The 288358-nt window shown below is 37.5% G+C and overlaps 19 protein-coding genes and 3 long non-coding RNA genes across 29 annotated transcripts; 14 read left to right on the forward strand and 8 right to left on the reverse strand.

Annotated features, from left to right (window-relative positions):
• The first annotated feature begins 54929 nt into the window (after positions 1–54929).
• Positions 54930–62048, forward strand: LOC141596259 (la-related protein 6A). Its single transcript, XM_074416359.1, has 11 exons — positions 54930–55379; positions 56765–56846; positions 58427–58521; positions 58683–58772; positions 58845–58924; positions 59024–59105; positions 60475–60522; positions 60616–60681; positions 60754–60888; positions 61347–61434; positions 61641–62048. The coding sequence occupies exons 1-11, from the start codon at positions 55083–55085 to the stop codon at positions 61757–61759; spliced, it is 1182 nt and encodes a 393-aa protein (XP_074272460.1). The 5' UTR covers positions 54930–55082; the 3' UTR covers positions 61760–62048.
• An 8451-nt stretch (positions 62049–70499) lies between these two features.
• LOC141596236 (cytochrome P450 710A1-like) lies at positions 70500–72497 on the forward strand. Its single transcript, XM_074416334.1, has one exon. The coding sequence runs from the start codon at positions 70571–70573 to the stop codon at positions 72092–72094; it is 1524 nt and encodes a 507-aa protein (XP_074272435.1). The 5' UTR covers positions 70500–70570; the 3' UTR covers positions 72095–72497.
• Positions 72498–101296: 28799 nt separating this feature from the next.
• LOC141596237 (cytochrome P450 710A1-like) lies at positions 101297–103377 on the forward strand. The gene has a single exon (XM_074416335.1). It carries the CDS (start codon positions 101678–101680, stop codon positions 103199–103201), a length of 1524 nt encoding a protein of 507 aa, XP_074272436.1. The 5' UTR covers positions 101297–101677; the 3' UTR covers positions 103202–103377.
• A 5248-nt stretch (positions 103378–108625) lies between these two features.
• On the forward strand, positions 108626–113961 carry LOC141596239 (prefoldin subunit 6). The gene is made up of 5 exons (XM_074416337.1): positions 108626–109064; positions 109167–109237; positions 109746–109870; positions 111126–111186; positions 113647–113961. Exons 1-5 carry the CDS (start codon positions 108986–108988, stop codon positions 113701–113703), a joined length of 393 nt encoding a protein of 130 aa, XP_074272438.1. The 5' UTR covers positions 108626–108985; the 3' UTR covers positions 113704–113961.
• Positions 113962–114413: 452 nt separating this feature from the next.
• LOC141596238 (ADP-ribosylation factor GTPase-activating protein AGD12-like) lies at positions 114414–118689 on the reverse strand. The gene is made up of 9 exons (XM_074416336.1): positions 118561–118689; positions 117135–117228; positions 116944–117025; positions 116607–116682; positions 116017–116180; positions 115744–115897; positions 115335–115460; positions 114875–114970; positions 114414–114791 (listed from the first exon to the last, which is right to left on the reverse strand). Exons 2-9 carry the CDS (start codon positions 117181–117183, stop codon positions 114510–114512), a joined length of 1029 nt encoding a protein of 342 aa, XP_074272437.1. The 5' UTR covers positions 117184–117228; positions 118561–118689; the 3' UTR covers positions 114414–114509.
• Positions 118690–120056: 1367 nt separating this feature from the next.
• On the forward strand, positions 120057–121142 carry LOC141594067 (uncharacterized). Its single transcript, XR_012521991.1, has 2 exons — positions 120057–120316; positions 120947–121142. It is a non-coding gene; the product is annotated as an uncharacterized LOC141594067 (long non-coding RNA).
• Positions 121143–121632: 490 nt separating this feature from the next.
• LOC141596260 (WPP domain-associated protein) lies at positions 121633–128150 on the forward strand. Its single transcript, XM_074416360.1, has 5 exons — positions 121633–121931; positions 122678–124654; positions 125202–125328; positions 126842–126943; positions 127445–128150. Exons 2-5 carry the CDS (start codon positions 122727–122729, stop codon positions 127514–127516), a joined length of 2229 nt encoding a protein of 742 aa, XP_074272461.1. The 5' UTR covers positions 121633–121931; positions 122678–122726; the 3' UTR covers positions 127517–128150.
• A 1048-nt stretch (positions 128151–129198) lies between these two features.
• Positions 129199–139826, forward strand: LOC141596261 (ACT domain-containing protein ACR12). Its single transcript, XM_074416361.1, has 10 exons — positions 129199–129641; positions 130954–131002; positions 134253–134375; positions 135261–135355; positions 136075–136159; positions 136316–136375; positions 137665–137720; positions 137906–138011; positions 138112–138180; positions 139394–139826. The coding sequence occupies exons 1-10, from the start codon at positions 129487–129489 to the stop codon at positions 139454–139456; spliced, it is 861 nt and encodes a 286-aa protein (XP_074272462.1). The 5' UTR covers positions 129199–129486; the 3' UTR covers positions 139457–139826.
• A 2222-nt stretch (positions 139827–142048) lies between these two features.
• LOC141596240 (obg-like ATPase 1) lies at positions 142049–152991 on the forward strand. Its single transcript, XM_074416338.1, has 12 exons — positions 142049–142293; positions 143079–143246; positions 144942–145065; positions 145943–146034; positions 146426–146524; positions 147008–147121; positions 148227–148291; positions 149116–149232; positions 150068–150143; positions 150819–150911; positions 151326–151376; positions 152714–152991. The coding sequence occupies exons 1-12, from the start codon at positions 142207–142209 to the stop codon at positions 152810–152812; spliced, it is 1185 nt and encodes a 394-aa protein (XP_074272439.1). The 5' UTR covers positions 142049–142206; the 3' UTR covers positions 152813–152991.
• A 630-nt stretch (positions 152992–153621) lies between these two features.
• Positions 153622–162118, forward strand: LOC141596262 (putative 3-hydroxyisobutyrate dehydrogenase, mitochondrial). Of its 5 annotated transcripts, none has more exons than XM_074416365.1 (11): positions 153622–153879; positions 154654–154742; positions 155390–155504; positions 155946–156096; positions 157289–157371; positions 157472–157567; positions 159052–159194; positions 160072–160156; positions 160358–160437; positions 161542–161677; positions 161812–162118. In XM_074416365.1, exons 1-10 carry the CDS (start codon positions 153736–153738, stop codon positions 161633–161635), a joined length of 1080 nt encoding a protein of 359 aa, XP_074272466.1. In that variant the 5' UTR covers positions 153622–153735; the 3' UTR covers positions 161636–161677; positions 161812–162118. The 5 variants fall into 5 exon arrangements, with proteins under 5 accessions (XP_074272466.1, XP_074272463.1, XP_074272464.1 ...); XM_074416362.1 differs by having other exon boundaries at positions 161542–161658; positions 161750–162118; XM_074416363.1 differs by having other exon boundaries at positions 161542–161658.
• A 730-nt stretch (positions 162119–162848) lies between these two features.
• On the forward strand, positions 162849–172143 carry LOC141596242 (small RNA 2'-O-methyltransferase-like). Of its 2 annotated transcripts, XM_074416340.1 has the most exons (10): positions 162849–163023; positions 163231–163649; positions 165482–165565; positions 166785–167245; positions 167654–167896; positions 169010–169878; positions 170495–170646; positions 170909–171025; positions 171136–171270; positions 171366–172143. In XM_074416340.1, the coding sequence occupies exons 2-10, from the start codon at positions 163374–163376 to the stop codon at positions 171813–171815; spliced, it is 2787 nt and encodes a 928-aa protein (XP_074272441.1). In that variant the 5' UTR covers positions 162849–163023; positions 163231–163373; the 3' UTR covers positions 171816–172143. The 2 variants fall into 2 exon arrangements, with proteins under 2 accessions (XP_074272441.1, XP_074272440.1); XM_074416339.1 differs by lacking the exon at positions 162849–163023 and having other exon boundaries at positions 163226–163649.
• Positions 172144–178807: 6664 nt separating this feature from the next.
• Positions 178808–180970, reverse strand: LOC141596243 (uncharacterized). The gene is made up of 2 exons (XM_074416341.1): positions 180156–180970; positions 178808–179411 (listed from the first exon to the last, which is right to left on the reverse strand). The coding sequence occupies exons 1-2, from the start codon at positions 180877–180879 to the stop codon at positions 179008–179010; spliced, it is 1128 nt and encodes a 375-aa protein (XP_074272442.1). The 5' UTR covers positions 180880–180970; the 3' UTR covers positions 178808–179007.
• Positions 180971–187693: 6723 nt separating this feature from the next.
• On the reverse strand, positions 187694–190804 carry LOC141596244 (protein SULFUR DEFICIENCY-INDUCED 1). Its single transcript, XM_074416343.1, has 5 exons — positions 190345–190804; positions 189492–189704; positions 189256–189404; positions 189100–189168; positions 187694–188578 (listed from the first exon to the last, which is right to left on the reverse strand). Exons 1-5 carry the CDS (start codon positions 190540–190542, stop codon positions 187864–187866), a joined length of 1344 nt encoding a protein of 447 aa, XP_074272444.1. The 5' UTR covers positions 190543–190804; the 3' UTR covers positions 187694–187863.
• Positions 190805–192441: 1637 nt separating this feature from the next.
• LOC141596263 (nuclear transcription factor Y subunit A-7-like) lies at positions 192442–197705 on the forward strand. Of its 2 annotated transcripts, none has more exons than XM_074416368.1 (6): positions 192442–192742; positions 192857–192920; positions 194159–194292; positions 196389–196490; positions 196863–197027; positions 197190–197705. In XM_074416368.1, the coding sequence occupies exons 2-6, from the start codon at positions 192893–192895 to the stop codon at positions 197400–197402; spliced, it is 642 nt and encodes a 213-aa protein (XP_074272469.1). In that variant the 5' UTR covers positions 192442–192742; positions 192857–192892; the 3' UTR covers positions 197403–197705. The 2 variants fall into 2 exon arrangements, with proteins under 2 accessions (XP_074272469.1, XP_074272470.1); XM_074416369.1 differs by having other exon boundaries at positions 192467–192587.
• Positions 197706–198579: 874 nt separating this feature from the next.
• Positions 198580–200095, forward strand: LOC141596245 (divinyl chlorophyllide a 8-vinyl-reductase, chloroplastic). Its single transcript, XM_074416344.1, has one exon. It carries the CDS (start codon positions 198710–198712, stop codon positions 199940–199942), a length of 1233 nt encoding a protein of 410 aa, XP_074272445.1. The 5' UTR covers positions 198580–198709; the 3' UTR covers positions 199943–200095.
• Positions 200096–201884: 1789 nt separating this feature from the next.
• Positions 201885–204008, forward strand: LOC141596246 (uncharacterized). The gene is made up of 2 exons (XM_074416345.1): positions 201885–202001; positions 202875–204008. Exon 2 carries the CDS (start codon positions 202885–202887, stop codon positions 203890–203892), a length of 1008 nt encoding a protein of 335 aa, XP_074272446.1. The 5' UTR covers positions 201885–202001; positions 202875–202884; the 3' UTR covers positions 203893–204008.
• A 423-nt stretch (positions 204009–204431) lies between these two features.
• LOC141596264 (uncharacterized) lies at positions 204432–210037 on the reverse strand. Its single transcript, XM_074416370.1, has 10 exons — positions 209869–210037; positions 209731–209763; positions 209273–209489; positions 208874–208965; positions 208632–208770; positions 207171–207245; positions 206099–206220; positions 205918–205993; positions 205516–205575; positions 204432–204960 (listed from the first exon to the last, which is right to left on the reverse strand). The coding sequence occupies exons 3-10, from the start codon at positions 209408–209410 to the stop codon at positions 204832–204834; spliced, it is 831 nt and encodes a 276-aa protein (XP_074272471.1). The 5' UTR covers positions 209411–209489; positions 209731–209763; positions 209869–210037; the 3' UTR covers positions 204432–204831.
• A 1370-nt stretch (positions 210038–211407) lies between these two features.
• Positions 211408–216460, forward strand: LOC141596265 (dihydroceramide fatty acyl 2-hydroxylase FAH1-like). The gene is made up of 7 exons (XM_074416371.1): positions 211408–211673; positions 213126–213182; positions 213506–213598; positions 214517–214713; positions 215543–215648; positions 215843–215989; positions 216067–216460. Exons 2-7 carry the CDS (start codon positions 213135–213137, stop codon positions 216184–216186), a joined length of 711 nt encoding a protein of 236 aa, XP_074272472.1. The 5' UTR covers positions 211408–211673; positions 213126–213134; the 3' UTR covers positions 216187–216460.
• A 937-nt stretch (positions 216461–217397) lies between these two features.
• LOC141596247 (uncharacterized) lies at positions 217398–221286 on the reverse strand. 2 transcript variants are annotated; one of them, XM_074416347.1, is made up of 2 exons: positions 221047–221286; positions 217398–219693 (listed from the first exon to the last, which is right to left on the reverse strand). In XM_074416347.1, exon 2 carries the CDS (start codon positions 219607–219609, stop codon positions 217675–217677), a length of 1935 nt encoding a protein of 644 aa, XP_074272448.1. In that variant the 5' UTR covers positions 219610–219693; positions 221047–221286; the 3' UTR covers positions 217398–217674. The 2 variants fall into 2 exon arrangements, with proteins under 2 accessions (XP_074272448.1, XP_074272447.1); XM_074416346.1 differs by having other exon boundaries at positions 217398–219700; positions 221047–221264.
• Positions 221287–221949: 663 nt separating this feature from the next.
• On the reverse strand, positions 221950–227259 carry LOC141596266 (coatomer subunit epsilon-1-like). The gene is made up of 6 exons (XM_074416372.1): positions 226832–227259; positions 224651–224802; positions 223671–223806; positions 223434–223589; positions 222835–222914; positions 221950–222269 (listed from the first exon to the last, which is right to left on the reverse strand). The coding sequence occupies exons 1-6, from the start codon at positions 227081–227083 to the stop codon at positions 222176–222178; spliced, it is 870 nt and encodes a 289-aa protein (XP_074272473.1). The 5' UTR covers positions 227084–227259; the 3' UTR covers positions 221950–222175.
• Positions 227260–240074: 12815 nt separating this feature from the next.
• Positions 240075–244809, reverse strand: LOC141596248 (uncharacterized). The gene is made up of 2 exons (XR_012522422.1): positions 244575–244809; positions 240075–240355 (listed from the first exon to the last, which is right to left on the reverse strand). It is a non-coding gene; the product is annotated as an uncharacterized LOC141596248 (long non-coding RNA).
• A 17624-nt stretch (positions 244810–262433) lies between these two features.
• Positions 262434–264908, reverse strand: LOC141594068 (uncharacterized). Its single transcript, XR_012521992.1, has 3 exons — positions 264827–264908; positions 263746–264350; positions 262434–262750 (listed from the first exon to the last, which is right to left on the reverse strand). It is a non-coding gene; the product is annotated as an uncharacterized LOC141594068 (long non-coding RNA).
• Positions 264909–288358: the final 23450 nt, after the last annotated feature.

Genomic DNA, 288358 nt, shown 5'->3' on the forward strand with positions numbered 1-288358 from the left:
CTCAATTAGATTTTAATTTTGATATAACAAAATTTGAAATATAAATCAAAAATTATAAAAGCTCGAAAAAATAGACATAAGCTCGGTTAGACTTGTCGTGGCTATACAACGTTCTCATACAACGGGTTGTATAATAGTATTTGTGTAAAATCTATTGACTCGCACCAAAAATCAATGCAACTTGTATAAATTCCCTCTTCTTTTTCATTGTTCTCCACTAAGAGCAATAGCAGTAGTCGAACGTTATATAAAGTATTCACAACTCATGTCATAATACACCAATCTCAATTTTTAAGAATTTTTGTTCACAATAGAAAAACATTATATAAAGTTCTTATAGATTGAAAAAAAAAATACTCCCTCCACTTTTTTATATATGACGTTTTACATTTACGAGGTAAGCCTTTGACTTTAATATTTACAAAAATATATTTGTTCAAAAAATATAAAAATTGTATCATTAAATTCCTTACGAAAAACTCTTTCATATGAGTATACATATCATAATATTTAGTCTTATATTTTAAGAGATATTGAAGAGAGAAGAGAGTGTCTCGAAATGTGAGAAAGTCATATATAAAAAAAAAGAGGGAGTATATAAAATGAATAATGATAAATGGTTTCACACATTTTACAAAGATACTCCGTATATTTATTGGTTGTACATTTTCCAATATTTATAAATTTGGTTTTTATTTTAAAACTTGGTTCTTAAAAATAAGAACCAACTTTTAAATGCAATAGAAAAACTTTTAAAATAAAATTCTAGGAACAACCCCAATAATAAGAACTACTAATGCTATTACTTTAACGGTAATAATCTATTTTTCTTACCAAGTTAAGTAAGATTCGTCCATTTCTTTCTTACCTGCATAAATATACATACTCTATCGGTGAATTTTACAGTAAGTGGATTATGCATCTGATGTATTACCACCAATTCATAGTTTCTGAGCATTATAATAAATTTTTTGAGTTTTGTTTTAAAAATTTTGAGTTTTAATATAAATTTTTTTGAGTTTATTTACTTAAATATTAAACTCTAAAAAATTGCAATAATACACAAAAACATTACATATAAGTTTAGTAAAATTTGAGTTTTGAAGGAAAAAAAATTAAAATCTAACTTATAAATTTTAATAAGCTCAAAAAAAACAAACATATACTCAAAAATAAATAAAGTTTGTGGAAATAAGCTCAAAAAATATAGATATATGCTCAAAAACAAAAAATTGGAGGTAATACCTCCGATGTATGTTCCTTTTTCTCGTGAATTTTATGGTGTACTTTACAATTTTTGTAACCATTTTTGTGTCTTGCTTCAAACGGTCTCGAATAAAACAGATCAAATGTTACCATTTTTTAAAATAGAATATAACCATTTAATGACAAAATGTTATAATTAAAGTTGTCATTTTTTACCCTGAAAATGATGGTAATATTTTATCGTAAAATTGCTACATTTGGTCCGTTTTATTTCAAGCGAAAAATAACCCGTCTAAAATAAGAATTTGTGATTTTAGTGTCTTATAGACTTGTAGTTAACGCACATGAGTACATGACATAAATGCATGTCAAAAAAGAGTGAGAGATAAATTGGCATACAATTATAATGTAATAAAAAAATAAAATTGGAATACTTATATTGGCATTTATCTAAGTAATGTGTCTTTATATTTTTATAAAAAAATTAAAGAAGCCTTTTATAAAGTAATGAAACAAGTTTCTATACAAGTTCTCAATCACTTATTACCAAAGATATCTTAACTAAATAGTTTTTGGGTCCCTGTTTAGTAGATTCCGCCCAAATTAATAGTTTGACTTACCAATCTACTATTTTCATGTGTTTGATTTGGTAAACGACGTATTCTGATAGCATATTGGTCGGAATCTACTATTTTTGAATATGATGTTAATAACAGCATATTGTATTAGCATATTCCGTTTATTCATGAAATCATTCTAATTATCCTATAATCTGTTAATTACCAAACACCCTTTCTTAATTCTGCTAATATAATTTGATAGTCAAACCTGCTACGGAAATATGGTAACCGTATTATGCTAATGTTATCCGCTATTATAAATCTGCTACTGCTATCGTGGACAAAATATTTTTTTACAAAATAGGAGTGATATCTTATATAATCACACAAATTCGAGGCGGGTCAACGTTTGCTCGGCTTGACTCGTTAAGCTCTGGAGCTGAGCCCGGACCCGAGTCGAGCTCGAGTTGCTCGCGAGTTGTTTCGTCTCATTATCACTCCTAGGCGTTGAAGAATGGTAATTTAATTTAATTTAATATAACCCTTGTGGTTTTATTTCAAAAAAAAAAAAAAAGAATCCACCTCATCTCTCGGGTCCTTAGTTTAGGCACTGTATTTGACACGCGTCGGTCATTTAAGTTGGGTCAATCTTATCAAGTCTAGTTAAACCCTTAGGTTGTCGATAAACCTGTCATGAATTGATCATTTACTAAAAAAAAAAAAAAAGAAACACGTAAATTAACTGTGATAGAGAGAATATTCAACTACATCACCAAGCTACTAGAATAATAGGAATAACAAAACTAAAAAAACGATTCTTAAAATTTAAAATATATTGGCCATTATTTTTGTCATACAACAAACAAGTACTAAAAAATATGACAATGAGATGATGAATACAAGGGTGAAATATCTCATACACCTAGGTACACAATTTAACTCAATGCCTAGGATAAACAAACAAACACATGAAATTGTGTTAAACGAGAAACACAACTTCAAACGAAAAAAACATCAGAACGACATTATATCTAATGGCCAACTAAAAAGAAGCAGCACAGATTCACTCTACACCGGAGTTGAAACATTGGCCTCGTCAATGTTAACCTGCGTGTACATCAACAAAACATAAGTATACGTAAACAAATGCTATAATTATTAAAATATAAAGACAAGTATTTGTAAGAATATTGGGTCCAATACTATTTATGTGGACACACTATTATACAGATTGTATTTATTTGCTATCGTTTAAGTTTAGCCCAATATAGTGATCCATCTGGATAATATAATACGGGCATATTAATTACGTCTTATAAAGTATGGGCCGGATATCTTAATTGTGTAGATACCCATTAGGTTACTAATGCATGATGGGCGCATTAGATTAAGGAGACTATATATAAGTCACCTAGGTTATGGTCCCTGGTAGCACACAATAACCTAATCTCCCCGCATCCCATCAGTAGAGAGATCCTATTGGTATGTGTGTCTACTAGAAGACCTAATCCTGAAGACCGTCCCTCCCAACCATTCGTCATGTAATCAGGTACGCTTCCGCATCTAGTATTTACCGAATAATTTAGTATGAAGTTTATGGTCTCTATTCGGATTAATTCTAACAAGTGGTATCAGAGCCATCTTCATATTAAATTATTTGGGCAGAATTTGGATGGTATAATTTCAATGCTTCTGTCGTCGTGAATTATTTGATTATGACAATTTATGTAATTTGTATGCATGTAAGTTTGTATGCAAATTCAGTATGCCCTTTTGAAAATTGGTTTTTGATTGATTTGGATTTAACTTGTTCTATTTTCCATGGGGGTAAGGCTTTATTGTTGCTTCTTTGTTCATAGTAATCTTGTTGGTTGACATCCTATTTTATATGGGTATGGTTGTAATGGGATTAATAAACCAATTTATTAATTATGGAGATGTCCTTAACGCATGAATACATTAACAAAGAGCAAAACGTTAAGCACTTTGGACAATCGGCAATAAGGTTATGTGTTGATGATTGACGCATGTTTATAGTTGGGTTTCATTAAGTTATGAATTAATTAAATTCGGTTTCGTACAATTTGGTATACTTATGTTAATTACTCCGTATTGGTATTTTGGTAATTCCATAATAAAGTTCCAATTGTTACGAATATGTACGGAGTAATTTCCCTTCAATTTTGCAAGATTGTTACGAATATGGTAAATTTTGCTCGATATCTGTTAAGAGTTGAAAAGTTGAAGGTTAAACTTAATCTTGCATGAAAGTATGTTGTTGTGGACCTTGTGGTGGCATCTTGAGAATGATGCACATTTTTTTTATCCCGAATCATGGTTAATTTATCTTGAATGATCATTGCTTTGGTCTGCATAATGGACGGTTAGGCGTCTAAAATTAAGTAAAAGGAAAAGGTTGGATTTGGCACTCACCATCACATGTCGGTTAAGTTTGGCCGTTTTATCAAAACCCGGTGTCTTTGGATAATTTTATTTGACGAGTTTCATAATGTGAAGTTTGTTTGGTTTATGAATATGGTATAATTATGTGTCCATAATTTCATAAGAGAATGTTCAGGGGCTTGGACAAGTGAAAAATAAGGATATATACTTGTATGGTCTATTAATTTTAAAGACTTATATGACTAAGGAATGATTTTGATATAGTTTTTTGTATATTATCACTAAAGGTTAAGTCACTTGTCAATTAAGGACTTGTGTTTTCAGATTTAATAATTGGCCAATCGGATTTATAATAACGGGTCTAATATTTTAGGTTGTTTGATCGACACAATAAGTTGCCAAAGTAACCTCTATTGTGTAAGTTGAATGATTTAGAATATTATGACTACAGTGTGTGATTGAGTTTCATGCGGATAATGGTCGGCCCAAAGGAAGGCTATTATTTGGCCGAAATTCAATCATGCTTGTGGTGGTAAGTATGTAACAATTATAAGGTTTCCATGTGAATATTAAGTCGGCCCAAAGGAAGACTTAATGTTTGACAGGAATTTATTGTTAATACTTGATCACTACACCAAGATGACCACTTACAAGTTAATTTTATGTCCAAAGACTAAACTTAATGTTGTGCTAGGTGTCTTGTGTTGATGGGAATGCCAATATTTGAATCTGAAAATCAAGTTAAGGGAGTGTCGTTATATTTATGACACTCATAAGGATTATGCCCATACAGTTTGTTAGGGTGAATAAATTCAAATTTTCAGTTTAGTGTGTGTAATTCATGCGAATAATGGTCGGCCCAAAGGAAGACCATTATTTGGCAGAATTATATACACGTAGGGTAATAAATATGTGACGATTATTCGGATTTTCATGTGAATATTGAGTCGGCCCAAAGGAAGGCTTAGTGTTCGACGTGAGCTTATCGTCAATATTTGATTACAATTACTAAAGAGTGATGTCTTTAACTTGTTAATATTTATGTTCACTAACTAAATATTAATTTCGGAAAGACACTTTAATTATTTGAATTTATTCAAAATATAAGGATGTTGTTTTGTTCATTCGTTTGACATTTATGGTTATTATATCTGTCATTTCAGTTACATTCTCAATTCGGATGAAACTATTTATTAAATGAATGGTAAAAGAATGTGAATTTTATCTCTGGTTGCTTTGATCTTACCTTGCTTTAAGAATGTATAATTCTGCTTCTCATAAGGTAAAAGTTATCGTAAGGACTAAGGTATGTAACTTTGAGAAGTATTACATTCAAAATGCATGAGTTTAGTGATTATTCGAATTTAGGGAAATATCTAAGGGCATTGTTTCAGTTAATTCGGTTAAGTTAATTCGATTAATTAAGAAGTTTAAAAAGTCAAACTCAAAGAAATAACAACAAACATAAGGTTAGACCTTTTTTAGTCATTAGTTTGTTAAGAGTTTGGACACATAAGGAAAATCTAGTACCAGTTTTAACGTTTGGCGTGTCGGTAAAGTTAAACTTCTCATTCGGTTTGTCTAAGGTTAATTTTTATATCCAATCATGTTTGGTGGGTGAATTTGGTTTTTCCACCCACATAAGTATATTGATGCAAGTATAATTGAGATGTTACAAGCCAATTGATGATGAAAGATTCATCTATTTGGGGCATGTCATCATCCAAGTTATTTGAGACAATCAACTAATTTAGTTATTATTAATGACTTATTCTTTTATTTGTATGTGGAAAATACTTTCGGCACCGCCTTTAGGTGGACAGGGTTATTTTTCGTATGGACAAATTTGGTTTCTTGTCTATTGAGAAATAATTAATTTTGTATTTTCCTAATTCAAATAATAGTGAACCTATCATTTTTAATAACTTTATATAGTTTAGATTGGAATCTCTTTTAAGTAAACATGCATTAAAGTTCAATGGATATAAAGAAAAATTAAGAAATAACAATTTCTTTTCAGTATGACACATTAAAAGAAAATTAATGTTTTGTGTCAAAATGAAATTGTTGAACCCCTTTACTTCGGATATTCAAATTTAAGGGGATAAAGATAAACTAAGGGAGATTAGATATCGGTTATTTTTCGATGTCTTATTATTAACATATACGGAAAGGTGAACCATTTTATACTTAAGTATTAATGGTTTATATTATTATGTTAGTTTGTAGACGGAATTTAGGCATGGATATCTAAATCTCATTTGTGAGAAGTTTTAAGTTCTTGACGTTTTTAGTGATATTTGACTGAGTTATTTTTCTCGATAAAAGGAATAATTATGTCATTTTGCTCATAAGTGTTAATACTTTGGCAATGACTATTAAGGATAACAATGCCAAGGTTATTTTAAAGAATTTCTAGAGGAGTTTGATCTTGTATTTGATATTATTACAGCATATGAGGATTCTTAATATGGATGGTGTAGTATGTATGCAAACAAGATCCTAAGGCCTGGTAAGGAGTGTGATTATTCATACTCGTTCCTATATTACTCTAGTTATAAGTTCTTAAGATTGCAGCTATCTCTGGATAAATTTCTAACAATACCATTGACTATTTAATCACAGTGTAAATAATGTACACATCCGGTATGTCCAACTAATTAAGGTTGAGGTTTAAAAGTCATAAGGTTAATAGTTGGACTTAAGGATAGTCAATGACTATTTTGTTGGATAGTACTTAAAGTTTTAAGGGTAATAAAGTAATGATCCCACAATAAAGCTATTTAAGACGGAAATTAAGGGGTTCATTGAGAATATTGAGTTTGAGTGGGAGAAAAGGTAATTGACATTGTTTTAAGTCTCCTTATACATGATTATAAGATCAATTTGGTTAAACAAACTCAAATATCTCAATAACCAATTCATTAGAAGATCCACATAATAAGGTAAATACAACTACAATAATTACATTGTTTTCCTATATGGATAAAAATGGACAACAATGTAGTGACGGACTAATTAGTTGTAATAAGAGTTAGAAAATGGAATGCTAAAGATGATTTAATCGTCTTTTGCCAAACCATTGAAGGTCCTAACTCATATAAGTGGATTGATGCCATAAAGATAATAAGTCATTTGATGAATGATGATATTTAGACTTTGTTCCATTACCTAAAGTGTGAAATATATTGGTTTCAAATATTCATTTATTACCAAGAAGGGTGTAAAAGGTAATGTGACAATCAGGATCATCGTGTCGGTATTGACTATAAAGACTTTTGGGCAAATTCGGTTTTTTGGTTATATTGGATGAATGGTAAAGGTTTGTTTTGCAATTGTGACATTGATGAAACTATTCGGTCAAGAACTAGAACTTTGATTCAATAGATTCAAAGTAGATTTTCTGCAATAAGGGAATTCATCCAATAAAGCTCAAGTAAGGTTTTCCGTCATAAAGATTACAAATCTGCCTTGCTGTCATCTTATTCGTTTTAGATGAATGGGTAGATGATTGTAGATACTCAAGATTCAAAGGGGAGTAAGTAAATATTTCTAGTTAATACCCTTTCGATAAAGGAGACAAATTAGTCTCAAATGCTCTAAGGAAAATATTCAGAAAAATTCATTAATGCTTAAATTCATGTGTTTCAGGAAATATTTAATGTGTTTAAGTATTATGATATATATTTAGCTTGTATGCGTTCGGATATTGCGTACATTCTAAAGTTAGTTGGACAGATATTAAGGCAATACGGATTAGGATCTTGGATCCATTAAGGGCAGCCAAATATATTGTTTGTTATTTATATTTGGAACAAAACATTATTTATAGGAGATCGATTCAGGTTGAGATCATTTGGTATTTCGACTCCTAGTTGGTTATGAACATTTGTCATGAGGCTGCAAATTCAGTACGGTATTGAAAGACCATTTAAGTTATTTTGCGACAAATGTACAATTGTAAAGTTTCTAATAACAATATAAGTGACGTATTGTTAATGAAACAATTCAGAGTGAAAAGGTGTCAATTATACATGTTGATACAAACTCCATTTTGCGGATCCGCTTACTAAAGAATTACCACCCACGGTCTTTCTTGAGCTTATTGCTCAAATGGGTGTTTCAGGTTTTAAGGAACTTCAGTTTAAGTGGGAGTTTGTCATGTTAGACACATTAAAGTTTACGGTTATTAAGTTCTGCAGAAATAAGGTTTTCGGTTTTCGGTTTCACTCTGTGTTATTTTGGTTGATCTCACTAAGGTGGACCAGTTGGAAATATACATATTTTGGATCACATCTGGATGTTGTTTTCATGCTACGCACCTATATTAGATTCATGTCGTTGGTTATATTGGCATACGTGACCATTGAGGGTCCTGTTACGACAAACTGTAGCAAAGGCCGCTTTGATCCTATGTTAGTATGATTGATGGACCGAATTGCATAAGACGGTTGGATTGTTGATAGCACTGTTGAGCGCGTAAGGTTATAAAATGAATACAATTTTTCAGGTGTCACACACTATCTGTATTTGACCCAAGTGGGAGATTGTAAGAATATTGGGTCCAATACTATTTATGTGGACACACTATTATACAGATTGTATTTATTTGCTATCGTTTAAGTTTAGCCCAATATAGTGATCCATCTGGATAATATAATACGGGCATATTAATTACGTCTTATAAAGTATGGGCCGGATATCTTAATTGTGTAGATACCCATTAGGTTACTAATGCATGATGGGCGCATTAGATTAAGGAGACTATATATAAGTCACCTGGGTTATGGTCCCTGGTAGCACACAATAACCTAATCTCCCCGCATCCCATCAGTAGAGAGATCCTATTGGTATGTGTGTCTACTAGAAGACCTAATCCTGAAGACCGTCCCTCCCAACCATTCGTCATGTAATCAGGTACGCTTCCGCATCTAGTATTTACCGAATAATTTAGTATGAAGTTTATGGTCTCTATTCGGATTAATTCTAACAGTATTTATTATTATCTACATATAATTCACCTGGCTGGGTTGATCATCAACGATAAACCACAAATAGGCAAGCTTCAAGGTAGACTGTGAGTGAGAGAGAGCCATTGTGACGTTAACTTGTTAAAATAATGGTCGGATTGTATGAATATGTGATAACGAGTATGTATGTATATATGTATGTTGCTGTATGTTGGTTGATATAATGTCGTACTTTGGATGCTATTTATAAGCATAAAATGAAGCGGAGATAGAGTATCTGATAAAACACAAATTCTAGAATAAGACGATTTCATACGTGAGATGGTTCATTTTTATAAAAACCTTTATTCATTTAATACTAATATATGAGTTATTTACAACAAAACCATGTACTTTCATGCATGGTTGAATACTTGCATGGCATTTGCTCCCTTGTGGATCATTCATTCATCTGTTTCCTCATTGATTTCAGTAAGACCAACTTATTTCAAGGCTTTTTCCCTTGAAATAAGCAACTAAATTAATTAAAAAACATGAATTTTGCCTTGTATTTAAAAATGAAAATGACTCTACCTTTAATTTTTGACGTTAAAATCTAGCAGTTGTATTTATTGTATAGAAAAAATTCGAGCTTTATAAAGAATTATTGAACTTAAACTTATATATTACGAGTTTTATTTGAAAGAATATGAGTTTTATTATAAGAATATTGGTTTTAAAAAAATTATAATGAAACACATGAATAATATATATAAGTTCAATTAGATTTTAATTATGACATCAAAAAAATTGAAATATAAATCAAAAATTATAAAAGCTCGAAACAAATACACATAAGCTCGGCTAGATTTGTCATGGTTGTATAATGCTCTTATGGGGGTTGCTATGTACCTTATCTCTCCAACCTTCTCTCCCACGTTCTTCTTTAATCCTCTCACAATCGATTAGTTTAGTATATATCGTGTGGGGTTAAAAGGTAAGTGAATGATGCAAAATAAACGATATTTTAATCGGTTGTGAGAGGAAAAGGTAGAAGAAAAGGTGGAAAAGAGAAAGTATATAATATTTCTCTTATACAACTTGTTGTATGGTAGTATTTGTATAAAATCTATTTCACAACAAAAACTCGTGCAACATTTGTGTAAATTCCCAATTCATGGATTATACAACCAGTTGTATATATTGTACGGTGTATAATTTGAGCTTTGTGATAAAGTATTCGAGTTTTATGTTAAATAATATAAGTTTTATTATAAAGTATTAAATTCATCCATTTACACATTAAAAACATGAACTTTGAATTAGCTTAAAAGAAATACATATCAGCTCGGATTCTTATGCCCTGGTTGTATAATACTTATGGTACAACTGTATGTATAATCCTAATCTATTTGTGGTAAACTAGTGTAGCTCCCGTGCTATAGCACGGTTTTTCTAGATGGAAATGTAAGAAAAATTAACAATTAAACTATTGATATTTTTCTATTTTCAATTATACAGCATATATTTATTGTGTACAAAATCATAATATCATTAAAATGAATTAGGGGAGTAGTTAATTAGAAAAATATACTAAGTACTGTAACTAGTAGTTAGCGACGTAGGCGGAAAAAGTTTGAGATTTGCTATTTTTTTTTATTAAAAAGGGGATGTCAAGTGATTCTCTAAAATAATAATTATTGCATTATTTAAAAATTTAACAACTTTTAATTTATAATTTAATAATAACTTTATTTAATTTTAATGAAAAAATAATAATTATGAATTGAATAAAAAGATTAGAGTTATAATTATTAAAACATATTTATTGAAATGATAATTTTATGATACGTATTTTCTAATTTAGGTAGAAGCTTTTTGGAGGGAAAACTAAGAGAATTTTTATTCTCTTAGTAGTAGGGGGGACTAGTGTAGCTCCCGTGCTATAGCACGGTTTTTCTAGATGGAAATGTAAGAAAAATTAACAATTAAACTATTGATATTTTTCTATTTTCAATTATACAGCATATATTTATTGTGTACAAAATCATAATATCATTAAAATGAATTAGGGGAGTAGTTAATTAGAAAAATATACTAAGTACTGTAACTAGTAGTTAGCGACGTAGGCGGAAAAAGTTTGAGATTTGTTATTTTTTTTTTAGTAAAAAAGGGATGTCAAGTGATTCTCTAAAATAATAATTATTGCATTATTTAAAAATTTAACAACTTTTAATTTATAATTTAATAATAACTTTATTTAATTTTAATGAAAAAATAATAATTATGAATTTAATAAAAAGATTAGAGTTATAATTATTAAAACATATTTATTGAAATGATAATTTTATGATACGTATTTCCTAATTTAGGTAGAAGCTTTTTGGAGGGAAAACTAAGAGAATTTTTATTCTCTTAGTAGTAGGGGGGATTAGTAGTAGGGGGGATTTCTCTTCTTTTTCATATATTGTTCTCCACTAACAGTAACAATCTATTTTTCTTACCAAGTTAAGTAAGATTCAATTAGCATTTCTTTCTTACATGCATAAATACATACTCGATATACGGTGAATTTTATGAGAGCGGATTTTCTGTCCCATTTTGTATCTCATCTCGTGTCCCACTATACTCTCCTTGTGACACATCATTAAGTTGACATTAACTTAAGAGAAACTACTGTTAATTTTTTATGTGAATGATGATGTGTCGTAAGATAAAAGCAATTAAAGTTTCTATATAATTTCTCAATCACTTATTACCAAAGATATCTTAACATAGTTATAGACCCTGTTTAGTAAATTCCAGCCTAATTAGTAGTTTGATTTATCAATTTACTATTTTCATGTGTTTGGTAAATGGCGTATTCTGATACTAGCATATTGGTCGGAATCTACTATTTTTTGAATATGCTGTTAATATCAACATATTATATTAACATATTCACTTTATGCATTAAATCATCCTAATTATCCTATAATATGCAAATTACCAATTACTCTTTCTTAACTTTGCTCATTTAAGTTGATAGTCAAACGTGCTACTAAAATCTGATAACCGTATAATGATAGTGTTATCCGCTATTATGAATTTGCTTTTGTCATTTACCAAACAGAGCCATAATCAAGTTATTGTGGACATTAGGTTTCATTTTTAATCCCCGCTCCTTATATTATAATGCCCTTGTGACCCATTTAACACCTAAACAAATAAAAAATCATTTACATAATTACCCATTTAGCCATTTTCCAGTCCATTGTATGTAATAATCTATGTTAATATTCTAACATGCCCCCTCACATGAATGTCCTTTAGGTTTGAAGTGTGGATGCAACTATAAGTCTTCCCATACCTGGTGCTAATTATTCCACTTTCGATTTGAGGGTAGTGGGATTTGAACCCGTGACCTAATATTTCTTTAGAATTGAGGGGGTGGGATTCGAACCCGTGACTTTTGGTCATACTGGCGCTGATACAATGTCAAGAAATCATTTCAATCAAAAGCTTAAACTAATGGTCGGAGTTCCATGTTCGATTTTATATTCTAACCTGTACCCATTGAAGAATTTCATTCATAAACTTAAAATGACTAATGTAGCACATATAAATGCTCACCATTAACTAAGAATTTTATGTCAAGACGTATCAAACATTTATTCTAGTTTGCACATACAGTGTCTGAATTTCGTTAATTTACTGTGATTAAAAAATCAATAAATGTTCACCAGTCTTGATCTTGCTTTCCATTGTTTAGGTACAAATGTAATATCATGAACCCCTTGCTATAGAGGCTAAACCTAGACTTTGACAAACGGATCGATCCTGTTGGGTGCGAATAAAGAGCATGTTTGACCTAACTTGTTGAAAACGAGTTTTTGTTTTTTAAACTTAATTTTCTAAAAGTGTTTTTCAAAAGCAGAAGTATAAAATTGTTGCTTCTATTTTTATGGGCAAAAAGATGATTTTTTGGCTTTTGAGAAATTTCTTTTTAGCTTTTAAATAAAGATGTGTTTGGCCAAAAAGTGTTTTTAAATCCAAAAAAAAAAAAATTTAAAAGTCATGCCAAACACACACAAAGTCACTTTGGATCAGGTCATTTTCGGGTTTAATAGAATTCGGGCCAGATCAGGTTATTTTCGGGTATATATGTTATTACTATATCAAGTTATTTAAGGACAATGGATTGTGTGCAGCAATAAGTTTGGATCGGTTCATATTAATCAAATCAATTCAGATTGTAAGTTAATCCCGAGTCCTAAGTTCGAGTGTTGTACATACTCCATGACTACGTAGTCTGTACTTATTAAAACAAAGGTAAATAATATTCGGAATTTCAGAATAAGATTATTATTATTTTTGCTAACCCAAAACTTTCTTGCATCAAAACACAGATAACAATGTATCATGCATGGTATGAAATTCGCAACATCGTGTAAAAATAAACTAATTACGTAACAAAGCAACAAAGCTTAGCAACTCCCATTTTTGCTTTAATTCAAGTACAATTGCTTGATAAGCTTTCGTTTCGCCCTCGTATTTCGCTTCGACGACTAGACGATATTGAACTCCTCTTACCACCTTATACTCACCCTTGTTGATCTTTACCAATTCCAATGGCTTCCCGGTCTTCTTGTTATGTTCGATAACCGCAAATCGTGCAAGGTTGATTACGTGAGGATCGGTGACGGTCAAAACGGGTTGCCATTCACCGACGGTTGCGTCAATGGTTGAGACACATGCAAGGAAGAATACAAGGGTAATGGAAAGTAATAAGGTGATTGTTGAAGGAGCCTTCATTTTTGTAATTGTGTTTTTTTTTATGAAATAATTTGTGTATTATTTTTGTTTGATGATTTTTTGGACTTAAAAATGTTGTATTTATAGTTGAAAAATTTATATGGAGCATTTATTTTCTTATTATTATGGATTGATACATTTCCAGAAAAGATTTTTTAAAATAGGGAAAAGAATCACATTGATCATAGTTTTGTTATTTTGTACCAATTTAATGCATTATTTCAATATATAGTCTTCTTTATCTTGGTGTATCAACATGATGATTTGCTGATACGGTATGTTCCCTATTGTTTGAAATTTTTCCGACACTCTACTATAAAATATTTGCCTTCTAATTAACTAGTTTAGACCTCGTGCAATACATGCACGATACTTACAATTTAATATTTTCTTAAAATTACTTATATAATATTGGTACCTTATAATTTTTTACGTTTCTCATTATTGTATTTTGCTTTGATAAATAAAAGCTGAAACTGAAAATTAGTTAAGAGAAATTGAGTAATGAGTTGAAATATATTTGAATGAAAATATTGTTATAGCATAAAGCTAAGGAGTTTTAATTTATATATATTTTTTTAATTTCTTTTGTCACGAAACTAATAACAATGAATTAGAGTTTTGTGTTTATACGAAGTATGGGTCAACTCAAAATCTAATAATAGCATCAATAAAAGATTTAACAATTTACAATTTTATATCAATTTTATTTTATTTTAACTTACATTTTTAGTTTTGAGTTTAGTGAAAATATAATATAATTTGATGAAAAGATTAATATTAAGAAAAATATAATAAATGAATTTGATGGGGCATATTCTGCACCCGCTGACCGAGTCAACATATTGAGCAAGGTCAAAGCCAAAAGACAGCAAGTCAACGTATTAGACAGCCTAACCGACGCAGCCTGTCGGCCTGTCAATTGGGTTTCGGTCTCGGCGACACTAGCCAGCCGGGAGGCATATCCGCGTACTCACATCCAATCCCCTCGGCATGGAGTCAACCAGGCCAGCCGGCCTGCCATGGGTCCCTCGGCCGAGGGTAGAACAGTCTTTTCACCTGCTAGCCACTTGGCCACTACGTGACAAAAGGTGAAAGTCTATAAATACTCCTCAATTCTCATTGAGAAAACGATCCGAAAATTATCCCAAAACTCACTAATAATCTGGTATAAACTCCCTTATCTCTCTACAATATACTTTGCCAAGTTAACACACAGCTTATCTCTTTAAGTTTACTGACTTGAGCGTCAGAGTGAGTACGCTCGGTACCAAGCCGAGCCCTCAGTTTGTTCATCTTTACAGGAGAGAGCGAAAGGAAGAGACAAGCAAAGACATCATTCAACAAGCTTACGTGGTCATAATTCTGCTCCGGAATTACACCCGGAACAATTGGCGCCGTCTGTGGGGATAGATACTAAAAGCTAGTCATCTCCCTTACAAAAAAAAAAAAACAAAACAAAACCATTCAAAGAGCTAAGAAGATGTCAAAACAACAAGAAACAATTGTGAGTGACGAAACTGCATTCTACCAGGATGACGCGTTCCCTAATTCTGAGATCGGGCAGTCCCCCACCGGCCGAGTCATTGAGCCGGTGAAGTACGGGATGCCAAGAGAGCCAGAAACACCGCTGCCGACCGGCCAAGTCACTGTCATGGGACATGTGGTCGATGCGGCCAAATTGAAGCTATTCCTGGACCTGATGGGTGGTACGCCGGTTACTCCTGTCACGGCGACAGAGGCGGCAGCGCCTCCACAGGTGACCAGGGCCCACAAAGTGACTCCGAACAACTTGACCAGAGTAATACAAGGAGCTGGGCATGCGAGGACGCCGGCGGAGCCCGTGGTGCCAGTGGCAGACCAAAGTCCTTCCCCCACTCGCGGGAGGACAGCGTCGTCGCGGCAACAACGAGGCCCGCCCCGAAGAAATGAAAGAAGTCCGACTCTCCAAAGTCGGACAGCAAGAAGCCCTTCCCGCCAGATGGAGGGAAGCCGGACTAAGGTTGCGAGGAGCCGATCGCCGCGTGTCATTCGACACGTGGTCAGACAGCCCCTCAGTGCCTATGTCCTCGAAGTCTCTGTGCCGACTAAACCGAAGCCGCCCCCTATCATACAAAGGGGATAGCGACCCAACCGACCATGCCGAGGCTTTCGAGTCGTACATGTCGGTATGGGAGCAGCCTGATGAGGTATGGTGCCGAGTCTTCCCAACAACCCTTCATGGGATGGCCCAGAGTTGGTACAAGGGGCTACCTAATGGCTCGGTATACTGCTATGCCGACCTAAGAGACAACTTCATAGCCCAGTACGCCTGCAATAAGAGAAGAGCCGTGGAAACCTCGGATCTCCTAACTATCCGACAAGGGGAGGACGAGTCCCTCCGAAGCTATGTGAAGAGGTCCGACGCTAAGGTTCAGCAGATTCGTGAGCTGAACACCGAACTGGCGGCCTTCGCACTGATGAAAGGCCTGCCGAAAGGCGAGTTCAAAAATGAGCTCATCAAGTGCGAGGACCTCAACCTAGACTCCGCCAGAAAGATGGCCGACCGAGCCGTAAAGGTGGAGGACTATCACAAGACCTGGGTAGGCCACAGCAAAGCTGGGCACCCAGAGAGGAGGAGCCGCCGGGGCAACGTAGATGAAGGACGCCGTGACATGAATAGGTCACGGCCTGAAAGATTTAATAGGAAACAGAACTCGGCGGGCGCCGGGGGGAGTTCGGGACCATACACCCAGAAGCGGTACAGCGGTCTCACCCCCCTGGTCAAATCACCGGCCGAGGTCTTTGCCCTAAGCAAGAATGAAGAGCAGAAGTGGGCAAGGCCCCCCCAAGGCGAGGGGGGATGGCGACACTAGCCAATTTTGCGACTACCACGGCCAAACCGGCCATAAGACCGACAACTGTCGGCATCTGAGGAACGTCATCGAGGAGCTAATCCGAAAGGGGCCCCTCAGCAAGTATGTAGCTGGAGGCCCAGAAACAAGCTCCGACGGGGCGAATAGAAAATCAGTATTCCAGCGGATAGGAGTGATCCAGGTTATCATCGGAGGAAACGAGAACGGTGGGTCGGCTAATGGGCACAAACGGCACCTGAATGAGCTATACCAAGCCATCAACTTTGTGCCCAAAACAGCGATCCCCGCTTCCACCGTCCCCGATATAACCATCGGAAAGAAGGACTACGAAGGAGTCGTTGCCCCGCACAGCGACCCGCTCGTAGTCCACCTAGACATAGCCAACCACTTGATCAAAAGGTGCCTGATTGACACAGGCGCCTACACAAACATCATGTTCAGGGAGTGCTTTCTCAATCTCGGTCTGAAGATTGAAGACCTGAGCCCCTGCACCAACCCGTTATACAGCTTCTCCGGGGCCGGCCTGGTACCCCTAGGGTCAATCAGACTACCGGTGATGTTTGGCCAAGCCGATGCGGCCAAGAATGTTTTATCTGAGTTCGTGGTCATTGATGGTTCGTCTGCCTACAATGTTCTCATAGGCCGAGTCACTTTGAGCGAAGCCGATGCAGTAATGTCCATCCGGGCCCTGACATTGATGTATGTCTCGGACCGGGGGAAAGCGCAAAAACTCGTCTCAAAGAACGAAAGAGACGAAATAGTCAATGTCCAAGTATCTGCCAGGGGGTGCAACATGCAATCCCTCAAAGTGGCGAAAAAATCAGAGAAAGGGAAGAGCCCATCCTTACAGCAAGAGGGTGATCCGATGCACACCAACGTCGGCATGGTCGAAGGAGCCGAGACCGAGGAAGTGGAAATTGACCCAGGGCGCAGAGTAACCGTCGGTGTCGGCCTGGAGCCAAAATTCAGATCCGATCTCCTAGACCTGCTGAGGAAGAACAAAGATGTCTTCGCATACTCAGCAGCCGAGATGCCAGGCGTGAGCCGGGAGGTGATCGTTTACAAGCTGAACGTACTCTCCATCGCTCGCCCTGTCAAGCAAAAGATGAGGAACTCCTCGGCCGAGAAGGATGAGGCCATCAAAGCTGAGGTAGATAAACTATTAGAGGCGGGCTTTATCATGCCTTGTACTTACCCTGAGTGGCTAGCAAATGTTGTAATGGTGAGGAAGCCATCAGGAGCATGGAAGATGTGTGTTGATTTTACCAATCTTAATAAAGCGTGCCCTAAAGATTGTTATCCCTTGCCTCGAATAGATAGTTTAATTGACGCCACGGCAGGCTACACTATGCTGAGCCTGCTAGACGCCTTTTCGGGGTACCATCAGGTATTCATGGCCGAGGAAGACATGCCTAAGTGCGCATTCATCACCATACACGGCACATACATGTATAAAATGATGCCGTTCGGTTTGAAAAACGCTGGCGCAACTTACACTAGGCTGGTGGACAAAGTGTTTCAAGATCAAAAAGGGCGAAACATCGAGGCTTACGTCGACGATGCTATTGTAAAAAGCAAGTCTGACAGCGAGCACTTGGCCGACTTGAGCGAGACATTTTGTTCACTAAGGAAGTATAGAATGAAGCTTAACCCAAAGAAATGCAACTTCGGTGTCTGAGCCGGCAAGTTCCTCGGCGTGCTTGTCAGCGCCAGGGGAGTTGATGCCAATCCAGAGAAAGTCCAAGCAATACTAGACCTGCCGGAGCCGAGAAATCGAAAAGAGGTTATGATACTGACCGGGAAGATGGCGGCTCTTGCCCGCTTCATCTCTCGGTCGGCCGACAAGAGCACTCCGTTCTTTACGGTGCTGAAAGGGAATAAAGATTTTAGTTGGGGGGAGCAACAGAGCACAGCTTTCAGGCAACTGAAAGCTCACCTTCTGACACTGCCGACCCTGTCCAGGCCGATGCTGGGGGAGACGCTATATCTATACTTAGCAGTTACCTCGGCCACGGTCAGTGCCGTAATCGTCCGGGAAGAAAATAAGCAGCAGTACCCAATCTACTTTATCAGCCATACACTACCGGCCGCCGAAAGAAATTACCAACTGATCGAAAAAGCGGCTTTCGCCGTCGTCGTTGCCGCAAGGAAGCTGAAACTCTACTTCGACGCACATCCCGTGACGGTCTTAACCGACCAGCCATTGGAGAAAGCGTTGGAAAAATTCGAAAAATCCGGCAGACTTATCAAATGGGCAGTGGAGCTATCCGGCTTCGGCATTCAGTACAAGCCGAGGCCTTCGATAAAGGGGCAAGCACTCGCAGATTTCCTGGCCGAGTTCACATATCAAGAAGAATCAAATCCCGGGGTGTGGGAAGTATACACCGACGGGTCCTCCACGGCGAACAGCTCAGGAGCCGGCATCCTTATCATCAGCCCTAACGGGGACGAGTTTGAGTACGCCTTGAAGTTTACCTTCTCGGCCTCAAACAACGAATCCGAATATGAGGCGGTGATAACTGGAGTCGAGTTAGCTAGAGCTGCCGGGGCGGAGCACATTGTGTTGAAGACAGATTCACTCCTAGTGACTAATCAAATCAGAGGAGAGTATGAGGCTCGAGACGATGGGATGGTAAGGTACCTGGAAAGGATAAAAGCTGACACCGCAAAATTGAAATCTTTCCAAATACAGTGCATCCCCAGGTCCGAGAACAACCGAGCCGACGCTCTCTCAAAACTCGCCAGTTCAAGCATCAAGAATGTCAGTCGAACCGTGCTGGTGGACATCAGGAATGCTAAAAGCATCACTGAGACCGTCGGCATGGTGGGCGACATCGAAGCCGAGACGACGTGGATGACTCCGATAATGAAATACAAGCTGACAAAAGAGTTACCGGAGGACCGCAGTCTCTCTCAAAAGATAAGAAGGATCGCCGCAAGGTACTTGGTGTTCGAAGGAGAATTGTATAGAAGGTCCGTAATAAGACCAATCTTGAAATGTGTCGGCCCAACCGACGCGGAGCTAATACTGACAGAGATTCACGAAGGCATCTGCGGACATCACATGGGGGCGAGAACGTTAGCCCACAAATCTCTCCGAGCCGGCCACTTCCGGCCTACCATGTTGAAAGATTCCAGAACAAAGACCAAAAAGTGCAAGAATTGTCAGATGCATGCTCCGGTGATACATGCACCCTCCCGAGACTTACAACCAGTACTTAGCCCCCTACCATTTGCACAGTGGGGGATGGATTTATTAGGGCCATTTTAGACGGCCTCCGGAGGAAGGAAGTACCTGATCGTCGCCGTTGACTACTTCACCAAATGGGTCGAGGCTGTCGCGGTACCTGCCAAGACCACGGCGGCCGTAAGAAAGGTGATTTGGGAGAACATCATAACTCGTTTTGGGTTACCCCAAGTCATGGTATTTGACCACGGCCGAGAGTTTTGGAGTGACATGGTGATGAACTGGCTGGAAGAACTCGGTATCAAATTCGCATACTCCTCCGTCTGCCACCCTCAGAGCAACGGACAGGCAGAGGCAGCCAATAAAACAATATTGAACGGGTTGAAGAAGAAGGTTGAAGATCTAAAGGGAAGGTGGGCTGATGAACTACCCGGTGTCCTGTGGTCACTTCGAACCACGGAAAAAGAAGCAACAGGGTACAGTCCATTTCACCTAGTCTATGGGTCTGAGGCCGTCCTGCCAATTGAAGCAGCGGTGCCGACATTCAGAACGCAAACTTTTGACCCAATCGAAAATGAGGAAGGCCTGAGAGCCTCCCTAGACCTGGTCGAAGAAAGTCGAGACACGGCACGGCTCAACTTGGCAGTGTATCAAAACCGAATGAGAAGAGCATACAACCGTAGGGTCCACAAAAGAGACTTAAGAGTAGGAGATCTAGTCCTAAGAAAGTCGGCCGCAACCAATAAAGGAAACATTCATGGTAAAATGACGGCCAACTGGGAAGGACCCTACAAGGTGGTTGAAGAAATCAGGCCGGGGACATACCGGCTGACAGACATGGAGGGTGTTCCTCTAATGAGCCATTGGAACACAGACAACCTTAGGAAGTATTTTGTATAGCGGCGGAGGTGTCCGAGACCGTTGTGGGTACCCCAACGCGTGATTATATCTTATGAAGAATAATACAAGTTTTCCATCAAAATGCTCGTCCCCTCCATAGTCGTACCAAGGTAGACGCCGCGGCCAAAGCCGGGCAGTCACGAGTAGACGCCACGGCCAAAGCCGGCAGTCACTACAATGGTAGTTGATACTCGCGAAAGCGACCAACATGCTTAGTAGACGTCAACCAGGCAGTCACTACCAATGCAGTTGATACTCGCGAAAGCGACCAACATGCTTAGGAACGTATAAGTACAGTTGAGAAACGCAAATCTGACCGCCTCGGCCAATCCGGGAGTGGCAGAGGAAGCGATCAATATGTCTACAGATACGAACGCTGTCGAGCCGTAACCTCGATTGCCTCGGCCAAGGCCGGGAGTGACGGGGAAACAACGACCGATACGCTAACATGTTCACAACGGCAGTTGGGAAGCGCAAATCTGACCGCCTCGGCTAAGACCGGGAGTGGAGGAGGAAGCGACCGACATGCCAACATGTTTAAAAACATGTTTACAACAGCGGTTGGGAAGCGCAAATCTGACCGCCTCGGCTAAGACCGGGAGTGGAGGAGGAAGCGACCGACAGGCCAACATGTTTAAAAAATGTTTAAGTACAGTTGAGATACGCATTCTAACTGCCTCGGCCAAGCCGAAGGTAAAAACGAAAAAAAGCGCTCAATATGTTTAAAAACGTAAGGAGACAACTGAATGGAGGATTGAGATCAAAGCCCCGGCCAAGCAGAGGGCAAGTAAACAAACTTTATTAAAAATGTTTACAAGTAAGACAAGAAAAAGTCGACGGCCGTCCCCATAGGGATAGCCTAAACACAACCTACCAAAGTTTAACAAAAACAAAAGGTACAGCAAAAGGTTACAAACATAAGACTTGAAAGCGCCAAAAGGATGGCAGGGAGGAAAGGCTCAATAGTTGGCCCCCGAACAGCTGAAGCTGTCAGATGGACCGGGTGAATCTGGTGACGACCGCCCGTCTCTCTATGCTTGTTGCTGCTCGCCACCGGCAGCAGTAGCAGCATCATCAACGGTGGGCGGCCCAGAGGAGGGCTTGGCAGCTTCACTTGCCTTTGCCCTCTCGGCCTCCTCTCTGGCCTCCTTCACCTTAGCATCCCGGGCCGCCTTCTCCGCAGCCTCCTGAGCGGCCTTCGCCGCCTTCGCCTTCTCCGCTGCCTTGGCCTCCGCAGCAGCCGCCTTCTCATCAAGAAGCCGGTCAAAATCTTGCCACGGGAAGGAGCCTTCAGGAAGGAGCTCTTTAATTGCATCCCTGGTAGCATCTTCAGCTTGGTCCCGGTACTGGGCACACATGTCAGGGATGATGACGGTTTTCAGCGTCTCAATGTCCTTCTCCCTCTGAGCAAGGATAGCCTTTGTGTTCTTGTGCTCCTTCGCCTCGGTCAAATGCAGGGACTTCCACCTTTCCCTCTGCTCAACCATGGCATTATAACCGCCCTGAAGCTTCTCTCCCTCCTCCCGCAGCTTAGCGGCGTCAGCCAACGCAGCCTCAACCTTGGCCCTCTCGGCTAGGACCGCCTTATCAGCTTCCTCCTTAAGCTTTCGCTCAGCAAGGAAGTCCTTCATGGCGGCCTGGAAGTCTTTCTTCGACCTCTCGGCCTCCTTCTTAGCAGCGGTAAGCTCGAGCCTAAGCCGTTCAAGCGCAGGGGCAGCTTGACCCATGACCTTTTCTTGCTCCATAATATGAGCGTCGGCTAGTTCAGTCCACTTCGCCAGCCTCTTGGACAACCTTGTGCCTTCCGCCACAAGCTGAGCGGGGGAAACCTTCTGGGATGAGGAGTCGGCGGTGGCATTTTTATCGCCCGTCTGCACAGGCTGCTTCTCCAATTGCCATTCAGTGAGAACGACAGCCGGCGACGGCTGATCTACAAAAAACCCAGACAAAGCATCCATATCAACATTCATTGACATGTCAGAGAGCCTGTCATCAGGAATGCCCAATGAACCTGTTAAATCCGAGCCATGGGTTAGATCCGTACCAGTCTTAGCCTTCTTGGGCAGAGGGCCGGCTGGCCCCTTTTCTTTCCCGGCCTCGGTAACAGCAGCAGCGGCAGGCGTTGCCTCTTTTCTCTTATTTGAAGGAGGAGGACCCTCCACAACGGTGACCTCCTCTTCAACATCGACGACCACCTGCTCCTTTTGGACTACGGGGATTGAAGATTGAGCTGGAGTTGACGTCGTTGCCACCGTAGACGTTGTTTTTGGCTTCCGGCGCGGCACGTTACCAGCAATCTGCGCTTGAGCCGCCGCCACATCCATTGCCTTCAATGTCTGCTCCATAAGTTCGTGAGGGGCCGGTCGGCGATCACGTGGCGCGGCCTTAGGATGCAGCTCAACAACTCTCCCGTCCTCGTCAAGTCCCAATCTCTTGAGGACGGAGACAGGCAGTTCCCGGCCAAATCGGTCTGCAAAAGAAACAAAGCAGGAGTTAAGCAAAAGAAATAAACTAAGGCTCAAATACAGAAGCATAAAAAAGCAAAGGTGGGCCTCATACCGACCCCACTCACCCTGGCCGAGGGCCGGTATGAGGCCGACGTGGCAAAGCAGCTCGTCTTGAAGAACGATCTGCGTCGGGGGCATCCATCCCTTCGGCGTGCCATCCTTCTCAGCCTCAAACAGCCTCATTGCCCGCGTTTCGTCCTCATTAAGATAGACCTTCATGGCGTCCATCTTAAGCTTATTCCGGGAGACATATCTGTCATGCTCCCCCTGACTCTCACACCTCAAATTGACGCGGCTCTGAAAAGACCGGGGCAGCGGATAGCTCTCCGGAACCTCGACGTATACCCACCGCCCCTTCCAGTCCTTGCAAGATGTCAGCTTCGAAACGGTAACATAACCCGCCTCGGTCTGTATGCTGTACCACCCCGTGCCACCTAGGGTAGTCTGCCGAAGATGGTGGAGCCGACGGAAAAGGTTCACCGTTGGGGCCTCCCCTTTAAAAAGACATGACCATACAAAGCCAACAATCGTCCTGATGGCCAACGGATGCAGTTGAGCCACGGCGACATTCATGGCTTTAATTATGGCAGCAACGTGTTCATTAAGAGGAAACCGGAGCCCATACTTTAGGTGTCTGATGTACACGCCGATACAACCCTCGGGAGGGCAACAGACGGCCTGATCACCCTCAGGAACGATCAAGCACGATCAGGATTGATCGAACAGGCGTCGCCGTGCCACGAGAAATGCGGCCTCTTTACGACAGAAGGGGTCGCCTCATCATCGTCATCATCAAAACCCTCCAAAAATTGCTCATCAATTTCAGGAGAAGGTGACTTGGGACCCCCAAACCCTATCGGGGTGACAACCAGTGGCTCCTGTTCATCAGGATGCGACGGTTCGCCCCCCGGCACAGAGGTACTGGGTTGAGCATCAGCAGAAGACATGGTGACAACAATTATTTAAACAAGTAAAAAGTTGGGAAAAATTTGTTTGTTTACCTTGGAAGAAAGTGTTACGCCGAGTAACGCTTTGAAGACTAGAGAGAAATTTCTTCGAAAAAGCTAAGAGAGAGGAAATTTTTTTGAGAAAATGAAGTTTGATGGCCAAAATTAGGGGATAACTGCTCTATTTATAGAGCAAAGCCCATGAAGCGGACCAATCAGGGCAAAGCCCATGAAACGTCCACCAATCAATGCCAAGCCACGTGTCAAGTATGCAGCCACGGAATGTCAATCGACATACAGTTACAAATCTTCTTCGACACGCTCCTTGGTATCTACTTGCCACCGGCCAGCTGATCAACCGAGCTTGGCAGCACCGACCGGGGGCAATTAAAAGCACACGGCACTCTCAACCTTGGTCTCGGCCAGCGCCATTTTTCTTTTCCACATTGGATGTCCATTACACAACCATGTGGAGGAGGGGATATGGTACGGCTTGAACAAAACCAAGCCGAGGAAGAAGAAGCCGGGGAAGAAGTTCAACTTGCGCAGAATACGCTCAACACTCATCGAAGGTCCATACCACGGCATAGACTACGCTGGGGGCAAATTGATGGGCATATTCTGCACCCGCTGACCGAGTCAACATATTGAGCAAGGTCAAAGCCAAAAGACAGCAAGTCAACGTATTAGACAGCCTAACCGACGCAGCCTGTCGGCCTGTCACTTGGGTCTCGGTCTCGGCGACACTAGCCAGCTGGGAGGCATATCCACGTACTCACATCCAGTCCCCTCGGCATGGGGTCAACCAGGCCAGCCGACCTGCCATGGGTCCCTCGACCGAGGGTAGAACAGTCTTTTCACCTGCTAGCCACTTGGCCACTACGTGACAAAAGGTGAAAGTCTATAAATACTCCTCAATTCTCATTGAGAAAACGATCCGAAAATTATCCCAAAACTCACTAATAATCTGGTATAAACTCCCTTATCTCTCTACAATATACTTTGCCAAGTTAACACACAACTTATCTCTTTAAGTTTACTGACTTGAGCGTCGGAGTGAGTACGCTCGGTACCAAGCCGAGCCCTCAGTTTGTTCATCTTTACAGGAGAGAGCGAAAGGAAGAGACAAGCAAAGACATCATTCAACAAGCTTACGTGGTCATAATCCTGCTCCGGAATTACACCCGGAACAGAATTAAATTGTAATTATTAGTTTTCTTATTTAGTGAATAAACATTATTATCATTAGTTTCTTTTTTTGAGAATATGCATTTTGGTGGAAAATGATAGAAATCACCTATTCTTTTAGTAGATAGGGGATTGATTACACTATCTATATTTAGTCTTATACAAAATTTACCTCCTAATTAATTATATAACATTAATATTAATGGTAATTATGGTCATAATTTTTTCATAAAATATTGTTTAGCTTTAAGTTGAACAAAGCAAACTCTACCAGTTTCAAAACCGCGCTTTCGTGCGGGATGGACACTAGTTTTATAATTAATTAGCGAAACACAAGGAATGAGGTAGATTCGATCTGTCTTGACCAATCATTTGTATTTCTTTGATTAAAGTAGCCCTCACAAAGAATAAAAAAAAAATAATAATTGAGACAAAGGAAGTAATTGGGTACAATTTAGAAAAGAGCAAGTGTAACACCCCAGGAGTTTGAGATTGAGTTGCCCCATATCGGGAAAATAAAGAGCATATGATATGTTTATAAGGTATTTCACACACCACTTAGTAACAAGATTTTGTGCTTTGAGGCTTAAGTGAAGACAAAACGGGCCCAAAGGCAGACTCTACTTTTCATTTCACTTCTTTTTTTATAAACAAAAAAAAAATGGCACATGTGATCCATCCATTGGATTATTTCTTTTGAATATGGGGTCATGACTTACCTAAAGTCTTAAGTTGAGTCTTGGATTTTCAAGACTCAACTTAAAACTTTGTTAAGACTTTGCTAGATTATTGGTAGTTTTGAGTGAGTCTTGTCTTAAAACTTATCAAAATCTTGTCTCAAAATTACCAATAATCTTACCCTAATAATGTACCCATATAAATGTTCACCATTATACTAAGAATTTTTTTTGTAAAGTATCAAACATTTATTCTAGTTTGCACACAGTCTAAATTTCGTTAATTTACTGTGATTAAAAAATCAATGAATGTTCACCAGTCTTGATCTTGCTTTCCATTGTTAGGTACAAATGTAATATCATGAACCCCTTGCTATGGAGGCTAAACCTAGACTTTGACAAACGGATCGATCATGTCGGGTGCAAATTAGGTTACTTTGGATTAGGTTATTTTCGGGTTTAACATAATTCGGGCCATATCAAATTATTTTCAGGTATGTTATTACTATAAAGTTATTTAAGGACGATGGATTGTGTGCAGCAATAAGTTTGGATCAGTTCATATTAATCAAATCAATTCAGATTACTCTTGTAGTATGTACTTATTAAAATAAAGGAAAATAATTTCGGAATTTCAGAATAAGATTATTATTATTATTTTTGCTAGCCCAAAACTTTCCGCATCAAAACACACATAACAAAGTATCATGCATGGTATGAAATTTGAAACATCGTGTAAAAATGAACTAATTACGTAACAAAGCTACAAAGCTTAGCAACTCCCATTTTTGCTTTAATTCAAGTACAATTGCTTGATAAGCTTTCGTTTCGCCCTCGTATTTCGCTTCGACGACTAGACGATATTGAACTCCTCTTACCACCTTATACTCACCCTTGTTGATCTTTACCAATTCCAATGGCTTCCCGGTCTTCTTGTTATGTTCGATAACCGCAAATCGTGCAAGGTTGATTACGTGAGGATCGGTGACCGTCAAAACGGGTTGCCATTCACCGACAGTTGCGTTAATGGTTGAGACACATGCAAGGAAGATTACAAGGGTAATGGAGAGTAAGGTGATTGAAGAAGGAGCCTTCATTTTTGTAATTGTGTGTGTTTTTTTTCTTTTAATTTTGAAATAATTGTGTATTATTTTGTTTGATGATTTTTTGGAATTAAGAAATGGTGTATTTATAGGTGAAAATTTTATATAGAGCATTTATTTTCTTATGATTATGGATTGATACATTTCCAAAAAAAGATTTTTTAAAATAGGGAAAAGAATCACATTGATCATAGTTTTGTGATTTTGTACCAATTTAATGCAATATTTCTATATAGTTTTCTTTATCTTGGTGTATCAACATGATGATTTGTTGATACGATATGTTCACTACTGTTTGAAATTTTTTCGTTCAGTTTTCTCGTTTAAGTGACACTCTACTATAAAATATTTGTATTCTGATTAATTGATCTCACTATCTATATTTAGTCTTATACAATATTTACCTCCTAATTAATTATATACCATAAATATTAATGGTAATTATGGTCACAATCTTATCTTTATTAATTCAGAAGACAATACTCAATCCAGGACGTGCCACCTCATTAATTTAGCCTTTTTTTTTAAATTCATGTTATGGTGGGACCCGTTAGTGTACAAAGGAGTATATTTCTTCAGAATTCCGCCAATATAAATATTCTACAAATTCCGTCGTAGAGCAAATACTATGAAATAATTTTATACATTCCGAATAAATGAAATTAATGGCATATAAGCGGTATGAATTACAAATCGGAATAAATGAAAATAATACTATGAAATAATTTTATACATTCCGAATAATTTGATAAAACTATATTTATACATATGCAATAAATTTACTGACTACGAGTCCAAAGCGATAATAGCCCAAGCTTTACACTTTGATTTTATTTGTATACGGATTATTAATTTTATTTTAACAATTCGAAATTTTATGATAAATACGACATCTTTGAATTTGTTAGTTAAAAATAAGAAATATTTAATTATCAAAACAAAATACGAAATATTATTTATCGATCCATGTACTTCATTGTATAAGGGTTTACTAGCATGCACTAATTTCCCCAATAAATCATATAAGCTTTGATATTCTAATGTTACACTAAGCTGTGTTAAAGTAGATTATTAAATTATATTTCTTTATTTGGGGTGTGAAGTTTTTTTATGTATGCAAATTTTATTTACAATAGTATATTACGTTATTTCCTCTTAAACCATTGCATTTGAACACGTATTTGAAACAAGTGCAAACATTAATTATGTAGATCGCTGATTTAGACCAACTAGATAATTACAATAGAAATGAAAACAAAAAAATCATCCAAAATCATTAATACCGGCCCAAATACATACCCGTGCAATTTTGCACGGGTTTAAAACTAGTTTTTTTATAAAGTATTGTTTAGCTTTTAGTTGAACAAAGCAAACTCTACTAGTTACAAAATGGAATAAATATTATTATTGTCAAATTCTTTTACATTTTTATCTAAAAAAATTGCGTTTCGCACGAGATCAATACTTGTTTTGTAATTAATTAGCGAAACACAAGGAATGAGGTAGATCCAATCGTCCTGGCCAATCATTTATTTTTCTTTGATTAAAATACCTCTCACAAAAAAGGCAAAAAATAATTGAGACAAAGGAATTAATTATGTATATTTAGTAAAGAACAAGTCTTGTTTATGATGCCACAGACTAGACGAAAGTTAATTCTCAAATGTTTTCTCATCTTTGGTAGGGTTAAAGTTCACAATATTGATGACTACTTGCTAAGAAATTAAGAATCCTTCCTTGTAGTATGATTACGGGTGATTAAAATCCATGTTTGTGAGCAATGATGATTAGTTGGAACTTCGAAGTTGGTAAAATTATAAGAGGAGTGTTCAATACATGAGTTCAGATTTCTTTAACATTAAATTAATTTGTCCATATGACTCTCTTTTCAAAGAAAAAAAAAGTGAGTGTTGACATAAATACTGAGGGTTACACCATAGATAAATTCTTAGGATCGTCTCTAGTGACGATCAATAACTTATAACGTCAGAATCTCTTTTCTTTTTAACACTATTTAAATATGTTATAAGTACTGTTATAACTTGTGGCTCTCACTAACCATCATGGGTCTCATATAGATCTTAAAAGGGAAGCTAGTCGTAAGTTAATTGACATATGTCTTCTCATTATTATTATTATTATTATTATTATTATTATTATTAAGATTAAAGTTTGAAAACATTGACGATTATCGGCTAAGAATCTTGCCTTGCAGTAACTAGCACTCCGTATGTTTTATAGGGCGATTAATGAAAATCCTTGTTTGGTGAGCAACGATGACTAGTTGCAATTATATTGAAAAGTGAGTGTTGAAGATGTTAGTTAACTTAATTGATAAAGTTATAAGAGGGATACTCATTATTTGGGTTCAAATCTCGTCAACATAAAAATTTTCTTTACAACTTACTTTACACAAAAATAAAATAAAAATAATGGTGAATGTTGACATAAAAACCGACGAGGGATTAAGTGAATTAAGGGGAGGGGTGAGCTAGGTTATTAGAAAACAAGAGGGAAACAAAATAAATCACGTGCCTCGGTGTCTATGTTAAATAATGACTTTGTTTTCGCTTGAAAAGGCATTTTAGTGTGTGACAAATTTTATATTTTTCGTATTTTAAAGGGAATGTTTTACAAGAATTTGAATTAAAAATATCAGTATACAAATGATCTATTTATAATGACTCTGATGAAACAAAAAGCCAAGACGTTAAGTATACGACTCGAGCCGACCTCGAATTTACCTCAAACCCAAACCTCAACAAATTAAATCTCTTTAAGATGAGGAAGATGGTTGAATTGATGCTACATAATATTTTGTGAGCACCTTATGGCGTATTTGGAGCTTGAGATGTACCAGGGTTTTTAGTAACTTGGCTGTTAATCTCCATGTTTCTATGAAGCAACTTACTCTTGATGCTCTCAATAATATTGAAGCGGTTAAAAGGAAATCTGAGGCCAGCAAACGTATGCAATCTGCTATGGTGGATGATGGTGATATTACCGTATCAAGAATCACTGTCCTATTTTCCTTATTGGGCCATCGCTCTGTTCCCATATTAGAATTAAGTGTGATGCTTTGTGGACTCACGACTTTAAAGGATCTACTGAATGGTTATTTCGGAATAAGGATGGAAATATGTTTCATATGGGTCAAACCTCCTTCTGGGCTGGATCTGCAATTCAAGCCGAAGCTTACGCACTAAAATTTGCTATCCAAGACACTATTTCAAAGGGGTATCGACATATTGATGCTATTTCAGACTGCCTGAATCTGGTTTTGCAACTTACTGGAGTTGATGCCGCGCATCATGATATCCGGAACATCCTTATTAGCATTTCTGATCTCATTTAAGTCATTATCCCAAGCATCTTAACAAGATCGCTCATGCCATTGCAAAGGTTTTTTTTTTTTTTGGTACGTAAGAGGGGCTAAGCCCCATAAGAATATTAGTTTGCTATTACACGGGGAATAGCTACCCCAAAAATATCCTCCCGTAGGAGAGGACGTAAGTCATGCGATGGAGAATCTAAGTACGAAATAACAGAACTAGCTCGCACTCCTTTATTTGCTAAGAAGTCCGCAACTCTGTTGGCTTCCCTATATGTGTGCTCCAGCTTGACAGTCCAGTGATCTTCTTGAACCAGGTCTTTGCATCTTTTGACGATAAATTTTAAGCCGTTACTGACTAGTTGCTCTTCATTGATCATATTAACACAAGGAGAATTGTCCATGTGTATTATTAGTCTCCGGATATTCAATGACTTAGCATGTTCAAGACCGACCAAGAGTGCCAAGAGCTCGGCTTTCATAGAAGAGCAATTACCACAGGAAAAGTAGAAAGCACTTACAAAATTACCCATCTCATCCCGAATTATCCCTCCTCCTCCGGCATCCCCTGGATTCCCCTTCGAAGCACCATCGGTGTTCAACAAGAACCATCCGTGGGGTGGTGGTAACCATCTGATAAATACCTCTGCCCTCGACGAACGAACAGGTGGAATAAAAATATCGTATCTATCGAAAGCTAACTTGCTAGTCTCGAACTGGGTGAGAAGGAAAGCTTGAGGGTCAATCGGATTGTCCCTATTACGGCCAAATACCACATTATTCCGCCACCTCCATAGCCACCAACAGGTGATAGCGAAAACAACCGGCCAATTTGTATCATTAATGGTCACCTCATTACTAGCGCTCTTCGAAATCCAATCAACAAAAGGGGAGTTGTAGAATGAGTCATTGGCGGAATCGATACCAACTAAGCTCCAAATCTGTTTCGACACTGGGCACGACCTGAGAAGGTGTTCTGTTGTTTCGTCCGAGGCATCACATCTTGGACAGCTTGGGTCATCACCCATATTTCTTTTGACCCGATTAGCATTCACCATAATTCTTCCATGGGCCGCTAGCCATAAGAACATTTTAATTCGTTGTTGAACTGGTATACGCCAAATGGTTCGCCAAATAATCGGTTCAAGCATTGTGGTTGGATCATTACCTCGAAGGTATCCCAGCGCCGATTTGATAGTAAATTTCCCCGATGAAGTTCCTTGCCAATATAGAGTATCCTCCAAATCCGGATCGTTTATTAAAGATATCGAAGCTATTTTCTGAAGGATGTCTTGTGGTAAGAAATTAGCAAACTCATCCCAGTTCCAACCCGTCTCCAGTGACCACATATCACTCACCGTGGCTCCGAGAATAGCCGGTGGAATTGGAGCTAGGACATGATCACTAAGGCATATCCCGTCAACCCAGCTGTGATCCCAAAAAAGCGTCCTTCGACCGTTCCCCACAGCTGTAGCTGTGCCCCTAACTATGGTTTTGGCTTGAGATGAGATACCGGCCCAAACATTAGACATGTTTGGTTTAGCTTGGAAAATATCAATATCACACCTGTTATTGCAATACTTAGCCCTAAGAACACGGGACCAGAGGCTAGACGGTTCCGATAGAACTCTCCATCCCAGTTTAGTAAGGAAAGCTGCATTTGACTGTCTTGCCGAGGGTATCCCTATTCCTCCTAGGGATTTGGGTTTCTGAATCGTCTCCCAAGCTATCAAATGTATCGACTTTTTATTCTCATCCCCTCCCCATAGGAATCGCCGAGATTTCCGGTCTATTGAATCACACACTGATCTCGGTATCTTGGCGGTTTGTATGCTATAGTTGGCAAGAGTGGAAAGGGTCGATTGAACTAGGGTCGCTCTACCCGCAAGGGAGAGTCTCTTAGTGGACCACCCAACAAGGCGTTTATTAACCTTGTCTTCCAGATGAGAAAACGTGTTTCTCGTAACCCTACCGTCAATAGTCGGCATGCCTAAATAAGTGCCCAGGTCCTCCGTCTCCTCAAAACCGAGGCACTCACAAACTGACTCCCTCTTATCTTGGGCCGTATTTTTGGAAAAGAAGACCCTAGATTTCGCATCAATTACTTTTTCCCCGGATGCCTTACAAAAATTATCAAGGACATACCTCATAACCAAAGCTTGATCTTCAGTCGCCTCGCCGAATAGGACCATGTCGTCCGCAAAGAAGAGATTTGTGATACTAGGACCATTGCGACAAAGAGTAATGGGCTTCCAATTATTATTCCGAACTTCTTGATCAATAGCCTGTTGCAGCTTTTCTAAACACATGACGAATAAGTAGGAGGATAGCGGGTCTCCTTGTCGAACTCCCCTATTCGGTATGAATTGGTCAGATGGTTCACCGTTCCATAAAATCTGCATTCGGACCGAGGACACGCATTCCATTATTACATCAACCATGAGAGGAGGGAAGCCCATATCGTTAAGTGTGCTATGAATAAAAGACCAACGGAGACGATCGTATGCCTTTTCTAAGTCGATCTTAATTGCCATGATACCAGAAGAGCCTTTCTTCTTTCTCATGGAGTGAATAGCTTCCTGAAAGACAACTATATTATCCGTAATCTGTCTCCCGGATACAAAGCCGCTTTGTGTCTCAGAAATTAGGTGTGGCAAGACCTTTTTGATGCGGTTGGCAAGCACTTTACTAATAATTTTATATGCAACATTACAAAGGCTTATAGGACGGAACTGTGATATAAACTCCGGGGCTTCTATTTTCGGAATTAGAACAAGGTGTGTGTCGTTAATTCCCGGTGGTAGACCTTTACCTTCAAGCGCTTGCAAGACCATTTCACAGAGAGAGCCATTAATGAGCGACCAATTCTTCTGATAGAACAGTGCTTGAAACCCGTCCGGACCCGGTGCTTTAAGCGAACCCATATGATTAACTACGTTCTCAATCTCGGACATGGTGTAATATCTTGTGAGCCATTCCCAATCTTTGTTATTGAAGTCTTGAAATAAATTCCAAGGCAAATTGTCTTCTTCATTTGGATCGAATTGGTCATCCGTGTATAAACTCTTGAAATACTCCAATACGATTTTTTTAATTTCAGTAGGGTCATCTTGCCATTCTCCATTGGAATTTTTCAAGGAGGTGATACGGTTTCTCCACCGTCGAACCAAGGTACTGACATGGAAGTATGAGGTGTTCCTATCTCCGTCCTTTATAAAGTCCAGTCTCGATTTTTGATACCAAAGAATTTCCTCTTGTGCTAGGACCTCATCATATTCTTTACGAAGTTTAGCCTCCAATTTGATAAGGTATCTTTGATTAGAGATTGCTAGTTCTCGTTGACATCCTCCAATGCGAGCTAGCAGAATTCTTTTTCGTTTATAAATGTCTCCAAATACCTCTGAATTCCATTCCTGCAGCTTTCGAGAGAGGGTTTCAAGACGAGAAGGGAAAATCCCCTCTGATGGCCAATTGGCATCAACGTATTCCTTAAAAGATTCATGTGTTAACCAGCACGCTTGGAATCGAAATGGTCTATTCACTGCATTCAGGGGGCGAAGCCATTGGGTGCAATAAAGATAGGACAGTGGTCAGACTGAATAGCTGGTAGGTGTTTGGTCATAGCATCTTCGAATAAGGCTCCCCAATCTGCATTGCAAAGCGCTCTATCTAACCTCGCACTTTTACGTGTCTCAACCGAATTTCCACGAGCCCAAGTATGAGCTGAACCCGAGAAAGCAAGTTCGAGTAGTTCACAATTCTCAATCCAATTATTAAAATTTTCACATCTACGAGCCATATTAGAGTCCCCACCATGTCGTTCATTCAGAGATCTAGTTTCGTTGAAATCTCCAGCCAACATCCATGGACGATTGTTATTGCGTGCAAAGGTCTCCAATTCACTCCACAGATTGCGCCTATTAGAAGGGTCTGGGCTAGCGTAGACAGCCGAGAAAAACCATGGCGATTCTCCATGACGCGAAATCTCTATGGTTATGAATTGTTGATGTTCAGTGACAGGGGTCACGGATACAACCTCAGTATTCCAGTAGAGCCAGATTCCTCCACTGAATCCTATAGCATTCACTCTCGATTGTCCCTTATATCCAAGGATCGAACCAAGTTTAATAGCATGATCTTCACCCATATGGGTCTCAACTAAAGCGAGCACAGTAGGTTTATAAGTTCGAACAACTTCTTTTATAGCGTTAATTTTTTCTTTCTTCCCTGTTCCTTGAACATTCCATACCATGAAACTGATATGGGGGAGGTTTGGTGTCAAGCTAGGAATTCGTGTATTCATATGATCAGGTAGATAATTGAGAGATGATAGATAGGCTCTACTTACGAGATTGAGGGTATTATCAATACTCCATGGTATCGATAACTCCATTGTTAGAGTCGAGGGACTGTTCGTAAACTTCTTTGGATTTTGACCTCCATCATGGGACTCTCTCTACCATAATCCCAGTGCACGGCGCAGCCATCTCTGGCCAAGTCGATATTCTCACATCCTGTGTTGGCGGAATTACCTCGATCTGGGGGTGCTGGGGGAGGCAACGCGGTTGGGGTAGGGGGCGGTCGAGATAAGAAAAGTATGGGTGAGGATTCATTAGTCTTCGAAAGAATGCTGGTGCTAGGCAATAATGGTTGGCTTATCGAAACAGGGGATGATAGATTGGGGTTAGGGGAATTGGGAATTAAAACAGGGGAGGCAGGAATATTTGTGATATCTTTTAAAACGGTGGTGGATTGTTGTTGAATAATATGGTTAGATAAAATATTATTAGGGATTATACTATTGGATGTAGTAGTAGATTTTTTGGTAAATTTGGTAGGATTCTTAGTTGATTTAGCACTAGAAAGGAGTTGATTGGCTTGCTTATTAAAGGACGAGATCCTTTGCTTGATTTTAGGGATTTGAGGGATATTGGGAGTATTATTATTGTTTGGAATAACAGTATTAGGGGAAATATTGGAGGAAATATTGGGATTGATATTTTCCGAATTAGACTCGAGGATACCAAATCTTGACCCGGAGGATTTCGAAGATTGACCGTAGTTGAATATCGATTTGCCGTTACTTGGAACTGGGTTTGGCTTAGCCACTGCTACTGGGGCTTTACGCCTGGGTGGTTTTTTAACGACCATCCAGTCCCCAAAATCGTCTTTTTCCTCTGGACGAAGGCCAGCTTCTAGCGACCCCTCGGGTGGAACCGAGTTTCCAGAATGGACACTATCAACCTCTGAAGAAGCATTTTGTTCAACATTCTTTGGACACCCCTCATTAGAATGCCCTAGTTTACCGCAAGTAAAACAGATCATTTTCAGACCTTCATATTGAATAGGGTAAACCTTGCCATATAAACGAAACTTAGATAATAATGGCTTAGTAATATCCACTTCAACGCTTAACCTTGTGAATTGACCTCTTTGAGCCGTTGCCGTGTTGTTATCAATGCGAATAACATCACCTATCTTAGCTCCTATTTTTCTGAGAAAAGTTGCATTGAAATACTCGACTGGCAGGTTCGGTATCCGAATCCATGCCGTCAACTTGGTAATTTTGTCTTCTGCAGGCACGAAATTAGGTATCCATCGTCTGATTGTCAAATAGTGATCATCAATCATCCACGGACCTTGTGTCATTACGAAATCATAGTCCTGCTTCGAGGAGAATCTAGCGACATAATACGATCCTGTGAGGTCAGTGAGCGTTAACTTTCCCTTAATCGACCATTTCGCTTGGAGTTTTCTCATAAGCGATAGGTAGCCAATGTTTTTGTCAAACATTTTGATAATAAGGGAGTGTCGCCATGGCTTGCGGATGATTGCTTTCTCCTTCTTAGTGAGACATATTCGGGGGCAGAGCGCTTCATCTTCAGTATCACTCGTCTCGACATCGTCATCCGATTCAAGATCGATTTCTTCAAGAGAAACATTTTCTATGGACTCTGCGGCTACATCAAATCCTTGTACCATAGCCCTATAAGAGGAGATTTGCGTGTTAGGTTTTTGATGTGGTTGTGGAGCGTTGACAGAATGAACTGAATCTAAGGTCATTGAATTATCAGGAATTTGGGCGTGGAAAGACTCAATGTGCATTGTTTTTCTCTTAGAGTTTTTTTGCAGGGGAGGGAACGATGTGGAACTGGATGCAGGATGATTAGACTGAGAGGAGTTGGGGGCGATGGTCTCCGGCGGGAGGCCATCAGAGGACTCAAACATTCGAAAATGCTAGAGAGAAAATGCTAGAGAGAGAATGCTAGAGTATTTTCCCATATACCAATTTGTGAAAATATACAAATGTGTAAATAAAATTGAAGATTCATGCCATTGCAAAGGTTATAAGGGCATAAGTGCTCTCTCGTGACTGTCAAAAAAAAAATGACACATGTGATCCATCCATTGGATTATTTCTTTTGAATATGGGGTCAAGACTTACCTAAAGTCTTAAGTTGAGTCTTGGATTTTCAAGACTCAACTTAAAACTTTGTTAAGACTTTGCTAGATTATTGGTTGTTTTGAGTGAGTCTTGTCTTAAAACTTATCAAAATCTTATCTCAAAATTACCAATAATCTTACCCTAATAATATACCCCATATAAATGTTCACCATTATACTAAGATTTTTTTTTGTCAAGTATCGAACATTTATTCTAGTTTGCACAGAGTCTAAATTTCGTTAATTTACTGTGATTAAAAAATCAATGAATGTTCACCAGTCTTGATCTTGCTTTCCATTGTTAGGTACAAATGTAATATCATGAACCCCTTGCTATGGAGGCTAAACCTAGACTTTGACAAACGGATCAATCATGTCGGGTGCGAATCAGGTCACTTTGGATTAGGTTATTTTCGGGTTTAACAGAATTCGGGCCAGATCAAATTATTTTCTATAAAGTTATTTAAGGACGATGGATTGTGTGCAGCAATAAGTTTGGATCGATCGGTTCATATTAATCAAATCAATTCAGATTGTAAGTTAATCTTGAGTCTTAAGTTCGAGTGTAGTGTTATACATACTCCATTACTCTTTAGCCTGTACTTATTAAAATAAAGGTAAATAATTTCGGAATTTCAGAATAAGATTATTATTATTTTTGTTAACCCAAAACTTTTGCATCAAAACACAGATAACCATGTATCATGCATGGTATGAATTATGATATTCGCAACATCGTGTAAAAATAAACTAATTACGTAACAAAGCAACAAAGCTTAGCAACTCCCATTTTTGCTTTAATTCAAGTACAATTGCTTGATAAGCTTTTGTAAAGAAAGTGGGCAAGATGGTCAACGAAGTTCTCATCATGGACCAGCAGTCCATAAGATTGTCCAGAAGAGAAGAAAGAAAGATGGAGGTTAACAGAGGACATGCTAGCTGTTAGGAGACATGTCCCTTCTTCTATTCAATGCACATATATATTTGTTGGTTATTGTCCATGTAGCTGTGTATTTGCTTATATACTCGTGTAGTTTGTAGTAGAACATTACATTTAATATAACAAAATCTTCACAAAAGATATCTGCTTCAATCTCTATCTCCCAACTCTTTAATGCAGTCTTCTAAATGTCCTTATTGGCATCAAACTCAATATGGTATCAGAGCCTCAAAGGATGAGGAGACTGATAACCAATTGTAGTTGGGCATTAATGGTTGAAGTACAGATTCAGGCTATTTAATCTGGCCTTTGGCTTGGTGAACTTCATTCATTCTCAAGCTTCTTATCTTTCTTATTTCTCCCTCTGTTTCATCTTCTTATCAACAAAAATGAGTACTTATGAATCTCTCATTCCTTCCGCAAATGCAATCATAGAAACTTCTGATCCTCTTTACCTTCATCCAGCTGAAAGTACACACCCCATAGTGGTGGATACTAAACTGTCTGGAATCGAAAATTATCATGAGTGGAAAAGGCAAATGGAAATTAACATTTGTACCAAGAGAAAACTTGGGATGCTGACTGGTTTGGTGAAGAAACCCACCAACAATTCCTTGAGAGAAGCAGCATGGGAAACCTGCAATAGCCTTCTGATTTCCTGGATCCTGCACAATGTAGAACCACAGATCAAGAGATCTGTGATGTATTCTAAAACTGCAAAGGATATGTGGGATTATCTTCAGAGGCAGTTCTCAGTGAGCAATGGAGCCAGAAAATTCAGACTGAACAAGGAGCTCAATGATTTGGAGCAAGGAGACAAGACTGTCTGTGAATATTTCACAGATCTCAGAATTCTTTGGCAAAACATTGAGCTAATGAATGACTGGCCTCCCTTGAGTGAAATGACCCCTGAGATAGGGGCTTTCCTGGATGCACAACACAAAGAACTGGAAGAAAGAAAACTCTTTCAGTTCCTCAATGGTCTAAATTCCTCATATGCTACCATGAGGAGCAATGTTCTCATGATGACTCCTCTCCCAACTGCTGAGGAGGCAGCTGCTATCTTCCAACAAGAAGAAGCACAAAGGAGAAATTACAAGGTCAGTGTGAATGTTGAAGCTGAAAACTCCGCTTTCTTTGCTGACCAGACTCCTCATGACACCAGACCTCTGTGTCCAGCTTGCAAGAAGAAGGGACATGTCAGAAACAAGTGTTGGAGAGTGGTAGGTTACCCAGCTGGTCATCCCATGGCCAAATACTTTCCAGCAAAGAATGAAGATCCAGCAGTTTCAAACTTTAGAAGTGCTGCTGATCAAGCAGGAAATGTATCCAAGGGATACAGAGCTGGAGGAGGCAAAGGAAAGTTTCAGAAACAATTCCACAAAGGAAAAATGGCAGCTACTGCTATGACTGATGAAGGGGGTGCTGAGATGTCTGGAGCTATCACCCCTAACAACTGAGCAATTTGAGCAGCTGATGAGCAATCAAAAGGGAAAAGGCATGAGCTCTTATCCTGAGACTGAAGATGAAATGGAAGCCAACTTTGCAGGTATGGCTCTTATCTCTTGCAGTCAGGTTCACAACAAATCCCACAAGTGGATCATTGACTCAGGAGCTTCTGATCATATGATCTCTGATTTGAGTCTCTTAGAAAATTGCAAGGAATTAAAAATAAGACCTAAAATTAACCTACCTAATGGTCTTTCTTCTCATGTCACTCACATTGGGACCTTCCAGCTGGATAATGGACTGAAATTAAATAGAGTCCTTTATATCCCCTCATTTAAGCATAATCTATTATCTGTGCAAAAGCTAATCCAAGATGAGCAGTGTGTTGTGATGTTTTATGAGCATGTGTGTGCCATACAGGACTCACATACCAAGAAGATTAGAGCTTTTGGGAAAGAAGACAAGGGAATCTACTACCTAGTTCACACAGCTAGGTCTGTTCCATCGAGTCTAGGAAATGCTTCTATGGGAAAATTTGTCCCTAAATTATGTAATATTAAGTCTTATTTTGCTTCTGGTAGTGGCATGAATGCTACAGAAGGCACTGTTTTCAACTCGTGTGATGCCTCTGAGGAATCATGTATGGATTTGCCAATTATTAATGAAAAAGATGACAATATTTGGCACCTAAGGTTAGGTCATGCTAGTAACCAAAAACTGAAACATATACCTTGTGTTTCTCCCTCTCTTCACATACATCCTGACAGGGTGTGCATCACGTGTTCCATGGCCAAACAAACCAAACTCCCTTTTGAAAGAAATGTAGATTCATATACAAATTAACATACTCATATATGTCATAATTAATTTGTCATAAAATTAAAACGGATTTTATGCATGCAAACAATAATATAAGAGAAGAGAAATCAAGTCCTTACATTGTAGATTTCGGTTATATTGGGCACAAGAGAGATCACCTTTCTCTCTTGTTCTTGAGCTTTTCCTTATGGATGAACCAAGATCCAAGTGTAGGATCTCTCCCTAAGCTTTATACCCAAGGCTTTCTCTTAATTTAATTAATATTACAAAACTAGTATAATATTAATTAGGTAGAAAATTGAACCAAAATATTTATATAACTCTTGAATATTTCGGTTTTTGGGGAGGAAGAAGATGGGAGTTTTTATCTCTCTAAAACTCATATTTTAGATGGTGGAAAGAATGAATGAATAATAATCTTTCATTATTGTATATTAGGTAAAATTGAGAGGAAAAACAATTAGTTTTTCCACTCTCAAAAACCGGCCCAAAGGAGAGAGGTAGGAGAGCCAATGCATGCCCTCATTTGTCTTCACAATGTCTTATAGGGTTGCATGGCTACACTTGCTTTTAATCATTATGTTCACCACTAAAAATGTAAACACAATTTTAGCTTAATTCTCCTCAATATTTCGCCCAATCTATAATATGGATTCCATATTATTTTTGTCAATTGTCAATATGTCACATGTCATATGTGACATAAATTTGTTATGTATTTTTAACATATTAAAAATCAACGTATTATCAAAAATACGTCACATACAAAAATCGACTTAGTAATTTTATAATTACTTGTGCCAAAATATTTTACCATTTATAAATTACAACTGATTGTATTTATAATAATTCATTCAGTTCCGATTGTTTCTTTAAACAATAATTTCATCCGAGTAATGATACAATTCAATTACTCAGACCGTATCTTATTTAATCATATTTTAATATGATACGTAAATTTTACTTCCAAAATCGTCCGTCAATTTTCAAGTAATTTAATTAACTCGCAACATTATACGATTAATTAAATAATCAATTAAGAGTATTGCCCTATAGGTATGACCTAGGGGGTCAACTGATCACCACCGTCACACGACAGTAATGTCAAACTCTAGTCAGCCAATCATTACCGATATATGTTGACCAGTTGACAGTAACAATATTACTTCCCAATTGTATTCTTAAAATGAGATTTAATAATGATATTTAAATCATATGATCGCACTATTGTTGAGGACACATTTCCCAACAATCTCCCACTTGTCCTCGACAAGTGTGCGTCACCAATTCTCTTGTCCTATTACTATCTCCCACTCAATGCAAGGTGTCTTTCGGTCGTACTTGCAAGTGATCATATCGAGAGTGGTTTCCTCGATCCGGAGAATAACCGATTGACCGGATTTATCCACTCGGATACCTTCCGAGCGTGGCCACGCATTTCGATTCATTACTCCTCGAGTGGCCCCGAGATATTGTTTTAACCCGACAAGGGGTGGACAATTCCTATCGCACTCATTCCCTTCGACTAGCCACAGCCATCATAACCCAAAATATGCCCATTTGACCCCATTTACGAAGGTCGTAGTAACACAAATCAAAGTTAATCTGAAACTGTGCCATCTTAGGTGAATAGTCTTTAGTCAAAAGAATCGACTCATTAGAATACTATAGCAGCTCTCGCCACGACCAGGCTATATAAATTTGCCAGAACTCTATAAGCGGCCATAAGGCCCGACAAGGTGTTCCTAACATCTGCCTATGTGATCGACTAGTCATCTCACATGACTGTATGGCACTTGAACTTGCCATCAATCGCATCACACTCTAGTCACTTCGAGACGTCACCTCATACAAGCGACTATGGGCGAATACTATGCTAATCCGTGTTCACTTTAACGGGGTTCAATTGTCTCTACAACCCGTTTGGATGTAACAAAGTATAATAAAAAGAGTTTTAAAATAAAACTCGAACGACAAATGCGATTATCACACATGAATAGTCAATGCTTGATTACTATTTCATGTTCTATAATCTAATTTGATCTTGTACATAGTTGTTCATTTCAATTCAATTGAAATGACATGACTCATCATGTTTAGCCTTTGAGAAGGCTTTGGTTAGTAGGTTTTATCAATTTCTTGTACCTTACTCAACCTCACTACATACTCGTTTTCCTTTGTAATGTATACATTTGCATTACAATACTTTCTGAGTACGTGTCGAGATCTAATCAAGACATAGTCCCTCTAGCCTAAGAATAGCTCCCACTGTTTTTCACAAAGTTAATGCGGGACTCATCTTTCTTGCACATCCCATCATGATCGCAAGTGTACTCAATTTCCGTTATAAATATCTCTCATTGTTCTTTATTGCCTAGAACGATTCTAGAAAATCTACTTCTTAATTAACATTGCCACAATGGTATCTTAACCATCCTAATGTGTTTTGATTATGGTTTTGTCGGAAACCATGCGCAATCTCAATTGTCAATTGTCACTTGTGTAACACCCTTACACAATATTGCATCATAAACACTTTGCATCATAGCCTTAATGCTTCTGCAAGCACTTAAGGGTAATCTTTATAGCTTACTTGGTAAAGATTACTTAAATTCGATTTTGAAAACAGTTCATCATACTCAAAGCATATGAAGTGTTATACATCATTTCCTATTTAATTGATTTGACAAATGGAAGCAAATGGAATCAATCAAATATGTTCAATTTAATTGAACTAGTCATGAATCTTATCAACATAAGACTTCTTATTGACGCTAATATCACGTGGATTTATCTTCATAAATTTGGATATTAAAGATGTATTGTAATACTCCAAAAGTCTTAAATCATTCCTAATGATCAATATGTCATCCACATATCGGACTAATTAAAATTTCCGTAACTCCCACTAAACTCCATGTATAAACACAACTTCTCGACTTATCGAGAAAAGTTTTATAACATGATCAAAACATTGATTTCAACTCATTGATGTCCTACTTAAGATTCTCTCTTAAGTTTCACACTATCTTAGGATTGCAAGAATCTACTAAACTCATGATATGTATTGAATACATTCCTTCTATTGAAGAAGTGGGTTTTAGATTTACTCGCTATGTATTTCATAACCTCATAATGAAACACAATCCCTAAGAAGATCCTAATAGACTTAAGCATTTCAACTAGTGCAAAACCCTTTGCAACCAATCTTACTTTGAAATATCTCTTTATTAGTGCAAAACCCTTTGTCACTAATCAAGCCTTTTATTTCGGATTTTCATGGCTCTAAGCCTTGTATTGAGTTGTGACTTAAACATTCTTATGTAAGTCATATGTTTATTACTTTCCAGAAGTAATCAACTTGAATCAAACAATTTCTTTGTAAGTTATAAGCTCTTTACTTTCTTAAAAGTAGCATGAATTCATCATTTTTGACAAGTGACGAATTTAACCTCCTAGGTTTTAAAGAACCAATGTCTTACACAAAACGTCTCATGTAGCCAAGAAAGACCAGTTTCTTGCGACATAACATTTTCTGTGGCATTCTTTGTGGCTCTTGAATAATTTCTCCCACTCTGTCTTCTAAAATAAACTTGTATTTTAGAAAGACAGCTTCACGAGCCGCAAACCCGTCGTACTCGTGATAATTTAAGAGAGAAAAATGAGCATTTGTTTCTTGTGAAAACTTACAAACATGGTACCCTTACCATTTCATATCACATATGATTCGATTTAGTGGAAAAATAATCTAGACAAAATGATAAAATCCCCAAAAGGATCAAGTAACTCAAAATAACTTGATCGAAGTCCAAACCTTATTGAATAGCGTTTGAATTCTTATCCAATCATACATTATCCCATAATGCGTGTTAAGAGAGATTAATTTGTGATACTATATCACAATTCATTTGGCTTATATCAAAGTCTTCACTTTGATAATCTCATCACGACTAAATCGTGATTACTTGAACTCTTTGAAATTCTTCAAAGATTTCTCTATTTACCTTATTAAGTGAACATATTAGTGTCAACTTAAATCGTTGGTAAAAGATAATGATCAACCTATTTTGGATCGTTGATTTACAACCTCGATCTCCTTTTCAACCAAAAGGCACGAGACATCTTGCTTTGAATACAAGATACGCATAAACCATTAACAATCTAATGGCTTCAAGAGTACTCGATAACTCTTTGCGTTTATCATTTCAGAATTTAAGGTTTAATCTTGGGTTACCAATTTGAGTCTTACATCATCTACATGATATATCATTCTAGTTTGGTTTAGAATATATTCACCTTGATAATGGGCCAGACCATACATCAAATCGTGGTGTATAGGGTCACAAAAGTGAAACCTCTTTTGTATCTTAACAAGTTTATATTCTTATTTAGAGTTAATGCACTTAATAGTCATAATTAAGTACAACTTTAAATCCAAAAACTAGATTGAGTACACAATTACTCTATCTCTCGACTTCATTGTTGCTAGTCGTCATATTCTAATCATCCTATGTATCAAACATAATGATGAAAACCACCACCGGTTTCTAATATTGACGAAGTAATACTAGCAAAACTTATGTTTAACCAAATAAACACTTAACGAAGAAGGTCCCATTAGATGTCACACAACTAACTTGTTGATTCTTCAATAATTTGGGGTAGTTTCCTTTCTCGTGTCTAACATTTAAGACAATGGAAACTTTATCGGTCGGGATTGATAGGTTTAGTATCGTCATTCTCAACAACTTTACCTTTAACATTACCTTGTATCAATTCCATTATAATCTTTACTTCTTGAACCTCGTCCTTATCTTAACGGTTTAAGAGAATGCTCCCACTTAATTCAATGAGTCTTTGCTTTGAGAAGCAAAGTTGAATTCATGAAGATCACTCTTCATTTGTTCGTTTTAGTCTTAAAACTTTCATTGAAGTGGTTGCGTTATTTTGGTCAATTACGAATTAAACAAAACTAATTACCAAAACAATTTATCGCTTTAATGTACTTAATTCATTTAAGTACATGAAACATAGTCCATTGTAAGTAGAAGTGTTAGTCAAGAATCAAAAACCTGTTTGATAATGAATAACTTTAATCTATACTCTTTACAAGAGATCCTTAGCAATGGTTAATACGAGGTCTTTAGAAGAAAATTCAAATTTTGTCTTTAGTTACGATGTTTTAATGGAGTTTTGAATCAAAAACGAAATGATATCGTATATGAATAGTGGTAAAGAAATAGAACAATATAAAAACGGAATAGTGGAAAACTTAACATTTATCGTTTTATTAATACTCGAAAAACAAGTATAGCATTTACATAGTGACCTCTACCCAACTATGATAAATGATTCCAAGACCCAAATTCATATCGACTTAGGCACGGTGGGGCCGATACATCCTTTATCAATATAACTCGGTGGATTAACGTTTAATCGATTCTACTTATAGAACTCTTGGTCGATAATATTACATTAACAATTATCTATAGCCCAAAACACATCGACAAGGGCACGGTGGGGCCGATACATCCCTTATCAAATACTTTTGTTGAGTTCAATCCAAATTTCGAATAAATGTGTCCATGATCCAAACCCACATTAACTTGGGCACGGTGGGGCCGATACATCCCTCATTAACATGAATTCGGTGGATTAACATTCATCACCCACTTCCCCTACGTAACAAGGTTTGTACCCCGGTGTGGCCGAGTGCACTCCCTCACGAAATAGGTTTTCATGGTTTCTACTATTTGGTAAGGCTATGTCTCAATTGATAGTTTTAGCGAGAGGTCATGTCAATTTATTATCTATCACGTTTTAAGTGAACTAAAGCGGTGAACTACGATAATTCTAATTGACACGGTCGAAAAACTCGATAAAAGACAATGCATGTTTAGTTATGGCGATTTAGCGATGCATGTGACATAAAATAAAATGCAAGCATAAAGATAAATAAATCCTAGTATGGCCTTTCCTAAAATAGAAAAACTATTAATCTATTACATATTCGGAAACCAACTCCATTGGTCCCTTGAACTTCGGTTGTGGCACGCATCTCGAGGTAACACCGTCTTTATGTATCGCCATTCTTGAAGAAATCCGTCTTTAGGAACTCCGGAATGAATAAAATTACATAATAAATTACATAATTTCCTATTATACATTTGTAACTAAAATAAAATAAATCTATTAAATTACAAAACAGTGATACGAGATCACAATAAAAATTACAACCAAATCGATATTCCCATACATTTCGGGAAATACCAATTAAAATCTAAGGCCATACTAAGTAAAATTACATAATTCAAAATTACATAAATTAAAATTATGACAATCATAAAGAAAAATGCAGCATTATAATATGTATGAACATGCTCAATTTTATGCTAAATCGCCTTTTAATTAGCCAATATCGTATATTACTCGGTTTTTTTGATTTGCGTGATTTCAACATTTTATAATCACAAAAATGCATAAACTCATATTTATGCATAAGTTAATTACCCTAACTTCTTAGGACTCAAAATATAGTCTCCACTAGTAATTTGACCATAATTAACTTTTATTTACAAAATTGTTCATGAAAGGACCAAAATTACAAAAATAAGCTATTAAACTTCAAATAAATCCAAAAATTTCAAATAAATTCAAAATTTGAAATTTAAATTCATGAACATTCTGGAAAAATTCCATGACACTCATAATGTTCAAAATCTTAGGTTAAAAATTTTGAAATTTTTCCGGAAAAACAATGTTGCGGTTTATCGATATTTAATAAAATAATCATAAAAACATGGAAAAATTATTTTCATTAACTTTTCAATTTTAGATCTGAAAAATATAATAAGATGCAACATTAGACGTTTTTCCTAAGTCATAGATTATGTTTTATTAATTTTCAACTAATAATGTCACTATTTATGCTATTTTTCTTCAAAAATTCATAAATCATGCTAAAAGACTTCTTTATAGCCAATTATTTTACACACATCTTGTAAAATTGCATGTGACAACATATTAATTTTCTATGACCAGATTCGAAATTTAACTCATATTAACCTATTTTTCTCTTAAATCCGAATTTAATGATGAAAAATTCATTTTTCGAGATAACAAGTCCAAAAATTATGAAAATTTACAGGTTATCTCAAAATAATATATGTAACAACATATCCAAAAACCAAGTGAAAATTCGAAGTATAGCTATTTTTAGACCAAAAATGACATTTTTACTCATAAAATCACATTTAAATGCCATTGTTGTAAAATATGAACAATAAAAATCCGAAAAATTAACCAAAATATCCTAAAACACTTTAGGACCAGAAATATTAACATGCATGTAATAATTTCGTGATATATCATAATAACACAAATTTTACAAGTTTTATTTTGTTATTCATATAACTCGGAAAAACTTTTAACCAATTTGCATGCAAACAACCGTGGCTCTGATACCAATTGAAAGAAATGTAGATTCATATACAAATTAACATACTCATATATGTCATAATTAATTTGTCATAAAATTAAAACGGATTTTATGCATGCAAACAATAATATAAGAGAAGAGAAATCAAGTCCTTACATTGTAGATTTCGGTTATATTGGGCACAAGAGAGATCACCTTTCTATCTTGTTCTTGAGCTTTTCCTTATGGATGAACCAAGATCCAAGTGTAGGATCTCTCCCTAAGCTTTATACCCAAGGCTTTCTCTTAATTTAATTAATATTACAAAACTAGTATAATATTAATTAGGTAGAAAATTGAACCAAAATATTTATATAACTCTTGAATATTTCGGTTTTTGGGGAGGAAGAAGATGGGAGTTTTTATCTCTCTAAAACTCATATTTTAGATGGTGGAAAGAATGAATGAATAATAATCTTTCATTATTGTATATTAGGTAAAATTGAGAGGAAAAACAATTAGTTTTTCCACTCTCAAAAACCGGCCCAAAGGAGAGAGGTAGGAGAGCCAATGCATGCCCTCATTTGTCTTCACAATGTCTTATAGGGTTGCATGGCTACACTTGCTTTTAATCATTATGTTCACCACTAAAAATGTAAACACAATTTTAGCTTAATTCTCCTCCAATATTTCGGCCCAATCTATAATATGGATTCCATATTATTTTTGTCAATTGTCAATATGTCACATGTCATATGTGACATAAATTTGTTATGTATTTTTAACATATTAAAAATCAACGTATTATCAAAAATACGTCACATACAAAAATCGACTTAGTAATTTTATAATTACTTGTGCCAAAATATTTTACCATTTATAAATTACAACTGATTGTATTTATAATAATTCATTCAGTTCCGATTGTTTCTTTAAACAATAATTTCATCCGAGTAATGATACAATTCAATTACTCAGACCGTATCTTATTTAATCATATTTTAATATGATACGTAAATTTTACTTCCAAAATCGTCCGTCAATTTTCAAGTAATTTAATTAACTCGCAACATTATACGATTAATTAAATAATCAATTAAGAGTATTGCCCTATAGGTATGACCTAGGGGTCAACGATCACCACCGTCACACACGACAAGAATGTCAAACTCTAGTCACCAATCATTACCGATATATGTTGACCAGTTGACAGTAACAATATTACTTCCCAATTGTATTCTTAAAATGAGATTTAATAATGATATTTAAATCATATGATCGCACTATTGTTGAGGACACATTTCCCAACACCTTTTCCTATCAGAATGACTAAATCCCCACATATTTTTGATTTGGTCCATGTTGATGTCTGGGGACCTTACAGGAAAGAAACAAGACAAAAGTACAGATATTTTTTAACCTTGGTTGATGATAACTCTAGAGCTACTTGGGTTTATTTAATGAAACATAAATCTGAAGTACCTCAATTTTTGGTGCAATTTTATCACTTTGTTCAGAATCAATTTGGAACCACTATCAAGGTTTTGAGATCTGACAATGCTCTTGAACTCACTGAGGGCGACAGTCAAAGGTTCTTGCTTGCTAAAGGCATCTTGCAGCAAACAAGTTGTGTGGATAGACCTCAACAAAATGGGGTAGTTGAAAGGAAACACCGACATTTGTTAGAAATAAGCAGGGCACTGAGGTTTAGTGCAGGGTTACCTCTTTCTTTTTGGGGAGACTGTGTGCTCACTGCAGCTTTCCTAATCAATAGGCTGCCTACTGCAGTCCTTCAAAACCAGACTCCTTATGAAGTGTTATTTCAAAAAACACCAGATTATCACATGCTCAAAGTCTTTGGATGCCTAGCTATGGTCTACAATCCAAGCAGGGACAAAGACAAGTTTCAACCAAGGGGTATCCCTTGTATCTTTCTAGGCTATCCTCTGTCACAAAAGGGTTATCGGGTATATGACATAGTCAAGAAACATGTCTTTGTTTCCAGAGATGTCAAGTTCTATGAAAGAGTGTTCCCCTGCAAGGTCAAGAACTTTGCCAAGTACCTGCATTCTTTGCAACCAGAGTTGCCTCCCTTGGGTAGCAGTGAAGTCTTCCTAGATGAAGGTGCACATATGCTCTCCAGTGATCCCTCTCCTGCACCCAGTGCTCCTGGGATTGATTTACAGGCCTCTCATCCTACCTCTGAGACTGAGGAACTTGTTAACAGGCCCCACAGAGAACGAAGAGCTCCTGCTTGGGTAAAGGACTTTGTTGTGGACAACTCTGTTATGGCACCTATTCACCTTGCTAATGTGGCACAACTTCACTTGCCCATGCCATCAGCAACAGTCTTTGCTGGCCATGCTACTGTGCTCCCCACTGACCCTGTCCATTTCAGTGAGGCAGTTCAGGATACAAAGTGGGTTCAGGCCATGAATATGGAGCTTCAAGCTCTACATAACAATGGTACTTGGGTGCTCACAGCTCTCCCTAAGGGCAGACAAGCCATAGGATGTAAATGGATTTATAAAACTAAATATAATCCTGATGGTTCACTTGACAAACACAAGGCTCGTCTAGTTATCCAGGGTTTTAGACAAAGGTATGGTCTTGACTATGAAGAAACTTTTGCTCCTGTTGCCAAGATGTCCACTGTCAGGGCTCTCTTTGCTGTGATCTCCATCAAGAATTGGGCTACCTGCCAGATGGATGTCTCTAATGCCTTTCTACATGGTGATATGGAGGAAGATGTTTACATGAAATTGCCTCCTGGTTACTGCAATGGTCAGATCACTTTACCAAGTGAGGGGGAGTGTGCTTCTCAGTACTCTGGTAAAGTTTGTAAGCTACTTAAGTCTCTCTATGGACTTAAGCAAGCCCCTAGACAATGGTTCTCTAAACTGTCTCAGGTTCTGTTGGAGTGCAATTTCAGGCAGTCACAAGCTGACCATTCTCTCTTTGTCAAACAACACCATGGAAAAACAACTGTGGTTCTGGTCTATGTGGATGACATGGTCATCACTGGAGATGATTTAAATGAAATTGATGAGTTAAAGACTCAACTCAATGCTTCATTCCTTATGAAAGACTTGGGGGAACTAAGCTATTTTTTAGGTCTTGAGATTGAGAGAAGTAGTGCTGGAATTTTCATTTCTCAAAGAAAATACACCTTGGACTTATTAGCCACCTTTGGTATGCACAAATCCAAAGCCTTACGTCTTCCAATGAATCCAGTGCTCAAATTGGAACCTGGAAAAGGCACTCCCTTACCTCAACCAGACATCTACAGAAAATTGGTAGGTAAACTGATATATCTCACCATTTCAAGACCTGATATTGCTTTTTCTGTGCAAATGCTGAGTCAGTTCTTACAAAGTCCTACATCTGACCATATGCAAGCAGCTCGAAGAGTCCTCAAGTACCTGAAGTCTGCCCCTGGCCAAGGCATCATTTTTGCCAGTTCCTCTGCAGCAGAACTCACAGCCTACTGTGATTCTGACTGGGCCTCTTGTGCCTTCAGCAGGAGGTCCACCACTGGCTATTGTGTGCTTCTTGGCCAGTCCCCCATCTCCTGGAAATCCAAGAAGCAATCTGTTGTCTCCAGATCTTCTGCTGAAGCAGAGTATAGGGCCATGGCTATGACAACTTGTGAGGTTACCTGGTTATTTCATCTCCTGCGCGATTTGGGTCTCACTTCCCTTGGACCTGCTCATCTGAAGTGTGACAATCAAGCAGCCCTTGCCATTGCTGCCAATCCAGTATATCATGAAAGGACCAAGCATATTGAGGTAGATTGCCATTTCATACGAGAAAAAATCCAGCAAGGCTTGCTCACTACCTCCTACGTGAATACTAAGGAACAAGTTGCAGATATTCTCACAAAGTCCTGTCCTATATCTCAGCATCACCACCTTCTATCCAAGATGGGAGTGTCAACTGGACTCCACTCACATCTTGAGGGGGAGTGTAAAGAAAGTGGGCAAGATGGTCAACGAAGTTCTCACCATGGACCAGCAGTCCATAAGATTGTCCAGAAGAGAAGAAAGAAAGATGGAGGTTAACAGAGGACATGCTAGCTGTTAGGAGACATGTCCCTTTTCTATTCAATGCACATATATATTTGTTGGTTATTGTCCATGTAGCTGTGTATTTGCTTATATACTCGTGTAGTTTGTAGTAGAACATTACATTTAATATAACAAAATCTTCACAAAAGATATCTGCTTCAATCTCTATCTCCCAACTCTTTAATGCAGTCTTCTAAATGTCCTTATTGGCATCAAACTCAATAGCTTTCGTTTCGCCCTCGTATTTCGCTTCGACGACTAGACGATATTGAACTCCTCTTACCACCTTATACTCACCCTTGTTGATCTTTACCAATTCCAATGGCTTCCCGGTCTTCTTGTTATGTTCAATAATCGCAAATCGTGCAAGGTTGATTACGTGAGGATCGGTGATGGTCAAAACGGGTTGCCATTCACCGACGGTTGCGTCAATGGTTGAGACACATGCAAGGAAAAATACAAGGGTAATGGAAAGTAATAAGGTGATTGAAGAAGGAGCCTTCATTTTTGTAATTGTGTTTTTTTTTTTTTTAAATAATTATGTATTATTTTTGTTTGATGATTTTTTGGAATTAAGAAATGGTGTATTTATAGGTGAAAAAATTATATAGAGCATTTATTTTCTTATTATTATGGATTGATACATTTCCAGAAAAGATTTTTTAAAATAGGGAAAAGAATCACATTGATCATAGTTTTGTGATTTTGTACCAACTTAATGCATTATTTCTATATAGTTTTCTTTATCTTGGTGTATCAAAGATTTGCTGATACGATATATGTTCACTACTGTTTGAAATTTTTTAGGTTATTAGTTTTCCCGCGTAAGTGACACTCTACTATAAAATACTTGTCTTTTGATTAATTGATCTCACTATCTATATTTATAAGTCTTATACAATATTTACCTCCTAATTAATTATATACTTTCCCTCAAAAAATAAAAATTATATACCATAAATATTAATGGTAATTATGGTCACAGTTTTTTCATAAAATATTGTTTAGGTTTTAGTTGAACAAAGCAAACTCTACCAGTTACAAAATGGAATAAATATTATTATTGTCAAATTTTTTTACATTTTTATCTAAAAAAATTGCGTTTTCGCACGAAATCAATACTAGTTTTGTAATTAATTAGCAAAACACAAGGAATGAGCTAGATCCAATCGTCCTGGCCAATCATTTGTTTTTCTTTGATTAAAATAGCTCTCACAAAAAAGGCAAAAAATAATTGAGACAAAGGAAGTAATTATGTATATTTAGTACTCCGTAAAGAACAAGTCTTGTTTATGACTGCCACAGACTAGACGAAAGTTAATTGTCAAATGTTTTCTCATCTTTGCTAGGGTTAAAGTTCAGAATATTGATGACTACTTGCTAAGAATCCTTCCTTGTAGTATGATTACGGGTGATTAAAATCCATGTTTGGTGAGCAATGCTGATTAGTTGGAACTTCGAAGTTGGTAAAATTATAAGAGGAGTGTTCAATACATGAGTTCAGATTTCTTTAACATTAAATTAATTTGTCCATATGACTCTCTTTTCAAAGGAAAAAAAGTGAATGTTGACATAAATACTGAGGGTTACACCATAGATAAATTCTTAGGATCGTCTCTAGTGACGATCAATATATAACTTATAATGTCTCAGAATCTCTTTTTTTTTTAACACTATTTAAATACTCCATGTTATAAGTACTGTTATAACTTGTGGCTCTCACTAACCATCATGGCCCATGGGTCTCATATAGATCTTAAATAAGGAAGCTAGACGTAAGTTAATTGTCATATGTCTTCTCATCGTTATTAGGATTAAAATTTGAAAACATCGACGATTATCGGCTAAGAATCTTGCCTTGCAGTAACTAGCACTCCGTAAGTTTTAGGGCGATTAATGAAAATCCTTGTTTAATTGCAATTATATTGAGAAGTGAGTGTTGAAGATGTTAGTTAACTTAATTATAAGAGAAATACTCATTATTTGGGTTCAAATCTTGTCAACATTAAAATTTTCCTTACAGCTTACTTTACACAAAAATAAAATAAAAAAAAAGGTGAATGTTGACACAAAAATCGACGAGGGATTAAGTGAATTAAGGGGAGGGGTGAGCTAGGTTATTAGAAAATGGAAAATAAGAGGGAAACAAAATAAGTCACGTGTCTCAGTGGTCTATATTGAATAATGACTTTGTTTTGGCTTGAAAAGGCATTTTAGTGTGTGACAAAATTTATATTTTTCGTATTTTAAAGAAAATGTTTTACAAGAATTTGAATTAAAAATATCAGTATACAAATGATCTATTTATAATGACTGATGAAACAAAGAGCCGAGACGTTAAGTACATGACTCAAGTCGACCTCGAATTTACCTCAAACCAAGACCTCAACAAATTAAATATCTTTAAGATGAGAAAGATGGTTGAATTGATGTTACATCATATTTTGTGAGCACCTTATGACGGACTCGGGGCTTGAGATGTATTAGGGTTTTTAGTAATTTGGCTGTTAATCTCCATGTTTCTATGGAGCAACTTACTCTTGATGCTCTTAATAATATTGAAGCGGTTGAAAGGAAATATGAGGCCAGCAAACATATGCAATCTGCTATGGTGGATGATGGTGAATATTACCGTATCAAGAATCACTATCCTATTTTCCTTATTGTGGCATCTGTTCTGACCATATTAGAATTAAATGTGATGCTTTGTGGACTCACGACTTTAAAAGATTTACTGAATTTTTTTTCTTGGAATAAGGAGGAAAATATATTTCATATGGGTCAAACCTCCTTCTGGGCTGGATCTACTATCCAAGCCGAAGCTTACGCTCTAAATTTTGCTATTCAAGACGCTATTTCAAAGGGGTATCGACATATTGATGCTACTTCAGACCTGGTTTTGCAACTTACTAGAATTAAAGCTGCGCATCATGATATCCGGAACATCATTTTTAGTACTTCTGATCTCATTTATCATGTCACTGTTTGTTTATAAGTCATTGTTCTAGACATCTTAACCAGATCGCTCATGCCAGAAAAAAAAAAAAAAAAACGATCCCAAACACAGCTCGAAGTCTTGAATTGAAAAATAAAACAAAACAAATTTCTAAAAATGACAAATAAAAATGACGAAAATACCCCTAACAAAATTAGAAGCCCACCACCCTTCCTCATCGTGCCTATATTAACTTCCCCATTCTTCCCTTCCCAAACCCTCGAGAGAGCACGACACTCCACATTCAACAAAACACAAGGGCGACCAAAAGGCGGGAGTTGAAAAATAAAATAAAAAATAAAATTCAATTTCTCGACCTTTTTGGAAAAACCCTGTCACGTGACATGGAGGGCGGCGGCGTAAAAGAAGCACGGTTGATCTCCACCGTTGATTCCGCTCTTCCTTCCACCGCAACCACCGCCACCACCGCGTCTCCTGAGATCTCCACCGTTGATTCCTCCGCCGTCGATGTTGAGGTTGTTGACTCTTCTCCGCCGTCCGATGACGCTGATTCTCCGCCGCAGTCTGCCGCCGCATCTTCTGTAGTCGACTCTTCTCCGCCTTCCGACGGCGCAGATTCTCCGCCGCAGTCTGCCGCCGCATCTTCTGGAGCTGACCTACATGCTAAAATTATTAAGCAGGTTGCTTATTTTGATTTCTTCTCATTTGATTTTACGCGGTTTTCGAGACGGTTCCTTAAGTTCAAGTTAGTCTTGGTTAAGATCGTGGAATAAGTCTTCTAAGAGACCGTCTCTATAATGCAGGTAGCAATTAGGCTTAAAAATAAAATAGGTACGGAATTAAAGAGTCACCTTAAGCCACTAGCAACTGTAACACATTAACTTAATGAGAGACCGTTTTGTGACGATTTTATAAGGATCAAATGAACCTAATAAGATGAAAATAGGTCGTCTTAAAACTAAACGGTCTTAAATGAGGTTTTATGAGTAATTAAGTATCATACCGGTTTAGTTTTCTTTGCTGCTAGTATTTGATTTGAGGTAACTGTGTGTGTGTGTGTGTGTGTGACTGAGTTTCGGAGGTTTTGGAGCGAGTTTTGGACTCATGGTGTTGTTGAAAGTGTTTGTGATTGATATTAGTGACTGCATTTGTAGAATGGTTACTTGAACTAGGTTGTTATACGGTGGTCGGAAACTGAGGTGGTTTATGTGTTCACAGGCTTGCACCTTTGTACTAGATTTATAAACTACTTGCTCTGTCCCAGTTTATCCCAAAATTATCGTCCCCATTTAATGTAGGAAGGAAAAGCTTGATCATCCAATATTGTCTCTAGATCAGCTACCACCGTATATCACTCAACTTCATTTATAAGTATCCAACACGGGGACATGTCCTAGTGGCGAACCTCAGCTATTTTAATTTGGCTTAGAATGAGGTGCTCAAGTGTCGTACCATCTCTGAGTGTTTAGTGTAGACATGGGTACGCAAGGGAATACAAAAAGTTGGAGCAACAAAGCTACCACTCTCTTCAGCACAATAGTATTGTCTCAATACTCCTTTATTCAAGGGGTAAATTAGGTAGTTCACCACTTTTCCTTAAATACTCCCGAAATAGAAAGTGGTCAATAAAAATGGGTTGGAGGGAGTTGTTGGTTGATGCTTGTATGCACCTTCTCCTTCACTCCATTTCACTAGAGTACATTTGTCTAAATACCGTGAGGGGTTTTTGAGGAAAAGTAGTGAAATGGTTTCAATGGAGGAAGTAGTCCATTGTGCTGATCTATATGATTGGTTACTGTTCCTTTAATCTATTTCTAACGAGACACATTGCGAATTTATGTTGGCTTTGATGCCGACTTGTCTGTTTGTGTTTGTAATTTTTTCATAGCCCCATTTCCTTACACCTACTTTTCTAAGAAATTCAAAGGGGTATGTTGGCAGAGGAAGTGGTAAATAATTGTTCTGATTAAAAAAAAATAATCAAGGTTGGTTGTTGCACAAAGCCACTGATGTTTTGTTGATCTTTAGATGTCTGTATGCCTAAACTTCCGGTGTACTAATGCAGGTAGAATATTACTTCAGTGACGAAAACTTGCCAAGTGACAAGTTCTTGATAAAATATGTGAAGAAGGACAAACAAGGATTTGGTAAGTGCTTACGCTATGAAGATAACTTTCTCTTACTGATTTTGTTGGTATCAGATTTGCTGTTTGATAAATTTGAATTTCTGACTTTGTGGTGACTCTAATATGTTTTCTTCGAGTTTAAATTGAACATCAAGTTTCTGAAAATAAAATATCTGATCAACGAGATGGTCTTTCTTTTGTTTACTTAATTGTCTCTTTTCAAAAGTAGAGATGACAAGATGATGAAATTACGCAGGTACTTGTGACAGGCTGCCACCTAGAAGTTTCTCCTGGTGCGCCCATATAATTTGTGGCGGCGCCGGCTTCTAGGACGGTTTATTGAGTCTGACTGAACTGCAAAAAACTGCTATCTGATGTCATCACTATTACTTTATTGGGTGTTTACGGTTTCAAAGTAGCATAGAATATTATTTAATTGATATCTCAAAACATTTATTTTTTTTAGTGAATTCAGCTATTGCCAAGCTTTTAGTACAATGAAAATGCCACCCATGAAAAAGAATGAAACGAGGCTTTCTTGTAGTGTTGTTTAATGACCCTTGATAATATTTTAGTTTCAATATGAGCTTCGAAGGAACCAAGGCATATATATAATGGAGTACTACTCAAGCACTTGGTGAGATGTTTTAACTTTCAAAGTTCTCATCATTTTCTTTACTTTTCAAGCTCTTATCACTCTTCTAAAGCCACATCCTATTTGTAACTGTTCACTCCCTAGAATGACTCTCACAAATCAGAATCTATAACATCCCTAGGAGTGTGAAAATCAGTTCCCATCACATATTCACATATACCATATATTCTCTCTTTCTCATCACTTAGCTTGTTAAACCCACTTTCTATCCATGTTTCATAATCCGGTTGCTACCTTCGCACTGTCCCGCGATTTTCTGTTGACTGACGCTTTAGTGGTGAGTTTTGCTTATATTATAGTTTTCTTTTACGAGAAAAATCCAATAGCATTAGTCATGTCTATAACTTCAACGTTCGGAAGTTTCAAATTGATAGTCTTAACTTGAAAATGCAGAATAAAATGATATGGTATCTGATAGTCCCTTTTAAAACTTTTAAACCTGTTGATCTATGTCTTGTATCTGATAGTCCCTTTCAAAACTTTTCCATCTGATAGTCCCTTTTAAAAACTTTTTCATCTGATAGTCCCTTTTAAAACCTTTTCATCTGACAGTCCCTTTTTATACTTTGGTTCCGTGAGGTTTGAACTTTGAACTGACTTCACCTTAGTGCGCTAATTTTGACAAAGTCCAGCTATTAGTAACTTTTTTTCTAGGTTTGTTTTTCTGATCCACTATAACCTGTCTATTGTTTGGCTAAACACTAATCATAATACTTTGACTGTTCGACTGATGCTGGTGTATAAAAGTGTTGCTGTTTTAAGACTTCAAATATTACTTTCACCATAGTACTTATTATTGGTGCTAATCCTGAATTTCTGCTGCTAAAATTTGCAGTACTGAAACATTTATGCTCTAATTCGGAATTTCGGATTGCTTATTGTTTTTATCAGGGCCATATATTTATTTTGGTGCAGACTGTTACTCAGAGTTTTATGTTTCTTGCAGTGCCTATCTCAGTGATAGCTACTTTTAGGAAAGTGAAACGACTTACCAAAGATAGTTCAGTGATCGTGGATGCTCTTAAAGAGTCTTCCCAGCTTGTAAGTATTTCTCATTGTCCTTGGAAATTTCTTGACCTTGATGTTTACCTCCCCTTCCACTCCCTTCTGGCTTTACTCATTTCGTTGTGCATAAAATTCTGGAAGGCTGATTACTGTTTCATCAGGCTGTCATGACCAGTAGCATTTTGCTTTGTCTACAGGTTGTAAGCTCAGATGGCAAAAAAGTGAAAAGGCTTCACCCTCTTCCATCAAGTCTGACCAATCCATCAAGCGAGACCAATTCTTCCAAGGTATTTGTCTAAAAGGAACTCCACTTTTACGGTTTTAATGGAACTTTATGGCATCTAATTGTTGGGTGCTAGTTATGTACTATTGTTGTAGAAAATCTGCCTGAGGACAGTTCAACAGAGAACATTCGGAGGATTTTTGGTCAAGTTGGGAGGTATTTCTCATGCTTTATTATTGTGACCTGGATGCAATTTATTTTTCTTCATGGAGTGGTTTATGTTAATTCATTTTGCGACTCTGTTTATTTTTATAGTATAAAGAGTATATCCATACATGATCCGCAAGTTACTGGAGATGCAAACCGGACCAAAGCAGAGAAACAAATCAGTGGCAAGGTATCATTTAAGTTCTGGTTTCCTTTATGCTTAAAGACAATGCTACCAGGATAATGGTACTGGTTAAGCGGGGGATTACGGACATACTAAATAGTAGAGGAATTTGTGTTTCAAAATGGTTGGCTCAGAATCAGTACAATTTTTATACTCACGGGTTATCAACCCTGCCACCCTGGCCCTCATTCAGGCCACTCAATGACTTTACCTAGTTGACAGCTGCACGTTCGCGTGTTCTTGTAATATTTGTGCGTCAAATACGATTTCATCCGGCATGTTTTCCCTTGAAACTGCTGTCTATGTTTTGGCATTGCCACCGTTGTCAAGCTGTCTGTGATTTGTATGCTCTCTTAATAATTTTCCCATATGTTCGTATGCTATTTTTTTTGGTGTTTTTCCTGAATTTTGAGCATTACTCTGGTCTCCACATCTGGGCTCTCGGAACTTGTGTAAAATATACTTCTTAAGTTTACATGTTTAAAAATAGGAAATATAGTGAATCACTCCCATAAGTTTGATATTATGTGCAATTAGGCCCTTTAACTTATAATTGTAGCAGACCCCATAAGTTTTTGTAAATTTGTAATTAACTACATATCTTATTTTTACGACTGAATTTTACTCGATAAAATATTTTACTATTACTGAAAATCAAAATTATTGATCAAATATAAACCCTAAGATTCCCAGATATTTATTTATTAATTTTGGTGATCAAATATTCACAATATGACAGTTTTTAGTAAATTCACAATGACAAATCACGACACCGAGTTTTAAATTAAATTTAAATGACATTTTCGTTGAATAGGTAGAAATATATTGTATATAATTTTAATAGACATATTTTTAAATAGTTTTTAGAATAGATATAATAAATTTTAGTAAAAAAATGGTTAAGAGAATTTGATTTGTGCTTGATTGCATGTTTTTGGAAACTTATGGGGCTAATTTGCTACAAACGAAAGTTAAAGGGGATGATTTACACAGTGGTTAGGTTGGGGGCAATTTGCTACATCTGCAATTTAAAAATTAAGCCGCCATGATGTTTCAGTTAATGCTTGATTTAGGTGTGTTGTTCTGGTAAGTTTAATACTCCAAACCCATTTAATTACTCTCATGACCGCGTGCAAGGGGAAATTGAAAACTAGTTTTCTGGCTGTCTGGGTTTGATACTCCGAATACAGGACTTATTCGACATGTTGATATGTTCTAACTAATACTCCATTTCAATCAGTTAGCCCCATTTGATTTTTCCTCCTTAAATTTAAAGTCATATGGAGCTAAATGATCGAGTTGGAGGGAGCTTTAGAAATCAAACTACCTTGTTTGGTTGTCATTTGAATTCATATTCTTTTATGTGTGTTTGCAGTTACATGCACTGATTGAGTATGAGACAGAAGAGGATGCTGAGAAAGCGGTGAGTTGCAACACCCGTCTTCAGTACTGTATTGTTGTTAAATACATAGTACTAATATTTTCAAGATGTCTTATTGATTATTTTATCGGGCAGGTTGCTTTAAATGACGAAACAGACTGGCGAAATGGGTTACGGGTTCAACTTCTTCGAAAGCGAATGGTATATTTCTTCATTCTGTACATACTTCTCTCCTCTAGCTTAGAATCTATTATCACTATTGTCTTTCTTCAGGGACATGAGGTCGGACGAAAGGCCCGGAAGGGATCAGATTCTGAGAAGGGCGGTCAAGACCGAGTTCCTGCTTCAGTTAAAGAAGGAGATAAAACTCATTCAAATGAGAAGCCTAATGATGACCCTGATGACAAGGTTTGTGTATTGTGCCTTTCATATTTTGTGGTTGGCGACCTTTGGTTCAAATTTTGGTTCTCGGCCAGTTTTTTATTCGCATGGTACTTTGCTACCTTGTTTGGAGGTGTCGCACATGCTTTGTACTTTGTAGTGTTTGTGGCTGGGATACAAGTTAAAATGTGGGAACTTGCTGCCTTGGAAGTTTTGGATATGAGCTTAATACATCTGTGTGACTCAAAGCGATTTCTTGAGAAACTCGATTGGCTGTTTATGATTCATATGATATTCTTTTAAAATTTTTGAAAATAAGGCAAGCTTTCTGCCGATTGGCATGATTCTGATGTGACGTAGCAAATTACTTGTGGTATAGGAAAATACCTTTGGGACTCGAAGCGATTTCTTTGTTTCACCTTATCATGTGAGTAAATATTTTTGTATTTTCGCTGATTCTTGTAAACTTGATTATTTTCCCCCAGGAAGGAGATCATGTATCTAAAGAAAAAAATGGACAAAAAGGTCGTAATCGATCAAAGGGACGAAAATATCGTGGCAACAATGGAATGGGTATGTATACTTTACCCCAGTCCCAACAAAGATTGCCTCCTAGCAATCCCTTTGTTTTCTCACAAAACTTAAATGAGACGGTTCTACATGGGAGAATAACCCATTAAATGTATTGGATTGGTCTCACACTCTCGCATGTAAGTCTGCTTCATTTAAGACTTGTTATTTATCGGTTAGCTAACAGTTTTTGAATCTCTTCATGTCAGGCCATGGCACAACTAGTGCCATCGAGCCCTCTAAACCACCTCCCGGTCCCAAAATGCCTGATGGGACTAAAGGATTTGCTATGGGACGTGGGAGGCCCATCATTTCTGGGAACGTTTGATGCAGCTCATTCAAGTGATAGTACAGCTTTTTTTCGGATATAGCCAGTTTCATCAATGAAGATACAGGTTTGGTCGACAAGGTCTACTACAGCATTGCGTGTTTGTATTTTTTTTCTTTCTTTCTTCTCGTGTTAAAGGAGCCACAGCCCACAAGGGCGTTGACGCTTTGTAACATAAGAAGGGACGCGTAACTGTGAGTTGATGGCCATTCTGCATTTATGTTAACTTGTAGTTGGAACATTTTCGGTAATTGGTTTATAGTATCTCCATCTTAAGTCTTGACCACCATACCGTATAATGTATAATCTTGGATTTTAATGTCCTCAAGATTAGACAATCCCCCCAACGCTCCTGCATTCTGCTACCCTACTTCGTGTGTGACATAACAGTGATAACAAATCATACAGTATATAGTAGCGGATTATGGGAAGTGTAGCACCGACGTTTGCCTCCCTCTCGAAGATTCAAATTTTAAACTGTTTAGTTAAAATTTTCTGTTACTGGATTATAAAGGGGTTAGTTCCTCTCCATTTTCTGAAAAGAAATGAAAGGTCTATTTTTTTTCAACAGCCCAAATCGTGTACCAGTGAAATTTAGAGATAAAGCGTCTTGCTTGTGACGGACACTATCCGTCACAACCTGAAGACGGATGTCCCTCTCACAATAAGGCAAATGAGAGGGCAAGTGAGGGGAGAAATGGAACATTCCATGGATAGTGTCACTTGCATATTGTGAGATGGGCACTATCCGTCTTCAGCTTGTGACGGTTTGCCTGTCTTCAATGAGAATTTGTTTAGAGAAATAGGAAGATACATCGAACGTTGTATCTCAGACCTCTTTTTTTTTGTGGGTGACGAGGGAACTCGCAGCCGCTGCCTTCGGTGCGCACTGGGTAAACCCTCGGGTGTACGTGATAGCCTGTAAACGACTTATACCAGATAAGCCATCCAAGGGTGACAGACTCAAAGTCTATTAGGCATGGACTCAGGCCAAGAATGCTCTAAAAGATTTTGCTCTTGAGGAGGCTTGAACCTGGGTCTCCTGAGAATTTCACCCAAGTTTTAACGACTAGACTCCACCCTTACGGACCTCAGACTTCATTTGTTATTAAGTTTATGTGTGTGTATTTTTTTTGAGCTTTTTAAAGTTCATAAGTTACATTTTAATTTTTTGCTGTCAAAAATCAAATTTAACTGAGATTATATGTAATGTTTTTGAGTTATATTGTAATTTTTTGAGTTTAATGTTTAACTGAATGAACTCAGAAACTTGATAGTAAAACTCAGAAACTTTAAAACAAAACTCGAAAACTTTATTATAATGCTCAAAAACTATAAAAATAGTGTTACTATATCGGATGTATAATTCATTTACTATGTAATTTAAGGATTCTTATTATTTTATACGGAGTATTTAATTGTACAAACAACTTGCCTAGGAAACTTTGTTTTTATTATTATTTATTTTTATATTTAATTATTTATTTAATAAATTGTAGACAATTTTTGAACTTTAATAACGGCCGATGTCTAGAATGTAAGTTATGTGACGAATGACGATTGCTACTTATCACCTAAGATTCAATTGTCACTATTTATTGTTTTGTAACAACTAGTTATACTTAATAATAATAATAATAATAATAATAATAATAATAATAATTTATCAAGTTTCCTGTAAAACGATTTTACAATAAAATATTTTATTGTAAAATCGTATAATTAACAAAGACTTTGGTGCCTTTATAATGGAAAAAGCGGTGATTATCGAAAGTTGTTTAGAAAGGTTATATTGATAAAATATACATCGCTTTGTAATACTCCCTCCCATCCAAACCAAGGGTAATACTTGCTGTTTTTGGCACTTTTCATGGTCGTAGGGAATCTTTGATATTATTCTTAATCTATAAGACAAAATATAGTCATGTGAAATCTTGTTTGATTTATCGTCATGAATGATATAAGAATATCAAATTTTTATAATTTTTAATAATGTGTAACTAAAGATATTCATGTTGCAAAACATACCTCGGTAAGTGTGATAAAGCAATTGTTACCTTTGGTTTGGATGAGAGGGGGTAGCAGTTATGTAAAATGATTTTATGCAAGAATTATTTTGAAAATATATACTAATGGAAAATGAGTTGGCGTCACCATGTGGCACCCAATCTCGGCGCCACCCTCTTACATGCAATAAGTGGGGACCCCTTTAATAAAGGATGCATGTGAGAGGGTGACAGACTGACAGCCAATCTCGGCGCCACCCACTGACGCCATATCATTATCCTCTAAGACCATCTCCAACCATGATTTTTACTTCTCCTCATCTCACTCTCTCTTATCACTTCTTCATCATCCACCTCATTATTCCTCAACTTTTCAATTTTACACTTTCAACAATAATTTACACTTATTCCTCATCACTCTCTTTCATCATTTATCTCTCTTACTTTAAAATACCCCAAACATTTTTTACATTAAAAATCTATTTTCGTAATTTGTTTGGGTTTACAACTCGATAATTTACCGACTTCGGTTTTACTATAGAAAAAAGGTAAGACATTTTTTTTCTTTAAAAATATCCGTATTTGGTAAAGATAAGAATGAGATTAATTTACCCCACAATTACGAATTCTTAAACGTCTATTAAAAAAAGGAATATTTAAGAGAGTAAAGAAAATCAAAGAAAGAAGATAAGAAAAAGTGAGCGGATATATATGTCAATACTACAACTAATACCTATTTGTAGAGAAAAAAATAGGAACTATAGTATAATTATGTTTTTGAAAAGTAATAATTACATATTAAGTTTTGGCAAAAATAAAAAATAGGTTAAAACTAATTAGTTGGGTAAATGTGTATATAATAAATAATACATTGCACATCGACTTTTTGAGAATTATAAAATTGAAAAAGTAACAAAAGAGATGATATGGACAATGTTTCACGCAGTGTTTCTAACCACGCAGTGTGCCAGTGTTGCAATCCTCATCCCAAATTTGACTCCACCTGACAATTTTTTGTACGGCAAAGATAAACGCGGAGAGTGAAAAGCTTTGTTGGAGATGCTCTAATACTTGCTTTATGGTCCAAACAATTATTGATAATACTAATAACACAAATTGTTGTATGGTCCCCTAAATATATGATAAAACATATTCCATAAGATTGGAGTCAACGAAAAGCCATCTAAACTACCACTACCTAGATCAACCCTGCATACTGATTAGTGTAATTCCAGAAACGTTTGATAAACATGGTCCAGTAACTTGGTAAGCTTCGGAACAATGTTTATGACAACTTAATTATTTTAGTACTTGTGAGTTATGTGGTGTTACGGTCCAAAATACTAGTTTTAAGTATTTCGATTTTTCCCAACTTTCATTATTAAGAAAAAGTCTATGGTAAATGATGTTTTTTTTTTGTTGTAAACCCAAGAGTTAAGGTGAAAATCTCACATCCGGGATTTACTCCACCGTCCTCCCCAAAGTTCATATTTACAATACAGAGATGTCTTCAATACATTTAATGTATATGCACTGTATTATGTTGTATAAATACAGTATGAGATAAATGAGAAAACACACAATATTTCACTCTCAAACTTTCGCTCTTAATCATAATCTTTAATAATTTCAAATATTTCATTTATCTTTCATTGTCTTTGTTTTGTTAGATTCCTAGACAAATTAAATAGCTCATCATTTAGGTCAATGAGCTATGCTTATGTAAGAACCTTTTAATTATAATTATATCCAATTGTAATAAAAAAAAATTATTTAAAAAAAAAAGTCGCGCCGCACTAAACTCTAACAAAACCAATTACATTTGTTTACACCTCACTCTCAATAGTTGAATACTCAAGTGTCAAAAGTCCCCTTTCGCAGGGTCAAAAGAGTCAAACTTGTAGATCGTTAATTGAATGATATCGAGTTTCAGTACCATCCTCGTGCATTGATACGAATTAAAAATGCGGAAGCGATATTTGACAAGTTAGACCTATAACTTATTAATGGCGAACGAACTCAAGATATTGAGATCGAACAAAGTTAATATTCAAAGACGCGTTTGAATACATAACGGAAAAATGCTAAGCAAGCAAGTTGTGTTTTTGATTATGATTTCTGAGTCAATAATTACAAGCAAACGAAAGGCTATAAATAGCCAAAGAGGACGGTTGTTTGATCAACCAAAGACAACCCAAAAGTCCTCTTTAAACAAGCTATAAAGGATAAAATAATAAAGACTCCTTATTGCTAATAATTAGAAAAGGCAACTAAAGACTCCTTGACAACCCTTTATTAACTCAAACAAATAAGATAAAATGTAAGCTTAATGTAACTTGTCAAGATGGACCAACGCAAGACACCATACAAACACAACGTGCCAATGAGCCCATCGAAGCATCGGTTCCAACCCTTAGCACAAAACTACCAACTTCCGAATCTTGAGCAATGTCACTCGTATCTTGAGCATCGTCACTCGTATCATCCGCCCTTTCTTCAAAAAGAATTGTCCCAATTCTTGTGCCTTCCAATGTCGAGACAAGGACTGCGATATGTGACTTTCCTTGGCTCCCAAAATGCCTGGATTGAACATCTTGGACGTTTGCTGCTGGTTCCAATCACACATTCGCATACTTAGAAGTGTTGTTAATGTGCCGTTCACGAAAAGCGTACTGCCCTGACCCATTTCCTGCTTAAATTCATTAAACCCACGAACTAATCTTGGAATTCCATTGAAACTGTGATAATGCAATCATTATTATATAGAACGTCAAACTTATAGCATCAAGTTCTGGACTTATTATGTTCATGGTTTCATACGTATTCCCACAATTCTCTTGGGCTGTCCAAACCGTGTCCTTTGTTTCCTTGCTAATCAAAGACAATGCGAACTTGTCCAAGCCAACCTTAGGCATTATTTGTGAGATATAAAAGACCACTAGAGTGCCAACGTGTTCTATTTGTGGAACAACCTGATACACGATATCATCATCATAAACATCAAAAACAGGTGGTAAATTAGGATCGAACACTTTCTTCTCCCCCATAGGACCGTCTTGGTTTAAGAAAATCAAGAGCCGAAGCTCTGATATCACTTATGATACGAATTAAAAATGCAAAAGCGTTATTTGACAAGTTAGACCTATAATTTATCAACTAGGTTGCACCAAAACGGACACGGACACGGACACGGACACGACACGGACACGTGACACGACATCCCATGAAATTTAGGACACGGGACACGACATTTAAATTTAATAAAATATATATTTTATAGTTATATATGTGTGATTTTATTTTTGAAAAAGTATTGAATATTAAATTTAAATAAGTGAAAGTAAAACTTACGTTAATTATAACTCATTCTCATTTCCAAAACCAAAAACCAACTTATAATCAATCTATCTCGATATCTCTTTACTAGTCTAAAGAACATCATTTGTCTCCAATTCAACTTATTTTCCCACCAAATTCAACCATATAACAATTCTCGCCATTTACCTTAAACTCAACTTGATTCCGTTTGGAGATGTGTCCAAATACCATGGACACGGCTCAAAATACCATGGACACGTGTCGGACACGTGCCCAAATAAAAGATGAAAGTTAGACACGGATTTACGAGTGTCCGACACGTTTTGACGTGTGTCCGATGAGTGTCGTGTCCGACACGGGAACGCCGATTAGGAGGAGTGTCCGTGCTACCTAGCTTATTAATGGCGAACGAACTCAAGACCTATTGAGATCGAACAAAGTTAATATTCAAAGACGCGTTTGAATAAATAACGGAAAAATGCTAAGCAAGCAAGTTGTGTTTTTGATTATGATTTCTGAGTCAATAATTGCAAGCAAACCAAAGGCTATAAATAGCCAAAGAGGACGGTTGTTTGATCAACCAAAGACAACCCAAAAGTCCTCTTTAAACAAGCTATAAAGGCTAAAATAATAAAGACTCCTTATTGCTAATAATTAGAAAAGGCCACTAAAGACTCCTTGACAACCCTTTATTAACTCAAACAAATAAGATAAAATGTAAGCTTAATGTAATTTGTCAAGATGGACCAACGCAAGACACCATACAAACACAACGTGCCATTGAGCCCATCGAAGCATCGGTTCCAACCCTTAGCACAAAACTACCAACTTCCGAATCTTGAGTAATGTCACTCGTATCTTGAGCATCGTCACTCGTATCATCCGCCCTTTGTTCAAAAAGAATTGTCCCAATTCTTGTGCCTTCCAATGTCGAGACAAGGACTGCGATATGTGACTTTCCTTGGCTCCCAAAATTCCTGGATTGAACATCTTGGACGTTTGCTGCTAGTTCCAATCACACATTCGCATACTTAGAAATGATGTTAATGTGCCGTTCACGAAAAGCGTACTGCCCTGACCCATTTCCTGCCTAAATTCATTAAACCCACAAACTAATCTGGGAATTCCATTGAAACCGTGATAATGCAATACATTATTATATAGAAACGTCAAACTTATAGCATCAAGTTCTGGACTTATTATGTTCATGGTTTCATACGTATTCCCACAATTCTCTTGTGCTGTCCAAACTGTGTCCTTTGTTTCCTTGCTAATCAAAGACAATGCGAACTCGTCCAAGCCAACCTTAGGCATTATTTGTGAGATATAAAAGACCACTAGAGTGCCAACGTGTTCTATTTGTGGAACAACCTGATACACGATATCATCATCATAAACATCAAAAACAGGTGGTAAACTAGGATTGAACACTTTCTTCTCCCCCATAGGACCGTCTTGGTTTAAGAAAATCAAGAGCCGAAACTCTAATACCACTTATGATACGAATTAAAAATGCGGAAGCGATATTTGACAAGTTAGACCTATAGCTTATCAACTAAGTTGAACCAAAACGGACACGGACACATGACACGGCATCCCATGAAATTTAGGACACGGGACACGGCATTTAAATTTAATAAAACATATATTTTATAGTTATATATGTGTGATTTTATTTTTGAAAAAGTATTGAATATTAAATTTAAATAAGTGAAAGTAAAATTTACGTTAATTATAACTCATTCTCATTTCCAAAACCAAAAACCAACTTATAATCAATCTATCTCGACATCTCTTTACTAGTCTAAAGAACATCATTTGTCTCCAATTCAACTTATTTTCCCACCAAATTCAACCATATAACAATTCTCGTCATTTACCTTAAACTCAACTTGATTCCGTTTGGAGGTGTGTCCAAATACCATGGACACGGCTCAAAATACCATGGACACGTATCAGACACGTGCCCAAATAAAAGATGAAAGTTAGACACGGATTTACGAGTGTCCGACACGTTTTGACGTGTGTCCGATGAGTGTCGTGTCCGACACGGGTGTCCGACACGGGTGTCCGACACGGGAACGCCGATTAGGAAGAGTGTCCGTGCTACTTAGTTTATCAATGGCGAACGAACTCAAGACCTATTGAGATCGAACAATGTTATTATTCAAAGACGCGTTTGAATAAATAACGGAAAAATGCTAAGCAAGCAAGTTGCGTTTTTGATTATGATTTCTGAGTCAATAATTACAAGCAAACCAAAGGCTATAAATAGCCAAAGAGGACGGTTGTTTGATCAACCAAAGACAACCCAAAAGTCCTCTTTAAACAAGCTATAAAGGCTAAAATAATAAAGACTCCTTATTGCTAATAATGAGAAAAGGCAACTAAAGACTCCTTGACAACCCTTTATTAACTCAAACAAATAAGATAAATAGTAAGCTTAATGTAATTTGTCAAGATGGACCAACGCAAGACACCATACAAACACAACGTGCCATTGAGCCCATCGAAGCATCGGTTCCAACCCTTAGCACAAAACTACCAACTTCCGAATCTTGAGTAATGTCACTCGTATCTTGGACGTTTGCTGCTAGTTCCAATCACACATTCGCATACTTAGAAATGATGTTAATGTGCCGTTCAGGAAAAACGTACTGCCCTGACCCATTTCCTGCCTAAATTCATTAAACCCACAAACTAATCTTGGAATTCCATTGAAACCGTGATAATGCAATACATTATTATATAGAAACGTCAAACTTATAGCATCAAGTTCTGGACTTATTATGTTCATGGTTTCATACGTATTCCCACAATTCTCTTGGGCTGTCCAAACTGTGTCCTTTGTTTCCTTGCAAATCAAAGATAATGCGAACCCGTCCAAGCCAACCTCAGACATTATTTGTGAGATATAAATGACCACTAGAGTGCCAACGTGTTCTATTTGTGGAACAACCATATACACAATATTATCATCATAAACATAAAAAACAAGTGGTAAACTAGGATCGAACACTTTCTTCTCCCCCATAGGACCGTCTTGGTTTAAGAAAATCAAGAGCCGAAGCTCTGATACCACTTATGATACGAATTAAAAATGTGAAAGCGATATTTGACAAGTTAGACCTATAACTTATCAATGGCGAACGAACTCAAGACCTATTGAGATCGAACAAAGTTAATATTCAAAGACACGTTTGAATAAATAACGGAAAAATGCTAAGAAAGCAAGTTGTGTTTTTGATTATGATTTCCGAGTCAATAATTACAAGCAAACCAAAGGCTATAAATAGCCAAAGAAGACGGTTGTTTGATCAACCAAAGACAACCCAAAAGTCCTCTTTAAACAAGCTATAAAGGCTAAAATAATAAAGACTCCTTATTGCTAATAGTTAGAAAAGACTACTATAAAAATCACCTATATACCCAAACCCTAAAACCCACAAAAAAAAAAGCAAATATAAATATAAATAAATTTTTTATAATGGAGATAAATTTTGAAAAATGGTCATTTGTAAGGTGGTTTGCACCATATGCATTTTCAATAGTTGCATTTGTTTTGTTTCTTGAACAAATATTGTACCTAAAAAAGAAGTCTATACTACCAGGACCAAATTGTGTGATCCCTTTTTTAGGCAATGTTATACCTTTAATCCGAGACCCTGAGAAATTCTGGAACGACCAGGCAGATTATGCCAAGTCGTCCCCTGTCGGGGTCTCAGCCAATTACGTAATTGGCCAGTTTATAGTTTTTGTAAGGGACTCGGAGATGAGTCATAGGATTTTCGCTAATCTTCGGCTGGACGGGTTTCAGCTTGTTAGTCATCCTTTTGGTAAGAAGTTGTTTGGAAAGCATAACATGATATATTTGTTTGGCCAAGAGCATAAAGATCTTCGACGTCAAATGGCGCCGAATTTCACCCCGAAGGCGCTTTCTACGTATATTGACATTCAACAGACGGTAATATTGAAACATTTTGATCGTTGGGTGGGGCTGTCATCAGGTGGTACTGAGAAGCCAGAGCCAGTAGCGCTGAGGCTACTGGCTCGAGATATGAATCTTGAGACGTCTCAGAACGTGTTTGTAGGGTCGTATTTGAGCGAAAAGGCACGTGAACGGTTTAGGGAGGACTATAATTATTTCAACGTGGGTGTAATTGCTCTCCCTATTGATTTCCCGGGCTTTGCGTTCTGCAAAGCCCGGCATGCAGTGGACCGGCTAGTCGGGATGCTAGCCGGGTGGGCGAATGAGAGTAAGAATAAGATGAGAATAGAGGGAGAGGAGCCTAAGTGTATGATTGACTTTTGGATGCAAGAGTTAGTGAGACAAGAGTCAACGACAACAACCCCGCCGCCGAATTGTAGCGACCGAGAGATAGGGGCCCACATGTTTGACTTCCTGTTCGCCGCGCAAGACGCGTCCACTTCCTCCTTACTCTGGGCGGTCGTCTTACTAGATGCCCACCCAGACGTCCTTCAGAAGGCTAGGGAGGAAGTTGAGACTATCTGGAAACCAGAGTCAAACAAACCAATCACAGCTGAACAACTGTCAGAAATGAGGTACGTGCATGCTGTTGCGCGTGAAGTACTCAGGATCCGCGCCCCAGGCACGCTCGTACCTCACCTGACTAAAGAGGAATTCCCACTCACCGAGGATTACACTATCCCAAAGGGTAGTGTGGTATTCCCCTCAGTCTACGAGTCAGGATTCCAAGGGTTCACAAATCCACACCGTTTTGACCCAGATAGATTTTATTCCGAGGAGAGAAGAGAAGACCAGTTGTACAAAAGAAATTACTTGGTATTTGGAGCAGGTGGACACCAATGCATTGGCCAACGCTATGCGCTTAACTTACTCGTGTTGTTCATCTCAATGTTTGTCACGTTAATTGATTTTAATCGGGTCCGATCCGACGGATGTGACGATCTTGCGTTTTGTCCTACGATATGTCCAAAGGATGATTGCACGGTTTATCTCTCAAAAAGGTGCAAATTCCCTTCATTTTAAGTACGTAAAAAATGGACGAAATTACCTTTATAAGGTAAGGTAAAATATGTGTCCTTCCTTGGTTCCCAAAATGCCTGGATTGAACATCTTGGACGTTTGCTGCTGGTTCCAATCACACATTCGCATACTTTGAAATGTTGTTAATGTGTCGTTCACGAAAAGCGTACTGCCCTGACCCATGTCCTGCCTAAATTCATTAAACCCACGAACTATTCTTGGAATTCCATTAAAACCGTGATAATGCAATACATTATTATATAGAAACGTCAAACTTATAGCATCAAGTTCTGGACTTATTATGTTCATGGTTTCATACGTATTCCCACAATTCTCTTGGGCTGTCCAAACCGTGTCCTTTGTTTCCTTGATAATCAAAGACAATGCAAACTCGTCCAAGCCAACCTTAGGCATTATTATTTGTGAGATATAAAAGACCACTAGAGTGCCAACGTGTTCTATTTGTGGAACAACCTGATACACGATATCATCATCATAAACATCAAAAACAGGTGGTAAACTAGGATCGAACACTTTCTTCTCCCCTTGGTTTAAGAAAATCAAGAGCCGAAGCTCTGATACCACTTATGATACGAATTAAAAATGCGGAAGCGATATTTGACAAGTTAGACCTATAACTTATCAATGGCGAACGAACTCAAGACCTATTGAGATCGAACAAAGTAAATATTCAAAGACGCGTTTGAATAAATAACGGAAAAATGCTAAGCAAGCAAGTTGTATTTTTGATTATGATTTCTGAGTCAATAATTACAAGCAAACCAAAGGCTATAATTAGCCAAAGAGGACGGTTGTTTGATCAACCAAAGAGAACCCAAAAGTCCTCTTTAAATAAGCTATAAAGGCTAAAATAATAAAGACTCCTTATTGCTAATAATTAGAAAAGGAAACTAAAGACTCCTTGACAACCCTTTATTAACTCAAACAAATAAGATAAAATGTAAGCTTAATGTTGTAGATACCTCATTTCTGCACCTCCCGCAAACCACCCGTGATGATTGGGCCGCATGTTTGGTACGCGGAACGATTTGTGACAGTTCGTAAGTTTATCGTCAAGTGATCGCTCAAACATTTATGTCTACCTCTTAATTGTCATCTACGTGCCGATACGGTCGTTTTGGCAGTAATTAGAGTACATTTAGAGTCCGGGCCTAAAACCGTCTTCATTTTCTGATAACCGTTAAAATGCCGAGTCATAATGTTCTGAAATGTTCCGGATATTTCTATTCCATATTTTATAAATCTTTTCGTCTTTGGTAAACAATTTCCCGTAATATTCACACAAAATAATAAGGAAAACAAAATTATTCCGTTATTCCATAAACTAAACACGGAAATCTTTCTTCCGCAGAGGGAAACCACTTGGGAAAGGACGCAGCAGGTGCTGCGCCTCTTCCAAGAGACGCAGTGCCTGCTGCGCCTTTTCCCAAGCCCTTTTCTGCGTATTTTTCGTATCTTTTCATATCTTTTCGAGATTCACTTCCAAAGTTTCTCCGAAAACCCTACTTCCTCCGTGTGATTAGTATAAATAGAGACCTTCGGTCTCACATATTTCTCACGCGAGTATCCGCCCTTCTCTTCTCCCTTTGCATTCTAGACCACGTTCTTACTTTTTGGCGTCTACGTGCTTGAACTTTCGACCACGTAAGCTCAGATCTTTCTGAGTACCAGCCTCGTTTTGCATGACCGACCAATTTGACCAACTCCACCATAATCAACTTAATCAATCTGTTTAAATTCCTCTTACGAGGGCACTTTCGTCTACATTTGAGTCGAGCATCACTAATCGTAAACTTAGTTCATCTCGTTTCGTCAAACATCTCGTTTCTCGCCATCTTTGGCAAATTACCCACAAACCCGTCCACTCATGTGGTAATTTGGGTCAACTCAAGCCTAAGTTGAAGCCTAGTCATGGGTTCGAGTCGGAATTTCGACAACATTTCGTTATAATGGCGATTATGCCCTAGAAAGTGTCCTGAAAAAGCCGTCACAAGCCAAAATTCCGAGATGATAAGAAGTTTACCCATAACACAAGGATTCCAAATATCAAGTTTCGTCGCAAATGGGCAATCCTAAGGCTATTTTCGAAGCGATTTACGGTTTAGCTGTGAAACCGTCTCAATTTCACTCAAATGCTCAAAGCTTAACAAAAATTCGAAACAAATACATGGTTATGATCCTTATACTACCAATTGGCCATTTACAAAGTCAATTTCGCAAGGCAAAGTCGTTTGGGGGAAAAGCCCCAAATTTTCGACTAATTAGGGTTGAAAACCCTAATTTTGTCGATCCCATTAGATCAAATACAGAAGATAAAAGCAAGATTGATACAAATACCTCGATTAGTCATGGCAAATGCAAACTTTTGGATCAAATTTTTACGGAAATGGTTGGAATTTGAGAGAGAAATTGAGGAATTATGTTTTGAACAAATGAAATGAACCCTCTGTTTCATCGGGTTTTTACGCAGAATTGCCACACCGAGGAATAGACGCAGCACCCGCTGCGTCTCTTCCAAGAGACGCAGCTCTTGCTGCGCCTCTTCCTCAGCTTCCCTTCATACGAATTTTCAAAAATTCGTTATTTTATGGGCCCATCTTTGGTGCGCCTCTTCCTTGATGCTATATCGCATATTTGGTCCGTTTGACGTATGTTCTTCACCCGGATCCACATCTTCCAAGCCAACAACAAATTATCACCCTTTTATCCAAGACCTAGCTTGTCACAACGAGCGTTCCTTCTTTGACTGGTGTTTCGACACGCCTTTATTCTGTTCTCCCAGCGAGAGTACACGGATAGACATTCCCTCTCGAGACATGAAGATTAGTTCCCGATTATGTTCCCCCAGCGAGAGTACACGGATAGACATTCCCTCTCGAGACATGGAGATCAGTTCCCGATTATGTTCCCCCAGCGAGAGTTCACGACCGGCAGTAATTCCCTCTCGAGACATGGAGATCAACATCGTCCCCAAATCCTTCCGAAGTTTGTTTGAAGCTGAACATAAGCAGATTTCTCCCAGCAGTTCCAGACTGTGTCTTGCCGTCTTATCCCAATATCGCGTTTTGTTTCCTCTGGAGTTTCAAGGAATTTCAGGTATGGTCTCTTCTTATGGCTGGCGAGCCTCCTCACGTAGTCTAATGGACTTTAAACGACCCTCCCCGATAGTCGACAGACTCTAAAATGTTCCCGACGACAAGTCCTTGGCTCAGACCCCTTGAGCCGCCTCGCGTCGCCATAGTCGTCAGGTTGTAATCTTCGATTGACCTGATGGCTATACTTTGACTTTCGCCTTGTCCAAGCCTCAGTCAAAGTGGAGGCTCTGTAGATACCTCATTTCTACACCTCCCGCAAACCACCCGGTGATGATTGGGCCGCATGTTTGGTACGCGGAACGATTTGTGACAGTTCATAAGTTTATCGTCAAGTGATCGCTCAAAAATTTATGTCTACCTCTTAATTGTCATCTACGTGCCGATACGGTCGTTTTGGCAGTAATTAGAGTAAATTTGGAGTCCGGGCCTAAAACCGTCTTCATTTTCTGATAACCGTTAAAATGCCGAGTCAGAATGTTCTGAAATGTTCCGGATATTTCTATTCCATATTTTATAAATCTTTTAGTCTTTGGTAAACAATTTTCCGTAATATTCACACAAAATAATAAGGAAAACAAAATTATTCCGTTATTCCATAAACTAAACACGGAAATCTTTCTTCCGCAGAGGGAAACCACTTGGGAAAGGACGCAGCAGGTGCTGCGCCTCTTCCAAGAGACGCAGTGCCTGCTGCGCCTCTTCCCAAGTCCTTTTCTGCGTATTTTTCGTATCTTTTCATATCTTTTCGAGATTCACTTCCAAAGTTTCTCCGAAAACCCTACTTCCTCCGTGTGATTAGTATAAATAGAGACCTTCGGTCTCACATATTTCTCACGCGAGTGTCCGCCCTTCTCTTCTCCCTTTGCATTCTAGACCACGTTCTTACTTTTTGGCGTCTACGTGCTTGAACTTTCGACCACGTAAGCTCGGATCTTTCTGAGTACCAGCCTCGTTTTGCATGACCGACCAATTTGACCAACTCCACCATAATCAACTTAATCAATCTGTTTAAATTCCTCTTACGAGGGCACTTTTGTCTACATTCGAGTCGAGCATCACTAATCGTAAACTTAGTTCATCTCGTTTCGTCAAACATGTAAGTCTGAGGGTATAAATCTCTCTTTTATTTATTGTTCTTTATTTTTGTAATCATATTGTAAGATTTATGACGTAAATACAATTAAAACCGATTTCTAAAACCCTTTGTTTAAACCCTTTTTACGGATTAACAGGAGACAGACGTCGAGAAGGGACGCAACAACTACTGCGCCTCTTGGAAAGGACGCAGCACTTTCTGCGCCTATTCCTGAGGTTGCCGCCGTTCTTGCTTCTCTTCTTCGTCCTTCGTCTTCTGTTGGTTTCGTCCTTTTGTTTTCTTTCGTCTTTGTTTGTTCTTATTTCATTCACATGATAATTTAACATATTGTTCATCATCATTAACATATAATTTATCATTAATTCTCGACTTAAATCCCAAATAACCAATATTTGCGGGTTTTCGTCATTAAAGTCAAACCGGGTTGTAGAAATTCGATTCATTCATATTGAGTTTCTGAAATTCATCGTTGATATATTTCTTGCCTGTTTATTATCATATTCAACTGTTGTTCATCGTATCCATCATTAATTCGTCATATTTAACCTAATTAGTTTGTTCAATTCACTAATTACCCCTTTTTAATCATGTAATTAATTCGTTTTAAATCGGTTTCATCCATGTTTATTGCTTTCATGACCATTAATCACATGTAAATAACCTGCTAATCACTTCCATCCGAGTAAATAATATTAATCAATCATTAAATTAACCAACGAACGTTAACAACTTGCAATTCCGGCTTCACAAATTAATCGAGCCAAGGAACGTACACAAAGAATCGTTGCGCCTCTTCCGAGGCGCAGCTCTGCTGCTGTTGTTCTGGTTTATTTCTCGTCTCTCGAACTCCCGTCTTGCTTTGACCTAGTTTTAGTTTACGTATTAACTAACTACTATTCGTATTATCACCCTTAATTCATGTTCGTTAATTTATTTATTTATTCTTTCTTAAATTATCCGTTTTAAAAGTATTTTCGACATAAATCATCATTAATCCAATGTAATTATTGTAATTTTTCTTTATTGTATTTATAATTTTCTTTCTTGTATCACTTGTATGTTCTCACATGTAATCGATCTTAATCTCAACTTTGACCCAATTGTATGTTAAATTACGTGATAACCGACTTAGTATTAATTCTTCACATGCTAGGATTAAAACGTTGGATGTTGCATTGCATGCATATAATCGACAATATATCGAGTATAGATAACTTCCCTAATCATTAGTAGAGGCCGCTATCGAGGCGGGCGGATTAGGTGTTCGATCAAAAGAGCTTCCTAATACGTACCCTCACTCCTTACTCCAGATCTCTGTGAACATCCGTGTTCATTGGCATCCACGAGAGTCATTCTAGACATAGAATGCTAAGGGTAACGAGTTCTTGGTGTTCATGTCACTACTTTGTGTCTTGACATGGCACGAGGTATTCGGACGGTTTCCAATTTTCCACAATAAATCGGTGGCGACTCCACAAATGCAAACGCTTGTTCTCTCCCAAGCGCCCCCGTGGGCCCATTGTCCACAGTTTGGCAACTCCGCTGGGGATAATACACTTACGTGTCGCCAAAAGAGTGAAACTTGAACAAGGTTAGGGAATAGTTTGTACAAGATAATTGTCGGTTTTCATAACTCGATCTTCCTAGATCGTTTCATTCGGCCTTCCTAGGCCCAACCCAACCCATTCGACCAATCGTCTCGTCTAAACGGTCCTAATTCTTATTTGGGCCTAAGGATGGATAGCGATTGACGTCATCCATACCATGGTATTTACTCTTGTTTGTATCAAGGACTTTCACTACTTGAGGAAATGGACAGGGAATCGGCCTTACTCTTGTTTAGTACGAACCTCTCCACAGACTTCGGGTTTGATTGTTCGGTATGGCAACCCACCCTTTAAACCAAAACCCTTCTAAATGCACTCAACATCCCTTATAATGCTTGTATATTGTTTGTACCATAAGTATCACCATTTTCTATAACGAAACCATGATGATTTTTGTAAAAACAAAATCCTTCTTTAAAATATAATAATTTTCGAAACTTGGGCCTAATATTAGCGCAAAACAAGCCGAAACTCTGTCCAATTGTCGAGTCAAAATTCGGGCCTCAAAACCCATTTCAAAACCTCACTTCGAGTCCACTTCTGCAACTACACTAAAGTTGACTAGGACCAACATTTTTTAAACTTTGTCATTTCCTCAAAACTCACTGACACAAGTGGCACACTCCCACTTCACATGTCAAAACATTTCTTTTTAAATAAGTGTGCTAGAGTGGTCGATCGTGTTTTGATTCGTCGTCGATCTCTTATTCAGTTTCCAAGATGCCTGAAACAAGTGACGCGAACTTCAACCAACTCCATAATGTAATGATCAAATCCTAGCCGCGCTAGCTCGTCTCCAAGTTACTCAAGACCAAGTGTATGATCGCCTTGACACCATTGAGGGCCGAATATATGCCGTAGAAACGAGGATGCCTCCTCGAGAAAGTGAAATAGCCGATGACTTTGTGAACAATTTCGGGGACGAAAACCCTCCCATAGGTATGACTGCAGCCGAGAAACGACTCCAATACTTAGAGGAGCAATTGATGTACCTTAAAGGGGATGACATTTATAGGGAGAACAATCGTAAATATGAGGTTGTGAGTTCCAAGTTGCAAACCAACTTCAACATGACGGATATCCCGAAATTTAAGGGGCACGAAAACCCTCTGAACCATATCCGTGCCTTTAAGGATTACATGTCTATCAAAGGCATTAAACCCGAGATGTTCTTAAGGATCTTTCCTTCATCTCTTGACACCATACCAAAACAATGGTTCTATTCGCTAGAACACAAGAAAATCGCTACTTGGGACGATGCCGCAATCGAGTTTGCTAAACAATATGCGGATAATACTGAAATCCAAGTCAACATGCGCACTTTAGAGGTTCTTGCCCAAAATGACAAAGAAGGTTTCACCGATTTCCTAAGTCGGTGGAGGAAGACTAGTACTCAACTTGTTGAACGCCCGGATGAAGCCACCCTCGTGGAGAAATTCGTGGACAAGCTAAAGCCCATCTATGCAAATCATTTGAGGTATCAAAACATCAAAACTTTCAAAGACTTGACCATACTAGGGACAAGGATCGAAGATGACATTCGTAAAAGGGTCTTGTCCAAAACGACAGGTCGTGGATATCAAGGCTCAACAAGTCGTTCTTACGGCTCTACTAGCAAGACTGATGAAGTTAACCTCCTCGAGCCATCTAAGAAGAGTACCCCTCCAAGGAAATTCACAAATCTAGGGGACACATATTCCAACGCTCTGAAAAGATTGATGAAACTAGGCAAACTTCAACCCATAAGTCCTACACCCGAACCAGAAAAGAAATCCAAATTCTGGGATGAGAATTCGTACTGCGAATACCATAGAGGTAAGGGACATGATATAGAGAAATGCTACAAACTGAAAAATGTACTTCAGGATATGATTGAAGACGGTCGCCCACCAATACCACCTGAAGGTAAGCCTAACAACACTCAGAATCCTCTTGGAGTTCTGATGATCACAAGTGACGAATCTATCTTAGATTGCTCACATCTTATCTCCCCAAAAGAAGACGTGATCAACGGGATATGGACGGATAACGAGGAGGATGTCTACCTCCAGGATCTTCCCTTAATCAAGAGTGTCGAAAGCATCATAGATGAGATCATTGCCACACTGGATGCAGAAATCAACACCAATCAACAGAAAGGATGGAGAAAATCGATCAAGTGGACAAACAATCAAGGAAGACTCTTCAAGCTCACTACTAGAGAAGGAGAGATGTTCAAAGGAGAACCAGAAGGCGATGAATTCGAGTCAGAGTCAGAGTCGGAGTCTAGAGAAGTTCCTAGAGAGTCTCCTCCCGTCGTCATTCCCACTCCCTTCGTTTCTCCTAGCTTAGTGTCTAATAGCAACAGTAGTTCGGGAAATGTCCCAACCGCTGTCCCTTTGCCGCCAGTGACCACAGATCAGATGGCTTCTTTGTTTCAACTTTTCTCAAATCTTAATATGAATAAATCAGGTTCTGCTTACTCTTCGTGTTATCTTGAATGCAATTCTGTTTACGATGATAATGAGAATGACCCAGACCCTGACTCAATCGAAATACCTCCCTACATAGCCAAAGAAATACTACAGGAGGGGGAAGGGGGACCAGTGATAGAAAATACTGAACCTATCAACGTAGGAACTGAACTAGAACCCCAAAAACTTAGGATAGGGACAACCTTGAGCCCCACCGAAAGGGCCAATTTCATAGACCTCCTACACGAGTTCAAAGACGTTTTTGCTTGGTCCTACAAAGATATGCCAGGGATCGACAGGGACATTGTAGAGCATAGGATCCTTATCAAGCCAGGTTTCAAACCCGTGAAACAGAAGCTTCGTCGAATGAGGACAGAATGGGCCTTCAAGATCAAAGAAGAAGTCGATAAACAATTCAAAGCCGGATTCATCAAAGTTTCCGAGTACTCAGACTGGGTAGCTAACATAGTACCCGTACCCAAAAAGGATGGGAGAATCCGTGTTTGTGTTGATTTTAGAGACTTAAACAAAGCAAGTCCCAAAGATGACTTTCCTCTACCACATATCGACATATTAGTAGACAATACGGTGGTTCACGCATTGCTATCCTTCATGGACGGATACGCGGGATATAACCAGATCAAGATGGCCTTAGAAGACATGCATAAGACCGCCTTCGTCACTCAATGGGGAACCTATTGCTACACGGTCATGCCGTTTGGGTTAATCAATGCCGGAGCTACTTACCAACGCACCGCAACTACACTCTTATATGACATGATGCATGAAGAAGTCGAGGTATACGTAGACGACATGATTGTCAAGTCCAAGGAAAGAGAGGGACATATTGCGAACCTTCGCAAATTCTTCGCGAGGCTACGGAAGTACAACATGAGGCTCAATCCTCAGAAATGCGCATTCGGAGTGACATCTGGCAAACTCCTGGGATACGTGGTTAGCCAACGAGGTATAGAAATAGACCCTTCAAAGATCAAAACTTTAATCGAAATGCCGCAACCTCAAACAGATAAAGAAAGTCAGGGGATTCCTAGGCAAGGTACAATACATAAGCCGATTCATATCGAAACTCACCATGATCTGCGAACCCATATTCAAGAAGTTAAAGAAAACAGATCACACCGTGTGGGATGATGACTGTCAGAAGGCGTTCGACCGAATCAAGAAAATACTAGCCAAACCGCCAGTGCTCATGCCACCCCAACGAGATCAACCTCTTGGTTTATATCTCATGGTAACTGAAACGGCCATGGACGCCATGCTAGCTCAAACTGTAGGAAAAGAAGAAAGAGCCATCTACTACCTTAGTAAGAAGTTGTTGGAGTACGAGTGCAAATACACGCCACTCGAAAAGACATGTCTCACTCTTGTGTGGGCAACAAATAAGCTACGCCATTACATGCTTAGCTACTCCGTCAAGATATTCTCCAAAATGGATCCTGTCAAATACCTCTTCGAGAAACCCGTTCTCAATGGACGTCTAGCGAGATGGACTTTGATGCTCTCAGAGTTCGATCTCAAGTATGTACCTTTGAAAGTCATAAAAGGGCGCGCCGTTACCGAATTCTTCGCAGAAAATCCCATCAATGATACACAAATGATAGACATCTGGTCATTTCCGGATGAGGATATACTCCAAACAGATGTAGACTCTTGGGACCTCTATTTTGATGGAGCATCGAACTTAAGAGGATTTAGAATAGGAGTGTTGCTCATTTCTCCTGAAGGCGAGCATACACCAATCTCTGTCAAACTCGACTTCGAGGTGACAAATAATGCCGCAGAATACGAAGCCTGTCTCATTGGATGTCAAGCGGCAGTAAGTTTAGGCATCAAGAATCTTCGAGTACATGGGGATTCCTCTTTGATCATCAATCAAATTACGGGATCTTGGAAAATCCGAAGCGAAAGCCTGGCACCTTATCAAGCCAGAATAGACCAAGTCGCCCAATTCTTCGATCAAGTAACCTACTTACATCTACCTCGAGAAGAAAATCAATTTGCGGATGCTCTTGCAAAACTCGCATCTTTGATTAATATGCCGGATAGCATGGTAGAAATGCCTTTATGCATCGAACGACGGTCAGAACCAGCCTACGTGCACCAAATCACCGATGAAGAGGAAATTACAGAGGAGCCTTGGTTCCAAGCAATCCTAAACTTCAAACTCCATGGCACCTATCCACCAGAAATGGACAAAAGGGGACAACGCGCCATCCGTTTGCTAGCTTCCCAATACGTCCTCATGCAAGGAGAGCTAGACAAAACAACACCTCTTGGTGTAATCCTACGTTGTCTTGATCATTCACAGGCACGGAAAGTGATGGAAGAAGTACATGATGGAGAATGTGGCCCTCACATGAGTGGCCCATGATGGCAAAGAAAATCACGCGTTTAGGGTATTATTGGACCACGATGGAATCTGATTGCATCAAATATGTGAGACATTTCCATAATTGTCAGATCTTCAGGAATGTGCAACATGTTCCTCCCTCATTGCTTTACACTATGACATCTCCCTGGCCATTTTCTGCTTGGAGAATTGACATCATCGGCAAGATCACTCCAGCCGGAACAGGAGGTCACTGTTTCATCCTAGTAACAATAGATTATTTCACCAAGTGTGTAGAAGCGGCTTCCTACACCAGTCTTAGAGCCAAGAACGTGGCAAATTTCATACAAACCAATATCATCTGTCGATATGGTTGCCCACATGAGATCATCAGTGACAATGGATCACATTTCCAAGCTGAGACTGAACAATTGCTAGCCAAGTACAAAATCAAGCATCACCACTCCTCGCCATATAGACCACAAACCAATGGCGCGGTAGAGGCAGCAAACAAAAATGTTGTCACGATTCTCAAGAAAATGATCGACAACTATAGAGATTGGCCAAGCAAGATACCCTTTGCTTTATGGGGATACCGTACATCCGTTAGGACACCCACTGGGGCCACTCCTTTCTATTTGACCTACGGCATGGAAGCCGTACAACCAGTCGAGCTAGAAATATCGTCCTTACGTATTTTACTCGAAAGTCAAATACCCGAAGCCGATTGGAAGAGAGATAGATATGAAGAACTCATCCTCCTGGATGAACGAAGGTTACGTGCATTACATAATGTGAAAACATATCAGGCGCGTATCAAACGAGCCTTCAAGAAAAGGGTTAAGCCAAGGAACATCAAAGAAGGAGACTTGGTCCTCAAATCAATTAGGGCTCTTTTACCTGTCGATCCACGAGGAAAATTCAAACCCGATTGGGCCGGGCCATTCCTAGTCAAGTTCATACTTCCAGGGGGTGCGGTTAGGATCACAGACCTAGACGGGAATGAATTTGCCAACCCAACAAACCTTGACCAATTAAAACGTTACTATACGCCTAGAATAGGAGCAAAAACGCGCCTCGCGTGACCTCACGTGTCGCTCTTGTGGCACGAAATAAACGGCCCCTGGCCAAGCTGAATTAAGCTAATGTCATCTTGCTCTTGCATTTTGACAATCTGTCATTCTCATATCATCAAATAAACTAAATTGCATTTTAGGAGTAAGTAAAGCACATGCTTATTTTCTAAAGTTCATTACAAGCTCTTACTTAGTACAATTACTCTTTTACATTTACTCGAACTACGCGCAAGGGTTTGATTTCATTTTTTAAATGAATACGTAGGCAATCCTTCACGGGATACAACCCATTTAATCATTTTAAATGTAAATAGAAGGACATTTGCGAATGCACTTAAAATTCGACAAGAATAATGAAAGGAAAATCACAACGGTTTCATAACCATTTAATCTTTTTTATTTCATTAATAATAATAGTACGTTACATAATAAAATCGTAATAAAGATAAATAGGCTAGGATTCTAAGAACCCCACCTTCTTATTACAATAATAATAATAATAATAAATAATAATAAAGACTTAGGCTACTCTTCCATTTTCCCTTTGCCTTTGTCATTTCTATCATACTTCTTGTCCCGACCTCGAGCCGGACGCTCTTGCGTCACTTCAGACCTAATCACCAATGGTCTCTCTCGTGGTCTCGCTTTGCCATTCCTGTCAACCACCATCTCGACGGCAGGAGAAGTCTTTGGTTTCTTCGAAGGGTGAACAACTCGAAACCCGGCTTCTTCCTCTCCCTCAGTCAGATGCTTCTCCTTCTTCTTTTCCACCTCGCGAACCTTGTAGTCGACAAGTTCACGCTTCCTCAATCTCTCGCGCTTCTCCGGAGTAGCAGCCTTCCTCCACCGCATATAGGAATCTGACACCCATAGAGCACTGACAGAAGAATTCAAGAACCAAATGTTCCTCTGAGCCCATTTGATGGCCCATTCTCTTCGACCCTCAGTAGTAAGCGCCACGGCAGCCTACGGGACAAAGTGTCAAGCTTCGTAATCATCTCGCTTCAATCCAACTGCCTCATCGCCTCTCCGGAAAGTGCATATCATAAACTCCAAGCCGGAATGCGAACAGATTGGGTAGGATCCAGGAAGATACTCCAAAGGATGATTTGAGATGCTACCATGGTACGATCCATCTGATTAAGGGGCCATCTTCGCTCTTCGCCTTATTCTCCCGATGATTGCAAACTCGAGTGAAGTCCACCATGTAAAGCCTGGTCCTCATTGCAATTGAGCGAGCATGATAAGAAGGAACATTAACCGGGGGCTCGATCAATCGAAGACGCTCCAAAAGCCAGACCTACCAAAAGCGGGTATTAGGAACGAAAAAAAAAAAGAAAAAAAAAAGAAAAAAAAAACGAACGAAAAAAGAGAAAAAGAAAAGAAAAAAGAAAAGAGTTCTTTTTACCTGCAAAATAATGCGACTTCCCAAGTAAGGTAGGTCACGATTGGCTTTCCTGTTATCCAAGCCCAATAGGATCTCTTCTAAACACAGACAAGTTGGGCTCCTGCGCAGCTCCATTTGCTCAATCAGGCTCAAAAGACGAGGGTCGCCCCTCATATCCTCATCAACATGCCCTTGAAGGACATATACATGTAATAGGCAAAACCCAAATGCCCTTCGCCTCGCAACATAAGAGACAGTGGGATCAGCCCTATTGATAACTCGATCGATGAAATCCAACATTCGCACTCCTTTAGAAGTCACAAGACGGTCAACATCAACCCTGGCCAATCCAAGCAAGTCTCTAAACTTATTCTTATACTCTTGAGAAGTGGAGGGAATAGCAGGCAAATGTTCTGAATCCCAACCACCAATCGCAGCAATCTCCTCGGGAAATGGGCAAATGTCGCCTCCAGGAAAGGCAAATACGTGATAATTAGGGTCCCAATAGTCAAGACAAGCATGTAGGAACGGTTTGACTACCTTGATCAACTTCAAGCTCAAAAGCGATCCAAAATTATAAGCACCCATGCCATGCTTCTCCATATTAGAGAACTCATTTGTCCATTCTTTTAGACGAATCTCAAGAGTATTCATGATGTAGGCTTATTTTGGGAAATTTGTGTAATAAGACGAAGAAAGACGGAAGAATTATGTGAACAAAACCTCCCTCGACGTCTCTATTTATACTAAAAGTTGTTTCCTAAAATCCGTCAGAACGGACGCATCAGAAACAGCGCGCAGCAGTCTGCGCCTCTTGAAGGGACGCAGCTCTTGCTGCGCCTCTTCCTCAGCACTTTTTCTGTGATTTTCCGCGTTGGATCTTTCCTAAATTCCTCAACGAATAATTTCCTATTCATACGGGTTATTATTTTGGTAAATGCGTCAGGTTACCATATTTCGTGTTTCCTAATTTCGCGGATGCGGATCTCGAGACGACATCGACATTTTCGTCATTTTAGCACACTTGTACATTTCTTTTAATTTTTTTTTTTTTGGGAATCATTTCACCAATTTAATCAAATTTATTCTTTTTTCAAATCTATACATTTTTTCCAACTTATACATTTCTTTTTGCCTTTTCTTTTTTTGGGGAATCATTTCACTCTCCATTTCAAACTTACATGTTTTCATTTTTTTCCTTTTTAGGGGGTAACCCTCTCTACCGTCCGGTCATTTCCAACCAAATTTTTGCAATTCCCGACCAAATTTTTGCATTTTCGTTTCTGGCCATTTTTTTGCTTGTTCAAATCATTGTTTGGCGCTAATTTAGGCCATATGTACAAATACATGTTCTATGTGACTTCTGTGTAAATTTCGGCAGCATGACGGCGTAAACCGTCATCTACCAAACCTGTCCAAAGCTAACCTGCAGGTACAAACAAAACAACCTAGCAGCAAAGGCACTCAGGCCATCATATATACGATCAAAAAAGGATATGTACACCAAATTGGGGGCTCGAGCCCCAAAACAAAATCCAAATGTCCAAAAGTGGGTCCTAAAATGTATAAATATACAGAAATACAACCAAAAAAACAAGAAGCAACGCGGAAGCTACTGCTGGTCGTCGTCTAGCTCAGCAACTCTCGCCTCGAGAGCAGCAACCTCGGCGTCGCGGACCTCGAGCTGCCTCAGCAGGCGAGCCGTCTCCTCCCGGGATTGGGCAAGCTCTCGCTCTAGCTCACGCTCCCTCTGCAAACAACAAAACTGGCTCATGTCAATCATTTCAAGCATAAAAGAAGATTAGAAAATTCAAAAATAAAGTAAACGGAAGGTTCATACCTGACGTCCTCGGCCACCAGCAAGTGCCTCGACGGTAGTAGCCCGCAGCCGGTTGGCTACCCTCCACAAAGCCACGAACCGGGATGGCGCGACCTGCATTTCAAAAGGAAAAAGTTTAGCAATTGGACAAACTTGAGCAAATTCGTTCTTACGCAAAACTACACGAGTTAGAAGACTCACCCTCTGAATCAGATGCTGTCAATCGTCCAAGCCAGCATCTCTCACCGCCACGTCAAAGTCACGTAGCTCGGAGATCGTCGTCATTCCCGCCGTGTCGGTGTACTCAAGGGTCTCGGGGTATTCTGGGGGCTCGATGCCCGCCGCCTCGACCTCCTGCAAGGTCAAATGACTCCAGTTAACCGATGATCTTTCATCGCATGCTCATATGATCAAAAATAAGAGGGGATAAAGCACTTACCACAACCGGCCAGTACGCCAACCTCCCGTAGAGGAACGCCGAGTAGTTCTCACCAGGAAGAAGGAGGGCGTCTCCACCAACGCCAGCCAGGTCAGCCTCCCTCTCAGCCTCAGAAGGCTCCCTAAACATCATCCGAGGAGGATCGCTGGGAATCGTTAAGACGTCCCGAGAGCACTGACGAGCCAAGCGCTCACCTAAGTACCACACAGGACCCATCGACGTCCTCAGCAGCAGCCGACTCGAGCTCCTAGGTCGAAGGACCTCAGCCACGAAAGGAGGAGCGCCATCGTACTTCTCCCAAGGCCTAGGCACCCACTAGAAGAAGTAAACGAAGGGTCATTCTTATGATCAGTTCTAAAAGTAAAGGAAGAGAAACAAACAAATGTAAGGTGAAATACTCACGCCGTTCAGCTGAAGAGCGTTCACCTCCCACCGACAAACGTCGTGGAAGGAACGCCGACTCCTCGTGCGGCACATCACCCAATCCCTCACAACGGGATAAGCCTTCTCCACCGGCTCCGTCCTCTTGGGCGCGAGGCCCGAAAAGTAGGAGTACACCCATGCCTGTAAAGCAGATAATCAATAACGATCTCTCGTCATTTGACAAGAAAAGAAAATGATCTTTCATGAGAAGAAGCGAAGGTTCATACCTCCAACAGCAGTCCAGGGCCGACAGCAGCAGGAGAAGTCCCCTTCTCCATCAACTCCGGACGAACCATGGCCCTCATAAAGCGAATGAGGACTGCAAAACCAACAGTGACCCAGTCCCAACAGCCTAGGGAGCTCAGATCAGAAAGAAAGGGAAGAAGCTTCGTCGAAAGCCTCTCTCCCTTATCTCCGAGGTAAATCGAAGACAGGAACCACCAGAGCCACAAGCGGACTCTCTGCTCTGCGGTTCAGGGAGGAGGAGCCGTCTCCCTCCCCTCGATCACCATCGACGCCGGGGTCTTCCCCGCGAAGTAGTCCCGAACGTAAGAACTAGGCACCAAGCCAGGTACCGCAGCCGCCTTCGGCGCCAAGTTCCAGCTGATCAACCTCCTAGCCTCCGCCGAGTCAACCCTCATGGCTGTCTCCGGCCACTCCACCACCTCAGTCCCACACGGCGGACCAGAAATCATGTCGTAATCCTCCAACGTGACCTCCACCTCACCAAAAGGCATGTGAAACGTGGAGGTCGTGTCCCAGAACCGGTCCAAGAAAGCTCGGACGAGGCTGAGGTTAGCCCGAAGCTTCCTCCTCGCGATATCCCTCCAAGCCTACACCAAAGCACCGAACGCTCCTGTAGATACCTCATTTCTGCACCTCCCGCAAACCACCCGGTGATGACTGGGCCGCATGTTTGATACGCGGAACGATTTGTGACAGTTCGTAAGATTATCGTCAAGTGATTGCTCAAATATTAATGTCAACCTCTTAGTTGCCATCTACGTCCCGATACGGTCGTTTTGGCAGTAATTAGAGTACATTCGGAGTCCGGGCCTAAAACCGTCTCCATTTTCTGATAACCGTTAAATCCCGAGTCAGAATGTTCCGGATATTTCTATTCCATATTTCACAAATTTTATCTTTTGGCAAATAAATATCCCGTAATATTCGTATAAGATATTAAGGAAATCGAATTATTTCCGTCCTACCATAACTCAAACGCGGAAATCTTTCTTCACAGAGGAAACCTCCCGGGAATAGACGCAAAGAAAGTCTTTGCGCCTCTTCCAAGAGACGCAGTGGCTGCTGCGCCTCTTCCCAGGCCCTTTTCTGCGTGTTTCTCGTATCTTTTTCATATCTTTCCGAGATTCACTTCCAAAGAGTCTCCGAAACCCTAATTCCTTCACGTGATTAGTATAAATAGGAGCTTTCGTTCCTCATATTTCTCACGCGAGTGTCCGCCCTTCTCTTCTCCCTTTGCATTCTAGACTTTGTTCTTACTTATTGGCGCCTACGTGCTTGAACTTTCGACCACGTAAGCTCGGATCTTTCCGGGTACCAGCCTCTCCGTTGCATGACCGACCAATTTGACCAACTACACAATAATCAACTTAATTAATCAATCATTTTCCTCTTACGAGGGCACTCTCTTTGCATTCGCGTCGAGCATCACTAATCGATATCTTAGTTCTTCTCGTTTCGTCAACATGTAAGTCTGAGGGTGTATAATCCTTATTTATTTATTGTATTTTACTTTTCGTATCATCAATTGTAAGGTTTACGTCGAAAATACCATTAAAACCGATTTCTAAAACCATGCTTTAAAACCTGTTTTTGCGGATTTTCAGTAAATAACCGTCGAGAAAGGACGCAAAGAATCGCCGCGCCTCTTCGAAGGAGCGCAGTTCCTGCTGCGCCTCTTCGTGAGGCTGCCGCAGTTCCTGCTTCCTTTCTTCTTCGTTTGTCCTCTGTAATTCGTATTCAAAATCTTTCTTTTGCTTGTTCGTCTGTTGATTCTTCGTCTTAGTATCATAATAAATCACATGTGTATATTATAATCGTCATCGTTAATATGTTTAAATCATCATAAATCCGACTTAAATCCCAAATAATCCAATATTCGCGGGTTTTCGTCATAAAATTCAATTCCGGGTTGTAGAAATTCAATTCGTTCATATTGGGTTTCTGGGATTCGTCTTTGATATAGTTTTCATCTGCCCTTTGTCATGTTCGTCGCATATTCATCATTAATCCGTTGTATCTAACTTAGTTAATTGAATTAATTCGTAGGACTCATTAATATTTTTCACTTCTATCATTATTCCGTCATGTAATTAATCCGTTTGCATCCGTCTCATTCATATTTTACTGTTTTCATGACCCATTCATATGTAAGATAACATACTAATCACTTTCGTCCGAGTAAATAATTAAATTAATCATTAAAATCACCAATCGACATTAACGGCTTGCAAGTACGGCTTCACAGCCAGAACTGAGCCAAGGAACAGACGCAGCGTCTGCTGCGCCTATTCCAAAAGACGCAGCTCTGCTGCGCCTGTTCCTGGCTGAGTTCTGTCCCTGAACTCCGTTTCTGCCTTGACTTAGCTAATTAGTTTACGTATAATTGACTATTATCTGTATTATCACCTTCTGACTTGTTCGTTAATTTATTTGATTCTTTCTTTCTTTCCTTCTTCCTTTTTTCTCAAATTATCCGTTTTAAAGGTAATTTCGACATAAATCGCCTATCCCAACGTAATTAATGTAAATTTCATTATTGTATTTCTTTTATTGTATTCCTTTCATTGCTTGTATGTTTTCACATGTAGATGAACATTAAATCCTACTTCGACCCAATTGTATGCTAATTACGTGTCAACCGACTTAGTTAAATCTTCACATGCTAGGATTAAAACTTGGATGTTGCATTGCATGCATATAGCCGACGATATATCAAGTACGAATAACTCTCCTAATCATTAGTAGAGGCCGCTATCTAGGCGGGCGGGATTAGGTGTTCGATCAAAAGAGCTTCCTAATACGTACCCTCACCCCTTACTCCAGATCTCCGTGAGCACCCGTGTTCATTGGCATCCACGAGAGTCATTCTAGACATAGAATGCTAAGGGTAACGATTGCTTAGTGTTCATGTCACTACTTTGTGTCTTGACATGACACGAGGTACTCGAACGGTTCCAATTTCCCATAAAAATTGGTGGCGACTCCATACAAAATGCAAACGCTTGTTTCGTTCTCACCAAGCGCCCCCGTGGGCGGCCCGCTGTCCACAGCTCCCCGCTCGATCATGGCTCGCTCCTCAGCCGACAGCCTCTCATAGCACCCCATCGCCGTCGTGTAGCCCGAGAAGGACCTGAGATTCCCGGCCTCCTATGTTGATTTGAAACAAAAGCTATCTTTAGCTCAAATGAAGAAGAAAAGGAGTGACAAACAGAAATGAAAGAAGATGAATGAAGAGTGATGAATTCCATTTACCAAGCTCTTCACCGTCCTGTAGGACAGGTGACCCTCCGCAGCCCAAAGCAGGTGCCTACTGTCCCAAGTCTCAGCCCACGCAGGTTCTCCCCTCAGCTGGCGACCACCCCGTCCGACGTTGGCCCGTCTCAGGGCCTCCTCCTCCTCAGTAGCCTCCTCATCTCGGACCTCGTCCTCGGCAGCCATCACCGCAGCAGTGAAAGCCTCCTCCAACGCCTCCTCAAGCACCTGAGAAGAATCGACAGCAGTGTCCACGTCCATGAGATCTATCCCAGACGTAGAAGACTCATCACCTGCAAAATTAAAGTAAATTTAGGCCGCGTCAAGTGACGACAAGCCTTGATTAGGGGATTTTCGAGTCTTTCGGAGCTCCGAAATCGCTCTTTTCTCGCCATCTTTGGCAAATTACCCACAAACCCGTCCGCTCATGTGGTAATTTGGGTCAACTCAAGCCTAAGTTGAAGCCTAGTCATGGGTTTGAGTCGGAATTTCGACAACATTTCGTTATAATGGCGATTATGCCCTAGAAAGTGTCCTGAAAAAGCCGTCACAAGCCAAAATTCCGAGATGATAAGAAGTTTACCCATAACACAAGGATTTCAAATATCAAGTTTCGTCGCAAATGGGCAATCCTAAGGCTATTTTCGAAGCGATTTACGGTTTAGCTGTGAAACAGTCTCAATTTCACTCAAATGCTCAAAACTTAACAAAAATTCGAAACAAATACATGGTTATGATCCTTATACTACCAATTGGCCATTTACAAAGTCAATTTCGCAAGGCAAAGTCGTTTGGGGGAAAAGCCCCAAATTTTCGACTAATTAGGGTCGAAAACCCTAATTTTGTCGATCCCATTAGATCAAATACAGAAGATAAAAGCAAGATTGATACAAATACCTCGATTAGTCATGGCAAATGCAAGCTTTTGGATCAATTTTTTACGGAAATGGTTGGAATTTGAGAGAGAAATTGAGGAATTATGTTTTGAACAAATGAAATGAACCCTCTGTTTCATCGGGTTTTTACGCAGAATTGCCACAGGGAATAGACGCAAAGACCCGCTGCGTCTCTTCCAAGAGACGCAGCTCTTGCTGCGCCTCTTCCTCAGCTTCCCTTCATACGAATTTTCAAAAATTTGTTATTTTATGGGCCCATCTTTGGTGCGCCTCTTCCTTGATGCTATATCGCATATTTGGTCCGTTTGACGTATGTTCTTCACCCGGATCCACATCTTCCAAGCCAACAACAAATTATCACCCTTTTATCCAAGACCTATCTTGTCACAACGAGCGTTCCTTCTTTGACAGGTGTTTCGACACGCCTTTATTCTGTTCCCCCAGCGAGAGTACACGGATAGACATTCCCTCTCGAGACATGGAGATCAGTTCCCGATTATGTTCCCCCAGCGAGAGTACACGGATAGACATTCCCTCTCGAGACATGGAGATCAGTTCCCGATTATGTTCCCCCAGCGAGAGTTCACGACCGGCAGTAATTCCCTCTCGAGACATGGAGATCAACATCGTCCCCAAATCCTTCCGAAGTTTGTTTGAAGCTGAACACAAGCAGATTTCTCCCAGCAGTTCCAGACTGTGTCTTGCCGTCTTATCCCAATATCGCGTTTTGTTTCCTCTGGAGTTTCAAGGAATTTCAGGTATGGTCTCTTCTTATGGCTGGCGAGCCTCCTCACGTAGTCTAATGGACTTTAAACGACCCTCCCCGATAGTCGACAGACTCTAAAATGTTCCCGATGACAGGTCCTTGGCTCAGACCCCTTGAGCCGCCTCGCGTCGCCATAGTCGTCAGGTTGTAATCTTCTATTGACCTGATGGCTATACTTTGACTTTCGCCTTGTCCAAGCCTCAGTCAAAGTGGGGGCTCTGTAGATACCTCATTTCTGCACCTCCCACAAACCACCCGGTGATGATTGGGCCGCATGTTTGGTACGCGGAACAATTTGTGACAGTTCATAAGTTTATCGTCAAGTGATCGCTCAAAAATTTATGTCTACCTCTTAATTGTCATCTACGTGCTGATACGGTCGTTTTGGCAGTAATTAGAGTACATTTGGAGTCGGGGCCTAAAACCGTCTTCATTTTCTGATAACCGTTAAAATGCCGAGTCAGAATGTTCTGGAATGTTCCGGATATTTCTATTCCATATTTTATAAATCTTTTAGTCTTTGGTAAATAATTTTCCGTAATATTCACACAAAATAATAAGGAAAACAAAATTATTCCGTTATTCCATAAACTAAACACGGAAATCTTTCTTCCGCAGAGGGAAACCACTTGGGAAAGGACGCAGCAGGTGTTGCGCCTCTTCCAAGAGACGCAGTGCCTGCTGCGCCTCTTCCCAAGTCCTTTTCTGCGTATTTTTCGTATCTTTTCATATCTTTTCGAGATTCACTTCCAAAGTTTCTCCGAAAACCCTACTTCCTCCGTGTGATTAGTATAAATAGAGACCTTCGGTCTCACATATTTCTCACGCGAGTGTCCGCCCTTCTCTTCTCCCTTTGCATTCTAGACCAGGTTCTTACTTTTTGGCGTCTACGTGCTTAAACTTTCGACCACGTAAGCTCGGATCTTTCTGAGTACCAGCCTCGTTTTGCATGACCGACCAATTTGACCAACTCCACCATAATCAACTTAATCAATCTGCTTAAATTCCTCTTACGAGGGCACTTTTGTCTACATTCGAGTCGAGCATCACTAATCGTAATCTTAGTTCATCTCGTTTCGTCAAACATGTAAATCTGAGGGTATAAATCTCTCTTTTATTTATTGTTCTTTATTTTTGTAATCATATTGTAAGATTTATGTCGTAAATACAATTAAAACCGATTTCTAAAACCCTTTGTTTAAACCCTTTTTACGGATTAACAGGAGACAGACGTCGAGAAGGGACGCAGCAACTACTGCGCCTCTTGGAAAGGACGCAGCACTTGCTGCGCCTATTCCTGAGGTTGCCGCCGTTCTTGCTTCTCTTCTTCGTCCTTCGTCTTCTGTTGGTTTCGTCCTTTTGTTTTCTTTCGTCTTTGTTTGTTCTTATTTCATTCACATGATAATTTAACATATTGTTCATCATCATTAACATATAATTTATCATTAATTCTCGACTTAAATCCCAAATAACCAATATTTGCGGGTTTTCGTCATTAAAGTCGAACCGGGTTGTAGAAATTCGATTCATTCATATTAAGTTTCTGAAATTCGTCGTTGATATATTTCTTGCCTGTTTATTATCATATTCAACTGTTGTTCATCGTATCCATCATTAATTCGTCATATTTAACCTAATTAGTTTGTTCAATTCACTAATTACCCCTTTTTAATCATGTAATTAATTCGTTTTAAATCGGTTTCATCCATGTTTATTGCTTTCATGACCGTTAATCACATGTAAATAACCTGCTAATCACTTTCATCTGAGTAAATAATATTAATAAATCATTAAATTAACCAACGAACGTTAACGACTTGCAATTCCGGCTTCACAGCCAGAACTGAGCCAAGGAACAGACGCGGCAACTGCTGCGCCTCTTCCAGAGGGTGCAGCTCTGCTGCGCCTGTTCCTGGTTGATTTCTGTCTCTGAACTCCCGTCTTGCTTTGACCTAGTTTTAGTTTACGTATTAACTAACTACTATTTGTATTATCACCCTTAATTCATGTTCGTTAATTTATTTATTTATTCTTTCTTAAATTATCCGTTTTAAAAGTATTTTCGACATAAATCATCATTAATCCAATGTAATTATTGTAATTTTTCTTTAGTGTATTTATAATTTTATTTCTTGTATCACTTGTATGTTCTCACATGTAATCGATCTTAATCTCAACTTTGACCCAATTGTATGTTAAATTACGTGATAACCGACTTAGTATTAATTCTTCACATGCTAGGATTAAAACGTTGGATGTTGCATTGCATGCATATAATCGACAATATATCGAGTATAGATAACTTCACTAATCATTAGTAGAGGCCGCTATCGAGGCGGGCGGGATTAGGTGTTCGATCAAAAGAGCTTCCTAATACGTACCCTCACTCCTTACTCCAGATCTCTATGAACATCCGTGTTCATTGGCATCCACGAGAGTCATTCTAGACATAGAATGCTAAGGGTAACGAGTTCTTGGTGTTCATGTCACTACTTGTGTCTTAACATGGCACGAGGTATTCAAACGGTTTCAAATTTTCCACAATAAATTGGTGGCGACTCCACAAATGCAAACGCTTGTTCTCTCCCAAGCGCCCCCGTGGGCCCATTGTCCACAAATGTAATTTGTTAAGATGGACCAACGCAAGACACCATACAAACACAACGTGCCATTGAGCCCATCGAAGTATCAGTTTCAACCCTTAGCACAAAACTACCAACTTCCGAATCTTGAGCAACGTCACTCGTATCTTGAGCATCGTCACTCGTATCATCTGCCCTTTTCTTCAAAAAGAATTGTCCTAATTCTTGTGACTTCCAATGTCGAGACAGGGACTGCGATATGTGTCCTTCCTTGGCTCCCAAAATTCCTGGATTGAACATCTTGGACGTTTGCTGCTGGTTCCAATCACACATTCGCATACTTAGAAATGCTGTTAATGTGCCGTTCACGAAAAGCGTACTGCCCTGACCCATTTCCTGCCTAAGTTCATTAAACCCACGAACTAATCTTGGAATTCCATTGAAACCGTGATAGTGCAATACATTATTATATAGAAACGTCAAACTTATAGTATCAAGTTCTGGACTTATTATGTTCATGGTTTCATACGTATTCCCACAATTCTCTTGGGCTGTCCAAACCGTGTCCTTTGTTTGCTTGCTAATCAAAGACAATGCGAACTCGTCCAAGCCAACCTTAGGCATTATTATTTGTGAGATATAAAAGACCACTAGAGTGCGAACGTGTTCTATTTGTGGAACAACCTGATACACGATATCATCATCATAAACATCAAAAACAGGTGGCAAACTAGGATCGAACACTTTCTTCTCCCCCATAGGACCGTCTTGGTTTAAGAAAATCAAGAGCCGAAGCTCTGATACCACTTATGATACGAATTAAAAATGCGAAAGTGATATTTGACAAGTTAGACCTATAACTTATCAATGGCGAACGAACTCAAGACCTATTGAGATCAAACAAAGTTAATATTCAAAGACGCGTTTGAATAAATAACGGAAAAATGCTAAGCAAGCAAGTTGTGTTTTTGATTATCATTTATGAGTCAATAATTACAAGCAAACCAAAGGCTATAAATAGCCAAAGAGGACGGTTGTTTGATCAACCAAAGACAACCCAAAAGTCCTCTTTAAACAAGCTATAAAGGCTAAAATAATAAAGACTCCTTATTGCTAATAATTAGAAAAGGCAACTAAAGACTCCTTGACAACCCTTTATTAACTCAAACAAATAAGATAAAATGTAAGCTTAATGTAATTTGTCAAGATGGACCAACGCAAGACACCATACAAATACAACGTGCCATTGAGCCCATCGAAGCATCGGTTCCAACTCTTAGCACAAAACTACCAACTTCCGAATCTTGAGCAACGTCACTCGTATCTTGAGCATCGTCACTCGTATCATCCGCCCTTTTCTTCAAAGAGAATTGTCCCAATTCTTGTGCCTTCCAATGTCGAGACAGGGACTGCGATATGTGTCCTTCCTTGGCTCCCAAAATGCCTGGATTGAACATCTTGGACGTTTGCTGCTGGTTCCAATCACACATTCGCATACTTAGAAATGCTGTTAATGTGCCGCTCACGAAAAGCGTACTGCCCTGACCCATTTCCTGCCTAAATTGATTAAACCCACCAACTAATCTTGGAATTCCATTGAAACCGTGATAATGCAATACATTATTATATAGAAACGTCAAACTTATAGTATCAAGTTCTGGACTTATTATGTTCATGGTTTCATACGTATTCCCACAATTCTCTTGGGCTATCCAAACCGTGTCCTTTGTTTGCTTGCTAATCAAAGACAATGCGAACTCGTCCAAGCCAACCTTAGGCATTATTATTTGTGAGATATAAAAGACCACTAGAGTGCCAACGTGTTCTATTTGTGGAACAACCTGATACACGATATCATCATCATCATCATAAACATCAAAAACAGGTGGCAAACTAGGATCGAACACTTTCTTCTCCCCCATAGGACCATCTTAGTTTAAGAAAATCAAGAGCCGAAGCTCTGATACCACTTATGATACGAATTAAAAATGCGGAAGCGATATTTGACAAGTTAGACCTATAACTTATCAATGGCGAACGAACTCAAGACCTATTGAGATCGAACAAAGTTAATATTCAAAGACGCGTTTGAATAAATAACGGAAAAATGCTAAGCAAGCAAGTTGTGTTTTTTATTATGATTTCTGAGTCAATAATTACAAGCAAATCAAAGGCTATAAATAGCCAAAGAGGACGGTTGTTTGATCAACCAAAGACAACCCAAAAGTCCTCTTTAAATAAGCTATAAAGGCTAAAATAATAAAGACTCCTTATTGCTAATGATTAGAAAAGGCAACTAAAGACTCCTTGACAACCGTTTATTAACTCAAACAAATAAGATAAAATGTAAGCTTAATGTAATTTGTCAAGATGGACCAACGCAAGACACCATACAAACACAACGTGCCATTGAGCCCATCGAAGCATCGGTTCCAACCCTTAGCACAAAACTACCAACTTTCGAATCTTGATCAACGTCACTCGTAACTTGAGCATCGTCACTCGTATCTTCCGCCCTTTTCTTCAAAAAGAATTGTCCTAATTCTTGTGCCTTTCAATGTCGAGACAAGGACTGCGATATGTGTCCTTCCTTGGCTCCCAAAATGCCTGGATTGAACATCTTGGACGTTTGGTGCTGGTTCCAATCACACATTCGCATACTTAGAAATGTTGTTAATGTGCCGTTCACGAAAAGCGTACTGCCCTGACCCATTTCCTGCCTAAATTCATTAAACCCACGAACTAATCTTGAAATTCCATTGAAACCGTGATAATGCAATACATTATTATATAGAAACGTCAAACTTATAGCATCAAGTTCTGGACTATGTTCATGGTTTCATACGTATTCCCACAATTCTCTTGGGCTGTCCAAACCGTGTCCTTTGCTTGCTAATCAAAGACAATGCGAACTCGTCCAAGCCAACCTTAGGCAATATTATTTGTGAGATATAAAAGACCACTAGAGTACCAACGTGTTCTATTTGTGGAACAACCTGATACACGATATCATCATCATAAACATCAAAAACGGGTGGTAAACTAGGATCGAACACTTTCTTCTCCCCTTGGTTTAAGAAAATCAAGAGTCGAAGCTCTGATACCACTTATGATACGAATTAAAAATGCGGAAGCGATATTTGACAAGTTAGACCTATAACTTATCAATGGCGAACGAACTCAAGACCTATTGAGATCGAACAAAGTTAATATTCAAAGACGCGTTTGAATAAATAACGGAAAAATGCTAAGCAAGCAAGTTGTGTTTTTGATTATGATTTCTGAGTCAATAATTACAAGCAAACCAAATGCTATAAATAGCCAAAGAGGATGGTTGTTTGATCAACCAAAGACAACCCAAAAGTCCTCTTTAAACAAGCTATAAAGGCTAAAATAATAAAGACTCCTTATTGCTAATAATTAGAAAAGGCAACTAAAGACTCCTTGACAACCCTTTATTAACTCAAACAAATAAGATAAAATGTAAGCTTAATGTAATTTGTCAAGATGGACCAACGCAAGATACCATACAAACACAACGTGCCATTGAGCCCATCGAAGCATCGGTTCCAACCCTTAGCACAAAACTACCAACTTTCGAATCTTGAGCAACGTCACTCGTATCTTGAGCATCGTCACTCGTATCATCCGCCCTTTTTCTTCAAAAAGAATTGTCCCAATTCTTGTGCCTTCCAATGTCGAGACAAGGACTGCGATATGTGTCCTTCCTTGGTTCCCAAAATGTCTGGATTGAACATCTTGGATGTTTGCTGCTGGTTCCAATCACACATTCGCATACTTAGAAATGCTGTTAATGTGTCGTTCACGAAAAGCGTACTGCCCTGACCCATGTCCTGCCTAAATTCATTAAACCCACGAACTATTCTTGGAATTCCATTAAAACCGTGATAATGCAATACATTATTATATAGAAACGTCAAACTTATAGCATCAAGTTCTGGACTTATTATGTTCATGGTTTCATACGTATTCCCACAATTCTCTTGGGCTGTCCAAACCGTGTCCTTTGTTTCCTTGCTAATCAAAGACAATGCGAACTCGTCCAAGCCAATCTTAGGCATTATTATTTGTGAGATATAAAAGACCACTAGAGTGCCAACGTGTTCTATTTGTGGAACAACCTGATACACGATATCATCATCATAAACATCAAAAACAGGTGGTAAACTAGGATCGAACACTTTCTTCTCCCCTTGGTTTAAGAAAATCAAGAGCCGAAGCTCTGATACCACTTATGATACGAAATAAAAATGCGGAAGTGATATTTGACAAGTTAGACTTATAACTTATCAATGGCGAACGAACTCAAGACCTATTGAGATCGAACAAAGTTAATATTCAAAGACGCGTTTGAATAAATATCGGAAAAATGCTAAGCAAGCAAGTTGTGTTTTTTATTATGATTTCTGAGTCAATAATTACAAGCAAACCAAAGGCTATAAATAGCCAAAGAGGACGGTTGTTTGATCAACCAAAGACAACCCAAAAATCCTCTTTAAATAAGCTATAAAGGCTAAAATAATAAAAACTCCTTATTGCTAATAATTAGAAAAGGCAACTAAAGACTCATTGACAACCCTTTATTAACTCAAACAAATAAGATAAAATGTAAGCTTAATGTAATTTGTCAAGATGGACCAACGCAAGACACCATACAAAAACAACGTGCCATTGAGCCCATCGAAGCATCGGTTCCAACCCTTAGCACAAAACTACCAACTTCCGAATCTTGAGCAGCGTCACTCGTATCTTGAGCATCGTCACTCGTATCATGCATGAATCCCACAACATTTGGTAAAATAGTGAACCCAATATAGCTATATAGAGTTAAGATATGTGAAATCTAGTACGTATTAGACTACCAGATCTCAATATCACCCGATAAGGCGATAATATTCTATCATCGTCCTTATATATTCTTATAATCTTATCACAAAAACTTGGAAGAAACAGTATTTCAATAAGTTATTGAAGGTGACTCACAATAACTTTGTACTTAGAAAGACTGTGTTTTATATTTGATCATAGATTGGAAACCATTTTATTAGCGACAATTCTTGTTTCAGACGGACTATTTTTGTCTGACTGTTTGACGGATCAAATGTAATCATTTTACGATAAATAGTTACCATTTAATAATAAAATGGTTATAACTAATTAAAATTGTCACCTTTTAACAAAAAAAATATTGGTGGTAATATTTTATCAGAAAATATTTACATTATTTTATCGTCAAATGATTACATTTGATCCGTCTCATTACTAGAAGAAATAGTCCGTTTGACAAGAGAACTACACTTTTATTAACACCCCATTTCTATTTCAATTAATCTCACTATGTCTAAAGTGAAGACGGGTCAAATATGTTTATATTGGTGTCATTTTTTGGCCCCACCATGCAATTTGTTGCATGTATTATGTTGAAGTGGGTGGATATTTTACTCGTCTATAAGTATAGACGGATATCTCCCTATAATGAGAATTTGTGTTTTTATTTTAACATACCCATTTTAAGCATTTTGTTTACAATTCTGTTTTCAAATTGCAATTAACCATCAACTTTTTTTATACAATACACTTTTTTTTTATGTCAAATTACAATTTATCGTCAATAATTTATCAAGAAACCGTCTCTCAACAAACCTCCTCTACTCTTATATAAACATGCTTATGTTGATCCTAGCTTCACTCCTCAAACTCTCAAAATATTTTCCCCTTCCACGCTTCTAACCTACTCACCTCTTTCCTCAATCCTCAATCCTCATCTACACTGACATTTCTGCTGAATTCACACTAACAAACAGTCAGAAATTTCAGAAATTTGCTGAAAAATTTATTAAACTTGTCTCCAACATGCATATGCATGCATATCTGGAAAATTTATGTGTCTTCTTTTAGTGTGTCCAAAATCATCAATATTTTGTCATTTTTCCCTACAAAAAAATTCATAATAATCTTCATTTTTTCACAAAAAAAAACTATAAAAATCACGTATATACCCAAACCCTAAAAACCACAAAAAAAAAAGCAAATATAAATCTAAATAAAGTTTTTATAATGGAGATAAATTTTGAAAAATGGTCATTTGTAAGGTGGTTTGCACCATATGCATTTACAATAGTTGCATTTGTTTTGTTTCTTGAACAAATATTGTACCTAAAAAAGAAGTCTATACTACCAGGACCAAATTGTGTGATCCCTTTTTTAGGCAATGTTATATCTTTAATCCGAGACCCTGAGAAATTCTGGGACGACCAGGCAGATTATGCCAGGTCATCCCCTCTCGGGGTCTCAGCCAATTACGTAATTGGTCAGTTTATAGTTTTTGTAAGGGACTCGGAGATGAGTCATAGGATTTTCGCTAATCTTCGGCCGGATGGGTTTCAGCTTGTTGGTCATCCTTTTGGTAAGAAGTTGTTTGGAAAACATAACATGATATATTTGTTTGGTCAAGAGCATAAAGATCTTCGACGTCAAATGGCGCCGAATTTCACCCCGAAGGCGCTTTCTACGTATATTGACATTCAACAGACGGTAATATTGAAACATTTTGATCGTTGGGTTGGGCTGTCATCGGGTGGTACTGAGAAGCCAGAGCCAGTAGCCCTAAGGCTACTGGCTCGAGATATGAATCTTGAGACGTCTCAGAACGTGTTTGTAGGGCCGTATTTGAGCGAAAAGGCACGTGAACGGTTTAGGGAGGACTATAATTATTTCAACGTGGGTGTAATTGCTCTCCCTATTGATTTACCGGGTTTTGCGTTCTGTAAAGCCCGGCATGCAGTAGACCGGCTAGTCGGAATGCTAGCCGGGTGGGCGAATGAGAGTAAGAATAAGATGAGAATAGAGGAAGAGGAGCCTAAGTGTATGATTGACTTTTGGATGCAAGAGTTAGTGAGACAAGAGTCAACGACAACAACCCCGCCGCCAAATTGTAGCGACCGAGAGATAGGGGCCCACTTGTTCGACTTCCTGTTCGCCGCACAAGACGCGTCTACTTCCTCCTTACTCTGGGCGGTCGTCTTACTAGACGCCCACCCAGACGTCCTTCAGAAGGCTAGGGAGGAAGTTGAGACTATCTGGAAACCAGAGTCAAACAAACCAATCACAGCTGAACAACTGTCAGAAATGAGGTACGTGCATGCTGTGGCACGTGAAGTACTTAGGATCCGTGCCCCAGCCACGCTCGTACCTCACCTGACAAAAGAGGAATTCCCACTCACTGAGGAGTACACTATCCCAAAGGGTAGTGTAGTCTTCCCCTCAGTCTACGAGTCAGGGTTCCAAGGGTTCACTGATCCACATCGTTTTGACCCAGACCGGTTTTATTCCGAGGAAAGAAGAGAAGACCAGTTATATAAACGAAATTACTTGGTATTTGGAGCAGGTGGACACCAATGCATTGGCCAACGTTATGCGCTTAACTTACTCGTGTTGTTCATCTCAATGTTTGTCACGTTAATTGATTTTAATCGGGTCCGATCCGACGGATGTGACGATCTTGCGTTTTGTCCTACGATATGTCCTAAGGATGATTGCAAGGTTTATCTCTCAAAAAGGTGCAAATTCCCTTCATTTTAAGTACGTAAAAAATGGACGAAATTACCTTTATAAGGTAAGGTAAAATATGTGTGTAAATTTATTTAATGTATGTACTTGTTTGGTAAAATTTTATTTTGTTGGACAAATAATTTGAGTCAAGGACTCCATGCAACATATTGAATTTATAAGATTGCGACGTGTTATTTGTTGGGTAATCAAGTTAGTACTTTATTATTTCGCATGTTATTCTGTCATTTTCGAAAAACTATATTAGTTAAAGTCACATTTGGAGTCGAGGCCGGCTTTATAAAATGTTTTATTCGGTTTGTAGGATCAAATCCAAAGAATAAAAAATCGTTGTCGTCTCTGATATCGATAAATCAAACAATTAGTTTATAAGACAGTTTTACATAAATACAATTACAATTGAATTTTCCGTAAAAACCTTTACACCCATATCAATAGAACTATACTCATAATTTACAAAAATATGGTTTATAATTTATTATGTTAATTGTGTAAGGTCATAATATGTAAGTTATTAACCAAATTAACCCTGTTCTTTTGGACTTAATTTCAGCTTATTTCAGTTCAGTTCAGCTTCATTCAGTTCAGTTCAACTCTTCGTTTAGTTCAGTTCAGCTCCAATAAATTTAGTTTAGTTTAGTTTAGTTCAGACAATTTCACTAAAAAAAACAGGGCCATATACGCCATAGTAAATTCATAAAGATTGATGTTCTAGCATCACAATCGTATATTTATGTCATATAATTGCGTGTTCAAACATTATTTTTCTTTCCATATACATTTAATGGGACCTTATGTAATTGAATTATTTTTGAGAAATCTATAATTGGATAATTGGAGACATGGAGTGCCATTCTTGAATAATAATATCAAAAATGGATGGTAGAGAGTAGAGACCTACTAATTAAGGAGTTCAATACATGTGCAATTGTGCACGTAAATAAGAATCAAAGATAGATGCTGCCACTTGCCTAACGTACCCACAAAAAATATGTCAGTTATGCTACATGCATTAACAAATGGCAATGTAAGTAATATGTAACCATAATATAAACTCTTCATTAGCTCTTCTATTTTCACATAAATTTACTTACTTTTAATAATTGAATATATTTTAGTCTAGTGATTAAAAAGGATATATAGTGGTTTCAAAAAAAAAAAAGGAGATATAGTAAATAACGAGTTCTAAGGTTCGAATTCCCCAACACCTAATAATGCATTGCCGTTAATTAAGAAGTCACTTCTCATATATGCAAGTGATAGATGCGATAAAAAGCAAGAAGCAAGGAAAAAGTATGTTCTCGCTTTTCATAGAGGATATCATGGAGATTAGCTACAAGTTTCAGTCAACTGTGTCGCTCATGAATTAGCTCATTGTTTTCCGTCTATTATTGGTAAAGTTGTATGGCCTGGGAGGATAGTTTACCACCTTCTGCAAACGTTGCTGTATCGTTTGATATTTCTTTAATAGATTAATGCCTTCGGGCGTTTTCCATATTAAAAAAAAAAAAAAAAGTCGCTTCTCATCGAGAGAGTTTCTTATGTAAGAAATGACTAATGATAATGATTATTTTTTCGTGCCAAGCATCAATTTGTCTTGTTTTTTCAAGTTTAATTTCAACTTATTTCAATTCAGCTCAACTCCATTCAATACAGTTCTTTTTAGCTCAACTCTACTCAAATTAACTCTCAGTTTAACTTCATTCAATTCAGCCCAACTCAACTTATACATGAGTCAATCGCGCGGGGCGCGTTCGGGTCAGATCAATTCAGGTTCGGGTTGTTCAAATTTGCAAGAATTCAGGCTGGGTCGGGTCAAGTCAAGTCATTTCGGGTTTAGAACATTTTCAGGTGAGTTGTTTTCAAGTTATTTGAGGATAACGACGAGTACGCGATAACTAACATTTTGGCCGGGATGAATAGGATTGGGTGGATCCGGGTTTCAGGACAGATGCAGGTCGGTTATTCATTCGGATCAGTCTATCTTATCGGGTTCAGTGGCTTTACTCACTTTATTTCACTTCACATCAACACAACTTCTTTCAGTTCAATTTATAACTCCTTTCGCCCGAAAAGAACCTCAACTACTTTTTATCGTTTTAAGAGAAAATAATATCGAGTCGAGAGACATATTCATCTACCATCGATCAAGTAAGCTATAAAAACAATAATGAATATCAATAATCAGGGGCGTCTTAAAACAAATAGAGGTCCAGTGCGACACGGAAAAATGAGGCCCCAAAATAAATGCACAAGTATATTATACTTCGAGCTTTGTATTGAATTTCATTAATAAAAGTTTATAATACGGTGACCAAAAGCGGAAATCCGGTTCCCACGCCCGTGGTTGCCCGTAGCCTTAAACACCCCTGGCAATAATTATTATACAACTAATTGGATAAGACATATGCCCTACAATTACTACAAAATAGGATAATTACAATAATCAAGTACTATTAGTAATAATATTTGATGGGTCAATTACGTTATACTAGTAGACAATAAATGGAGGTGGGTAAGCTCTTGTTTTTAGAGATGTCATTGTTAGACGAACTGTCGATGTCTTGGTGTATAATGTATTATGTCATTTTGTTATTTTACCATCTTATTTATTTGTGACAACTAATGTAATATGGTCCATTTTTATTTTGGATTATTACAAGCTGTCATCTTGCATGTACATACGTATTTGAATCTTTGATAGTTTGATGCATGGTGGTTTGGCCTCATTGAGGGATAGTAGCAGTGGTGGAGCTAGGAAGGGGCTAGTAGGGGCGCTCGTCCGTGCTGACAGATAGCAATCGCAATTCGCAAAGGTTTTAGTTAAAATTTTCTATAAATTTCCGAGTTCTCTTTATACCATTATCAGTTTTCTCCGCAAAATTCAATTTCTAGCTCTGCCACTGGATAATAAGGATATACCAGATCTCAAGTTTGATAACTTCAGTCTTGTGATCAACAACGTGTTGATAACGTGATTCTTGTGATTACCCTCGTGTTGAGCTGGTGGCGAATAGCCTAATATGGCCTTTTGGAGTTATGATATGACAAATTCGAGTGTACTCGATCTCTATAGAATTATTTTGTGTCGCGTTGTACTCGGGTTCATGTCTATACTATCAAGTCTTTTTCCATTTTTTAGGTTGGATGTTGGACCGAATCGGATCAACTTTGGATTATGTTTATTCGGGTTTGAGTTGGGTTAATATGAGTCGGGTCATTCGGGTTTGGTCGGCTTTGCCACCATCACCATGCCATCTCTGTAGTCTGTAGAATGGAAAATTTCAATCGCAACAGAGCCATTTGAAGTATGAATATTGACGATGATCATGTTAAATCATGCAATGGATCTGGGTCAAATGAAGGAGAGATAGTCTGTTTTATAGGCACAAGGAGATTTCACTCTGAAACCAATTAATAATAGATGGAATATCTTATCAACTTATAAAGTAGTAATCTCTATTTTCTTTTATTAATGTGAGATACTCACATGTGGATATTTAAACTATTTATATAGGCTTCTTCAAGGATCACAGAAAAATTGCTTCGATTAATCAAAAGTGGGATTTGTTTAATCGAACCCTACATTTTTTTATTCGGGCTTTGTTCTAGCGATTTGAATTGAACACCCTATACGTAGCCTAGTGGTAGGTGTGAGGACTGAGGATGCTCATATACGCTAGAAGAAAATGACCCTTTTGCTACTATAACTCTGGTGACCAACATAAAATTTGTTGCTCGATGACATTCCCGAGAGATAGTAAAACAAGGGTATTTGTGTGAACTGTGAATGCACTAGCTAATACGGAGTACTTCCTTCATTCTCATATGATATACCAATTTTATTAAAGGAAAGTGCTAGGGCGACACCGGGTGTTACCGAGTTTCGGTTACACCCTAATAAAATAATAGAAAAAAATTAAAAATTAAATTGTAATTTTCATTTTTGCGCCAATATGGTAGGGATAAAACCGTAATTCACAATCATTATCTTAACAAAATAAAATATAAAAGATACTCCATACTAATGAAAACTAAACTATATCTTATCACAAATTCTCATTATAGACGGACACTATCCGTATTCCCTCACAAAATACCCATTTGCCATAAAGTGGGAAGCACATGGAGGTGCCCCATCTTGTCCCCCCTACCCATTTTATTAGAGGTCTTTACCCGTCTGTTCGCCCCACCCGTCTATACCAAGACCTATTGATATCTTATACGGAGTATTATACAACATACATATCATAACAAACTTTATCTTCATCATCAAATTATACGTTTACCGATTAACAAAAAACAAAGAATTTTATCCCCAAATGTAAAACGACAAATACCTTATTGAAATTTTCCATTAGATTTATAATTGTTAAGGTATGTTCAATTGCACAAACGAAAAATGAAATATAAATTGTTCTTTGAATTTGTTGTGTTTTAATTCACAGGAAGAACAAATTAACATTTAGTGGGAAACAAAATGACAAATCGACAATTCAAGTAAACAGGGTTGTCCTTGCATTCATATGGAAGAACAAATTACAACTTTGCAACACCCGCCGATCTGGTTTTACTTTGGTTTATGAGATTGTTCCACCAATATCATACAGAATCTTTCAATTTTTTTTTAATTTATTATTTATTATCATTATTGTTAAATTAGTTAATTGATGTTAAGTTACTAAACAACCCTTTAGCATTAATTAGTTTAAAATTTAAATTTAGATGGAGGGAAACTAAAATGCATAGGTAAATTACAATAATACCCTAGGTGTCGCTCAATTTGAGTAACACCTGGTGTCGTCATCTCATTTTCCTTTATTAAAATACTCTACTTATATATTTAATAAATGGATATATCATATAAAAACGGAGGAAGTAAAATTTACGATCTACCAATACAAAAGCCGCTCACCAAAAATACCTTTGAAAAGGGCTATTTGAAATTTTCGCTTTATCACAAGTCAACAGGACCTCTTTCAAGGACTAGGGTGAAAATAATAAGGGACCCCTCCGGGGTACAAAGAGCGTGTGGTTCATGTGTCAAGATAATAATGGTAGCTAGGTGCCTAGGTTAGGTGGTTGTAAATGTACATGGAGGTTTACAAACACAAAATCTCATTATAGACGGTACATATCTGTCTATAACTAAAAACGGGCCAAATACAATATCATATTACTAATAGGATAAGTAACAAGTGGGGTGATGGGGGCCAAAAATATCACCACTTTCAAACTATTTGACACGTCTTTAGCTATAGACGGATATATATCCGTCTATTATATTCGTCTATAGCAAAACTAGCTGATTTACAAATTACAACGGCGGTAAGCTCGGAGGTGGGGTGGTAGTTAAAGTTGAACTATGAGCGTGGTAGGTAAGGATGGAACGACATGATCAAACAATCTATTCAAAGATAAAATTACATACGGAGTACGTACCTTTTATACATTTTACAAAAGAAAAAACTTGCTTGAAGAAAAAAGCCGGTGACCGATTTGAAAAAAAAAAATTATTACTTTATAAACTCGTAAACACGAGTTATGACCTCTTAAAATCTTCCGGATAAAAAAATTTGAATATTTTCGACAAAAAATCAAACCTTAAGAATACCGCATGCATTTTCCGTTTTATCATTAACGATTGTAACTCGAACAATCTAATAGCCACCAGTCCTCCACCATAATTCGAACCCTAGACTCGGACTCGGACTCGGACTCGGACTCGAAACTCAAAACTCAAAGTACTGAGAAAAAAGAAAAGAAGAAAACAAAAGCAGCGATTGCAAGACTACAATGGCGTCTCCAGCCGCCATGAGAGAACTTCAGCGCGACCTCGAGAGCAAAGCCGACGATCTTCATAAACTCCAGAAAGGTAATTAATCATACATTATTTATTCTCTATCACACTTTTTTCACTAATTTTAATTGTAGTTTTATTTTTGTGGAAAGTAAAATTTTCATCTTAATTTAACAGATATTGGAAAGAATCATGAAATTAGGAAGAAATACACTGTTCAACTTGGCGAAAATGAGCTCGTTCTCAAGGTAAAATTATTAATTACTTGCGTTATTGTTAATTAGGTTAGAATTACTGTGTTAATTAGGTTAGAATTTCAATCCTAATCATCGTTCTTTTTGCTGTTGAATTTAGTGTAGGAATTAGATTTAGTGAAGGATGATGCAAATTTGTAGAAATTATATTGTTAATTGGTTAGAATTATTGTGTTAATCAGTTTAGAATTCCAATCGTAATTATATCGTAACCATTGTTTTTTTCGCTGTTGATTTAGTGTAGAGATTAGGTTTAGTGAAGGATGATGCAAATTTGTAGAAATTATATTGTTATTTGGGTTAGAATTATTGTGTTAATCAGGTTAGAATTTCAATCGTAATTATATCGTAATCATTGTTTTTTCGCTGTTGATTTAGTGTAGGAATTAGGTTTAGTGAAGGTTGAAGCAAATATGTAGAATTTATATTGTTAATTATGTTAAAGAGTTATTGTATTTTGGTGTTAATTAATGGTTGATAAATAATGGTGGATTTGGTGTAGGAGTTAGATTTGCTGAGGGATGATGCAAATGTTTACAAATTGATTGGTCCAGTTCTAGTTAAGCAAGATTTGGCGGAGGCGAATGCAAATGTTCGCAAGAGAATTGAGTATATTTCTGCAGAGTTGTATGTCCTTGTTATCTCTACTCAGTTTAATTTGATTTGTTATTTTGTGCCTGTGTTTATTTTGATTGATCGATGTTTGTATAGTCTGGATAAAAACCGACAGTGTAAGTCTCGCATTTTGCCTTGCTCATTGGTCATGGCCAAGGATTATGCAATGATCCCTCCACTATGTTGCTTATGAGGTTTTAGCAACATTTAAGGAGTCGAAATGAATTGTATGCGTTGATCGTGTTGTAGATATTTATGGAGTACTTAAGTGGCCTTGGAGGATAGGGGGAAGTGGGAGGTGGTTATTAGCTATGTTAATTTGAGTCTTTAAAGGATATGACACTCCTTTCAGCCATGGTACTAAATTCGGTTTGAGACCCGATCTAATAAAACTTGGCTAGCGTGGCTTGATCGTGGTTGCTTCGCCATAAATGCTACCGGCCTACCGCATCAACATGTGACCGTGATAACATTAAAACCTTATACTCCGAATGTTATAACTCTCAGTCGCAATGGGGTATTTAATATCATGCCTCCTCTACCACACTTGGACACTACATGTTAGGCCAAAACATGAAACTATTTCACTAAGCAGTTGTGTCCAATACTCCAATTCTTAGACTCGCACCACCTCCAGTACTTGAATTTGAGTCTAGGTAACTTTTTTTTTGTTAGTGTACTTTAGACCTTTGTCATTGAGGAGTGGAGAGCTCTTGATGGTATGGAAGGGGAGGAGGGGAGGAATGTTTGGAGGTTGTCCGAAACAAAGTGGGGACTGGGGTGGCCAGAGGGACACCTTGTTCTTTGTTCTAGTTGTGTGCATTATATTGGCCACAACTAGACCTGGCAAATGGGTCATTCGGGCTGGGTCACTTCGTCGGGTCATTTTCGGGTCAACAATTTATCAGGTCACTTTCACGTCAGGTCATTTTTGGGTCGGGTCATTTTGGGTCGGGTCGTTTGGGTTATTTTGGGTCATGATTAAGTCATTTCAGGTCATTTTGGGTCATTCGGGTCACTTTGGGTCTATCGGGTCATTTTCAGGTCTCGGGTCAGTCTTATCGGGTCGGGTCAGTTTTGCCATTGTGGCCCACAACTAATGTCTGTCTTTTCATTTCTATGTGTGGAACCATTAGATTTGATTGACAGTGATAAGTTCATTGTCTGCCTGAGATACCATACGAGTTGCTCGTCGTATAATAGTATAATACTTATTCTAGGAATTCCGCACATCTTTACCTTAGGCCTTTGGGTGTCTGTATTTCAGGAAACGTCTTGATGCAACACTCCAAGACATGGAAGGGAAGCAAAATAGCAAAAAGGAGGGGGTATGTACCTAAATCTTTATCAATTCATTTGGTTTCTTCTTGTTTTATTTAGTGCTTCTTTGTAACCTTACTCTCAACTGTTTATGCTATCCTTTAGTTTTTTATTCTGGTGTAAAGGAAGCCACGTCAATTTTGATACTGATTTAGAAGTGTCAACTTTTGGCTATCCTGAATTTCGCGTGCGAGGATTTGGTACACACTGAATGGTCTTAATAAAACTTTGTTTGATAATCTAGTTAAAAAAAATCATGGCTTTATTCAATTGGTTGACCTTTTTTTGTATACATTCAGTGAGCTTTAGATAGTAGCATTGCGAGATTATCGTTGAGACAACTTCCTGTTGAACTTTTTGCTGATTTAATGTCTGATTAATTTATCTCCTAGTGTTAAATAACTACTTTGGATTCGGAGTTGATTTTGAGATGTCATTTCCCTCAATATATGATTACACTGCAGAGGATTTTAAGATTTAGGAAATTGGATATATTTTATAAACATTGAGGGAAGGCGTTAATGTTTGTGGCTTAATAAAATTTGTTGTGCGCCAAGCTATATAGTTAAGGAGACGGAAACATTTGGTGAAATCTCTTTCTTCATCAGGGATTGCAGTCCATTGCACTGAGTATATGTAGATTTTTACGGGCCATTACAATTGATTTTTAGTGTGCTAGTTTTAATAATAACATTAATACTCTGATTCGTTTGTACTAGGTTCTTTAGAGTTTAGATGCTTCAAGGAGTTCCTCCTTTATGAATGCCATATGCTCTTGTCTTATGAACCTCGATTGTATTGTCATGATTTTATATCAGTATGGTTGGCAAAAAATTTCATCAGTATGGTTTGTAAGGCTATGAATGACTGAAAGGGTGGTGCCTTGGGTATGATATAGTCTGTGTAGGTACGGGGTACCTGGGTATAAGGATGACTTCGATGGATCTAGGTGTAACAGATATTAGACAAGTGCTAATTTTGATATGGTTTTAAGAAGCGTCCATGTATAATTGTCAAAGACTTTCAGCTCTGTATAGTTGGTACTTGATAATGCTGGAATTGACGGTGAGAAAGGGTCGTACATTGCAAATATGGATTTATTTTCTTGGATATTGAGATGACTTGGATGGATTTCAGTCCAACAGATGTTTCAGGGTTGTAATAGTGTTGGACAAGTACCCTGTGAAGATTGTAGAGCAGGCTAGTGAGGTTCTGACTGAGATGGAATTGGTAGGACTTAGGAGGCAAGTTATAAAGGAGTGCTGCGAAGGCAAGGAAAGACAGGATGTGAGATAGGAAGTGCAGGAGTAGGAATTGTGTGATAGAGTGATTAGGAGGGATTGCAGGGAGGAGGTTATTATCAAAAAAAAGATACTCCCTCTGTCCCGGTCATTTGTTGTCCTTTTCCATTTTTGGGTGTCTCAATCATTTGTTGTCCTTTCTATTTTAAGAATGAACTTAATGAGTAATTTGATCATTCTCATTCAATTTGTTCCACTTGTCATTTAGTTATTGACCTTCTCCTCTTTCCTTGGTCTTTGTGCCAAAACGAAAGGACAACAATTGACCGGGACGGAGGGAGTATATTTTACATCCCATAGGGGCTATTATTGGAGATACCATTGTTTCTGGTACAGAAGTTCCTATAAAAATGGGAAATGCCCTACCTTTGACCGATATGCCCTTAGGCACGGCCATACATAACATAGAAATCACACTTGGAAAGGGTGGACAATTAGCTAGAGCAGCGGGTGCTGTAGCGAAACTGATTGCAAAAGAGGGGAAATCGGCCACATTAAAATTACCTTCGCGTGCTGATTACGTCTGGGATGTTATAGAGGCTGAGGCTGAGGCCTATAGTTACATGTTGTGATCGGATCATGGTCAAGAGTGACAACTTGGTGGTAAAAAATGCCATACAACGGATTTTAGCTTTGGTACATCACTTTAGTTGCATTGTTTGGTCTTCTATTAAGAAATTAGGTATAAAGGTTACCCTTGAGTTTCCACATTCTCATTCATAGGAATATATCCACTGGATGCTAGTTTGGTACCACAGCTCTTATTAAGTTCTTTTTGCGACTTTAACCCATCCATTTTGCATTGTCATTTTAAATTGGTGGTTGTATGATGATAACTTGAGCCAATATATACTTTTCACCACGCACAACATCGATTAGTTATTAAATACGGAGTATGATGAATGTTTATTATTTGTCATGATAAAGCAATATTTTATCTCTTCATATATTTAGATCACTTGATGGTATATGGAGTATTGACATTCATCGACATATTTAAGGTATATTTGATTGTTCCGTTCTTCATTCCAAGTCGATACTTACATTATGCAACTGAAGGCTGGCCATAATATTATAAGGCTGTTATAACCTTTTCAGTTTTCACTTCCTAGTTCAAACTTCAAAGTGCATTTTCTTGTAATTAACTTAATGCATTTGTTCTGGTAGTTAATGAAGCTTCAGCAGAGAATGCAGTCTCTCCAAGCCGGGAAGAGTACGGTGTAGTTCGACCTCATCTAGTTCGATCAACTTGTCAGCAAACCAGGAGTATATTTTCCTTCATGTATCTTGTTTCTTAAAACGATTAGATTATCGTCAGAAATCCGCTAATGTTTGAACTATTACAAAGTCCTGGCCTCGAAACCAGTGCTCTTTATTGTCACTGGTTAAGTGGTTAGTGTTTACATCTCTGTTTCAAGGTTGTTTGACAATGATGATAATGTTTATTTACGATATATATTCCACATTTGCAACTTTGTAAAATCGTTTCCAGGATAACCGTGTTCCTCGAGATGAAGTCAGTCAACTGTGATTTTGAGCTGGATTGAAGCATCTACTCTTCGGTTTCCATTTGAGCGAAAAGCTCAATTACTTTTAGTTTTAGATTATGATAAAGTAACACGACTCACTAAATTGACAAGCTCTTCGATTTCCAGGGAATTCTTTACGTTCCCGATTTTAGCTAATAGTTTGCCTCATTAGCTTTCCTTCTATTTATAGAATTAGGATGTATTTTGCTTTAATTTTTCCTTTTCTAGACAAATAATACATTACAATTAAATGTCTTTTTTCGATAAAAAATCTCTATATTTTCTTTCGGTTATATACATAGTAACAAATTAGATGTTTACATCTTAACCCCCGACACCCTGTCACGAACTATTTTTCGATTGATCTCCCGACGTACCCAAAAAAAAAAAAAAAAAAAAAAAAAAAAAAAAAAAAATCAAACCAATTTCATGTTAAAACACAGGCACAAAGTTGGGACTGTGCTACATTCGACATTCCCGAGCTGAGTTATATTAAGGGCGCTATTGATCAAGAGGCATCCACTCGAGTTCTAGTTCTAGCTCCCCGGATTCAACGTTTTGGAGCTTCAATTGCATCGGTTGTTTTACTGTTCCATCGACGATGCTAATTATGCTATCTTCTATAAGTGCATTGTCATTTGATTTTAGCCATTTTCCTATCTGCATATTCCCAAACATTCCCGGATCTCCAAACGCCATTGCCGAGGTGATTAACGACTGAATATCAATCTCGGCTTCGCCCATTATGTCATCGGCTGAGAACGTGTCATAGTCGAACACTTTCTGTAATGTAAAAACAACGTTTATTGTCGGACCAAATTATCGTACAAGAGACGCGTGATATCAGTGAGACGGAGAGAGCTTACCAATTTTACAGGCCCATAATTCTGAGGTACTGAAAGCATGAGTTCTTCGTTCCAAATCGGATTAAGGTTGCTCTTTATTATAGATGTTTGTACCGTCTGCAACCGTTGAATAAAGATTTAAACGATGTTAACAAATTCCGTAACCAAAAATTCCTCGAGTTTTTTGGAACATAACCATAGAACTTAACAAACCCTAGAAACATAAATAAATACACTATGGAAGGCTTATAAAACTTCTGAGTGTCCAAGGACCGAGGTTTTCAAAAACATATGCTGTATCCACGGTTGTAAGTGAATTGGGTATATACTCGACAAGCCCTAGGTTCACTCAAAATTTGACTCGAGCTTGGTAAACCGATCTCAGGCCTTAACCCGATCAAGATTGACCCAATTCAAACCGATCTGTTTAAGCAGGTGAAGTAAAGTGTCGCAGTAACATAGCCTGAAACAAATAACGCACCTGTTGGCCAAGATTCAACACGACATAAGGATCACTCGACAACATGTCTCTGACGGCTAGATCGATCCCTTTTATCACTTTAACTTTCAATACTCCAATGAATTCAACCATCCCTTGATTCCCTTCCTGTCATAAAATTTACAAAAATAAAAATAAAAAATCTGCTGAATCGAAAAGTTCATAGAAAGTCGTAAGATGGACTATTTACTAAGCAACCAAATAAAATCCAGGCAGGTTAGCCACTGGTGACACGGAGGCAATGAAATCCAAATGTTCATAGAAAGTCGTAAAGAGACAGACTATTGTGATTCAGTCTAGTTTAAATCGCGGTGGCAGTCAAGATCGCAGTAAACTGCACATCATATATCTATAGTACAATGAGCAGATTAGGATAAAAAACGCGACTTACAGAATTCTGGGTCTTCTTTGATAAACTTGAGATACGGAAACTATTCATAAGCTTCTTGGAAAAGCTTGGTTGAAGTGAGCTCTTTGCAACTGCAGGAGGCATCGACAATATTCTCAAACTCGGTTTCAGGAACTCTTGCAGCTCATACTTTGATCTACATTAATAAACGACAAAAAAATAGCTTAGTATATATATATAGATATAAAGTTTCCCGTCTGAAGAACATTATACAGGTGACTTGACTTGAAGTTCGGAGAGTCTACTGAAATAAACCTGATGAACCTCTGACGATCATCATGACCTGCATCAGGTACAGGCTTTGAGCTTCCTTCTGGAATAAAAGCCTCATATATTGCATTAGCTGAGGCATTTCCTCCGACCTCGACCATTGCATCAATGTCTTCATCTGACCACTCATCTAATGTCACAGACAATACCTGGAAGAAAACCATTGCATCAATGTCTTCACATGCTATTGCTACTGATGTTGTGATGCTCACGTGACAAGACGAAATATACCTATGGGGAGAATTTTTTTTTTTTTTTTTTTTCTGTATAATGTGTGCTGTCTCGAATAAAATTCTAAGTTTTTATAAAAGAAATCGAATTTAAATTCTAAGTTTTTATAAAAGAAATCTGGACTTCGATTTTAAAACCTGTAAGTTTATCTGGCTTTTGTATTATGTTTTTCACTTTTTGTTTTCTATTTTTTCGCATTTTTGAGTTGAGTGTTCACCCATGGACGGTTCTAAAGGATGATTCATGTCAGCCGACCCCAAATCATTTTGGGATTAAGGCTCTGATGTTGATGTTGTTGTTGTTGTTGTTGATAATGTGTGTTGTGTCGAGGGAAGTGATTATACCTTTGAGATATGTGTTCCGAGACTTCTGTGCACCCCACAGCATTTCAAGCATATAAATACTCCAATATTTGCAGATCTGCGGAAACATAAAAATTACTATCTTGTAAATTCAGTCACAGGCTTTGGATTCAGAGGTGTAAATATGACTATCATCAGCAAAAAGCAATTATGAACATGAATATCTCAAATAGTTAATGACAGCGGAAAGCTGTAGACGCCTATACGTGAAAATGCCAACTGCAACTGTTAGGATAAAACAAGTTCAGGCATGCTTCTCAGAAATACGCGTGAAAGTGCCAACTGCAACTGTTAGGAAAAAACAAGTCCAGGAACTTACGCCCATTTAGGATCAGGCGCACCACAATCAGCACAAAAGCGGTTGTCCTTCAGAAGCAATAGATCCTTCAGTCTTTTTTTGCCTGAAAGGATAAATAAAAAAAAAAACACAGACAGAATTAAGTATTACAAAGATTGTTAATTTTCCATGGTGTAATGATTTATATTGCCAGCGTAAAGCGAGTGGAGTACCTGAGGCGGGTCTACCAAGCTCCATTCGTCTATTCATTGGTCTATTCATCGACTCCACCACTGCAAAATGGAGTAACCTTTTTCGATGAAGAACCTAATTAATTGCAGAACAAACAGAGTTAAAGACATGGAAGAGTCCTATCCGGGAAGAAAATTGAGCAATTAAATCAAGAGCATACAAGACGAAAGATAATGATCAGCCACGTTCATATACACGATATAACAAATGCCAAAAATCACCAAGTCTCTTCCAAGGAGAAAAGATGAGACATCAACATATATTGCTTAAATAAAAGCATAGAATGTTCAGCTCCCCATATCAATATAACATGCTAGCTTAATTGCTATTGCCCTTCTCCCGCAAAACAAATGCCGCCTTAAAAAGTTCAAAATTGAGGAACTCGCGTAGACAATTGCATTGAACAGAAGCAACAACAAACTTGGTCTGCTGAAGAAAAGATGAGACATCAACTTATAACTGAATAAAATCAAGGAACTGAAGCAACAACAAACTTGGTCTGCTGATTAAATTCTAGCAGGAGCTCGCGCAGACAATTGCATTGAACTGAAGATTGTAATATTATGCTTTTTCTCGTGTAAAGGGAGTCACAAGAGCGAATATGATCAGCAATATTATCGAGTTTCATGTGCCCACCAATCGAAATTGTGTAATTTTTCATAAATTTGTCACTTTTTTTTCAGACATCTGACTTCTTCAGGACAAAGGACTTCAAATGCTCCCAGTCATACTAATTCTGTATTATGGTAACTGGTTTTCAATAGTGGTCACATTTAACTGTAAAATGGTTACAAAATTCCGTCTTATTATTTCAGACCAAAAAGGCCCGTCTGAAGCAAGACGCACTGATTCTGTAAATGGAATTCCGTACTCATTAACCCTAACCCACAATTGTATAACAAAATACAGTAATCAACAATTAACCTAATCAAACCATCAACTCCATCACCGCGGTGAAAGATGAATTACTGCAACAACTACCCCAACAGTTTTACCCTATTGCCTCAATGGCTCCCGCAAATTACAGGTTATGTTATGGAAGGTTGTATGTACACTTTCCAGATGACCCAAAATGAAAACAGCGTCGAGAATTTCACAACTACTGCTCCTATAATTTTACCCTATTGCCTCAAGGGCTCCCGTAAGGTTGTATGTACGCAGCCTTACCTCCGAGTTTAAAACAAAGCCATAAACTTTCCAGATAACCTAAAATGAAAACTGCGTCGAGAATTTTATTAAATAACCAATAAATTAAATGACAAAAGGAAAAAAAAAAATCAAAACTTGGGTTATGAACAGAACAATTGACCAACAAAAACAAAAGACAGAAGAACAATTTTGCATCCCTGAATCTTCAGCAAATACAAAATTACAAAAACAAAAATTTAAGGGGAAAAAAACCCTAACCTTGAGCAATGAAAAGGGTCAGGAAAAATGGAGGAAGACAGACAAAAAAAAAGGTCAAAAGAGGGTAAAAATATGAAGAAGATGATGAAAATGTCAAAGGTGGAAGGATGTATGCTGACTTGGTACAGGTGAAAAAGTTGGAAAAAAAACAGTTGTGTATGTGAATGTGTTGATCATTTGGAACAATGATTGGGTTGACAGTTTTGACTTTTTGAAAACATTTATTATGATTTATTCACCTGCATCTCTGTTTCATGTCCAGCTAATCTAAGGATGTTGGTACACACATTATGGTTTGTCATGGACCCATTTCGAATGTGGAATGGGTAAGGTAGACCTGGCCATGGGCCCGGGTCGGGACATGCCAAGTCCATCTGGCATCTAATCGGCTTGTTGGAGAACGATTTTCCAAAATAGGCGATTTTGTCCAATTAATTATCAAAATGGGTCGAGTCTCAAATTAATTGTCGAAAATGGGTCCACGTAGGCTTGGTATTGACGAGCTAGTGTGAGGGGTTAAGTCGCCATGGCGGGTGGCGACTTGTGTCGAAGTCATATTTGCACGAAGAAGGAAGTTTCCAAGAAGAAAGACCATCAAACCAAAACACCAAGGGGGGTGGCGACTTTGAGTTTGGTCGTTGACCGAGATGGCGACTTAGATACGAACCTAGCTTCGGGTATGATGTGGACCCATTTTGGGTAATTAATTTGAGATTCGACCCATTTCGTTAAATAATTGGTGAAAATCGCCTATTTTAGAAAAAATTTCCTTGTTGGAGGTAGACCGAGCAAGCGGGTCAAATTCGAGTCGGGATAGTCTGTTATTATCAAGTTCATCACGAGTAATTGTTAGTTTGCAACAATAAACATCCAGGTCGGGTCAATTCAAGTTACATGCCAAGATCGTGTCCTCAATTCAAGTGTCGGGTCGGGTCAATTTTGTCCGATCTAGTTGTGGGAGGCGAGCTAGGCTTGTTCAGGTTTAATTATAACCGGTCAGTGGCTAGGTTGGGCCGGGCCGGATTAATGGACGGAATTAAAATTTTATTTTTTATGCCTTTGCTTTTTGGCGGGCTAGGGTGGGGCATGCTAAAAAGTAAGGCTGTCATCTAACCCGTTGGAGGGGTGGGGTGGGATGCAAACAAGGAGAACTGGAGGTAGGCAAGCGAACTCAATAAAGTCGGGCCAGCTCGCCCAAATGGCTAGCTCTAGGTAAAGTTAATTAAAAGCAATTTAGAATTTCGTCTGAATTATTTGAAATTCGACTCAAAATAAGTTTAAAACTTTTGTGAATATAATTGTCTCTATCTGGCCCAATTTGACATGAAGTTGACCGTTTATTACCTTTATTATAGGGTTATTTAATATAAATACTCTGGCTGATTTTCTCAAAATACTACAAACTTCATTTAATTTCAAAATAAAACCAACTATTAACACCCTCTTCTCGTGATAAACTTGAGTAACCTGCTACCTATTAATCAGGTTATCTTTAAAGGAATTATGCATCACCTTCTTCCGTCTTCACCCTTAACATCACACACGCTCCAAAAACAACATTAACAATCACACATCATTTTATCACCTTCTTCACCATTATTTTAACCACACCTTATAAACCTAACAACCACCACCAATAAACCATCAACACCATGCCGACAAACTATAATCTTCACCTTGAGCCACTTTTTTTTGTGGTGAAGTGGTCAGATTTAATTGAGGATGGAGTTTTTTATGCGTGGTTGCCATTAATTTGGTGGGCTTGATTTTAGTTGTTGAAATTGTTTTTATTGAAGTTTGATTATTTAATTTTTAGTTTTTCGGTTGATTTTTGATTTATTTAACTTTATTTTATAGTTGAGCTCATCGATTGATTATTGTTGAGCTGCGTTGATTGATTATTGCGATTGATTTCGTATTTTCGTAGATTGTTCGTCGATTAATTGCGGTTTTTCTGCAAAATATTAAGTTAGCATATAATGTTAATCTTGTTGTTGGGTAGCATTGATTGATTACCGTTTGATTTCGTACATTGTTCGCCGATTTACTGAGGTTTTGCTGCAAATTAACGAGTTTTTCTTGTTAAATTTCGATGTTTGTTAACTTTGTAGGAGAAAACTATTAAATTACTGCCATTTTTAAGCTAAGCATCGGTTGATTGTTATGTTTGATTTCAGATATTGTGCGTCGATTAATTGAAGTTTTGTTACAAACTAGTGTAATATATGGGTTTTGTAGAGTGAACTATTAAGTTAGTGCCTTATTAAGCACATAAAGTCTTTGATGCAAATGTTGTTTTTCTGGGTTTTTTAGATTTTTAGTATGAAGTTAATTAATGAAGATGATAATGGAGGAAAATTTAAGGAGATATGGGGGGAAATTGCAGGTATGAAGGAGGAGGACGATGAAGAAAAATTAGAAAGGGGCAAGGATGGACTTGACCTGCTACTTCAGGTTAAAAAACATGCAATTATATTAGAAGATAAAGGGTGTAATAGTTCAGTATATTGGTAGTTAAATTATAGTTTGAAGTATTATGAGAAGCAGCCCAATAGTTTGGAGTATTCTCATTAAATAACCCTTTATTATATGCATTATATTATTATATAATTGTCTACGCTCCTAAGTGAATGAACATGGATTTGATGAAGTGAAGCCTCCATAATATATTAAAGCCCTCTTCTTTTGGGATAAAAGGAACCGAATTGAATGGAGCTTGGCTGAATCGAATTAAATGGAGTCGAGTTGGATTAAATGGAGCCGAATTAGGAGTTAATTTATGAAGAGATAAGCTGAACTGAATTGAATGAAACTAAACTAAACTAAATAAAGCTGAATTAAATTAAAATGAGTTGAAATTAGGCCACAATCTCTACATTTCTGATTAGAAAGGATAACCAACTATCCTCCCATTGGATGCCACCCCTAAACATAAAAGAATTCCTTCACTCCTACCCAAACCAACTAAGAAAGATTACATCACTAGCATTAGATAATGCCAAAGAAATTAGAAATCACATGACCCACCTCTATTTTTTTGAATTAAAATCACATGACCCACCTTAATTACATAGGAATCTCAACAAAAAACAAAACTTTATTTCAACCTAGAATGGCAAATCTAGTAAATAAACACCAATTTCGTGCCTTAATAATACTAATTTTCTCCCGCTCATTTATGACTTACTAATAAATCCAACATTTTTACCAACAACTCTTTAATAAATTAATAAATTACATTAATTTCTCTTTTTCTTCCCCCTTTCAAATTGCAAACCCTAATTTACACTCCTCCCAACTTCCAACTCCTTCAATTACATGCAAAGTTGCAATCTTTTATTCTTTTGCACCAATTTCACTCCTAAATACTGGTAATTTCAGTAATTTTACTCTAAATTGGTCAAATTAATTAATTTTATTTAGTGGGTAATTTTATTTTATTGTTATTTTAAATGGGTAGCTTTAATTTTAGCTTGAATTGTTTAAATTTGTATCTGGGTTATGTTTATATGATGGGTTATGTGTATTTTTGTTGTTTAATTGTACTGGGTTGATGTTGAATTTGTTGTTTTGAGTTTGTATGGTAAGATACTCTCTGTTTAATTGCTTGAATTTTTTGCTAATAAATTTTAATTAATTTTCTTTTGGTGTGTTTGTTTTATTGTGTGATTTAGTTAAAAAAAACAAAAACAAAAAGTGTTTTTTCATGTTTGTTTGAAGATAAATGGATAAAAATGAATGCCATTTTTTGAATTTTTGTAGAATAATGAGTATATGCTATTTTTTTGGTTGAACTTAATCTGGGCAGTTGAGATATCTGTGTGAATGAGTGAATGACTGAAATTTTAGGGTTTACATATGAGATAATGTTGTTGAGAAGTAGAGTAGTGAAAGAACATTTTGTAGAGGTTTTCGGAGTTTTCGGAGTTAGGCCATGTTCTTTTAGACTAAAATTGGCTGAAATGAATGAACTAAACTAAATGAACTGAAATGAACGAAATTTGAGTCCAAAAGAATAAGGCCGAAAAGTCGTTTTAGACATTGATTTCCTTCTTATTTTAAATTTTGGCAGTGTGATTTGTTTGGTTTATAAGAATCAATGTCCATTATTGTACAGGTTGGAGTAGTGAGAGTTGGTTAAAAACTTGGAATTACTGTGAGGATTGATGGCAAGTGTTAAGGCGGAGTGTAACGGGGTTTTGGAAAATGGTACTGGCTATTGCAATGGTGGACTCATTCCAGCAGGAAAATTTGATTTTAAAGGGAGTGAAAATGTTGAGGATGAGATTATTCATGACATGGATATGTTCCTAGAGGATATAGATGACCGTCTTACCATCTCAAGGATGGTAAGTGACTCTGTCATCAAGGGCATTGTGACTGCCATATCACAAGATGCTGCTGAGGTAGTAGCTGCTAAAGAACTAGAAGTAGCAGGGTTGAATAAGGATTTACGTAGCCGACAATGTCGCTGTGGTACATTTAGCGAGTCGGAGATCTGTGGAAAAGTAGAAGGATCGGTTTTTGGTACTTTTGTTGAGGGTTTGCGCGAGGAACATGAGAGGCAACTTTTGAATGTTGATAATGTTCTAGATTTTATTGATCGATGCAAAGATATTTCGAGTCTTCGTCATGAATTAGGGTCCATCCAGAAGACTTTGGATAGTCTTGAGGCTGGGCATCTTAGTCCACAAGGGCCTTTAGATGCAGATATTTTCCATCGCAAAGTGTTTGGTAGTCAAGAACATCAATCTGGTAGCCTTTGGGATGTAAATGGTGTAAGTGAGGAGGCTTTAACGAGTATTCCAGCTAAGCTGAGTCACTTGTCAAAGACAGATCTCTTCCAGTACTTTAGGAATGACATCACTCAGATGAAACGGGATCACGAGTCTACTGTCCAGCAATTGATGGAAGAATATTATAGCCTTAAGCGTGAATATCTGAAACATAAGGAACGGGGACATTTTGTAGCTAGAAAAGAGAAGGATTTTGAATCGTTAACAAAGAAGCTATCAGAGGCCATTACAAGATTGGATGACATCCTTGTTCAGAATGAAAAGCTGTCTGAATTTTGTAATCATTCGAGGGACACATTGAATAACCTTTTGTCTGAGAATTGCCGCCTTAGGGAGTTGCTCAACAGCAAGAAATTGGAAGCCTCTTACTTGTCTTTGCAAGTTTCTGATGGTACAGAGAAATTGGCACAACATGTGATCAATGAGGAGAACTTGCAGATATTGGTAGATGGTCTCACCAATTCTTTGGAGGATGCGCGACTAGAAACATTTATTAGTGAAGAGATCTACAATTGCATTCTAGGTGGGTTGGTTGCTGAGGGGAAATCGGATAATGGAGACTCAGATCTGAAGTCTATAATCATGCAAGAAATAATTGGAACTGTTTATGAAGAAGCTTTCCATGAGGTTATTGCTGCCAATGAATCAAACAATGAAGAAACTTCAAACTTAATGTCCAATCTGATGCAACAGGTTTATGATATCGTATTCCAAGAAGTGGTTACAGATATGTCAATGGAACTCAATGAGTTGAAGAAGAAGTGTCTGAAGGACAATGAAAGTTTGGTTTACCTCGAAGCCAAAGTTTCAGAAAGTGACGAGGATTTGCGCATGGAAATTGAAGAAAATGGAAAGCTGAAGCATCAGGTGTTGGTGCTTGAAAATTTAATTGAAGACAAGGATATATCCTTGTTTAAAGTCACGGAGGAACTTCATAAACTGATGGATTTGAGAACAGAACAGGATAACTTAATTGCTAACAGAGATCAAGAACTGGTTTTACTAAAGGAGAAGCTGGAGGAATCTCAAAATTGTGTTGATCTTTTCATGGCTGAAGTCGGTAAATTGAATGACACACGGTTAGTCTTAGAAAGTAGATTGAGGGAATCCGACGAAGAAAAGGCGAGGATTATTTCAGCTTTTGAACAACAGCAAAATGAAATGGACTTTGTCAAAGCAAATAATAGTGAGCACAAGAAGCAGTTGGAATGTTTTTGCCATATCATTGATGGTTTGTCAAAGTCAATTGCTGATCTTGAACAAAGTACAAATGAAAGAATTGGCTGGCATGGTTCAAGGTATATACACTATATTTTAAATGTATAATATTTTTTGACAATTTAATTATTCACAGGCTTACAGCTACTACATTGTATTACGATAATGAACAAGTGCTGCCTTCTCTGATTCATCTTAGTCGTGGATATTCAGTCAGAACCCACGTAGATTAAACATGTGGGTTATGTCTATTTAATACTTCGTATATTTCAGTATCCAAAACTTTAATGTGATCAAGCTTAAAATTTGAAAATATTTATGTTTAAATTTGAGCGGACTGCAGATGTGAGTGAAAAAAATAGGTGAAATAGCAATTCATGTTAGTCATTGCCTGGTTGGGAACATTACTATCAACGAAATCCTTGATTGTGGAAAATGGGATTGGAATTAATTTTTCCTTAGAAAGAGGTCAAGGGAGGAAAAGATTGTGAGAAAGAGGATGAAGGGTGTAGATTAAGATTATTGTTTGGAGTCATTTCCTCCTTTCGTTTTTCCACATTAGCAAATGTTTTTGGCATTATCTTAACAACCTTTATGCAACATTTAACAATGCAATTTCATGTGTAGGCTAGAACATTCTGCCTTTCAATTACGCTCTCTTGCTCCAAAGGTTAATATCCTTCGAAGGACTAGCTTATTGTACAAGGAAAGATTGGAGAAGAGATGTTCTGACCTTCAAAAGGCCGAAGCCGAGGTACATCCAAGAACTGTCTTTCTAAGTTTTACTGTAATAACATGGCACATAGTTATACGCATTATTATGGGCTGGAATGTGTTGCATATTGGTCAAACGCATATAAAAGACGTCAGTAGATTTGATTTGAGGCCCGCTTAAATAAATCATTATTTGAAAATGTCAATGTTGGATTGTTGGGTGAAATATCGAAAACAAAAAAAAAGTGAAAAAGAAAGGAAAACACGAGTAGTCATTATATGGAAATAAATAAAGGTAAGGTCATATAAACTAGTTTGCGAAAAAAATCTGATTATCCAAACATATCCGTTATCCTTCCGAATCCGATCCGTAATTTTGGATATCCGATCCGAAAATTAAGTTTGGATCGAATATCCGATTCGAGTTTTTGTTTATTGAGACCGGATATGGATATTAATTTTAGAACATTTAGATATCCAATCCGATCCGAAAATTATTAATTATTTTCTTATTTTCTTATCAAATTTTGATTTTATGGGTGTATTTTGACGGCGATCCTTGAAATATGGATTCTTTATTAATTCGGAAATGTTCTATTTTTTTGGAAATCATTTTGGGATTAAGGCTCTGATGTTGTTGTTGTTGTTGTGAAACTTTCACTGCTATTTTAAGTATATTTATCGAAATAGAAACTTTTCGTGATTTGTAAACAGTGTTAAAATTTGAGAATAGCATGTAAGTGGTACATAAATGTTTATGTCCAGATCATTGAAGTAGGGAAAGAAGCAAATCAACAAATATGATATTGTTTCAACTTAATCGTACGTAAATTCACAATATGGATATCTGCATCCGATCCGATTATTATTTGATATCCGAAATATTTGGATCGGATATGGATATCTCATTTCAGGAATTTCTAATTTGGATATCCGATCCAAACTAACACTTTGGATCGAATATCTGATCAGCTCTCTGCCCCTAATGAAAGAAAAGGAATAAAAAAAAGATCCATCTCTATGTTGTTGAGTTCTCATTACTTGCTGAACCTGATATTGGGGTAAGACATGAGCTGAGAAAATTTCCTGAAATATTATTTTATTACTTGTATCACGACAATAACAATTCATATAGTGATTCAAACTTGAATTGAAGAAAAATATGCGTGAATAAGTTCTCACAAGAACAGTTAATTTAGCCCTTGAGCTTGGATATACACATGATGATGCTAGAAGATGATTTTTTTGTTGATAGAAGATGATCCATGATTCATGGTATACTCGTTGCCACTTCAATCCTTATTTCATACTCTTCATTCACGGCCTCTTTTATTATTTAAATTTTTGTTTCAATAACTTTTTGCTTTGATGGATGATTACCACTTAGAAGTTGACATTTTTAAGTGAGACGGAACTATATTTGTATGTTTCAGACATACCTCAGCGTTATGTTGTAGATCTAGTATTATTTCCAATGGTTTGCATTCAATCTGTGCCCATTATACTTCTCCAACTTTCTTATTCGTTTTCCTCATTGCATATTTGCATTACAGGTTGATGCTTTAGGAGATGAAGTGGAAACTCTCTTAAGCCTTCTGGAAAAAGTTTATGTAGCACTTGATCATTATTCCCCAATATTACAACATTACCCTGGAGTAAGCTCTCCCTCACATCCTTCCATTTGCTATAGTCCTGCATCTTATTTCGTTAGTTTTGATTCTAAAATTGTTATTGTGCCATTTAGTGAAATGATAGCGTTGACTTGTGAATCTTGCGAGTAATTGAATTTATGTAATTTGTAGTTTCGCACTTTCGCATTAATAAATGTGTGTGTTTTCATATGGCCTTTTGTTTGTGATAGGTTCATGTACCTAGTTAAAAGTTTTGGAGCTCCTTGGTTGATTTCAATGTTCTATGCTTTTGTGATTTGACCTTATATGAAACGTGTCAAGCTGAATTGATTATCAGCCGGGTTTGGTTCACCATATTTTTAGGCTCTATTAGTAGGGTTTCTGTAGCCGGTTTATATTTTGCTATAGCTCCATAAAACCTCATCCTGAATTCCTGATTGTTACCAGCTGCTAAGTTTGACATTGCTGAATCTCATCTGTGGGGATATAGTAACCTCATCCCCGACTGTTTTCCACTTGTTGCAGGTAACTGAAATTCTGAAGCTTGTTAAAAAAGAATTGACTGGCGAGACGGTGAAGGGTACACGGTCCCTCTGATTTAATAAAGCCTCGGTCTGCGTGTGACTTACCTTTTTGTTGCTACTTGGGTAAACCCTGTCTTTTGAGCCTACAATTGACTGTTGACTTTTGCTGCCTGAAGTCGTACCTGGAATTGTTGCGCTGGATCATATTTACTGACTGGTTATGTTGCCACTCTTTGGAAAGTGTCTTGACCTGGATAAGGAACCTGTTGTTGAGTTGATGTAATTCAAGTCCCAAGTAAAATGACCAAGCTGATATCAGGCGGAACATAAGTTAAGATCTGTCAAACAGGTTCCCAGGTCATACGGCTCAAGTCAGAATACTTTTCGGGTCAAATTAGTTATTTATGAATGATGCATGTTCTATTGTCCCAGAGGAAACAGCAAGGTTGTGAAGATCTGCTAGAGACCTGAGATGTCGAATCTCTGGAGTTGTTCGACATCGACCTCCCAACACTAGAATTTTAGGGGTGCTTCAAACTTCATGGCTTCGACAACTTTTGTGCATATTAGGTTTGCATTTAGCTTTTGTCCAGGTCAAACAACAGAAAGCTTAGTTTTTCTAGGAGGCATCAAGTGCAAGGTTTTGTACATCAAATGCACATAATGTTTTAAATTAGGCGAAATGGGCTAATGGATTTTCTACTGCAGTTTGATGGCCGCTTTACCTTTTTATTTGCCTGTCTATAACCGAAACTATGTCACTATCAAAGCTTCTTGTAGCGGGAGTTCATGATATTGCGTCATAATAGTTTTATACCTTGAAATCTCCGGAAAAAAGTACAAGGTTTCGACTTTGTTGATGTAACTTGGGGTTGAAACACCATAATATGACTAAGGAGTTGAGATGATTGCGTGAATGTGATCCTTGGTCGGATTAATAATCCTAGGGCTTCTTATTGTGATTATGTTCCTAACTAGCTACGGAGTACAAGTCTAACCACAATGGTTGAAAAAGGGACAATTATCGTCGTAAATTGACCTATAAGAACTCTGCAAAATCAAACAAATTTTCAAAACAATGTTCTATTCTTTTGTTTATCTTTTGAAATTGAAAATATTATGATTGTGCAAAGTAATATCCATTCGTGTTTTGTTAACTAATCCAGCTAAGTTTTTACGTATTCATAGGTTTTATGTCATTTCTTTACGTTTCTTTATATTAATTAAACGAGACTTGAACCTACGACCTATCATTTACAATAACTTCGTTTTAACCCATAAACTAACGGAAATTAAACAAATAACCGGAACGAAAACGAAATTTAAAAGATGACCTGTGAAAATGACCAATTTGGATCCTTTCCATTATTTCCCCCTCTCCATTTCCTCTTAACGGTTTAAATATTATCTTGAAACGATCTAACTGGTCATAACTTTAAGTAATGGATGATAATGTGTAGGATGTAATGAATCATCTACGAAGTACTCCCTCCTATTCCAAATAACTGTCCCATTTGCCATTTCCGTCTATTCACATGACTATCCCATTTACCATATTTGGACATGTTTTTTGATTTTCCTACCCTCGACTCTTTTCTTTATTTACCATCCCAACCACCCCTAAACTATCATATTCAATATTTTTCATTATTTAACTACTATATTCTTACCCCTATACAATACTTTTCATAATTTTAACTTCATTCCTTAATTTTCGTGCCATTATCCAAATAAGACGGTTATTCGAAATAGAAGGGAGTATTATTTTGGAGGTAATGAAGACGGTCCTAACTCGAAAATGATTGACATTTTTGGAATGAAGCAATCATTCAATAAATAATCATTTTTAAGCAAGACCAAAAAAAGTAGCAAGCTTACAATTGGAGGATCATACGCAAGCTTTGGTAACAGCTGAGTCATCACGCAGCAGCAACACTTGCACTTCCACTTTGCTCATATCATCTCATTACCTCATCATCTCTTTTTTCTTCCCGATTCTCTCTCTCTCTTTCTTCCGTGTCTTCAACTATCACAACTGCAACAATGGCGACTGCTACAAACGTTGTCGTATCACCTACTCTCTCTCTTCGTCGATCTTCACCTATCTTCTTCGATTCCTCGTCTTCGTTTTGTCCGATCAACTATTCTGCTTCATTCATTCCGCATGGACTCTCGTTTTCTGGAATTTCTGCTAAATTGTAAGTTACTATAGTTCATAATTTATGAAGAAAATAGTGATGATTTTATTTTATTTTATTTTTTAGCTTTGTTTTTGTTGACCTGTTGATTATACTGTATTTCGCTCAATCGCATTTTGTTTTACTGATGATTTTATATAGTTAAAACATTGTTTTCTGGAATTTCTGCTAGATTGTGAGTTTAAATTTGTAATTTGTGAAGAAAATAGTAATGATTTGAACGTTTTAGGCTTTGCTATTGTTAATTGATTATACTGTATTTCGCTTTCGGTTTAGTTTGCTCGATCGCATGTTTTACTGATGACTATGTGTGTAAATTCATACTTTAGTTGAAACAGTTTTTTCTGGAATTTCTGCGAAATTGTAAGTTTTAATTGCTAATTTATGAAGAAAATAGGTGATTATTTGATTTTTGTTAGCTTTGTTATTGTTGACTTGTTGATTTTAGTGTATTTCGCTTTCATTTTATTTTGCTCAATAACATTTTGTTTTACTGATGATTATGTTTCCGGAATTTCTACTAAATTGCGAGTTTCAATTGATAATTTATGCAGAAAAATAGGATGATGTTATTTTTTTTTTTTTTTTTTTCTTTTAGCTTTGTTGTTCTGGACTGTTGATTGTAGCATATTTCTCGTCAAATTTCTTTCGCTCAATCGGAGTTTGTTTTGATTTACTGATGATTGTGTATGTATATTCATACTATAGTTAAACCAGTGTAATCTGGAATTTCTGCCAAATTGTACGGAGTAAGTTTCAGTTGATAATTTAGTCAAAAGATAGCGATAATTTGATTTTTATTTTTTAGCTTTGTTATAGTTGACTTGGTGATTAAAATGTATTTCACTTTCATTTTTTTTTGGCTCAGTCGCTTTTGTTTTGTTTTTGATGATTGTATATGTATATTCATACTATAGTTACTAAGTTGGTAAGTTTCAGTTGGTAATTTTTGTAGAATATATCGATAATTTGATTTTTTTTAGCATTGTTATTGTTGACTTGTTGATTTAAGGTAATAAGATCCTACCACCAGTTATACTGTATTTCACGTCGATTTTACTTTGCATTGTGTTTCGTGTTTTACTGAGACGATTATGTATTAGAACTATAGATACTAGTAGTATTCTATACAAGTTTTGCAAAATAAATAATAAAAACATAAGTATTGATATTTCTGATTCCACCTTAAAATCCTTCTGTAAATACGTGATACGAAAGTAGGATATACGAGTATTTATTAGTTGGAGGTAGCAATATTTTATACTTGTTTGTTGTGTTTTATGTGTATCATTTCTGTTCTATGTAATTTCAGGGGTGTTTTGCGAGCTTTTCCAGAGAGAACAAATTCAGTGAGTTCATTGGTGAGTTTTCACTTTTTTGCTCTTATGTATTTCTTACTTGTGATTTGTAATTATTCTTTGAAATTTAGTGGTATTCATAAGGATAAGGTAATACTGTGATGGTCAATTTAATAAAAGGTTGATCATCTATTGCTATTAATTCCTCTCCGATTATTTGGTCTATACTCTGTTCGTGATCCGATTGTATGTATACATCTTTTGTGGCCTATGGAACTTTCTTGATCAACTTTGTGTATGATAGTATGCTTATGTAGTTTATGTTGTAAATATTCTTTTGCAGCCTTGTTTTAAACCAGTTACGTGATTTTTTTGATAAGGTCCGTTTTGTTCGTTTGGATATTTTGTCAATTTGTGCATTAAAGAGCAAAAAAAAATTACCTTTCATACATACTTAAAATCAGATGAGGAGTAGGTTCTCTATTTTTAAAAGAGTATGGGGATGTGATCATGCGACATTGTGTTTCGTGTCCCCTCCTCCCCCCTTTTCTGCAGAAACCACACAGGTCGTAAGAGCTGCTGGAAGCTCATTTTGAAATACTGTACTTCTATTGATTTAGTTGTGTATATATGAGCGATGTTTATGGTATATTTTGCGCTGGTACTTTCTTAGCTTCTCTTTTGACAGCTATATGATTCTCTGAATTCTGTTTAGCTTTTTTTTTCCATTTCTGTAGTTCTTCCTGTCACTTTTTATGTATCTAGCACAATTTTTACTGAATTCCTTGCTTCCATTGTTCACCTGCATGATTTAATGTAGAATGAGTATGCAATGTAGATTGTAGAATGGCTTCTTCATCTTTTGACGACCTTGCTTCTGGTGGTGTATGCAGTATGTTTATTAAGTTGTTAACTCTGTTACTTGGATGAGGTGACACGTGTTAATATCCAATTCTGACATTTGTCATGACTCATTTTTAAAGACACAAGGACACTGTTTAAACTAAGTTTTTGGGTACGGATACACGTCTTTGAGACAGAAATTTAAGTTATGAAGCATGAAAAAGTTGGGGAACATTTAAAATTGCACTCCTTTCTCAATCATTTGTTTCCTTTGATTAAAATACCCCTCACAAAAAAATAAAAAAAGGTAAACAAATGGTTGGCATAGAGGGAGTATATGTTTGTGAGAAACGATTTCAAATCATCACAGTTAATATTGTAAGATTCATACACTTATCATTCCTATATTGTGGTCGTGTGAGAGTTGAGACTCCCTTTCTGTTTTTGCTGGGAGAAGTGTTAGAATTGAGAATGATTAGTTTGGGGATTGATTTTCATGCCCGTATCCTTGAATGTTATGTCAGACAGTCATGTCAAGTTGCTTGTATAACTGACTGAAGATTGTGATGCATGCCCTCTATATACAATAATACAAGGAATATCCAATTCTGACATTTGTCATGACTCATTTTTAAAGACACAAGGACACTGTTTAAACTAAGTTTTTTGGGTACGGATACACGTCTTTGAGACAGAAATTTAAGTTATGAAGCATGAAAAAGTTGGGGAACATTTAAAATTGCACTCCTTTCTCAATCATTTGTTTCCTTTGATTAAAATACCCCTCACAAAAAAATAAAAAAAGGTAAACAAATGGTTGGCATAGAGGGAGTATATGTTTGTGAGAAACGATTTCAAATCATCACAGTTAATATTGTAAGATTCATACACTTATCATTCCTATATTGTGGTCGTGTGAGAGTTGAGACTCCCTTTCTGTTTTTGCTGGGAGAAGTGTTAGAATTGAGAATGATTAGTTTGGGGATTGATTTTCATACCCGTATCCTTGAATGTTATGTCAGACAGTCATGTCAAGTTGCTTGTATAACTGACTGAAGATTGTGATGCATGCCCTCTATATACAATAATACAAGGAATATTATTTTCCGTACTATGTAACTTGTGATTGTTATTGTTTAACTGTCCGACAGGGTGCTGTCATTTGAAATATTTGTCCTTTATAGTAATTAATTTTTGGTGTATGATGTTTGCTGATGATATTGTGTTGATTGATGAGACAAAAGAGGGGGTGGAGAGAAAGTTGGAATTGTGGAGGCAGACTTTAGAGACTCGTGGGTTCAGCCGAGCGGAGTAAGACCGAGTATTTGAGGTGTCAATTCACTAAGGTGGCGGGGTTGAGATCGACAGAGGCGGGGAGTATTATTTTCGATGGGAATGTTGTTGAGGGTTCGGATTTCTTCAGATATCTAGGATCTATTATTCAAAAAGATAGGGAGTTAGACGGAGATGTGGCTCACAGAATTAAAGCGGGATGGTTGAAATGGAAGAGTGCTTCAGGGTTTCTATGCGATAAAGATATGCCCCAAAGATTAAAGGGAAAATTTTATCGCACGGCAATTAGGCACTCGCTTCTACTTTACGGCTCCGAGTGTTGGGCCGTGAAGCATTGTCACATTCAAAAGATGAGTGTGGCGGAGATGCGCATGTTGAGGTGGATGTGCGGACATACAAGGAAAGATCGGTTAAGGAATGAGGTGATTAGGGAAAAGGTAAAAGTGGCGCCAATAGAGGACAAGATGATGGAAAACCGACTAAGATGGTTTGGCCATGTGAGAAGGAGACCTATGGACGCCTTTTGATTAGGAGGCTGGAGACTTGGAGAACAGAAAAGGTCCCTAGAGGCAGAGGAAGACCGAGACAGACATGGTTGAGAGTGATAGAGCACGATATGAGAGTTCTAGGGCTTGAGGAGAGTATGGTGACGGAGAGGGCACAATGGAGGGAAAGGATACATGTGGATTTTTAGTATTTGATGTTTTTTGACAGATTTAATGTTTTTTTATTTAATTTAAAGAAATTAAATTATTTATTTTTCTCTCCTTTATTACACTTTTTCACCAACCACTTTCTTATAGATTTTACCTGGTTCATTCCGGATCCTAAACTCTATTTCGGTTTTTAAAAATCGTTTTAATCTTTTCTCTCGATTTAAATTTTAAGTTTTTATAAAAGAAAGACGGAATTCGATTTTAAAACCCCTAAGTTTACCTTGACTTTCCATTACATTTTCGTTCTTCCTTTTTGTTTTTCATCTTCCCTTTTTTTATTCGCATTTTGAGGCGTGCATTCACCCATGGACGGTTCGAAAGGATGATTCATGTCAGCCGGCCCCAAATCATTTTGGGATTAAGGCTCTGATGTTGTTGTTGTTGTATAGTAATTAATTTTTAGTATGTACTTTCAATCTGAGTACTCAAATTTATTTTAATTGACCAATTTTATGCTGCAGATGTCAGATATGGATTCAGACCCCGTGCCAATGCCCATAGTTCTAATTGATCAGGATTCAGACCCAGTTTCGACAATTGTGCAGCTTAGCTTTGGAGATCGTCTAGGAGCTCTCATTGACACGGTGAAGTTACCTGCTTAAGTGCTTTACTGAATTGTAATGTTTGAAATAATTAGAGTTCATTCTCCTATCCACCCTTCAAATATTGAGTGCATTGAATGATTACCTTGTGATACTTCGTAGTCCGTACTGCGTAGTAACTAATTATACTGGTAAATGAGTGTCATATTTTATATCTGTTAGCATTTTACATTGTAACCAGCTACCTTTAAGTTCTTTAAAAACTTATGATAATTGGACCTTCCGTGGTTTGTTCTGACGAAAAAGAGTAAATGACCTCATGGCTCATTCTGTAAGGATATTTAAGAAACGTTTTCGTCCATTTTCATAATATTACATGGTGCCTGAACAATCAGAAACACAGAGTTGGGAGGGGAGGTGTCATTCACCAATTTAGAGTTTCTTTGAATGTGAATGGTAAAGTTATCTTCTCATTGAATGGAAACCTAAGAGCAACTTGTTGGTTTTTTAGTATTTCATTTTGTTATAATATATTAGTGTAAAACTATATTGTATGAGATGATTATTTTTTTTTTACTTTGTAATATTATGGAATAAAGTTAAATGGTTGGATAAACTTTTAGTTTTTATATTATGTAGCAATCAATAAAATGAAGTTCTCAACTCAATTTTCATCATGGGTCATCTGAAACAACCTATTTGTATTTATTTATTGAAAATGAAAAAGGATATGTAGTTTCAACCCCCTTACCATGCCATAGGTGGGAGCCTTTGAGGCAATGAGTTAATGTTGTATTGGCAACTATAAGTTAGTTACTTCTTGTTTAACATTTGAACTGCTCGCATAACAGTTTTTTCTGTAATATATGCGCTTCACCTTTTGGAAAACCAAGAATATCAATATCTTCTTTCGAACACTTGTTGCAGATGAGGGCATTGAAAGAATTGGGTTTAGATGTTTCAAAAGGAACTGTATCTACTGAAGGGCCTGTCAAGCAATCAAAGTTATTTATAACGCATTTGTATGTTTTTGCCTCTCTAAGTCTGCATTCTGCATGTTAATGATAATAACCATCCCAAAATGATTGTTTAAATTGTCTCTGGGCTGTATGCCCAAAAGTGTGACTCGATTAACTATGTGCCTCTTTCAAATTTTGTTTCTCGTATTTGGAAGTGATTCTTGGCTTACGTTTCCTACAATTGGGGGATTGGATGCAAGGTATATTGAGGAAGGTGCTTGGACTATGATGTATAAATTGCTAGTTAATTTCGCGTGCTACTGATCTCTTTGCACCCGATAATGTTATAGTCTATGCATTTCTTCCTCGAATAATTCTTGAGCTTCATTTACAAAGATCATCTAATAAGCGAGGTGCTGTTAGCCTGTTAAGCTGGATGTCATGCTTCTATTTAGGAGAATTAGGGAATTGAAGACATTAGCTCCTATGTAATACTATCAGATTCTTTCAAATGCTTATTTATCTCTCACTCGAAACAATCTTCTGCTATGAGTCAACTAATAAAGAAAATTTGGAATGGGTGACGGGATGGAAAATACTATAATTATCGATAGTGCTATAGCCTATAGGCATGGTAATTTCCTTAGTTGCAGTGTCTGTGTCATATACTCATATGCTAGGGCGAACACGTGTTTATCTGATTTGAAGAGGTTCTATTTTTTTTCCCTTTATATTGGAATTACAACCAAAGTTATTGATGACATTGTTATATGATTTTGAAGAGGCTCTGGAAGAAAAGTTGAGGATCCTGATATGCTGGAGAAAATCCGGCTTACTATTATTCACAATCTACTGAAGTATCATCCGGTTAGTTTACATGGGTCATGTTCAAATCTTCCACAATTTTTACGTATCTTGCAATCAATAGTGTTGTTTAACTGCATTATCATTTCCTTATGTCCTAGATTCATTTTATGTGTGTTAAGTTTATTATGAGTATTTTTTATGTTCATCTTCCTCTAGGAATCTAGTGAAAGGCTAGCAGCGGGAGAGGCGTTTGGTGTTAAAGCACCAGAAACGAAGGTGATTCTCTTTTTCATTTTCTTTAGGCTCAGTTTTGGTTCTATTTTCACGAATCCTTAATTGGATCATGTTAGCAGACCACGTGTTCATTCTTCGACGGTTAATAAGAGGGATGGTGAAGGAGAGATTCCTTAGGATGATTTGGCTTTGTGAACAGGTTGCATTGGCCAATATATCGGCAAACAAAAGCTTCGTTAGGCTCATTATATTTTTATGTGCTTTAATTTGCTTAGAACTGTCCTCTAGTGGCCACCTTTAAGGCTGCAGTGGTATTATTGTTGTTTTTAAGTTAGTTTTCCTTACATCTAGAATTGTGTTTCTGAAATCCTGATTAACTGGCTTTCAATGCTCAGATGTCTGTTTCGATTTTCTCGTGCAAGTACTGTGAAAAAGATAAAACTTAAGTTAATCGTGTGATCTTTCAACTAACTTCTGGGATAAGAGAAACTGCAAACATACATCACTTTGTTGCATTAGCTAGCTGAGGTGCCTTGGTATCCACCATTAGTTAGGCGAGGGGTTGGATTCAAGGAAGCTTCATTTGGCTGCTTCTGTGTGGGACCAGTTATTGCTTCGTTAAATTTACTGAATTGTGAAGATATCCATGGAAATTACATGAGGAAGAAAGGGATTACTTGGGATGATGCGATACTATGAATATGCTGCATTGCCTAACATAGCATATAATGGAGCTCCATCTAGATGCTTCCCTTTGTGACCAGCTAGCTACCTTCTTTAGGCTATTACGTGTTTAATTAAAATTCAAAAGATTTAAAGGGAAGCCAATCATGCTGTAGCTCACAAGCTTTCCAAATTTAAACTTGTCCTCTTTTTCAACTACGGAGTACATTTTTTCAAGAAGTTTTGATCATATAGCAACCGGATCTGGTGAGTCGAATGTCTGACCAGCATTCAGCAAAGTATAAATCATATTAGGCTGATTAGGTTTGTAGAGGAATATTATTTAAGTGTAATCATCTAGGAGTACCATTGAAACAGACTATCTTAATATCTTCACATTTTTTATCTTTTGTTTTCTGCTGGAGAATGTGTAAGGGCCTTAGTTTCTATTGGGATGGGATTGGAATAAGGGGAAGTGGAGCGATTTTTAGTCCAAGATAACTTCTAGTTAGAAATTGTTAAATATAAAGGACATCAGTTTTGTAGAATGTATTTTATTAGCATCGCTTGTTACTTTTTTATAGAACAAAGATCGATATATTTGTTTAGGAAGCCTTTCGAGGCAGATAAGTTCATGATAATTAACGGTTTACTAAATAATATTACAGCCTGATGTCGATGTTGCTACTCATATCCACCTCCAAGCGGATGGACCTAAGAGGAGGTTTGAAAATCTGAACTATATGCCTTTTTTACCCACTCCCTTCATTTTTTGTTTTTTGTGATTTCAGTTTTTAATAGAGCTGCTAATTTTATAAAGCCGACAGAAGTTAATTTTTGTTGTTCTGTAAAACAAGTTAGATTCTATTCAAGTTTAATACACCTTTACTCATTCATCTTTTGCTGTAGCTTGCTTTGCATTGAGACAGCAGACCGACCTGGGCTTCTGATGGAAGTCATAAAAATTATGGCTGATATAAATATCACTGTTGAATCAGCAGAGATTGACACAGAGGTATTTCTCTTTTTTCTCTTTGATATATCATTGCTGTCTTATTTTGTTTGGTGCAAGTTTTTTATTCTCCTTTGTATCACTGTTTCTTGTTCTTGATTAGGGATTGGTAGCGAAAGATAAGTTTCATGTGAGCTATGGAGGAGCTGCTCTTAACAGCTCTCTATCTCAGGTATGCAAGATGAACCCTCTGACCACTTTAATGCTCATGAGTTAACTTGGTAGTATAATGATGTTCCCTATTTCGTACGGAGTACCTAGTATTCTGTCGTCTTGAGTTATTCTCCCTATTCATAGACAAATGGTTCTGTTTAGGCTCTTCATGTGCTAGTCGGAAAAATGAATTCTCCTGTCTCTTTCATCACTCTTCAACTAGTGGAGTAGTGGATCTTCACATTAGATGCGAAAACAGACTTGAAGAGGCTAGATGAAATATGACTGACCACCCCCTATATGCAATCGAATTTTCGTAGGACGATTGTGTTAGGTTGAAATAGTTACTAGTTTATAACAAGGGCGTCGTTGAAGTAACTACAAAACTCCTACATGTTCCCTGGCAGTGTCAAAGCTATAACTTTCACGGTCAGAAAATGAAAACCCACCCGATTAATCAACCCTGACCTGCTTAAATGCAGCTATCTTGTTTCAGTGCTATCATGACAAATTTTATAATAACTACAAAACTCCTACATGTTCCCTGGGAGTGTCAAAGCTATAACTTTCATGGTCAGAAAATGAAAAGCCACCCGATTAATCAACCCCGACCTGCTTAAATGCAGCTATCTTGTTTCAGTGCTATCATGACAAATTTTATAATAACTACAAAACTCCTACATGTTCCCTGGGAGTGTCAAAGCTATAACTTTCATGCTCACAAAATGAAAACCCACCCGATTAATCAACCCGACCTGCTTAAATGCAGCTATCTTGTTTCAGTGCTATCATGACAAATCTTATACATAAAAGTTGCGGTATGATTATCTACTTATCTAGACACAACATGTTTAAGTGTGTATATGACAATCAAAATGTCTGCCATACTTCACATGTATTCTTCTCAGTGTTAACCATGGTCCATGGTGAAACGGTATAATCATTTCCATTTAAGAAGAGAACAAAAAGATTTTCCGCTGGGGAAATGGAAATATGGAATGGCTTAAACTTACATTATTGAGTGTATTGTAGTGCTTTTGAGCAAATGGCATAATACGAATATGCCTGAAGGAATTTGCATTCGTTGGAAGTCGGGGAATTGATATGATACGTAAAGTTTTTTTTTTTGGGTTTTCCCTTTCATTCTGTGCGGTTGTGCTTGAGTTCCGACTGTTTTATACTCTTGATGCTTTGTTTCATGGTAAGATTCTCACCGCTATTTAATTTTGCAGGTTCTGATAAACTGTCTTCGATACTATCTACGAAGGCCACAAACTGATGACGACAGTTACTGATGGCCAAGATCAAGTTTGTACATTGGCTAACCGTCCACTGCTTCTTGTGTAACCCTATTTTACCACGACTTATGGCAATTCCACTTATGGATTTTACTTTAGTGCTTTTTATTATGTACTCGAATGTATTTTGTCTCGCCTTCATGCGCCTTTGTAATACCTCCGCGAAAAACAGGAAAAAGGACATCGAAAATTACCAGTGCTAGCCGTCTGGTGCCTATGACCGGAGTAATAAACTGGCTTGTGCGGGAAAGCTTATTGCTCCCTATCCACATTTTCCATAACACGTCGATTAGTTGATGTATGCTTTTATGGATTCTTGAATTATCATTACAACAAAGCCTGGAAATAACGTCATGAGGCGAAATCATATTATATCCCCAGTATAGTACTGTATAAGGTTGTCGAAGTCTTGGCAATAATTTTTGTCTGCCAGCCCAACAGGGTCAGCAGTCGGTGCGAGGTTCCTTTATCCCTTCCCTCCCTTTTCACTCCTATTTTGCTATCCAAACAAGGCCTAAATGTTAAACAGCCATGGTACGTTAGAGAGTTCCAGAATTATGGTGATCGCTAAGTGTTAAGACAAGGCAGTATGAAAATGCAAGTAAATTAATGGTTTATTTGGTTAATAGATAGGGTTTGAGGGATTGAGGAGGAAAAGAATCATTTCTTCATCTTTTTGACATAACTAGTTTTATACCCGGGCAAAAAATGCACGGGTTGTAATAGCAGGCGTTATTATTAGATACATGAACATATAATTGAGCGTCATTAAGTGTTTAGTATCGTGATAATATAAATAGTCCATATTTGGAGATTCGAGTACTTGACAAATATTAGATTTGAATATCAGATAATATACAACCGTATTTTATTAGAATTATATTAAAGGTATTTGACATGTTAGATCCGTTGAATGTATGTAAATTGTGACATTTTAACATAGGAGTATGTTTTAACATAAGTAAATAAAATACCAATAGAAGATAGGAATAAGAATTAGGTTTAGGAAAGAGAGTAATTAAATAGTATAGAAGACATGGGGGGGCCCACATGTAGAAACTCACCAGCCAAGAAAGAACTTGGCTTTTATACTATGTAGATGCTCGGTAAAAATTTTGCGAATGGCACAAGAGATGAGTGAAAATGTGAAATTTGAGGACGGTCAACTGTCGTCGTTTTGGGTGGCGACTTTAGCCTTAAGATGGCAACTTTCATTTTAGAAAGAAAAAAAAAATTGAATATACCTTGGCTTTTGGTGTACTTGAGGTGTAGGTAGCACCAATAAAGACAAAGATATGGATACGGGTTAAAAAGGTCACGTGACACGACATTTCAAATTTTAGAGAACACGAATAAGGCAAAACAAATCATTATACATATACATATTAGAATAAAAAAGCGCCTATCGTTGAACTCTTCTCTTGTTAGTAAAATTTCCATGGATCAGTCAAGGTCAAACTTGACTATAATCTGTTTCATTTCCCACCGAACCCTAACTTTTAAGTAATTTCCATCAACTTCTCGTTCTCGTTTAAAAGAACATTGTTACTTCAAGTCATCCCCACTAAAGTTAACCATAAAACAACATATGCCATTTATCGTCCTAAATCCAATCTAATTTCAATAGAAGGCGTGTCTAGAACGCGTCCAAACACCATGGACACGTGTACGAGACGTGTCCAAATGTCATGGACATATGTCAAAATACATGAAATAAACCAAACACGTTTTTATAGGTGTCCAAAATGTTTTGTAGTGTGTTTCTTGAGTGTCAGTGTCGAACACGAGGATGTTAATTCGAAGGAGTGTCCGTGCTTCCTAGTTATTGTGGTGATAGACCGGTAGGTGAAGACTGTGAAAAGGGTGTTGAACAATCTACAAAAGGATGGTTGGTGATTAAAGTTGGGCCGAAATTTACTAATCCCCTATTTATTAAATGAATAGGCGAAACTCCAATTTTTCATTTTTCCCCGCCTAAAATATATTTACTAAAATATTGCTTGATATTTTTAGCATATACTATAGGTATGTACATGATCTTTTGTATAACATTCAATATTTCACATTATGCACAAATTTATTTCCGATCTTTCTATGATAAAAAAATTCCGTTTTTTTTAAAGAACTTTATAATAAAATTCATTGACTTTATGATAAAAAGTTGGTGCTAAAAAAGTGTTATTAGTAACTATTTGTTAAAAATTCATTGACTTTTTATGATAAAATGTTGCGGCTAAAAAATATGTTATTAGTTAATATTTGTAAATTAACATCATTAATTTCTCGGTAAAAAAACAAAAAAAAGCTTTCAGAAAAATACTCATTTCATTACTTCTCCCGATTTAAACTTTTATTTCTCTAATCAAAACACAATGAAACTCTATAAATACCACACGAGGTCTATACTAATTTAGCTAATATACTGTTTACCAAGCAAGACCTTAACACAAATTAATTACAAAAAAATATTATTAAAATGGTAGAAATTACTCTATAACCATATATATAAATAAACGAATATTAAATTGTTCAGAATAACCCGACCCAAAATAAACTTGACGAAGTAGATTAGTAGAATTCTTTACAAGGATTGGCCAAAGCCCCAAAAGCCCCAAACCCTACAAAGCTACAATCACAAACGCAATAACCTCTCTCTTTTCATCTCCAGTAGTAGTCTCAGGTCTCACTGCAGCTCCTCATCTAATACGCACAAAGAATCAATCTTCCATTAACAAACACCATTAAAGATGCCTCCAAAAGCTTCCAAATCAAAGGATGCCCCTGTTGAGCGACCCATTCTTGGTCGATTTTCTTCTCACCTTAAGATTGGAATTGTATGAACCCTAATTTTGTTTATTTTCGTAACTTCTGCACTGGTTTTTTTGATCGAATTAATTGTATCAAGTAATCATTTTTGTTGTTTAGTTTTCTGGGTTTTTTTACTGCATGGTTAATTACTTAATTTAGTTGATAACTAGTTTATGCAATAAATTGATGAATACTATGTTGCTTTTCTAATTGTGATAAGAATAGTGCTTTTTTTTTTTGGAGAATTAGGGATATATTGATATAGTTAGCAGTTTGATGAATTGGGAAAGTTTTGTAATCGGGAAAGCGCGATTCTTTTGTTGTTATATGATTAGGGTTGTGGGATAAAAATGTGTGTTTCATGATGTTAGTATTTTGATCTCGATGCCGCCTAGGGTTTGCTGTGTTTGGTTTGTTTGGTTATCGCATACACTAAATCTCACAGAAGACAGTAGTAAGGCGTGAAACAGATTTATAATAGTGTAGGCAACTCAAATGTTGCTATGAAGCGCGTAATCTGTTATGGGGTACTGGAGACCAATTGTCGTATATAAAGCGATTCATTCATTCTAGACGGAGCTCATTGTTTACCCGACTGTAACAAGTAGATGGTGTTTGTTAGCAAGCTTGAATTTGAGTGCATTTGTAATTATTGTTTTTTTTATACAATTGATATTGCTGTTTTTTTGTACAGTTGAGTGTTAATATGTTGTTAGCCGATTAGGGGTCGTGCTTTTGCGTAGTTCTAGCAATGATGGTAGCTCAGCTCAAGATTAAGATTGTGATCTGTGTGGGATTTTTTTTTTCTCAGGTTGGACTGCCGAATGTTGGAAAATCTACTCTTTTTAACACCCTCACAAAGATGTCTATTCCAGCAGAGAATTTTCCATTTTGTACGATTGAGCCTAATGAGGCCCGCGTTAATGTACCTGATGAAAGATTTGAATGGCTTTGTCAGTTGTTCAAACCTAAGAGCGAGGTTTGTGAATATTTTTAATGCTGCTTTTAGTTTCTTGCCTATAACGATCTCATTTAGCCTTTTATGCCATAGTATTAGATATGGATCACTACGTCTGGCTGTGACCGAGTTAGGTTACTGCAATATGCTACCATGGATGAGATCAGCCTTTCACAACTGACACCGAAATTTATTCTCAAACCAAGATTTAATACCTTGTTATATGATTAGTCTGTGATGTTTTTCGTAGTCCGTTTGTTTGCTAGTTACTCTACATAAGTGGTCATGTTTCTTGCAGGAAGAAACGTCCAACAACCCAAGCATTTAGAGTTTTAGTTGTTGCTGCAAAATTGTTGGAACCATAGCTTACCAACTACTCCCTCCGTCCCGGTCATTTGTTGTCCTTTTCCATATTGGGGTGTCTCAGTGGGTTGTTGTCCTTTCTATTTTAAGAATGAACTTGATGAACAATTTGATCATTCACACTCAATTTGTTCCACTTGGCATGTAGTAATTGGCCCTTCCTCTTTCCTTGGTCTTTGTGCCAAAACCAAAGGACAACAATTGACCGGGACAGAGGGAGTATAAATTTAAACATATACATTTTCATGGGCAGTCATTAAAGTTCATACTTTGGCTCATCTTATTCTGTGAATGCTTTTATGTTCGTTCTGGTGTTTTGTATTCTGACATTGTTATTTAGGAGGCAACCCATAGAAATTTAATGGAGGGTAGATATTATGGAGTAAAGGAAAAAAAGGAAACACAAAAACATTTACAAAGTAAGGACTTTTTTTAAAGTAGAGCTGAAGCTAAATTGCTTAAACTTAATAAGTATCGTAAGTTTTTGGCTCCACGTGTAATGTTACTATCTTTATTCAAGGGTTGTTGGCGTCTTGCATGTTGGATGCGAAATTTCCCTGTCCTTTCCCATAACATAGGATAAACAGATTGAATTTAAAAAAAATCTCAAATGCTTTGTTGATGGAGTATATTTTGCTGAAAGCTTTGAGCACGTGGGAAATATGGACAATAACTTTCTGGCTTGTGTAGGAACATCCCTGTTTTACCTTTTCCTATCTTCATGTATGAATGTCAAATTACGATATAGTGAACGCTCTATAGTGATGGGTGACTACCTTAATCCTATATCATCTATTGCTTGAAGGGGTAAAGAGATTGTATTTTACACAGATGAGATTATTAGCCGTCACTACTCACTTGAAAGGGCTAATTGAAGTTACCCCTTAATTATGTCCTAATAACAACTCAAATACTTGTTGCTGAAACCTATGTTACTCTGACTCGGCTTCAAGTGTGGACACAATGTTATTATCCATGAAGTTTTCAATTTTTTGGTCTAAAATGAAGTGGCATATCATGTTGTGTCCGACACTCAAGTGAAGCGTTGGAGTAACGGTGGCTAACTCCCAACCACCGTATCCGACAAAGTTACTAAGCAAGTAACTCCATTATCCAACTCCCTAGAGAGTGTCAAAAGGAAGAACTATTGAGAAGAGAATAAGAGGGTCTTTACAAGTCCAACAATAGGCAACTATTTTGAAGTCTAGGTCTAATTTATGACGACATCTGAACATTGGTGCATCTGCTTGAAGTTAGTCACCAGAGCTTTCTGTTACATGTCTATGTCAAACTGAATTATACTTCGTTTTTGCCTATTAGTTTGTGTAAACATCATTTCTTCTCTTTGGACAGGTGTCTGCTTTCCTGGAAATCCACGACATTGCTGGACTTGTCCGTGGTGCCCATCAAGGCGAAGGGTTGGGAAACAATTTTTTATCTCATATACGGGCAGTGGATGGAATTTTTCATGTTCTACGTAAGATTCTTTACTCTAATCTTAATCTAGACAAATAATTATATTACTGGAATTCTGCGCGCCTTTTGCACATGAGGCGCCCTATTTTGGATAACAAATTTTTAATTTCCAAAAAAAAAATGGGCAACAATAGCCTTTTTAGAAGTTCTCAAGTTGGCTAACATGTAAAGGAGTAAAGTTAGGAATAATGGGGAAAAGAAATGGTGAGCCTTGTCTATAAGATATTGAAAGTGCGTACTAGTTAGCCTTGTTAGGTGAGCCTTGTCTCAAAGGCGCACCTAAAACACACTGAAGCGTTTTGGCTAGTGCCTCATCCAAGGCCCGCTTTTTTAAACTAAGGCTGGAACCAAGTCATATGTGTTTGGTACCTTTTTTGACCTATTGAGTATTACATGTTATGTATTTCGGCGATTCATCACCAATGCCAGCTCATCTTGTATGTTAAATTTATTTCTTTTGTTGAGCTATGATCTAATGACTAATGCGTGCGTAAAAATAATTCTGGCTAAATAAGCTTTTTGTATGCTTTTGAGAAAAGCACTCCTAGAGAATGATGTACCTATTTAATAAAAGGGTCAATGTTGAAGTGAAAGTGGAGGATGGTTAGCTGTCTAGTGCTTATTCTTTGCAATTTATGTCCTCTCTCATTTATGATTGCACTCTCATGAGTCTCATCTAGGTTGAACTTGTAGCTCCTCATTCTGTGAATGGTTTATTAAAGTTGACTTATTTTTAAAGGATGTCATTTTGAAGCATTTACAAAGTATAAGTCTATTGCTGTGATAGAACTTTTTGAAACATTACATTGGAATGATCTTAAGCATGTAAAGCAGTAAATTCGAGAAACTAGAGCTGTTTGCTTTCATATCAATTGCAGGTGCATTCGAGGATGTTGATATCACCCATGTTGATGATACTGTTGATCCTGTCAGAGATTTGGAGACTATTAGTCAAGAGCTGAGGCTGAAGGTATATTTCGCTAATTTTGCTTGTACGGCGCTTAATACTGACTTGATAGCGTATTTCTTTCTTTAAGTGTGTTTGTTTCTTGAATTGTTTCACTGGTCTGTCGCTTTTCGGTTTATTACTTTGTTGTTGCTTGCTCTTGCACGTAAGTAAAAAATATTTGGAATTATTCCGTCAAAGGATAATCTGATGTAGTGGGTTCCCACTGTAGTTGTATTTTTTTAGTTGTTATGGGTAGGCTGATTATTTATAAGCTTGGATATTCCATGAGGAATCTTTCTTACATTTTGTGGCAATTTTGGTGTATAGGCAAATCATCTTTTTACGTCAGATAGTATATAGACAATTCGTTTGTTATTTTATCACAAAACTGCCACTGCCTTCCTTCTATCAGGATGTTGAATTCATGGAAAGGAAGATTGAGGACCTTGAGAAAAGTATGAAGAGGAGCAATGACAAACAGCTGAAACTGGAGCATGAGATCTGTCTCAAGGTGTGGCTCTCTTCCGTGAAATCAATTTGTCATTTTTAAATTTTTCTTCTTTTCATTTTTTAAATGTAGAATTTCAAGCAAGTTCTCTGGGGTTTTGTAATGGTTTGTCTACCATAATTGGTATTTGAAGTAATCGTTCTTATGTTGGACATTTTGAGTTAATGTGTTTAAAGGGGGACTGTGGCAAGACTCAAAGTGAAAGCAGGGACACAAGATTTCATAATGAAAAGTCTTTGAAATGTGGTATATTCCGTATATATAAATTCATGATAACCTAAACAGAATGATAGCTATATTTTCTCTAAATTTTTATGAAGATGAACTCACTAGTTGTTACTTGCATGTGTCAAAACCATGATTCTATCTTGCAGATATTTGCCATCTTATGAACTGTCTATATTTGTGTTTAGAGTTGGATTTTGTTATATGTAACAAATCTATGAATGTGGTGGATTTGTTCCTGATTCTTTTTTTTTTTTGTAGGTTAAGGCATGGGTTGAGGAAGGAAAAGACATCCGACTGGGAGAATGGAAAGCCTCTGAAGTGGAGGTCCTCAATACATTTCAATTGCTCACAGCAAAGCCTGTTGTTTATTTGGTAGGTGCACCCTATTCTCGAGGCAGCAACTTTTGTTCAGAGTGATTATATTCACTGTTGGATTGTCGACTTTTGAAGGATTCTCCTGGCTGATTTTTGGTGCACTTTGATTGAAAGGAACAGTCATAGATTTTTCTACGATATTCCTTCAACATGTCAAAAATTTATTTTCACTTTTGAAGTTGGTATATAGTTGGGAGTCAAGTGTTCCGTTCCATCAAGCTCTTAACTTTCCTTTGTGTGTAGATAAGGATACTCATGATAACTCGAGAGTAAAATAATCTAGTCCTCCTTCTGCACATAGGTGTTCGTCCCTTGGTGTATTTTTGATTTTTTGTAGATAAGATTACACGTAATAACCTGTAACGCATAATCATCTCGTACTTTTGCATGTGGGCTTCATCAACTTAGGTGCCTTTGTACTTGGGCTCCACCCTTTCCTTTAATTCCCCCTCTTATTTATTGAAAAAATGCCCACAGTTGATAATGGAATGCGTCTCCAATGTGAAAGTACTGTACCAAACATCTTAGAGATAATGACTAACAAACATGCATTCGCCTCATTTATGTATTATAGTATTATACAAGTGTCTCTATCATATATTAACCTGAAATATACATGCACTAAAGCTACTTCTTCGGTACTTGGGACCCGTCAAGTGAAATTTAATTTATGTTGATATAAATTGTCTTGTTATTATAGGAATTCAAGACTTAACCATAAACTATGAGGTAAACCCCTGGTCATAGGAATGAAGCAAACTTCTTGACCAGCCATTTACCTCTAAGAGCACCTGCGGCATGGGGATTGCTCACTGTTGTTGACAATGGACACCCTAGTTTACACCAAAAAAAAGACTTGAACACAAACTATATTAAAATGTATTGATAAGAGGGGTTTCTTTATAAAACTCTAGCTTCACACTCCCTACTCTTTTGTACAGTAAGCGCCAAGCCGAAATATCAGAGAATGTTTACTGGCACAGATTTACTCTCATATGTACTGATACTGGTTGCTTGTTGACCATGATGAAATTGATATTTCATTTGATGAGAGGATGGGTTGTGCTTGCGGTGATGACCATATCTTTTTGCAATATGGCAGGTAAACATGACCGAGAAAGATTACCAGAGAAAGAAGAACAAGTTTCTTCCTAAGATCCATGCATGGTATGTTCAAGAATTGTATTCTGTATTTCTGTCATAGTTTATTTTATACTCCGTGTTATTTATTTTCATATAGCTTAGCATTATAAATTATGCATCTTCAAAAACAGTTATAGGATGGTTAAATGGTGCTCTAAGTGGAAAGAGGCAATGAGAGCCATTACTAAGTTGATTAGATGCTTTTCCGGTGAAGTGTAGTTTAAGTTAACAAAGATTCAAGCTGACTTGGTAATTTGGTATTAGTTTTAATTGAGATGGTTCACTTTCTTAAGTTTGTCATGAGTGAGTTGGGTCTATTAGATGGCAAACCAGATGACAAATGGAACGCTCTAGGTTTATATGTCAAGTTGACTTATTGGGGATTTTAATATGCAGTTAGGCTTAGAAATATAAATTCTCATGATTTTGTATCCAATAGTTATACTTTCAATATGAAGATAAAAAATACTTTCTTTTCGAAATTCCTCTTTATTAAATAAGTAATGATGTAATGCGTACAATTTTAAATCAGGGATTCTTTGTGGCACTGTCTGCATGTGCATGTGGCCACTGAACTTGTGCTCGACTTAACTTATCTTTGACACTAGTCAAGGGAGGGAACCATGAACGTAACACATGTTTTGAGATACTGGGTTGCATCTTCTACTTTTTGTTTGAATTTTTTGCATCGGAACTTATTCCAAAAGTATTCAAAACTTATGACACAATCATACATGTGAGACCAATTAATTAGCCATATATTAATGCGGACTATTTAGGTATTTGAGTGTTCTCCTATATGAGACCATTTCATACAAGACTCATTGCTCAATTATAATGTGTACCAGGATCCAGGAGCATGGAGGTGAACAAATAATCCCTTTCAGTGGCGCTTTTGAGAGAAACCTTACTGACATGCCAGCAGATGAAGCTGCTAGATATTGTGAGGAGAACAAGGTTCAGAGGTTTGTTTTCTACTCGTTTACCCTTTTTAGATAAGTTGTCAGAAAGAAACTGAAAGAAAGAATGGAAGAGCATGTGATTATGTCGAGATCTCTTTATCAGGCTAGACAAATTCTAAATATGTGCTCTTAAAATAATACAATGGCTGCATATCAGATATTTGGGCTTGAAAAGAAATAAGGAAGTAGGAAGGAAACGTAGTTTGGCTACATGCATTGCTTTTCATGTTCTGGCATATCTAAATGGAGCCTGCCTTTTCTTTGAATGATAATCCTACGCACTATTTAGGGAGGGGCATATCTAGGTTCTTCTTAGGCTAATGGGGCTTTTACTTTTTGGGTGCTGGCAATATATCTAGCTTCTTCAGGGCTAAGGCTGCTGGGAAAATAAGTGAATGCCAATGGTATATCTTGAGCGATGAAGTTAGCAAGGATCCCTAGAGACATGGGGCAGTAAATGGTTTACAAATTTACGATACATAATGTTTGGTTCATTGGCTGTTTGCTTGTCGTATTTAAGGTTTATTTAATTTTTTTTTGGTGTAAAGGGAACCATAAGAACATTCAAAAGAAATGGAGCGAGACGAGAAAGGGGGTCACTTGTATGCCAAAAGGTCCAGTTAAAATAAAATGATCTCCTTCTTGGTCAAAAGAGCCAGTTTGCATATTTTTGAGATATATAGTTTTGGAGGTGACTTATTTAGAGTTTTAGATTAAATATTGGATTAATCTGACCATAACTATGTATTAGTCCAGAACTCCAGGATAATTTGTGCTTTATTATATTGCCCTTATCAGTTATTATTGCGTGGTGAACCTTTTGGTCTGTTTCTTTCAGTGGCATAACAAAAATTATAAAGACTGGATTTTCAGCTATTAATTTGATATACTTTTTCACGGCAGGCCCAGATGAGGTAATGCAGCTTTCTATCTACATTCTTGAGTGCCCCTCCCCCCTTAAAGTCCCCGCAGTTCATGTTGATTACTCTATAAACCGTGATTCTTGAAATGAGCTTAGCTGATGTTTACTCTTTTAGACGTTATTCTATTTACAGTGGATTAAATGCGGTATTGGTTTCCTAATGGGGAGTATGGGGACTATTACAAAATATTGTACGACGGGATGTTGCGGTAACCGCGTAATGTAACGGATCTTGAGCAATGCGGACAGAATTTCAAGAATGTTTAGCATGTGCTGCATCTTCTTTTCTTGAAATATGAAACTGAGTTGATTTTCCCCCCTTTCCCTTTTTTAATCTATAGTCTACGTTTAATACCCTCTTTGTTCGCAAACACATGATGCATTGCAAATACACATGTTTCCCTAAATTTGTTTTAATATAATACCCGAGTATACTGATCAAGATGCGGAAGTACTGGTAAATCAATGGTGATAATTGATATCTTAAAATTATTTCGGTAGAGTGGCCAAAATATAGGCATTTTCTATGGGGGGTTATAGAACGTAATGGTGACATGAAATTTCCATGCAACGTAATGGGTGCATTCTAATACCATGTTTTGCACATAGGAGAGTTTAGGAATCCTTTGTCCTTGCTATAATTGACATTGTGATATATCTTTTTCAGGTTAAATGCTGGCAAATCAGACGACAAACTAAGGCTCCTCAAGCTGCTGGAACAATCCACACTGATTTTGAGAGAGGATTCATTTGTGCTGAGGTGACTTTTATGCGCTGTCTAGTATTTATAGTCTTTTTCATGCCTTGCATTCATAGGATAACGGAATTTTAACTTCTCACTTGGCTGCTACACTTTGCTGTTAGAGATCTCTATGATTATGAACAGTGTTGTCTTGTTGATTCTGCTATATTTTTTTTTGTATACTATTTGTCACGAAAGAACTTTTTTACGAGTTAAACTTCATACATATACACAGGTTCTGTTTTGCTTTATAGATTTAGTCATTTCAATCTGATGAAAAAGAGACAAAGTTCAATTCCAATATGAATTTTGAGCAAACTGCTAAGAAACATGTTTTCACTGAATGCCAAGCCTACACAAGCAAATTACAGGTCTTCTAGTTTCTTTCTTTTCTCAGCTTTTTAAGTTACAAGAGCTTGTTTGATGTTTCAGGTCATGAAGTTCGAGGATCTAAAGGAACTTGGTTCTGAATCAGCTGTGAAGGTATGGTGATTGATATAATGTCGAAAATAATCTTCTTGCCTATGCATAGTTGCTCATGTCTTCCTGTCTTCCATAAAACACAACATTTTACTCCCTCCATTTTTTTTATTTGTGGTCTTAAAATGGTGCTCATGAATTAAGAAAGTATTGGAAAAAGATGTTTTATTAGTGATGTACAATAAATTCCACCATTAAAATAGCTAAAAGTACCTCTTTTTCAGTGTTTACTAGTGCATTGAAAAATGTAGAAAAGATGCATTTTACAAGGGAAAATGTAAAACGACAAATCATATTTTTTGATTTGTTCTAATACGATAAATAAAATGAAACGCAGGGAGTATATCATTGCAAGTTGCAACAGTTGAATTCCTTATTTTTTACAACTTCTATAGGTGTAGGAGATTCTGTACTTTTATAATATCCATTTTGCTATTGGACACAACTCACACAAGCGATGATTTGTTTTTTTATGAAGCATATCTTGCTGATACTTGATAATTTAGGAATATTGACTTATATCACCCCTTAGTTTGGAGACACACATACCACAGTTGAACTTAAGCAGTGGCCAATAGTCCAAAACACTTTGGACGCCTTAACTATGCATTTCCCGTATTATTATTATTTTTTTGTTTACAAAAATTTATTATGGAGTATCCCCTTTCCTTTGGCCTATCATGCCTAACTCTTTTATTTGTACATGTTAACCACTTAACCCTCTTTAAAATCCCAAAAGGAGGTAAGCCAGTTTTTTATTTTGTAGATACAAATTTATTTTCAAAATTGGTACGGTTTGTGTATGTGAAGAACACTCCTTCACCTCACACCTTTCAAAACTACTATCACCTTAAACTTTCCTGAGATTTCACATGAGACCATATCTTGTTGATGCTTCATAAATTTACAAGCCCTTGCAATATTCATATCTTGTTGACGGTTGATAACTTGATAATCTGTATGTCTCTTGTAAGGCAATAATATCACTTAATAAGGAAACCCATATGGTAAAATATGGTAAGTTCAATTGTTAACTAAAAAATTGTATTTTGGTCGAAAGAATGTGTTGGTCTGCAATTACGCTTATGTAAGGACGCTCAATAGTAGTATTTGGGTAACCAATTTGAATAATCTTATCAGCTCTTCTTTAATCAATGTTACCTAGATTCAATTGGCTCCTAATCTTGGTAGAGTTTCATTCTCTAATCTTGTAGCCTTTTGCAGAGAATGACTCCACGTTTGAGCTTTCTTTGTTTTTCCTACGCCCTGGAAAATAATCTGCATTTTGCTTGTGTTCGTTTGAGGAACGACTTCTAAACGTTGTTGTAATTTTTATACAGGCTGCAGGGAAGTACAGACAGGAGGGCAAGACGTACGTGGTACAAGACGGTGACATTATCTTTTTCAAGTTTAATGTGTCCGGAGGTGGCAAGAAGTGAAACCAACCTTTGATTTCCTCCCACACTTTTCTGTCTTGTAACTTTTCGGCTTTTGCCTTTATACAACATAACCTACGTATCAGGCTATTATGATGTGGTACAAATTATGGTTGCAGTGTTATTTTTGGTTGTTCTTGTATTGAAGTTTGAAGCTTTGAGCTATGAAAACAGAAATTTCTAAAGTAGACTCGGTTGTTGGGTTAGTATATAACAAACTTCAGCTCTAACATCGCATTTCATTACCATGAGAGACGATCCAACCAACGTATCGTTGCATGCGAATACAAGATCTTTAAGATCTGAGCATTCAATAGATACACAAGCCTACAATCATATGAAGACATTCTTATCCAAATTTTCCGAGTTTATTTAAGATCATTAACATTATCAATTATCATAAACAGTTACATTTAGCTATCCTAGTGGTGTTATCACTCATCCACTAGGATAACCTTAAACACAAATTCTTTTTTAAGATGACAATATTCGTCGTATAAACATAAAACAGATCAAATAGGGTAAATTAGACAAAAGAAGGATGCCTAGAGACTAACAAAAGATCTGTTCATACAAGTAGAGACATATTCGACTGGATTTCATCTCAAAACAAATACTACCGTATTAAGAGAGACTTGGTTAAAAAAAAACGAATCACCAAGTCACCATCTCTTATCTGAAGCATAAACCAAATCTTCCACGCAAGCATGCAGTAATTGACAACTAGTACAAGACTTTAAACTGTATACTGCCTACTTAAATAAAGCAAATAAACATCAACTTTATGCACATATTTACACATCAACATTGATATATGTCCGTAACCAAAACACACACACTTTCAGTTTTCTCTCTCAAAAATCAAACCCAAATATTTGTGCTATATTTTCACTAACAAGTTTTTGTATAACTTGACCAAACCAATAATGAAATTCCAAAGAATAATTTCTCATTTCACTTGTATTTCTAAGCTTAACAAAACTCATAGTAATAAAGTTTCTTCCGTCAACCCAGCTTCTCAATCTCGTACTTTCTCTTCTCTGGATTCACAATCACAACCACCTTTTAAGGCAAGTACCCCATTTCTTTTTTTTTCTACTGTTTCTTTTTTGGTTTTATGTGATACTGTTGACTTAATATTCGGTCCGTCTCAATCATTTATTTAACTTTTCTATTCTTTGTGCGTTATTTCACTAGTTGGTTATTATATAAACAATTTGACTGAAATTTGAGATATTAACTTGATGATAATACCTCTCCTGTTTCAAGTTAGAGTTACTTGACAAAACTGATTCGATTCTAATAAATAACCAACCTAACCAAACTCGAAATAACCTTATCCGAAATTCCGAATGACTCTAAAGGACCAAAAACGATTCCAATAAGTGAATAAGTGAATGAACCACCTTGATTTTGAAATAACCCTAACCGGAATTGACCTGTGACTGAGTCCTGAGATAACTGAAGCCCGACCTGAATGATCTGTTTGCCAGGTCTAGACGAACCCCCACTTCTTATTTGATGATCGGATTAAGATAATGTTGAAAATTGAAATGACTGATTCCGAGATCAAGATTTAATACTATGGACGAAACAACTATAGGGAAATCAATGGAAATGCATTAACCATGATGTATTGATGTGTCTATTTTCCGTCTTATCATCATATTCCCTCCGTGCCATTCATTTGTTTTCCGTTTTTAATTGTTCGCGAGGGGATATTTTGATCAAAGGTAAACAAATGATTAAGACGGAGGGAGTATGCTGTTAGAGTTGTACTTATGGCATTTACTTGTCGAGGATTTCGTTTTTTAGTAATCCTATTACTTGTTTCTTCTGTATAGAATGTCGGGTTCATTGGATTGGGAAACATGGGATCACACATGGCAATGAACCTGGTTAAGTCCGGATACGAGGTTTCTGTCTGTGACATGTAAGTCTGCACATGACATTACTTCAGTTTTACAGTTTCTGTGTCGAGTCGTATTTAGGTTACGTCTTCCTATAGATTATTAGATTCTGTATTTGAGTATATGACCGGTCTGGACCGGATGTTGCCCACCCCTATATGACCCTGTACTTTTACAATCGCGGTACTCTGGTAGTATGGAGGTTAGCATTTTGATGACGAGTGAACGTTAGATACTAATGAATAAGAGATTATATAAGACTGTAGTAATCTGTAAGGGTGTGTTTGGATAGTAAAAATGGAGGGAAAGGGAGGGGAGGGGGAAGGAGGGAATGGAAAGGGAGAGAAGGGAAAGAGAGGGGGAATGAGGTGTGAGTGTTTGGATACAATTTCTCTCCAAATCTTGCCTATTGTGGAGAGATTTTGATTAGGCATGGAGGAGAGAAATTGGATCCCTCCAAATCTCTCCCCCTCCATTTACCTCCACCCTTATTTGCTATCCAAATAAGGGATTTTAAATCCACTACTCTCCCTCCCTTTCCTTTCCATCCAAATCCTTCAATCCAAACACACCCTAAATGTAGAGCATTGGTTATAAAAGCATGAAATCTCTTCTATTCACATATTTATGAGAATTATGATACTGTTTGAACGCTTGCGCTTGACTTCAGAAACGTCACTGCAGTAAAGCCATTCTTGGAAAAGGGAGTTCCTGTAAGGCAAAATCCAGCAGAACTTGCAGAAGCAAGTGATGTCGTTATTACAATGCTTCCTTCGTCTTCTCACGTAAGTGTCTAAGGTTCGACTAGGGTAACTTATATCATGAGCCTTTTTCTTTTCTGCTAGGGCAACTTATAGCATGTGTTTAATTAGTGATGGTCTTGAAGCAATACCGTGTTAGCGACTAGATTAGACTGGCAAAACTGAGCTGAACCAAAACCCCCCAAAAAAAATGATGGATACCTAAACCAAATTGGTTCACTCGAAATGATCCAAAACAAAATAGTTCGTAGCCTTCCCTTAGAGGAGAGTTCCTTCTTAGTATTCTTACCGTTATCTACCCCGCTTCATTTTATACCTGAAATGTTCTACTTGCCTAACCCAAGACCCTGCCTCATGGTGATTTTACTGTGTTATAATTTTGTCATTGTATATCACGACGAATCACTTGTCTTGTTGATTTTTCTTTATGTGTGATTAACAGCAAGTAAGGATATATTAATGCAGGTTACGAATGTTTATACAGGCCTGAATGGTCTACTTCAGAGTAGCAGTTCTCTTCGGCCATGGTTATTCATTGATTGTTCTACTATTGATCCACTGACTTCAAGAAAAGTTTCTTTGTCTGTCTCAGATTGTGCCTTAAAAGAAAAACTAGGTACTATACTACTCATTAGTGCTGCTTTTATGCCATTTTATTCCGAGTTTCAGTTTTTGGTCGTAGGCGATAATCTATTCTACAGCATTAGTATCTTTAAGTTAGATGCCTAGGGAGTGGGTTTGCAAACTACTGATGTGATAATTCGTAAAATAGTGCATCGCTGAATTTTATCTTACTGAATGTTATTATAAGAAGGTTAACAACATGTCAACCAGTGAGGTCTTGCCTATTGACTGTGTCTTGGGAAGGATATGTCACAACTTCAAATCCCGCTTTTCCTTTGTATTGCACTGATGGAGAAATTAAGTTTTTATATTCTTCCTATTATTTCGTGCTACATGTGCATTTTTGAAAAGCACTCCCTCTACAAGTCTATACTTTGTGTTACCCAAGCAACAAATTAACCGTGTTGTGATTAAAGGCGAGTTGCTGATCAAATGGTTATGATGGTACATTGAAAGGTGTTCCTACCTAAAAGCATGATTGTCTTTCTACTACCTTCCCTTGCTGTTATATACTTTAAGGGTGTGTTTGGATTGAAGGATTTGGATGGAAAGGAAAGGGAGGGAGAGTAGTGGATTTAAAATCCCTTATTTGGATAGCAAATAAGGGTGGAGGTAAATGGAGGGGGAGAGATTTGGAGGGATCCAATTTCTCTCCTCCATGCCTAATCAAAATCTCTCCACAATAGGCAAGATTTGGAGAGAAATTGTATCCAAACACTCACACCTCATTCCCCCTCTCTTTCCCTTCTCTCCCTTTCCATTCCCTCCTTCCCCCTCCCCTCCCTTTCCCTCCATTTTTACTATCCAAACACACCCTAAGGGTGTGTTTGGATAGCAAAAGTGGAGGGAAAGGGAAGGGAGGGGGAAGGAGGGAAGAGAAAGGGATGGAAGGGAAGGGGAGGGGAGATGGGGTGTGGATGTTTGGATACAATTTCCCTCCAAATCTTGCCTATTGTGGAGAGATTTTGATTTGTCTTGGAGGAGGGAAAATGGATCCCTCCAAATCCTTCCCCTTCATTTCCCTCCACCCTTATTTCCTATCCAAACAAGAGATTTCAAATCCCCTACCCTCCCTCCCTTTCTTTTCCCTCCAAATCCCTCAATCCAAACACACCCTAAAAGAATTTTGTAGAATATGCGTATTACTTCTGTCTTGCATTAATTTCTAATCCAAATCGATGTAGACTTCCCAGAGAGACCTATGATGTTGGATGCACCTGTTTCTGGTGGTATATTAGCTGCAGAAGCGGCGTCACTGACTTTTATGGTGAGCATTGTGCTTTCGTTGATCATCATTGGCGCTCTGTTAATAACAGTTGGTTCTTAAATTTTCTTTTCAATTAGTTGATTAATAAAATACCGAACAGGTAGGGGGTCCAGAGGAAGCTTTCAAGGCAGCAGAATCATTGTTTCTTTCCATGGGCAGAGCTTCCATTTATTGTGGTGGCGCAGGAAACGGCTCGGTATGTTGCCCTTACAGTTTATATATTACGGAGTACTACTATAAGATGGTGCCATTGTTTGAGGCCATTAACTTTAATATAACTAGTCCATAATTCAAAAGTTACTCGGACTCAGAGGTTGTTGCAGTATACTTAATTCAGAATTTGGCGGATTTTGATTCTGGTTTTCAGATGGGGTTTGTCCCCAGTTCTTTTTTGTTTATACACATTTCACTCAGACTCAGAGGTTGTTGCAGTAACATATCAGTAACGCTCTTTAAGACCTAGGGCTTGCTTCTCTTCTGGTGGGCAGGACTCAGGAGTGGGGCTGGTGATGGCTATGTTACTAAGACTCAAAGAAATATGTCAGCATACATATCTATATGCTGGACTCTCCATTTCTAAAATTTTGAGAAAATGGATGTTTTAAAAGGACGAAGAGATTGTGAGACGAGATTCAAAATTGTCTTAACTCATACTGTATCGCTTTATGTCTTCTCTTCCTATCTCCACTACTAGAAGTGCTGGAATGGTAAATCTCGTGTTCGGATTTCATACATGCACCCTTGAATGTCATATCACATGTGGGTATGGCCCCAAAATGGAAATGTTGAAGTAACATATGGTGGTGGTGGCTGTGTGGGGCTTCAGGTGAGTGGTGCTGCTGTGTTAATTATCGATTGTTCCTTCTGATGGTGTCTGGTTATTCATCACGGGGGTCATTTGTGCTGCTGTCTTAGTTGCCAGTTGTTCCTTCTGGAGGTGTACTTTTCTTATTGTAAGGAGTAGGACTAGGGGCTTCAAGTTCTCATACTATAAGGAAGTCTCGCTTTAGAAGTGCTCAAAAGTTTATTGTGCTTTCGACCATGCCCTTTTCAGATCTTCTCCTTGTGTTTGAGAATTTGAGATCCCCTTCTCATTGTAGACCTTCCCCTGTGACTAAATTTGTGGATCTTACATATTATCTGTTGTTGTCGACCCCAAATCATTTTGGGATTAAGGCTCTGATGTTGTTGTTTACATATTATCTGTCACAAATCAGTCAGCCTGAATGTTATAATCTCACTGCCATTTTTGATTTTTCTGTTTAAAATCTTTTTTTTTTTACTCTTTTGGGGTAAGAACCAATCAATGTGGCTTTGACAACAGCATTAGCTTAGTGCCGCAAAGGCTAATGCCAATGGCGGGGGTAGAATGTACGCAACCTTGCCATATTAAATACTGTTTTTGCCAGCTGCCCCAAAAGGAAAATTGAGTCGTGAATTGCACTAAATGAATGGTATTTCGCAAGTCCAAAATATAAAAGCCCAACCAATATAGAAAGAATGCAAGCCTTTAGTTCCGTTGGAAATGGATTACGCGCAAAATTTTTCGCACTTTTTACTCCGTCCCATAACTCAGTCTTCCAAAACAAAAAGGTTTTGAATAGAGTTCTGGGAAATTGCCGTCTGTTTCTCCTAAGGTTTTATTCATCCTGAGTTATGCCCTCTTTGATCATATTATAGGTTGCGAAAATATGTAACAATCTGGCACTGGCTATAAGCATGACCGGCGTGTCAGAAGCCCTTGCCATTGGCCAGTCTTTGGGAGTTCCAGCTAGTATTCTCACCAAGATATTCAACTCTTCCAGTGCTCGCTGCTGGTCTAGGTACCAATTTCTTGATTATATTTTGTAGTTATTGATTATTAACTGCAAATTCTACTGTTTGGTATTAGAAGAATGGGACCCACACTCGCCCGTGAGTGTTTTTGTTTGTTATTTTGCATAAAATGGAATTGTAGTGTACTGATTAGGAAGGTCTCAAAAAGGAAAAGGAAATGAATCTAAACGAATACAAGGACTAGGGCTTTAGCTTATACTAGGACACCTTCGTTGTGGCCTATATCTTAGGAAAACAGCTGTCGGTAGGGGATTCTGACTCTTACAACAACAACAACAACATCAGAGCCTTAATCCCAAAATGATTTGGGGTCGGCTGACATGATTTGGGATTCTGACTCTTGCGGATGAAAAAACCAAATTTGGGAGGGGTCAATCCATTAAATTGCCTTCAGTACCCCGAAGGAGATTGCCCCAGCTGTCGGTAAGGGATACTCCTGATCAACACCAAAAAAAAAAATTTATTTCAAAATTCAAATAGAGACCGTAGCTCAGTATATGGAACTAAGGTATAAATAATGAACTCAGATCTGCTTTGTTCGATTGTAGATGGTCTGGCTAAACACTTTGGGGCTATTAGCTGATACGAATCATGCATTTTATGAGTGTCTGCCTGTTCGGTGAAGGCCGGATTTAGGACATTTATGTCGCACACTTGGGCAGTCCATTTCTGATAGAGCCAAAGTTGTAACTTAGTCTTTGATTTCTCAATTGCTGAAAGTATTCTCATTTACTAAATGTCTAAAGCTGAAGCTCGTGACTTGGTCTTTGATTTCTCAATTACTGAACTTCCAAGCATACTAGAAATTTTAATGTGCGTTAAATTTCCAGAAGGTGATTTGGCTAACATGGTGATGCTCTGCAGTGATAGTTATAACCCGGTGCCAGGGGTGATGGAAGGAGTTCCATCTTCGAAGAACTATCAAGGTGGTTTTGCATCTAAGCTTATGGTATGTGTATAGGCTAATTTTTTTTTTTTTTTTTTTGATATGTGACTTTTGTATTGAACTCGAGGTTACTTGTCTCAATCCAATTCTTTGGACTAAATATTGGAGTATTATATCAGGCTATGGCAAGGGAGACTCATTTTTTGAGTCCTTTCAATGATTTGTTCAGCTTACATTAGGTATTAATGTGATCATATTGTGCAGGCGAAGGACTTGGATTTAGCGGCTGCATCAGCAAAAGAGGCAGATATCAGACACCCATTGACATGCCGAGCACAAGAAATGTAAGATCTTCATATTCAAAAGTATCGTATGAGATGTTTGAGTGTCTTTAGACATTGTCGAGGTTTGGTTATGATCTGAAATGGAATGGTTGCGCACTTTCCCCATTTAGAGTGATATGCCAACAACCTTTTAAGAAACTTCCTAACCCTAACCCATTTCTTCGTACTCTGAGTGGCATATGGTCAAACTTGGGCTAGATCATTTTGACTGAGCTTGAGCTGAGCTTCTGCAAGGATACTGTCGGAATCTTTTTCAATTGTTAAACCCGGAATCCTCAGAAATCAGACTTAGTTAACGTAGATGCTTAACCTCCACCACCTCACAAATAGGCTAGTTTCACTCGAGTTTGTGTTTCTCTGTCTTGGGTACGGATGTGGTACACGAGTATGTATTCAAATGGCAGACCCGACACTGTTTTTGAGACACGGGGTCTGTATTTCCAGGATGGAACCTCTTTTTGGCTTATGAAATAGACTCTCTCCTTGTAGGCGTGACTGAGCTCATTTTATGTCATTAATTTCACAATCCCGAAAATCAAAAATTTTCAGCAAAACTAACTGCAACTTTTTGTCCAATTTGTATGTGGCATATATTCCTCCAGTACCAACTGGTGTACAATAAAATCTTCTTAGGATCGGGAATATTTAGAGACAGCGCCACTTTACGGCACTTTTTTTACTAGTGGACTTTTTATGTGAATATCTTCATTTTTTTAGTCATTCTGCATTTAATCACTGTTTTGCTGTCCAAGTCCATCGCATAAAAGGAATAACAGAAAAAGCGGTTGCTCAGTATTATACCGACCGTCACCTTCAGCAGTGGGACTGAACTATGGAGCAAAACTTTGTAGTAATTTTTATGGAGCTTTGAATTCTTATACTCAACCTGGCAACTTTGTCACTTTCTAAAACATATGAAATCACGGTAGATAATGGTTTTTATCCATTGTAAATACCTACAATGAACTATGCGACCCTCATTATATGTTTATCAGCCGTGAGTCCGTGACCTAGATTAAATCTGAAACTTGCTAAATTTTATCTGGAAGTATAACTTTTGGCTATTCCATTGTCACTGATAAATCTCTTTTCGTATTTTCTCAGATTCCATGATATATGCAAAGAAGGCAACGAATCAAAAGATTTTTCCTGTGTCTTTCGGGAATATTACGGTGGAAAGGACGAGTTTTCCCACTGAAGATGCTCCATAATATAACACTGGTAAATTTTTCGTCTAAGAGCTTATGTCCTCATTAAAACCGAGATTCTTTTATGAAACCTCATTTACTGGGAATTATTTTTTGTATATTAGGGAAGTAATTATGCATTTAAGCACGTGCTCTAAAATCATGAGAACTTCTGTCGTCTGATTAGTTTACGGACAAGTATGGACAGAGACGAGACTGTGTTAACCGTTAAGAGTGAACACCGTTGCACAGTTACACACACAAAGCAAATAAGGGACTAGACGATTGCTGGATGCAGGGTGCTGGTTTCGAGCTCAAGTCAGAGATCAGCGTTTTATGACTAGAAAAATAGAATAATTGTTGTAATAAAGGTTTACATTATTGTGATATACTGTATATTAATGTTTGAATGAATAACTTGTGATTATCTAAGGATTTGTGCTCTTTTATATGTATTTGTGAAGAACTTGTGATGGTATTTAAGATCTTCATTTTCCTATTTTACTTTCGAAATAATGGGGAGGACCTGAATTTTAGGTTCTTTTAGCGATAAGGATTCGAACTATTTCTGTTTAGCGATGAGGACCTTCATTCGCAATGGGGGCACACAAGACGACCAAAATCAAAATTTACGAACAATATTGTTCACAACAATCATAAATCCTTCGGTTAGTGGACTATACATGAACAACTAATGGTGTAATTTCAGAGCTTTGTAATAAAGTTTTAAAGTTTTATTTTAAAGATTATTAGCTTTACTATCAAGACATCTGATGTATAATCTTTTTTTCTTAAATCCTTTGGCATGGTACATCCATACGTGTGGGGCTTTTAATTTTTGACTACCCTAAAATAAGGAGGTACAATATTCATGACATAGGTTTAAAACTCGTCATCATAATTGTCCTTGCAATTCCAATTACACCAACGAAAAAAAAACACATCTTGATCACCCGTTTATTTCACCGATTGTTAAAGATGGATGGGGCGTAGGGTTGGCACGCTCCAACATGGCCCACGAATCATTATTTAGCACGACACGAGATTGGCATGGCCCGACACGGTACGACTTGAAATGAGGAGTGGGTCGTGCCTGGCCCTAACTTCGAGAAACAAGATCGTGCCTAGTCCAGGCACAACACGCTTGGACACACCCAAGCACAACATAGCACGACGCAACGCACCGTAGGCCATGGGTCGTGCTTGTGCCGCCATTTCTATTTCATCGGCACGACATGACATGAAACCCACCTTCCGTATCTGGGCCGTGCCATTTTCTCCTCTCTAAGATAGTGTCATCCTCCAACATGGTTGACAGGGATTATCAACGATAAACACCCCGATTTCGAAAATAAAATAAAAATAAATATTTTTTTTTTAAAATAAAGTCAATAAATTAGCAATTGGTCTCCCTTGTGACGGGTTACCATTTGTGGCGGATATTTTGTGAGATAAAATGGTAACAAAATGAGTTAGTAGAGAAAGGGGACCACATGAATAGTGTTGGAGAAAGAGAAAAAGTGGGTACTTTATGAGGTAAAATGGTATCCGTCACAAGCTTGTGACAGATATGTCATGTCTTCAATGAGAATTTGTGATAAATTAGTCAGTCACAGTCACACACCTGAAAATTCCTCTCACAGTCTCCCAAACCGTCCCCTCTTTCCAAACGTTGTCTGCAGTTTACTCATCTCCAAGATTCTCTCTTCTTCATCTTTTCACCCCAAAAAAACCTCAAATTCCTTCAAAATGGAGACTGAAAATCCACCAGTTGCAGTAAAAAAGCAAACTTTAACAGCAAAAGCAATAATACACCAGAAATATGGCACAAAAGCATGCTATAAAATCGAAGAAGTTGAAGAAAAACTTTCTTCAAATGTTTTATGTCCTGGTTTAACTCTTCCTCAAAAGGGTCCTTCTCTTTTTCGCTGTTTCTTACAACTTCCTGACATTTCTGTTGTTTCTGAACCTTGTAAGAAGAAAAAAGATGCTCAACAATCTGCTGCTCAGTTGGCTTTAGTAAAGGTGAAACCTTTTTTGATGATTTTAATGTGGGAATTGTTTGATTTGGTAATGTGGTTTGTGTTGAATTATTGTATGAGACGGTCTTATTGGACGTATCCGTATGATGGGTAGTTATGACTTTTAGAATACTTTAGTGGGTAAATGAGTGGATTTTTTTTTATTCTTGTGGTTGTATCTCGAATTCTTGTATGAGACGGTCTCATTAGACGAATCCGTGTAATGGGTAGTTATGATTTTGATAAGTTTTTAGTGGTTAGAGGGTAAATGGGTGAATTTTTTATTCTTGTAGTTCCCTAGTTCCTTTCTGTTTGCAGATAATTTTTTGGCATTGTGATTGTATCTCGAATTATTGTATGAGACGGTCTCATTGGACGAATCCGTGTAGTGGGTAGTTATGACTCACAGATTTTTTTTAGTGAGTAAATGGGTGAATTTATTCTTCTGATTCCCTACTTCCCTTCAGTTTGCTGAGAAGTTCTTGCATTCTGGTTTGATGTTAGTATGGAGTAATTTTTTGAACATGCATTGTGATCTGTGTATCCTTTGGTTGATGGTAATTGACTGTAGTTTTGAGTTTGAGATGGTTTTAGTGGGTAAATGGGGTAAATTTATTGTTCTTTTTGCATTGTGGTTTTATCTCGAATTCTTGTATGAGAAGGTCTCATTGGACGAATCCGTGTGATGGGTATTTATGACTTTTAGAATGCTTTAGTGGGTTAGTGGGTAAATGGGGCGAATTCATGATTATTGTGGTTCCCTACTTCCCTTCTGTTTGCATATAATTTCTTGCATTGTGGTTGTATCTCGAATTTTTGCAGGAGACAGTCTCATTGGACGAATCCGCAGGATGTTTTAGTGGGTTGGTGGGTAAAATGGATGATTTTATGCTTGTGGTTTCCTACTTACATTCTGTCTGCAGATAATTTCTTGCATTGTGGTTGTATCTCGAATGAATTCTTGTATGAGACGGTCTCATTGGACGAATTTATATGATGGGTAGTTATGACTTTGAGATGTTTTAATTGGGTTTGCAGAAAAATTCATGCATTTTGGTTTGATGATAGTATGGAGTAGTTTTTTGAACATGCATTGTGATCTTGTGGACTTTGGTTGATGATAGTTTACTGTGTTTTCTGTTTTCTGTTTGCATATTTATATCTGTTCAAAGTTGATTGCTTTTGGATTTTTGGGTTTATCTTGTTTGCTGATAGTGTATGTTTAGTGTAATTTTTGGAATTGATACTGCATGTCTGGGTTCTGGGCTGTGTATATAGTCCACCTTGCTCCGTGGTGCAACTCTATGTTACTCCGATACTTCGCTTTGGTTGAGTGTTGCATGTGGTACACTTGAAGTGTGTGACACAACACGACACTTCCACACTTCATTTTAGATAACTCCCTGAAAATAACGGTATCAGACACTCGGACACTGTGATATCCGACACTTGAGTTGCCGCAGAGTCAGAGCAACATAGATGCATTTTTGTCTAAATTGCTTAATTGAAAAAATGTCATGAGTTGGTACATATGTTTGTTCACGCGCTTGGGATCTGTCTTGGCAGAGATACCGCAAGAACGAATGTTTGTCATTTGTGTAAGAATTGAAAATATAGAACTGGGATTTTGATGTAATAAGTAAGAAGATATAAAATTAAGTTGCAGAGTGCTACTTCCTATTTATTCTGTTCAATTTTGGTTAGATAACAAAAGATTAACATATGCTCATGCGATCTTTTTCAATTTTATCCGAGTCATGCGACACTGGCTTGTCAAAAATTCAATGTTATTGCTAATGCCGCTATGTTATTTCTGATAAACATCACTTCTTGCAGCTTGGGATTGATTCTGAGTCAAGTAGTCCGACAGATGCTGTGGATGAATTGGTATCTCGTCTTACGTATATGTTTTCAAATGAGGTTGGTTTCCAATTTCCCTTCTCTAAGTTCCTTTGGAAGCCATCACATGGCTAAACATTTTGCTTGTTATTGTTTTGTCGAATTATTTTGTAGGAACTTTGCTTTCATTTATCTGACTCATTCTTACGTGCTAGTTGTAGTTCATCAAGATAGAGCTTGCATTTCATAAAGGTTATTACGCTCAGAATATTCTTTAGGAACAGGTGCATTAGTAAAAACCTCGACCCTTGACTCACTAAAAATTTCACATTGTCGTGTTCCCCGTGCAATTTGTTCATTTGATCTTCCGTGTGGATTTATATGACTAAAGCTGAAGCTTGGCAGATCTTGGGAGTTCTTGAGCCAAACAAACTAATCAAATATAGTTTTTACTTGCAAACGTAACAGGAAAGTTAAGTAAGAATTCGTCTTATTCTTGCAATAATTAAGATGTCTACTAGTAGAAAATAGTGAATAATTGAGCAGAAGATCATGGAACAAGGTACCTTGTAAAACATGATGTGTGAAATTATCTTGATATGAAGTACAATTAGTGATTTGAGAAAAATTCCTTACACGTTCATATGGTTCTCGACTCTCGTTGTCGAGGGACATTATATTTGCATATTTCTTGTCATCAGCATATCATATAACTGAATCTTCTTAAGCGAACTTACTTGTTTGGGAATCCAAAACAAGGAGCCCCAAGAAACTGCATTGATGAAGTAAAAAGGTCTCCTATCGGACAACATTTTTTATATTATTAAGCCAATGATGGAGAGATCCTTCTAAGCAGTAAAAGGTTCCTTGTCATATACACAACAACAACAACAACATTAACAACATTACCCCAGTGCCTCAATGGCTCCCGCAAATTGCGGGGTAAGGGAGGGTCGGATGTACGCAGCCTTACCCTTGTGTTAGCAACACAAAGAGGCTGTTTCCAAATGACCCAAGATGAAAATTGCGTCGAGAACTGCATCGAAGGACCGCTACTTCACAAAAGAAAGAAGAGCAGCCACTTTAGTGAGCCATTTTGATTTATTCCATTATAATCCATAACCAAAGAGTAATGAGTCTTTGGCTCCATTGGAAATATGACATGTTTATTTTTTTAGTAACATTCAGCAAAATGTGTTTAGTGTTTGACTCTAAGACTCTTTAGCTTTAAATTCAATCTTTTGTTATGCTTCATATGATCATTAATCATGACCAGTACTTACCTTCTTTTGATTTTTAGTTTCTATCATCACTTCACCCATTGAGTGGTCACTTAAAAGCAGTGTTACGGAGAGACGACAAACGTTGTGGCTTGCTTCCTTTATACGCTGTAATTTCTTGTGATCCAAAGCTTGTAAACTTGTGCAAATCCATTGATGCAAGGGTTGAGGCAAATCCTTTATTGTCTATCCCTATTGTGAAAGGAGCTGTTGCCAGATTATCAGAACTTGTTATTTCCGAGGAGGAGCTTTGGATTAAGAGGAAGGAGCCTTATCCTTCAGATGTTATACCATCTTTAGACAATCAAGAGTCAGATATAACCAATGGGGCTGTTACAGTTACCAAGGCGGTGTATATTCCACCTTCACTTGATAAGGATGTAGTCTCCTTAAGTCTGAATATGGGTTCAGAAGTTTATTACCTGGATATTATTGCACAAGAGCTCGGTGTTGTTGATGCCTCAAAAGTCCTCATCTCCAGGTGAGTTGGCTGTCATTTTGCGCACAGAAATGTTATGTGCAGATTATTATTATTATTTTAAATTATTTGTTAGATCTGCTTCATTGTGTAACTTTTTGAGGGTTATCTGAAAACCCTCCAGCCCCTCTCCCTCCCCCGCTCTTGCTAAGATAAAGATAATTGATCCTGAAACGAATAGAGAAATAGCATATAAATGGTATATGGGCTTATGGCACAGTAGTTTAGTGAACCATTTTGCTTTATTGCATCATAATTTAAAACCAAAGAATTATCAGTTTGTAAAATAAAGTGTAGACAATCTGCTAGCATTTTTTAATGTTCTTTGCCACTTGAATACTGTTTCTAGTTGGGTGCAAGAGAATGCTGTTCTAAATATATTTGTTTATATATAATTCTATTATTTTGCAGGACAATTGGCAAATCATCTTCTGAAATGAGATTGTATTTTTCTGCTCTGGAACCCAAAAATTTGATTTCAGATCCAGAATTCCATAGCGCAAAAGATGTATCTTCTGATAGTTCCTTTAATGTACGTGCTAGTTACTTGTTGGGCCAACATGTTTATGGCAACGTAATTTTAGCTTCTGTGGGATACACATGGAGAGGTGCTGAGCTGTTCCATGAAGATGTATCTGTACGTTCCTATTTCAGGTCATTTTCCTGCGGCATGTTGTTATCTTGGTTCAGTAAGATATTTTTGTCATGATTTTTATTGTATGTACATTGCGTATGTCATCGCGCTTGTTTGTTGCTATGTGTCCACTGTCTATGTATAACCTTTTACAACGAGTCTTATATAAGGTGGTTCTTAACTCTTAAGTAGTATTTGCTGAACTTGGAAGGTCTACCCGTTGGTTTAGTACCCTAGATTTTCCCAAGGCATGTGGAAGATGGGAAATTAGGGCATAAGAGCTACAATATAGACTAAAATATGGGACATCAACTCAATTTCATATTTGAAGAAGAAAGGAAAATGTAACTTGTCTGGTAAAGGTTTTTAAAATTCCGGCCACAAACGTGATCCATTACGTTATGTCCGCGATACCGTGATTCGTGATACCGATATTTCATGACCATGACCGCCTCCGGGCGAGTCTGCATTTTAACAGCTCATTGTGAGCAGAAAGATGGCATACTAAAGGAGGGTTATTTAAGGATGGAGGGGGTACTGTGCATCCTTATTTTTTTCTAGTCAAAACATGTAGTCGCCACTCGCCAGGTTTTAAATCAGAGTTTCAGAATTGAAATGGTTGGCCCAATAGGAAGCTCATTAATGCCGATATTGCTCACATGAAATGTGAGAAATTAGTAAGAGATCTATAACTGTTGGTAAGTGGCTTACTAGCATGAAGAGAGACATAGAATTTGGTATTTCGGTACATACTTTACCGATATCAGAGATATGAAACTTGCTTATTTTGGTCTTCGCGCTATTGAAGTTGGAACTCATAGAAGAATCTTTCACGTGGAGTTTTGATTCTGCTAGTTATTTATTCATCTCCTTATGGATTTATTTGCATCATAAGAAGTGCAAAGTATTTAGTTCTCTAATTGGGATGCCTTGTCGAGTTATCGTAGTGATTTTGCCTTTTTCCTGAACTTGTTTTATGGAGCATGGCTCTTTTGGGAAGTTGAAAATGTCACAATTTGCTTTGCGTTTGACGACATATATATGTGAAGTCGAAAATCTCGATGGCAATGCTATAATATCTAACTTTGATTGTTGAGTCAGCTGAAAACAATTTTCGATGTTCTTATTGGCAGGATGCTTGTTGGCAAAACCCCTGATGGGATTTTCAAGTTATCCAGAGATGCAATACTTGCTGCCGATTTGCCTCAGCTATTTACCACTAAAACAAACTGGAGAGGCTCTTTACCGAGAGATCTTCTATGTGCATTCTGCCGCCAACACAGGCTGTCGGAACCGGTTTTCACTCTTGTCTGTAACTCCTTGAAATCTGACAAAGAGTTGCATGAATCTGAAAATGGCCAGACCTCACCTGAAATAGAAACTTTCAGATGCAATATTAAAATATTCTCTAAAACCCAGGAATTAATTCTTGAATATTTTCCTGAAGAATCTTTCAAGAAACAAGGGGATTCAATGCAGAATGCTTCTTTGAAAGCTCTTTTATGGTTTAACATTTACTTCAAGCAACCAAATGCAGATTTGGAGAAGTTGTCTTTATCTAGTGTTAGTAATGAACTCAACTGCAACTTGACTTCCTTCGTGAAAGAGTTTTATTTCTGTCAACTGATGCACGAAGCCCAGCAGCCTCGCGATGTAATTGGAGGCCGGAAAAGGAACCGAGAACCACAAAGTGACCTTATAAATAAAAATCCAAGAATGGAAGGGGAAGTGTCTGGATCATCACCATCTATTGGATCTGTTGTCTCTATAAGTTATACTGTATACTTGGTTTCAGAAGGAACTGAAATCCGAGAATTGCTAGAGAAGAATGACGATTTTGAATTTGAGATTGGGGCAGGAGCAGTGATCTCTAACATTGAATCAGCTGTTACACAGATGACCGTGGGACAATCCATTTGCTTTTATATGGGCTTGCCACCGAAGGAATTTATCCTAGCTTCTGCTGTTGAATATGAGAGAGTCCTTTCTCTTTTGTCCTCAAGTGAGTTCTGCCTCTCCTAATATGTTCCGTTATTTTGGCGTCTCATTTAAGGAAAGTTACCACATCAATAACCTCATTTTATCTTGACTTGACGGGATATAGAGTCACTTCTATTTTACCATACTAAAGTAACTAAACTATTAGGTAGGTCTCTCGTCGAAGCTGTTTGCAGCTTGTCCTGCTTGAACATTCAAGAACAACGTGAAATCGTGAATCATATACTGAATTTTTGTTAACCTTGTGGTTTATCAAAGATTATCTCATGCTTTATCGTTTCATTAAAGATAGTTATGTTCATATGTAAACAGTTAATGGGAGTGCTGGGGATTTTAGCTTTTATAGTAAAAAAAACCTAAAATCCCCTGCACTCCCAAGATGATGATCATAACTATAAAAACTAAAATACCACTGAATTTTAGCTTTTTTATAGAGATAATAAATGATCATCATCCAACCGTGTCAGTGATTTTGGCTGATCAAGTTGGATGATGATCATTTATTATCTCTATCACGGGCTATAATTCACTGACACGGTCGAGATGCATAGGGGTTAATTTTACCAACTTCCATGATTATATGGAGTATATTTTTATTGACATCTCCCTTTTCTATTTAGGTCCTTGCTGCTTGGAATACACCACAAGTCTTCTGCAAGTAACTGAACCATTCGAAGACAGAATGGAGCAAGCACTTTTTAGTCCTCCACTATCAAAGCAGCGTTTGGAATTCGCAATGCATTACATTAAAGAATTTTCGGCTGCTAGCTTGGTACATGGTTCCTCCTCCCTTATTAAGCCCGTGAATGAATCAACGTCTTAATATACTACCTCCATCCCGAATCTATTGTCCCATTTAATATTGGTGGAACATATGTCAATTTTGACCAAATTAAAGTTTGTCATGTTTGATTTATGAAAATTTACTGGTCTGTTTGACCACTAAAGTCAAATGGCGACAATATAATTAGGATGGAGATAGTAATTAATGGAATTTCCAACAACTAATTATTGATTTCCTTTTCTGGTTTTAGATTGATTTTGGATGTGGATCTGGAAGTTTAGTAGATTCCTTAATTGATATTCCAAGCTCCTTGGAAAAGATTGTTGGTGTTGATCTTTCTCAGAAGGGTCTCGTTCGTGCTGCCAAAGTAAGTATTTTGATGAGTCGACATTCTTTCCAACGTCATACACTCATACGTTATATACAGCTCAGGTTTCTACAAAATTACCCATTCATTTGGTTTGTTAAATGTTGCAGGTCCTTAATTCAAAACTCGAGAAGCTGAAAACTGTAATGCCCACGTCAAGGATAGAATCCGTTACTCTGTATGATGGGAGCATTACTGTATTTGACTCCCGCTTGTATGGATTTGACGTTGGTGCATGCTTAGAGGTTTGTCTTTCGATTTGCTTGAGTTTGGTTTTAGTTTGGCAATGTAGCGATTCACGACTTCTTGCCATGTTGATGTATTGGAAAACGAACGTCAGGTAATCGAGCATATGGAGGAAGACCAAGCATGCTTATTTGGTGATGTTGCTCTGTCATTATTCCGTCCCAAGTTGCTGATTGTTTCAACCCCAAACTACGAATACAACATTATCATGCAAAAGTCCAATCTAGCAACCCAAGAGGAGGACCCGGACGAGAAGGGCGGAGCCCAACCGTGTAAATTTCGAAACCATGACCACAAGTTTGAGTGGACAAGGCAACAGTTTAATCAATGGGCGACTGCCTTGGCTTTGAGACACAATTACAGTGTCGAATTTGGTGGTGTAGGAGGAGATGGGTCGGAACCCGGATACGCTTCTCAGATAGCGGTCTTCAGGATTCGCAATGACTCGTCCGTTGAAGTATCTGGACCGACTGTCGAGGTGGATCACCATTACAAAACTGTGTGGGAATGGAATGCTGCTACTACCGAAAATCCAGCTGAGTGAACTTTTCAGCTGTGAATCTAATTGTGTTTCAGGTATGGTGTCTTTAGATTTAAGGGATCCTTACCTTTTGAAAGGATCCCTTTTAGTCTTATTTGAACTCAAGATCTCTAAAATTTTAATAATTGATACATAATGTCGGAATCTTGTCCGACATAAACATTAGTACTCTGTATATCTTTCTTCTCATGAGAGGGATTTGCGTAGTGGTTAAGATTGATGTATCAGAACCCTAGGACATGTTTTAGCCTGACGAAGACGATTTGATGGGTTATGTACTTATATCTAAGCTAGTTCGCAGTTTATCAGTAATCGTGTACGATTTGATGAACATCGTCTTCTAATCTGTCTTGTGACTTGTCTGAACTGATAACGACTCAATCTGAGCTCGAGCTCCAAGGTACTATAATCATGGTTAGAGCTAGCAAACTGATAACGACCCAATCTGAGCTCGAGCTCCAAATTTACTTTACTAAGACTAACATTAACATACACTATTTCCTACCTAAGACTAGAGCTAGCAAACGGATTATTTGAATTCACTGTTCGGGTTGAATCATTTCTAGTTGGGTATGTCGCGGCTGTATCCAAATCTACATGTAACTCGAGCCAATTGGTTCTACTCATAGTTTAGGTCAAATCCAAATACATGTATTTGGATACGGGTACTGTTTAAGTTTAGTCGGTTTTACCAGTTGCAAAGTCCGGATTTGACGTTAGGGGGACAAAAGCTTCAGTAGAGGCGAACTACTAACGTGACGGGGTAAACTAGGTAAATTTCTTTTTTCTTTTCATTATTCAATCACAGATTCTTGTTTGTGATGGCACATATCCGTCACTCTTGAGTGACGGATACCATTTTACCTCACAAAGTATCCACTTTTTCTCTCTCTGCAACACTATTCATGTGGTCCCCTTTCTCCACTAACTCATTTTGTTACCATTTTATCTCACAAAATATCCGCCACAAATGTAAACTCGTCACAAGGGAGACCAATTGTTATTCAATAAGGGTGATCGCTTCTACCGGCCCCCGTCTAGCTCCACCTTATATGTTCCCCTAAATGATGACCATAAATTGAAGCAGAAAGATGGAATAATAGCAGGGTGACAACAGTAATAAGGAAGGAAAAGGGAAATCCAAAAAAGAAAGAAAGAAAGAAAGCAACAGGTCAGGGTCACATGAGCAGGGTGAGAGTGTGTGGGGTCCATTTAGTCAACACTAATAGCTAGTCAAACTGACTTCTGTGCTGCTTAGTGCTTACTGCGCCATTTTGTACCTTCCTTAGCTGGCCAATTTCTCACTATATGACAATCACTCATTCTTAATATTCCCGTATAAGACCGTCTCATGATAAACTTATCGTAATACTACTACTTACCTTTTGACATAATAGATACGGAGTATCAATATCGTTAGGGTTTTTACTTTGAATCGATAGAGTAGGTAGGATTGAATTAGCAGAAGTTGATCGTAATCTTATACTTCCTCCTATTCGCAATAAACTTCCCTATTTCCTTTTTCGTCTATTCACAATAACTTCCCTATTTCCTTTTTTGGTAAATGTTTGTGTGGTTCAAATTTAATTATATGGTGGGGTGGTGTATTTGTGTGGTCCAAATTTAATTATATGGTGGGGTAGTGTGTTTCCTTAATATTTGTGCCAAAATGAAATGGGGGGTTTATTGTGAATAGGAGGGAGTATTTATGAGTAACATACTACATAATCTCCCTATATACTAAGAGAATAAAAATTATGAAAAGTTTTCCCTCCAAGGTCACTTACTTAATTAAGGAAACAAATAAATTTTTCTTTCATTAAACCATTATCTTTACATTAAACTATAATCTTTTCATTAAACTCTAAAATATAATCTTTTTAATTGAAATAAAATATGGTTTGAGAATTAGAATATAAAATCATTAAAATACACATTTCATGACATTACCCAATTATTTCGATTTGTTTTGTTGATCAATTATTTTTTCTAAAATTAAAATGTTATGAGGTGAAATGAAATTAATGAGATGTCAAATTATTTTGCATAAAAACTCAAATAACAACTATTATGATTATAATCATTTATCTTATCTGATTTTTTAACATCATCATCCGTAAATGTTGATGTTTTTAGTGGATACAGCAATATAATATTATTTTTAAAATAACATTAATATATTTTGAGTAAACATAATTTTATTCGGGTTAAAACTATATGAAATATTATCAATATAGTTGATTTTATTATTAAATTTCTAATGGAGTTAAATAATAGCAATTTAATAATTTGTAAATCGTTTTAATTACATTTTCTATCTAGCTTAATTTATTATTAATGTCCTAAATTAGTTGCAGATAATAATTATAAGATTATTTTTAATAATAATAATCATAAGTTAAGACAAAAAATAGCTTAACTTAAAGTGTCTTCTAATCTTAGTAAATTGTCTTTTTTCTATCTCTTTCTGTATTATATTTAGTAAATTATAACATTAAATTAAAAATACACTTAATTTATACAGTACACTTTATTTATGCAAATAATTAAATTTACGTCTTTATAAATAAAAAATCTAAAAAATAACGTGTTATAGCACGAGAACTACTGTAGTTGATGATTAAAATATTAAACACATATATTTATGAGTAATATTTATGCATAAAATCTTGATAATTAATAATTTTATTATCAACCCCTACTTACTGAAAAAATAGGCGAGTTTAGAGATTTTCCCGCTCAAATCATTTTTAACCTATAAATTGGGCCTAACGTTTATGGATATGCTTGCCAATTCATGGATTATACAACCAGTTGTATATGTTGTATGGTGTAGAATCTGAGCTTTGTGATAAAGTATCCGAGCTTTATGTTAAAGAATAAGAGCTTTATTAGAAAGTATTGAGCTCATCCATTTACACATTAATAAATTTTAAATATTAATCAGCACCCAGAAAGAATTTTTTCTAGATTCGCTATTGGTATTATATTATATAAACTGTCAAACTCCTATATATTTTATTAATATTTATTATCAAATTTTAACCATAAATGTATTTAATATTTTAGAATTGAAGACTACAAATTTAAATTTAAAAAGTTACTGTAATTTTTACCTCTTCAGTAATTGGTATTTTTTACCTCTTTTTTTTGTTGAATTTTTTTACCTCTTCATACAAAAAAAACATAGAAATTAATGTAACTTTTATCTCTTAATATTATTCATTAATAATTCTAAATTATTATATTAAATTTAATGTTAAATTGCTAAACGTTAATTTCTCTATATATTTACAATGTAAAAGAACCGTACATTTGCAGGGGATCTAAACTAGTTGTATAACATGATTTTACAACTTACACGAAATTGTGACAACAAATGAACCAAATGTTAGCATGATTCTTAAGAATTTGTTTTAAACTTAAATTCATACAGCAATTTTGTATTCTATCCGTTCAAATTATTTATTTATCGACAGATAATAAAAGATACCCGTATAACAGATGAATGAAACGAAAATGATACATCTCAAAAATTGATCTTCTATCAATTATGTGCTGATTGGAAAATCCAATTATAAGATTTGATAGTTTTCTTTTAACTATTTATGAAAGCAACAGGCACATTGACTGACTGAATTATTACACAAAATCTCATTGAAGACGGCGATATCCGTCACAAGCTTGTGACGGATACCATTTTCTCTCATAAAATACTCATGAGAGGTGAGTGGGGAAGCACGTGGGAGTGCCCCACCTTGTACCCTCTCCCTTTTTGTGAGAGGTCTTCAGCTTGTAACGGGATTAGCCCGTCACAAGCAAGACGCTTTGGAATTATTAAGCCACAAATAATGTTATTGGTTTATGTTGCTAATTATTAGCTAGGTTAGTATACTAGCATGTCATAAGATTTGCTATTCCTTTGCGATTTTGCGATTTGCATGCATGGTTTGGTTCACGTTAACCAAGCTAAACAAATGATGATTAGTATCGTTGCATGGGAGTAATTTGTATCATAAGATTTGGAATTTGCATGCATGGACCATGATGTTACTAGTAATTATTTAATCTAGTCTTTCCACGACGCAGATGATTCTTCATCATAATTACTCCACTATTTTACTTTGTCATTCCTTGAATCTTGAGGCATTGTTATTATGTTTTATGTGCTTCATTCGTCACATTCATTTATTTATCCTTTTAATTCATTATATAGGATATTTTAATTAAAGGTTAACAAATGAGTGGCTGGCTTCTTTCGATCATAATTGGATGTGGATAAGTGAGGCTCTTAGCTGGTTATGGGGCTGGTTATGGGTCTTGGCATGCTAACAATGAGCTCCAAAAATTTTAGCTTTTTTTAAAAAATATTTTTTTCAAAAATTTCAGCTTATCTTTTTGGATGAAGTCGAAAATTGGAAAAAAAAATATTTATAGTAATTAGCATATCCATTGTATATTCACATTTTAATCTAGGAAAAGATATATTATGTTAAGATTATATTGTTAGAGATAATATAGGAAAAGATAGAATGGAGAATATTATGGGTATCAGAATATTATGGGTATCATAATATCTCCGGAATATGCTAGGAATATTACCCAGTCATTGTATTATAAATACCGTGACTATTTCATTAATAAAGGCACCTTATTATATCGTCTTATTATATACAGTTGCATTTGACTTTTTTTGGTAAAATTCGCTTTTGTTTATAATTAGTTTTGATAAGATTTCTACAATCCTACCTGAAAAGGTAGCTGAAAACTGAACTGATAAAGTAGCTGAAAATTAGGAGCTCATAAGGTAACTGATTATATAAAAAAGTGTTTGGCAAACTAGCTGAAAAGGTAGCTGATTTTGGTAAAATGACGTAAAAGGACATGAAAATTATTTAATATTATAGAATAAACGGGTAAAAAATGGAAAATAAGTCATTTCAGGTACCTGATTTCTCAAATGCTACCTGAGGTAGCATTTCATTTCAGGTAACTTATTTGATCAAATAAGCTACTTGCCAAACACTTGCAAAAAAATCAGGTAGCTGAAATTTTGGTCAAATAAACTACTTTGGTCAAATAAGCTACCTGAAATATCGTGCCAAACGGAGCCTTAGTCTCCAAGTAATATCCCTACCGTTGATATTACATTTTTTCATCTTAGTGACATTCCTACTTATTAACCTTCTCATTTTATCATAATGATTCACCTCACTTGGTTAATTAGCGAGGCCACTCATCAACAAGATAAACTTAGAGGGCTAGGGAGGTGACAACTGACAATCATATACTCCCTCTGTTCTAGTGAATAGTTTACATTTACTTTATATTGTGGGAGTAAATAAAGAAAGTGTAAGCTATTGACTGAAACGGAAGTAGTATCAATATACATGCAGCTAATCAGGATATTGATGGGCTACTAATGTATTCACATCGAGCGACAACCGAGATCAAAGGTGATCAAGACCATTCAAAGACAAACTACAATGGGCAAAAACAACTTTCAACTGCAAGGGTGGAGTCTAGTGGTTAAAACTTGGGTGAAATTCCCAAGAAACTCGGGTTCAAGCCTACCCAAGAGCAAAATCTTGTGATGTATTCTTAGCCTGAGTCTACGACTAATAGACTTCGAGTCTGTCATCCTCGGGTGGCTTACCTGGTATACGTGGTTTGCAGGCTATCACGTACACTCGAGGGTTTACCCAGTGCGCACCAAAGATAGCGACTGCGGGTTCCGTCGTCACTAAAAAGAACAACTTTCAATTCATTGAACTCTAGGTATGGGACTATGGGTAACACTAGGGCAAAACTCGAAAAATAAGTCGTCCTCTAGTAAGATTAAGATAATTTGCAATGTTTGTAATAATACGTGGTGATACTCATGATTTAGGTTCAGATTTCGTTAACGTTGAAATTACCTAACTAATTGCTCCTTTATAAAAGAAAAAACATTCTCAATCAACCATGAAAGATAGGTGAACATATTTGGAGGTCGACCTCCTTACGTTCTCTGAATTAAAGATACGGAGTATCTAGGTTGGTGATTCAGTAATCACAAATATATGCTACTTCAATCCGTCTTGATTCAGACCGCATTATTTTAGACCGTAATAAGACTTCTCGCAAGTGAGAAGCACATGAGTGGTGGGACACCCTCATGTGCTTTCCCACTCACACCCTAAATGAGTTTTTTGTGAGAGGAAATTGTATTGTCTGATCGTGGATATGGCGATCTGAAATAAGAATTTATGATGCTACTCATATACCACACAAATAAAAGCAAAAATATTTTCTTTTAAATTGTGTATAAACAAAAACAGTTAGTCTTACTGAAAACGGGTTGGAGCAGGGGACGGGTAATGTCACTCACAAAACGGATAGGGGGGATAAGGTGGGGGCACCCCCATGTGCTTCCCTCTCTCCTCTATTTGGGTCACTTGTGAGAAGAAATGGTATCCGTCACTCCAAAGTGACGGATACGTACAGTCTTGAATAAGATTTTGTGAAACAAAAAAGAAGATCTAAGACATTAAATTGTCTTAAATAGAAATGGCAGCCTTTTATATTGCACTGCACCTATCCCACCAAATGACATGCATTGACCATATTTCACGTCTATCTAATTTCCCCAAATCCACTCACATTTCTTTGACTTGTTTCTTCTAGCTATCCCATGATTTCAACATAAGATTCAAGATTGAATTGACAATTGTTGTACTAAATTAATATAAAATAATCTCAATATTTCACTTGCCCATATAACTAAACAACTAATATACGATGATAGTAAGCATGAAACAGATCTGAAACAACAACAGATGCATATATCTGATTAGTACGGAGTAGTAACTAATAAGGAGTATTGAAGATTGTTTTTTATCCGTTTCAAATTTAAAACGCTCCTAAGAAATGCTTAGGCATTAATAAGTAAGCCCGGGTAATATTTAGGAATCAGTAAGTAATACGAGTACTTACTAAACAAACTAAAGGTTACGTAGATCATAAAAATAATTATTTACCCTAAAGAAAATCGATAATCAACTTACAATCACGGATATACTTAGGAATCAATAAGTAAATCCCGAGTAATCGACTGGTTCTATAGCAAGACTCAAAACCCGTCTATATCAATACCAAGTTCAAAACCCGTCAGCATCAATTGAGTCGGGACACAATTTCTTAAACCAAGCCTAATCTAAGGACCTTGGTGAGATCTATGGGAAGCATTAGCCCAAGTAAGAATAGAATTAGCAAGCTTATTAATGGCATCATTTAAGCCATTAAACCCTTGTCTAGTAACCTCTAATCTAGACTCTTCAAATCTTAATCTTGTTTCATGAATTTGCATAATCTCTTTGTGTCTCCTCTCTTCATTTTGCTCATTAGCTTGGATCGCTTCGGAAATAATTGAAGCACTCCTACATATAGCCGAACTTATGTCTTGTAACGTTGGTGGTGTTGTAGTCGTAGTAGTAGTTGTTGTTGTTGGAGCATCCGTACTTGTTCCTTCTGGTACGGATGCTTCTATTATTACTCTTTCTTCTTTCCGTCTTCTCTTTGCTGATGATTCCGGTTGTGATTGTTCACTTGCTTCTAATTCTAATTAATCCACCAAATTTTTGTTAGTATGATTTTGACAATAATTATATTAATCAGTTAATCTCTCTTAAACAAATATTGACAATTTACATTATGTTTCATATTTAAATTTAAGACGGGCATTTCCGTCTTAAAATTTACAGTGTGTGTGATGATCATACTTAAGTACAACTGCATAAGCCACACAAGAATATACTGAGTATAATATACTAGGATTATTCACTTGTTATGAATATATATGATCATGATTTAGCATAAGTTTCATAGCGATCCAATGTATTATGATTGTTAACCATTAATTAATTAATGATCATTTTATTGTTTTAAACTTAGTTTTACCACTAATTAATTAAATATGATGAATAAATCAAATAAACCGAAAAATCATAGTATAAATTAGAATTAGGTTTAATTTGACAAGTGAAATCATGCGTCCAAAATCAAGTAAATAATTATATTAGCATTGTTAATTGTGAGTTTAGCTAAACAAAAAATAAAACAAATAATATTAAGTCAAAATAGACATGAAAACATCAAGTAACATTAGCTCAAATTCCTTATTATGCCCTTTTCAAATTGTTTTTTTCACGTAATTTGAATAAACGTAAGAAAATGACTTAGGAACGATGAAAATGTACATCCATGAGACTTTTACAATTAAAAAACTCTATAACTTTGGTCATAAAAAGTCAAATGAGAAGATAAAAGTGCGATAATAAATTAAATAATGGAATATATACATACCTAATGTAGGTAACACCTGAAGTAGCGGTTGCGGTTGCACTTGCACTTGTGATTGCGGAGAATAAAACGGCAACGGACTCATTTGCAACTGCAACGGAGGCGGTGGAGACGGAGGCGGAAGCTGCAAAAACTGAGTCGGGCCCGCAACCGCAACCGCCGCAACAACACCAACACTACTAGGAGTAGTACAACCACTACCACTACCACTCCCACTACTTTCAACAACATCAAACAATGCTTGATAAATTTGAGGCAACATATTTGTAGGCAAACCCTTATCTTTTCTTTCAACCTTATCCATTTCCCAATAACTCTTTACCTTAACATTACCACTAATTTCTTCATGTTGATCATAATTATCACCACCTTTATTAGAAATTAATAAATTCCTAGAAAAATCCCTAATTTTCTTATAATCTCTCATTAAATTATCCCATTTATCATTACATTGATTTTGTGACCTTAAACACCCTTTTCTCCAACAATATTCTTCTACCCATTTCCACCTTAATTCCGTCACCGGTTTCGTACTCATACTCATACTCGTACTCGTATTAATATTACTACTTGGAGAAGTAGTAATAATATTATGATAAGCTTGTTTTTTGCTTAATTTTCTTCTTTCATCATCCATTTTTTTTGCTTCTATTAATATCATTGTTTCTTGAATTGTCCAATTCCCTTTCCTATACTCCCTCATACCCATTTTTCCTTGTTCTTCCATGCATGTAACAACAACAACAATAAGGGTATTTTGGTAATTTTATTTTTTTTGAAGAAATAATATGAAGAAGAATGAAATGAATGTATGGGAAGAAATGTGTATGTTATGGGTACTTTTATTTTTGTAAGAAATTATATTGATGTGGATATAATGTAGGGACATGTATTTTAGTTCAATTCAAAGTTGAATGATGAAATCTCAGTCAAAGCTATTCTTCCTTGGTGAATAAATGAAGAGGGGAGACTGGAGAGAGGGATGTTGTCATTTTTATGTTAGCAGCTTTTTCATACCACTTGTTGCATTTTTTGTATCTCCTTTCATTTTCATCCCAAATTATATAGAACAAAATTACCCTAACATTACAATATCTGTCTTAAAATTAAAACGGATTAAATATAATAGATATATGAGACAAATGAGAATGCTTAGGCAGAGGTGACAATCGGCTCGCTCAAGTCGATTATGAGTAGGATCAAAGCGGGTCAGTCATATCGGGTTCGGATGTGTCGGGTCAACAACAGGTTCGAGTTGGTTACGATTCATCACAAATTTATAGAACAAAATTCTAGTAAGATTGTCATATTTGTTTTAAACTTAAAACGGGTTAGGTATAATAGATGAGACAACTGAGAATGGCTAGGCAGAGGTGGTAATAATCGGCTCACTCAGGTCGATTATGGGTCGGATCAAAGAGAGTAAGTCATATTGGGTTCGGATGTGTCGGGTCAACAACAGGTTCAAGTTGGTTACGATTCATTGTCGGGTCGCGTCATAATCGGGTGACTAATCGAATCGGGTTCAATTCGGGTCACTACCAGGTTAGGTTATAAACATATTTCGTATAAATTCATGTTCAAACAATTTAGAAATGTATTTATTTTAGTTTTAAGCTTGAAAAATTAAGATGAATATAAATTCGATCTTATTTGGACCATTATTAAACTAATTTTATTATCAAGTCAAAATTGGGTTGAGTTAATACCGGGTCATCGGTCGGTTTGGGTCAATTTAGGTTAGGGAAATGAAGGTAGTTTCGGTTGTCAGTCTCACATCGGGTCGGCTTCGGTTCACCCAACTTTCGGATTCTATCGGCTCGGGTTTCGGGCGGTTCAGGTCGACTTCTTTGGGTCGGGTCAGCTTTTTATAATATTGATCATATCTCAAGGTAAGTGGGAGTATATTTGACTCGTTTTCATCTGATCTTAAGAGGGATACCTCCGTTCTAAGAGACACTTACTTGAATAAAACTGGTGACGCCGTCTTTTAATTTATTAAATAGTTATTTGTTATTTAAAAATGAGATGACGTTATCGGGTGGTAATGGGTGTCAATATTATCATACTTAATTACATGAACGGGTTTTCTATCCTATGCCCAGTGGGCATAGGTTAAGAATGTTAAAATAGAAAGATTTAAATAATTTCCTAAGGAAAAAAAAAGTAATTGTATATTACAATTTTCCATAAAGACATCATTAAATTCTTTGTTTTTTTTTGCTTTCTTAACCTATGCCCAATGGGCATAGGTTAGAAAAACCCTTACACAAAATATATTTATAATGTAATTATATATTAATAGAATAATTTATTATGAGTATGACACTGAAATCAGTGCCATCGGTAACGAAATCTCATTATTCTTCTTTAAATTACATTGATTTGTGTCATCACAAATTCATTGATATATGAATTTATAATTTTTTTTTTTTTGACTAAAACTAAAAAAGTGATGCTATTTCATTTTTCTTCTTTAAAATGCAATGATTTTTATCTTGACAAATTAGTTGATGAATTTATAAATTTTTTATATTGTCTAAAACTAAGTGAAATAATTAGTACCTCCTTCATCATGTAATTACATGACTAACTGTAAATTTTTAATTCACCCTAGTTATCTACAATCTACTTACATATGTAAAACTAGTATCACTTGCAAACGTTGTAACTCCATAAACTAAGATGAAATATTGAAAATTGTAGATTAATGTACTTTGTTATTTATAATAATAAAAAACCTTTACAAAACTTTCACATAACTAGCTTGGCAAACTGGTCAATCAAATACGGTCGGGTGTGGATTGGATTAGTTTGGATCGAGTTCTTTTAGATTTGTAAGAATTCAGGTCAGATTAGGTAGGATCGAATCATTTCAATTCTGGTCATTGAATCGTTATAAAGTTATTTAAGGATTATGGTTACTATAAGACATTAAAATACGAGTCAGATTGGATAGAGTAGGGTCCATTCAGTTACAGGACAAATTCGAGATCTCTGTTTGGACACAAATAGAGTTATTTTAGTCAAGTCAATTAGCGAGATCTACAAACACAAATAGAGTTATTCTAGTCAAATCAATTAGCGAGATCTATACATAACGCGTGACGCCGTGACATGATAGATTTCCTAATTGACGTTATCAATTTATCCTAATTTTATCGACTAAAACGCGCAACCGCTATCTTCAGTGTGCACTGAGTAAACTCCTAACTTCGTAAGTATATATCATAGCATGCAAACCACGTATATCAGGTCAACCACTCTTTTAAAAACGTGACATGATCGAAGTTTAAAAAACATAGCCTCAGACAAGGAACCCCTACAAAATGGCTCTTAATAATATTTTTAAAACCGAATTTCACCTAAATTTTAGCCGTTAAATTTACCGCGGCTATTTCCACCCTATTTATCTAACAAAAAGTATTCTAAAAAAACAATGAACATTAAGTTGATTTACATGAAAGTGGCAGTAACATTCACGAGGATAGTCTATTGGTCTATCTCAAGGTTCAAGTTTAGAGTACAGTGGGACATTTTAATGCAACTTTTGGAAGAAATGTAATTAATAATGTATTAAAAATACAATGATGACAAGTCTTTCTCCTTAAAATCATCAAGAATCTTCAAAAGCTAAAAGTTCATATCTAAATCTACTGATTTAATCCACTGCTCCCTAAAAGTACGTAGCTTAGTAAAGGAGGGTAGAGATTTCTTCTGCCTATGCATTGCTGAGATCCACTGTTTCATTACTGTACTACTTCATCATCTCTATATTTATGTATTTTTAATGTCACAAATTTTCATTATAGACGGACATTATCCGTCTATACGTATAGACGGATACCATTTCCCCTCACAAAATACCCATTTGCCATAAAGTGGGAAGCACATGGGGCCATGGGGGTGCCCCACTTTGTCCCCCTACCCGTTTTATTAGAGGTTTTTACCTATTTATACGCCCCACCCATCTATACCAAGACCTATTATTTTAATGTAAATAATACGTTTATGACTGAGATATCCATTTTATAACTAAAATAGGTTAAGTATTACTTGGTATTTATTTTGCTTAGATGAGACAAAAGAATACTACAATTTCCCATGTATCTAGATAGTATAGTATACTTAGGCTATGTTTGGTAAACAACGGATTAATATTGGCAGAAGCAGATTGTGAAAGCAGATTTTGTTAACAAGTTTGACTAGTATATTTGATTAGCAGATTTTGTTAAAGGTGTTTGGTAAGTAGCGGATTTAAATTAGCAAATTATCTCAATCTTTTGTAAAATGACAAGTAAGTACATGAATTAACTATGGAATAAAGGTAAGGTCATATTTTCCTAAGGGTAAAAATGTGAATTTATTTTTTTCCCAATCTACTCTTAAAATATGCTTGGGGGAACAACATATTGTAAAATAGTAGATTCGGCCCCAATCTACTATCCCAATATGTTGTTTACCAAACACCCCAAATATCATATTGACCGGTCAAATATGCTAAAAGTCCCAAATATGCTATGTTTTGTCAATCCGCTATTTACCAAACACCCCCTTAATCCATTTTAGTTATAATAGAGCTGAATTGAACTGAAGTGCGATGAATGAAGCTGAACTGAATTGAAATTAGCTGAGATGAATAGAAATGAACTAAAATGAGCTAAAATTAAACCGAAAAAAACAGAGTGTGCTAAATTAAACCGAAAAGAACAGAGTTTAACTGGAAACATAAAAGAGTAAGTTAAGTTTTAGAATAAATTCATTTTATGGTATAAAGTGAGGTCAAACTCATTTATTGTTATCAATAATAATTGTCTTTTGTCTATTTATATCTCGATCTGCTCGTGTTTTTACATATGAAAGGATTGTTTTATTATAAGACGATTTTACATAATACTCCGTACTCCGTAATTATTTAGGGAGAAGAGATTTTAATCTTAAGAAAAAGGTGCCTTGATTTATACTTCGTAAAAGATACTGGTATGTAGTAGCTAGTACGAAGACTGGCAATGCAACGTTAGCCTATCAGTGGTCAATCCCACCACTTTTGTGTGTATTTCTGTCACTTTGACTTGTAGATACCAAAATCTAGGAAGAGGTCATCTTGGATATTGATGAAATTCTAGGTTTGTTCAGCTTTGGTCAAGGTTTAGGGATTTAGGGATTTAGATGGACTTGACTTGAATTATTTTAAAGAAAATTTGGGGAGAAAAGGGTATTGATTGGATGAGAACTCGAATCCTTACTTGTTGTGGGTTTTCGACCCGATAGATTTAAGAAAACCATCTATGTATAGACTTGGTAAATAACCTGGCCTGAATAACACGATTCGCACCAGAGTTGAGAGGATCTGAGTTTGACACGTAACTTGAATTGACCTTGATCAATATGACCCGACCTGAAAATTATTGTTGCAAGTCGTCTCTTATTCATAAGAAACTTGATGATAATAGACACGAAAATGTCCCGAACATGAAATGACCCGACCTAATCAGGTCTTGCCTGAATTACCACTGAAAATGAGCCTGTCCAAACTTACCCAATCGACTTGATTGACCCGTTTGCCAGGTTTACCGAACTAGCTAAGCTTCCCCAACTCATAAACGTTATTATGAATAAGAGGTGGCCATATATCGAGTCATTCAAGTTAATTTCAAGTCGGATTTTAGGCTTGAATTTTGTTATTGTCAATATCATCCTCTGGGTTGGGGATTTGGTTTGGGTCATTTCTAGGACAAATCACCATTGTGTGGCGGACAGCCCTAATTTCACGGAGCAAATTACCTGGGACACTGGATTTATTTGTCGTTTGACAATTTTGGCCTTTAGTTTCCACAACCAGTCCAAATGGTGTAGTATCATGATAGGGGTGTTTTCGTCAGATTGCAACAAATCCAGTGTCCCAAGCAATTTTCTCCGTGAATTCATGCATGCCCTTGTGTGGCAGTTTAAAAGAGAGAGTGATTTTTGACTAATCATAAAAGTATTGAAAACATTGCATCATGTGTTTTCAAATTAGAACCATAGTTCATGTTTGGAGTATCATAAGGTCCTTTTGTTTTCAGTCAACATTCATTAAATTAAATATTCAGTATAATTTACATTTCGTATTTATTATCGTTATTAAACTAATTGATTATCGAATCATCGATTTAGACTAATCACATTATTTTTTTTTGTTGGTTTGCCGGTTTGGTCTTGTATAAACAGGTTGTACCTATTAACCTTAGATCGAGTATGGTTCGTTATATATTCGGATCATTTCAAATTGAATCTTGAGTCGCCCGCCCCGATTATATATGCATGCAGACTCATGGTGGTATAAGGAATGACAAAGTGAAAATAGCAATGATCAGGAATCATTTACGTCGTGGAAAGACTAGATTACATAATTAAGTAACAACGCCATGCAACGATAGACTATCATTTGGTTAACTTGGTTTTATATTGATCGACCACCAAAGCCATATATGCATGCATGCACAATTATGACTCCTTTATTTATTTACCTTTTATATTATTTGTTTTAGGCGTTGTTTGGTAAACAGCATATTGACTGAAATTAGTAGATTTCGACCTAAATAGTACTCCGTATGTTGACCAATCAATCTACTAATTTGATGTGTTTGGTAAATGACATATATATTTTGATAGCATATTAGCCGGAATCTACTGTTTTTGAATATGCTGCTAATAGCAGCATATTCAATCTATACATGAAAATAGTATAATTGTCCTATAATCTCTGCTAATTCCCAAACAACTTTTCTTAAATCTGCTAGTCAAACCTGCTACTAAAATCTGCTAACCGTGTTCTACCAACGTTATCTGCTATTATAAATCTGCTACTGCTATTTGCCAAACAGAGCCTTAATTAGAGGTAAACAAATAGTTGAGACCAAGGGAGTAAACTACTAGGCATTCAACTAGTTTGTTCAAATGCAAATGGACCTTGGAGTGAGCGATCAATTTCGCGAATGTGTTCTCAATAATAATAATAATAATAATAATAATACTTCAAAACCATAGCTCATAATCTCATATACAAAAATCACTTCTCTGAAGTTTGATAGCGTACTTGGCTTTCTTCAACATGTTACATATACATACATATAATCGCGTATATATTTTAGATTTTTAGTAAATTACGGTTTTGGTTGTGATGGTCTTACAATATGGTATGGGTGTTTGCTCACCCTAAGGTCTCAAGTTCGATTCCTGGGAGCCTCCTTACCACACAATTAACAATGTCCTGTGTGGCTGTATGTTTATCCACATTTGACTGTATTAAGGTATAAGATCCAATTACTACGCCTCAACCATATAAATAGGTTGTACCTATTTAATCTCAGGTCGAGTATGTTATACAATATTCTCGACTGCTCGTAGCTCACCATTGTCGACTCTAGGCCAATGGACTTTATCGAATAATTTGTTTTGACGCGAATCTTACAGAGAACGGAGTATTAGCTAAGAAGATGCACTCTTCTTCAACGATATTAATCATCGCCTCAAATCGTTTAGAGTAACTATAATATAGTCTAACCAACCTCATTTACAAACAATGACGAGATGCACATTGAGTTTACTTACAACAAAGAATGGAATTCATTGAACTTATGAACACAAAACCCGACAAATCATCGACAAATGCACACTGCTACAGCATTCAAGTATTGCTGAACTATAGGGCACAGTAATGTATGTATATTCAAGCTTTCGGGTTCGCTGGAGCTAACTCCCTGAAAACATCCAGTCTTCTCTTTTCTTGCTGTTGCTGTCGTTCTGCTTCTTCTTCTTCTTCGGCTATATCAGCCCAACTCTTCTTACCTTCATATGCTGCCAAATTCAGTCCATTCTCGACCCAGTCAGTTTCGGATATGTTCTCTTTCGTGCTGGTTCTTAGTTCTGCAGGGTCTCCAAACTGCAATCTCCGTGGAAAATGACTTATAGGCTCGTTCCTGTGGGGCCCTTTTCTCCAATCATCAGTATCCGGCAATCTTGAACCTGTTCTAGGCTGAGTGAATGGACTAACAAGAAATTTTCCTGCAGGAATCGGTGGGGTCCACCTGGCATCTCTCTTAGGCTGTGTCATCGGACTCTTAAGCTGTCTTCGATCTGGAATTGGTGGAGTTTTCCCGAGACTTTGCCATGAAAAAGGGTCTTTTTTGTAGGGTGAGAAGGCAAAGACACTGGTATTTGTAGAGTTGTTCTCTTTGTTGTCGAATGGATGAGACTCGATTTCAGATAACAGCTCTACTGCGCGCTCATACGCCTTGGCATATGTCTCGTCCATTTTTCCTTCAGGGGCCGATGACTGTATACTTTGTAGCAGGAATTTGGCTTCGGTAATGTTGTTCATGCACATCAGGCAAACTGCTAGATTGCATTGCTTGTTCCTGTCTGGCTCAATTGATAGCGCTTTCCTGCACAATTAATACAGTTCATGTGTTAACCTAAATTTCACTGCAAGACGTTCAAATATGCGCAAAATCAGGCTGTATACTATGAAAAGACTACTGTTTCTGATAAACATTTCAGAGAAGATTTGGAAATTTCGTGAACTGATTTGAATGTCTCGATAAGTAAATATAGCGCTTTCCTGCACAATTAGACGTTCAAATATGCGCAAAATCAGGCTGTATACTATGAAAAAACTACTGTTTCTGGCAAACATTTCAGAGAAGATTTGGAAATTTCGTGAACTGATTTGAATGTCTCGATAAGGAAATATAGCGCTTTCCTGCACAATTAGACGTTCAAATATGCGCAAAATCAGGCTATATACTATGAAAAGACTACTGTTTTTGGCTTAAAAAAACATAGCCAAGCGTGATACACACATGCAATCAAAAACATTTCAGAGAAGATTTAGAAATGTCGTTAACTGATTTGAATTGTCTCGATAAGGAAAATGTAGCGACTCTGAATCAGTGTTTTAGCTTACCTGTAGTACTCTTCAGCGCTTCTGTATTCATTTAACTGCAAATAAGCCCATGCCAAGTTCCCCAACAGCCTGCAAAAATTATGAAAGCGACTCAGACGAGGCAAAAATATTGATATTAAGAAGGTTATAATGAGCTCATGTAAAACATAACACAACCTTGCATACTCTTGTTGAGGTCGTACAGGAATGCGCTTTCCATGGGATCGTCCCATTCTTATAGTCATCCCACCAAAACAATTCACTTCTTCAACACGCTTTAATTTGAGAAGAAGAACCTCAATCTCCTCCTCTAGCCTACCTGACCTCTGATGAACAAAGTACATAAAATTATCAACATTTTTTGCATTCAAAAATGTACAGAATGCAACTTTTTTTCAGAATAAAGTACATACCTTATATAGTTCCACTAAGACATTATCAATGGATTCTTGAGAATCGGCAGGGCAGAGATGGCGAAATGATCTAATAGCCTCAATTGCCTCATCTGGCCGATTTAACTGTTTCATCACCGCGGCCATATCCTTTAAAGCACTGTCAACCCGATCACCAGAGTTTATAGCATTCCAGAACAATGATACCGCCTTTCCTGGATCTTTCTCTACCATCTAAAGAACAAACAAAATCGCAAAAACAAAATCAAGAATACATGAAAATTCAAGAAAATCGACAATAAGTAAGTAGCGTAAATTTTTTATAATTATCATCAAATGATCAAATTGGGCAACAATAAGTATGATCACAAGAACTGAAATTTAATCAAAATCCACAAACATGCAATTCAATTCAAAAAAATTCCAGCAAAACCCTAAAAAAAACTAAAATTTCCAACAATTGAAATTTGAAACCCACAAATGATCAAACAAAATTACTAAAAAGTCTATAGAAATCAACAAATTTAATCACAAGAACTCAAAAACCCACAAAAATGCAGATAAAATCAAGAAAATTCCATCAAAACCCTAAAACAAAATCTTAAGGTTCTAACAATTGAAACCCTAAAATGATCAAACAAACGAACCAGAAGTCAAGAACCCTCGTAAATTGCGGGGTAAGGGGAGTCGGATGTACGCAGCCTAAATGATCAAACAAAAGAACAATAAAAATCCCTAAACAACAACAAATTTAATCACAAGAACTCAACTTTATTCAAAACCCAGATTACAAAACAACTCAAATTTCCAAACAATTAAAACCCAGAAATAATCAAACAGAAATTATCAAAATTAACAGAGAAAATTTATGGACCTGCACATGCTTGGCTTTGACATAAGGAGAATTTCCATGAGGAACTTTATGAATAACATGATAAACATCAGGGTATAATGGTTTCTTCTCTGACATCCATGTCTTTGATGTGAATGAATTTCTTTGTTTCGATATCGGCGGCGGAGTGTAAAACTCGTTTCTTGGCAAGTTCTTCTCGGAATTTTGATCTGTCCTCATTTTTTTTTTTCAGGAAATTTTACTGAACAATTTAACAAGTTTTGAATTTTCAAGATTAAGAATGTTAGTCTTTGATTATTAGTATTAATATATACTGAAATGAGAAATTAAATTGGTTTTTGGTAATGGAAGAAGAAGAAGAAGATGATGATGATGATAATTTGTGAGGAAGAGGGAAATGAGTATAGTAGCCGTTAATATTTGAATTTTGTGTTAGGGGTTACGAAGTATTTTCTTGGCTATTTACATTTACATTTGCACCAAAAAAAAAAAAAAAGATTTATATTTACATTTAGAATTTTTATAATTTAGAATATTTTGATTGGGAATTTGGAGGGTGGGAAAGGAGAAGACTATTGAGTGATTAAGGTTCTTTATTTGGTTTACAAATGTGGATCGGAAGAAAATAGGAAGACTTGTTTTTCGTTATTTAAAATTAAGGCAAAATCAAAGTTGGGGACAATTAGCTGGAAAATTGAACCATAAACGTTTATCTTGTGTGAGTCGGCACTTTTGCCTCTAGTGGTGGATTGTGGTCACTAGTCAGTACATTTTTGTAGCGGAGTCTTATTTAGCGGAGTGTTAATATTAGGTAAATCGCAAAGCTAGAAGTAATTGAAGATTCTGACATTGACTTGCAATGACCTTTAAATTCTAACTTGAACATATATAGAATCAGGAAAGAATGAAAGAATGAATGATACATAAATTTGAAATTATTACATGATAAATTTTGGTCATTTTAGTTTCTAATTTTAGGGAATAATGTTTTGAAGTAAAATTATTTTTTTTTATATAAGATTCGGTCTGAAAACTTTTGAATTGAAAAATGGAACCAATTTGGAAAACAATTTACCTAAATAAGAATTTAAATGGGTTTAAATTAAGTTAAATAGGTTTGTTGTGCTAAATAGGTTCGATGACTAATGGTTTTCGCAAGTTATAAATGGATTAGATGAGTTTGGTTTAGTAATATACAAGTAAATAAGTCAATTACATAATAGTTATTGAGTTATGTTTGTGATATCAAATGAACGATATGTAGGGAGCTAATTTTTTTTTTTTTTTTTTAATAATTAGACGAGAATAACTGTTGGTTGATAATAAGAGTCAACATTACAAACATAAACCTTCGAGACAACCTAACAAAAGTAAGAGCTTTTTATCATAAACCCAACGTTTGACCTCATTGAAGATGAAATTATGTTGCGGGGTAAGAATGAATTAGAAGTATATGCAACCTTAACCCTGTCTCACCGATACAAAGAGGTTGCTTCATACTTCGTATGATCCAATATGAAATTACATCGTGATTCGCATCGAATGACTACTACAGTATATCACAATAAAAGAAGCGTCATCACTTTGCTGTGTCGTTCTTCTTTGTTTTCTCAAAATTCAGAACCAAAGAATAATTGATCTTTGAATCCACTGAAAATGGAAACAATGTCATTCTAACTAGACCTAGCCAACTGCACAAGTTCGCCTGACTTGGCCAACCCATGCAGGCAAGTCAATGTTTCTGACTTTCTGCAGCTCGCCTCAACCTGTAATACCTCAGGGTCGGTTCAGGGGCAAGATAGTTACACCTGCCCACACCAAGCTCGTAAAACAAATAGGTATGACGGGGTGAGTTATGGGAAAATCTGAACCAGCCCGACTCGACCCATACAATCCACCTCATCAGACAGACTGATTCAAGGCCTGTCCAGAAGAGCCTAGCCATCTTTCACGAGTCTATTTCAACCAGCCAATTATAAGCCAAGCCGTAAATAAACTCAATCATAACTACTAAACTAATACCTTTCCGAGAAATCCATAAATTTACACTAATTTAACATAGTCGACTAAAAAGTTGGAGTGCATATTACACATCCCACCCGGTCAACATCATCACATAGGGCACGTACAAACACAACAAATCACTCACCACCACATACACATCCCTCTCTACAAACCCCCACACACACACCCACTTATTCACTTATTAAATTTACTCATTTATCAAATACTTTTCAATCTTCTTCTTTCTTGTCTCTGATGAGGTGTCTTGTCTTTTCTTTCATGCTTTCATCATCACCTTCTTCACTTCTTATAGTATTAATCATCTCTTATGAAGTACTTTCTTCCTTAATTCCCACATACTAATTTAATCACATACTGTTATTAGTTTATTACTGTAGATACATATAATTAAAAGGTTGGTTTAATTCAATTCAATTCAATTCAATTCAAAACCCTTGTAATTCTGTTAATTTGTATCAAGTTTGTTGCTTTAATTATGTATTGATTTGGGTTTTTTGTGTTTTTGTAGGTTCAATTCATAAAGTTATTATCTGGGTGTTGAACTATGAGTTCTTCTGCAAATGATTGTTCTGGTATGTTGCTTATTAATTCAAATTTTGAACTGGGTTTCTGCTGAATTTTAATTTATGTCATGTTATTGGTTATTTTTTGTGTGTTGTTGGATTCATTTTGGGAAAAGAATTGTTGGTTTTGTTGCTGTTTTAATCAAAATTAGAGAAATATAAGGAATTTGAGGATTAGGGGTTGCAGGTAATTGTCATTTGTTGAAAGTCAGTATTTTGGATATTTTTAGAAGATGATAATGGAGTTTGTGGTGTTTTGGAATCGAATACGGAATTAGATTAGATTAGATTAGATTGGATACGTGTGTAGTATTTCGCATAGTCACAGTTTGATGACAATGGTGAATGGCATACCAGAAACAAGGCTCTGACCTCTGGTTGACTTGGGTTTGAATCGGAGACGGTTTTTACAGGCTGATTTTTATCGATAAGGGCATTTTCAGCCGAGTTTGGAAAACTGACTTGTGATGAGTGATGACCCTTTTTAAACCAGTGACAGAGCCGCTAGCGGAGGGCTAGCAGAACCGCTTTCCCCTGGAGGATGGAAATTTCGAAGTTTTTAGATAAAATTTTCGAACTTTTCTCATGTTTACTTTATGCTGTTACATGTTCGCCCCGCTGAGTTCAAATTCTGGCCTCGCCACTGTTTTAAAGGATGTATGTGTGTGAGTTTGTTGATGCTTGAGCATGTATTTATGTGATGATAGTCCCCCTAGAGGACTTCCTATACTCTTGCTACTACAGAAATGATGTGATGGAATCTATCAAACATAAAGGTGTTGGTTGCGGGTCAGAGTTCATTTTTATGCTTTTGGTTGTAGTTTGATTGAGGCTCTCAGATTTGTCTATAATAAGGTGTGTGTTAAGCAGTTAAGGTGTGTGTAGACCTTTCAGACCCACCTACCCACGGCCCACGCACCATCTCATATCCAATGGTTGAGAATCATGGAGAAAGAAAGTTGTGTTTATCTCATATTCATGTCATAGCAAATTACATATACTCCTTATGCCTGAGTCAATAGTTTATGCATTCCGTATCAGTCCGTCCATACTGATAGTTTACATTTCCTTTTTAGGCAACTTTTTGCTGCGATGAGTGAGAGTGGGATACTGTACCCCACTTGCGTGTAACTTCGATTAAATAGCAAAAATGAACTATTGGTTGGAACAAAGGGAATAATTTTTATCTCGGGTTTAAATTTTAGATTTATTATCCATCTAAATGCAAGTTGGATTTTATCATGCAGATAGCGGTGAAGCTGATGATCAGCAGAGCCACTCTGAATCTATCAGTTACTCTACATCTACTATGGGAGCTCCTGAAGGATTGCATACAGCCTCAAGTCTTCCATATCCGGTTCTTCCCCATCTTGGAGCTATGGTACATACAAACTTACTCTTTGAGCTAAATATGTCTATCTTTTTATTTCCTATATTCCCTGTCGTGGACAGGAGCCTTTGAGGCATTGGGACAGTCTGGTTCTTTGTCATCGTGTTATATAAATTCTGCATGCTGTTTAGCCTATCCTAACAGGAACATTGTAGTTTAATTACGAACATTCACTTCTCTCATATATTTTAACCTTTGCCTCTTAATTTATCTAGTCAGCCAAAAGAGTTTTTTTTACTAATCTTCATTTTCCGACTTTTCATAGCACAAGAGTTATGAAGTAGGGTTATAAATACCAATGCTTAATTTGCTTTTTGTTTGCAACTTAAGGACGAGTGGACGACTATATGGTACGGAATATTAGTTAGTGATGTTCAAAAACGGAATAAAAGCACAAGCATTGATATTTCTAATACCACTTTAGTTGTTGTTACTTCCATCTAGTAGTGTTTCAAAAGGAGATTGTAAAATACTCCCTCTGTCCCGGTCATTTGTTGTCCTATTCCATTTTTGGGTGTCTCGGTCAATTGTTGTCCTTTCTATTTTAAGAATAAACTTGATGAGCAATTTGATCATTCACACACAATTCGGTCCACTTGTCATTTAGTAATTGACCCCTCCCCCTTTCCTTGGTCTTTGTACCAAAACCAAAGGACAACAATTGACCGCGACGGAGGGAGTAGTCTATTGTGGAAATTTACTAAGCTTACTTTGATTCTTGAAGAGTTTAACTCTAATCATTTTTTGCTTAAATACTCCCTGTCTAGGCACGTATGATTCTTTTACAAAAATGCAACTGGCTGTTATTGGTAGTTTCTTAAAGATAATCAGTCTAGAATTTTCTATAACTGGATAAAGACGTGTGGACTATAGCCTTAATTCTCTTCTCATAACTCCATGTTTAACAACAAACAACGAAGAAATGTAAAAGAGGATTCTTCGGTGAAAGAGGATTCTTGACAGCGATATAATCTTCCTGGCCATTATCTCAAATTCCAATGATTCTTTCAATAAATGCGATTCCTGTAGCTAACTGGAGCTTATAAGGCCTATCAAGATCTTAAAAGTCGCCTTTTTTTTTTTTTTTAGTTTTCTCACAATTATCTCCCCTCACTAAAGATCTGAGTTATGAGTGTAGTCCCAAAACTACAGACATCGGCATTTCTCTAGTCTTCACTTTTCAAGTCTTCAGTAGTCCACTTTTATCTCGTTAAATCACCGGGGTAATTTTTTATATTCATCTGTGTGTATCTTTGAAGAGAGAATACTTTGCTTTTTGCGGTTCAGACTTTAGAGAATACTTGGCTTTTTGTGTCATTTCCAGCTATCCTTATACGGTGAACCTTGAATTCTCAAAGGGACCACGTTCTTGGTGCGACCCACACCTTTAGAAACTAATGCATAATGTTCTTAAATTTACAATGCTAATATTTTCTGGTATATAAGGGAATCAGCTTTTTATGTGATTCTTAATTTTTATAATAATTGCGGTCAATAATTGGCCAAAATCTTACAACCAATCTTAGGCCCTTATATAACCCACTAGTGGACTGACGTGGCTCATACGACCTTGAATAAACCAGTCATAATAGACCTCGCCATCGTCCATGTCAGCAACAGCATGACTACCTTGATTCCCTTGCACAAAAAAAAAAGAAAAAAAAACCGCCACAGATGTAGTAATTTAATACCATGACTAGTTGACTACCTTACCCTTGTGTTATCCCAGAGATGCGGTTTCCAAATGAAGCATAATGAAATTTGCATTATACGGCTTCAAAATTTGAGCTGCAGCTTGTAGGTATTGGATAGGGAAGATGACTCTTAAGTGTAAATTACGACGTGGTCATTTTTGAGCCCAAATTTGGGATGGCAATAATACAATGCTAAATGTGAACAAATCTCTCAAGTCACTAGCTATTGCACCATGTGTCACAGCTATTACCTTTTTGTCTTTTCTTTTCCTATAAACTGATACAAATCTGCGTCTCAAATGATGATACTGGATTACTGGCATGCAAAGTTATTCCGGAAACCATTTGATATTTGACTTGGTATTGTCGCATGTATGATATTTTTGGCTGCAGGGCCAAGCGGCTTACCCTTATCCAGATCCTTATGGTAGAAGCATGTTTGCTCCATATGATCCCCAGGCATATCCTGCTCCACATTATCCACCACAACCAATGGTAAGATAATTTAAAATCCACGTAATTTGGCGATTGTGGTCAACCAATGTCTAATTTTGATCATTAATTTCTTCAAATATATGTAGGGATACAATGAGAATTTGTCATTTTGATTTATCAAAACCAACTTTTTTGTATCATCATTTTCAGAAATTTGAAACTTGTATATTGTGAAGATTTCTGGATGAAAGTCGACATGGTTTGACCATTTACGTCAAATGGAGATTTTTTTTTTTTTTTTGGTCAATCGAAGCGCGCACAAAGTCGCATTACAAATGGAGATTATGGCAATGAGATATAGTAGTATTTATCTGAACTAGCTTTTCTGAGAGCCATTTCTGTGTCAAAGGAATCACCCTTTTCGTGAATTAGGTACAACTTCAGTTGATGGGAATCCAGCCACCTGGACTTCCCTTAACAACGGATGCAGTTGAGGAGCCAATATTTGTCAATGCGAAACAATATCATGGCATTTTGCGACGGAGGCAGTCTCGCGCAAAAGCTGAATCAGAAAACAAAGCCAAGAAGAACCGAAAGGTTGGCTTAACGACTGATTTGTTATCTGTTTCATTTTGGCATGCAATGAAAATTCCCGTCATTGAATCTATACACTTGTAGAGTTGTAGTCAATAAGATGAATTGTTAGAGTGAGAACTGATAATGTTCCTGACTGACTTGCATCGAATTCTGATGTTACAGCCGTACTTGCATGAATCCCGACATTTGCATGCACTGAAAAGAGCGCGAGGATGTGGTGGTCGGTTTCTTAATGCAAAGAAAGACGAGAACCAAGTAAATGCAACTGCATCAAACAACAAGGAAGCGGGCGAAAAGGCATCGCACAATAATTCACAACCTGTTTGTGAAATTGACGCGATGAACACCAGATGCTCTGATAGTTCATCCTTATAAAACGATCTCAACAATAAAACAATCCAACCAGCCTCGTGGTTAGCAGTGTCGGGTTTTCTTAGATGATGCTCAAGTAGATATGGGTCAATTGTTATCAGATAAAGCATTCTTTTCGCCATTCCCGCGTCCTTCCCATATGTATTTGTATTTCATAGTTGATCTTAGTTTTGTGATATATTTTTGTCCTTAGAATTTAGGTATCATTTGTCATGCAAGGTATTATCTCTAGATTGTTTGTTGAGAGTATTGACAGGTTTGTAGAAATTAGATTGTTTTTGTTTGTATATATCAGTCTCTTGGCAATGTTGGTATCTATTGTTACCCTGCTCATAAAGCAATGAGGTGGCTTATAAGATCATTCTTATTGGTAGTGTTATGGAATACTACTTATGTAAGACGGTCTTGCACAAGAACATTGTAAAACTGGCTAGTTTGACAAATACTTCTTCACTAATCTGGTTCATGATTTTCTAGTGATTGGTTTTATTTGACACAATATTTGAAACATGTTTATGAAATTAGGTTTCGTTTATCGTAATTTCAAAGGTGCGCTCTAAAGGCACACATTAAGAACTTGATTAAAGAAAGAATTAGAAGAATGTTCGGTAACTATGGTATAAATGAGTTGATACTTTGAAGGTATATTATTATTGTTTCTTAATCAAGGTTCTTAATGTGTGCCTTGAGAGCACATGTTAGAAAAACCGCTGACCCAACCAACAACTTTGTTCCAAACCAATTTTTCGCAAAATCGACCCTGTAAACCCATTTTTGAGAAATAGTTTCAAAGTGACTCCGTTCTAAGGACTTTTTTTTTTGGTTGATTATCAAGACTATTTAGAAAATTATCATAATTTAGGGTGTTGAATGTAGGAGTATGTTGTAAAAAATTTCCAAACAAATATCACTTGGTCTTGCTTAAGACAGTTATATCCCGCTTAAGTAGACAAGTACTATCCCAATTCCCATATAGTCATATAGATAGATGAGACAAGTTTTTATCATTCCTTAGACGTTCTATTTTTTGTCTCATCTATCTTACCCGTTCATTTTTCACAAATTTTTTGTTTAAGACGGTCATATCCGTCTGAAATAATAATTTGTGAACAACTAAATCTCCAAGGTAGGACCCATCCATCACCCAATGTTGCAAGTATGGCAAGAAATCCAGTAAAGTTTGAATCCCCCAAAATCAATATGAACCAACCAGTCAATCTCTATACTTTCTGCCACCAATACTCACACCTTCAGTTCTCCTAATAATTCCACACCTCTGTTCTAAAAAAGAGACAAACTGAGAATTAAAAATGTCAATTTCCTTAACTTGTGGTAGCTTCACTCTCAACATACCCAAGCATTCTCAACATTTCAGCAGAAATTCTTCATCTTTCTGCAAATTTCAGGTGAACCCATTATCAAATTCCATTAAATTTAGCAAAATTATTAAGTTAGTTAATCCTGTTTATGCTAGTAATACTGTAACTGTAGAAAAAAGTAGCAAAGATCAGAACTTTAGAGCAAAAAAACCACAGGATGTTAATGTTTTAGTTGTTGGTTCAACTGGGTATATTGGGAAATTTGTTGTAAAAGAATTGATTAAGAGAGGGTTCAATGTGATCGCAATTGCTCGAGAAAAAAGTGGGATTAAGGGTAAATATGGGAAAGATGAGACTGTTTCACAGTTAACTGGTGCAAATGTGTGTTTTTCTGATGTTTCTGATTTGGGTGTTTTGGAAAAGAGTTTACAGGATTTGGGTATTGGCATTGATGTTGTTGTGTCATGTCTTGCGAGTCGTAGTGGCGGTATTAAGGACTCATGGTTGATTGATTACGAGGCGACTAAGAATAGTCTTGTTGCAGGAAAGAAATTTGGGGCACAGCATTTTGTGTTACTGTCTGCAATTTGTGTGCAGAAGCCTCTTTTGGAGTTTCAGCGCGCTAAATTGAAATTTGAGGCGGAATTGATTAAGGAAGCGGAGGAGGATGACGGGTTTAGTTATAGTATTGTTAGGCCTACCGCGTTTTTTAAGAGTTTAGGAGGTCAAGTTGAGCTAGTGAAAGATGGGAAACCTTATATTATGTTTGGGGATGGGAAGATGTGTGCTTGTAAACCGATTAGCGAGCCTGATTTAGCCTCGTTTATTGTTGATTCCGTCTTGGATGAAGATAAGAGGAATCGGGTTTTGCCCATTGGTGGGCCAGGGAAGGCGGTAACACCATTAGAACAAGGGGAGATGTTGTTTAGTATGCTAGGAAAAGAACCTAAGTTCATCAAAGTGCCTATTGAGATCATGGATTTCGCCATTGGTGTCCTTGATTTCGTAGCAAAGGTATTCCCTTCGCTTGAAGACGCGGTAGAGTTTGGAAAAATAGGACGGTATTATGCTGCTGAAAGTATGCTGGTTTTGGATCCTGAGACTGGTGAGTATGACGCCGATAATACTCCAAGTTACGGAAAGGATACTTTGGAAGATTTCTTTCAAAAGGTCCTTAGAGAAGGCATGGCTGGTCAAGAGTTGGGAGAGCAGGCCATATTCTAAGGTCTAAGCATTTGATTTGAATGCTCGAGTTTTGTCGAATTTGTAAAAGTATTTGCTTTTGAAGTTACGGAAATTAACTAAATAAATTCAATAGATTGTAATATCAACTAGTTTCTTATCTCAGTATAAAAATTCATAAACTGTCACCACAAATTGATTAGTTTTTCCTTTGAATCAGTCACTCTGATGTTTGCTCAATGATCCGCGGCTGGTAACAGGCGAATGCATTAACCTAGTTGTCAGGGAAGTGGGTAACAACTATCCAGTTACCCCTTGTATGTTATGTTACTCCGACGTTGTTAGCGGTGTAATAGGAGGTGGTGTGGTGGTATAGGTTGGATAGGTTAGATAAGTGTTGGTGTGGATTGTATTCAACAGTGGTGTTGAGTTCTCGTATTGAAGGGGGGTTTTTCGACTGTATCTAGTCGTGTGGTGGTGGGCTTGCGGGATGGGTTTCTAGTGAGGGGTGTCGCGGTGATTAGGAGTGGTGGGAGGGAGGTCAGGTGGTGATTGATGGTGGTTGGAGATGCAGGTGAGGTGGTGGTTGTTACTTTAAGCAGGGTTAGTGACAGTGCGGTAGGGAGGCCGAGTATATAACAAGGGCATTTTAGTCAATTATATTCCCTCTGTCCTAATAAATAGTTTACATTTGCTTTATTTTGTGAGAGGAAAATAAAGCAAATATAAACTATTAACTCATACTGGAGGGTAGTTAAATTTGGTTAATGAGACAAAAAAACAAGTAAAAATGTAAGGGATGTAAAACATGTACAAGTGTGTACATAAACTCTAGTTTTCTACAATAGGTCGTTAGCTTTATGACTCAAATTATAACTCAAATTAAAGTTGAAGCCACGAATTTCATAGACTAGTTATTGGATGGTACTCCCTTCATTCCGGTCATATGTTTACACTTCTTTTATTTTCCCCTCACAAAATAAAGAAAATGTAATAGACAACATAACAATAGATGGTAGTCCACATATTACATTTTTCTAAAAAATGATTATAACGAGCTTTAAATGTCGAATTCATTAAATTTAAGTTAAAAATATAATAGGTGGTACCGCTTAGACATTATAGACATGTTTAGAAATTCAGAATTCAAATATGCAAACACAAATGTAACCCTAAATAACTTCGTAACTAAACTAAACACATATTTAACGGATCAAAGCGGCCCTTACCACCGACTCGGCTCACCCCGTTTTTCCAGGGTCAATACTCGAGAATCTTGGCATACAACCCGTTTGTCCCGAATTCGAAATGACCCGTTAATTTAGAGTCAAAACTCGATCCAACCAATTGACATGTTTGATTAAAGAAATAAAGAATTCTATTAAAATATTATTTTTAAAATCATTAAAAATTTATTACTTTTATAACAAACACAATTAAAAATTCAACTTTATAAACTTTTATGACATTTAATAAGAAAATAATTACTAAAATAACTTAATTTTAAATAAGCATTGCATATGATTAAAATATTAATATTATATATATTTAATTTTTTTCAAAAAAAAATGTTACAATTTAAAAAAAGGTAAAAAAAGGGTAATAAATATTTTTGACCGTACAATCATACCTGACTATAAGTCATAACCCTACTCGTATTCTGACACGAAACTTGAGACCCAACTCGCCTGACTAGGTCTAGATATCCTAATTCCTAACTCAAAATAAACCGACTCGTTAAAACCCGACCCGAATATAAGTACCCAAGAATCCAAGATAACATAACGCGCAATCTCATATTCAATGCATAATAATCCCATCCCATTCCCATCGCATATCCTATCCAAATTCAATGAGCTGGAATTTTGGAGGGAGAAGTTGACAATTAACGGTTTACATTTTACCGCGTAGCGTTCTTCTTACATTCACACTTAACCGCCTTCATCAATTTATATATATAGCTTAAGCTACAGTCTTCACTTTTCACTGTTGTAATTACTCAAATTTACACTTCAAATTTACCTCTCTAAACCCTAATTAAGTTTCAATAACAAAGAACACAAATTCATTCATTCTTTGATAATCAATCATCTTCATTAAGGTATGAAATCATTCAACTTTTAGTTATTATATTTTCGTTTAATTTTGTTTTTTGATTAATTTCGCGTAATTAGGGTTTTTAATCTATGTTCAATTGGGTTTTCTGGGTATTTTGTTGATTTCTTATTGTGTTTTATTTTGAACACTTGTTAGTGATTTTTGTTAGGGTTTGTTCAATTGATTGTTAATTTCGTAAAATTAGGGTTTGGGTGTTTTTTATTAGGGTTTTTAATTTAGTTCAATTGGGTTTTATGGGTATTTTTTTAATTTGTTAGGGTTTGTTCAATTGATTGTTTATTGAGGTTTAAATTACTCCAATTTTCATATAATTAAATTAAATAATTGGAAAGCTGAAATTTTCATTGATGCATTGATTCTGTTTATTTTGTACTAATTTAATGTCATAATTTGGTAAATTGTTCTATTGATTCTCTGTGTAATTCGTAATTATGAACACTTTTCGTGCTTTCGACTCGTTTAATTTCTCAAGTTAGTTGCTTTAATACCTTCAATTGTTCTATCTTGAGTCTGATTTAGTTTCTCTGAGAATTTGTAGTTCTGAACACTACGCTTTGTTGTTGTTTTCGTCTTCGAGTCGTCTGATTGGTATTTTGTTAATTAAGGCCTTGAGGTGTGTTGAACATATAGGGTTTACTGACAGTTATACTGAAGTCTGGATGGTTTTTAGGTTTATGCTTGTTCGATATATTTATCGAGTTCATTTGGCAAATACAGTCTATGTTTCGACATATTTTCAGACGTTTCTTTTGATAAGAAAGCTTTAGTATTGTTATCTTATACCTTACTGTCACATTGTCACATTGTCAATCTTCGTTAGTAACGTTGAAATCTGAACCAATTCCAACTCTTGCAGGCAGAAAACAATGGACGTAATATGCAGAGCTAGAAATACCGACCCTTTGAAGAAGATAAAAAAGCTGCTTAAGCAGCGTACAGCTGGAACGAAGCCTAAAGTGAGTTCCCTAAAGAATGCATCAACTGAAGTGAAGCCTAAATCGAGTTCCCTGAAAAATTCATCCCTGACTGTGGTCAAGAATACACCAATTATTACTCAGAATAAGAAGCGTAAATCTGAGGCTTCATTGGAATGTCCGTTAGTGAAAAGGTCGAAGTTAGACCATTGCCAAGCCATTCTAACTAAGATTATGAAGAGTAGGTGGAGTGTACCGTTTCTTTGTCCCGTGGATCGAGATGCAAGCGGTGATTATTTTCAAGTGATTAAGCATCCCATGGATTTTGGGACGACTGAACGAAAGTTAAAACAGAATAAATACCTCAACAATGATGAGTTTGAAGCTGATGTGAGGCTTGTTTTCGCTAATGCAACTCTATATCACCCATCAACTAATTGGGTGCATATATATGCTGCCAAATTGAACAAGTTGTTCGGCATACTTTGGATGTCGGTGAAGCCAAAACTAACCAGCGATCCTATCCCGGAGAAAAACAGCCTACAAGTTGAAGTGAAAGGCCGTTTTTCCGACAACAAGATTGGCAACCTGTGTACAATTGCTGTTAAAGCTAAAGTTACCGAGGTAACTTCTCAAATGGAGGAAGAGGAGTGTCAACGAAAGAAGCACAGGGAATTGGAGCGACAGCGACAGGCTGCCCGCGCTTCCCTCGAAGAATTGGAAAGATCCATTACAGTAGATGATAATTTGGGTGCCATGCGAGAATTGGAGGTTTTGATGAGGAGCAGAATGCAAGTTGTATGCCATGGTAATGGGTTTCAATCGAAATTGGGCAGAACAAAAAGTCCATTGGAGCAACTTGGCCTGTTCATCAAACCAGAGTACCAATTGGGTTATGAAGACGATGATGATCTGTTTATTCAAGGCGTCGTTTTGGAAGATGGGGAGATAATTGATTGATACACAAGACATGCTAAGATTGCTAACTATGTAACTCAGTAACTTCATTGCATCTTTGCAAGTCATTAAGATGTACATAATTTTGGTTCTATTCTATTTGTATAGTTATGCCAGTATAATCGCCGCTTTTAACTGGTGAATTAGAGGCAAATCCATTCTTTTGTAGTTCAGATCCAGTAGGCATCAGTTCGGTGCCATGCTTTTTTGTAATGCAAAACCGTATTTTTTAGTTCTGTTGGTTATTTTACTGCAGAGCCCAAGTCTTATATAGAAATTCATTGATAAACAGTTGGAACTTGGTAGCAGCTTAATTGGTAATGTTTGAGTTTTGGCGTTCTTTAATTCCAGCTCTGAGAGCCGGAACATTATGTAATACATCTTTTCACCACTGTTAAAAAAAAAAATCCGGTTCAACAAGATCTCTTTATTTCAGTTTTTGAACAATATATAATTTGAAAACATGTCTACATACACGCATCCTCGTTTTAGGATAGACCGTCTGTATTTAAATTACGAAACTAAAGATACACCTATCAATATATGAAAATGGTAATCTGTATTTGATATGATGCAAAATTGAACATGTTTTAGGTAAATACAACACATCTATGGATAAATGAAGATATCAATTATACAGAAGCGAACTGGAGAGCATCGAGATTTGCTGGTAACAGACCAAAAATACAGCATATGGCTAGAAAGCTTTAACACAGTTCTAAATACAAAGTACTCCTATATGGTTTATACCACCTCAAAACGCGGTAACATACAATATCTTCATAAATCGGTCATGATGCAGTATCCATGCCAGATTCAATACCATATGAATCACACAGGTAATGAAACTGTGGATTGTCGAGCAAAGCTTAATAAGAGCCTCGTGAAAAAATTTACCCGCGGTTGAAATGTCAGGCTATTTACAAATATTTTCCACGATGTTCACTTTTTCTTCGTTAGGGTTTTCTTTAATCCCATGAGAATCTTCCCAAACCACATCAAGTTCATCACAGCAAGCACAGAAGGCACCACAAACACCAAAAAGTAACCAAAAGCATGCATTTGGATAACCTGTCCATTTCATTATAAGACGAGAATTAATAACGCCAGTACAAAAAGCTGATATACTAGTATATGACCGATACAATGCTAAAAGCTGATACTAGTACATGACCGACAAGAACAGAAGCCACATCTCACCCAAACTACTAGGAGTCCATGATTTAAAACCATTCGGTGTACAAGGAACTCTCGACATCTCTTTTCCGTATCTTGTTTTCATGTCTTAAAAGACTGTGAAAAAAATACATGCCGCGTGGTAGTGAAATTATTTTGACACATCTGATTATTTAGAGATAATATTAGATACTCCCTCCATCCCGGTCAATTGTTGTCCTTTGGTTTTGGCACAAAAGACCAAGGAAAGATGAGCGAGCCAATTATTAGATGACATGTGGACCAAATTGAGTATGAATGATCAAATTGTTCATCAAATGCAATCCTAAAATAGAAAGGACAATAACTGACTGAGACACCCCAAAATGGAATAGGACAACAAATGACCAGGACAGAGGGAGTAGGTTGTAAGTTTGTAACAGAATATTTTACCACAAGATCGGAAGTTACCTGATCGTAGTGCAAGTAAACATGGAAGAACATGTAAACAAAAAGCAGAATTCTTGCAACCTGCAATACACATACAACTTCAACATGTCAGGTTATAAGAATGTAGGAATCAAGAGGACATGCTGACGTATAACGGGAACAATTAGCACATTCATTTGCATAAAAGAGTGCCTTCAGGGGTAAAAATTTCTAACATATACAGAGTTCTACAAAAGCTTGTTAATTAATCTCTTCGTCCTTATCATTTGTTTACCTTTGATTAAATACCCCTCACAAAGAACAAAAGAGTTCAACAAATGATTGGGAGGGAGGGAGTTCGTAATTGAACAATCTCTTTTGAGACGGAACTTTACTAAGGGTCTCATTATCTATCAAATGATGCACCAGAGCGTATATACTCACCAACCAAGCTAGGAATATCACTATTCCGTTGATGAGATATGCAGGGGATCTTTTCAAGCCAACTGTATCAAGAAACCTGCATATTAGAAACTAGAAAGAGTAAGAAAAAAGTGAGATACATGCAACTGAAACTGGAAACACTACTAACAAAGTAACAAGCAACAACTTCCAAAGAACCAACCATCGCATATTGATTTCTGGTGTTGTTACTTCAGAGATGAGGACCATGTAAGTATAAAGTTGTCCTTCACCAGAAAACATAGCGTAGGCAACGGCAATTCCCGAGAGAGAATGATGAACCACCTGATATTCGAGGATGACATGTCAACAGGGAAAGACGTACAACACAAACAAACATCGCTTAAGATTCATAATTAAAGGTTTGATGAACTGAAGACATATAAAAAAATAAAAAAAAAAAAAAAAAAACTAAAACAAAGCCCTAAGAAGGTGAAAGCTTCATCACGTCAAAAAAATTACAGCATGAGGACGACAAGAATGCAGAGGCAGGTAACTAAAAAGAGATGACGATTTCGAGACAAACTAACTCCAACATACAGCTTGTTCTACTTTCGAGTGAATGGAAATGAAAGAAACTAAGTGGAGGGAGAAAAAAAAAAAAATAAACAACTCCAAAAATTACAGGTTAATGGAAATTGAAAGGATTCGCTTGTTTGGCTAGAAAGGTTGATTTTCATAGAAAACACGTAAAAAACTCCAAAAATTACAGGTTTCTTTCCCAATTCTGTTCAAATAGATTTACCGAATATCGGAAACTGGCTCAATTACTTTCAATTCCATCCTTTCCAGAACTAATTCTATATTAATTCTAAAAGCACAAGGACTGTAGGATGAGTACTTAAACGGTAAACCAGCTACAGAATAAGCAGGTCCCACACAGCAGTCAGCAGATTCAGAGAAAATAGCAGCTTGAGAAAAAATGAACCAGTCATAAGTTAGAAGCAAGAAAGGATAATCAGACGGATGAGTTATAGCCCGAGTGTCCCTTGCACTTATGTTAGGGGGTCGTTTTTCACTAAGGAGGTATACAGCATCGATTCATTACACCACTTGTCAGTTGTCACTACTCACTTTAAGTACTTTGCCCGTGTCCTTTAGCAATTGAAGCCAACATGCCTAAAGCCTTAAAAACTAATTCATAATATTTATACCTGAAAGACTGGTACACACAAGCGTATACACAAAAAGAGAGAAAGGGGAGACATGAGATAGTAGATAATAAAAATACTTACATATTCTATACCACCTAACGAGGGATAAAGCCATAAGATCATTGCTAGGTCTGCAATAAAGTATCCCACAGATACCTGTCACGTTTATATCAAAGTTACCACAAAAAAAAAAAAAATAAAAATAAATAAAGCTTATATAGAACAAAAGTGGACAACCATTATATATCTTGTTCACAAGTGACTTAATTTTTCAATCCTACTGCAAAATATGTAACTCTGTAGCTTCTAGCCTGCAGATCATTTTAGTTCTTCTACAATGCCAGCTGCAGATGATCTTGATTACTTGTTATCTAAGGTTTATACAAAAGTTGTTCTATGAAACTACGAGTATACGATTAAGTGAATTTCTAAAGGAATATTTTGAATTCAAAGCGCATTCACAAGATTGCATCCGTTTAACATGTGAATTATAACTAGGTGGATGCCCACTCTTCGCATCTGTATTAAACAATTGTCCTTTTGTTTATAACAATAATTGATCATTGATGACAACGCTTCATTTTTCACTTGCATCCAACACTCTCATTACACACACAGTACTTTGCACACATGCCACCCAATACCCAAGACTCCAAGAGTCTCCCTACCCCAAAAACTGAAAGAGAAATCCAATCTAGATGATTTAGGGCCGGTGTAGGACCAAGACTTGTAAAAGTTACAAGTATACAACAACACTACCAGCAAAGCCTTATTCCCAAGACAGGTCTGGGATCGACTACCAACCACGATTTATCATTCTACTCATCATCGACCCGTATCATTTTCCTTTTTAGTAACCTCCTCAACACCATATTTTCTTCAATACCAAGGAAACAAATACCGTTTTCAATACCTATATCAATGTTTACTTTGGCCTTCCCCTATCACTCACAATCTTATTTGTACCTCATTCATCAAGTCTCCTATCCAAGGCTTCATTGGTCCCTTTCCCACATGGCCAAACCACCTCAACCTATTTTTACTCATCTTATAGTCAATAGTTGCAACTCCTAATTTTCTCCATTTTAACCTTGATTCTCAACTGATCCTTTTTTACATGGTCACACATACACTACAACATCTTTGCCACAATCACTTGTTTGAATGTGACATTGTTTTACGACCCACAAATTTTCTAATATATAAAAGCTCGGGACCCAATTATCATTACTCTGCATGGTATAACCATGACTGATGAAATACCAGAAACAACTTCACCAAGGTCAGTTACTCTGAGAACCGTCAAAATTCAAGAAAATCTCTCACAATCATGCTTTAGTATTTCTGGTCGTCCGGAAAATATTACGCCACATGTAGACATTTCTGCTACAAATGACAAATTTCAGTAGTGTTTCTTAATGTAAATCCTTGTAACAACATCAAGCGAAGAAATTCATTCACAAACTAACAGCTAATGTTATGTAAGAATCGACTTGAAAATTAAACGGGAGCTACCAATAGACAAAAAGGTTTTGTACTTACTCCTAGTGTAAAAGTGGAAAGTGTTGAGTTACGGAAAGTAATAGCGCCAGTTGTCTGATAATCGGCATATAGATCAGACCAATAAACGAAGTACAATGACATAGCTGCAATGAAAAAGGCGTGCACTGTTGACATGCCGCTGCAGAACCATTAAAGACGCAATCAAAATATCGCACAGAAAAAACTTAACCACCTAAACAAAATCGAAATCAACAAAGACAATAGACAAAGCAATGACCAACCGATTGTTCCATTCAATCCTTTGCAATCTGTTAAGGCCAGAATAACACTTGTTGAAGTACAGGGCACTCAACAACTGAGTAAGATCATAAATCTACAAAAGAATCAATAACCACTTGTTACAAACACAAAAAAAGGAACATACAACCAGTACCAGCGGTGGATCTAGGGGGACTAGCAGGGGACGGTCACGACCGCCCCCCTGAACCAATGGAAAGTTTAATACTTTTAGTTAAAATTTTCGATCTTTTCCTGAATTACCTTTACTACTTTATTAGTAATTCACCCATTCCAGTCCCACCCTGAAAATTTCCGCCCCTAACGGCAAATCCTGGCTCCACCACTAAGACCTCTAAACATAACATAAGTTACTGCTGTAAATGCAGAATTTGTTGACATACCAGTCTACAGATAACAATGCCAGTAATGATAGCAGTGTAAGGAACAGCAGTATCAGCTAACAAGTGATTCTTGAGTAAATTCTCAGCTTGATGTTGGTAAGACTTCATAGTCATAACAGTATGCTTTGAAACTGCCATTTCATTTGACTTAATCCCCCAAATCTTGCTATAATCACAATATACTAATTACAATCTCAAACACATTGCATTCAACTTCCTGAAACATTGCCAACAACCAACAATTAGTCTCCCTTAAGACGGAAATATCCGTGTTTTGCTTTTTGTCTTACCTATCTACATGACCCGTTTTCCAGTTAAAACCGACACCATCGTCTTAAATAAGAATTTGTGAACAAATAAAGGGTTTTCAGAAATCTAGAAAATAATTTAACCCTTTTCATATTACAGCATAACTAATAAGAAATCAAGCTAAAACAGTAAAAAGGAGGGATTTTTACCAGGTGGGTAGATCTGAAATCTGATTATATTAGCTGAAAAAGATGAAATTTTGATTAGATTGACTAAATCCTTGGTATTGCATCAAGATTAGTGAATAATAATGTAGCAAATGTATAAGAATTGATTCAAGTACTTACCAGCTGATTAATGTCGTAGGATTTGAGCTATAAACAGTAAATTGAGGAGGAGATAAACTTGAAATATAATGGTGAAATGATGAATTTTTGAGGTTGTATTTCTCTGAGTAATGAGTGCTGCAGAAAATCGTAGTTAAATTTTGAGCTTTAGTCAACTAACAATATTGTTTTTCTACTGCTACGGTAAATTTGTGAATTTGGAGCAAAAAGGCTACTCATACACGAGGTGTATGAAAATCTCATACACGACCAATTAAATTGCGCCATGTGGCAAACTAGAGTGAATCATATGTAGTTAAATAAGGGTTATATTAGTAATTACACATATGTAGTTAACTTGCTAACCACATATAGTTAACTATATTTAGGGTAATTTTTAATTTCCTTTGTTTTACATATTATGATTTATTATTATTATTGTTGTTTTTAACGTTTATTATTATTATTATTATTATTATTATTATTATTATTATTATTATTATTATTATTATTATTATTATTTATTTATTTATTTTCGACCTCTTCATCAGAATTTTTGAGGTTGTATTTCTCTGAGTAATGAGTGCTGCAGAAAATCGTAGTTAAATTTTGAGCTTTAGTCAACTAACAATATTGTTTTTCTACTGCTACGGTAAATTTGTGAATTTGGAGCTTTATGAACTTTATGATTACGAATTTACGATGGATAGATGTGCTGGAGGTGCTCGATTTGATCATTGAAGTTTATACTTACTCTCGATGAATTCTAAGTTTACTTTATACATTTGTTTTTTTTGGTCTGTCTTTTATGTTTTATATAAGAAATTGTATTTAAAATTTTCTTAACTTTTGAGTAGTGAACGAAAAACAAACAAATGTAAAGAATTTAATGGAACGAATAAAGTATACTCTACTAGTGAATAAATGATCAATCAACCTCTTACCTCCCTTGACTTGATGGTTGAGTAAAGAGATTACCGGCTCACATCTCGACTTCTCTTATATATTTTTTCAAGATCGACACTTGTAAATGCAATGTTTTTTTTGCTTTTCATGTTAGATAAGGAGATACGACTTTATGATAACTGATAAATTTTTCTTTTAAAAAAAAAGGCCTTAAGGAAGTTTTCAATGGACCATCTTCGATATTGACCTGCATAGCCGCATAGGCCATAGCCGGTGATCTCTATTGACCGGTAAACGGAAAGAAGTATATCATGACTCTCAACTACTATCCACAATAAATATGATCAATTCCAATTTAAATTAATTAGGACTTAGAAAGTACGATAATATGAATCATAAATTCATGATATACCGAATTGCCCAGCTACAATAGGTGGTATAGCATTGAAACTCAAAATAACATGATATACCAAATTTGCCCATTAATATAAGTCAAGATATATTAGCGAAATTATTTTAATAAAATAAAATAATAAAATAACACTTTTTTTACCAAACAAATTAGATAAATTGGATAAAATTTGACAATAGTCAAATTAAGTTCCACCACAAAAAGTGCCACCATAAATAGCCATTTACCCTCCAAAAACTCCCAAATTAAAAACACCACCAATATAAAACTTGTTTCCTTCAATTTTTCACCACTTTTACCTTTTTTTCTTGAATAAAACTCAACATTTTTCACCATTTTTTTAATTAATCACACCATCATCTCTCTCTCTCCTCATTCTCCTACCATTACAGCTGATTGAGGAGAGAGAAAATATATAATTCGGTGTTAATTACTTCTTAATCACGTTTCAAATCTTAGATCTTCGGAAAAAAGGAAGCTTAATCAATCAATTCGACATTGTTATCAGGTATTTTTTTAGTTCTTCGAATTCTTGATTGTTTCGATGATTCGTCGTCGTTATTGTGATTGAATTATTAGTATTTAGTGTTAATTATTTATTGAGGAAATTCAGTATAATTTGAATATAGTGTAATGTACACTTTCCGTCTCGGTTATTTGTTTACCTTTTATATTCATTGTGAGAGTATTTTGATTCAAGGTAAACAAATGATTGAGACGGAGGGAGTAGTATTTTTGATTCGACTTCTGGTTTTCTTGAATATAGTATAATGTACTCTTTCCGTCTCGGTTATTAGTTATAGACTTATAGTTATGATAAGAACAGATTGTTTTGTTATCGTGATTTGTGATTTGTGGAATGCAATGATTTACGTATGTAGCATTTGTTGATTAGAATTTTCCGTAATTATTGTGAAAACCGCATTAGAGTCATGTAAGTAGCATTAGTTGATTAGAATTTGTGGTAATTATTGTCAAATGCCGTCTTAGAGCGATGTATGTAGCATTGGTTGATTAGAAATTTCGGTAATTATGTGAAAACTGTATTAGTCATGTAAGTAGCAATAGTTGATTAGAATTTGTGGTAATTATTGTGAAATACTGTCTTAGAGCGATGTATGTAGCATTGGTTGATTAGAATTTGCGGTAATTATTGCAGTAAGTGGATTATACATCTGATGTAGTACATCAGATGTTATAGTTTTTGAGCATTAATATAAAGTTTTTGAGTTTTAATCTAAAATTTTTGAGTTTTATTTTAAAGTTTTTGAGTTTATTTACTTAAACTTTAATCTCAAAAAGTTACATTATAACTCAAAAAAATTACATATAAGCTCAAAAAGATTTGATTTTTGACATCATAAAACTAAAATGTAATTTATAAACTCTATAATACTCGAAAAAAATACACAAAAACTCAAAAAGTCATTAAATATGATGTAGTACATCCGATGTACAATCCTTTTTCTCTAATTATTGTGAAAGACCGTCTAAGAGTGAGAGACCGTTCTTAACTTCTTATACATATAAAACAATTCATATATTAATAGTTTTAAATGTGTGTTTAACCGTCTTATTATATAATTTGTGTAAATTTCAACAGTACCATTAACGTGAAGTTTAGTTATGCTCTGCATTTCACAATGACTTGTCAATGAGATGGCGAGATGCTGTCAATTTTTGTATGACTTTTTGGTTAAAATATATATTTTTCCACACCAGGGGCCCTCACTACATTTCATGTTCAATGGTGTCGATTTCTTCAAAAACGGTCTCACATTAATATGATTAGTCTTATAATAATCTTGTTTTGAGACTGCAAAGAGTCAATTGGATTCTGTTGTTAGTAACCCTTTTTCAGTCAATTGGCTAAGAGTTGACTCTTAAGTGTCTAATGAGATGGATTTCTGATTGATTACTATTTCGCGTTTTTCTAATGCGTTTGTTATGCATGTATCAGATAAAAAGCATGGTGGTCAAGTTTACTGTGGACCTTAATAAGCCACTGGTTAGCCAGGTAACACCAGAAGCTGAGCTTTCTATAGGCATGCCATTTTCTCGAATCATTCATTGTATATGCTTTATTTTTCAGCCTTTTACCCTGGGAGACTTACCAGCGTTTTCTATATATATCTAAGGATGGCATCCCCGTTTAAGGATTTAGATGTAGTTCTTTTTTCCCCTGTTCTGAGAGCGCATATGATCTCCATCATTTACACTTATGTTTTTCACCGCTGTTTGCCACTTTTGGGTTTCCTAGATTTTGTTCATATCCGTATTCCTTGTCCCGTACTTTTTGGTTCTCTATAATTTTAGTTTTAACCATAAAAATTCTTGTAGGTTGGGCATCTTGGAGAAGCTTATGATGAATGGGTTCATCAGCCAATAATCAGTAAGGAAGGCCCTCGATTTTTTGGAAATGACTATATGGAGGCAAGTTTTTTTTTTAATCACATATGTATTTATCTATATTTCATCTGGTCATCGCTTGTCTTGCACTCTTACTTTAACGGCTTCAAGTTCAACCTAGAAAGTACCTTGAGTTGCTGCATTTTTCGGTATTCTCTCAAACAACTGTTACAGTTAATCTGCAGTCCTGGACTCCTGGTCATGTACGAGTTGATTAAGCTGTCAAAGCAGTCGTTTCCTGGTGTTACTCATTGATCAAGATTCACGAGTCACGAGCTGCATGACAATAGTTCATTAAGAATATCAACTTAGGGATTTGGGTTGTAGTTATTGTTACTTTGTTGTGTTATATTTTACTGAGAAAATACTGTCAGGCTCAAATCTTTGGGAAATACTCCGTATAAATAAATCAGCGTTTACCATTTGCATTATAGGTTATAGGTATATAACAAATTTAGTCACGAGGGCATGTTTCATGGTGGCTAGTTTGCAACGTAAGTCTTGTGTACCTCCCATCAATGAACTCTCAGCTAATATCCGCATGCCACCATGTTACTCCTGCATTGAATTTTCACCTATGTCTCCAGGAAACACACAACACTTTGTTAGATGGTTGACTATTACTTATATCCGCTTTGGATTGCAATAATAGGGAGGTTTCTTATATTTGAACTTGAGGCCTAGTGTGCTTGGTTCAAGACTCAAGAGCCTCTTTGGAGGCACACAGGTTACTTGTAGAGAATAAACAAATCACAAGTCACTGGTTTCGTTAGTTAAACTTTTCTCATCTCTGCTTCTCCATTGTACTACTATAAAGTTTTGCCAGCTTCATTGTTCAGTAAATGCATACCTGAGTATTTTCATCATGAAGAAAATCTTAAAGTGCGCAAGATGTTTGGTACACTTTCGTTACTTTTTCTAATTATTTTCAATATGGAACAGATGTTTACGCGCACAAGGTGGTGGGTAATTCCACTGGTTTGGTTACCAGTTATTTCCTGTCTAGTCCTCTTGTCTATCCAGAGGGGCCTTGCACCTGCTGAAACAGCAATAGCTGCGGTTTCTGGCATCTTCATCTGGACTCTGATGGAGTACAGTTTGCACAGATTTCTCTTTCATATGAAAACAGAAAGTTATTGGTTAGATTTCTCTCCTCTTTTTTCCCAAAAACGTATATTTCAGGTTGATGGTCATTTGTGGGGCTTGTAGTTTCTATCCTAGCTCGACTTAGTTTGGGTTCGAGTTGATTTGGGTATAAAATTATAATCATTATATCATCTCCAAAGATTGATCTCCTAGATGGTGATCAGGAAATTCTAATTATAAAGTCTCAAGGTTTTACTATCAGTGATCTCCATTAGTATCTGCTTTATGAGTAAATTACAATTGTCTGGTAACTAGAATCAATTTGCTCTCTCCCCCATCATTGTTTTACTTAGTTCCACCGCTATGTGCCTCATATATGAAATTTTGTCAATTAACACAGCCATCAACTTGGATACTAATGAGTAGGGCAGGGGACAATTATAGTGGATGTATAACTCGAATTTTGTTAGACATAAATGTTCAAATTTGGGAGAGGGAGACAGATTTTTGGGTTACAGGGATCAGCAAGAAATTGTTAGTGGGATTTCACTAGAGAGTAGATTCCTTAGGGAGGGAAAAGAAGGCGTGTAATTATAAGTTTACCTTGACTTTTGTATTATGTTTCACTCCCCTTTGTTTTTCACATCTCCTTTTCTATATTTTCGCATTTTGATGTGTGCCCATGGACGGTTCTAAAGGATGATTCATGTCAACCGACCCCAAATCATTTTGTGATTAAGGCTCTGATGTTGTTGTCTCATTCAGTTATAGGGAGTGCACATTTTGTAGATAGCAGCGGTAAACATTAGTAGTCTTCCTTTTTCATAGCCCTACTGACTCATGATTGAGTTTCTGCTAAGGCCGTTGAACTTTCTGCTGTAGGGCAAACACATTTCACTATCTTCTTCATGGTTGCCATCACAAACACCCTATGGATTCATTGCGACTCGTCTTCCCTCCAGTGGCAACTGCAATCCTTTGTGTACCCGTATGTAATCTGCCTCTGTGATGCCAATTTTTATGATGTTTCTTTTTTTTTTTTTTTTTTTTTTTTGCCACTCATGACTCATTGGTTTTATAATAAACTAAAAAAGAAAAGTGCAAGAAGGAAAATGTATCGAGAATTGAGATGTAGTTACATACCTGATCTTCGTCATTCTGACTTTTTTTTTTTCCGGCCAGTTTTGGAGTTTTTTCAGGGTTTTGTCAACTCCGAGTGTCACCCCTGCTCTATTTGGCGGTGTGTTAATGGGATACGTGATGTATGATCTAACTCATTACTATCTACACCACGGTCAGCCATCCACCGGAGTTTCTAAAAAGCTAAAGGTAACAATTTCTCTTAGAAGAACAAATGTGTCGTGAATATGCTGGCTCGTGTTTCTGATACTTTGATACCATGACAGAGTTACCACTTGAACCACCATTTCCGACTCCAAACTATGGGATTTGGAATTACCTCCTCTTTCTGGGATATTGTATTTGGAACGAAACCTCCACCCAAAGCTACCGAGAAAAGTGGATGATATACACACATATGGCGCTGCTTTCAAATATTTGGTGAAGGCTGTAAGGAGCTGCTGAACTCTTAGTTCAATGACCTGGCATTATGTGTAACTAATCGTTTTCCTTATCTTTGTACCGGTGTCTGTCTAATTGCTTTCTCGGCCGCCTTGATTTTGTAAGGAGTATGATGACTGTGATTACCTATAGTTGATTGTTGAGTACATATGTGATTGTTATGCTAGTGGTGTTGAAATTGCATCTTTGGTGACATAATATTTCATTGGTGGAGCTTAATTTTTTCCGCTTTTAATTGGGAGATGCAAAAAGTAAATCTCGAGATATTCATCATACACTAAATGCAGGTTCATGTAGAATTTGAGATGAATCTGACTGACTGCAACTGGAGTTGAACATGCCTCTACGGGGTGTCGAAGGTAGAGATGACATTGAGTTGGTATTGAATTGGATTCTATTTGGCCAAAATCTAAATTTGTGAGGTTAACTTATACGAAGTATCAAAATTTGGCTTCGATCCTTAGTGTTTTTTTTTGGTAACGAGGAACATCTCTCATTAGTAGCCTAGGGCGATACATCTTTGAAAGACCAATCCCGAGAGATACGCGACAACACGGTAAGCCGACACTTTTAACAGACCCTGAAGGTCCCCGTGCAATAACTGCATGCTGTACATGCAGAGAGTCGAACCCGGGACCTCGTAATTCATGCCATTGCATACTTTGAGGATGACCTGCGCTCCACTACAAATATTAGTGAAAGTTTATTGTTGATATTCGTCATTTTTGCTAGTGGAGGGAAACTACTATTTACCTTTTCCTCTGGGTCTTGTCTCCAACCTCCTTCTCTAATATACGATTAAAATAAAATTTATTTTACCTAACTTCTCTGACTTTTGTCCGAGGAAAACAAGTACTCCGTAGTCCGTATTATTATAAACCGATGTGAGAGGAAAAGATCGGGAAAGGTTGGAAGGAGGTCGATAGCATTCTTCTTGTCGGAGTAATTAAATGATAACCGTGTTAATAACCAACACGATTTGGATCTGTTTCACGCTATAACAGTCTTAAACACCATGATATGGATTCGTTTCACACAACAGTAGTCTTAAGCGAGACAGTTTTTTTTTTTTTTTTTTTTTTTTTTTTTTTTTTTTTTTTTTTTTGACAACGAGCCAGACCAAGTTGAAAACAGTGTGATTTTTAAACATAAAAGTGCCAATTAGTACTCTCATAATCTCATATAGTAGAAACAAAATAATACTCCAACTTCATTAAAACTACATGTAAAGTGATCGTCAAAAAAACCCGAAATTACAGATCCCATCCAGCATCCAAGACCTTATATTATCATTAGCACTGTTAAAGTAAATAGATAGAACAAAATTTTGTTGAAAGAATAAATCCTGCAGTCTCTCCAAAAAATGGCCAATACGTCGTCTTATAATATCGCTATCATAGACAACGTAACCTTTTTCGTCAATATCAAGATTTTTACCCCGCAACTTTCTTGCTCCTAAATGTTTCCTTCAATGAGGCGAATTTCTTCTTGCATTGGTTCATGGTCTTTCCCGGTACAGCAGTTGCAACTCGCTCCCAACGCTGAGGGGTTTCCTTTGGGAATGTTTTAAGAGCCTGCACTAGGGCTTTCTCTTGAACGGCCGACCATGTATCCTGATCAGATCCTGAAGCGGAAGAGCCAGGGTTACTTGAAGATCCAGGTGCGGGCCCCTCCACATTACCGTTACTGCTTGATGATGACTCATCAGGCACTTTCGTACTTGGAGTACCTTCAAGTTCTTCCCTTGTAGAAAGAGGGGATGCGATAGATACAGTCGGTTTCCTTTTCTCGAGAAATGAATCAAATGCTTTGGAAGAATCAGGCTTTTGGAGAAGAACGGTTTTTGTGGCTTTCAGAATTTCTTCCACTGATCTTCCCGTGCCAAGAAACTCTGATACAACTTCCCACCTTCTCGATGTGCCTTTTGGGTATTTCACGATAGCTTTCCTGAGAAGATCTATTTCTTCCTTGGCCCACGGTTTCTCTTTCTTTTCATAGCTGCCCGTCGACATATTGCCATTCCCGGCCACAACACCGTTTGCTTTAGGAATCTTTTGCTCCACTTTCTTCACGGGCTCCGAGCTTTCTTGACGACCAAGTGAGTCTCTAAGATGTTTAGCTTGCTCCGATATTACCATCCCGTCTATTTTGTCGCACAAACCCTTAAGCCCATCCATGTCAAGTGACATGCAAAGGGTTTCTATGTCGTCACCAGATATGTCAGACACATGCTGAGTTACAAGTGGAGTAGTAAGTGTTCGGAGACGAGTACGTTCTTTACGAAGAAGCTTCTTCTCCTTTTCCTTGACCTTCTTAAGATTTGAAGCAACTTCAGCAGCTCGTTTATCTTCCTCCTCTTTCTTAAGCCTCTCCTCTTCAGCAACTCGAGCAGCTTCTTCTTCCTGCAATTTCTTAGCCAAAAATTTGGCTTGCTTTTTGCGTTGCTTCTCGGCTCGCTCAAATTCTTTCCTCCTGACAATTCTGGGATCTCTTTTATATGCATTGTCAACAAGAGAGCGTACTCGTGCATATTCTTCCTTCCTGGCTTTCTCTGTGAGCTTTGCATTCTGTCTTTCCATCCATCTTTTGTGATCACGAGAGTCCGCCTGTTCTATGTCGAATTCATCTGCATGTGGAAACTCTCTCCAGCTTTTGTAAGCGTACCAGAAATCATAAAATTTATCGACTTCCTCAAATGAAGAATTGTCATCTCCCAACTGAGGAGCAGGTTGGTTGACAGACCACCGACCATTCCTCATGAAAGCTGGACCAAACACTTTAAAGAAGTCCTGTGGAGAACAATCAGTGGGGATCTCATCATCAAACTCATCGGTGGAATCATAAATCCTTCTCTTTTGAGGATCCATTAAGGCCTCATAGGCCTCTTGAATGGCTTTGAAATGGTTTTCGATCTCGTCTTTCTTTGCTTGTCTGGCATCTTCAGTTTTTTCAGTCAGAAGAAGAGCAGCTTGTTTGTCTGGATGAAATTTTAAAGCAACCTCACGATAACTCTTCCGAATTTGTTCCTCTGTTGCGAGATATCTTAAATTTGCCAAACCGAGCAACGCATAATGATCTTGTTGTTGCTTGCCATCAGCACCGGTTTTTTTCTTGCTCTTACTGCTATATGACTCAAAAGAAGGAATATGACTTTGCTCTTTGTCAGTTGATACACTCTGTGTATCACTGTCTGAATCGTCTTCAAAATAACCAGCTAGTTTTAAAGCTGCTGCATGAAAAGAATGCCCAGCTGGTTCGAACTTCGATTCCTTGAAAGGAAGGCTGTTTGAAGAGACATAAAGTGCTTCACCACCTTCTAGCTCGGGCGCGTAAGTTATTAGTCGGCCATTACTTAATTTTCGGGCCATTATTATCTAAACAATGGCCCAGGTTGACGGAGATTTGACACCGTACGCAGTGAAACAAGTCCACGGATTGGTTACACGGAAAATCTGCAATCTGCAAGCAGTCAGTCTGGATAAGTGGACTTCAAGAATCACAGTATCACTATGGCAAATATGACGAGAGGAAAATGGCAAAATCTGGACATAGACAGTTATGTCTGCAAAAAAGCATAAATGAAACCATGCAAACTCATTTACTCATATAATATCCTAAATTGTAGTATACGACTAAGTTACTCTGACTTGGATGCAAGTGTCGGACATGGTTATTTCCCACGAATTTTCAAATTTTGGTCTAAGATGAAGTGTTAGTATCGTGTCGTGTTGGACACGAGACATGCGACCAAAGTGAAGTGTTGGAGTAATTTGGATACCGTGCGAAGTACATTCTAACTAGCAAGCAGGTTGTAGCAATGGACACATGTCAAGTACAGAAGGCCCAGAACTACAGCATTTAAATTGATACAATATCGTATTTCTGAAGTGGCTTCTTACCAAACTTCAAGAATCGTTTTTATTCGAGAAAAAATGGCAATACTACAACCTAGAGAGCACAGTTAAACACGGGATTATACCGGATTACTCATTTATGTAAAGATCTGCCTGAGAATCTATCACCTTTTATAAAAAAGAAACACAACGGATAGACCACTAAGGTCATGTAGCCAATATCTACAAAATTTTCACGCCCTTCCAACTAACCATAATACCATAGCCGAACTCACAAACAAGAAAATCAAAAGCGATGACAATTGAAATACTAAAAATTTAACAATCCAGCTCACTCTTTCGGCAACACTATTATGAATAAACCATAAACCGCGCAGGTTTATTGATAAAGACGCGAAAAGAGTGTCATATACACAATCTAATCCCCTAGACACCATGATCTAACAATAACAGCAATCAAAACGCTACCTACTCTCCTTCAACCTCAAATCAAACGAAAAATCATCGAAATATCAATAGCGCAAGCACATACTCCCTCAAGTACATCCGATTACTAGACGAAAAACCGACTACAATAAAAGAACACCTCGGTAACAATTTAAGCTGGCTGCATCAACAGAGTCACAATAAAAACATTGATACCAAATCAACGAAGACAATATCAACGGAAATAAAGCCTCGAAAATCGATACGCAAACAAATGAACTAAAATTATTCCAGAAATTCCTTCAAGCTACTAACAACTTCACAACTGACAGAAATCGGCAGTAATATAATCACAACCACAAGAAAAATAAAAAAAATAAAATAAAATCATACTTTTAAGCTCGGAGAATCATGTAATTGAAAAAAAATCGGAAAAAAACAGCATCAAAAGTGATGTAATCAACATCGTGATGATGATATTTGATGAACATGAAGCAATAGTAGAGAGAGAGAGAGATGAAGTACCTGAAAGTAGAGAGAGATCGGCGAAAAAGGAGGGAGAAAAGAGGGATTTTGACGAGTTAGTTGTAGTAGTATGAAAATGGCTGCCGCTTGAAACCCTAGAAATTGGTAAAATTAAAGAGAGAGAATGTTGAAATTGTAAATGAAGGGGTGAGAGGAGACGGAGGTTTTCACGGAACTGGCAGCAGCCTGTCACGGATCCTACCTTTGGCTTTTACCTGTGAGAATTTAGGACTTGGAATTGGTAAATGGGTTATCATTTGATTGGTTTGAGTCGGTTTCGGATCGGATTATTTAGGATTTGATTGGATTTGTTTACGATGAGAATGAGATATATTTTTTTTAATTTGGTTCAAATGAGGCATTATGTCGCGGTAAAAATCGAACCTTTAACTTCATGGTTGAAGCAAGAGAGCATTTACCACGTATACTTTGATTTACACAAATTACTTTATAATAAAGTCGGTTTGGTGAAAAATTAAATCATTGATGAAAAAGTCAAAAAAAGCTCCTAACTGAGAAGTGTTTTTTACGAGAAAATAAATATCTTTAATTCAGGTCAATCGATTAGGGTATCTTTCGATTATATTGAATTCAATACAGATCAACTCCAGTCCAACTGAGATTGAATCGAGTTTTAAGTACTATTGCTGTTGGGTTGGCTTTGAGACTGAATCTACTTATTCCCTTTTCTATCATTTCCTGCAGTCTGGTCTGGTAAGTTTTAAGCGTGATATATAGATTTAGGAATACAAGCGACAGATTAAAGTTTGTTTAGACGGCTTTTACATCCCCTCGAGTATTGGCCGCTAATAGGATACAATAGTGGTAAAAGATCCCGGGCCTTTTTGTTTTCTATTAGGAAAAAAGAAAAAAGAAAAAAAAAACGAGTGCGTGAAAACGGAATCAGGGGTCATCTACAAGTTTCATTACGACTCAAATTTTCACGACAAAATAAGTAATACTGTAATAACCAGCATCCACAACAAGGAGACAAGAAGTTGAAACAAACAAATAAAAAATCCATTAAGCTCTTCAGTCGTCGTTATAGGTTTCCTCTATATATATCGTTGATGCCACTTTTCACAAAGAAACATCCATCTGATAGTTATATCGAAACTAATGAGGCCTTTTAGGCAACTGATTGAATTGCTCTCTCAAAACTATCTTCAGCTGACGATAAACGCTTCACAAAAACATGGTCTGGGTGTGTCACCTTCAACTGACTGCAAAACATAAAAATATTACTCCGTATGAGTTTTATTGGCTACAGCAGTGTAAAAATCGATTCACCAGGTGTGTCGTTCATAAACACAAAACACCGAGGCTCAATAAAAATGCGTCAGCCGTCAGGTAACAGTAAATTGGGGTCAGAACATGATTTTAGAAGGTGTGAGGTGAAGACGCACGGCCTCATGCACAAAAGGCACACCATATTTGCTAACAATTCTGTATTTCATAATAAATTTTTGTGCAATAATACCCTTTAGGATGTTAAAGGGAAGGCATGATAAAATAAATAGAAGAAAAAAAATCAAATTTGCATAGTTGCGCGTCTACACCTTAAGCAAAGGAGCACCTAACGCGGTCCAAAGCATTACAGTGAGCCTTTTGCAGTTTGCTTACACACTAAGCTCCTCATGAGGCGATGCTAAACGATACTTTGCAACCCTTTTTTTTAGGTTAAATAATGAAACCTATATGGAGTGATGCAACAACTACATCATAGTTCATAGAAAGTACGAGTAATCATTATTTAGCGAAGTCCAGTAGGTGGTCAGCACATCTTACCTCAGGTATCGAGTTGCCGGTTTATTAAGGTGGAGGCAGCACACAACCAAATTTGACAAAGTTTCAGCATCCTTTGCATCCTGCATCAAACATGAACATTATCAGTTAGCTAATTTCTCTCTACATCTAACCCAAGCTACACAAATTAAATGCCTACTGGGCACCAAAGTATATTACCGCTTATTCCAAAAATGAGAAGGGACTTCTTAAAAGCGATACGGATAGTTAAAAGAAGACTACATGGCTTCATACTAAAATTAAAAGGTTAAAAAATGTGGACACCTTAAAGATGGATGAATCCTCGTGGAGGGAATCACCCAATGTGATTCTATGGTTAGAGATTTAAAGGTGAATTGTTAAGATAAGAGATTTTGGCCAACACTTACAACATTATTCATCATGTAAAATGCTCAACCACACTCTACACTGTCTGTCTTTGCGGTGGGGAAACAAATAGAAGCTATATACCACTAAAAAAGTTGCTGAAAACAGACATTCATCGCTCACAAATACGGAATTTTGAACAAATGTATGGAAATGATTTGAAAAGGGGGAGTACAACCAATGGAAGAAATAGCAAAAGAAAACAAAAAAACTACCTTGTTTAAAGCTTCGAGTAACAAGGATTCTGCTTCGTCGAAGTTTCCCATGTGCATGCAACAAACAGCCTTGCCATTCAAAATCAATCCAGTCATAGGATACTTCTCAGAGAAGTCCTGGAAGATCAGGTATGCTTCCTGTATCTTGGAACCACCCTATCACAATGAAATGTATCATAAGGATTCAACTAGTAAACTAGAGAGTTATCACTTAAAATCAAACAAACAAACATGTACCACAGCAAGATTTAACCAAGCATTGGCAAGTTGAGTCAATGTGTGATCCTCGTCAATCTGTTGCATGATTTTCAATTGTTTCTCTGCATGATCTGATCTGCACATCTTCAGGTATATCTGGACATTCAATGCATGCCTAAAAAAAGCAGCGGCAAGATATTAGAAGATACACCAAAAAACATAATTTACATGAGCAAAAAAGACTTTGCCATCATGCTGAAATTGTATGTAAATTTGAATCATCTGACATGCAATAGAGAGAAGTGCAAACTTTTTTAATGTAAATGAGCAAGGTCCAGTCACAGTCATTAATTTGTGAACAGTTATATAAGCAGGCCACTTAATTGCATGGCATATGATTTTTAGAAGGAACAAAAATAAACAGAAAGCCGAATGCTACGAGTCTCTACTAGACAAGCATGTGGAGAATGATTAGTTACGACTCACCGTACTAAACCTCGGTGAATTTTAGAAGGATTAGAAGTGAAGGGCTCGAAATAGATTTATTTATTGACATGAATTAGTCCTAATACTGGCAGCAAGGTAGTAACAAATTACAAGGAGAGAATCACAGTTCTTAAAGCCAATAATTTAGTTATAAAGTTAATAAGTTTTGTATCGTCATCAGTGTCTTCTTAAGCAGCATGGAGTAAAAAGGACTTCATAATTCATGGAATTCATTGCATATTGCATATATAAACCCAACATAAAGATGATGAAGGTCAGAAGGCTGCAAGATTGATGACAGTCAGTCCATGAGGTTGTGTTGAATGTAAGACAGGATAGGAAGCCAGTTTGAAAACTACAGAGCAAACAGAACGTTCAGAACACAGACATTTAATAAACAGAGAGACAGAAGGAAAAACATTCAAGAGATAAGCTGTCAAACGACAAAAGAAAGGACCAGAAAGTTACCAAATTATTTCAAAAATCCAAACTCAGTTCATTTAAAAAAGATTACAGGAAGCAAATATACTCACAGTTCCATTGTTCCTCCAGCATGAGTGTACTTCAGAGCTTCTGGATAATCCTGCTCGTGCATGAATACAATACCAGCAACAAGTCGCAAAGTTGGGATGTTCCCCATGGCGGGGTCTGCTAACCACTCCTTTAAGCTAGCAATTGTCGACTCCTAGGATCATAAAAGATCTATTAACATCATCTACATGCAGCAGATAAACTACATGACGGGAACAGGGGGTTGCTGAGGCTAAAAAGAAATATGCAGCAGATAAACTACTCGACGGGAACAGGGGGTTGCTGAGGCTAAAATGAAATATGGTGCCTCTCATTCAGATTTAAATCATACATCCAGGGGGTATTAGACACTGATTTCGACTGATTTCAAAGAGAGAATCAATTGATCCACACCCTTGTATAGCAATTAGCATGCTTTTTCCACATCCATGTGAAAGACAATGATTTCAGAAGGGCCACTATATTAGGAAGAACTTTATAGATGAAAGTCATCCTTGAAGGGTGGCAAATCTTTTCCGAAATATTGTCTTTATTGTTAAAAAAAAGGCTTAGGCTTAGAAAAAGCATGAATGGCGTCTCCACCTTGAAAAATAACTATATGGTCTATGTCCAAGCGGGAAAGACATTCAACATAAGATCTCGCTTTAAGAGACAAGCTAATTGATTAACACCATATACTCCTATGATATTTTTGCCACAACCCAAAAACCAATGTTTGTCCCACAACTACTGAACCCAAACTGGTTTTTGTGTTGTTCATAGTTGATCATTCCCACTATAATCCAGTGGTCCCGCACTCCCACCCCAACAGAGTGCCTTCTAGGCTTCTATAATCAACTGATCTAATGATGCAACTGCAGTTACTAAAACAAAACTCTGTGGGAAAAGTGAAAACTATAATGTTCTACCATATAAATGTTCTACCATATATCAGCTGGTGATCCATTGATCCATGAAAGTAATTTCAAGTTTTCTCATTTCACCAGTGTGGAAATGTGAAAACTATATGTTCTAGTGTTCTACCATATCTCAGCTAACAATCCCATATCCCTTTCGGTAAAACTATATTAAAACTATATGTTGTATTAAGGTATCATGGTGAGGTATGTATACTTGTACTAATATTTTGCTGAATCTAAATACAACAAATAAACTCGCTACAACCTTCAACCTAATCCAAACAAATTGAGCATGAGAGACAAATGATCTCGAATCTAAACAAACAAACGATTTTACTCGGCACAAAATTGCCTTTGATCGAACCATATGAACGTCCTCTTACCAAAAGGGGGAGCAGTTTGAATGGTAAGCATCACTCGATCACAAAATAGACTTATGCAACTACTAAACCAGAAAAAAATCATCAAAACAGTACAAATCAAGACGGACATAAATTAAAATTGTATAATAGAAGGATAGAAGTATAGAACTGAGCCTTATGATCGTGCCATATCAACTTGATCTAAATAAACAAATATATCATAAAAATTGCCTTGATCACGCCTTATTAACTCCAGATTATACATCACAACTCACAAGCTTAATACAACTAATCCTCAAAATAGTACAAATCAAGATGAGCACAAATTAAAATTAGAAGTGAGCTTTGTGAATGCGCCATAAGAACTCCGATCTAAACAAGCAACTGAATCATACAAAATCGCCTTGATCGAGCTATACGACTTCATTTCACACATAATGAAGCGCAATTTCATACATCACAACGATAATACAACTAATAAATCATCAAAAAATCATCAGAACTGTAGAAATCGGATGAAGAAATGTAATTAGGATGAAATTAAAAGCGAACATTATGATTGCACTACATGAACTCCGATGTAGATAAACAAACAATCACAAAAATCACCTTGATTTAACCTAAACGAAGTGCAATTTCAAACATCATAAGATCTAATACAACTAATAAATCATCAAAAAATCGTCAAAAAAGTACAGATCACGATGAACATCAATCAATTAGCATAAAAACTTAGAAGCGAAGATTATGATTGCGCCACATGAACTCCGATCTAAATAAACAATAATCATCAAAAATCGCCTTGATTTACCAAAACGAAGTGCAATTCCAAGCATCATAACATCAATGCAACTAAAAAATCATCAAAACAGTACAAATCAAGATGAACACAAATCAATTAACCTAAAATTTCGAAATCGACCTTATGATCAGGAGAAGAGAGATAAAGAGCGAGCAATTTGACAGCTTGAAGAGGAGTAGCGGCATCGGCATCGATTTCATTAACGACAAGCTGATGCGAACCTAGAGCAATGTAAGATCGAAAAACGAGAGAATCGCGTTCAACGACGTCGTCATGAGAGAGATTTGGAATGTCGCTGTTGTTAATGGCGGATTGATAAGCACCTAAGTAGAAGTTGTTGCGTAGATTGAATAACAGATCTGGTGCCGCCATTGTTGTTGTTGTGAGAGAGATGTAAGTTTTGAGTTGTGAAGATCTTGACTCTTGAAGGCGAAGCCGTGAAGAAATGGTGAATTTAGATTTCAGATGGGTCTGGTGACTGGGTACTGGTGGTAGTACGTAGGGTGAGAAAAAAAAACCGAACCGATTTTATAATCCGAAACGAAAATAATAACTTAAGTCGGGATATTTTACTCCGTATAGCACAAATACTGAATTTTTTTCCAAAATAGGGCGTAAACACAAACAAATTAACGAAATGGGTTGAGTTTCAAAGTATTTACCCAAAATGGGTCCACGTCATCATCGAAGCTAGGCTCGAGTCGAACACATGACCTTCCACAAAACTAACACTTATTCAACATTACCTAACCATCAGTCCAAGAAAGTTTATATATTAAAGGAAAGTGATTAAAGATAATATTAAGTAATCGTTATTCAAGGCCCAAAACACATTTATTGCTGTTAGCATTAAATATGGAAATTTAATTCCCTTAATAAGACATCACATTATACTTGGTGTTATGATTAGGGGTATGTGAGAAATGTTATTAGATTGCATGTTCTATTCCCATCAGCTGCATTTCCCTTCTCTTTTTTTTTCTTCTTTTTTTTTTTTTTTGGCTAAGTCCCCCAGCCGCTGAGCGCCCTCAAGTCGTTCTCCCGCTGAGCGACCTTAATCCTGAACCTACCATCGCCAAAACCGAGCCTACGTGGACCCATTTTTGGTAATTAGTTTCAAAGTTACTCTATTTCGTTAAATTGTTTGTTATTAAAACCCATTTTGGAAAAAAATACACAAATACTACAATACAACTTGTTGTACAAGAGCATTGTACAACCATCATAAATTTAATCGAGCTTATATGTATTTTTTTCGAGCTTTTATAACTTTTGATTTTATTTAAATTTTTTTATGTCAAAATTAAAATCTAGTTGACCTTGTATATAGTAGTATTCTTGAATTTCATTATAATTTTTTAAAATCAATATTTTTATAATAGAGTTCAAGTTCTTTCTAATAAAGCTCGTATTGTATAGGTCTAAGCTCAAATAATTCATTGTAAAGCTCGTATTCTTTACTATACAATCAATACAACGGTACATTTGTGTTTTTTTCCTTTTTTTTAAAGGTGTATCTATACCTGATAAATTTCGATCCGTCCCGATCCATTTTTCTAGGCTCAAGATTTGAGAATTTCGACACGAAGGCCTGTTTGACCCGAGTTCTAAATGACCCGTTATTTTAGGGTCAAAATCCGACCTGAATAGGTAGACCCGTTGAATTAAGGGAAATCAAGAATTTCATTAAAATATGAAAAAACTACAAATTACCGCCTAATATGTTCCATTTTTTACAAATTACCACCTATTTTGTTGAACTTTACAAATAACCACCTAATTTTCATGTTTATCCACACCATTCTCACTTATTTTACATTTTGTTGTGATGGTTTTGCGTAATTATCGACTCAATTTCATTTTAACGACTTCCGATCATTTGTATGACCAAACTACCCTTACTAATTATATACACATCACTCCCCACCCCTGACTAAATTCATATTACATACTAATCAGTGAATTCCTAGAAATCAATTTAGGCATTATTCAATTTACCCATTTTTCTTCAACCTAATCACAAGAACCCTACAGTTCTGGGTTAAATACTCTTTCATCACCATTAATTTAGAGCTTCTTGGGGGCACGTAATCTTATGGTAGTTTGCCCGGCGACAACAATTATGGGTTGTGAACTATGTTGATATCGCTGAAAATGCCGGAAACGGAAGAGAAATTAGAGGATTCAGTTACGAAATTCAGTTTTCTGGTCTTAGACTGTTTAAAGTGACTGAAACGAATGAAAATAAACAAGGACATGACTTAATCCGAACACGAAGCAATAGATTAAGTCTAAGGATTAGCCCAAGCACTAAGCAAAGAGTTCACCCAACTCCAAGCACTAAGCAAAGGAGCCTTTTGAAGCACTAAGCAAAGAAGATTTAAAGTAGAATGCAAAGCTTTTAACTTGTGTTTTAATTCACTAAAATCTGTTTCTCATTAGGTTTGCTTGGTTTATATAGACCAAGCAATACAATCTTGTCCATCCATCATACCTACATCTAAAGGCCACAAATGACCTGCCAAAAGACAATAAAAAACGGTCCCAAGGCCTTACACAAGCTGAATACAAAGTTGAAATAAAGCATAAAGTAGATGAGCTAATAACACAACCCTCCTTATTTGCTTGCTTTTGCTTATTTATGAAAAGGTTGGACTTCTTATGCTGCATTTTCTGACCCCAACTAGTGTAGGAAGAGTCCTAAGAGGCTTCACAAAAATCCCGTAGAGCTTGCTTGATCAAAAGAGTGTTGGGGTTGGTGTCCTTAACAGTTAGTGCAAGGACTTGTAAACCTCTAAAAGGATCAAAGGGCATACTTTGGTATTATTATCAGTTGATCCACGTTTATCAATAACGGTTGGCTTGCTAGATAAGTTTGACGTTATTGTCATACAGATGGCGGTGATCAACTGGTCCCTAAAAGTCACACCTATAGGATACGTTCGAGAGATGTGACGGTATGAAAATACTTGTCATGTAGATGCCAAATATTGACTAACCGTTAGTCAAGTTATTTGACTAAGTAATTAGTCAAATATGTGATGTTGAGATATTATATTTAATACGGATTAAATATCATGGGCTAAGGCGAATTAACCAGTTAATTCGTAAAATTAAATATACGTGATTTATATTTAATTAAATGTATATTAAAATAAATTATAAAATACTTTTTTTTTTTCGGACACGTATTAATAATTCAACTAACCCGCATTATTAGTTGATGCCTTAATTTCCGATAACCGATAACAGCTATAATCGACCGCGTCATATACATTTAGCCATTTGGGTTCGGATTACGAGTCAAATAGAAGAGGAAATGGAAAAGCCCATTTCCTCCCCATGGACTCGGCTTGGCCGAACTAGGAGAACAAAAGGAGAGCCTTCTCCTTGAGTTTAACCTAATCATCGTTAGTGAAAGAATTAGGGTTTTAGAGATTAATTTTTCTCTCTGAAACTGAGATCTCTCATCTCGGAAAAACCTCACAACAGTTCTCCCTATATTGCAAGGCAATCGGAGAACACTGTTCTAGCACAAGGGCATATCTTGGACCAAGTCTTGGGTGCAACGATTAGGAGGGAATCGCTTAGATTTCGATCTTTACGCCGCTATTAAAAGGACCCGAGGTTGATTTCTATACACTTATCGTTTCTATTGTTTTATCGTTTTATGACTATAAATTGCATGTAATTTTTACGTTATAGTCCTGCAATTTAAGGGGTAGTATACGGATATTAACTCACAAGTGGTATCAGAGCGAGGCCACGTGAATTTTTCATGTGTTTTTCATAAAACGTTGTTGAAACGATGTATTTTGGTTAAAAATTTTGTCTCGGCAGCCATCCTTTTAACTCGGCAGAATTTTTTTTTAATTTGCTGCGTTTTTGGTTGCTTTGGGAACCGTGTCTTGTTTACACGGTTGCTCTTGTTGTTGTTTTGTCTCGAAAACCAAACCGTGTCATGTTTTACACTACTGCTTTTGCTTCAAATTTCATGTTGTTTTTACATGTTGTTATTTTATACTGAGATTATAGCAACATGTCAAGTTTTTGTCAATTGTCAAATTTGTTTTAATGCGTTTTTGATCATATTTGCAATTGATTTTGTCTCAAAATCGGTTTTCACGAGGGTTTGGGATTTTTCAGAAATTTTTGTACTTGATCGAATAAAGTTTCAATCGATCGAGTGTTTTTTTCTGCTTGTTTTTGTTCGATCGAGTCCCCGATGTACTCGTTCGACCCCGTGTCTAAAACCTTTTCTCGATCGAGTCCCCGTTGTACTCGATCGACCCCCTTTCTAAACCTGCCGCTCGATCGAGTTGTCCTCGTACTCGATCGAGTAGTGTTGCTTGATATAGGTACTCGATCGACCACCGGTTTAGTCGATCGAGCACCTCTGATTAGCATTCCTCTCGATCAACTTGCAGTTCAGTCGATCGAGCTCCTCTGTCCCTCGATCGAGCACTTATGTCCCTGGATCGAGGGATTTCGTCTTTAACAGCTTTGAAAATTTGTTTCTTTTGATTTAAATTTTCCTTTGGCTTTAATATGTACTTTATCCGGATATAGTACACTCGCTTAATAGTGAATCGGTTCACTCACGTACCATATAGTTGTTTTAAAGTGTCTTTAAAATGACGGATTATAATAGATTAAAATTAAATGATAGAAGCGGTTTTATCACACGAATTTTAATCATTAAAAGGTGGTTTGGATAGATTTAACATAATTACAGAATTATGTCACGAATGAATTTGTTTTAGTTGATGCATTTTTATTTATCGTTTTGTTGAATGCCGTGAATGCCTTTTAATTACGTATTTAATTTTACAAGCGATTGTAACTCAGTGTGGCCTTAGTAGAACGTGTTACCGTAATGATGGAACACGGTCTTGGTTGTATTTTGAGATCTTGTATCTCCGTTTTGGTTTTTTCACTTGTAATTACAGTTTTAATTAGAATGTAAATAGGTTTATATTTGTAATTTTAATTGTAATTTTTGAGAAGACCAAAGATGGAGACCGGATGCTCACTCCCGCTACTTGGATCAAGATGGAACATCAAGACAAGCTTTTCGGGTCCAACGGTGGATTCCAAAGTTGTATTATGTTCTTTTACTAGGATAGGCCACACTAGGACATTTTTTATTTACGTTTTTGCATTCATTTATTTATTTTTCGCAACGATAATATGCATCATATTCCGCCTAAAAACCAAACCACCTAATTTATTGCATGAAAACTGACACATATAGAGGTCACGAGTTAGTTTTCATTGACATTCTCATGTCACACGTTTTAAGCCATCATCTAAATTAATTCATTCACGACAGACGCTAGTTATTCGTTCACTTAAAAATGAATTATAATTTAGTTGATGGGATCTTCCTCGTATAAACCAAAATTGAGAACGGTCTTTATAGGTCAAACTCCAATGAGTCCCTTCTTCGTCGGTAGGCATACTATGACCCCTTCTACGTCGGGTAAGTTGGAACCGATTGACCTATTTTATCTCAACACTATGGTCACTCGTACGATCCTGTGATCATGGTGGACTATAGATAGGATTTACGGAAATCTATCGACCAAGAGTTCTTCCTAAAGAATTAGCTAAACAAGTTGGCTTATCAATTTATCGAAATTGAGTCTTGGGATCACTTGTGTCATTCTTGAGGGAGATCAATTATGCAAGTGCAAGAGTCTACATGTTTAAAATGAATTTTAAAATAGACTTAAATCACCTCGATGAGTTGCTTATTTCGTTTTGTTTTTTATTCTTTTTCGGTGTAGATCACGTTTTAAATCGCTAAACATCAAATGGATGGTTCAAGTGATAACCCAATGCCAAGTGCCACATTGGACCGTGAGTCCTGGCTTAGGATCTTCATGAATCGGATGAATCGGTCTACTCGATCAAGAATGATGGATCCAACTTCGCGGGATCGGGAGGCGGCATTACGGAATGCTGCCGCTGCTGACGGAAAGCTCAAATATCTACTTGAGCCCATGCCGCCACACCCAGTTCCCACGGCTGGAGCTAACGAGATCGCTACTTATAACGATTTCGTCATGGAAGCGGGTGCGATTAAAAACGTGCTCATTTTTGCAATGGAACCCAATTTGCATAAACGCTTCATAGCCCAAGGTGCAAACAAGATTTTCACCACGCTCACTAAGGAATTCTCGAAAGCACCGAGAATCGTGACCTATGAGCATACCACTCGCTTCTTTGATGCGAGACTCGAAAAGGGCCAACCGGTTAGCCCACACATTCTCAAAGATGATTGAGAATGTCGAGAAACCGGAGACCTTTAATCAGAATAACATCAGCGAGAATATTGTTATCGACCGTATTCTTCACTCACTCCACGATGGTTATTCGCAATTCAGAGCGAATTACTATATGAATGATTTGAAGAAAACTCCCCATGAACTACACTCCCCCTCGTACGCACCGAGAAGGACATGAAGTGCAGTGGGAGCTCGAAACAGGATATTCTCGTTGTGTCAAACAAAGGGAAAGGTAAGGGCAAAGCTCCGGCAAAACCTAACGAGGGTAAGGCGAAGTTCAAGAAGTCGGGTTCGGGGAAGAGTGGTCCTGGTGAGTCGAGTAACTCATCGGGCATGACAAAGAGCAAGAGTGAAAACATGGAATGCCATCATTGCCACAAGACCGGGCATTGGAGACGCACATGTCCTGTTTATCATGAGGACTTAAAGGCAGGTCGTGTTAAACCCGTTGGTATGTCTTCTCTCTCTTCTACTTTTATTCATATGATTGAGATTAACCACGCAAGTTACTGGAACTTGGGTACTTGATACTTGGTTGTGGTTCTCATCTCGTAATCATGTGCGGGGGCTCAAAACATCGAACCCCTCGTAAAGGGTGAGGTGGACCTGCGTGTTGGGAATGGAGCAAGAGTAGCTGCCATCTCCAAAGGGACATATGTGATCCAGCTTCCTAGCGGATTTGAGTTATCATTATATGATTGCTATTATGTACCCAGTCTCTCTAAAAACATTATTTCTTTTTCGCGCTTGATAAACTTGGTTTTTCATTTGTAATAGAAAACAATGCTTGTATTTTCTCATTACACGATATGATTTACGGAAGGCGCTTTCCATGAATGGAATTTATGTTTTAGATCAGACCAATGAAATATTACACATAATGAATAAAAAGTTAAAGGTTGGTGACAAAGATCAAACGTATCTATGGCACTGCCGTATGGGACACATTAATGAGAAACGCGTTAAACAGCTCATCAAACATGGAGCTATCTCGGCCTTTGATTTTCAATCATTTGGCACGTGTGAATCATGTCTCATCGGTAAAATGACTCGTATTTCCTTCAAAGGTGTTGGAATGCGCGCTGCCGACCTATTAGGGCTCATACACACGGATGTATGTGGTCCTATGTCAATCACCGCACGAGAAGGCTATAGATATTTCATCACTTTCACGGACGATTTGAGTAGATATGGCTATGTCTACTTAATGAAGCACAAAAGTGAATCCTTTGAGAAATTTAAGGAATACCAAAATAGGGTGCAGAACCTATTGGGTAGAAAGATAAAAACACTGCGTTCGGATCGTGGTGGCGAGTATCTTTCTCACGAGTTTGATCAACACCGAAGGACTGTGGGATTGCCCTACGCTTAACTCCACCGGAACACCTCGGTTGAATGGTGTGTCCGAACGGAGAAATCGAACACTACTTGATATGGTTCGATCCATGATGAGTCACACGGTTTTACCCGATTCATTGTGGGGTTATGCTCTTATGTCGGCTGCTCTAATACTTAACCGAAGTCCGTCTAAAGCTCATGACAAGACTCCATATGAACTATGGAAGGGAACGGTCCCTAACTTGTCCTTTATACGGGTTTGGGGCTGCGAGGCTTATGTCAAGTGGAGACACGAGGATAAGCTCGGCCCGCGATCGGTCAAGACATACTTTATAGGTTATCCTAAAGGAACACGTGGTCATTACTTCTACTCGCCAACCGAACAACGCGTTTTTGTTGCGGCTAGTGCGACGTTCTTAGAGAAGGAATTTCTCGAGAATGCAAAGAGTGATAGAACCTTCGACCTGTCGGAGATTCCAGAACCAAACACCGAGCAACCATTGGAGGAACCAATTCCTTCAATCCCGGCTGCGGTGAATATTCCTGAGGAACCTAGGAGGTCGGGAAGAGTCTCTATTCCTCCGGACAGATACATCGGTATGGTCGAGGAACATGACATAGATGACGTTCTACTCTTAACGAGTAGTGAACCCGCAACATATAAAGGTGCCATGACCAGTTCGACTCAAAGCTATGGCTTGAGGCCATGCAATCCGAGATGGACTCCATGTATGAGAACAACGTGTGGGATCTTGTTGACTTACCTGCTAAGGTTCGTCCCCTTCAATGCAAATGGCTTTACAAGATAAAGCATTCTGTGGAAGGTCAGCAAGATATCTACAAAGCACGACTAGTTGCTAAAGGTTTCACCCAAGTGCCAGGTTTGCACTACGATGAGATTTTTGCACCCGTAGTTATCTTTGCGTTCCATTCGGATTATCTTAGCGATCGCCGCTTTTCATGACTATGAAATTTGGCAAATGGATGTGAAAACCGCCTTCTTAAAACGGCTTTTTGGAGGAAGAGTTGTACATGGTACAACCCGAAGGTTTCATCGATCCAGTACATCCTAAGAAAGTGTGCAAGCTTAAGCGTTCCATTTATGGACTTAAGCAAGCATCAAGGAGTTGGAATCATCGCTTCGACCAAGTGATAAAAGAAAATGGATTTACTCGATCGGTCGAGGAACCATGTCTATATATCAAGTCGAGTGGGAGCAAGATTGTCTTCCTAATATTGTATGTTGACGACATGCTCCTGATTGGGAATGACATACCTCTCTTAACTTCGGTGAAAGTATGGTTGAAGAACCATTTCCAGATGAAAGATCTGGGAGAGGCACAGAGAATTCTTGGCATCCGTATCTATCGAGATAGATCACGACGGATGTTATCTCTCGATCAGAGTCTTACATAGACAAAGTCCTAGAGAGATTCAAAGATGACTAACTCCAAGAAGGGGTTCCTTCCCATGTCCCCAGGGGTGCATTTGAGCAAGTCTCGGGCACCGAGACACCGGAAGAGAAAGAGCGCATGACACGGATTCCTTATGCCTTGGCTATAGGATCAATCATGTATGCCATGATATGCACACGCCCCGACGTGGCATATGCATTGAGTATGACAAGTCGATTCCAACAAAGAACCAGGTGAACCACATTGGTTGGCTGTCAAGAACATTCTTAAGTACCTACGGAGGACTAAAGATTGGGCATTGACTTATGGAGGCTCTCAAACGCTATGCGCAATCGGTTCGCAGATGCTAGCTTCCAAACGGATCGTGATGACTCGAAATCTCGGTCGATTCGTTTTTACTCTTAATGGCGCTGCGATCAGTGGAAGAGTTCGAAACAAATCACATAAAGAGATTCTACGACCGAGTCCGAGTACTATGCCGCGTCTGAAGCAACAAAGGAAGCGATATGGATGCGTCAATTCTTACATGGGCTCTCTGTAGTGCCTAGTTCGAATGACCCGATCACCATCTATTGCGACAATAGTGGTGCCATCTTCCAAGCTAAGGAGCCAAAGTCTAGCAACAAGTCTAGACATGTACAACGGAAAGCTCATCTAATCCGGGATTACGTGGAGCAAAAGATAGTAGTGATAGAAAAGATTGCTACAGATGATAACATAGCAGATCCTCTCACTAAAGCATTACGACAAGATAAGCATGAAGGGCACGTAAATTCCATGGGAATCAAACGTGTTCCTGAGTTGTAGTACTCTTTTATGGATCAGATTCATTCTCCTTTGTACTCTATACGACATCATCGTTTTGATATTTTATATATATATATTTTGTTTTTCATGTGGAATTGTACGACGATTTTGAACACCACAAAGTGAACTGAACAAACATCATATCTTGTTAGTCCTTAATTGCCCACATGAGCTGATAACTCTGGCAATTATTCTGTGACGTTGGTTGATGGTGGGTTCAACGAACCATAAGTCAACAGGTTGACTGACCAATCACAGAGGCGATTTATACGGATATTTCGTAGGACACAATTGTGACATCGACGTGGAGTCCTAAATGTTTTATAACATTCGTTGCCCGGTCGTGGATAGGACTTCCATGGTGATCCTAAGAGTCGATTCTTTGACTATCGACTGTCTCTTGAGACTAAGGCAGATTTTGGGTGACTTTGGTTTCTTTCTCACGGTCATCCGTAACAGGGGGCCAAGTAGATTTTTTCTGGGTCATTTCATGCTTTGCTTAGATCGGAAGGAGTCGAGTTGAAGGAAATATTCAGCCTTTATCGGTACTCGATATTTCTCGGGGCCACTCGAGGAGTCAGAATCGAAATGCATGGCCATGCTCGGATACGGATTCGTTTTATCAGTTAAGTTACTCTCTAGTCGGGGAAACCACTCTAGATACAGATCGATTGTAAAATACGACCTTTGTGGATCCAGATCTGCAAATTGTTTTACATTGAGTGGGAGAAATTTTAAATGAATATGAGAATCGGTTATCGCACCTACACTTGTTCGGACAAGTGGGAGTTTGTTGGAGCTTGTGTCCTCCAGTTAGTGCGGATAACGTCATTGCACATACACTTGTACGGACAAGTGGGAGCTTGTTGGGGTTGGTGTCCTTAACAGTTAGTGCAAGGACTTGTAAACCTCTAAAAGGATCAAAGGGCATACTTTGGTATTATTATCAGTTGATCCACGTTTATCAATAACGGTTGGCTTGCTAGATAAGTTTGACGTTATTGTCATACAGATGGCGGTGATCAACTGGTCCCTAAAAGTCACACCTATAGGATACGTTCGAGAGATGTGACGGTATGAAAATACTTGTCATGTAGATGCCAAATATTGACTAACCGATTAGTCAAGTTATTTGACTAAGTAATTAGTCAAATATGTGATGTTGAGATATTATATTTAATACGGATTAAATATCATGGGCTAAGGCGAATTAACCAGTTAATTCGTAAAATTAAATATACGTGATTTATATTTAATTAAATGTATATTAAAATAAATTATAAAATACTGTTTTGTCGGACACGTATTAATAATTCAGCTAACCCGCATTATTAGTTGATGCCTTAATTTCCGATAACCGATAACAGTTTATAATCAGACCGCGTCATATACATTTAGCCATTTGGGTTCGGATTACGAGTCAAATAGAAGAGGAAATGGAAAAGCCCATTTCCTCCCCATGGACTCGGCTTGGCCGAACTAGGAGAACAAAAGGAGAGCCTTCTCCTTGAGTTTAACCTAATCATCGTTAGTGAAAGAATTAGGGTTTTAGAGATTAATTTTTCTCTCTGAAACTGAGATCTCTCATCTCGGAAAAACCTCACAACAGTTCTCCCTATATTGCAAGGCAATCGGAGAACACTGTTCTAGCACAAGGGCATATCTTGGACCAAGTCTTGGGTGCAACGATTAGGAGGGAATCTGCTTAGATTTCTGATCTTTACGCCGCAATTAAAAGGACCCGAGGTTGATTTCTATACACTTATCGTTTCTATTGTTTTATCGTTTTATGACTATAAATTGCATGTAATTTTTACGTTATAGTCCTGCAATTTAAGGGGTAGTATATCTATACACTTATCGTTTCTATTGTTTTATCGTTTTATGACTATAAATTGCATGTAATTTTTACGTTATAGTCCTGCAATTTAAGGGGTAGTATACGGATATTAACCCACAAAGAGGAAGGTCGAAAGCAACATTGTACTTGCTCTTGCAAACCGTGCTCATATGGTCCACCCGGTTTGCTTCTTCAATTAAGGTATGATAGGTACCTTTTCAAGACAAACGTTCTTATAGAAAAATGATCTAAACTCATCATAGAAGTGTTTTTGGCCGTTACATACAATATGTTCTTAGACGGATTTTGAATTGGACCTCAAATTTGATGAAGGTCGAAAACCGGGTTGGAGAACATCTCAGGAATTCAGTCGCATCTTGTAGGACACATATTTCTTAGTTCCGGATGAATCTCAAGGCCCATGATAACTCATTGGAAATCTAATGAAGTTAACTTTTACCCCCAAAAAAGAATCACCCTTAAACATAGAGTGAATCTTGAGTTATTGAAATTTTAGTTCACATAGGTCATGGGCTGTCCAATAATGCGTAGTCTGTTTGCATCGGCTATAACTCAGGCTATAGACCTGATATGGAGGTGATTCAAAATCCATTGTTTGGCTAAGATCCCAAGCTTTCCAATAAGATAAGAATCATAGTATTTGCATGAGAAAAACTTGAGATATAGAGCTTGGAAGTTAGGCTTGCTGTAATGACACTTCAAAAAGCGATGAAATGCGGAATTGTGAACCGTTCCTTGTACTGTTTCTTTTGCCTTAAAATGAATCACAATGCAACAAAGTTTGTTGCACTTATATCCCGTGCATTGCACGAGTGAGAAAACTAGTTAACATTTATATATTATATTTGAAATAATAGTTAAAATTATTAATTTTAATACTTAAAATTATAAATACTATTAAAAAATCAATTTTATACAACTTTTATAACATTTAATAATAAAATAATTATTCAAAAAAAAACTTTTTTTATAATCATGTGAATATAATTAATGTAAACATTGAGTATGATTAAAATATTAATTTCAACATGTTTTTACTTTTTTTTAAAAATTGTAAAAAAAGGGTTAGAATCTATCTTTTTACCCGTATTTTGACCTTCACCCGACTCGTATTCTGACCTGGTCGGCCTGTATAACCTAGCCCGTGACTCGACCAGTTTGACAGGTCTAGGTGTATCCATTTTGTAAAAGAAAAAGAAACTTTGACCGATAAGTGATAATTATACCATCAAACGTTAGCTTAGATTAAATTTTTTATGTTATGCGGAAGCGTGAATATCTTTCTGTCAGGCCTTTGTTACATCTGTGTCCATTGTTCATAATAGTACAATATTGTCTGCTTTGGGCCAAGGCCACACGGTTTTGTTCTTGAACTCCTTCCCAAGAAGGCCTCGTACTATTATATTTTTATGACATTTATAAACACGATCTTCTATCTTTATTCTACCGATGTGGGACATAGTTTGAACCCTAATAGTTTACATTTTTTTTCTTTATTTGAAGTTATTTTTTTCCATTTACTTTTAAACTATCTTGCTTGGTGATCATTGTTTTTAAACTTTCCTTCGTGTACATATTTATTTTTTATGCAAAAAGTTAATATTTTTAAGTAAAGCACAATGAGGATAGATTCTAGGATACACAAACGAATATAAACGTAAATAGAAAACATTGACCTTTATATTTCATTTAAACGAAAACATACAAAGGATATGACTGAGTCTACGAGTATGCATGAAGTCGATATATATCGAACACCCATATCACTTAACTCAAAGTCTAAAACTGAACCATAAAAGTAATTGATTTAAAACGAAAATATAATATCAACACTCATAAAATATCACTGGTAGCATGCATAAAGGCCAATTAGAAAGATGCACAATGCATCTTACACCGGGCATGAAGCATCACCTCCATCATCTTGTACGACCTATATAACACCAATAAAATTATAAGTACAAGTCTTAATTACTCCTTAAAAGTATAGTAATCGTTCGAAAAAGAAATTAACATTTATCATTTAGAGATAGGGAAGATATTCATGACACGTCGTCCGTCCGTTTAATTATCGCACTGAATCTATGCGATTAATTTATACACAGTAAAATAACCATTACGAAAAAATGAATTTGACCAATAGATTAGATAACTAATTACACATAGCCATTAATGTGCATTGTTTATATATTTTAAATAGATTAGATAATTAACCATTTACGAAAAAATGAATTTGATCAATAGACTAATGTATTATTTATATATTTTAAGTTGACACATCATTAATTCCATATTTCACTTTTTTTATTTTAATATGAAGTAAAAATGGAAAACTTATTAAAAGAATTGAGTGAAGTCATGAAATGTGTATTTTAATGATTTTTTTCCCGCAAAACTAATGAATAATTTACAATTTTTCTAAAATAATTTTGATGAATTCTTTGTTAGTAATTTATGATTTTTATATTTATACCAGTTTTGTTTTATTTTAATTAGACCCAAATGTAATTTAAAATTTAGAAAAGATTATAGTGATTAAATGATTATGGGTTTGAACTAACCATAGATATTAAAGGATTATATCTTAATGGAAAAAAATAATTTACTAAAATATAATCCTTTTTCCTTATTTAAACAGATTCCGCTTAGAGGAATTTTTTTTGAAAATTTTTATTCTCTTAATATGAGATCTATACAATTTAATTAAAAGGTTAGATAAAAGCATTAAATTAAATTACACATGGCATTAGTATTAAATTAAAATCCACATGGCTTTAACATTAAATTAAAATACACATCACAACTCACACATTAATTCCTACACATTTTAGTCTACTACTAAATTTATTTATTTATACTATATAGTTAAAAAGCAACTTAACACATTAAATTTTTTGTCATATAGGATTATGATAGTTAAATTCTATTAATTTATATTGGTTAATATTAAGGTTATTTTAGAGTTATTTTGTTAAAACTCTCTATAAGGTTTATTAATATATTTTTTTGAAATCATAAAATCATGATTTAAACTTATACAATATAGTTAAAAGACTACTTAAAAATATTGAATTTTATTGCATGTGACATTTTCATATACAATAATATTAAAAAATTCCTTCAAAATAAAAAATTGGACGACATGTTGAGTGTTTAATTAATGAGATTTTCTATTTTCATAACCATTAAATGTTATTTCATGTGGCATTTTCATAATATCTTAATTTATAGTATTGATTATCTCACCATTACACGTACACTTTGATCCCTTGATTCTTTTATCCTTTATGCAATAATATTAAAAGACTTCTTTCAAAAAAATAAATTAGAAAGCATATTGGGTACTTAATTTATGAGATTTTTCATTTTTTTAGCTATGTATGATGTCACCTCACAACCATGTAGAACTAATACACTAACCCTTTCACATAAATATTAAATTTACTAAAATTCTTTCCAAAAGTATCATTATATATTTTGTAACATATAACTTAAAGAAAATTAAAGAATATTATCATTAATCTTAAATTAATTGTGTATATTAAGATCTCTCCTACTACTACCTACGTATGAATAAATTTTAATCAATTCCAACATTAAGACTAATGGAATATCAACATAGTGAAAAGCTTAGAGTCATGAACCATATAAATAATGTCATTAATAATTTGATATAATTAACCCCATTAAGACACTTTAATTTACTCATTTTATTTTTCACTATTAAGGGAATAGGAAGAGACATTCATATGTCTTTATTATAAAGTATGAATTTTTCCTAATTTTTTCAACTAACTCCCATAGATGTTGCTAATATTTTTCTTGATTATTGATCTATCTATTTTATAGCAATTTAGATGTGTTTATATTTTTTGTTTTGAATAAGCTATGCATTATTATATGTTAATTTAGGTCGATGAATATACGTTTATCAATAAAAATGCTTTGACTTTTGATATTTTGGCATTCTATTGTTAAATAAATAATTATTCATTTACATGTCTCTTATGAAGTTCTTATAACTTTGCAGATATGAGATACATGATGATAAGACAAACGACGAGTTTACATGATGTTTGTTTAGAGAGTCCATTTATATAGTATGTGAACTTTTCTACCCAAAAGCAAATAACATGTAACATTTTTGATATTTTGGCATTCTATTGTTTAAGAAATAATTATTCATTTACATGTCTCTTATGGAGTTTTTATGATTTTGCAGATATGAGATACATGATGATAAGACATATGACAAGTTTACATGTTGTTTGTTAAGAAATTCCATTTTTATTCTAAGTGGACTTTACTTTCTACCCAAAAATAAAATAAAATGTTATATACCTTCTGCATATCCCGAGTATTGCCATCGTCAATCCATTGGGCCCTCCTTTTGTTTAGTGACTTTGGTTTTGTTATTTTTTTGTCAACGATTAATAGATGGCAACTTTTGCTAAGGTTGATTGAATAAGAAAGTTGAATTCGATTTCATTTTGCAATTAAAACGACCATTATCCCTCACATTTGTGTTAAGATTCTTAATTACAAGGTTTATTGTATCATTAATGAGGTAGCAATTTTTATGTATTGCTAAGTAAAATTAGCCTAAGAAAAACCGAATTCTTTATTTTCCTATAAACATACAAAACACAAAACAAATAAATCTTTTAAATTAAATATTATGAACATTATTAAACATAAACATTACTAATTACTCATACATCATCTTGTAGACATTCAAAAAAATTTAAAGTGGACAACCATTATTATTTGGAGCATTGTGAATTTTGATTCATCTCCATATGATTCTATAAGCAGTTGTTCTACTTTTAATTTTAATGGATAAGTACTTTGATAACAATTATGAATCATATTATTAATTTTGTTGTCGTAAAAATACTTCCTCCATTTTTTATTGAAAAATGTGTTCCCATTTTCTGAGTCTTTTTATTTTTTAGATACTTATTACTCCCTCCAATTTTGATTATATGACGTTTTGTCTATATGCACAAGAATTAAGATATGCATTTACTCTACTTTTTTTTATCTCTCTTCATTTACTTAAAGTATATGTGTAAGACTAAGATTAACCAGGTATGAAGAAGCGTCTGAAGTTATAGTGTAGAAAAATCTGAGGGTGAGTGACTCACCTTAAGACCTTACAGTATTTTGTGTAGATAAAAACGGGTCTTATTTATTGTGTGCGTGGATAAAAACACAATTACTCATATTTTTTGTTTTTGTTTCTTTATACCTATGGACAAAAATGGTAATGTTTTGAGCTACTAAGCAATGATCTCCTTCTACTCTTATAGCGAGTCTTATATCTATTTGTACTACGATTTAAGTGGCAATTTAAATTCATAAATTAAACACGCGGGCATACATTGTAAAAGTACACTTTGAAATCCCCTTGACCATCTAAGTATTATGCCTCTTTGTTATCCTATCCCAATCCAACCATTAAATTCTCTAATAAAAAGTTCATTATATCGAGGTTCTCCATCTTCTAATGCAATAAGTTGGGAAGTAGCATAATTTAGAGCAATAAAGCAAGCACTGCAGAATATGTGACAAAAATAATGTCAAAAAACTTCAAATTATGTTATTACTCCCTCCTATTCACCATTTTCTTCCCCTTTCCTTTTTGCACAAGAAATAAGAAAGTGAATTTGGACCACACAAAACACACTACCTCACATGCAAATGAATTTCGACCACACAAATCAACCCAAAAAAGAAAATAAGGAAGAAAACCCGAATAATCCGAATAAGGAAATAGGGAAGAAAATAGTGAATAGGAGGGAGTATTAACCAAAATGGAGGGACCAATATAAAACTTATTTAATAAATAAAACAAGAAAAAATATACAAGGATTCACACTATAATCAATAGTCAAATTTTAAAAAGCAATTCTTTCTACGGGCCCGTGCTTTTGCACGGGCATTAAAACTAGTTAATTAATATATAGGAGATTAACTATAACAACACACATAATTAATTCATATGAAGCTGGAGAAATTAGTATGAGTGCTTGTTTATTACTTCCTCCGTTTTAGTCAATAACTTATACTTGTTTTATTTTTCATTCACTAAATAAAATGTAAACTATTTACTGGGACTGAGGGAATATCATGTAAGCTTGTTACTATACCTGAGTGGCCATAGTATACCAACCACCAGTGGCGGGTTTCAAGTTGTTCATTGGAAAAGAGGCGGCCATTCTAGCAAGGATATGATAGTTTTGGTATATTAATTTTAGAGAGGAGAGGATTGTATGATTTGATGGTGGTATGAGTTCATTACTTGGCTCTATATATAGAGGTTCATCAACACATAAAATTTCTTCTTTAAGATATTTTCAACTTATACTTAAAAATGGTTGAAATGAAAGGACGATAATCCTTGTGAGATGTCTTAAGGAAAAAGGGATCACTTCATCCCCTATCTACTAAAAGAATAGGTGAATTTAAAATTTTTTCTCCAAAAAAACATCTTTTTAAATAAGAAGCTATTGTTAATTTAATTAGATTCACTAAAAAAAAAACTTAATAATTACTTCCTCCGTTCCATTGAATTGTTTACATTTGTTTTTTTGGCACGCACTATTAATAAGTGAGAAGAATTTTCAATACAACTTCTAATGTATAACATAAAAGATAGTCATGTGAGATCTTATATAAATTGTCTTACCGAGTACATTATATATGAATATCAAATTTTTATAATTTTTAATGATATGTAACTAAAGATATGAACAAAAGAAAACAAGCATTGACATACGTGCATAAAGTAAACGTAAACCATCATATGGAACGGTGGAAGTATAATGTATTTCATTATATAATTTTTTTCATTAAAATTAATCATTTCATCAAATTATATAATTTCCACTAAACACTAAACTATAATGTTTTAGTTAAAGTATAAATAATATAAAACTATAAACTATTATATCTGATGGGGCATATACTGCACCCGCTGACCGAGTCAACATATTGAGCAAGGTCAAAGATATCCACAGCAAGTCAACGACTTAGACAGCCTAGCCGACGCAGCCTGTCGGCCTGTCACTTGGGTCTCGGCTAGGACAACTAGCCAGCCGAGGCACATATCCGCGTACTCATATCTAAGACCCCTTGGCATGGAGTCAACAGGGCCCGCCGGCCTGCCATGGGTCCCTCGGCCGAGGGTAGATCAGTCTTTCCACCTGCTAGCCACTTGGCCACTACGTGACAAAAGGTGAAAGTCTATAAATACTCCTCAACCCTCATTGAGGAAAGGATCCACAATCTAACCTAAAAACTCACTATTCATCTGGTATAAACACCCTTATCTCTCTACAATATACTTTGTCAAGTAACATACAACTTAATCCCTTTAAGTTCACTGACTTGAGCGTCGGAGTGAGTACGCTCGGTGCAAAGCCGAGCCCTCAGTTTGTTCATCGTTTCAGGAGAGACCGAGAGGAAGAGTCAAGGCAAGGAGGGATATCCATTCACCAAGCTTGCGTGGTAAACAACACTGCTCTGGAATTACACCCGGAACAATATCTCTTATTGATATTATTATTTGAAAATGACTTGACTCATACTATTCATACTTTGTATAAACAAAATTATAAATTATAAATCGTTTTAATTATTACTTTCATAACAAAAATAAATTGAGAGAGTTTATAATTGGAATCATTAGCATTGTGGTATAAAAAATACTTAAAAAAAAATACATTTCAACACATTACTCAATTCTCTTGGATTAATTTTCATTTTTTTTTGCTCGAAACAAAATACAATAACAAGTAAAATGAACAATTAATGAGATACCACTATTATTTTACAATTCAATTTTAATCAGTTTTCTTGAAAATTTTACAGTTCAAATTTTTTCCCATCATATCAAAATATAATGACGTGAAATATGAAAAATAATAAGTAATACAAAAATAAAAACTCTATAAATATAAATACCGCTTATTTATTGCGCGGGATCTAAACAAGTGCTTTTCAAATCAAATACTACACATTATTTTTATCTTTAGTAAATTTTCAAATCGCGATGTTCATTGCCTTTGGGTTTTAAGGATTTTTTTCAACAATTATGTTCGTTTTTACCGTCTTTACGAGATCTTCGATTTGAAGTAAAAATATTGCCATTTTATGAACTTGTAGCAAGAGTTCTAATCGGTCAAACGTTTTTAACAAAATAAAATTTGCCATTATCTCATGGTTACGAGTTCATAACATAGCGAAATCTTTTTTCATGGATCGTCTTTAGGATATCTTTAGTTTGAAAAAAAAATTATCGTCTTCCGAATTCGTAGCCAAAAATTATAAACGATTAAAGATTTTTAGCACAAAAAGAGAGATACAACATAGAATTTGAAAAAACATAGGATTACCATGTCGAATATCTAAAAAAAGTACGACATTAAATATCTCTTTGAAATTTAAAAAAGGTAAATCTTTTTAAAAAAATTATTTTAATTCAAAGCAAGACTCATAAATTAGTCTTGAAATATATAAAATAAAAAAAAGTCGCAAAATTATAAAATGAAAATGTTAAACCATATTACGTAGAGTTGATGAGGATTGAATTGATGATTGCGATTTGCGAGTTAGCCGAGTTTGTATATGTAATATTTATATAACATACGGAGGAGTATATAGTACTACATTTTAATCAAATTTTTATATTAATTTGTTTGTATTTGAAACTGCCTTGCGAGTTAGCCGAGTTCTTATTAGGGCTTATTCATCCAAATCTTTCACAAATTATCCATATACACTTGCTCAGGAGTCAGGACAATATCTAACAATAAACATATAGACCGGTCATATAGGAACGAGTCAACTCGGATTTGTATAAAGTTTGGATCCTTATTAGCTCGTATGTCGGTCGAATACATGTCGAGTTATTCAGATTGGATCGGGTCCATTTCGCCAGGCCTACCGCCTACGGCATTACCAGTTCTCATATTGCGCAACAACCACTTTGTTACGCTTAATGACATTTGTGACCCGAAGTGGAACGTGCCAACGTCCAATCCAGGCATTTCTTATCCTTGTAGGAGTGTAGGGCTATATCCTCTTTAATATTTAGCTGAAGGCTGCAGCTACTATCGAAGCATTCAAGATTACAAACATTTGAGAGTAACTAAGTTAGTGGTCCGCATCCTAACGGACACGGCGTTCTATTAAGTTACGTTTACGATCGTATTAATGTGAATGAGTGCTAACGAAATAAGGTTCAGTTACTATGAGATTCAACTGATTGGGTACAATAACACCTTCTTTAGCCTAATCAAATCTTGATTAGTCATCCCAGCAACAGAATATTCAAAGAAGTGGGGATAGTATTAATAAATTCGACTCGGTCCATCATCTTACTAACTCATCAAACGTATTTTATCTATTTCATCTATTTAAAGTTTCAAACTCTTCTTGTCGATTGCTTATGATTCAAGTGCGAATGCAAGCAATTAACTTTTCTTTTTTAGAGATAATCCCTTACACTTACTAAGATGAACCCTCCTCCCTTTACCCCCTCCGTTCTTTCCCTATTCATCGTTTCCTCCTCCAAAGTTTGGTTACATAACAATTAAACTTTTAGAACATCTACCTTCTTGCGAAGAAAATCTAGAAAAGTTATAGAAAGGTTTAAAAACCCGTAATTTGAAGTCGAACTTCATATTGTACTCGCATAAATGGACAAGTTATAGAAAGTTGCCCGTCTCTTTATATTCCAAGTATTATTATAAGACTTCTCCTCGATAGCCAAATGTTGGTTCTCCAATGGATTACAAACCTAGAGAAGATCCAAATATACAATGACATATAAGAAAAACTAATTATTAGGTATTTATATATAGACAAAGTAAGTCTTTAATTGTACAACATTAGAGTTAGGAAATCATCAAGCTAAAATAAATAGCTTTGAAAATAATTGTCAAAGATAAGTAGACTAATAATGAACAATATTGGAACAAAGCACAAAATATGAACAAAAGGAAAAGTACTTCGATGAGGGGGAACAAATTTGACGTAAAATCTTGGTGTTAATGGGTTTTTATAGTATTAAAGTTCTAATTATCCGCTCATTATTGAAATTCTAGCTTTTATCGTGATAGATATTTCAAATAGGAATCATATAGATAGGATATGTGTTTTAGTTTGTCTCCAATGCTATTATCGTGCAGTATTTTGTAGTTCGTATTTCTTTATATTACTAGTATTGGTGCCCGGCTTCGCCCGGGCTACCTCTATTAAGCATTAATTTTTTTTTAACTAAATAAAAGTGTTCCGGGTGTAATTCCAGAGCAGGTATCGTTACCACCCGTGGCTTGTAGAGTAATGTCTTTGGTTGGATTCTTCTCGTCCTTATCGTTCCTCTCGGCCTCTCCTGCAACAATGAACGAACTGAGGGCTTGGCTTTGTGCCAAGCGTACTCACTCCGACGCTCAAGTCAGTAAACTCAAAGGATTAAGTTGTGTTACTTGGCTAGATATGTATTGTAGAGAGATAAGGGAGATATTACCAGATGAATAGTGTATTTAGGTTAAGTTGTGAGATCCTTTCCTCAATGAAGGTTGAGGAGTATTTATAGGCTTTCACCTTTTGTCACGTAGTGGCCAAGTGGCCAAGTGGCTTATCAGGTGGAAAGACCGTTCTACCCTCGGCCGATGGTCCTACGGCAGGCCGGCCGAGGGTCTTGGATGTGAGTACGCGGATATGTGCCCCGGTGGCGGGTTGCCATGCCGATACCTGGCTAGCGAGCCGATGGGTCGATCGGCTAAGCGATCTAAGTCGTTGACTTGTTTGTGGATATCTTTGACCTTGCTCGGTGTGTTGACTTGGTCGGCCGGTGCGAATATGCCCCATCAATTTGCCCCAGCGTAGTCTATGCCGTGGTATGGGCTCCGATGTATGCTGAGCGCATATTCTGAAGTAAATTTCGAAAATCTTTCTGTATCGGCGTCTCCTTGTGTATCGGCGTGGCTCTTGCTAGGCCGTACCATATACCATATCCCCCCTCCACATGGATGCGTGAAGGGTATCCGATGTGGAAAGGAACAAGACGATGGCCGAGACCAGGGCTGAGAGCGCCGGTTGAATTTGATTGCCCCCGGCCGGTGCTTCCTGGCTTGGTTGATTGGTAGCCGGCGGAGACTAGGTACCTAGGAATTTGTTTGAAGGAGATGAACAGTCGAAAAGATGTGAATAGGCGTGTTGAAGACGCTTGGTCACTGTTGCATTGATTGACATTCAACTGTTGCGACGATTGACGTTCCGCGGTTGCATGCTTGACACGTGTGTGTTCGCTGATTGGTTGACGCTTCATGGGTCGTGCCCGATTGGTCCTTCTTCATGGGCTTTTCTCTATAAATAGGGTAGTTATTCCGTGATTTTGGCCTCCATTTTATTTTCGAAAATTTTTCTCTAAAATCTTCATCTCCCCAAACTTTCAAGGGTTTTCTTCTTCTTAATCTTCGGAGTATTTGATCCGTGAGTATTTTTCTTTAAGGTAAACAAGCAAACTTTTCATTTTCCTTGCTAATAATTTGTTGTGAATCATGTCTTCTGCTGATGCTGGACCTAGTAAACCTGCGTCGGGGGGCCCTAGGTCTCCTTCTCCTGAAGTTGATCCTCAAATTCTGGAGGAATGGGAGGATTCTGACTCTTTTGGTGATCTTGGTGATGATTTTGGTGATGATGCGGAAAGGTCTCGTCCTAGTGAGGGAGACAATGACGTCATGGATCACGGCTATGTCTGTAAGATCCACCTTGATCGTGCTTGGTCCCGTAAGCTTGCCCGTTGTTCCGGCGGGAAACTTCTCGAGGATCATTTTTTCTTTGGTAGGGGGTACGAAATTGTTATCCCTGAGGAGGGTCAGGCCGTATGTTGTCCTCCGTCGGGCTGTACTGGCGTATACCTCCGGCATTTGGAGTACGGGCTCCGGTTTCCGCTGAATGGGTACGTTGTGGCCATAATTAGAGCCATGAACGTTCTTTGTTGCCCAACCGCACCCGCCCCATGAGGACCATAATTGGTTTTGTCTGGCTTTGTCTTTTTAAGGGAGAGGCTCCGACGGTGGATTTATTCCGCCGGCTTCATCATCTCAAACCGTCACTTTCTGGCCGTGTTGGATGGTACAGTATACAAACGGAGCAGGGTTATGTTTCTCGACAAACCCTCTTCTTGCAAGGACTGGCAAGGTCGGTGGGTGTATGTTAAAGTGCCGGAGGACTATCCGCCGCCCGCTCCTTCCAAAGATCGGTTAATTTGCGGTGTGAGACTAGGGCGGAGCATGACGGATGGGTCACTCGGAGGCATCTTAAAATGGATGCTAGCGGGGTCCCTCTTAAGGAGGATGAGAGGTCGCAATGAGGCTCTTTGAAGTGGACAAGAGTGGGATGCCGAAAAGATGGATTCCCCCGACGCAGATCATTCTTCGTGGATGAGCCGCTTTGCTATGTCGGCCTCATACCGCCCGGCACGGGTGAGTGGGGTCGGTGTGAGGCCCACCGCCGCTCTTGATGTTTCTTTATTTTCGAACTTCGATTCATTTCTTCTGCTTGACTCTTGCTTTGTTTCTTTTGTAGACCACTTTGGACCGGACCTATCTGAGGATCTTCTTCGGAGAATGGGGCTGCACAAAGATAAAACCGTTCTTGACTGCATCCCAAGGCTCTAGCCCATGATCGCAGGATGTCGCCGAACGATCTCATGGAACAGCGGCTGAAGGTCTTGAGCAAAGAGGAGGCGCAAGCGAGGGTTGTTAGCGGCGTGGTGCGTCGGACGCGGAAAACAAGGCCCTTGGTGGCAACGGCGTCGACACCGGCTTCAACTCCCATCCCCTCCCTTAAGAAGATGGAGATTGTTGAGATTCCCGATGAGGGGGATTCTGACGCAGAGGGATCTCCTCTTATCCGTAAGAGGAAAGGGACAGCTTCTACCGCTGGCAAGGAAGTGCCTTCTCCGGTCAAGAAGGCCAAACATGGTACCTATCTAGCTCGTGGCTTGAATTCAGCCGTGCCACTAGGTATTTCTGATGGGTCGATACTGATACTGATGTTTTAACTGAACTTCTGCAGATCAGCCGCAGTCGGCTATTGCTCACGTTGGGCAGCAGGCGGTGGGGTCCTCTGCACAGGTTGGTGGTCAAGGCACCACCGTCAACCCTTCATCCCAGAAGGCTTTCGTCTCCCAGCCGCAGGCTAGTGGCCAGATTGCCACCACCGTCCCTTCATCCCAGAAGGCTTCCGTCTCCGAGCTTATAGAAGAGGGTACGAAGCTTATTAGGGAGCTGGCAAGGTGGAACGTGGCTACCGCTGCTCGTCTCAGGGAGCAAGAGAAGGCCGTGGCTCGGGCTGTACATGAGCGTAATGCCACTAAGCGGTGGGCGCATCGGCGGGCGGGTCTCCTCAATGAGCGAGGGCTTAGGGAAGAAGCGAGAAGGCGCTCTTGGCAGAGAGAAAACTCGGGGAGGACGCCGAAAAGGAGGTCCTTCTTTGAGAGGGCTAAAGCCGAGGCTGCGGCTGCCGAAGCTGCGGAACTGCTGAGGAAATGTGAGCTCGCTCAGGGGCGCGCCGACCTCTACCTCAAGCAGAGGAACGAGTCCCGGGACCTGTTTAAGGCTCAGGCGGAGGTGGTTCGGGGCAGAGATGCCATCATCAAGCAAAAGGAGGCGGACATCGAGATGCTGCAAACCGACCCCTTCCCAAGTCGTGCGCCGAGTTCCGGATTTGGCCAAGATGCTTTGCTAGGGAAGTTATCGGGGAGCTTTTCCCTCTTGATGGTTCCTTCCCGTGGGGCAGGTTCGACGTGCTGCTTGATGACAAGCTTGAGGCTAAGGTGAATGCCGCGGCGGAGAAGGCCAAGGAGGCGGTGAAGGCGAAGATGGAGAGGGAGGCGGCCGCGGAAAGGGCAGCTCTTGCTGAGAAGGCTAGGGTAGCTAAAGAAGAAGCCGAAAGGATGAGGGCAGCTGAGGATGCTGAGGCCAAGGCTGAGGCTGCTAGAAAAGCTGCTTTGGGTTGCTCTTTGAAGAAGATGCGGCTTGATGAGAACAAGTTTACAGCAGATCTGTTTCAGCTCCTCACATGCTACCACGTGCTGCTTGATGAGAACAAGTTTACAGCGGATCTGCTTCAGCTGTCCGGGGGCCAATTACTCAGCCCTTCCTCCCCGCTGTCTCTTGATACATGAACATAGCGCTAGTTTTTGCCTCTTTTTGTACAACCTTGGTAGATTATGTTTCGGCGTGTCCCTATGGGGACGGCCGTCGTCTGTATTCTTTTCACTTGTAATTTTGTAACTTCTAATAATAATTCGTTTCCCTCGCCCTCGGCGTGGCCGAGGTCTTTGTCTCATCTTCGTCAGAGTTGTCTTCCTGTATTCCTAATTGAGTCCCCTCTCTTTTTTTTTTTTTTTTTTTTTTTTTTTTTTTTTTTTGGATTGGCATGGCTGGGGCCGTTTTAGAGTGCGTATCTCAACTGTGTTTCAACGCTTCCAAGACACTTCGTCTGTTTTTGCGAGTGTAGTGTGCGATGACCGCTCTTTGTCGTGGTATCCGCCTTACGAGGGTGACCGCCGCTCTTGTCGGTATGACGGTGTGAGCCGCGTCTGTTTCTTGATAGCGTGTTACGTGGCGTCTACCACTTGGAGTGACTGCGACGGCATCAAACCTCTTGGGGTGACTGCCGTGGCGTCTACTACTTGGGGTGACTGCGACGGCGCTAGACTCTTGATGGAGACTGCCGCTCTTGTCGGTATGACAGTGTGAGCCGGCGTCTGTTTCTTGATAGCGTGTTACGTGGCGTCTACCACTTGGAGTGATCTGACGGCATCAAACCTCTTGGGGTGACCGCCGTGGCGTCTACTACTTGGGGTGACTGCGACGGCGCTAGACTCTTGATGGAGACTGTCGCTCTTGTCGGTATGACAGTGTGAGCCGGCGTCTGTTTCTTGATAGCGTGTTACGTGGCGTCTACCACTTGGAGTGACTGCGACGGCATCAAACCTCTTGGGGTGACCGCCGTGGCGTCTACTACTTGGGGTGACTGCGACGGCGCTAGGCTCTTGATGGAGACTGCCGCTCTTGTCGGTATGACAGTGTGAGCCGGCGTCTGTTTCTTGATAGCGTGTTACGTGGCGTCTACCACTTGGAGTGACTGCGACGGCATCAAACCTCTTGGGGTGACTGCCGTGGCGTCTACTACTTGGGGTGACTGCGACGGCGCTAGACTCTTGATGGAGACTGCCGCTCTTGTCGGTATGACAGTGTGAGCCGGCGTCTGTTTCTTGATATAGACCGCCGCTCTTGTCGGTATGACAGTGTGAGCCGGCGTCTATTTCTTGATAAATAAATCGATGGGAAAATTTTGTTTTGATGGAAGGCGCGGGTGGTTTTTCACTAGGTAAAAACATGCGTTGGGGTGTCCACAGCTATCTTGGACACCTCCGTAGCTACATAAATTTTACAAGATTACCAATGCCCTAACGGCTCATCCTAGGCACATCCCCCCCAATCGCCCAATAGTCGTATCCATGAGGTCGCCTCCCCTGCTTTGTAAGGACGGGCTTTTTCCTTTTTCGGACTTCTTCGCCTCTTTGAGGGATTGCATGTTGCAGCCTCGGGCAGCTATCTGGACGTTGACCACCTCATCCTTCTCGTCTTTGGAGACAAGCTTATGCGCTTCCCCCCGGTCCGAGACATACATCGGTGTTAGGGCCCGATGGACATCATCTGCGTCGGCCTCGCTCGGGGTGACTCGGCCTATGAGAACGTTGTAGGCGGACGAGCCGTCAATGACGACGAACTCAGCTAGGATGTTTTTAGCCGCGTTCTTCTCGCCGAACGTCACCGGGAGTTTAATTGATCCCAGCGGTACCAGCCCGGCCCCAGAGAAGCTGTATAGGGGGTTGGTGCAGGGGCTTAAGTCCTTGATCTTCAGGCCGAGGCCGAGAAAGCACTCTCTAAACATGATGTTCGTGTATGCACCTGTGTCAATCAGGCACCTCTTGACCAGGTGGTTGGATATGTCCAAATTGACTACAAGCGGGTCGCTGTGAGGGGCGATGACCCCTTCGTAGTCCTTTCTTCCGATAGTTATATCGGGGATGCTTGCAGAGGGGATCCTCGAGTTGGGCACAAAGTTGATGGCCTGATATAGCTCGTTTAGGTGCCGCTTGTGCCCATGAGCGGACCCTCCGTTCTCGTTGCCCCCGATGACAACATGAATCACGCCTATCCGCTCGAAGACGGACTTCCTATCTCAATCGCCGGCGTCAGTCTTTTGGCCTTTTGCAACGTACTTGCCGAGGCTTCCCTTCCGGATCAGCTCCTCTATAGCATTCTTCAGGTGGCGGCAGTCGTTGGTTAAATGGCCGGTGTGGCCGTGGTACTCACAGTACTGGCTCGTGTCACCGTCACTTTTTGGCTTGGGGGGTCTCTCCCACTCGGCCCTCGTTTTGCTCGGGCGAAGACTTCGGCGATACGACGAGAGGGGTTTTTCACTATACCGCCTCGGTGGTACGTTCTGAATTCCACCCGCACCGCCGAGTCTTGCTTCCGGTCGGATATGTCCGATCGTGATCTGTTATTCTCACGGCGTCGACTGTCGGACCGCGAGCCGTTGTTGTCGCGGCGTCCTTCGTCCTGACTGTCCTGCCTGTGACTTCTTTTCTGATTGCTCGGCTTCGCGGGGATCTTCCCAGGTCTTGTGGTAGTCTTCCACCTTGATGGCTTGGTCGGCCAACTTTACGCGGCGTCCAGGCCCAGGCCTCCGCTCTTGATGAGCTCGTTTTTTAAGGCTCCCCTTGGGAGGCCCTTCATCAGTGCGAAGGCCGCCAGCTCGGGGTTAATTTCTCGAATCTGCTGGACCTTTCCATCGAACCTCTTCACATAGCTCCGGAGAGACTCGCCCCCCTCCTGTCTGATAGTCAGGAGGTCAGATGTCTCTACGGCCCTTCTCTTATTGCAGGAGTATTGGGCTAGGAAAGCGCCCTTCAGGTCGGCGTAATAGTACACCGAGCCATCAGGAAGCCCTTTGTACCGCTCGAGCCATCCCATGCAAAGTTGTTGGGAAAATTCGGCACTGCACCTCATCGGGCTGCTCCCATACCGACATGTAAGACTCGAAGGCCTCGGCGTGGTCGATGGATCACCATCTCCCTTGTATGACAGAGGTGGCAGCTTGAGTTTATTCGGCACCGGGACTTCGAGGACGTAGGCGTTGAGGGGTTGCCTAACCACGTGTCGAACGGCACGCGGCGATCGGCTCCGTGGGTCCCTAACCTGGCTCCTTCCCCCGTAGCGGGAGGGGCTCCTTCTTCGACTCGGACTTCTTCTCCAACTCTGCTGAGTCGGACTCCTCTGGCTTCTTCGGGGTGAGCCTCGTTCGTGCGGCGGGGACGCTGTCCCCCCACGAGTGCGGGAAGGACTTAGGTCTACCGCGCCCACTTTGGGCTCCCCTGGCGACTTGGCTGGGTCAGCTTCTCCTAGTGCTCCGTTCAAGTTTCTCGGAGTCACATTTTGGGCCCTGGTCTCCCGGACGCTTTCCGCTTTGCTCTTGTCGGCGTGACAGTGTGAGCAGGCGTACTACTAATTAGGTCTAGGAGCATTTTCAGTTTTGCTATGTCAACCACATGTCCCATGATGGTGACCTGGTTGGCTGGCAGCGGCGTGTCGGGTATTGATGGCATCCCGAACTCCGGTTGGACTACACCGCCGGTGGAGGGCTGTATGACTCCAGAATTGTTGAAAGTATCATCTTGGTAAAATGCGATTTAAGTCGGTTCACGATGCATCTTGTTGTTTCGACATTTTCTTAGCTTTTTGGGTGGGTTTTTGTTGGTTTTTTTTTTTTTTGTTTGGGAATGAATGTGACTAGCTTCTAGTGTCTTTCCCCACAGACGGCGCCAATTGTTCCGGGTGTAATTCCAGAGCAGGTATCGTTACCACCCGTGGCTTGTAGAGTAATGTCTTTGGTTGGATTCTTCTCGTCCTTATCGTTCCTCTCGGCCTCTCCTGCAACAATGAACGAACTGAGGGCTTGGCTTTGTGCCAAGCGTACTCACTCCGACGCTCAAGTCAGTAAACTCAAAGGATTAAGTTGTGTTACTTGGCTAGATATGTATTGTAGAGAGATAAGGGAGATATTACCAGATGAATAGTGTATTTAGGTTAAGTTGTGAGATCCTTTCCTCAATGAAGGTTGAGGAGTATTTATAGGCTTTCACCTTTTGTCACGTAGTGGCCAAGTGGCCAAGTGGCTTATCAGGTGGAAAGACCGTTCTACCCTCGGCCGATGGTCCTACGGCAGGCCGGCCGAGGGTCTTGGATGTGAGTACGCGGATATGTGCCCCGGCTGGCGGGTTGCCATGCCGATACCCCTCACTAGCAGCCGATGGGTCGATCGGCTAAGCGATCTAAGTCGTTGACTTGCTGTGGATATCTTTGACCTTGCTCAGTGTGTTGACTTGGTCAGCGGTGCAGAATATGCCCCATCAAAAAGTACTTAGAGTTGTCTAACTCATAAATTTATTATTAATATATTTTCTATGACATGTCCTAAAATTACGATAAAATAAATTTTGAGACAAATTCACTACTTCCGCTATTAATATTTTACTCTTATTAATGAAACAATAGTAATAACATTTCACTACTTGCCCGTAATCATTGTTATTTTCACTACTCCCGCCGCAGTTATTGTTACTGTCACTACTTCCGCATTAATATTGATAATTTCATTACCCAAGCCGTAATTATTGTTACTTTCACTATTGCCGCATTAATATTGATTATTTCATTACTCCCGTTGTTGTTTCTACCACTTTCACCAATCTCGCTGATAATATTGTTACTTTTACTATTCAAATGAGTGATTACTATCATATAACTATATCCAATGTTACTACAATTATTTTCTTTACTGACGAAATTAATTTTATTACTTAGACATGCAATTTTAAGAGGATTATATACTTATATAAATATATTACATATATGCATTAAATCAAATCGAAAGAATTGTGCAATATTATATATTATGAAATCTAACTTGAATTATTTATGACCTACTTATATTATATTTTTGTATGTTAAATAATTAATATCTCTATACATCTAATAAACTATAATAAAGTTTAATAAAATTGCATAGATTTTAAATTTAATATATAATTTTATGATGATAAAAACTAATACCATAAATGTGAATGTTTATACTAATTAATTATTTTTTTTAAGGAAATTTACCATCTTCTAGTCTTCTATAAATATTTAGGAAAATTATCAAGCATCTTCTTTCTTTTAATCCCCTTGAAATTGATCATCTAATTATTTTATTTTAAGGAAATTGACCATGTTTTAGTCTCTTACAAATGTTTAGGAAAATTACCAAGCTTCTATATAATTTAATTTTAACCCAAACTATATAATATTTGCATTGAGATCCCTTAATCGGGTCCATCACACGATGCTAATGATTTAAAACTATATAGTATAATTAATTTGTATAACTTTCTTTAATTACATTGAAGTCCCTTGGTTTCTGGATTTAATATATAGTATTGATTATTATTAAATTATCTGTCTCAAGTATTATTTTTACTGTTGAACTCTCGAAACAAAGTCATTTATGAAAGTTGGACTCTCTATAACTGCTTGAAAAAAGCTTTATTTAATAATATAGATAGATAGATAGATAGATAGATAGATAAATAGATAGATAGATATATAGATAGATAAGTGATAATTATACCGTCAAACGTTAGATTAAACTTTTTTTTCTCTCTTTAGCGTAGCAATGAGTATGGCCTTGTTCGATTGTATCACTTAAACGCTCTTAAAGAAAGCCGCCCTTGAATCCATATCAATAATAGTATTCCGAATAAATCCTATTTGAGTCTATCATATGCTTTCGAAGTCATTTTAAGACCATCCCCAAGCAGAAGGTCGCCTTAATCGGGTCACCAAAAATTTTCCTCTTAATCGCACCTTATTAATCTTGACCCACTTTCACCCTCCCAAGCAGAAGGTCACGACCTGAGTCACCAACCCAATCATTTTTCCACTTTCCAACATTTCCAATCATTTACCACATTCACTACCCCACCAAAACCTCTCTCTTACTTTTACAATTATTATTTATTCACAAATTATAATAACTTATTTTTGAAATTTTGTAAATATTTCAACAAAATAAGAACTACTCTAATCTCATAAGTATTTTAATTTTATTTCGTATGTGATCCAACTTATAAAAATACCGTATTATTAATTTTTATCCGAGTATTAAGAAAAAAATTTGAAAAAAGCAAAAAGAAAAAAAAAAAAAAAAGGGGGACAAAAATAAGGACGTGGTTAAACCACATCCTCACACCAAAACATATCCATTCATTAACAGTATCATCTTCTCTAGTGCAAACCTCCAAGGCTCCAACAAAACTAGTAATTTGATCCTCTGAGATCTAAACCTCAGTTATCATCTTCTATTTAATTAAATCAATTAAATATCATCAAATTCTTTTTATTTCCCAAATCAATTCATCATCTCCTTCATTCTCCATCCCAAATTCTCTTTTCTTTTTCCTCATTATGTGTATAGCTTTCTGTAAAATTATGATAGTATCAATAACCTGCCTTCCATAAAAGTGGGCAAATTAACACGAATACTTGTTTAATTGGCTGTGATAAGAGAAGGCAGATAGAGGTTGAGTTTTAGTCCTTTCAAAGTATACTCCCTCCGTCGTGGTCATTTGTTTGCCTTTGAAATTTTGCACAAAGATCAAGAAAGGAGGATAGAGCCAATTATAAGATGACAAATGGATTAAATTGAAAGTGAAGGATTCAATTGCCCATTAATTGAATAAGTACGTTTTAAAGCGCGCGTGTTTTGAACGAGTACGTTTTAAAGCGTGCGTGTTTTATACTAAAATAGGGTTATCGTGTAGAATTTTTTAAAACACAGGGTTACCATGTAGAAAAATTCAAAATTAAAGCAGCCACGTCACTTTCCGTTAGCTACTTAACGGAAAAATTGACGGAATTCAACTTTAGGGTCCTGCTAATAAATATTAATGGAGTATAGGGTTACCACGTGTGTGTTTTGAATATGTAAGGTTACCACGTAGAACCTGAAAAAATACAGGTTACCATGTAGAAAAACCCAACATTGTTTATATAATTAGTTAGCTTATCAGCTCCTCATTTTCAGGTACCTTTTCAGTTACCTTTTCAGGTTTTATTTAGCATTTAAATTTTCACCCGCCCTTTTAGCTAGTTTTATCAAATAAAGCCTTAGATCTAAAATTATTGGTATTACTAGATTATGTTGTGATATAAATCTAGCTAATTACACCAAAAATAATAGATAACTTTTGATTGGGGTAGAGCCTAGAGCGAGGTTGTACTTTTTAGTGAAAATTACAAATTACCACCTACTATTTAGTTTATTTTACAATTTACTACCACGCATTTGGTTTATTACAACATACCACCTACATTTTGTTGTATATACCCGAGTTCCCACCGTATTTCATTCTCGATCATTTTTTTACTTATTTCCCGACTCATTTAAGTAAATAAGCTGTAATATGACCAAATCACCCTTCTTATATTCCTCTGACCTCCTCACAAACTAACACCACCCACCTCACCACATATCCTGATATCCAACCACCAATATCAACCATCACTTATCTCCTCTCATCCCCCCACCGCTCAAGCCACTTCGACCACCCAACATTACTAATCACCCATAAACAATGTACACACGCATCACGAACCACCTTATCACTACCCATAAATCCACCACCGATAAAGCCCATCTTACCCAGACACCCACCACCACCTATTTCACTACTAAATAACCACACAATGATGCCGGAAATCAGGCCACCACCACCAAACTGCCATATTGGCCACCTCGTCCACCAAAAACCCTAAATACAGAAATCTTATGAATTATAGAGGGTGAGAAGTGAGAATCATCCTAAGTAAGAAACGAATAATGAGATTATTCCGGAGATTTCGTTGTGATGATTTTGTACGGTCAATTTTCGATCTAGTAAAGTAATAAGTGATATGTTGATCTGATGGAAATTTGGGGGTTTAGGGTTTGTGATTTGGGGAAACGATTTTTGATTTGGAGTTATTTTGTTAAGTGAAACTTTTTATTGTTTTGTCTCCAATGTTATGATGGGGATAGAGCGTGATAAATACATCGGAAGTCTAGGTTGAATATATCATATTTTGTGGCGGTCGATGGTGTCGGACTACACATCACGAGGGGAGGGGAGGGTGGTGGATGTGTATTGGTGGAGATGTGGTGAGGGGGTCGATGGTCGAGACTGTGTAGTTAAGGTTAGGGTGTGAGGGAGGGTGAGGGAATATAACAAGGATGTTTTTGTCATTTTATAACTTATTCACTTAACGAGTCGGAAATTAAGTAAAATGATAATCGGGAAAGAAATACAGTGGGAGATTGGATATATACACTCAAATGTAGATGGTAATTTGTAATAAACAAAATACATGGTGATAATTACTAAAATACGGTAAATAGTAAATGGTAAGTTGTAATTTTCACTACTTTTTATTTAGATTATAACATGTATTAGAGCCCTTCACCAATTGGTTAGCTGATAGGGTAAATTACAAATTGAGTAACTTGGGGTGCCTCGGGTGGACCTTGTGTCTAATAAAACACAAATTCTCATTTGTGAGAGGGATACTATCCGTCTATAGCTATAAACGGATACTCGGATAGTGTCCGTCTTTAATGAGGCAGATCCTTTTAATTTTTAATTAGAATCACGTTTTGTCGTATTAAGTATGGCTTAGAACACGAGTTATTAAACTTTTAGAGCGATAATTTCACCGAATTATACAAATGAACGTGAAATAACAATAGTTCAACTCTACCCAAATTAATCCAGAAACTTAAGCAAATAAATTTACTTCAATACATTTTATTTTGATCATTATTATAACCAACCGATACAAGAAAGAAACACACCAAATGATCACCACACCCATACTCGCATTATTATCATATATAACTCATACCCAAGATACGAGAATTATTAACTACGAGTATTTCGGTAAAAACAGGACCGTAATTAATATGGAATAACCCAACTTAATTACTTTTTGATCAAGGAAATAGCATGATGATAGGTCTCCAACTTACCACAACTAAGTTGTTTAGCAACAAGCTTAGTAACACGAGTATATAATTCTTCTATAATATGATCACCAAAATGAGAAGCCATCATGCATTGTGACCCTGATTTTATAGGTCCTGTCGCGAACTTGGCTCGCATGTCAAGATCATTAAGTTTTTTATAACCGTTGGATTTACCATCCTTGGTAAATTCTTCAGTTGGTAAATCCCAATCCACAGTAAAAGATTTAAGCTGGTCAAGATGGAATGATCCCTCACTTTTTACAAAGCTTTTTACCTCTTCCTCAGTTGGTGGGTAAAATGGGATCTCAAATTCGTCCAACTTCTTCTCGTCTATCAAACCTTACACATCCAATCCAATTATAATATGAAAAGTGTGATACTAAAATAAATAAAAAATAGTAAATTTGTATACAGAGTATTATTTTTTAGTGTAATATTTTTTAGTAAAATAAATATTTTTTAGTAAATTGGTATACAGAGTATACAAATTTGTATACAGAGTATTATTTTTTAGTAATATTTTTTAGTAAAATAAATAAAAAATAATTTTTAGTAAATTTGTATACAGAGTATTATTTTTTAGTGTAATATTTTTTAGTAAAATAAATAAAAAACAGTAAATTTATTTTTTAGTGTAATATTTATAGATATTAAATTAACAACTAATTTAATTCATATTTTTATCGTTGTATTTTGATCTAAGGGAAAAAGAAATTGGAACAAATGATTTTATTTTATGAACTTTTACTGATAATATATTTTGCACGATAAATCTATAGTGTTTAAATTGTGAGCTTCTTGCATTTTATAAATATCTTCATTTAAAATATAAGACTCGTTTGTAACTCAACATACGCATATATATACCTCATTAGCCATTTCCTTTAAGGCGGAGTTAAGCACTTTCGTCATAAAGTAATCATGAGGCTTGTGAGACTTAGTAGTGGCCATTATGTTAAAGACCATACGACCCCCGGTCACAATCTCTCGACCTCTACATTCTAAATTTGTTGTGAAATTTTCTGCAAATTGTTCTCTATATGCTTCAAGAACTTCAGTGGGGGCTTGTTTCAACAATGTATATATTTCCTTTGTTTATATATTCACCATTCACACCAATCAACTTCTTCGGCACCTGGAAAAATCCAAATTATTGTTAAAATCATCATTTGTACGAGTATTTTACTAGGACAAGGGAAATAAGTACGCGCTTTGAAGTGATATTCAAGTGATATAGAGGTTTTTAAGCACAAATTTTTATAATAATTGTTCCAATAGACAACATAAATATCAATAATCATCAAATAAATGACTTAGGCCCTGTTTGACAATACAAATCAGGTACCTTTTTTCATCAAAGTAGCTTTTTTGCAAAACATTTCAGGTAGCTTATTTATTTGGAAGCGTTTGGCAAGTAGCATTTTTTAGCAAATAAGCTACCTGAAATGAAATGCTACCTAATGTAGCATTTGACATTTTAGGTACCTGATTATATTTTACATACCATTTTTACCCCTTAACATAAATGATAATAATATTAAACCATGCCCTGTTACGTCTTTTGACCACATATCAGCTACCTTTTCATTTAGTTTGCCAAACAGTTTTAATAAAAATCAGCTATCTTATCGGTTCTTAAATTTCAGCTACCTTTTTAGGTTTCAGGTACCTTTTGAGGTTTCAGGTTCATTTTCAGTCAGTTTTGCCAAACAGAGCCTTATATGTATTAAATTATTATTATTGTTTTTTTTAACCTCCTACGGAGTATTTTGTAAAAGAAAATGAGAACGAAGTAAAGTGGAAAAAAATAATTTAGTGAGAGATATAATAAGAAAAATATAAATTTAGTGGTCCCTCACCCCATCATGTGAGAGATAACTCAATAACGTTATTGAGAGACCATCTCTCTGGAGTTTTTGTGTTGTACATGTCATTAATAATTCTTTATGTTTTTTTATATGTATAAATAAATGCATAAAATTACCTTTACATTCTTCATTTTACCTTTAGTGATCTAATTTCGCAAGATTCTTAAAATTTTAATGTAACAACGTATTTTATTGAAACATTCATATAGATATCCAAACATCTATTAGCAGTATTTCGATTGCCAAAGTTTAAATTAATTACCTCGGAAAGCCAATGAGCACTGTTGGCACAATGAACAAAGTGAAGGAAGTTACTCGGAAACAACCTCTTATAGTAGGAACCAGGGCTCGCAGAAATGAAGTAGGGCCCAACATCACCTTTCCTTTCTTTATTCAGTTAGTCTTGTTGAAGACGGGTCGGAGCAAGTGACGGGTAATGCCACTCACAAAACGAATAGGGGGGACAAGGTGGGGGCACCCCCATGTGCTTCCCTCTCTCCTCTATTTGGGTCATTTGTGAGAGGAAATGGTATCCGTCACTCCAAAGTGACGGATACGTGCCGTCTTCAATGAGATTTTGTGTTCTTTATTTAAATCTTCATGGAAAATTGGAAGCGATGTAGAAATTGTGTTGAAGTCATTTGTTGGGAGGTCATTTAGAAAAATATTAATTTCAGGAACATCCTTACAATTCATAAGTCTATATTTGTTGTATGTAACTTCAATAACCTCAGGCAACAACATTAAAGTGTTAGGGCCTGAAGCACAACCTAACTCAGCCACCATCACACATTTAGGTGTCATTGTAGAATAAAGTCCTTCTAATGCATCCTTTACCACTGGAAACACCTTTGATATTGAGATTGCCTGAAAAAAAGCAGATAAATTATAAATAATTACTAACAAATCTCACAAAGAGGAAATATCGTCACTTCACAAGCCTAGAAATATTTCATTCGAAAACCAAATGATAATAGTAGAGTAACTTCTTGGTTTATATATGAAACTCTTCTAATTTTACGAACAATGATTAGATCGATAATTACAGCAACAATGGCGACATTAATATTTGATTAAGGCTCTTATAAAATAATTTTACAATAAAACATTGTAAAATCGTATTACATAGATTTTGATGCCCTTATTGTAGAAAGTGTTAGTTGGTAAAAGTTACTTTAATGAACCTCATTGAGGTAAAATAACAAAATGTTTTATAATAACGCTTGTTAAAACGGTTTTATATAAAAATTATTTTACTTAATTATTATAGTTTTTTTTTGGTAAAGATACTTAATTATTATAGTGACGATGATTAAGGGAAAGTGTTATTATATAGTACTAACTTGAATTAAAGAATTGCGGGCGTAGCTATCCTCGCCAGTTCCATGAGTCATATGAGTGCTCTCCATCTTCATTTTGTATATCTGCGGTCTATACACACACACTAATAAGTTATGACTTATAAATATTTCTGGTTACGAAGCTATAATTTGAAGTAAACCTCCTATTAGATTTTAAATGGAAATATAATCGATATATTGTAATTGATTGGAAATGCTTGTTTATTTATTTCATTATGCAATATGAAGTTATATAGTACTCCCTCTCCTGGTTATTTGTTGTCCTTTGGTTTTGGCACAAAGACCAAAGAAAGAGAAATTGGTCAATTACTAAATGACAAGTGAGACAAATTAAGTGTGAATGATCAAATTGCTCATCAAATTCATTATTAAAATAGAAAGGATCACAAATGATTGAGACACCCAAATATGGAAAAGGACCACAAATGACCGGGACAGAGGGAGTAGTATTTATGTAACTATGTAAATATCGATTATAAATTATTATATTTTATGATGTATTTATGCTCAAAATTTCAATACTTTGACCTCTAAAAAGGTAAATGGGTAGAACAAATAGATGTAGAGGGAGTACATAATAGTAGGTTTTAGAATATGTGATAAATGCTCGTATATAAACCTTCTAGAGTACATTAAACATATATCAGGTTTTAGAATATGTGATAAATGCTCGTATATAAACCTTCTAGAGTACATTAAACATATATCTCCTAACACAAATGCATATTACTCATATGTAATTAAGCAAAGATATATTCCATGTAAACAAAATAAAATGAATATTAACAAACGAGGAAAAGGTAAGACCATCTCCAACCATGATTTTTTCACCTCCTCATCTCACTCTCTCTTATCACTTCTCACTCATCCACCTCATTATTCCTCAACTTTTCAATTTACAACCAAAACACTCCTCCAACAATAATTTACACTTAATCCTCATCACTCTCTTTCATCATTTATCTCTCTTACTTTAACATACCCCACACATTTTTTTACATTAAAATCTATATTCGTAATTTGTTCGGGTTTGCAACCCGATAATTAATCGACTTCAGTTTTATTATAGAAAAAAAGGTTAAAACGTTTTTTTCTCTTAAAAAAAAATATTTTCCAAGAAAGAAGAAAAGGAATCGTTTTTATCAATGTTATTCAATTACCCCACAAATTACGAATCTTAAACGTCCATTAGAAAAAAGATATCTAATAGAGTAAAGAAAACCATAGAAAGAAGAAAAGGAAAAGTATGTCAATATATATCAAATATTGCTACCTATTTGTAGAGAAAAAAAAATAGAAACTATAGTGCAATTTTTTTTTTTGAAAAAAAATAATTACATATTAATTATTAGGGAAAATAATTTTTTGAAGAAAAATTAATTAATAAAATACAAACATAAATAAGCAATGTTCCATAATAAGTGGGTGTGGGGGCAAATAAATTAAAATAATACAAAAAATAAATTATAATATTACAAAAAGTAAGTTGCAGGGGAATGGGGGCCTTTCACGCTGCGCTTCTTCTTCCTTGACAAACCGCTGTGTGTTTTCTTCCTCGACAAATCGCTGATCATTCCTCATGGTTGGAACCCTTAAATTTTCAGTTTTTGCTCTTCCTCAAATTGTCGCGCAGAGTAATCCTCATGGTTGGAGGTGCTCTAAATGATAACAAAAGACAAAACGGAGGACGTAGTTATTTAGTCTCATTTAGTCACATTGAAATTAAGAATGTAAAATGATAAAATTGGAAAATGACATGCAAAAAATAAATATTATTAGTGAATAAAAACACTTACAATTCTCCTCTTCACACACTTTCTTCTTTTCTTGTTTAGCTTGTAGTATATTCTAAGATGTTACTTGGTTATTATATATACATAAAATTATACATTATTATATTGCGTCAACGGTCTTAAATCTACCGTCGTGATTCATGACATAATATATTGTTTACATTATACATAAACAAGACAAGATACCTCATAAATAACGTGAACTACCTAATGGAATATGCGAAAGTACTCCAAATTTTGTTCTTAGGGAATATTATGAGATAAAACTTATGTGGAATAGGAGGGAGTATTTTAATTGTATACTTATTAATTATAAAAACTTAGATATATAAGTATAATTTAAGCTTATTATTGATAGGACCGCAGTACATCACGTGTAACAACGAAAGAAAAAATTACGGTTTTAAAAAAGTTGATTGGGTAGATAAATACACACATACCTTATGTATTAATAATTTTAGCTTACTTAACTCATTTATAAGGAGTATTTTAATAACATGTAAAGAATTTGTTAAAACGGGGAAAAAGTCTTTAGTTGGTAGGAGCAAGTAACACCTTTTGAATTTGTTGTTGGACAATTACACATTACACGTGCTCATGCTATTTAATACTCTCCAACCTCTCCCTCTGACTTTTAGAAATCGCTAATAATTTTTATAAATCTTAAAAAAATGGGATAATTTAAAAAAAAATCTGAAAAAGTAGCAAAAAATCATTTTTTACCTACAGGAATAAGTGTAGGCCGGCTGGACACTGAGTGGGCCCACTGCGGATCGGGCTAGGCTGTGGTGTTGCAGCCCAGGCACAAGACTGAAAAGGAGGCGAGCTCGATTGAGCAATCGGGCTCCCTATTGTCTGGCCTGGGCCCAATCCATAGAACAATTATCTATTTGTCTTTTTTTGTTTTCTTTTTTACCTGGCCAGGGCGGTATGGGTTGGAAATCTTTCGTCCTTGATTCGTCCGGGTATGGATGTCGGGTTGGAATTTTTGGGCCCTATAGGCCAACAGTGCAGGGAGGCCATGTCGGGCGGAGGGGTTAGCATTGGCAGATCTATGAACAACATTTCGGAGTCTGTGGACATTGGAAAGTGGAAACAAATTTTTTTTTCTTATTCTGTCTAATTTTTAGGCTAAAAAAATAAATTTATAACTTTTTTTATAAATATATAGATTTTAAATATTACCCAGGATCCTTAAAAAAAATTTATCTAAATTCACTACTTGAGCCAGCTAGACCGCAGTGTTGTCCAGCTCTATGAATATCAGAATATGCATGTAGTATGCAACGTAAATAATGCATCTAGCTTTCCAAAGAATACCCATGAAGCTGCACGTAGCCATATCATGTAAGAGTAAGTAAGTAAGTATGTGTCATTTCATGCACATGCACCTCTTTCCATTATTAACTACTTCTACTTACTCTATTTCTTCCATCAATTTTTCTTCACAAATTCTTGTTTACTTACAACGGAAGTATAAATCTATCCCAATCAATACCTTTTTACAAGTAATAGAGTGATACATTTATTCGTTATAATTTACAACGGTTATAAGCAAGACTAATTGATTTTTCTTATTGAAAAAATCTCCGGGTCCTCTAGAAGGACAATAAATACGAGTTTTTATTATTCCTAATATCCTTCTTACATTTACCTTTATATTTATAAAAAAATATTATGAATTAAACTCGTTTATTGGTTAAAAGGACATGCTTATTGTCCTCTGAGGACCCAAAAATTTTCTTATTCCATTGTTTAAATTTGTTTAAATTTGTGGGGGAGAGGAGAAAAATGAACATACATCGGATGTACTACCTTATACTTTATTTGTTTTTGAACATATGTGTATTTTTTCCGAGCTTATTACTTCAAACTTTATTTGTTTTTGAGAATGAGTGTATTTTTTCTGAACTTATTAAAATTTATAACTAGATTTTAATTTTTCTTCTCTCCAAAACACAAATTTAACAAATTTATATGTAATATTTTTGAGTTTTATTGTAATTTTCCGAGATTATTATGTAAGTGAGCGAAATCAAAAACTTTATAATAAAACTCATAATTTTTAAAATAAAACTCAAAAACTTTATTATAATGCTCATAAAATATAAACTTATTGGTAGTACATCGGATGTATAATCCACTTACTGGAGGAGATTTTGATACAATGGTAACTACTGTTGAGAAATGAAAGGACTATATTTTAGTATTTTACATATTAACCGATAATATAAAAAAATGTCATTGGATGTATTTTATTTAATTACTACATGATGAATTAAATTACCTAAAATTAAATGTTATAATATGAACTGTAAGGGTGAACACATATAGTCCATTTATGCTAAATCGATAAAAAATTAACCTCAATATCTCATCATTCATTAATTACTAATTGTAGTAATTAATGAATGACACATGAGACAAATGAGAAACCTCGTAAAGGACAATGTATTATTTTCGTACTATATCATTTTAACTCTGGGTCATCCTATAGGTATGGTTTAACTATCAAACAACTCTACTAAATGATTATTGTGTTACATGTCTATAGTTAACGGTAAAGCGTCTTGTTTGTGACGGGCTAATTCCGTCATAAGCTGAAGACCCTTCACAAAAAGGGAGAGGGGACAAGGTGGGGCACCCCCATGTGCTTCCCCATTCACCTTTCATGAATATTTTGTGAGAGTAAATGATATCCGTTATAAACTTGTGACGAATATCGCCGTTTTCAATGAGATTTTGTGAATCAACGGATAAGAATGACTTTAAGAAACTCCGTTCTTGAACAACTATCCTAGCCTAGGTCTTGATATAGGTATATAATTAACCTACAAGTTTAATGAAACACCGTTACCTAAAGTTGATGAATTCCGTTTTAATTCACTACAAATTACATAGGTACGAGTACATAATATTTTTTTTTTCAAGAAATTTATAATCCTTTTATTCATCCACAAGGGGTAAAAAAAAAAGGGATAATTTCATTACAAAGGTACTTAATATTTAATTATACCATAACCATTCATTCAACTAATGTTCGATATTAAAGTACAAAATGTATTTTAACTTGTACAAAAAAAAACAAAATGTATTTTAACTATAAGAGTAAATTAAAATTAACTCTCTTTTAAAATTCGTTTTTTCAAAATTACTCTCTTAAATAATTTTTTCCTAAAATTACACCCTTAAATACACTTTTATTAAAAATTGTTTCAAAATTTCAATTTCGGTGACTTATTACGTGTATTTTTCACTTATTTTCCATTGTTATATCTTTCAAAGTATAAATTGACTAAGCTACAAACGAAATAAGTTCATAAACATACGAAATAAGTTATCTAAATTGAAATTTTGAAGCATTTTTTTATAAAAGTACATCTTAAAGGAGTAATTTTAGAAAAAAAAAAAATTATATAAATAAGGAATGTTTAAAAACCGAATTTTAAAAGAGAGTTATTTTTAATTTACTCTAACTACAATAATAAACTAAGGTATAGGGGAAAAAAAATATAAAACTACTACTGTACAGAAATTACATACTGACAGTGCATACATAATACGGAGTAATAACTACGGAGAATTTGAAAAAATATGACGAGCAACGAGTTCAATCTTTATTAATCGTTATTAATAATTACGGAATAAAATATGTTTGAAAAGTTACATAGTGATTGGGTCTAGATGACAGCTAGTGAGTAGTGACTAGTGACCCTTGCTAATGAAGATGAGACAATGTCATTATTAATATAGATTATTTAAAATGATTCTCAATTATCTTGTACAATCTTTCGGAGTTTGCCAGCTGTCTTCTCGTATTATTTTAACTAGTGTAGTTCTTGTGTATTTATTTGCTAATGAAGATGAGACAACATCATTATTAATAGATTATTTAAAAAGATTCTCAATTATCTTGTGCAATCTTTCGTAGTTAGGCAATTGTCTTCTCGTATTATTTTAACGTAGTGTAGTATAGATTTGTTAGATGACAATATTAGAGAATATAACGATTAATTTAACTAACTTTATTTGTAATTTAATGATAAAATTTATTATTATTAGAATCAAATTATTGCTATATATTTAATAATTTAGTTTGGAATTTAATATATATGATCATTTATTAGTAAAAATAAAACTTTAAGTAAATAAATCTTTTTATTTATAGTATGTATATAAAAAAATGATCTTAGTGAGACCAATTCGAAAAGACTAGTTACACTCATGTATAGAATCTTCTACACACTGCGAGTAACATGATAACATATGGCAATGGTGGGTCATAAGATGGAATCTTAATTAATTTTAAAATTGAATATTTGACTTATCTTGCCAAATATTTCATTGATTTGCTTCAACTAAAAATATTTAGAATATATGGAAATATCTAATAATTTCCTTTTTTTCCTTAACGAAATTAAGCCTACGTTTTTCTCCAACACCAATCTATAGATTCTATACCACTAACCCATAAAACGACCGTCGGCTCTCCGTCAGGCACCACAAACCGGCGTCCCTTTATGTCGGCGTACGCCCTCTCTCACACTGTCACACACCAGGCCACTATCAAAGCCCCTCCCTCAGTACAACAACTAGTAGCACCGAATGAGTTTCGTGCCATTCTGGGTCATATCCGCCACCACGCAACGCTGCCCACCACCATTTCATCCATGGTTTCTCCCGTGGTAGCGTCGATGTAACATTCCGTTTGATGCCTATGAGTGTCTTGATATTGGATTTTCTAGTGGATAATATGTTTCGGAGCTAGCAGCGTTTGTGGATAGTAGTTGGTGGTGTTTGGAGTTGTGTCGAGAGAGACTATGATGTAGTTGATACGATATCGTGAGCGATGTTGTGGAAACCGGAATAGTTGGTGGAATTGGTGTTACGAGTTCATGTTTTGTAGATTGGAGTTTTTTTTTTAGTTCTTAGTTGCGTTGTTGTGTCTTGATCGAGTTAGTATGTTTGTTTTTGAGTATGGGTTGAACTTCGGGGACGAAGTTCCTTTTAAGGAGGGAAGACTGTAATACTATGGTTTTATGAGTCTATGAGTACTCTATCGAGTGGGGCTTACTCTGTCAAGTAAGTAGTTTTTGACGCAAAACAGTAGACTGCCTGCAGGGTACTCGATCGAGTAAGTTGGGGACTCGATCGAGTAAGGGGCACTCGATCGAGTAAGTGCCTTACTCGATCGAGTAAGTGAGTCTTACGGGTTATTTTAGCAGGGTTTTGTTAATAAAGCGTGATTAATATAAAAGGATTTCCGCCACCTTTCTTAATCAGTTTTCACTTTTCTAAAACAATTAAGAGAGAGAAAGAGTTACGCTGTTCTCCTTATTTGCGTTGTTAACAAATCCCAAGGGCTAGGATCGTCGGATCGTCTTGTTCTTTACACCATTGAGTTCGTCGCGTCAAGGGTAAGATTCTTATATAATTTTTATAGTGATTCGTTGAGTTTGTTCAAAACCCTAATTGGGTAATTTGAGGGTTTGATTGGCTTAGTAGTAATTGCATGATTGTATATGTGATTATAGGAGGAGATTTCGTAGAAGAGCATTTTGATTAGCTGCTTGTGACGGTCTTGTGATGGCTTATTTCAGGTAGGATTTCCCTACTCAGTATTAATTACATGATGTGATTGGTGGTTTCATTATGGTTGTTGTTAAAGTATATTGTTGGTGGTTGTGACGGTTGTTGTCTATTATCGTTGATTGTTGTTGTCGTTGTTGTTGTTGTTGTTGTTGTTGTTGTTGTTGTTGTTGTTGTTGTTGTTGTTGTTGTTGTTGTTGTTGTTGTTGTTGTTGTTGTTGTTGTTGTTGTTGTTGTTGTTGTTGTTGTATCTATCTGTGATCTTCGGGGTGCGTCCCTGGCTGAGTGGAGTCACTTGCGGAAGTGGCTTCACGCCCTTGATTTGCCTTCTGTGGAACCCGCCACAGGAGGGATGTGCACATTAATGAACATGGATTTATCGCTCGATGGAGATGAGCGAGGCTTATGTGGGAACGGCTGCGGTCCCTCACTGGCGGTGTGGAGTACCTGTTGCGATGGGTACTCTGGTAGGACTACACACTAGTGTGTAGTCAGTTATGTGGAGATTGATTATGAAGACTTGGGTTCGTTGTGTGTTGAGCTGTTTTGGTATGTTGATTTGTTGTGGCTTGTTTTTATGTAAATAGTACTGACCCGTTTAAATGGTTTAAAAACTGTGGTGATCCATTCGGGGGTGGTGAGCAGTTATTGAGCAGGCATGGTTGATGCGCATGGGATAGCTGGGTTGAGTCATCACGAGCTGTTGTAGAAGTCTTCCGCTGTGTCGAACGTTGTTCTTTAGCTAGTTGGTTTACCTTTTGAGAACCTTTGTATTTTCTTTTATCAGTTTTGGTTTTGGTTGTATCGCTTTAAACCTTATTACCATTAGAGTACGTTTCGTTATTATCTATTTGATTATCATTGCCTCGGGTAACCGAGATGGTAGCACTTCCATGCCTTAAGTGGTCTTGGTAAGGCACTTGGAGTATGGGGGTGTTACAGTCGATGTCGGAGCTCGGAGGGACAATTTCAGTGGTAGATCGGAGATGTGTGGTTTTGAGGAGAGGGATTGCATAAGCGTTCGATGACGAAGTTTTAGACTATTAATTTTTTTTTGAGGAAATAGACTATTAAAATTGGGTTGAGGGATTTGAACGTTTTTTTAAAAAATAAATCATTTTCATAATATGGAAATATAATTGTTAGTTTATAATTCCAATCTAATAATTTTCCTTCTTATTCTTCCCATATTTGAAAACAATTCCCTCCAAATCTGTTCAAATTTCCTCAATGATTAAGTAATAGATTCTGCCACATGTTAAAATTTTATTAGTGGTGTACAGAAGATCCCGTACACCGAGTGTAACCGTAGCATCTTCCAGATCAATTAGGGGGGCGTTTGTTTCGTGCACGGGTATGAGTTTAGAATCAGGAATTATACCTGGGTGGTATGGCCGTATGGGTTTGAAACTTGATTCATCATACCTTGTGTTTGTTTCAGTTTTGAGTGGTATGAGTTTGAAACTCAATTAAGGTTAAAATGCATAAAATAAAATATTTAAAATTATAATTTTTTATATTATAAAATCATAAAAATAATTATTTAATGAAAAAGTATATAAAAAATTAGACTTGCAATAAGCCATATTTTTTTTTCATTTATTTGTTCATTCTAATTTGATACCCATGAGTAGCAATCTCATACCCACCCCACTCTTTGGGTATGAGAAACTCATACCTCATGGGTTTGAGTTTGGGTATAGGTATGAAACCCCTGTATTTGTGAAACAAATACTTGGTATGAGTTTGACTCATTCAAAATCCATACCTCATACCTTTTTTTTGTGAACCAAACACTCCCTTATTGAGAGTGAGGGTCACTTATTAGAAGGTGGATACATAAGCGGGAAACTTGAGTGAGAAAGTTTAGAATTATGTTATTCTTTCAGTATTTAAGGGATTACCATATTTATAGCTAACATAATACGGAATATATCATTGCTTGCAACAACCGTTGGTGATAAGCATACAAGATACAGACATACAGTACATCCTAACTTTTAACATAATCTTTTGAATGATGGCAGTCTGGATCACGTGTCCCAAAAACTTGTTCCACTATCTGTCCCATTTACCAAAACTTGACACCTGGCAGGAAATAAAACAAAAATAAAACAAATCACGTGCTCTTCTTCTCCCCATCTACCACTCCATCTTCTCCCTCTCTCTCTCTCTCTCTCTCTCTCTCTCTCTCTCTCTCTCTCTCCCCACACACACACACACACACATATACATATACGACAGAGTAGATCAGTAGATGATGCCATGATGGTGTGACGGTTGTCGCACAAAATTGGAGGTGGTTGTGCTGTGCTAGTTTGGTGTAGGGCTCGAGATGGATAGAAGCGGTTCTAATTCCGGTATCGCGGTGATGCACTAGGTCCGGTACAACAACCTCCATTATTAACACACTTTCTCACTTCTCCCCCGTCTCTCCATCTCTACCTTCATCAAACCTCACACTCCATACACCTTACCATTTTCTTCACTCCGTAAAAAATCAACTCCATTAATTATTATTAATTACTTCTTGATTATTTACTCTAAATATTGAGTTAATCTCCCCAAACTCCTACTACTAAATGGTGAAATAAGTGTGTTGATGTTACAATGCAAAGTACGTAGAGCTTGATGAGTCACGAGAAGAGTATATGGAGCTTGATGAGTCACCTCACCATTTTCATTCATAGCATACTCACACACTTGAGTTGTGTCACACTTTATTTATTGAAATTGACGTTTGTGTGTCTGTTTAATTGTCGCCTATCTCTTTCGGGGTGTCCTGTGTCGATCCATATTATATCCTTTGGTCATATGGGGAGCATGTTAAGTACAGGTTGTTTGGATTGCACGTGGGGGAGACGGGACGAGCTTGATGAGTCACGAGAAGAGTATGTATAGTTGGCTAGTGAGTATAGTTGTCATGAGTTATACTTTTATTTATTTGTTTACGTTTATGTAATTCACTAAACATTATATTTATTTATAAAATGTTCTTTTATTGAAGTTTTGAATCACTACTTGGGGAAACTGAGACGGTAACGCTCCAATTATCTTGGCCGGATAGTTAGGGTGTTACAAAAACCTGAAACACTCTTCCTGTTCCGGGTGTAATTCCAGAGCAGTTACTTGTTACCACCCGTGCTTGTAGAATGACGTTTTTGACTGAATCCTCCTTTCGGTCTCCTGAAACAATGAACAAACTGAGGGCTCGGCTTTGGCCGAGCGTACTCACTCCGACGCTCAAGTCAGTGGACTTAAAGAGATAAGTTGTTGTTACTTGGCGAAGTATATTTTGTAGAGAGATAAGGAAGATATTACCAGATGAATAGTGATTCTTAGGTTAAAATGTGGATCCCCTTCTCAATAAGGGTTGAGGAGTATTTATAGACTTTCACCTTTTGTCACGTAGTGGCCAAGTGGCTAGCAGGTGGAAAGACTGATCTACCCTCGGCCGAGGGACCCATGGCGGGCCGGCGGGCCCTGTTGACTCGCCGCCTAGGGGTCTTGGATATGAGTACGCGGATATGTGCCCCGGCTGGCTAGTTGTCCCAGCCGAGACCCATTAGACAGGCCGACAGGCTGCGTCGGTTAGGCTGTCTAAGTCGTTGACTTGCTTGTGGATATCTTTGACCTTGCTCAATGTGTTGACTCGGTCAGCGGGTGCAGAATATACCCCATCAATTTGCCCCCAGCGTAGTCTATGCCGTGGTATGGACCTTCGATGAGTGTTGAGCGTATTCTACGCAAGTTTGAAAAAATTTCTGCCCCGACTTCTTCTACCTCGGCTTGGTTCTGCTTCGGCCGTACCGTATCATATCCCCCCTCCACATGGATGTGTGATGGACATCAGATGTGGAAAAGAAAGTGGCGCTGGCCGAGACCGAGGTTGTGAGTGCCGTGTGCTTTTGATTGCCCCCAGCCGGTGCTGCCAAGCTTGGTTGAATCAGCGGACCGTTGGGTAAGTAGATACCAAGGAGCATGTTGAGGAAGATACGTCGATTGGCATTCTGTCAAGGAGCGTGTTGAAGAAGTTTTGTAACTGTTTGTCGATTGACCTTCCATGGCTGCATGCTTGACATGTGTCTTGTTGCTGATTGCTTGACGCTTCATGGGCTTTGCCCTGATTGGCCGGATTGAGTGGGCTTTGCCCTATAAATGGGAGAGTTAGCCCCTGAATTTTGGCCTTCCAAATTCATTTTCTAAAAAATTTTCTTCTTTCTAGCCCTCCTTGACGAAACTTCTCTCTAGCTTTCAGAATCGTTACTCCGGCGTAGCACTTTTCTTCAAGGTAAACAAACAAATTTTTAACTTTTTCATTGTTAAGTTTTCGTTGTGAACATGTCTTCTGATGATGCCGGTCCTAGTAACCGTGCGCCGGGGGGTTCCCCGTCGCGTCTTGATGAGGAGGAGATACTAGACGCCATCCCGATAAGGTCCGGGGGCCCTAGGTCTCCTTCTTCTGAAGTTGATCCTAAAGCTCTGGAGGATTGGGAGGATGATGATGATGATGATGAGGGTGATGATGTTGGAAGGACTCGTCCTAATGAGGGGAGGCAGTACATCATGGATCACGGCGACGCCTGTAAGGTCTACCCTGACCGTGCTTGGACCCATAAGTTCGCCAGTTGTTCCGGCGAAACACTTTTCGAGGGCCATTTCTACTTCGGCAGGGGATACAAAATTGTTATCCCTGAGGGGGGTCAGGCCGTCTGTTTCCCTCCCCCGGGTTGCACCGGCGTATATATCCGGCACCTGGAGTACGGGCTCCGGTTTCCGCTGAATGAATACGTTATGGCCATCATTAGAGCCATGAACGTCGCTGTGGCCCAACTGCACCCGCTGGCTATTAGGACCATAGTCGGCTTTGTCTGGCTCTGTCTCTTCAAGGGGGAAGTCCCAACGGTTAATTTATTCCGTCGGCTTCACCACCTTCGGCCATCGTTTCCTGGTCGCGTCGGATGGTACAGCGTGCAAACGGAGCCGGGTTACGTCTCCGTTGATAAGCTTTCTTCCTGCAAGGACTGGAAAGATCGGTGGGTGTACGTTGAGGTTCCGGATGACTATCCCCTGCCCCGGTCCTTCCAGCACCAAGTCAATTTGCGGTGCGAGAGTAAGGCGGAGCATGATAAATGGGTCACCCGGAGTAAGCTTAAGATGGACGCCAGCAAGGTCCTTCTTAATGCGGATGAGAAGCGGGCGATGAGGCTGTTTGAGGTGAGGAATGATGGGTTGTCGAAGGGATGGATTTTTCCGACGCAGATCATTCTCCAGGATGCGCCGCTCTGCCACGTCGGCCTCATACCGGCCCTCGGACAGGGTGAGTGGGGTCGGTGTGAGGCCCATCTCTGCTTTTAATGTTTCTGTTATTTGAACTTTGATTTGTTTCTTTCACTTGACTGTTGCTTCGTTTCCTTTGCAGACCATTTTGGCCCGGACCTGTCAGAGGATATCCTTAGGAGAATGGGGCTTGCCAAGGACAAGTCAGTTGTTGATACGCATCCTAAGGCCCTGGCTCGTGATCGCAGAACGCCGCCGAATGATCTCATGGATCAGCAGCTGAAGGGCTTAAATGTGGCGGCGGCCCAGGCAAAGGTTGCTGGTAACATGCCGCGCCGAACGCGGAAAACAAAGTCTTCGGTGGCGACGGCGTCAACATCAGTTCCACCTCCACTCCCTTCAGTCGAAAAGGAGACGGTGGAGGTCGTTGATATTACCGCCGAGGAGGTGGTCACCTTGGCAGTGGAAACCCCTCTCCTCCGTAAGAGGAAAGAGCCTACCGCTGCCGCTGATGCTTCTGCTGCCAGCAAAGAAATGCGGCCTCCGACCAAGAAGGCCAAGCATGGTACAGATCTATCCTGTGGCTCAGACTTAGCCGATTCATTAGGCGTTCCTGATGACAGGCTCTCTGGTATGTCCATGTATGTTGACACGGATGCTTTAATTGAATTTTTTGTAGATCAACCGCTGTCGTCTACCGGTCACATTTTTGAACGGCGTGCTGAGAAGAAGACTGCGCAGGCAAGTGGTCAAGATGCCACCATCGTCACCTCCTTCCCTCAGCCTACCCCCTTACAGATTAAGTCAGAGGGCCTAAGTTTGGCCAGGTTGCTGTCGAAGTGGGCTAATACGGCCGGTGCTCTTATTGTGGAGCAAGCGAAGGCCATTGCCGAAGCTGCCCCACAGCTCGAGCGGCTCAGGCTTGAACTCGACGCAGCGAACAAGGAGGCTGAGAGGGCCAAGGCTGAGGCTGCGGAGGCAGTCCGTGCTGAGAGAAAACTTAGGGAGGACGCTGAAAAGGCGATCCTCGCTGAGAGAGCCAAGGCTGAGGCTGCGGCGGCTGAAGTTGCTAAGCTGCTGGAGGGGCGTGACCATCTTCAGAAAGTCGCCGACTTTAATGCTAAGCAGAGGGAGGAATGGAGGTCCAGGTTTCAGGCCCAGGGGAAGGTGGTCCGGAATAAGGATGCTATCATCGCCCAGAGGGAGGAGGACATTGAGACGCTGCAACGCGAGATCCTCCCTAACATGTGCGCCCAATACCGGGACCTGGCCGAGGAAGCCGCCAGGGAAGTGATTGGGGAGCTCTTTCCTCTTGATGGCTTCTTTCCGTGGCCAAAATTTGACGAGATGCTTGATGATAAGCTTGAAGCTAAGGAGAAGGCCGCAGAGGAGAAGGCCAAAGAGGAGTTCAGGGTGAAGAAGGAGGAAGAGGAGGCCGCGGAGAAGGCGGCCCTTGCTGAGAAGGCTAAGGCGGCCAAGGAGGATGCTGAGAGGATGAAGGCAACTGAGGCTGCTGAGGCTGAGGCTGCCAAGAAAGCTGAGGCTGAGGCTGCCAAGGCAGCTGAGGCTGCCAAGACAGCTTCTGGGTCGCCCACCAAAGACGATGCTGCCAACGCCGCCGATGGCGGGCAGCAACAGGCATAGGGAGACGGGCGGTCGTCACCAGGCTCACTGTAACACCCCCATACTCCGAGTGCCTTACCAGGACCACTCAGGTATGAAGACATCACCATCTCGGTTGCCCGAGGCATGATAATCAAATAGACAAAACAGAAACAACATTTATTATAATAGTTTAATGAATAAGTACAATCCTCGAAACCAAATCGAAAGTATAATACATTATTCCAAACCGCTGAGCTCAATCGAAATGTAAATAAAACTAGACTACAAATGGAAGACTCTATCGTCATGTCGTGGCCATCCCAGCTATCCCAAAGATCATCTCTATACCTGCTTAATATCTGCTCACCATCCCCGAATGGATCACCGCAGTTTACAAAACAACACCGGGTCGACTAATCACACAATCAATATAGATAGCAACAATAAGACAAACAGACAAATGAACCGCCACACACACACACATCCAACCAACCGTCTCAATCACCGATCGTCCACTGGACCAGCCGCCCGATGGGGGACCGCAGCCGTTCCCACCTAAGCCCCGCTCATCGTACGAGCGATAACCCTGCTCATTAATGTGCACATCCCTTCTGTGGCGGGTTCCACAGAAGGCGAAACTAGGGCGTGAGATCACTCCCGCAAGTGACCCCACTCAGCCGAGAACGCATCTCGAGAACCATCAACAAACACAACCACAATCACAATTACAATCACAATCACAATCATCATATCAAACAACTAATTACAGCACATCACCAATATCCCATTATGGGACTAATACTGAGTAGGAAATCCTACCTGGAAAGCACAACACGCAGACGGTATCTACAGCTGTCTCAAAACGCCTCTTCTATGAACTCTCCTCCTACCATACAACACATAGATACTACTATTCAATTACTATTCATAAAAACCCCCAATTCCTAAATTAGGGTTTCACTAATCTTAACAAATCATTATATAAATTACATTAAAAGCTTACCCTCGACGCAAGGAATCCAACGACACGAACTACGATGCAAACCGACCGTCGAACTCCGGAATTGTCAAGAACGCGATTAGGAAGAAGACAAGTTGCTTTCTCTCTTAAACAGGTTTTAGGTTTTGTAAAAAGTGATTTAGAACAAAGACGAATTGGTTTAAATACCTTAATCGCGTAATTAACAAAACCCGAGAAAACTCCCCGATAAACCCGGACACTCGATCGAGTACCCAAGGTACTCGATCGAGTACCCCCCTACTCGATCGAGTGCCCCAGCTACTCGATCGAGTGCCCAACAGGTCAGAAACTATTTATCTGCGCAACTTGCCCTTACTCGACAGAGTAAGGGCTACTCGATAGAGTACCCCAAGACTATAAATACGGAGTATTACAGTCTTCCCTCCTTAAAAGAACTTCGTCCCCGAAGTTCAAACCACTACAAAAACAAAGGTACTCCCTCAACCTTCCTGACTCAAAAGCCAAACAAAACATGATACAAACCCAAGGCAAACATCCCGACACAACATATAAAAGGTGTATAAAACTCTTAAAAACTCTCGCGATCATCTCCTACCCCCCTAAAAGAAACAAGGTTACGTCCCCGTAACCATACATACCTGATCAAAAAGGAAAGGGTAACGCTCTTTCATGATGTCCTCGGCCTCCCATGTAGCTTCCTCGGTCTCGTGGTTAGACCACGGGATCTTAAGCAAAACCGTCTCACCCCTCCCCGGTCTTTCTAACTTTTCGGTCTAGGATCCGCTTGGGTACCTCAAGATATGATAGGGACTCATCTAGCTCCAAACTCTCTGCCTCTAACACATGTGACGGGTCACTCACATACTTCCGTAGCTGCGATACATGAAACACATTATGCACTCTCTCCAAAGCAGCCGGTAAAGCCAAACGATAAGCAACCTCTCCAACTCGCTCTAAGATCTCATACGGCCCTATAAACTTCTGACTTAGCTTGCCTTTCTTCCCAAATCTCATAACTCCGCGCATAGGAGACACTTTCAGAAGAACCTTATCCCCAACCTGAAACTCTATATCCGGCGATGTAGATCTGCATAACTCTTTTGTCGATCCCGAGCTCTCATCCCTTTCCCCGATCATCTTAATCTGTTCAACCATCTCATGCACCATCTATGGTCCTAAAACCACTGCCTCAGCACTATCGTCCCAACAGATTGGACTCCTACATCTCCTCCCATACAAAGCCTCAAACGGTGCCATACCAATACTAGTGTGATAGCTGTTATTGTAAGAAAACTCTATCAAGTCCAACCTCTGCTCCCGGCTACCACCAAAATCCATCACACAAGCTCGCAACATATCCTCAAGAGTCTTGATTGTTCTCTCGATCTGCCCATCTGTCGCAGGATGAAATGTCAGTACTCATCTTCAAAGTCGTTCCCAATGATTCCTGCAACTCCTTCCAAAACCTTGATATAAACCTCGCATCTCTGTCAGACACTATGTCCTTAGGGACTCCATGCAACTTAAGCACGTTCTTTCGATAGGCCATAGCCAATTGTGCCTTAGTCCATGTATCTTTCATTGGAACAAAGTGAGCTGACTTGGTCAAGCGATCCACTATCACCCAAATCATGTTGTTACCTTGCTGACTCTTTGGCAAACCCACAATAAAATCCATGGAAATGGATTCCCACTTCCACTCAGGCACCTCTAAAGACTGAATCTTACCTTGTGGTCTTCTCTGTTCCCCTTTAACTCTCTGGCATGTCAAACAACGGGACACAAACTCAGCTGTCTCTTTCTTCATCCCAGGCCACCAAAACGTTTTCTTCAAATCTTTGTATAACTTGCCTCCACCCGGATGAACTGAATATGGTGTGCAATGCGCCTCTGTCATGATTGTCTTTTTCAATTCCTCATCATTAGGAACACACCACCTACCATCAAACCTCAAGCTACCATCTGTATGAATGGAAAACCGGGACACTGTCCCTTTCTCTACTCCAGCTCTCCACTCCACTATCTTAGGATCCAAAGCCTGTTTACCTCGAATGTCATCATAAAACTCCATATGTACTGTCATATCACCCATGGCATCTCCTTTCTGCATCATATGAATCCCAAAGCTCGCTACCTCATCCCTCAACCTCATCAAAGATAGAGCTGTACACAAGGAATGTACACTCTTCCTACTCAAAGCATCAGCAACAACATTGGCCTTCCCTTCATGGTATATGATTTCCATGTCATAATCGCCAATCAACTCCATCCACCTCCTCTGTCTCATGTTCAACTCCTTTTGAGTGAAGATGTACTTGAGACTCTTGTGATCAGAAAATACCTTAAAGATTGCTCCATAAAGGTAATGTCTCCATATCTTGAGAGCAAACACCACCGCACCCAACTCCAGATCATGAGTAGGGTAATTCTCCTCATAAGGCTTCAACTGCCTAGAAGCATAGGCAATCACCTTACCATTCTGCATCAACACACAACCTAACCCATTCTTCGAAGCATCGGTATAAACCTCAAAATTCTCGCTCCCTTCAGTAATGCTAAGACAGAGCCGTGGTCGACGCTCCTTTAATGTTTGGAACGCCGTCTCACAACTCTCATCCCAACGAAACCTGTTCTCTTTCCTCATCAACGCCGTCATCGGTCTAGCTATCTTGGAGAAATCTTTCACGAACCGTCTGTAGTATCCAAATAAACCCAAGAAACTCCTAACCTCAAAACATTCTTTGGTGCTTCCCACTTTGTCACTTTGCCTCAATCTTCGCCGGATCTACACTACCCCATCTTTAGATATCACATGCCCCGAAAAGCCACTTTCTCTATCCGAACTCACACTTAGACAAACAGCATACAACTCATGCTCCCTCAATGTCTGCAACACGATCCTCAAATGCTCCTCATGCTCCTCCTTAGTCTTAGAATAGACTAAGATATCATCAATAAACACCACTACAAACTGATCCAAGAACTGTCTAAAGATCCTATTCATCAAATCCATAAACACTGCCGGCGCATTAGACAACCCAAATGGCATCACCACATACTCATAATGGCCATACCTCGACGTGAAAGCTGTCTTCGGTATGTCCACATCTCTAATCTTCACCTGATGGTACCCCGACCTCAAATCGATCTTAGAAAAGACCGTTGCACCACTCAACTGATCAAACAGGTCATCTATCCTTGGCAAAGGGTACTTATTCTTTATCGTCACTCGGTTCAACTCTCTGTAATCTATGCATAACCTCAAAGTTCCATCTTTCTTCTTCACAAATAGAACTGGTGCTCCCCACGGCGATACACTTGGTCTAATGTATCCCTTCTCTATCAGATCATCCAACTGCTTCCTAAGCTCCTCCATCTCCTTAGGACCCATACGATACGGTGCCTTTGAGATTGGCCCCGTCCCTGGCTTCAATTCAACGGTGAAATCTATCTCCCTCTTCGGTGGCAACCCCGGAATCTCCTCTGGAAAGACATCTGTAAACTCTCTCACCACTGGTATCTCATCAACTGTCGGACTCTCTATCCGGTCATCTCTCACATGGCATAAGATCAAAGGACACCCCTTCCTCAGATAAGACTTCAAGGTGACAGCTGCAATCCACCTAACTTTGGGTCTGACTAGAAACCCCCGGTAAGACACACTAACACCTTTAGGACCTCTAAGGGACACTTTCTTTTGATGACAGTCTATCTTAGCCTTATACTTTCCTAACCAATCCATCCCAACTATCATCTCAAAACCGTTAAAAGGAAACTCTAGCAAGTCTACAGGGAAATCAACTTGCCCAACTATCAAGGATACATCTCTAAACAACCTCCCACATGGTACAGACTCACCCGACGGTATGAAAACTTGCTCATTAACAGACTCATATACTCTCAAACCCAACTGTTTTACATGACTCGAAGACACAAACGACTGAGAAGCCCCCGAATCAAACAAAACAAACGTAGGAATACCATTAACAAGGAATGTACCGGTTGATAACATGCGCATCTTCCTCACCGCTTTCTTGTCCATCATGAACAACTTGCCATCGGTCTTCCGCCCACCTCCCGGACAAGATTACTAGGCGATGCGGTCGGCTTAGCACCCGACCCTTGATTGTTGTTGTTGTTCATCGGTGTCTTCGATATGAATTACCGCCGTTGCGGTTGCCTCCACTCGGTAGCTCGACCTCCCGGTTTGGCCATGATCCACTGGGCATTTGCTCGCGGCTTCTGTGCGTCTCGAAAGATCCCGGTGCACTCGTGCACTCATGTCTCTTGTGGCCTACGCCACCACATCCAAAGCAGTCACTCCCCACTGTTACTCACACTCCCTCGGCCTCGCCCAAAGGAAGCCCCAAAGACTAAATCCTGATCCAGAAGAAAACCCCTTAGACTGATTGTGGTTGCCTTTCTTGTAATTAGATTGGCCACCACCCCCGCTCTCCGATTTCCTCTTCTCACCACCCGACCTCTCCTGCGCCATCTCCACTAGCCTCTCGGCTCTCCCGGCCCTCTCATACGCTTCCTTTACATCGCAAGGACTCCCACGGGTAACTTATCCATAATTTTCGTGGTTAGCCCGCTCTCAAACCTCAAAGCCGATTCTCATCACTCAAACCCATGTCCTCGGATATCTAGATTTCTCATTGAACTGCTGTAGTACTCGGCCACGTACATCTCAAAGAGTCATCTTAAACTTATCAAACTCCTCCCTCAACTTACTCCTCACATGTTCCGGCACAAACTCCTTCCTCACAGCCCTACGAAACTCCTCCCAAGGTATAGCAGGTAACCCTTGGTTGGTATACAACTCCTTAGCACTCACCTTCACCGAATCCCACCACTTGCCAGCTGCCTCCCTCAGATAAAATGCAGCCTGATCCACTCTCATCTCATCAGGACAGCGAACTAAATCTAGTATATTCTCCATCTCCCTCAGCCAACTATCAAGATGGTTAGGCTCCTCAACTCCCTTGTACTCCTTCGGGTTAAACCTCGCAATATAGAGGCTGACTTTAGCATGATCAACCTCCTTCTCCTTACTCTTATCCTTGTCCTCATTCACTCTCTTCAAGGTCTCTGTAAGAGCGTCCTGGTGTTCCAACATCTTAACGATGTCATCCGTAGTCATAACCTCAGCTCTCGCGTACAAAGCATTTCTCTTGGGCGGCATCTTGAAGCTATAGAAGAAAGGGATAAACATAAACACGCGTACTAAACCTCAAAACACGATAACGCGCTGCATAGGACCTACTCGATCGAGTATCCAAACCCACTCGATCGAGTGACGGGCTACTCGATCGAGTGCCCCTATGTACTCGATCGAGTACCCAAACTCCAGAACCAAACAGACCTTCTGATCTCTAACCCACTCGATCGAGTATCTAGGCTACTCGATCGAGTGACCCCCTACTCGATCGAGTACCCCTAGCTACTCGATCGAGTGCCCCAAAACGCGATTCTGGACTCAAAATCGCCAGAAACCCACCCGATCGAGTTAGTCTCACTCGATCAAGTATCACTAATACGTAAAGGCTACCCGCATGTTACGTCATATACTAACATGCTAAACTTTATAAAAACCGCATGATATCATAAATTATATACTACGCATTTATTCTACTTATCAGCAAAAAAAAAATCAATTCATCATGCTATGAAAGCCACATTGTAAACACTCAACATGTTATTCCAACCATACATTACTTTTCCTTCACATGCTCAACCTCCTACTTCAACACCAAACAATCAACACATTTCATCACTTTGTTGCACAAGTTAGACAAGCACACATACATTCGACAAACACTTTCCCCCGTGACCGGTTCAAAGTTGTAGGGCGACCCCTTGCGACTTTAGGACGTCTCCCAAGCCTTTGCACTAGCTCCTACAATTTTTACCCCGGGTTCTTTTTAATTGACTCTCTCTATGTTCATTAAGTTCATTGGTTACGGGTTTCGGGATCGTCGCTCGATACCATTTGTAACACCCCCATACTCCGAGTGCCTTACCAGGACCACTCAGGTATGAAGACATCACCATCTCGGTTGCCCGAGGCATGATAATCAAATAGACAAAACAGAAACAACATTTATTATAATAGTTTAATGAATAAGTACAATCCTCGAAACCAAACCGAAAGTATAATACATTATTCCAAACCGCCGAGCTCAATCAAATGTAAATAAAACTAGACTACAGCGGAAGACTCTATCGTCATGTCGTGGCCATCCCAGCTATCCCAAAGATATCATCTCTATACCGCTAATATCTGCTCACCATCCCCGAATGGATCACCGCAGGTTTACAAAACAACACCGGGGTCAGTACTAATCACACAATCAATATAGATAGCAACAATAAGACAAACAGACAGCTGAACTGCCACACACACACACATCCAACCAACCGTCTCAATCATCGATCGTCCACTGGACCCACCACTGCCGCTGGGGGACCGCAGCCGTTCCCACCTAAGCCCCGCTCATCGTACGAGCGATAACCCCGCTCATTAATGTGCACATCCCTTCGTGGCGGGTTCCACGAAGGCGAAACTAGGGCGTGAGATCACTCCCGCAAGTGACCCCACTCAGCCGAGAACGCATCTCGAGAACCATCAACAAACACAACCACAATCACAATTACAATCACAATCACAATCATCATATCAAACAACTAATTACAGCACATCACCAATATCCCATTATGGGACTAATACTGAGTAGGAAATCCTACCTGGAAAGCACAACACGCAGACGGTATCTACAGCTGTCTCAAAACGCCTCTTCTATGAACTCTCCTCCTACCATACAACACATAGATACTACTATTCAATTACTATTCATAAAAACCCCCAATTCCTAAATTAGGGTTTCACTAATCTTAACAAATCATTATATAAATTACATTAAAAGCTTACCCTCGACGCAAGGAATCCAACGACACGAACTACGATGCAAACCGACCGTCTGAACTCCGGGAATTGTCAAGAACGCGATTAGGAAGAAGACAAGTTGCTTTCTCTCTTAAACATGTTTTAGGTTTTGTAAAAAGTGATTTAGAACAAAGACGAATTGGTTTAAATACCTTAATCGCGTAATTAACAAAACCCGAGAAAACTCCCCCGATAAACCGGACACTCGATCGAGTACCCAAGGTACTCGATCGAGTACCCCCCTACTCGATCGAGTGCCCCAGCTACTCGATCGAGTGCCCAACAGGTCAGAAACTATTTATCTGCGCAACTTGCCCTTACTCGACAGAGTAAGGGCTACTCGATAGAGTACCCCCAAGACTATAAATACGGAGTATTACACTCACCCGGCATCTCGGATAGCTTTAGCTGTTCGGGGGCCAATTATTAAGCCTTTCCTCCCTGCCATCTTTTGGCGCTTTAAATGACATGTCTGTAACCTTTTGTTTTTCCTTGTATTTTGTAAAACTTTGGTAGGTTGTGTTTTGGCTTATCCCTATGGGGACAGCCGTCGTCTGTATTCTCCTTACTTGTAATCATTTTTTTAATAAAGCTTGTTTATTGGCCCCCGGCTTTGGCCGGGTTTTGATCACAATCCTTCACTTGTCTTCTTGCGTTATTAATTGAGCGCTTTTTCGTTTTTACCTTCGGCCTGGCCGAGGCAGCTAGAATGCGTATCTCAACTGTGTTTAACGTCTTTTTCTTTAAACATGTTAGCATGTTGGTCGCTTCCTCTTTCACTCTCGGTCTGGCCGAGGCGTCCGATTTGCGTTTCCAACCGCCGTTGTAAACATGTTAGCGTATCGACCGTTGTGTCCCCTGCCAGGCCTTCGGTTGGCCGAGGCGGTTAGAGGTTACGGCTCGACAGCGTTCGTATCTATAGACATATTGATCGCTTCCTCTGCCAGGCCTTCGGTTGGCCGAGGCGGCTAGAATTGCGTCTCAACTGTACTTATACGTTCCTAAGGCATGTTGGTCGCTTTCGCAGTATCAATCTGCGGCTGGTAGTGATCTAGTGGCGTCTACTTCTTGGGGTGACTGCCCGGCTTGGGCCGTGGCGTCTACCTCGATATGACTACGGAGGGGATAAACACTTTGATGGAAAAATTGGGTGATTCTTCATTAGATATAAACATGCGTTGGGGTGCCAACAATTATTTTGGACACCTCCGCCGCTACATAAAGTATTTCCTGAGATTGTCAGTGTTCCAATGGCTCATCAAAGGCACACCCTCCATGTCGGTCAGCCGGTATGTACCCGGCCTCATTTCTTCAACCAC

Source organism: Silene latifolia, chromosome 8, assembly GCF_048544455.1.
Source record: "Silene latifolia isolate original U9 population chromosome 8, ASM4854445v1, whole genome shotgun sequence".
Lineage (NCBI taxonomy): Eukaryota > Viridiplantae > Streptophyta > Magnoliopsida > Caryophyllales > Caryophyllaceae > Silene > Silene latifolia.

Excerpts from the sequence above, each read along its gene's own strand:
- LOC141596259 (XM_074416359.1), top strand. The coding sequence starts at position 55,083 with ATGGAGGGCGGCGGCGTAAAAGAAGCACGGTTGATCTCCACCGTTGAT. Across the intron at positions 55,380-56,764 it reads ATGCTAAAATTATTAAGCAG|GTAGAATATTACTTCAGTGA; the intron begins GTTGCTTATTTT and ends GTACTAATGCAG. Across the intron at positions 59,106-60,474 it reads AGAAACAAATCAGTGGCAAG|TTACATGCACTGATTGAGTA; the intron begins GTATCATTTAAG and ends GTGTGTTTGCAG.
- LOC141596236 (XM_074416334.1), top strand. The coding sequence starts at position 70,571 with ATGGAGATAAATTTTGAAAAATGGTCATTTGTAAGGTGGTTTGCACCA.
- LOC141596237 (XM_074416335.1), top strand. The coding sequence starts at position 101,678 with ATGGAGATAAATTTTGAAAAATGGTCATTTGTAAGGTGGTTTGCACCA.
- LOC141596239 (XM_074416337.1), top strand. The coding sequence starts at position 108,986 with ATGGCGTCTCCAGCCGCCATGAGAGAACTTCAGCGCGACCTCGAGAGC. Across the intron at positions 109,065-109,166 it reads TCTTCATAAACTCCAGAAAG|ATATTGGAAAGAATCATGAA; the intron begins GTAATTAATCAT and ends TTAATTTAACAG. Across the intron at positions 109,238-109,745 it reads AAAATGAGCTCGTTCTCAAG|GAGTTAGATTTGCTGAGGGA; the intron begins GTAAAATTATTA and ends GATTTGGTGTAG.
- LOC141596238 (XM_074416336.1), bottom strand. The coding sequence starts at position 117,183 with ATGAATAGACCAATGAATAGACGAATGGAGCTTGGTAGACCCGCCTCA. Across the intron at positions 114,971-115,334 it reads TGTTGAATCTTGGCCAACAG|ACGGTACAAACATCTATAAT; the intron begins GTGCGTTATTTG and ends CAACGGTTGCAG. Across the intron at positions 114,792-114,874 it reads ATTATGGGCCTGTAAAATTG|AAAGTGTTCGACTATGACAC; the intron begins GTAAGCTCTCTC and ends TTTACATTACAG.
- LOC141596260 (XM_074416360.1), top strand. The coding sequence starts at position 122,727 with ATGGCAAGTGTTAAGGCGGAGTGTAACGGGGTTTTGGAAAATGGTACT. Across the intron at positions 125,329-126,841 it reads TTCAAAAGGCCGAAGCCGAG|GTTGATGCTTTAGGAGATGA; the intron begins GTACATCCAAGA and ends TTTGCATTACAG. Across the intron at positions 126,944-127,444 it reads TATTACAACATTACCCTGGA|GTAACTGAAATTCTGAAGCT; the intron begins GTAAGCTCTCCC and ends CACTTGTTGCAG.
- LOC141596261 (XM_074416361.1), top strand. The coding sequence starts at position 129,487 with ATGGCGACTGCTACAAACGTTGTCGTATCACCTACTCTCTCTCTTCGT. Across the intron at positions 131,003-134,252 it reads CAAATTCAGTGAGTTCATTG|ATGTCAGATATGGATTCAGA; the intron begins GTGAGTTTTCAC and ends TTTATGCTGCAG. Across the intron at positions 138,012-138,111 it reads CAGCAGAGATTGACACAGAG|GGATTGGTAGCGAAAGATAA; the intron begins GTATTTCTCTTT and ends GTTCTTGATTAG.
- LOC141596240 (XM_074416338.1), top strand. The coding sequence starts at position 142,207 with ATGCCTCCAAAAGCTTCCAAATCAAAGGATGCCCCTGTTGAGCGACCC. Across the intron at positions 146,035-146,425 it reads GTCAAGAGCTGAGGCTGAAG|GATGTTGAATTCATGGAAAG; the intron begins GTATATTTCGCT and ends TCCTTCTATCAG. Across the intron at positions 151,377-152,713 it reads GTTCTGAATCAGCTGTGAAG|GCTGCAGGGAAGTACAGACA; the intron begins GTATGGTGATTG and ends ATTTTTATACAG.
- LOC141596262 (XM_074416365.1), top strand. The coding sequence starts at position 153,736 with ATGAAATTCCAAAGAATAATTTCTCATTTCACTTGTATTTCTAAGCTT. Across the intron at positions 154,743-155,389 it reads GAGGTTTCTGTCTGTGACAT|AAACGTCACTGCAGTAAAGC; the intron begins GTAAGTCTGCAC and ends GCTTGACTTCAG. Across the intron at positions 157,568-159,051 it reads GTGGCGCAGGAAACGGCTCG|GTTGCGAAAATATGTAACAA; the intron begins GTATGTTGCCCT and ends ATCATATTATAG.
- LOC141596242 (XM_074416340.1), top strand. The coding sequence starts at position 163,374 with ATGGAGACTGAAAATCCACCAGTTGCAGTAAAAAAGCAAACTTTAACA. Across the intron at positions 170,647-170,908 it reads AATTTTCGGCTGCTAGCTTG|ATTGATTTTGGATGTGGATC; the intron begins GTACATGGTTCC and ends TTCTGGTTTTAG. Across the intron at positions 171,026-171,135 it reads GTCTCGTTCGTGCTGCCAAA|GTCCTTAATTCAAAACTCGA; the intron begins GTAAGTATTTTG and ends TAAATGTTGCAG.
- LOC141596243 (XM_074416341.1), bottom strand. The coding sequence starts at position 180,879 with ATGGAAGAACAAGGAAAAATGGGTATGAGGGAGTATAGGAAAGGGAAT. Across the intron at positions 179,412-180,155 it reads TCAGGTGTTACCTACATTAG|AATTAGAAGCAAGTGAACAA; the intron begins GTATGTATATAT and ends TGGATTAATTAG.
- LOC141596244 (XM_074416343.1), bottom strand. The coding sequence starts at position 190,542 with ATGAGGACAGATCAAAATTCCGAGAAGAACTTGCCAAGAAACGAGTTT. Across the intron at positions 189,405-189,491 it reads TCTTAGTGGAACTATATAAG|AGGTCAGGTAGGCTAGAGGA; the intron begins GTATGTACTTTA and ends TTTGTTCATCAG. Across the intron at positions 189,169-189,255 it reads CCTCAACAAGAGTATGCAAG|GCTGTTGGGGAACTTGGCAT; the intron begins GTTGTGTTATGT and ends TAATTTTTGCAG.
- LOC141596263 (XM_074416368.1), top strand. The coding sequence starts at position 192,893 with ATGAGTTCTTCTGCAAATGATTGTTCTG. Across the intron at positions 192,921-194,158 it reads TTCTGCAAATGATTGTTCTG|ATAGCGGTGAAGCTGATGAT; the intron begins GTATGTTGCTTA and ends TTTATCATGCAG. Across the intron at positions 197,028-197,189 it reads AAGCCAAGAAGAACCGAAAG|CCGTACTTGCATGAATCCCG; the intron begins GTTGGCTTAACG and ends CTGATGTTACAG.
- LOC141596245 (XM_074416344.1), top strand. The coding sequence starts at position 198,710 with ATGTCAATTTCCTTAACTTGTGGTAGCTTCACTCTCAACATACCCAAG.
- LOC141596246 (XM_074416345.1), top strand. The coding sequence starts at position 202,885 with ATGGACGTAATATGCAGAGCTAGAAATACCGACCCTTTGAAGAAGATA.
- LOC141596264 (XM_074416370.1), bottom strand. The coding sequence starts at position 209,410 with ATGGCAGTTTCAAAGCATACTGTTATGACTATGAAGTCTTACCAACAT. Across the intron at positions 208,771-208,873 it reads AGGATTGAATGGAACAATCG|CGGCATGTCAACAGTGCACG; the intron begins GTTGGTCATTGC and ends ATGGTTCTGCAG. Across the intron at positions 207,246-208,631 it reads TTTCCACTTTTACACTAGGA|GTATCTGTGGGATACTTTAT; the intron begins GTAAGTACAAAA and ends TAAACGTGACAG.
- LOC141596265 (XM_074416371.1), top strand. The coding sequence starts at position 213,135 with ATGGTGGTCAAGTTTACTGTGGACCTTAATAAGCCACTGGTTAGCCAG. Across the intron at positions 214,714-215,542 it reads ATGAAAACAGAAAGTTATTG|GGCAAACACATTTCACTATC; the intron begins GTTAGATTTCTC and ends TTTCTGCTGTAG. Across the intron at positions 215,990-216,066 it reads GAGTTTCTAAAAAGCTAAAG|AGTTACCACTTGAACCACCA; the intron begins GTAACAATTTCT and ends ATACCATGACAG.
- LOC141596247 (XM_074416347.1), bottom strand. The coding sequence starts at position 219,609 with ATGGCCCGAAAATTAAGTAATGGCCGACTAATAACTTACGCGCCCGAG.
- LOC141596266 (XM_074416372.1), bottom strand. The coding sequence starts at position 227,083 with ATGGCGGCACCAGATCTGTTATTCAATCTACGCAACAACTTCTACTTA. Across the intron at positions 224,803-226,831 it reads TCTCTTCTCCTGATCATAAG|GAGTCGACAATTGCTAGCTT; the intron begins GTCGATTTCGAA and ends TTATGATCCTAG. Across the intron at positions 223,590-223,670 it reads CTTGGTTAAATCTTGCTGTG|GGTGGTTCCAAGATACAGGA; the intron begins GTACATGTTTGT and ends TCATTGTGATAG.